The sequence below is a fragment of the Gorilla gorilla genome, chromosome 1 (genome assembly GCF_029281585.2).
Source record: "Gorilla gorilla gorilla isolate KB3781 chromosome 1, NHGRI_mGorGor1-v2.1_pri, whole genome shotgun sequence".
Taxonomy (NCBI): Eukaryota; Metazoa; Chordata; class Mammalia; order Primates; family Hominidae; genus Gorilla; species Gorilla gorilla.
Window position 1 is genome coordinate 194,375,199 of NC_073224.2, and position 286,054 is coordinate 194,661,252.

The 286,054-nt window shown below is 44.7% G+C and overlaps 8 protein-coding genes and 1 pseudogene across 47 annotated transcripts in view; 5 read left to right on the forward strand and 4 right to left on the reverse strand.

Moving 5' to 3' along the window:
- Positions 1-11,352, reverse strand: part of AKR1A1 (aldo-keto reductase family 1 member A1) — a 19,271-nt gene extending 7,919 nt beyond the window's left edge. Inside the window, exons 1-4 of one of the 4 annotated variants that reach the window (XM_019017606.4) lie at positions 11,252-11,346; positions 10,974-11,162; positions 9,584-9,711; positions 230-319 (exon numbers count right to left, since the gene is read on the reverse strand). In XM_019017606.4, the coding sequence (XP_018873151.2) occupies positions 230-313 (84 nt within the window). In that variant the 5' untranslated portion in view covers positions 314-319; positions 9,584-9,711; positions 10,974-11,162; positions 11,252-11,346. Of the gene's footprint in view, positions 1-229; positions 320-9,583; positions 9,712-10,973 lie in introns of all 4 variants that reach the window. The other 3 variants (XM_019017605.2, XM_063699236.1, XM_019017609.3) reach the window with 3 other exon arrangements.
- Positions 11,353-38,986: 27,634 nt separating this feature from the next.
- PRDX1 (peroxiredoxin 1) lies at positions 38,987-50,815 on the forward strand. Of its 3 annotated transcripts, none has more exons than XM_019017599.3 (6): positions 38,987-39,228; positions 42,929-43,045; positions 46,148-46,301; positions 46,952-47,074; positions 47,311-47,441; positions 50,451-50,815. In XM_019017599.3, exons 2-6 carry the CDS (start codon positions 42,940-42,942, stop codon positions 50,534-50,536), a joined length of 600 nt encoding a protein of 199 aa, XP_018873144.1. In that variant the 5' UTR covers positions 38,987-39,228; positions 42,929-42,939; the 3' UTR covers positions 50,537-50,815. The 3 variants fall into 3 exon arrangements, with proteins under 3 accessions (XP_018873144.1, XP_055203565.1, XP_018873139.1); XM_055347590.1 differs by lacking the exon at positions 38,987-39,228 and adding an exon at positions 39,755-40,139; XM_019017594.3 differs by lacking the exon at positions 38,987-39,228 and adding an exon at positions 39,914-40,177.
- Positions 50,816-51,716: 901 nt separating this feature from the next.
- Positions 51,717-61,741, reverse strand: MMACHC (metabolism of cobalamin associated C). The gene is made up of 4 exons (XM_004025697.5): positions 61,448-61,741; positions 54,313-54,507; positions 53,502-53,654; positions 51,717-53,068 (listed from the first exon to the last, which is right to left on the reverse strand). Exons 1-4 carry the CDS (start codon positions 61,526-61,528, stop codon positions 52,649-52,651), a joined length of 849 nt encoding a protein of 282 aa, XP_004025746.1. The 5' UTR covers positions 61,529-61,741; the 3' UTR covers positions 51,717-52,648.
- On the forward strand, positions 61,737-65,991 carry CCDC163 (CCDC163 homolog). Its single transcript, XM_031008068.3, is given in 6 exon segments — positions 61,737-62,329; positions 62,374-62,451; positions 63,504-63,588; positions 65,319-65,429; positions 65,432-65,445; positions 65,697-65,991. Coding segments are annotated over 6 exon segments (474 nt in total). The 5' UTR covers positions 61,737-62,251; the 3' UTR covers positions 65,805-65,991.
- Positions 65,992-69,883: 3,892 nt separating this feature from the next.
- TESK2 (testis associated actin remodelling kinase 2) lies at positions 69,884-220,204 on the forward strand. The gene is made up of 11 exons (XM_019017570.3): positions 69,884-70,241; positions 103,437-103,744; positions 141,512-141,633; positions 177,916-177,964; positions 208,675-208,821; positions 216,085-216,167; positions 216,390-216,474; positions 217,021-217,104; positions 217,304-217,390; positions 218,089-218,206; positions 218,526-220,204. The coding sequence occupies exons 2-11, from the start codon at positions 103,523-103,525 to the stop codon at positions 219,242-219,244; spliced, it is 1,716 nt and encodes a 571-aa protein (XP_018873115.1). The 5' UTR covers positions 69,884-70,241; positions 103,437-103,522; the 3' UTR covers positions 219,245-220,204.
- Positions 205,390-205,486, forward strand: LOC115932589 (uncharacterized; annotated as a pseudogene).
- Positions 220,111-224,055, reverse strand: TOE1 (target of EGR1, exonuclease). Of its 3 annotated transcripts, none has more exons than XM_004025692.5 (8): positions 223,792-224,055; positions 222,878-223,020; positions 222,750-222,790; positions 222,523-222,619; positions 221,980-222,138; positions 221,444-221,703; positions 221,085-221,244; positions 220,111-221,005 (listed from the first exon to the last, which is right to left on the reverse strand). In XM_004025692.5, exons 1-8 carry the CDS (start codon positions 223,841-223,843, stop codon positions 220,385-220,387), a joined length of 1,533 nt encoding a protein of 510 aa, XP_004025741.1. In that variant the 5' UTR covers positions 223,844-224,055; the 3' UTR covers positions 220,111-220,384. The 3 variants fall into 3 exon arrangements, with proteins under 3 accessions (XP_004025741.1, XP_055203529.1, XP_063555406.1); XM_055347554.2 differs by having other exon boundaries at positions 223,774-223,925; XM_063699336.1 differs by lacking the exon at positions 223,792-224,055 and adding an exon at positions 223,554-223,664.
- MUTYH (mutY DNA glycosylase) lies at positions 223,736-234,836 on the forward strand. 33 transcript variants are annotated; one of them, XM_063699283.1, is made up of 16 exons: positions 223,736-223,877; positions 229,575-229,695; positions 230,492-230,673; positions 230,762-230,989; positions 231,127-231,168; positions 231,252-231,323; positions 231,399-231,512; positions 231,598-231,695; positions 231,776-231,920; positions 232,000-232,063; positions 232,237-232,425; positions 232,530-232,666; positions 232,752-232,904; positions 233,530-233,571; positions 233,857-233,971; positions 234,641-234,836. In XM_063699283.1, the coding sequence occupies exons 1-15, from the start codon at positions 223,842-223,844 to the stop codon at positions 233,926-233,928; spliced, it is 1,695 nt and encodes a 564-aa protein (XP_063555353.1). In that variant the 5' UTR covers positions 223,736-223,841; the 3' UTR covers positions 233,929-233,971; positions 234,641-234,836. The 33 variants fall into 33 exon arrangements, with proteins under 33 accessions (XP_063555353.1, XP_018873059.1, XP_018873066.1 ...); XM_019017514.3 differs by lacking the exon at positions 233,857-233,971 and having other exon boundaries at positions 230,762-230,801; positions 230,916-230,989; XM_019017521.3 differs by lacking the exon at positions 233,857-233,971 and having other exon boundaries at positions 230,522-230,673; positions 230,762-230,801; positions 230,916-230,989.
- A 694-nt stretch (positions 234,837-235,530) lies between these two features.
- On the reverse strand, positions 235,531-237,266 carry HPDL (4-hydroxyphenylpyruvate dioxygenase like). Its single transcript, XM_004025685.4, has one exon. The coding sequence runs from the start codon at positions 236,923-236,925 to the stop codon at positions 235,810-235,812; it is 1,116 nt and encodes a 371-aa protein (XP_004025734.2). The 5' UTR covers positions 236,926-237,266; the 3' UTR covers positions 235,531-235,809.
- Between the last annotated feature and the right edge of the window lie 48,788 nt (positions 237,267-286,054).

Consider the following 286,054-nt stretch of genomic DNA (forward strand, 5'->3'; position numbering starts at 1 on the left):
TCAGTGCAGATCCAGTTAGAGAAAGATGTCCTTCCTATGCCCCCAGCCCTGCTGGGCCCCTCAGCCCACTCTCTGAGTCAGCTGGGGAAGCCCAGGATGTATAATTGGTGTCTTCTCTTATCTCTTCCCACTGGCTCATCCCCACTGGAAGGGGAGTATGGGGGTGGGGCTGCTAGGAAAATGCAGGCAGAGGCTCAACAAGTTTCTTTTTTCTTCCCCCATCCCTCACCTGACCAGGCTCACTCTTCCAGGTACCCAGACCAATCAGAGGCATCTTCTGCCCAGTGTGCAGGAGAACACAGGAAGCCGCCATTGCCCCCTGAAACACAGATGGGAAGAGAATGGTGTTGGGGTTAGTGCTGTTGTTCAGGTCTCAGATATCCACTGTCAAGAATACTGCAAAGCGCCAAGTGCAGTGGCTCACGCCTGTAATCCCAGCACTTTGGGAGGCTGAGGCGGGCAGATCACCTGAGGTCAAGAGTTCAAGACCAGCTGGGTCAACATGGTAAAACCCCATCTCTACTAAAAATACAAAAATTATCTAGGCATGGTGGCGCGCACCTGTAGTCCCAGCTGCTCGGGGGGCTGAGGCACAAGAATCACTTGAACCTGGGAGGTGGAGGTTGCAGTTAGCTGAGATTGCGCCACTGCACTCCAGCCTGGGTGACAGAGTAAGACTCCATCTCACTACTACAAAGCATGGGCCAGGAAGGGGTGGGGAAGAGGGGACAGATGTGGAGGACAAACACGTGGTTATATATGTGCCTGTGAGCAAAGGCAGCAGAGACAGAGTGCCCCAAACCAACCATGGCCAGTAGCTCCTGGACAAACACTAACCAGACCACCAGCCTGGCTGCCGTTCTCTGTGGCAGGCTAAAGATCTCTGTTAAAGAACTGCACTATCTAAAAACAAAAGCAGGGTGGCCACACAGAAGCACCCAGTCTTGACTAAATAAGGTCTCAAGCCAGTGTAAGGCAGGCAAAGGCCATTATGACAGAAAGAGAGACCAGGTAACTGAATAGGCCCAGGAAGGGGCCACTTCTCTGAGAATGAAATGAATGTTCCCAGGAGGTTGTCAGAACTACAGAGATTCTCGGCCAGGCACGGTGGCTCACGCCTGTAATCCCAGCACTTTGGGAGGCAGAGGCGGGTGGATCACGAGGTGAGGAGATCGAGACCATCCTGGCTAACTCAGTGAAAGCCCATCTCTACTAAAAATACAAAAAATTAGCCAGGCGTGGTGGCGGGTGCCTGTAGTCCCAGCTACCTGGGAGGCTGAGGCAGGAGAATCACTTGAACCCAGGAGGCGGAGGTTGCAGTGAGGTTAGATTGCACCACTGCACTCCAGCCTGGGCAACAGAGCGAGACTTTGTCTCAAAAAAAAAGAAATGCAGAGATTCTCCAAGTACCTTTCACAGAGGTCTGGTCAGCCATGCTGGTAGGCCCGAGTGGGCTCCTGCAAGGGAGGTAAAGGGAGTCCTAAAAAAGGAACTCTTTTTTAGACTCAGGGTCTGGTTCTGTCTCCTAGGTTGGAGAACAGTGGTGTGATCATGGCTCACTGCAGCCTTGAACTCCTAAGCTCAAGTGATATTCCTGCCTCAGCCTTCCAAGTAGCTGGGACTACAGGCCTGTGCCAGCACACCTGGATGTTTTTAAACTTTTTTAGAGATGGTTCTGGCTAGGTTGCCCAGGCTGGTCTTGAACTTCTGACCTCAAGCTATCCAGCTACTTCAGCACCCTGAGTTGCCAGGATTACAGGTATGAGCCACCATATCCAGATCTTTAATTTTTTAGTTGAGAAAATAGGCTCAAAGAAGTGAAGTTAGACCGGGCGCTGTGCCTCACACCTGTAATACAAGCACATGGGGAGGCCAAGGCAGGCAAATCACTTGAGGTCAAAAGTTAGAGACCAGCCTAACTGGTCTCTAACCAGTTTCACCAACATGGTGAAACCCCATTTCTACCAAAAAATACAAAAATTAGCTAGGTGTGGTGGCATGCACCTGTAGTCCCAGCTATGGAGGCTGAGGCGGGAGAATCGTTTGAACCCGGGAGGCAGAGGTTGCAGTGAGCCAAGATTGCGCCACTGCACTCCAGCCTGGGCGACACAGCCAGACTCCATCTCAAAAAAAAAAAAAAAAAAAGTGAAGTTATTTGCTCCAAATCAACAGCTAAGAAGTGGCAAAACTGGCTGGGCACAGTGGCTCACGCCTGTAATCCCAGCACTTTGGGAGGTTGAGGTGGGCGGATCACAAGGTCAAGAGATCGAGACCAGCCCTGGTCAACATAGTGAAACCCCGTCTCTACTAAAAATACAAAAATTAGCCGGGCATGGTGGCGGGTGCCTATAATCCCAGCTACTTACTTGGGAGGCTGAGGCAGGAGAATTGCTTGAACCCGGGAGGCGGAGGTTGCAGTGAGCTGAGATCATGCCACTGCACTCCAGCCTGGGTGACAGAAGGAGACTCCGTCTCAAAAAAAAAAAAAAAAAAAGAAAAGAAAAGAGAAAAGAAGTGGCAAAACCAAGGATCTAAGGAGGAGCTAATGGAAAAAAGGCAAATAAACACAGACCTATAAAAAGATACTCATGATAGACACAAGTATGATGTACTACAGAAAAGGGCAAGGACAAAGAAATATTGACACTGGTTTTTAAGAATTCCCAAGAGTTAAGGGGAAGAACTCTTTCCAGGAAGGGGAAACTATACACATGACTTCAGTGCAGCAGAAAAATAACTAATTACAGATACAAGTAAATTTCCAACCAAACAAAGCAGGTAACTGGAGCCTCCCCCTCTGGAAAGCTATGCAAATAAGAGGTCACCAAATGGCCCAAGAATACTCGTTTTGTCAGTAAATTGAATGTTCCAACTCTTGTGCTAAACCCAAGAGAAAAATATATTTAAATATTTAAACTGCCTTCCTTCAGTTTATGGTCTTGTAATGGGAACAGGTGATATCAGTACACTGTGATAAGAGCTTTGATCAAATTCTGCACAAGAGCTGCACAAGGGCGGCAAGAAAAGAGTAACCTTGCTAGAATGGCTTCTTGGAGGCATCTCTTCCTGAGTCAAGTCCTAAAGAATAACTGAACAGGAGTTATTCAAGTGAAAGAAAAGGAGAGAGAATGTTCACACCAAGAGCCAATGAGGTAGATACAACCTTTTCCCTTGATCTCATCAGTACCATGAATATCACTCTTGGGATTGATTTAATTGCCAACAATATCTTTATAAATATAATCCTAGTTTCCAGGTTCTAAAAGGATGTAGGATAGAGCAAGTAATAACACAAGTTGTGGCCAGGAGTGGTGGCTCACGCCTGTAATCCCAGCACTCTGGAAGGCCGATGCGACGGATCACCTGAGGTCAGGGTATTACCAGCCTGGCCAACATGGCGAAACCCCATCTCTACTGAAAATACAAAAATTAGGCCGGGTTTGGTGGCTTACACCTGTAATCCCAGCACTTTGGGAGGCCGAAGAGGGCAGATCACGAGGTCAGGAGTTCGAGACCAGCATGACCAACATGGTGAAACCCCGTCTCTCCTAAAAATACAAAAATTAGCCAGGCATGGTGGCACATGCCTGTAGTCCCAGCTACTCAGAAGGCTGAGACAGGAGGAATCACTTGAACTCGGGAGGTGGAGGTTGCAGTGAGCCGAGATTGAGCCACTGCACTCCAGCTTGGGTGACAGAGCAAGACTCCATCTCAAAAAAAAAAAAAAAAAAAAATTAGCTGGGTGTGGTGGCGCATGGGCGTGGTGGTGCATGCCTGTAATCTCAGCTACTTGGGAGGCCAAGACATGAGAATCACCTGAACCTGGGAGGCGGAGGTTGCAGTGAGCCGATATAGTGCCACTGCATTCCAGTCTGGGTAACAGAGCGAGACCCTGTCTCAAAAAATAATAATAATAATAAGTCAAGTTGAGGCTGGGTACAGTGGCTAACGTCTGTAATCCCAGCACTTTGGGAGGCCGAGGCAGGCAGATCACTTAAGACTTGAGGTCAGGAGTTCGAGACCAGCCTGGCCAACATGGCGAAACCCCCTCTCTACTAAAAATACAAAAATTAGCTGGACATGGTGGTGCACACCTTAATCCCAGCTACTCGGGTGGCTGAGGCAGGAGAATCGCTTGAACCCAGGAGGCAGAGGTTGCAGTGAGCTGAGATCATGCCACTGCACTCCAGCCTGGGATACAGAGTGAGGCTCCATCTCAAAAAAAAAAAAAAAGACAAGTTGTGAGTAAAGCCAGTACACCAACACTGTCTTTCCTAATACTTCTGACCCAGGAAGAATTTTATAGTCTAGTTTAAGTTGGTTTTGGAAACCACTCTTTTCTGCTAAAACAAAATCAAAACTTCAATCTGAGTGTCAAACCACAAGCTACCAGGGCAATGCTCTTTATAATCAAATTTCCAAGGGATCAAGCAAGCAAGTCTGGACTTGACAAGAGGAACCTGGTGGCCTGCTGCCACCAGGGTCTAAGGCAGGTTTCCTGGGCTTAATGCCCAATGACCTGTTGGCCTCTCGCAGATTACCCAGCACGCATGAGAAGGCTCTGAAATTACACCTGGGGTGAGAGCTTGAACAACACCCTGGCTTAAGGGGAAAAGGAAGAAGAAACCTGAATCTTGCTTCTCCCTTTCTTTTGCTGGTGAAACTGAACACCGAAAAGGCTGAGGCTTGGGGAACAGGGATGAAAGATGCAGGAGATCTGCAAAGAACAAGAGCTCCCTAGGGAAGAATGAAGGTGCCACATAGATGTTTTTCTCTAGGACAGAAAATCATCCTCGGCCAGCTCTTGACTTCCTCATCTTCTGCTTGATACAACTGCTTTCCAGCCTAGCCGTGCGTGAACAGATTCCAGACTCTGAGCTTGTCAGGAACTGCCTATCTGGACCTTTGGCAGCATTCAGAAACCCTCATGTTATCTTTTTTATTTTTTATTTTCTTTAGATAGAATTTCATTCTTGTCACCCAGGCTAGAGTGCAATGGCGCGATCTTGGCTCACTACAACCTCCGCCTCCTGGGTTCAAGCGATTCTCCTGCCTCAGCCTCCCCAGTAGCTAGGATTACAGGCATGTGCCACCACGCCCAGCTAATTTTTGTATTATTAGTAGAGACAGGGTTTCACCATGTTGGCCAGGCTGGTCTTGAACTCCTGACCTCAGGTGATCCACCAGCCTCAGCTTTTCAAAGTGCTGGGATTACAGGCATGAGTCACTGTGCCCAGCCTATCTTTTACTTTATTTATTTATTTTGTTTGAGATGGAGTTTCACTCTTCTTGCCCAGGCTGGAGGGCAATGATGCAATCTTGGCTCACCACAACCTCCACCTCCCAGGTTCAAGCGATTCTCCTGCCTCAGCCTCCCGAGTAGCTGGGACTACAGGCGCCCGCCACCACGCTCGGCTAATTTTTGTATTTTTAGTAGAGACGGGGTTTCACTGTATTGGCCAGGCTGGTCTCGAACTCCTGACCTTGTGATCCACCCGCCTCAGCCTCCCAAAGTGCTGGGATTACAGGCATGAGCCACTGTGCCCGGCTATCCTTTTTTTTTTTTTAAGATGGAGTCCTGCTCCGTCACCCAGGCTGGAGTACAGTGGCACGATCTTGGCTCACTGCAACCTCCACTTCCCAGGTTCAAGTGATTCTCTTGCCTCAGACTCCAGAGTAGCTGGGATTACAGGCGCCCACCACCACACCTGGCTAATTTTTTGTATTTTTAGTAGAGACGGGGTTTCACCATGTTGAGTAAGCTTGTCTCAAACTCCTGACCTCAAGCAATCCACCCACCTCGGCCCAATGTGCTGGGATTACAGGCGTGAGCCGCCGCGCCCGGCGGAAACCTTCATGTTATATTCAAGTGTAAAAGGGAGATGTGTGCGTTGAGTGGGGAGGAGGGTATTATCAGGAATCAGGTTTTATTATTTCCAATTCAGTGCCTAGGTTCCTTCCCTCTGTTGAATTCTTTCTTTCTCAAAGGGCTCTACAGTTGCTGCCTGGATGCAGGGAACTAGAAGACACAGGAAAAAAAAGGAAACAATATCTACATGACTGTTTCCTAGCTGCATGGGCCTCTCCTCTGGCTCCCACAAATGCTGGTGTGGGAGGCAGAGGAAAGGTCCCTTCAGGGTTTTCTCCTCAATCTTCTCATTCCCTAGTTGAGTTCATGCCTTCGGTTATCGCCTTAGGCCTTGATTCTTCTCACCCCACTTCTGTATATTCAACGCCCTCTGGACCTCTCCACTAGTATGTATAGGCATCTGAGATTCGCCATGTCCAAAACTGTACTCATCAAATCCAGCAGTAGAGTGCAGAGGAAACAGTTTAGGCTGTGGGGCTACGCAGACCTGGGTTTGAATCTCAGTTCTGATATTTTCAAGAGATACTATATCTAAAGCACCTTGCACAGGGCCTAACCCATGCTCTTCTTTCTGTATAGTCATCCCTTGGTATCCACAGGAGATTGGTTCCAGGACCCCTTCAGATACCAAAATCCTGGGATGCTCCAGTCCCTTATATAAAATGGCATAGTATTTGCATAAACCTAAGTACATCTTCCTGTATATTTTAATCAACTCTAAATACTTATAATTCCTAATACAATATAAATGCTAAATGCTAGGTAAATAGGTGTTATAATTTTTTTTTTTTTTAGATACAGTTTCACTCTTGTTGCCCAGGCTGGAATGCAATGGCGCAATGTCGGCTCACCGCAACCTCCGCCTCCTGGGTTCAAGTGATTCTCCTGCCTCAGACTCCCGAGTAGCTGGGATTATAGGCATGCGCCACCACGCCTGGCTAATTTTGTATTTTTAGTAGAGACAGGGTTTCTCCATGTTGGTTAGGCTGGTCTCGAACTCCTGACCTCAGGTGATCCACCCACCTCGGCCTCCCAAAATGCTGGGATTACAGGCGTGAGCTACCACGCCCGGCCTATACTGTATTTTTTTATTTGAATTTTTAAAATTGGTTTTTGTTCCCAAGTATTTTTGATTCTAGGTTGAATCCGCAGATGCGGAACTTGTGGATAGAGTGTTGACTTTGTACTCCATCTCACCAAAAGACCAAAGCCCTGGATAACAAGTGTTAAAGCAAACCAGACAACATGTTGATAGTATAATCCATTTGGGCCTTAAAAAAAACCATCTGGTTGGGTGTGGTGGCTCATGCCTGTTAATCCCAGCACTTTGGGAGGCTGAGGCAAGCAGATTGCTTGAGTCCAGGAGTTCGAGACCAGCCTGGGGAACATGGCAAAACTTAGTCTCTACAAAAAATATGAAAATTAGCCAGGCATAGTGATGTGTCTCTATGGTCCTAGCTACTCAGGGGGCTGAGGCAGGAGGATCCCTTGAGCCTGGGGGGCAGAGGTTGCAATGAGCTGAAATCACACCACTGCACTCCAGCCTGGGCCACAGACTGAAACCCTGTCTAAAAAATAAATAAATAAAAGCCATCTAAAGAAAGTATTTGCAGTTCCTTGCAGGCATTTATGAGTATTATCAGATTATGGTTTTGATAAGTAGTTGGTGAGGAGAGTATTTTCTCCTGTACTTTTCTTTTTGAGACAGGGTCTCACTCTGTTGCCCAGGCTGGAGTGCAGTGGCCCATCCATGGCTCATTGCAGCTTCGAACTCCCGCACTGGAGCAATCCCGAGTAGCTGGGACTACAGGCACATGTCACCACACCTAGCTTATTTATTTACTTATTTATTGAGACAGAGTCTCGCTCTAACGTCCAGGCTGAAGGGCAGTGGTGTGATCTCAGCTCACTGCAAACTCCATCTCCCAAGCTCAAGCTATCCTTTCCATTCAGCCTCCCAGGTAGCTGGGACTAGAAGCATGGGCCACCATGTCCAGCTCATTTTTTGTATTTTTCGTAGAGACAGGATTTCTCCTTGTTGCCCAGGCTGGTCTCAAACTCCTAGGCTCAAGTGGTCCTTCTGCCTCAGCCTCCCAAAGTGCTGGGATTATAAGTGTGAGCCACCATGCCTGGACTTATTTTTCTTTTGTAGAGATAGGGTCTCACTATGTTGCCCTCTCAAACTTCTAGCCTCAAGTGACCCTCCCACCTTGGCCTCCTAAAGTGCTGGGATTACAGGTGTGAGCCACCACACCTGGCTTTCTCCTATACTTTTTTTTTTTTGAGACGGAGTCTCGCTCTGTCACCCAGGCTGGAGGGCAGTGGCGTGATCTCGGCTCACTGCAAGCTCCACCTCCCGGGTTCATGCCATTCTCCTGCCTCAGCCTTCCGAGTAGCTGGGACTACAGGTGCCCGCTACCATGCCTGGCTAATTTTTTTGTATTTTTTAGTAGAGACAGGGTTTCACCATGTTAACCAGGATGGTCTCGATCTCCTGACCTCGTGATCCGCCCATCTCAGCCTCCCAAAGTGCTGGGATTACAGGCATGAGCCACCACACCCAGCCTCTCCTATACTTCTAAAAAAGCCAGCTTGGAAAATCACCTTACATATGTAATGTTGGCCAGATTTTGTCAGTTTAGCTGGGTTTTAAATCTTGTTAATACTTATAGCTACAGAAAAAGAGAATGCTCTAATATGTAACCTAAGACCTAAGATTGCAATAATGCTTCCTGTACTTCTTGATGTATGTGAAAAGAATTTTAAAATATATATTCCCAAATCTTTCTCTAGTCCATCCATATCTACCTCCACTGCCACTGCCCCATCTCTGACCACCACCACTCTTTTTTTTTGAGACAGAGTCTCGCTCTGTCGCCAGGCTGGAGTACAGTGGTGTGATCTCGGCTCACTACAACCTTCGCCTCCCAGGTTCAACTGATTCTCCTGCCTCAGCCTCCCCAGTAGTTGGGACTACAGGCGCATGTCACCACACCCAGCTAATTTTTGTATTTTTAGTACAGACGGGGTTTCACCATGTTGGCCAGGATGGTCTCCATCTCTTGACCTCGTGATCTGCCCGCCTCAGCCTCCTGAAGTGCTGGTATTATAGGCATGAGCCACTGTGCCCAGCCTTTTTAAATTTTTTTTTGAGACAGAGTCTCACTCTGTTGCCCAGGCTGGAATGCAGTGGCATGATCTCGGCTCACTGCAATCTCTGCCTCCCGGGTTCAAGTGATTCTCCTGCCTCAGCCTCCCCAGTAGCTGGGATTATAGGTGTGCGCCACCACACCCAGCTACTTTTTGTATTTTTAGTAGGGACAGGGTTTCACCATGTTGGCCAGGCTGGTCTCGAACTCCTGACCTCAGGTGATCCACCCACCTTGGCCTCCCAAAGTGCTGGGATTACAGGCATGAGCCACTGTGCCCAGCTGACCATCACTCTTTACTTAAACCACAGATCTTGGCTTCCAGAGTGGTCCCTCTTCCCGCAGTCCATCACCAGATCCAACCATGTGACTCCCAGTCTCAAACCCTTCCAGCAATTCTCCCCTATATTCAGGATAAAGTCCAGGCTTCTCAAAACCTGGCTTCTATCTTTCTCATTTCACCACCTCCTCATGTCAGACTGTATTCCAGACTTTGAACACTCAACAGGGTCACATCACTTACCTGACTCTAGGTGTGTGCACACTTTCCTTCCCCAAACCCTACCTTTGCCTGGCTAGCTGCTGCTCATCCTTCAGCTAGCACTTTACATTTCTGGCTCCTTTCCAGGTGCAGTGGCTCATACATGTAATCTCAGCACCTGGGCAGGCTGAGGCGGGAGGATCACTTGAAACCTGGGCAACAAAAGGAAACACTGTCTCTACAAAAATTTGTTTTTTTCTTTCTGAGTCTGCTTGCTAGGGAGAATTTTTTTTTTTTAATTTTAAAGATTAACTGGGCACAGTGGCATGTACTTTATAGTCCAAAGGCTGAGGTGGCAGGATTATTTGAGCCCAGAAGTTTGAGGCTGCACTGAGCAAGGATTCCACCACTACACTCCAGCATGGGCAAAAGAGCGAGAGACCCCCATCCATCTCTAAAAAGAAAATAAATAAATAAATAAATGGATGGCTACTTCCATGTACTGATAGCATGTGCACATCACTACATTTTTCTGTTTATATATAAATTTCCCCCACAAACCTGGCTACTCCTTGAGGTCTGAGCCTGTCATCTGCCTGAACCCCTCACTCCTAGAGTACCTGTCCCATACATACATACATACATACATACAATGTACACAACACACACACCACACACACACAGCTTATGGGGGAGAGATCTTGCCAGGTTGAGTTTGGCCAGCTGGAAGGACATTTGAGGAAGTCGCTGCCTCTGTCACCTTATTCCTTTACCTGTTGGAAAACCTGAAAAGAATCCTCTTGGAGAATATCAAAGTACTTTACTATACTCGGCAAAAAATCCCAGTGGACCAGATAGAATCATACTGAGATTGCTCCTGTATTAAAGATAAAGAAACAGATCTTGGAAAAGTAACAGGCCTGCAGCCCTGAGTATGAACGATCTGAAGGGGAAGAGTTAATTAACAGTAGCCTCATCCAGTGAAGGTTCAGATCTGTGTCTTACTTTAACAGAGTTCTGGGGCAACAGAATAACATGTCAGACTTTCTCAGACCCAAAGCAGGTGTCTAAGTAAGAGAATTATCCCCACTTCTCTCCACTTCTGAGAACTATCCCTGCACCTGCATAAGAAAGCCGGAGCAGCTGGAAAAAGCACATAGGTGAGCAAACAAAAAGATGGCAATTAAAACTTGCAGATCACCTAGTATGCGCTGTGCGCCTTCAAAGCTTTATCTCAATTCTTGCTACAGTTCTAATGTAGGACCTCATTTTACTGCTGAGGAAACAGGTTCAGAGAAACTGGGAAGTTAGCAAGATCATACAGAGAAAAAGAAGAGCTCAAATCCGAAACCAAGTCTCGTCCCCTCCAGTGCTCTGCGCTCTCCGCTCAACCCCGGGGGCTTACATTTCAGTAGTAAAGGATCGAGGCCATCTCCTCCGGGAGAAAGATAGGCCAGCAGCAAGAGAAACTCACCTTGGCACAAGCACAGAGCGTGAATAGGGTACTGTGGCCTGGGCTCAGTTCTGCACCCGCCAGAGATCCAACGGTCCTCAGCTTAAGTCTGGCGGTGAGGGTGAAGTTCCACCCGGAGGGAGGGGCAGGGGCCGGGCATAAAGGATCACGCGCAGGGTGGACCGCCTTCGCCGCCTCCCGAGGAAGGACCTGAAGGGGATGGAAACCAGAGCTGGGAGGTAGTACCGTCTCCACCTCTGGATCCTCGTGGTCGAAGTGGCCGAAACTTGGTCACTCACTCCGCAGCGCGGGTTTGGAGAACTCCTGGGCACAATGAGGCAGGTGGCGCTGGCCACGTGGGCGGTGCAAGGGGCGGGGCCAGCCTCGCCTTTTGCTGGCCCACATTGCACCGCGCGCCTAGGCGCCGCCGCTGGCGCTTTTCCGGGGGAAGTAAGGTAGCAGATGCCACGTTGCAGGTTCTTCTGGTGTCGGCCCTCCGGATTCACAATGCCATCCGTGACTCCATACTCTCCCTAAAGTCAGGTTGGCTGGATTCCCAAAGTTCACCTAAGTTGGCCCCGTTACATTTAGTTCAAGCAAACTGAGGCCCAGAGAGCAGCTGCAACGTCAAGATTGGCCAGAATACAGAAGATCTCGCGTCTGCAGATCCAGGCGCTGGAAAGTGCCTGGTCCCTCTGTCTGGACCATGGACCCCGCCCAGCACGTTATGTGCCAGGCACTGTGCTTAACACTTAATAAACATGGTTTTATTGAATCTTCATAATAATCCTGGAAAAGGAATATTCGTTTTTTTTTTTTTTTGAGACGGAGTCTCGCTCTCGCCCAGGCTGGAGTGCAGTGGCGCGATCTTGGCTCACTGCAACCTCCGCCTCCCTGGTTCAAGCAATTCTCTGCCTCAGCCTCCCGAGTAGCTGGGATTACAGGCGCCCGATACCACGCCTGGCTAATTTTTTTGTATTCTTTAGTAGAGACGGGGTTTCGCCATCTTGGCCAGGCTGGTCTTGAACTCCTGACCTCGTGATCCACCCGCCCTGGCCTCCCAAAGTGCTGGGATTACAGGAGTGAGCCACTGCGCCTGGCCGAAAAGGAATATTCTTTTATTTCGTGCAAGCCTTTTTAAAAATCGTAGCATAGCATATATACAGAAAATACACCAGTCTTTTTTTTTTTCTTTTTTTCCTATTCTACATCCAGGAAGAAAGAAAATGTATAAATCTTAAATGTATACAGTTCTTTTTTTTATTATTATTTTTTGCAATGTAACTGCCATCCAGAGGAAGATACAGATATTACCAGCACACCATAAGCCTGTGAGGAAAGTATTCGTAATCCATTTTACAGATTGGACAGACTCAGCAAGGTTAAGGCTATTTATAATTTTCCCAAAGTCACACAGGTATTAATTAAATGACACATCTGCGATTTGAAATAGTCTGTGCTGTTTAAGTGGAGAGGTGTCTTGCATGTATGTGTTTTCCTTGGCAGGGATGGGCAAGACACAGGGTTATCTCGGTTTGGCTCTGCTTTTCCCCACACCTTTACTCCCTGAGAGCCACTCTTCCCATTTCCCCACCCCCATTATCCCCCACTGTCTCCCCAACATAAGTGATGTCCTGGTGGACCAAATGTCTAATGTATCAGGCCATCCTCATAAAAACAATCAGACTCGGCCGGGTGCGGTGGCTCACGCCTGTAATTCCAGCACTTTGGGAGGCCGAGGCAGGCGGATCACCTAAGGTCAGGAGTTAGAGACCAGCCTGACCAACATGGAGAATCCCCGTCTCTATTAAAAATACAAAATTAGCCGGGCGTGATGGTGCATGCCTGTAATCCCAGCTACTCGGGAGGCTTAGGCAGGAGAATCGATTGAACCCGGGAGGCGGAGGTTGCAGTAAGCGAAGATTATGCCACTGCACTCCAGCCTGGGCGACAGAGCAAGACTCTGTCTCAAAAAAAAAAAAAAAAGAATATACTGCTTCCCTACCAATGAGAAAGAGAAGGAAAGAGCCAACAGATAGTTTGCCCTTGCTGCCCCTAAAGCATGATGATTCCTAGACACCATACATATAGTGGTCTCATATAGCCTCTCAGTCCTATGTAACTGAGTGCTTAGCTGTGTCTTCTTATGAAACTATAGCTAGGTCTGTGGCACACCACCTGTTATTTTCTTTCCCTTCTTCCCCGGCTAATTTCTGTTTTTCTCTCATTCTTGTTCTGAGATTATACCTCCTATTAAATCCTTAGCATGTAAGCTTTGCCTTGAGCTCTGTTTTTCTAATGTAGTTTTCTAGACTAAGATAAAACTATATTAATTTTATAAGGAGTGGAAAGAGAGAGAAAAACAGAATGATTTAAAAGAACCAGGTCAGGGCCAGGCACGGTGGCTCACACCTGTAATCCCAGCACTTTGGGAGGCTGAGGCAGGTCTCTACTAAAAACACGGAAATGGCCGGGCATGGTGGCTCATGCCTGTAATCCCAGCATTGTGGGAGGCAGAGGCGGGCGGATCACAAGGTCAAGAGATCGAGACCATCCTGGCCAACATGGTGAAACCCCGTCTCTATTAAAAATACAAAAATCGCGCTGGGCGCAGTGGCTCATGCCTGTAATCCCAGCACTTTGGGAGGCCGAGGCGGGCGGATCACCTGAGGTCGGGAGTTTGAGACCAGCCTGACCAACAAGGAGAATCCCTGTCTCTATTAAAAATACAAAATTAGCCGGGCGTGGTGGCACATGCCTGTAATCCCAGCTACTCGGGAGGCTGAGGCAGGAGAATTGCTTGAACCTGGGAGGCGGAGGTTGTGGTGAGCTGAGATTGCGCCATTGCGCTCCAGCCTGGGCAACAAGAGCGAAACTCCATCTCAAAAAAAAAAAAAATTCAGCTAGGCGTCGTGGCACGCACCTGTAATCCCAGATACTCAGGAGGCTGAGGCAGGAGAATCGCTTGAACCCGGGAGGCGGAGGTTTCAGTGGGCCGAGATTGAGCCACTGCACTCCAGCCTCTTGACAAAGCGAGACTGCCCCTCAAAAAAAAAAAAAAAAAAAAAATTAGCTGGATGTATTGATGCAAGCCTGTAATCCCAGCTACTTGGGAGCCTGAGGCAACAGAATCACTTGAACCAGGGAGGCGGAGGTTACAGTGAGCCGAGATCGCGCCACTGCACTCCAGCCTGTATTCAAAAAAAATAAAATAGGCCAGGCATGGTGGCTCATGCCTGTAATCCCAGCACTTTGGGAGGCCGAGGTAGGCAGATCACCTGAGGTGAGGAGTTCGAGACCAGCCTGACCAACATGGAGAAACCCCATCTCTACTAAAAATACAAAATTAGCCAGGTGAGGTGGCACATCCCTGTAATCCCAGCTACTCGGGAGGCTGAGGCAGAAGAATCACTTGAACCCAGGAGGCAGAGGTTGCATTCAGCAAGACTGTGCCATTGCACTCTAGCCTGGGCAGCAAGAGCAAAACTCTGTCTCAAAAAAAAAGGGGCCAGGCGCAGTAGCTCACGCCTGTAATCCCAGCACAAGGCGGGCAGATCACGAGGTCAAGAGTTCGAGACCAGCCTGGCCAATATGGTGAAACCCCGTCTTTACTAAAAATACAAAAATTAGCTGGGCATGGTGGCATGCGCCTGCAGTCCCAGCTACTCAGGAGGTTGAGGGAGGAGAATCGCTTGAACCCAGGAGGCAGAGGTTGCAGTGAGCCGCACCACTACACTCCAGCCTGGGTGACAGAGCAAGTCTCCGTCTCAAAAAAAAAAAAACAAAAAAAAAAAACGTAAAAGAAGAACCTACAGGCCGGGCACAGTAGCTCATGGCTGTAATCCCAGCACTGTGGAAGACTAAGAAGGGAGGATCACTTGAGCCTAGTAGTTCAAGACCAGCCTGGGCAATATAGTGAAACCTCATCTCTACAAAAAATACAAAAATTAGCTGGGTATGGTAGCACGAACCTGTGGTCTCAGCTACTTGGGAAGCTGAGGTGGGAGGATCACCTGACCCTGGGAGGCCAAGGCTGCAGTGAGCTGTGATCGCACCCACCACTACAAAGCCTAGGCAACTGAGTGAGACCCTGTCTCAAAAAAAAAAAAAAGATAACAGGAAGAAAAGTTATGGGTTAATAGTGACTTGATGCAGATGGAGGGAGAGTTTTTCACTATGTGGGAAATGCGAGCATGACCACGTGCTAAGCAGCAGGGAAGGGTCCAGTGGAAGAGACAGGAGATATGAAAGTGGAGAAAATGATGGAGGGAAGCTGGGCGCGGTGGCTCAAGCTTGTAATCCCAGCACTTTGGGAGGCCAAGGCGGGTGGATCACTTGAGATTAGGAGTTTAAGATCTGCCTGGCCAACATGGTGAAACCCCATCTCTAGTAAAAATGCAAAAAATTAACTGGGCATGGTGGTGCACGCCTGTAATCTCAGCTACTTTGGAGGCTGAGGCATGAGAATCCCTTGAACCTGGATGGTGAAGGTTGCAATGGGTCAAGATCATGCCACTGCACTCCAGCCTGGTTGACAGAGCGAGACTGTCTCAAAAAAAAAAAGAAAAAGAAAAAGAAAAAAAATAATGGGATAATTGGGGGGGGGATCATGGATCATGCATTTAGCTAACATTTACTTAGCATATACTATGCCCTAGTCCTTTCGCTGGGCACAAAAATGGACCAGCCTTGGCCGGGCACAGTGGCTCACACCTGCAATCCCAGCACTTTGGGAGCCAAGGTGGGAAGATCACTTGAGGTTAGGAGTTTGAGACGAGACTGGCCAACATGGTGGAACCCCATCTCTACTAAAAATAGAAAAATTAGGCACTCATTCTCTCTTCTGCCACCCTGTGAAGAGGTGCCTTCCACCTTGACTGTAAGTTTGCTGAGGCTTCCCCAGCCATGTGGAACTGAGTGACTCCGTCTGCAGCTTTTATTAGAAATCAAGGGAAGCCACCAGAAGACGGAGCACTGAATGAGCTCTGCGGAGCGGAATCATCTAACCTGACCTCCAATTTAGAAGAAAGCCCCTCTGTGCACACCTGCTAACCTGCCTGTCATCACCCTCACAGCTGTGCTGGGTCAGTGTCACAGACTCACCCATTCCAGAGTTACCATCTGATATGTGTAGGCTCATATGAAAAGTATGCTGTAATGTGAGGAAATAAATCCGATGGAAAAACAAAAATCAAAACAAACAAACAAAAAATACAAAAATTAGCCGGGTGTGATGGCAGGCACCTGTAATCCCAGCTGCTCAGGAGAAGTGCTTGAACCCAGGAGGTGCAGGTTGCAATGAGCCAAGATTGTTCACTGCACTCCAGTCTGAGTGACAGAGCAAGATTTCATCACAAAAATTAAAAAAAAAAAAAAAAAGGACCAGCCTTGTTCTCTGCCTTCAAGATTCACAGTCCAGAGGGGTTAATGTAGAACAGGCAGAATGCATACCTATGTGTGTGTGCAGGGTTGGCCTTGTGTGGTGACAGAGGAGGCTGAAACAGATGAAGAGCTAGCAGGTGAGAATGGCTGTCTAGGAAGGAGAAGGGAGCATCCCTTTCTGGACAACTAGGCGGGAGGGAGGGAAAGGTTAAGTTCTCAGCACCCCTCACTGAGTGTTTTAGCATTTGGCAGGGGTTTCTAGACCCTGAGAGGAATGTGGCCAGGTAGAAGAGATGAAGAAATAAATGCCTGCTGTCCAAGTCTCTGAGTTTGTCCCGGAGCTACCCCAGTGACTTATTTGCTGGCACTTCCTGCTTACTGTAGGCTAGGCTGTCTGAATGAGAATGAAGAACAGAGTTCAGGTTCCCAGAGGACCCATATACGAAGCAGGGCGATAAGGGGGCCTGAACAAGATCTTGACTTTATGCGCGGACCTTCTAGTGACATTGTAATGAGCGCACATTTAAGGAACACATTTAAGTTCCTTCTAATCCCCTATTAGGGCCGAATCATTCCTAAACTCTGGCCAGCTCTGAAACCAACTTGACAAGACCTGACTCATTTCCCCCAAGTAGTGAAAGTCCCTACACAGGTAGCTACTGGAAATGGCCCTGGGCCTGTGCACTGAGGCATTATTCTCCCTCTCAGGCCCCTCAAATCCTGTGGTCCCATTCAAGTGGCTGCTGAGAGCCAGCAAGGCTGGCACCAGGCCCTGGAGACTGCATTATTCAGTCAGCTACCTCATCCTTTGGGATCTGAGCTCCAATCCCCAATCCCACCAGAGTGACTTGGTCCTCAGAACCATTTATTGCTTTTTTCCTGATTATGCACCAAAGCAAAATTCTTAATTTCTTAAATATATGTTATTTATTTTTTGAGACAGAGTCTTACTCTATCATCTAGGCTAGAGTGCAGTGGCATGATCACGGCTCACTGCAGTGTTGACTTCCCAGGCTCAAGCAATCCTCCCACCTCAGCCTCCCAAGTAGCTGGGACTACAGGTGTCCACCACCATGCTCAGCTAATTTTGTTTATTTTTTGTAGAGATGAGGTCTTACTATATTTGCCCAGGTGATCTCAAACTCCTGGGCTCAAGCAATCCTCCCACCTTGGCCTCCCAAAAGTGCTGCGGTTATAGGCATGAGCCACCAAGCCGGCCATGCTTACTTTTTTGAGTTGTTTGGGGATTAAATGAAACAGTGGATGTAAAGTGCCTGGTGGTACATAGAGATTTAATGAGTGGTAATGATTATTATTTATATTCAAAATAGGCTGCTGCAAGCTAGGCTGAAATAGGAAAACTGTTCCCTCTTCTCCTACCCCTTCAAGTGAAACTACTACAAACTGCCACCCATCCCTGACAGAGACAGAACTCCAGAATAGAGGAGGAGGACTCTGCACAGGGTTGCAGTCTCTTTCTCTCTCACGCATGCGCACATATACACTCATGCACCCATGCAAGCACACTTACACATGTACATGCACACACATGATTATGTAGAGCTACAGCTGTTGGCATAGAAGCTATAGTTATATCAGGGTAGGAATCAGTTCTATTATGGCAGTTACAAAGATCAATGCTGCAGTGAAGTGGTGGAAAGGAGGCTGCAGCCAACTGAAACCAATGGACTGGGACTGGAAAGTCGGGGGTGGGGGGAAGAGGAGGAAGTGGTGTGGGCTAGGGCAGGCAGGCAAGGGAATAACCGCTGACGGAAGCAGACAGCCTGTCATATGGCGGTGCGGATTTCCCCTGTCAACTGCATTTCCTAATTTTATGGTCTTCTGTTGCACATGTCACCCACAGAGGCTGCTCTGTGCTAAAAGTGGGTAGAAGTGATTGATTTATTCATTCGACTGACCAACATTTAATGTTATCTACCATGTGCCAGGAGTTTTTTGGAAAAATAGACTGTTGTTGGGAAGGGAGTTAAAGGAAGCTGGAGAATGGTAGTCTGAGCAGAGGAATTGATATGTGCCAAGTTGTGGAGGAATGAAGCAGGATGTTACATTCCAGGAACTACATGTGGTTTGATAAGAAGGGAGCATAGGCTGGGTGGGAGGATCACATGAGGCCAGGGCAAAGTAGTGAGACCCTGTCTCTACACAAATAGAGGTGTTGTGCACCTGTAGTCCTAGCTACAATGGAGGCTGAGGTGGGAGGATCACTGAAGCCCAGGAGTATGAGGTTACAGTTAGCTATGATTGTGCCACTGCACTCCAGCCTGGGTGACAAAGCGAGACCCTGTCTCTAAAAAAAAAAAAAAAAAAAAAAAAAAGTATTAAAAATTTAAATATATATACTTCAAAATACAAGTAGGAGAAAGAAAAAGAAAACATATATATAAGGCAATTTGATAATATATATATGAAAATGTTAAATGTCCATCCCTTCTGATTCAGCAATTGTAAGGAACTTAGTTTTAGGAAATAATAGAAAAGTGACAAGGCTGTTTACTGTGTTGTTTAAATTACCCAAATCAGCCGAGCGTGGTGGCTCACGCCTGTAATCCCAGCACTTTGGGAGGCCAAGATTGGAGGATTGCTTGGGGCCAGGAGTTTGAGACCAGCCCGGGCAACATAGCGAGACCCTGTCTCTATTTTTTAAATATATTTTTAATATAAAAAAATTAAAACATATTACGTAAATATTTGTAGGAAGGGAATAGCCAAAATAAATTGTTGTGCATCCATGTGATAAATACAGACACAACAAGGATAAAGTAAATATGTAAGTATTGTTGTGGAAAAAATGTCTTTGATATGTTGTTAAGTGGGGGGAAAAAAAAACTATAGGGTTACTAAAAGTGGGTTTGGCACCAGCTCTGTTCAGCTCCTTCAGCTCCGAAGTTCAAAGTCCTATGGCTTCCAAAGGCCAGTGTATCAGTTCCTGCCCCTGGATCAAGGTTGTGCAAGATGAGGGAGGAGGCTGGTCACAAGTCTGACATGGGGGTAGAGATTTCTTATCCAGCCCTGCCTCAGCCTTGACAGAGTTCAGGAGCCAGATCCCTGCATTGCAGCCTGGCTTCCTTCTCCAGGCAGAACGTGAGTAAAGGTTAAACATTCCTGGGTGCTAGGTACATAGTGGTGCCCTTCCTACTTCATTAGGATAAAAAGGTAACTTGTCTGAGCTCTACTAGTGCTGGGCTTTAAGAACCTGATTTCCTTTCTTTTTTTCTTCTTCTTTTTTTAAATCAGTTGGTTTAATTCCAGGTGATACATAATTTAGAGTAGAACAAAGACCAAAGGGCCAACTCTGGTAGGATTCTGGGCTGGGAGATGATAAGCCACTGTATGATTTTTCTTTTTTTTCTATAAAGGTTTATTCTTTTTTTTTTTTTTTTTTTTTTAACATGGAGTCTTGCTCCGGAATCTTGCTCCAGAGACTCTCCTTTGCACACCCAGAGTGCAATGGCGCGATCTTGGCTCACTGCAAACTCTGCCTCCCGGGTTCAAGCAATTCTCCTACCTCAGCCTCCTGAGTAGCTGGGATTACAGGTGCCTGACACAAGGCTCAGCTAATTTTTTTTGTATTTTTAGTAGAGACGGGGTTTCACCATATTGATCAGGCTGGTCTTGAACTCCTGACCTCATTATCTACTCACCTCAGCCTCCCAAAGTGCTGGGATTACAGGCATGAGCTACAATGCCCAGCCAAAAGTTTATTCTTGCTCTATTGTGCAGGCTGGAGTGCAGTGGTATAATCATAGCTCAATGTAATCTCAAACTCCACGCCTCAAGGGATCCTCCTACCTCAGTCTTCTGAGTAACTAGGGCTATAGGCACGCACCACTATGCGTTGCTAATTTTTTCACTTTTTTGTAGAGACAGTGTCTCTCTATGTTGCCCAGGCTGGTCTTGAACTTCCCGCCTCAAGTGATCTTCCCACCTCAGCCAGGCCTGTCCCTGAGACCTCCGTTTTTTAGCTCTTGAGTTTCTTTTGCTTCCTTTTTTTTTTTTTTTTTCTTTTTGAGATGGAGTTTTGCTCTTGTTGCCCAGGCTGGAGTGCAATAGTGCGATCTTGGCTCACCACAACCTCTGCCCCTCGGGTTCAAGCGATTCTCCTGCCTCAGCCTCCAGAATAGCTAGGATTACAGGCATGCACCACCACGCCTGGCTAATTTTTGTATTTGTATATATATATATATATATTTTTTTTTAGTATAAACAGGGTTTCTCCATGTTGGTCTGGCTGGTCTCGAACTGCTGACCTCAGGTGATCTGCTTGCCTTGGCTTTCCAAAGTGCTGGGATTACAGATGTGAGCCACCATGCCTGGCCTTTTGCTTCGTTTTGTTTTGTTTTTATGTTATCTTTTGTTTTGTTTTCGTTTGTTTTTTTGCTTCCTTTTTTTTTTTTTTTTTTTTTTTTTTGAGACAGGATCTCACTCTGTCACCCAGGCTGGATCATTGATCTCACAATGGTGTGATCATGGTTCATTGCAGCCTTGATCTCCTGGGCTCAAGTGATACTCCCACCTCAGCCTCCTGACTATAGGTGTCCTGGGACTACAGGTGTACACCAGCACACTTGGCTAATTTTTAAAATTTTTGGTAGGGACAGGGTTTTGCCATTTTGGCCAGGCTAGTCTTGAACTCCTGGACTCAAGTGATCTTCTAGCCTCAGCCTCCCAAAGTGCTGGGACTACAACCATGAGCAACCATGCCTGGCCTGGCCTGCTTCTCTTTGTGTTTCTGCTTAAAAGCGTCATCTTCCTCGTTCATCTCCTTGGCCTGCTCCTTGTGCTGTTTCAGGGGCTTCTTGCTGTCTTTGTGGCCAGACATGGCGCCTGCTGTACTTTTACCTCATTTCTTTTTCTAGGGATTCTAGCAAGCAAGAAGCCTTTGATATAAGGCTGCCCTGTTAGTCATAGACCAATTATAGCCAAGCTACTTGGCTTGGCTGTGTTCTTGTCCAGTTGGAGACAAGATATTCGAGTCTATTTCGGAGAGGCAACAGGATTTCAGGGTCACCAGAAGCAAATGGCACTCAATGAACATTAATTAAGCTCCACATAAGCCTGGGACACTAGTAAGAAGCAAAATACCTTCTTCATTAGATAAAATCCTTCAGGATCTCTGAGCATTGGACAGACCGAGATATTATTATTTAAATGGCCAATTAGTAGTTAATTAGAACTCTGGAGTTCCCTGGCCAGACCCTGTCTGAAAACCCCCTTGAGATTGAAGCAGCAAATCCAGTTTATAGCACTGATCAAAAACATTCTCCAGTGAAAATCCCCACACTGGTTTGTCCCACCTAAGGCAGTAGGGGCCCAATTCTTACACACTTAAAAAATAGCTACTCTGGGCTGGGTGTGGTGGCTCACGCCTGTAATCCCAGCACTTGGGGAGGCCGAGACGGGTGGATCACGAGGTCAGGAGATCCAGACCATCCTGGCTTACACGGTAAAACCCCATCTCTACTTAAAAATACAAAAAATTAGCTGGCCGTGGTGGCACACACCTGTATTCCCAGCTACTTGAACCTGGGAGGTGGAGGTTGCAGTGAGCCAAGATCACACCACTGCACTCCAGCCTGGCAACAAAGCAAGACTCCATCTCAAAAAACAAACAAAAAAAATTACTACTCTGGGCTGGGCACAGTGGCTCACAACTGTAATCCCAGCACTTTGGAAGGCTGAGGCAGGTGGATCACCTGAGGTGGGGAGTTCAAGACCAGCCTGACCAACATGAAGAAACCCCATCTCTACTAAAAATACAAAATTAGCTGGGCATGGTGATGCATGCCTGTAATCCCAGCTACTCGGGAGCCTGAGGCAGGAGAATCGCTTGAACCCGGGAGGCAGAGGTTACGGTGAGCCGAGATCATGCCACCGCACTCCAGTCTGGGCAACAAGAGCAAAACTCCGTCTCAAAAAAAAAAAAAAAGCTACTCTGGGGCCAGATGTGGTGGCTCATGCCTGTAATCCCAGCACTTTGGAAGGCCGAGACAGGCGGATGATGAGGTCAGGAGTTCAAGACCATCCTGGCTAACACGGTGAAATACCATCTCTACTAAATATACAAAAAATTAGCCGGTCATAGTGGCGGGTACCTGGATTCCTAGCTACTTGGGAAGCTGAGGCAGGAGAATGGCATGAACCCAGGGGGCGGAGCTTGCAGTGAGCCGAGATCACGCCACTGCACTCCAGTCTGGGCGACAGAGCGAGACTCCGTCTCAAAAAAAAAAAAAAATTAGCTGGGTGTGGTGGCAGGTGCCTGTAATCCCAGCTACTCAGGAGGCTGAGGCAAGAGAATTGCTTGAAACCAGGAGGCGGAGGTTGCAGTGAGCCGAGATTGCACTACCACACTCCAGTCTGGGCGACAGAGCAAGATTCCATCTCAAAAGAAAAAGAAAAAGAAAAATGCCTGTATTTCCCCCCCTCCCCCTCCAGGAAGGAGAAGGATAGAAGTTACAGTGCAATTCTCAGGCTTAGATTAGTTCTCCATAAGTAAAGCTCACTCCTGTCAGCAGTTCCAGGCCACCATCCAAAGTGGCTGTGTTTGGCTCCGTTTTAGAGGAGGCTGACTTACCACACTCTCTGCTTCCAACAAACTCAGAAAATAGTAATAAGTATATTAATTTTATATTTAATCTTCTTGCTAACATATGGTAGAAGGAAGCAGGTACTAAGATCTTTGAAAATGGGGAAATTGAGACTGATTAATTCAGCAAATACCTGTTCAGCACTTTCTTTTCTTTTTCTTTTTTTTTTTTTTTGAGACGGAGTCTCGCTCTGTCGCCCAGGCTGTAGTGCAGTGGCGTGATCTGGGCTCACTGCAAGCTCCGCCTCCCAGGTTCACGCCATTCTCCTGCCTCAGCCTCCCGAGTAGCTGGGACTACAGGCGCCCGCCACGACGCCCGGCTAATTTTTTGTATTTTTTAGTAGAGACGGGGTTTCACCATGTTAGCAAGATGGTCTTGATTTCCTGACCTTGTGATCTGCCCGCCTTGGCCTCCCAAAGTGCTGGGATCATAGGCGTGAGCCACCGCGCCCGGCCCTGTTCAGCACTTTCTCTGCTGACATGAATATGGGACTTGCACACTTATGACAGATACCAATAAATTGGGTGAGGGCAGGATTCTATCAGTCTCCTGGCTCCAACATGTCCTCTTTGCATCGTCATGACACTCAAAAATAAGATCACCAAATATGGCCGGGCATGGTGGCTTATTCCTGTAATCCCAGCACTTTGGGAGGCTGAGGTGGGTGGGTCACTTGAGGTCAGGAGTTCGAGACCAGTCTGACCAACATGGCGAAACCCCGTTTCTACAGAAAATACAAAAACTAGCCGGGCTTGGTGGTGCACGCCCATAGTCCCAGCTACTCAGGGGGCTAAGGCAGGAGAGTTGCTTGAACCCAGGAGGTGGAGGTTGCAGTGAACTGAGATCACGCCACTGCACTCCAGCCTGGGCAGCAGGCTGAATGAAAAAGATTCAGACTGAAAAAAACAAAAAGGGCCAGGTGCGGTGGCTCACACCTGTAATCCCAGCACTTTGGGAGGCCAAGGCAGGTGGATCACCTGAGGTCAGGAGTTCGAGACCAGCCTGGTCAATATGGTAGAATGCTGTCTCTACTAAAAATACAAAAATTAGCTGGGTGTGGTGGTGGGTGTCTGTAGTCCCAGCTACTCAGGAGGCTGAGGCAGGAGAATGGCTTGAACCCAGGAGGCAGAGGTTGCAGTGAGCCAAAATCACACCATTGCACTCCAACCTGGGTGACAAGAGCAAGACTGTCTTTATAAAATAAAAAAGGCCGGGTGCAGTGGCTCATGCCTGTAATCCTAGCACTTTGGGAGGCCAAGGTGGGCGGATCACAAGGTCAGGAGATTGAGACCATCCTGGCCAACATGGTGAAACACTGTCTCTACTAAAAATACAATAATTAGCTGTGTGTGGTGGCGCACACCTGTAGTCCCAGCTACTCCGAGGCTGAGGCAGGAGAATAGCTTGAACCCGGCAGGCGGAGATTGCAGTGAGCCGAGATCACACCACTGCACTCCAGCCTGGCGGACAGAGCAAGACTCTGTCTCAAAAAACAAAAACAACAGCAACAAAAAACAAGCAAACCAACAAACAAAAAAAGATCACCAAATATGTAGCTAGCCACATGAGAGCAACCTTCTGCCTGAAGTGTTCATGTATTCATTCTTCATTCACTGAACACCAACTATTTACTGGTGATATGCTAGATGTTGGTATGCAGAGGTGAAGATATGGCCCTGCCCTCAAGGAATGCATAGTTCAATGCAATGGTTCTATCGGTTTCTATTCAATGCTCTGAGATACTTACAACCACCATAACCTTGACTCACAAAGATCATGGTCCAAAGGGGGAAAAGAAACATAAATTATAAACAATTATGGAACTATGTAAGCATATGATAGAAATATGCACAGGGTATGGTGGAAATACAGAGGAAGGGGCACTGAAAATCAGACTGGGAATAAGGAGGTTGTCAGGAAAGCTACCACTGAACTGGTAACACTTAAGCCCAATTTTTTCAAGCAGGATTTAGGCAAAGAGTAAGTGGAGAGAATTGGGGAGAGCACTGAGATCTGCAACATACACTCCTGGGATTGCAAATAGTGCTTTACGGCTAGAGGTATATACGGCAGGAGGTATATATGAGGGAGGAGTGACAAGGGGTCAGAGGGTAGAGAGCCTCGTGTGTCAAGCTAAGGAAGGAGGTTGAGCTTGATACTAAGCTAAATGCTATAGGAAGATATCAGCAGGGGTTTGGAAAGCAGGTCAGTTAAGGAGCAGCTGGGGAAATGGGGCTGTTTAAGTTAAAGAAGAAAAGAGGGGAGATAAATCTTCTGGTTTGAAACATATACTGAGTGAAATTCTGTTTTATTTTATAATTAGAAAGGGCCAAGCTTTCTCCTGGTTCAGCAAACCATCTCTGATGAGCAGGTTAGGGGCAGGTTACCAGACCACCCACTATTCCCTTTTGTCAGATGCTCAGACTGCTCAACCGTAAGGGTTGGTCCTGCCTCAGAACCCACTCTGGTCATAGAGATCTCAAACTAGGGTCCATCTGTCAGGCCTGACATTTCTCTAGGGGAAGGTGGAAGGAGAGAATTAGAGATGTCTCTAGTTGCAGAATTATGGCCTGCAGTGGGCCAAAGGAACATGACTAAGACCTCACAAAAAGACAAGATTCTATCTTGTGGTGAGGGGTGTGGTTGGGGGTAGGAATTAATCAGAGTGAAGCATTCTTGCCTAGAGGTAAAGCTCTCCTTTTTCATGTGTATGCTTTTTCAGAGCCTTTTGTCATTTGTCAACAGATAAATTTTGGGCAGAGTGGCACTCAAGAGCAATATGAAGACAGATTACAGTGGGTGTGAGTCTTTCTAGTCCCGACATCATCAGTCTCCTAATTGCAGTGCTTTTGGCAAGCAAGCTTCCTAATTTCTGGAAGCTTTGGCCAGGATGGATAGCTAGAAGTAACGCATGAATACATGAAAGAAATAAAAAATTTTTCCCCTGCCTCTAGGCAGAGCTGACCCTGCCGGCCAGGACAAACAGGACAAATAGGTCAGAAGGTTAGATAAACTAGGAGTCCTCTAGTCATTTTTTTGACCTTCTCTAACTCAGCGGTTCTCAACCTGGGGAGACAGTTGGCACCGTGTGTGGGGGGTGCTACTGGCATCTAGAGGGAAGAGGCCAGGATACTGCTAAACATCCTATTACACATAGGACGGTCCCTCCATAACAAAGAATTATCAAACCTAAAATGCCAATAGTGTTGAGATTAAGAAATAACCAAAAAGTGCTTCTACTTACAGAGACTTGGTTCTAAGAAAAAGAATCTGAGAATTAATTAGTTATTGAAGCATCAGGTAGCTAGAGGTGAAAACCAACTTTAGTATTCCAAGTTGGCTTCATGATTGATCCAATTTGGACATGTTCTCTTTACTGCTCTGGTCTGGACTATATCTCTACATTCATTCTTGATCCCCTAAAATTGGAGGGGAAAGAAGAGGGAAGAAAAGAAGAAAAATCAATATTTTATGTCTCTAGTTTCATCTTCTGGGAAAATGAAAACTTGAAGCTAAAATCCATAGTGTTCAATATCCTAAATGGGTGCCTTATTTAATAATGAAAAGCAGCATAGTATTAACCAGGACAGCAATAGAAGAACAATTATCAAATCATACTTGAATTTAAGGTTGATATCTGATAGAAAATATAAGAATTGAGGCTGGGCACTGTGGTTCACGCCTGTAATCCCAGCACTTTGGGAGACTGAGGTGGGCGGATCACGAAGTCAAGAGATCGAGACCATCCTGGCCGACATGGTGAAACCCCGTCTCCACTAAAAATACAAAAATTAGCTGGGCATGGTGACACATGCCTGTAGTCCCAGCTACTCAGGAGGCTGAGGCAGGAGAATCGCTTGAACCCCAGAGGCGGAGGTGGCAGTGAACCGAGATTGTGCCACTGCACTTCAGCCTGGCAACAGAGCAAAATTCTGTCTCAAAAAAAAAAAAAAAAAATTGAAATGTCAGATTTGTAAAAATAAAAAATAAAATAATGAGTGGAAGTCAATGTAAACCCAGAAACAAGTTCAAGCCTGGCATGGTGGCATACTCCTGTAATCTCAGCTATTCGGGAGGCTTAGGCGGGAGAATTCACTTGGGCTGGGGAGTTTAAGGCGGCAGTGACCCATCATCAGCCACTGGACTCCAGCCAGGATGACAGAGCAAGACCCCATCTCTCCTTTTTTTGGTTGTTTTTGGAGACAGGGTCTCACTCTGTTGCCCAGGCTGGACTGCAGTGGCATGATCACAGCTCACTAAAGCCTCACCCTCCAAGGCTCAAGCAATCCTCCCACCTCAGCCTCCCAAGTTCCTGGGACTACAGGTACCTACCACCACACATAGCTAATTTTTAATTTTTGTAGAGATGGGGTCTTACCATGTTGCCCAGGCTGGTCTTGAATTCCTAGGCTCAAGTGATTCTACTGCCTTAGCACCCCGAAAATGCTGCAACTATAGGCATGAGCCAGCACTCACAGCCCACTTCATCTCTCAAAAAAAAAAACAAAAAAAAGCCGGGTGCGGTGGCTTATAATCCCAGCACTTTGGGAGGTCGAGGCGGGTGAATCACCTGAGCTCAGGAGTTCGAGACCAGCCTGACCAGTATGGTGAAACCCCGTATCTACTAAAAATACATTAGCCAGGAGTGGCAGCAGGCACCTATCATCCCAGCTACTCAGGAGGCTGAGGTTGGAGAATTGCTTGAACCTGGGAGGCAGAGGTTACAGTGAACCAAGATTGAGCCACTGCACTCCAGCCTGGGCGACAGAGCAAGACTCCATCTCAAAAAAAAGGCCAGGCGTGGTGGCTCATGCATGTAATCCTAGCACTTTGGGAGGCCAAGAGGTCCCCACCTGAGGTCAGGAATTAGAGACCAGCCTGGCCAACATGGCGAAACCCTGTCTCAACTAAAAATACAAAAATTAGCCAGGCGTGGTGGTGCATGCCTGTGATCCCAGCTACTCGGGAGGCCAAGGCAGGAGAATTGCTTGAACCTGGCAGGCAGAAGTTGCAGTGAGCTGAGATTGCGCCACTGCACTCTGGCCTGGTCAACAGAGCAAGATGCCATCTCAAAAAGAAAAGAAAAGAAAAGTTCAAATAAAGATTAGGTAGGCTGGGTGTAGCAGTTCACACCTGTAATCCCAGCACTTTGGGAGGCCAAGGTGGGAGAATCTCTTGGGCCCAGGATTTCAACACCAGCCTGGGCAATATAGTGAGACCTCATCTCTTAAAAAAAAAAGACAGGTAAAGAGCAACTTAAATACATTTATTTTTTATTTTTTAAATGAATTTAAATTTTTTTTTTTTGAGACTGGGTCTTACTATGTTGTCCAGGCTGGAAGTAGAGCAGACATTTTGTGACTATAGGGTTATCATAAGAATAAAAGTAGGCCAGACTCACGGCTGTAATCCCAGAACTTTGGGAGGCCGAGGCGGGCAGATCATGAGGTCAGGAGATCGAGACCATCCTGACCAACATGGTGAAACCCCATCTATACTAAATATACAAAAATTAGCTGTGCATGGCAGTGCGTGCCTGTAGTCCCAGCTACTTGGGAGGCTGAGGCCGGAGAATCGCTTGAACCAGGGAGTTGGAGGTTGCGGTGAGCTGAGTTCCTGATACAGTGTGGAGTGATCATACCAGTTTTTAACTTGTATTTTTTTTTTTTTTCTAATCAAAAAACTATAGTCACAGCACTTTGGGAGGCCAAAGGAGGAGGACTGCTTGAGCCCAGGAATTGAAGACAAGTCTGGGCAACATAAAGAGTCTCTGTCTAAACAACAAAAAAAAAAATTTTTTTTTTTTTTTTTTTTTGAGACAGAGTCTCACTCTGTCACCCAGGCTGGAGTGCAGTGGCGCAATCTCAGCTCACTGCAAGATCCGCCTCCCGGGTTCACGCCATTCTCCTGCCTCAGCCTCCCGAGTAGCTGGGACTACAGGCGTCTGCCATCACGCCAAGCCAATTTTTTGTATTTTTAGTAGAGACGGGGTTTCACTGTGTTAGCCAGGATGGTCTCCATCTCCTGACCTCATGATCCACCCACCTCAGCCTCCCAAAGTGCTGGGATTACAGGTGTGAGCCACCGCTCCTGGCCAACAAAAAAAAATGTTTTAGGTCGGGCGTGGTGCCCAGCACTTTGGGAGACCAAGGCAGGCGGACCACCTGAGGTCAGGAGTTCGAGACCAGCCTGGCCAATATGGTGAAACCCCATCTCTACTAAAGATACAAAAAATTAGCCTGGTGCGGTGGCGAGCTCCTGTAATCTCAATTTCTCAGAAGGTTGAGACAGGAGAATTGCTTGAACTCTGGAGGCAGAGGTTGCAGTGAGCAGAGATCGTGACACTGGACTCCAGCCTGGGCAACAAGAGCAAAACTCCATCTCAAAAAAAAAATTTTTTTTTTCAAATTAGCCAGGCGTGGTGGCACCCATCTATAGTCCCAGCTACTCAGGAGCCTGAGGTAAGAGGATTGCTTGAGCCCAAGAATTCCAGGCTGCAGTGAGCTATGATGGTGCCACTGCACTCCAGCCTGGGCAACAGAGCAAGACTCCGTCTCTAGAAAAACTAAAAGATATTGTGTAAAGACACATTTAGTAGTGTGTTAACTATACAAAAAAGACACTGTATAGTTTAAAAACAAATCCTACACAGCCTTACATTTCAATTTTTTTCTTTTTCTTTTTTTTTTTTTTTTTTTGAGATGAAGTCTCGCTCTGTCGCCTAGGCTGGAGTGCAATGGCGCGATCTCAGCTCACTGCAATCTCTGCCTCCCGGATTTAAGCGATTCTCATGACTCAGCCTCCCGAGTAGCTGGGATTGCAGGCACACACCACCATGCCCAGCTAATTTTTGTATTTTTGTAGAGATGGGGTTTCGCCATGTTGGCCAGGCTGGTCTTGCACTCCTGACCTCAGGTGATCTGCCCACTTTGGCCTCCCAAAGCGTTGGGATTACAGGCATGAGCCACCGCGCCCGGCATCAACTTTTTCTTTAAAGGGAGTAATTTGTATACAGAAGGGTTAAATGCTTTTTAGACAGAAAAAAAAATGCGATAGAACCAACTTATTAATCATCTTCATCTTCCTCCTCCTCATCTTCCTCATCTTTCTCCCCTTCCTTCTTTCTCTTGCGTTTTTTCAGCCTTGACGACTCCCTTTTTTGCTATATCAGGCTTTCCTTTAGCTTGATATGCAACAATTTCCATTTCCTATTTTTCCTTTAGCTTCTCAGCCTTCTTTTCATAAGGCTACTTGCCATCTGCAGCAGTGTTTTTTTTTGTCATTGTTTTTTGAGACAGAGTCTCACTCTATTGCCCAGGCTGGAGTGCAATGGTGCGATCTCCGCTCACTGCAACCTCCGCCTCTCGGGTTCAAGCGATTCTCCTGCCTCAGCCTCCCAAGTTGTTGGGATTACAGGCGTGCACCACCACGCGTGGCCAATTTTTGTATTTTTAGTAGAGACAGGGTTTCACCATGTTGGCCAGGATGGTCTCGAACTCCTGACCTCGTGATCTGCCCACCTCGGCCTCCCAAAGTACTGGGATTACAGGTGTGAGCCACCATGCCCGACTGCGGCAGTGTTATTCCACATCTCTCCCAATTTCTTTGCAACATCACCAATGAATAGGCCTGGGTGTTCTCCTTTGATTTTTGGGCAATACTCAGAACAGAAAGACAAAAAGGCTACAGGAGGCCTTTTGGATGCACTGGGATCTTTGAACTTCTTTTTATCTCCCCTTTATGGGGGACATAGGTTTTCATTTCTTTTTTATAACGGGCCTTGTCCACCTTTGCCATGTCTTCAAATTTTCCTTTCTCTTTGGCAGATACAGTTTTCTACCTCTCTGAGCACTCTTAGAAAACGCTGGCTGGGCGTGGTGGCTCACACCTGTAATCCTAGCACTTTGGGAGACTGAGTCCGGTGGATCGCCTGAGGTCAGGAGTTCGAGACCAGCCTGGCCAACATGGCAAAAACCCTGTCTCTACTAAAAATACAAAAATTAGCCAGGCATGGTGGCGCACACCTGTAATCCCAGCTACTCAAGAGGCTGAGGCAGGAGAATCACTTGAACCCGGGAGGCAGAGGTTGCAGTGAGCCGAGATCGCGCCACTGCACTCCATCCTGCGCGATGGGAGCAAGACTCCATCTAAAAAAAAAAAAAAAAAACTCTGAGAAGCTGACTGAAGCCTCTGGGTGCTTATGTTCCTCCCGACAAGTTTTGCACGAAAAATGCATATGATGACATTTTGCCTCTAGGTTTCTGAGGATCTCCTTTGCTCATGTCTAGTTATTTTTCCTCAGTGAGGCACAGAGTCACCCTGTGCCTGTCAGGCTCTCACTTGCCCTGGTGCTGTCTCTATGGAGCTTAACATACTGCAACAGCTGTCTACTTGCTTCTTTTTTTTTTTTTTGAGACAGAGCCTTGCTCTGTAGCCCAGTCTGGAGTGCAGTGGCATGATCGCCTCCCGGGTTTAAGCGATTCTCCTGCCTCAGCCTCTAGAGTAGCTGGGATTACAGGTGTCCACCACCACGTCTGGCTATTTTTTTTGTATTTTTAGTAGAGACGAAGTTTCACCATGTTGGCCACGCTGGTTTTGAACTCCTGACCTCAAGTAATCTGCCTGCCTCGGCCTCCCAAAGTTCTAGGATTACAGGCGTGAGCCACTGTGCCCTGCCTTACTTGCTTTTTATCATTTTGTTTTGCTTTTTTTTTTTTGAGGCAGGGTCTTGCTCTGTCGCTCAGGCTGGAGTGCAGTGGTGCATTCATGGCTCACTGTGGCCTAAACCCCTTCGATTCAATCAATTCTCTCATCTCAGCCTCCTGGGTAGCTGGGACTACAGGCATGCGTCATCATGTTTGGCTATTTTTTGTTTGTTTGTTTAATTTTTTGTAGAGATGGGTACCCCTATGTCGCCCAGGCTGGTCTCCAACTCCTGAGCTCAAATTATCCTCTCATCTCGGCCTCCCAAAATGCTGGGATTACAATCATGAGCCACTCCACCTGGCCCTGTCTAGTTGTTTTTTTTTTTGTTTTTTTTTTTGTTTTGAGACGGAGCTCGTCTTGTTGCCCAGGCTGGAATGCAAATGGCGCGATCTTGGCTCACTGCAACCTCCACCTCCCAGGTTCAAGCCATTCTCCTGCCTCAGCCTCCTGAGTAGTTGAGATTACAGGCATGTGCCACCACGTCCGGCTAATTTTGTATTTTTCGTAGACACGGGGTTTCTCCATGTTGGTCAGGCTAGTCTTGAGCTCCCAACCTCAAGTGATCCACCCGCCTCGACTTCCCAAAGCGCTGGGATTACAGGCGTGAGCCACTGTGCCTGGCCCTGTCTCCTTGTTAAATGGGAAAAATTAATCCCCTATTTGATTAAGCTTGTTATTTGCAGTTAATCTGTTACTTTCAGTTGCATTCAATTTTAACAAATAGATATCCTTGATGACAGTGTTTCTGAAATTGGTATTTGTAGGCCTCTGTACATTCAAATATAATTTTAAAAATTGAATCCTTGTAAATTGAAGAATTCAACTGTTTTCTTTTAGTGATAATCTAAAAAAATTTAACATAAACATATTCTAAATCATCTATATGAAAAATAAGCCCGGTGGTGGTGACTCAGCCTGTAATCCCAGTACTTTGGGAGTCCGAGATGGGTGAATCCCTTGAGACCAGGAGTTCGAAACCAGACTGGACAACATGGCGTAACCCTGTCTCTATTAAAAATACAAAAATCAGTCAGGCATGGTGGCACATACCTGTAATTCCAGCTACTTGGGAGGCTGAGGCACAAGAATCACTTGAGCCCAGGAGGTGGAGGTTGCAGTGAGCCGAAACCATGCTGCTGCACTCCAGCCTGGGCAGCAGAGCAAGACTCTGTCTCAAAAAAAAAATAAATAAATAAAATAAAAATGAGTGCTGTCTTGTGATTTGGGTTCCCATTATTTTATTTTATTATTTTTTGAGACAGGGTCTCACTCTGCTCACTCTGTCACCCAGGCTGGAGTTCAGTGGCGCCATCTCGGCTCACTGCAGCCTCGAGCTCTGGGACTCAAGCAATCCTCCCACCTCAGCCTCTGGACTAGTTAGGACCACAGGCATACACCACCACAGTGGGCTATTTTTTTATTTTTTGTGGAGATGGTGAAGGGGTGAGTTGCCCCTCCACACCTGTGGGTGTTTCTTGTTAGGTGGAACGAGAGACTTGGAAAAGAAAAAGACACAGAGACAAAGTATAGAGAAAGAAATAAGGGGACCCAGGGGACCAGCGTTCAGCATATGGAGGATACCGCCAGCCTCTGAGTTCCCTTAGTATTTATTGATCATGTGTGGGTGTTTCTCTGAGAGGGGGATGTGTCAGGGTCACAAGACAATTGTGGGGAGAGGGTCAGCAGACAAACACGTGAACAAAGGTCTTTGCATCATAGACAAGGTAAAGCATCAAGTGCTGTGCTTTTAGATATGCATACACATAAACATCTCAATGCTTTACAAAGCAGTATTGCTGCCCGCATATCCCACCTCCAGTCTTAAGGCGGTTTTTCCCTATCTCAGTAGATGGAGCATACAATCGGGTTTTATACCGAAACATTCCATTGCCCAGGGACGGGCAGGAGACAGATGCCTTCCTCTTGTCTCAACTGCAAGAGGCATGCCTTCCTCTTACACTAATCCTCCTCAGCACAGACCCTTTACGGGTGTCGGGCTGGGGGACGGTCAGGTCTTTCCCTTCCCACGAGGCCATATTTCAGACTATCACATGGGGAGAAACCTTTGACAATACCTGGCTTTCCTAGGCAGAGGTCCCTGCGGCCTTCCGCAGTTTTTGTGTCCCTGGGTACTTGAGATTAGGGAGTGGTGATGACTCTTAAGGAGCATGCTGCCTTCAAGCATCTGTTTAACAAAGCACATCTTGCACGGCCCTTAATCCATTTAACCCTGAGTTTGACACAGCACATGTTCCAGAGAGCATGGGGTTGGGGGTAAGGTCATAGATTAACAGAATCTCAAGGCAGAAGAATTTTTCTTAGTACAGAACAAAATGGAGTCTCCTATGTCTACTTCTTTCTACACAGACACAGTAACAATATGATCTCTCTTGCTTTTCCCCCACAGATGGAGTTTCGCCATGTTGTCCTGGTTGATCTCAAATTCCTGGGCTCAAGTGATCTGCCCACCTCGGTCTCCCAAAGTGCTGGCTTTACAGGCATGCACCACCATGCCCGGCGTCCATTATTTTATTTTGCATTTGTTGTTACAATTATCTGAGAGCATTTAGTTTCATGGTTTATAGGTTTAATTTTAATGGTTTATAAGTTTATAGCAGGCTGCTATTAGGTTAGCAAGTCCTACTATTAAAATGATTGCTGTCCTGGGACATGGGCTTTATACTTACATTGAATTGCCTTACCTTTTACATTTAGTTGGCTGTGAAGAAGAGACAATGGCTGTTGATGAGTCAGGTAACTGTCTCCCACAGCAAATTAGTGCAGTGATGTAACTACTGCTTTTTTTTTTTTTTTTTTTGAGACGGAGTCTTGTTCTGTTGCCCAGGCTGGAGTGTAGTGGTGCGATCTTGGCTCAAAGCAACCTCCGCTCCTGGGTTCAAGCAATTCTTCTGCCTCAGCCTCCCAAGTAGCTGGGATTACAGGGGCACACTGCCACACCCGGTTAATTTTTTTTTTTTTTTTTTTTTGTATTTTAGCAGAGACGGGGTTTCACCGTGTTGCCCAGGCTGGTCTCGAACTCCTGAGCTCAGACAATCTACCTGCCTTGGCCTCCCAAAGTGCTGAGATTACAGGCATGAGCCACCACACCCGGCATTTTTTTTTTTTTTTTTTTTTTTTTGAGATGGAGTCTCGCTCTTGTCATCCAGGCTAGAGTGCAGTGGTGTGATCTTGGCTCACTGCAACCTCCGCCTCCCGGGTTCAATCACTTGTCCTGCCTCAGCCTCCCAAGTAGCTGGGACTACAGGTGCCTGCCACCATGCCCAGCTGATTTTTGTGTTTTTAGTGGAGACGGGGTTTCACCATGTTGGCCAGGCTGATATCGAACTCCTGACCTCAGATGATCCTCCTGCCTTGGCCTCCCGAAATGTTGGGATTACAGGCGTAAGCCACCGCTCCCGGCCCGTTTAACATTATTTTAAACCTCAAACCTGCTTTTCTTCCAGTGTTTCCTATGTCACAGGTTAATGACATCACTCATGTCACCAAGAAACTGGATTTAATTTACTCTTTCCTTTCATCCTAAATCCAATTAATCCTAAAGCCTGAAGAAATATACCTTGTATTTCCTTCTTTCTACCCTGCTGCTAATGTCATATTACAGTTCTGAGACTTCTCTTGTCTGGATCATTGCCGTGGCCTCCCAATTGCTCTCTTTGCCTAATCTCCTAGTCACTAAATTCATTCATCACACAGCTTCCAGAGTCAACTTCCTAAAACGTAGTTCAAATAATTTAATTCTACATCTCAAAAGTCTTCAATACATTGTAACATTTATTAAGTACTCCTATGCCAGTTACTGTGCTAGACTTGTTACTACAAATATAAATAAAACAAGGGGAATAATTCCCATGCTAATGGTGAGCAAATGAAGAGAGCACAATGGAATATATCTAAAAATAGAACTAGAGGTATACACCAGACCCTGCAAGAAAGCCTCCTCCCCATGGTTCTGAAATCTTTACTGTCCTTTGGAGAGACTCTACAAATCACTTAGACTTGTTCAACAGATTTCTTCTTTTTTCAGTACTCTGTCCAGTTATTTCACTTTTATGTTCTTAAGGGGATAGACTGTTAACATTTCTCTAGGCTAGGATAACTCTTTTTTTTTTCCTGTTTTTTTTTTCTTTGTTTGTTTAGAGACTGGTTCTTGCAGCACTGCCTAGGCTGGGCTCAAACTCCAGGGCTCAAGTGATCCTCTCACCTCAGCCTACCAAGTAGCTGGGACTATAGGCACATGCCAAATGTGCTCCACTCTCTTTTAGTTCTTTTTTCTTTTCTTTTTTTCTTTTTTCTTTTTTTTTTTTGAGACAGAGTCTTGCTCTGTCGCCCAGGTTGGAATGCAGTGGCAGGATCTCAGCTCACTAAAACCTCTGCCTCCCGGGTTCAAGTGATTCTCCTGCCACAGCCCCCTGAGTAGCTGGGATTGCAAGTGCCTGCCACCACGCCCAGCTAATTTTTGTATTTTTAGTAGAAACAGGTTTTCACCATGTTGGTCAGGCTGGTCTGGAACTACTGACCTCGTGATCTGCCCACCTTGGCCTCCCAAAGTGCTGGGATTACAGGCTTGAGCCACCACGCCCGGCTTTTGTTCTTTTTTTTTAGACGGAGTCTCACTCTGTCACTCAGGCTGGAGTGCAGTGGCGCGATCTCGGCTCACTGCAACCTCCGCCTCCTGGGTTCAAGAGATTCTCCTGCCTCAGCCTCCTGAGTAGCTGGGACTACAGGTGCACACCACCAAACCCAGCTAATTTTTGTATTTTTAGTAGAGATGGGATTTCTCCACGTTGGCCAGGCTGGTCTCAAACTCCTGACCTTGTGATCTGCCCGCCTTAGCCTCCCAAAGTGCTGGGATTACAGCCATGAGCCACCGTGCCTGGCCTTGTTCTTAAATTAGAAAAATAAACTCAAGTGCCCAACCCAATGCCTGGCATATGGTGAATACAATAGGTGGCAATTTTCTTTGGGCTGAAGTATGACTGTATGTACTGTGTATTGGTTTAGCCTGCCCATAGCCAATAACCATCCATTATTAAGCTCTGAACTTTCATGCTGCCCTTGCTCCTGCAAGAAAGAAAGGGGAGTCTCTCTGAGCCTACGCTGGCTCGGGTGGCTGCCTGATAAAAAAGAATAAAAGTTACATAAAAATTTAAAAAAAGGAATAATGCCAACTAACTATTCAGCCTCAGGCAAAGAAGGAAAAAGCAAATAAATCACGTCTATGCAAAGTAGTATGATAAATAACAAAAATTGAGATGCTCAATGAGCATGAGACAGCACTTCCTCATTCATTATCCCACTATAAGAGCCAAAGGAGTTAGTGAGGGAGCTGGGGACAGAGACAGAAACATGATACTATTGATTGAATGCTCACTGACTGAGCTCCTATTTTATATCAGATGCTTTGTTGTGACTTTGGGGACACAGAGACAGATGTCACCCACATCCTACTCTCCAGAAAGTCACTCTAGCAGGCAGAGGAAGAAATGTAAAACTAAAATTGCTTAAAAGATTTTTTTGGCTATACAAGCAATTGTTTGGACACAAAGGAGGGGAATTGTAAATCCTGAGAATGAGTAAAGGTAAGAAACAGCCGGAGAGAAAGTAATGCTGAAAGACATGTTTTCTCTAGGGAAAGAGTTTTCCAGGTTCGAACAAAAGTCTGAAGGCAGCCGGGCTCAGTGGCTCACTCCTGTAATCCCAGCACTTTGGGAGGCTGAGGCAGGTAGATCAACTGAGGTCAGGAGTTTGAGACCAGCCTGGCTGACATACTGAAACCCCGTCTCTACTAAAAATACAAAAAATTAGCCGGGCGTGGTGGTGGGCGCCTGTAATCCCAGCTACTTGGGAGGCTGAGGCAGGAGAATTGCTTGAGAGCTGGAGGTGGAGGTTGCAGTGAGCGGAAGTCGTGCCATTGCACTCCTGCCTGGGCAAGAAAAGCGAAATTCCATCTTAAAAAAAAAAGTCTGAAGGCTTGAAACAGCTACACTGTGTTCTGGGTGTTATAAGTGTGAAGGATGGAAGAGTTATACTAATAGCAGCTAACATTTCTAATTTATAATAAGAACTAAGTACTGTACTGAACTACATAGATAATCACAATAAAGTATTAACATTATTCCCATTTTACAGTTGATAAAAGTAAGGTTTAATGAGTTTAAGACTTGCCCAAGTTCACACCTAAAATTACAGCGAGGAGTTTTTGTGTTTGTGTGTGTGTGTTTTTTTTTGAGATGGAGTTTCGCTCTTGTTGCCCAGGCTGGAGTGCAATGGCGCTATCTCAGCTCACTGCAACCTCTGCCTCCCCGATTCAAGCGATTCACCTGCCTCAGCCTCCAGAGTAGCTGGGATTACAGACATGCGCCACCACACGTGGCTAATTTTGTATTTTTAGTGGAGATGGGTTTTCTCCACGTTAGGCTGGTCTCAAACTCCTGACCTCAGGTGATCTGCCCTCCTCAGCCTCCCAAAGTGCTGGGATTACAGACATGAACCACCGCTCCCGGCCCTGACAGTGAGGAGTTTTAACTCAGTAAATTGACTACAGAGCCTCAGCTTTTATTTTATTTTTTTATTTTTCTTTTCTTTTTAAATTTTACTTTATTTCTTTCTTTAGCCCCAGCTTTTAAACCACGAATAAGAGTGACATGATCAGACTTCAGAAAGATTTCCTTCAGCTGCAGTGGAAGGGATGGATAAGAGACAGTGTTAATTGAAATGAGTGACTAAACTGACTAAACCATGTCACAGACACTTTTGTGGCTGTTTCTTCCCAAGAGGTTCTCAGGAGGTTTTTAGTATTTATACATTTTCCTTGAAAAGTGGAGGTGGGAAAGATTGAGGCAAAGACTTTAGCTAATGCTCAGGAAATCTACGTTTTGTTTTTTGAGACGGAGTCTTGCTCTGTTGCCAGGCTGGAGTGCAGTGGTGCTCTCGGCTCACTGCAACCTCTGCCTCCGGGTTCAAGCGATTCCCCTGCCTCAGCCTCCCAAGTAGCTAGGACTACAGGCGCGCCACCACGCTCGGCTAAGTTTTTGTATTTTAGCAGAGACAGGGTTTCACCATGTTGGCCAGGATGGTCTCGATCTCCTGACCTTATGATCCGCCCTCCTAGGTGGCCTAAATCTACATTTTTACATAAGATAAGGTGAATGTTTGAAGAAAAAGGGAATGGAGGAAGAAAACAATTATGTGGTGGATTCAGGGTAATCTAGTAGTAAGGTACTACTAGAAAGGTAGAAAGTGGTCTAGTAGAAAGGTAATCTAGTAGTGAACATTTATGGAATTTGTGGAATAGAGGCCAGGTGCGGTGGCTCGCGCTTATATTCCTAGCACTTTGGGAGGCCAAGGCGGGCGGATCACCTGAGGTCAGGCGTTGGAGACCAGCCTAGCCAACATGATGAAACCTCGTCTCTACTAAAAATACAAAAACTTAGCTGGGCGTGGTGGAGCGTGCCTGTAGTCCCAGACACTCCGGAGGTGAGGCGGGAGAATCGCTTGAGCCCGGGAGGTGGAGGTTGCAGTAAGCTAACACCGTGCCACTGCACTACAGCCTGGGCGACAGGGTGAGTGAGACTCCGTCTCAAAAAAATGTGGAATAGAACAAACTTTAGTTTTAGGAACTAGACTTTATATTGTAGATCTAGTTGCAATTGACACGTCCTTGTTTTATGGGAGGCTACATACTTTAAAGGTTTCCAGGGGAGCAAATAATTAATTATGATTTTGTGTATGTGTGTTTGTGGGGGGTAGTCATCAGGAAATGTCTGAGGCCTTTTGCCTTACCGTGTGGGTCTGGCTAATGTGTAATGTTTTGACTCAATATTGTAAAGTCAAATTATTCATCCGGGGAGAGGATGGTCGTATAACTGAGTCAGCCTCCCAAGATGAACTTTCCCTTTGGCGTAAGTTTAGGAGTCCTGATATTTTATTTTCCTTTACAAAAGAAAGCAGCAACCCTGTAATTAAAGAGAACAATGAAGGAAGCTATCTAAGCCATGAGGGTTACTGAGGATCTGCGCTGGGGTTAAGGCTGCGAACTTAAGAAATATTTGGATAGACAGTTCTTATGGCTTGGTGTGGTTAGACGTGGTCCTCCGTAGGCAGCAGCTAAGACGCTTACTCCAGTTTGGGCATTGAGGGCACAGTGCGTAGTGGTCCTGGAAGTAAAGAGAATCCTGGTTTTCCGCAGAGATCTAGGATTAACCTAAGCGTTCGGGTTCGGGAGCGGCCACAAGGGCGCCTCACTCCAACCTCAGCCATCCGCAACAGGGTGGGGTATTAGTATTTTTCCGCGCCCGCCCCAACGAGGGAAAGCGCCGAGTCATTCCGGCGGGGCGCGCCGGGCGGGGCTCGGGCCACATCCCCCTCCTCTCTCTCCTCCTCCGGCACCCCCGTCCGTTCCGACTCTCGCGAGAGCCCTACTGGCTATAAAGGCCGCGCCCCGGGGAGCTCTTGCGCGTCTTGTTCTTGCCTGGTGAGGGTGGTTAGATTCTGCGACTTGTGTTGGGACTGGTGAGTGTGGGCAGTGCGGCCCCTGCGGAGTGAGGCGCGGCGCGCCCTTCTTGCCTGTTGCCTCTTCCTCCTCCTGTCCGGGGCCCGCCTGCGCTCGGGTGGGGGTGCTGTGATGCGTGAGGCAGCCGGGGGAGGCCCGGAGTCCGAGACTGCTTGAGCGCGGCGCACACCCCTCTCGTGGGCCCCCCACGTAGGTGCGGGAACCTGGTTGAACCCCAAGGCTAGCGTGGACTCGAGTCGAGTCTTCCCCCGGCAACTCGAGCACGTGGCGCGGCGTCTGGGCGGGCTGGTGGTGGGGGTCTCCGAGACTAGCCTCCTGCCGGACGGGGTGGGTTCGGGAAGCTTCTGGAATGGACCTGTATCCGGACTCGTGGCTGTAGAAGACAGCCTGTATGTATTTGGCTGTTCCGGGTCCTGAGCCTTGACTAGCTGCGGAGCTTCGGATACCCTTTCCCCGTCTTTATTTTCCTGTACGTGGAATGGAGTTAGCGATGAGCCCAAATGTCCCCGCTGAAGCACTCTCTCTGCTGGTGCTTTCTCCAGTGCTGGGAAGGTACAGGGGGTACCTGAAGTGGGGTTTAGGGATGTGGCCCTCTACGCTGGGCAGATCCCCTGAAGGGGCCCGGCGCCGGCCTGAATCCAGCAGCCTTTACCCCGAATTGGTTGGGTTTTGTACTGGGGGGCCACCTGGGAAAGAAGGATTGGACGAGAAGGCCATTTGGGGGCACCAAGTTGCAGCATGCCTTAGTTTTTGGTTCTTGTTTTTTGTCGTTAAAGGTGTTAAGGACTTTTTAAAAAACAGTTAAAAGTTTGCTAAGATCCATGCTTACAAAATTTCTTTTGCTTGTGGTATTGTGAACTAAGAACTTTGGGACTTGGAAAAGCTTTCAGACCGCGGCTTAGTGGGTTAAATCTCTGTTTTTTGAGCTAGAGTCACGCTCTGTCGGCCAGGCTGGAGTGCAGTGGCGCGGTCTCGGCTTACTGCAACCTCTGTCTCCCGAACTCAAGCAATTCTCCTGCCTCAGCCTTAGGAGTAGCTGGGATTACAGGCTTGTGCCACCAAGCCTCGGCTAATTTTTGAATTTTTTTTTTTTTTTCGAGACGGAGTCTCGCTCTGTCGCCCAGGCTGGAGTGCAGTGGCTCGATCTCGGCTCTCTGCAGCCTCCGCCTCCCGGGTTCACGCCATTCTCCTGCCTCAGCCTCCCGAGTAGCTGGGACTGCAGGCGCGTGCCACCACCCCTGGCTAATTTTTTTGTATTTTTGTTAGAGACGGGGTTTCACTATGATGGCCAGGCTGGTCTCGAACTTCTGACCTCAGGTGATCTGCCTGCCTCGGCCTCCCAAAGTGCTGGGATTACAGGCTTGAGCCACAGCGCTTGGCCAAGATCTCAGTACTAATCTTGGTGTTGATCTGGGTGAATCCAGCGCAACCTTCCTTTTCAGCAGTAAATTGATTCTTCTACTTGTTTTCGCCCTGGGATATTAGCCCCAAAGTCAGGAACCCATTTGTGAAGGGAATTCTAGGGCTTACACAATACCTAAGATTTGAAATTAAGCAGATGCCAATCAATATCTTGGTCTTGCCTCTTTTTTTTTTTTTTTTTTTTTTTTTGAGACAGAGTCTCACTCTGTTGCCCAGGCTGGAGTGCAGTGGCGCGATCTCAGCTTACTGCAACCTCTGCCTCCCGGGTTCAAGTGATTCTCCTGCTTCAGCCTCCTGAGTTGTTGTGCTTACAGGCATGCACCACCACGCCCGACTAATTTTTGTGTTTTTAGTAGAGACGGGGTTTCACCATGTTGGCCAGACTGGTCTCGAACTCCTGACTCGGTGATCCGCCAGCCTGAGCCTCTCAAAGTGCTGGGATTACAGGTGTGAGACACTGCGCCCAGTGGTCTTGCCTCTTAAAAGTTGGACTGACTGGAAGGGCGCGGTGGCTCACGCCTGTAATCCCAGCATTTTGGGAGACTGAGTTGGGCAATCATCTGAGGTGAGGAGTTTGAGACTAGCCTGACCAACATGGAGAAACCCCGTCTCTAATAGAAGTACAAAAAAATTAGCCGGGTGTGGTGGCCTGCGCCTGTAATCCCAGCTACTATGGAGGCTGAGGCAGAATCGCTTGAACCTGAGAGGTTGCAGTGAGCCGAGATAACGCCATTGCATTCCAGCCTGGTCCCCAAGAGCGAAACTCCGTCAAAAACAAAAACAAAAACAAATAAGACAAGTTGAATTAGTTATAGGTTGTGTGCTGTCTTGGACAAAGCTACCTGGAGAAAAGTCAAATATGCTTCTGATGTTATGAAGGCAGGTGGAGGCACAGTGATGGGAAAGGTCAACGTGGCTTTTGGGGAGCCAAACAAAAGTGTTTGTGGCATTGTGCATTTGGATTCTGGTTTGAGAGTCTTCATCTGCCTCTCTCTCTGCTTCTGTATAATGAATAAGATGCCACTGCACTAATTATGGTTCAGAAAGAATGAGAGGTTATCTCAGTGTATAAAGAAATTGCCTTGCTGTTTTTAAATGAAAACAAAGGCTGAGATTCAGAGACTTGTTTCATTCCAAAAGTTGGAAAGCTCGGACTGTGACCCTTGACTGCTGGCTGGAGCTTCTTACTAAAACAACATTTAATGTATTCAGGGACACTGGACAATGCCTTGATTGTTTACAGCTAAGTCTCTTTAAGTAGGTAGGTGAAGGCTGCTGGTTATGTAGAAAATTAAGGCTTGTTTCTAATTCATTTCTGTTATTTCTAGCTGATAGGAAGATGTCTTCAGGAAATGCTAAAATTGGGCACCCTGCCCCCAACTTCAAAGCCACAGCTGTTATGCCAGATGGTCAGTTTAAAGATATCAGCCTGTCTGACTACAAAGGTGAGAGAATTAACACTGGGCTCATTGAGATGGAGTTATTTTATATTCTAGGGATGGCTTGTTAGATTTGTGTCAATGTTGTTTGACTGTAAAATGTTTTGTCTCCTAGGAAGAAGTATTTAGGTTGTTACCTTCATGTTGAAGTGGTGATTATCAAGTGATTACAGGGTATATATCCTAGGACCAAACCACTTCTGGAGAAACCACATGCTTCATTATGTCTGGATGTACTAGCTCAATTATCTTTCCAGTATTCCTCGTCTGTTTTTTTTCTGTATTTTTATTTTTGAGACAGGGTCTCATTCTGTCACCCAGGCTGGAGTGCAGTGGCGCAGTCATGGCTCACTGCAGCCTCTACCTCTCTGGGCTCAGGTGGTCCTCCTACCTCAGCCTCCCAAGTAGCTGGGACTGTAGGGGCATGGTGCCATGCCTGGCTAATTTTTGTACTTTTTTTTTTTTTGAGATGGAGTTTTGCTCTTGTTGCCCAGGCTGGAGTGCAATGGCGCGATCTCAGCTCACCACAACCTCCACTGCCCAGGTTCAAGCAATTCTCCCGCCTCAGCCTCCCGAGTAGCTGGGATTACAGGCATGCGCCAACATGCCTGGCTAATTTTTTTTTGTATTTTTAGTAGAGACGGGGTTTCTCCATGGTGGTCAGGCTGGTCTCGAACTCCTGACCTCAGATGATCCTCCCACCTCGGCCTCCCAAAATGCTGGGATTACAGGCATGAGCCACCACGCCTGGCTTAATTTTTGTACTTTTTGTAGAGCTGGACGCCATGTTGCCCAGGCTGGTCTCCAACTCCTGGGCTCAAGCCCTCTGCCTGCCCTAGCCTTTCAAAGTGCTGGGATAACAGGTGTGAGCCACTGCATCTGGCCCTCCTCTATTTTATTATTGGAGAAATACTCATTATCTCTTGTTATAAGAGACATTCTACATTTAAAGTCTCAGAGCTCACTCAAATCTCTGGAGCTGTGACACTGCTTGTTCAGTTTGTTTGGGTCACATATATATCACAGCTGTTAATATTAGGCTGAGGGCTAGGCACTCTCCCTTGCCTGTTTTGACCCCGGAGGAGAGTTGATATTACAGATGGAACAACTCTCCTTTCTGTTGTCATAGTTTTTTTTTTTGAGACGGAGTCTCGCTTTGTCGCCCAGGCTAGAGTGCAGTGGTGTGATCTCAGCTCACTGCAAGCTCTGCCTTCTGGGTTCATGCCATTCTCAGGCCTCAGCCTCCTGAGTAGCTGGGACTATAGGCGCCCGCAACCATGCTTGGCTAATTTTTTTGTATTTTTAGTAGAGACGGGGTTTCACCATGTTTGCCAGGATGGTCTCGATCTCCTGACCTTGTGATCCGCCTGCCTTGGCCTCCCAAAGTTCTGGGATTACAGGCGTGAGCCACTGCGCCCGGCCTCTGTTGTCATAGTTTCATGCAGACACTTGGCAAGTTCTGTTGAGGCTCCTCCTTTCTTTACCTTGTAGTCCCAGAGCAGCTCGATCTCCTGGGACAGTTGAGGATATAGATTCCTTAGAATGCTAACCTGAAACTCAGGTGTCAAGTGTCCTTTTCTCAGTGGTGTAGCATTAGTTCCTGGAGTTAGTTTTTGGTAGAACATTTGACTAGGTTTCCTGACATAATCACACTTTGTTCTTGGGGCTTCTCCCAGCAAACAAGGTAAGTTGCACCATAGGGAGGTGACCTGGGCCCAGGGGTATAACCAGGAGGTCTAGGAGGAGCTGCTCTCTGCCCTCCAGAGCTTGACCTGCTGAGGCCCCAAAGTGCTTGTTAGGCAAAGTCCTGGAGGGGTTGTTTAGATGAGTTAGTTTCTAGTGATACTGCAAAGTGGTAAATGTCAAAAAGGGCTGCTTGTTTGGCTTTTTTTTTTTTTTTTTTTTGAGGTGGAATTTTGCTCTTGTCGCACAGGCTGTATAGTGCAGTGGCATGATCTCAGGTCACTGCGACCTCCATCTCCCCGGTTCAAGCGATTCTCCTGGCTCAGCCTCCCCAGTAGCTGAGATTTCAGGCCCCTGCTATCACACCCGGCTAATTTTTGTATTTTTAGTAGAGACACGTTTCACCATGTTGGTCAGCCTGGTCTTGAACTCCTGACCTCAGGTGATCCACCCGCCTCGGCTTCCCAAACTGCTGGGATTACAGACGTCAGCCACCATGCCACCACACCCAGCCTGTTTGACTTTTCAAACATTGCTGCTACCTGGAAATGAGTGAATATTTGGAATTGTTCTAGTATTTAAGCCTGGTGGGTGTGGCGAGAAGGCTGCCTGGCCAGTTTGAAGATCTGTTATTTCAGTGGCTAATCCCAGTGACTTCATTAAAATTGCAGCTAGAAGTTCTGTTACTCACTAGTACTTTTGTCTTTTCTGTCTCTCTCTGTCTCCCTCTTTCTCTCTCTCTCTGTGTATATGTATATATATATTTCTGTTGTTTTGAGACAGTCTTGCTGTGTTGCCCAGGCTGGCCTCAAACTCCTGGGGTCAAGGGATCCTCCCACCTCAGCCTCCCAAGTAGCTGGGACTACAGACACACACCACTGTGCCTGGCTTAAAATTTTTCCTGTCCTGTCAGGCATGTTAGGAACACATGTGATCACTTAAACCATGCTTGTTCCATTACTATGGTTCATCACGGGAGAAGTGCAAAGGCTCTGACTTCTTATTGGTGTCTTATCTCTACAGCAGAGGAGTACTGCAATTCAGCTTTCTCTGGGTATTGTTAAGCATTGGCATTAGGCCATGCTTATAAGTGCATCCTTGCTTTTGCTATCTTTGGAGAACTTGGTGTTTATGTTAATTTTAGCCACTCAGAAAAGATCAAAATTAGACTGAACAGTGTTTACTCTGTAGTTGGTAGCTATGACATGGAGGCTGGAGAATAAAGTATGGGATTGGAAGTTTTTTTCATTCAGGTATTCCTAATGCACCAGGTTCTAAAAGTAGCTTCTAGGAGACATCTATATTGAGCATCTTGGCAGTTAGTGGTTATTGTGTCAGCCATCAACTTGCTTCTTTTTGTATAGGAAAATACAAAGCAAGGAAGTCTGTGTTGAATGCTAACCATGACTCCGATTTTTCCCCCAGGAAAATATGTTGTGTTCTTCTTTTACCCTCTTGACTTCACCTTTGTGTGCCCCACGGAGATCATTGCTTTCAGTGATAGGGCAGAAGAATTTAAGAAACTCAACTGCCAAGTGATTGGTGCTTCTGTGGATTCTCACTTCTGTCATCTAGCATGGTAAATCTCTTGGTCTATTTGGCATGTGAACTTTTTTTTTTTTTTCTTGAGATGGAGTCTCGCTTTGTCGCCCAGGCTGGAGTGCAGTGGTGTGATCTCCGCTCACTTCAAGCTCTGCCTCCCAGGTTCACGCCATTCTCCTGCCTCAGCCTCCCGAGTACCTGGGACTACAGGCGCCTGCCACCATACCTGGCTAATTTTTTGTATTTTCAGTAGAGACTGTGTTTCACCGTGTTAGCCAGGATGGTCTTGATCTCCTGACCTCGTGATCTGCCCACCTCGGCCTCCCAAAATGCTGGGATTACAGGTGTGAGCCACTGCACCTGGCTGGCATGTGAACTTTTAAAACAGCAACTGGGAAGCTTTGGCAATAGACTTTCAAGTATTGGCTTCTCATTGAAGGGAGCAAAGTCTGACTTTCTCTTATTGCTCTCATGACCTGGCAGCAGAGAAGAAGCAGCTTCAGTTGCAGTTGAGTGTACCCTAGTGACCTACCTTAACTGTTCTCAGCATTCACTTTATTGCTGGAAAACGGGAAAAAAAACAGTCTTTTTGGAAAGTTAGATTAGGAATATGGGAAAGGGGAAAGAGGAATGGGTACAGTTAAGTCAAGAGTTTGAATGTAACTGTATGTTTGCCTTTTGCCATAGGATCAATACACCTAAGAAACAAGGAGGACTGGGACCCATGAACATTCCTTTGGTATCAGACCCGAAGCGCACCATTGCTCAGGATTATGGGGTATTAAAGACTGATGAAGGCATCTCGTTCAGGTATGTCATCAGGACAAGTATCCAGTTGGCTGAAAGCCTTTTATTTGGAGAGATCTAGAGCCCTGATCTGTAGAGACTCCTTCATCATTTCATTCCTTTATGCAGGGGCCTCCTCACTAAGGCCAGGCCAGTAGGAATGTGGAGACCAGTCCATTTCCTTCAGGCTTCAAGCCTCTGTATTCTGACAAAGCACATCTCTAAACCTGTATTGCTTTTCCTTTCATCTCTTTTCCCAGGGGCCTTTTTATCATTGATGATAAGGGTATTCTTCGGCAGATCACTGTAAATGACCTCCCTGTTGGCCGCTCTGTGGATGAGACTTTGAGACTAGTTCAGGCCTTCCAGTTCACTGACAAACATGGGGAAGGTAAGCCATCTGTCTGATAACAGGACAACAGAGTGGTGGTATGAAGGGTTGGGTTGCCCCTCCACACCTGTGGGTGTTTCTCGTTAGGTGGAACGAGAGACTTGGAAAAAGACACGGAGACAAAGTATAGAGAAAGAAATAAGGGGGCCCAGGGGACCAGTGTTCAGCATACAGAGGATCCCGCCGGCCTCCGAGTTGCCTTAGTATTTATTGATCATTCTTGGGTGTTTCTCGGAGAGGGGGATGTGGCAGGGTCATAGGATAATAGTGGAGAGAAGGTCAGCAGATAAACACGTGAACAAAGGTCTCTGCATCATGAACAAGGTAAAGAATTAAGTGCTGTGCTTTAGATATGCATACACATAAACATCTCAATGCCTTAAAGAGCAGTATTGCTGCCCGCAATACTGGCTGGAGACAGATGCCTTCCTCTTGTCTCAACTGCAAAGAGGCGTTCCTTCCTCTTTTACTAATCCTCCTTAGCACAGGGTGTCAGGCTGGGGAACCCCGGTCAGGTCTTTCCCTTCCCACGAGGCCATAGTTCAGACTATCACATGGGGAGAAACCTTGGACAATACCTGGGTTTCCTAGGCAGAGGTCCCTGTGGCCTTCCCCTTCCGCAGTGTTTGTGTCCCTGGGTACTTGAGATTAGGGAGTGGTGATGACTCTTAAAACGAGCATGCTGCCTTCAAGCATTTGTTTAACAAAGCACATCTTGCACAGCCCTTAATCCATTTAACCCTGAGTTGACACAGCACATGTTTCAGGGAGCACAGGGTTGGGGGTAAGGTTACAGATTAACAGCATCTCAGGCAGAAGAATTTTTCTTAGTACAGAACAAAATGGAGTCTCCTATGTCTACTTCTTTCTACACAGACACAGTAACAATCTGATCTCTCTTTTCCCCACAGTGGTAGAATGGGAAAGATAGTAGGAACAGAAGCTACCAAATAAGAAAATAGGCATTTCTCTTCATAAATTGAAGCCCCTGGATTACAGTGTGTTGTGAGGGTGAGGGTAATGGAAAAGCTTGGGAAGGAGAATATAAAGGCTTTTTATTCAAAGTATACATACTCCTCTCTTCTGTCCTGCTCATTTAGAATCAGTCACTCCCAAAGATCTAACTTACTGAATGTAGGATGATCTCACAGATGTATTAGGGCAAAACAAAATGGTTGGGAATCACGTCTAGAGATAAAGCATGCCATTTTTTAAATAACTTTATTGAGACAAGAGGTTAATCCATATAGTTCATATTTTTATTTATTTATTTATTTATTTTTTGCAAGATGGAGTCTTGCTCTGTTGCCCAGGCTGGAGTGCAGTGGCGCAGTCTTGGCTCACTGCAACCTCCGCCTCCCCTGAGCCATTGCACCCAGCCCAGACTAGCTTTCTAAGGCCTATTTCAGCTCTGATCTTGTGATTTAAAGGAAATGAAGTTATTAGAGTCTGGATTAGTGGTATATGTTTGGGAAGACCCAAAGGTGCTAGCTTGGCTAGCACCAAGTAATCTTTTTACAGGGATTAGAGTCTGATTATATAGGGATCAGTGAGCACTGATAACCAAGAGGTACCCTTTGCAGAAGGATGTGTGGGCAGTTAGCCTGCACAGATGACACATGGCTCAGCTGACACCTGCTGAGACTGCCCTCTTGTGGGAGATAAGGTTCAGCATTAAGAAGGAGGCGGCAGTGGCAAAGTAGGCCCTTTAACTGGACTTTCCTAGGAACCTACATATAGGTTAGTCTCCCAAACCCAGGCTTTCATAACTCAGAAGCTTGCGTCTTCAGACTCTGTTGGTCTCTGCTGCTTCCCATCCCACTGGAAGATGTACAGCCTCTTAAATAGGTACCATTTAAGAGCCAATGAATGCCAAACACTTTTTTTTTTTTTTTGAGACAGAGTCTTGTTTTGTCGCCCAGACTGGAGTGCAGTGGTGTGATCTCAGCTCACTGCAGCCTCCACCTCCTGGGTTCAAGTGATTCTCTTGCCTCAGCCTCCTGAGTAGCTAGGACTACAGGGGTCCACCACCACGCCCCACTACTTTTGTATAGTCCCAGCTACTCGGGAGGCTGAGGCAGGAGAATGGCATGAACCCGGGAGGCGGAGCTTGCAGTGAGCTGAGATTGTGCCACTGCACTCCAGCCTGGGCGACAATGTGAGACTGTCTCAAAAATTAGCCAGGTGTGGTGGTGGGCACCTGTAATCCTAGCTATTTGGGAGGCTGATGCAGGAGAATCGCTTGAACCTGGGAGACCGAGGTTGCAGTGAGACGGAGGTGGAGATTGCACCACCGTACTCCAGCCTGGGCAACAGAGGGAGACTCCATCTCAAAAAAAAAAAAAAAAGAAAAAAGAAAAATAAGAGATTAGTCCCCTTGCCTCATTTTCTTCAGGCTAGCCTGAGGCACATTCTTAGGCATTGTCAGGAAAAGGTTGAAGGCTGTGCTTTCTGTATAAATCTATGAAAAATTTCAAACTCTGCCTTTTGCTTACCAAGGGGTAGATGGCAGTTACTTAATGAAACAAGCGGGGGCTTCTGTTAAGTTCTTGATCCTTTATAAGGTTCAGGCTATCCAGTTTGGTAGAGTTAGAGGAATGCTGAGAAGGCAGACTGAGTTTGCTGTCTTCAGAGCTCTGAAGGGCTGTCAGAAAGTTTAGTGTTAAGGGTTTACATAGTCCTATGTGTGTCGTTTATTTAGCTTTTTTTTTCCCCTTAAGGATTAGAGAGTGTTGGCAAATCATTTAAACTTTGCCTTTTTTTGTGGAAAATTTAAATTTCAAGTGCTACATGAATAAATTAGGCATGATAGTATCTTAAGGCTGTGGTGATGATTATATGTTTGTAAAATGGTTAGCTTATACTAAAAGGGTGAATGATCTTAGACTGATTGCAGGGGTAGGTTTCCTGGTATCTGAGTGTTCAGGTGCAGAACTGGTTTTGTCCATAGGAGAATGGTGGGGCATACCATTGAGAAGGTTATTAATTAGTGGTGCCTTTCTCTTGCAGTGTGCCCAGCTGGCTGGAAACCTGGCAGTGATACCATCAAGCCTGATGTCCAAAAGAGCAAAGAATATTTCTCCAAGCAGAAGTGAGCGCTGGGCTGTTTTAGTGCCAGGCTGCGGTGGGCAGCCATGAGAACAAAACCTCTTCTGTATTTTTTTTTTTCCATTAGTAAAACACAAGACTTCAGATACAGCCGAATTGTGGTGTCTTACAAGGCAGGCCTTTCCTACAGGGGGTGGAGAGACCAGCCTTTCTTCCTTTGGTAGGAATGGCCTGAGTTGGCATTGTGGGCAGGCTACTGGTTTGTATGATGTATTAGTAGAGCAACCCATTAATCTTTTGTAGTTTGTATTAAACTTGAACTGAGACCTTGATGAGTCTTTATTTTAGGAAGCATATTATTAGCTTTTGATTTTAAGAGGAATTTACTCCTTGCTTTCCCTGTTTTGGGGAAAATGAGGAGAGCTGCCTCCAAATCAGGGAATTATATTGACACAGGTAGACATAGGGAATGGAACTGAATGAACCCAAGGTGTTACATTTTGTTTCACTACACGAGGGAGAAGAATAAGCCCTGCTATAGTGTTGGCCAGAGCACTGTGACTTACGCCACAGGCTGGGTTACCAGTTAAAAGTCTCAGTGTGACTACTTGGACACCTATTTTTGCTTAGACACACTATTCAAAGGGCTGCATGGGAACCAGAAGCTTGGCCTCTTCTGATAAATGCCTGGTACCTGCTATGTAAAAGAGCTGGAGGTTTCTGTTCCTTTTGAACTGACAGGAAAGAGGAAGACAAGGCTGGTGGCCTTGGGTAGGGCTTTCAGTAGTTGCACAGTACTGGGCAATTCTTAGCCTTCCCTTGGTTCTAGCCTTGATTAGAGATAGTCTTTTTTAGTCTCATTATGTTGCCCAGAGTGGTTCTGAATTGCTTGCCTCAGGCGGTCCTCCGCCTCAGCCTCCCAAAATGGTGGGATTACAGGTGAGCGCCACAGTGCCTGGCCAAAGCTCGTTTTGATCCTCATTCATATGTCATTGTCCTCAGAGAGGCTGTCAGCTGGGAAAAGTTATTCTCCTGGGCCCTTGAGGCCAAGGTAGATTCAGAACTGAGGATACTTCTGTGTATCATGTGATGCCATTCCAGCCACTTGTCTTCCTCAGCTACTCCCACCTGCCCACCCCTCTAGAACCCAGACTACACCCATGAGCAGCAGTACAGAATTCCCAGGGCCTTTGGTAACGGCCAACATACTGCTTACTATATGCCAGGTACTTTTCCAAAGTGCCTTACACGTGTTTATTCAGTCCCTACCTGAGGTAGGTACTTTTTTTTTTTTTTTTTGAGGCAAAGAGTCTCACACTGTCACCCAGGCCAGAGTGCAGCCACGCAGTCTCGGCTCACTGCAACCTCTGCCTCCCTGGTTCAAATGATTCTACTGCCTCAGCCTCCTGAGTAGCTGGGACTACAGGCCTGCGCTACCATGCCCGGCTAACTGCATTTTTAGTAGAGATGGGGTTTCACCGTATTGGCCAGGCTGGTCTCAAACTCGACCTCATGATCCACCTGCCTCGGCCTCCCAGAGTGCTGGGATTACAGGCGGGAGCCACCACACCCTGCTGGTAGGTACTCTTTAGAGGATATTTGCCCCTTAGGCCCTGTAACAACATCTTGGGGCACTGCTTAGAAATGGGAACAGATAGAGTCTTGGCTGGGTACGGTGGCTCATTCCTGTAATCCCAGGACTTTGGGAGGCCAAGATGGGTGGATCACGAGGTCAGGAGTTAAAGACCAGCCTGGCCAATATGATGAAACCCCATCTCTACTAAAAACACAAAAAATTAGCCAGGTGTGGTGGCAGGCACCTGTCATCCCAGCTACTCAGGAGGCTAAGGCAGATAATTGCTTGAACCCAGGAGGCAGAGGTTGCAGTGAGTAGAGACTGTGCCACTGCACTCCAGCCTAGGTGACAGAGTAAGACTCTTAAAAAAAAAAAAAAAAAAATTTGAAGGCAGATGGGAATTCTGGTTCCCTGGCCTTTATCTTGGCCAAACCTAACTTCCTTGAGACTTGTTATCTTCATGGAAGATCTCTACTATATTATCAAAAATAGTAATCTTGTACTCAAAACCTTTTGCTTTGCCAAAGCCAATTAAGTCCTAGCAAGTACCACCATAAATCAGGGTCTACATGGGAGAAAGGTATCAAGGGCCAGGGGATGCAGGTGGTGAGACCCTGGGGCTGAGCCAGCTCCGGGCTCTGCTGGGATTCCCAGGTTTCTTGGGGGCGGGTGTGGTAAAGGGAAGGTCCGGGGAGGGAGAACTAGGCTTCTCTGAGGGCTGAGCCAAGCCCAATAGGGCCAATCGTTGGGCAGGTGGAGTGGAGAAGTAGGCCTTCTGCTCTTCTGAGTAGCGCTCCTGGGGTGTCACAGCATCCCGGTAAGTCCAATCACGCCAGTGGAAATTGAAGCCTTCGAGTAGGGCGATACGGTCAGCTCTTGTAGGTACACAGTCATGAGGTTTTCTGGGTGGCAGATCTGGCACCTCTATCCCTGGCAGCAGCACTACCCCTCGGATGGCAAACCAGCCCCCAAATCGGGGGTGTATGCACACACCTGATATGCGCTGGGGAGAGGGTGAAGAAAAGCAAGGTCATGGAGGTCCCCTTGGCACCAAGTCAACTGCCATCATTGCAAGCTAGGCCTGTTCACTTCCCACTCAGTGTACACTGACTCTACATAAACCTCTGTCCTTTTCTTGGCAAACCCTTTCATAAACTATTCTGAGCACAAGGAAGGGCTGGGCTTCCTAGTCTCACCACTAGTCTTAACACTGCTGTGCCCCCTGTATCCTAAGACAGTTCTGCAGACTAAGTTTTCTGATCTCACGAGTACCCAGTTAGACAACCGCATGTGACAGGACTGCCCCCCATCCAGAACAAAGCTAATTTGTTCTGGGTTGTGTCACATCCATCCAGGGAAGGCTGAGGAATGTGGGACCTGGTAGGGAGAGGCCTTTACCAGTCTGTCTCAGCCTCTATTTACATTTTCCCTCTCACCTGGTTCCCCCATGGGTCAGCCTCCACATCTTGTCGTTGGTAGTAGTAAGCAGCCCCTGCCACATGGGCTGCTGTCTGGGCCAGGATCTTGGGGCGTCGGTTGGGGTGCACCTCGTAGTCAGCAATGATTTCTGTCTGCAGCTCTGGGAGGCTCTGGAACAGTGGACAAAATAGAGGGTACTGTCAGCATGAGGGGAGTTACGACCTTGTCCGAGGGAGCCCTAGTTTGTTTTGTGTGTGTGAACATGGTCCTGTCCTCGGGAAAACATGACCTTAACTTGGGAGGCTCCAGTGTGGACATAGTTATAGTTATTTCCAGAAGGGCACATGTTTGAAGGGAAATACATAACTCCTGGTGTGAAGGAAGGCGTGATCAGCTTTGGGGAGATCCAGTGGGTATGTACATAGTTATGTGTATATGTGAGTGTGTGTTGGGAGAATATTGTTCTGTCCTCAAAAGGACAGCATAAAGCTTGCAGGTCTAGGACAAAGCAATGCCTGGGGAATGTTGGACTCATTCCTATTCCACTTGGAGGCCAAGGAAAACCTGGTCTGAGGTTCATATAGTTGCCCATCAGTGTAGGGTGAGTGAGACTAATTTCACACTGGGGGACTGTTAGAGGAGGGTGGTGGAACCTGGGTGTGTGAGAAGGCAGAATGAGGAAAGATCACAGAATGTCAAGCCTGGCTTTAGGGTATCATTTCACCTTTGAAGTGGCTCCTAGCCCTAGGTCTAGATCCTGCATTGAGTGTGGAGGAACTGGAGGCAGCTGTAGGTTTGGGAGCTGGGGGAAAACTGAGCCTTCCTCACCTCTCTAACACGGCCCAGATGGTAGGCCACACACTGGTCCACTGGGTCAGTCAGCATTCGGAGGTGGCAGCTCTGCAAGAAGGGCTTGAGGGCCCGGTCAAACATGGCAGGCGTGCTGAGTACCAGGAAGGCCAGGGTAGGTCCTGGCAGCAGTAGGTGGAAGGCTGGAGGCAAGAGTTCATTGTACCATGCCACCTGAAACAGAAAGTTCAGGCCAGGCTGGAGAGGGCCAGTCTAGGCCTCAGCCTGGCCCACACCTTAACCTTCAGGCCTCACACTTTTGCCCCAGCCTCCATCTCACTCATTCAGTGAATTTTCACTGATGCTGTGTGATGCATTTTTATGAGCAACTCAACTGAATTTGACAGGGAATTCATTATTTTTTGAGACAGAGTCTTGCTCTGTCACCCAGGCTGGAGTGCAGTGGCATGATCTTGGCCCACTGCAACTTTGGCCTCCCAGATTCAAGTGATTCTCATGCCTCAGCCTCCCGAGCAGCTGGGATTACGATGTGCACTACCACGCCTGGCTAGTTTTTGTATTTTTAGTAGAGACAGGGTTTCGCCATGTTGGCCAGGCTGGTCTCCGAACTCCTGGCCTCAGCTAGGACCCACCTGCCTCGGCCTTCCAAAGTGCTGGGATTATATAGGCGTGAGCCACCGAGCCTGGCCCAGGGAATTCTTTTATTTATTGAAGGACTGACTGACAACAAATAATTTCAGGCCTCATCCAACTACAAATGAACCAATGAAAATGAAAAACCCCGCCAGGCGTGGTGACTCACAGCTATAATCCCAGCACTTTGGGAGGCTGAGGCAGGTGGATCACCTAAGGTCTGGAGTTTGAGACCAGCCTGGCCAACATGGTGAAACCCTGCCTGTACTAGAAATACAAAAATTAGACAAGCATGGTGGCACTCGCCTGTAATCGCAGCTACTCAGGAGGCTGAGGCAGGAGAATCGCTTGAACCTGGTAGGCAGAGGTTGCAGTGAGACAAGATCGTGCCACTGCACTCCAGCCTGGGCGACAGAGTGAGACCCCCGCCTCAAAAAATAATAATAATAAAAGAAAATGAAAAACCCAGGAATGAGGACCCACAGAGTAGGGTTCCTAAATCCACAACTGACTGAGGTGCATGAGGGCATAGGAACAGTCAAAAGTGGCTGTCAACGCACTTGCCCTCCAAGTCCAACACCTTGAAGGCATTCTAAGACAAAAACAAGATCGGAGATTTCTCAAAGCAGAATCAACATATGATGCCATGACAGTTGTTCAGAAAAATATTGTTAATCTGGAGAAGCATGTTGTTGCAGCCAAGCCTGAGAGGGAGAAAGCCACCTGAACCCTCAATGCCATTCATGCCACAGTCCAACTCATCCTCAAATGACACAAAACGATGTGGTTCCACCAGTCTCTTCCCAACCAGCACTTCTTTATCCTTTTGATATGTCGTCAGGGGAAACTATCAGTGGCAGCAAGCTATGTCTTCACTGAAGATCAAGGGGTTATAATAGATTAAAATTTTACTATATCCAGAGCATCTCCATACAGACAGATCAAAAGACGAGATCATAGTTCCAGGCTATATAACCCTAACTCTAGAGATGAATTTGGAGAGAACAGGCAGTATTTTTTTTTTTTTTTTTGAGACGGAGTCTCACTCTGTTGCCCAGGCTAGAGTGCAGTGGCGTGATCTAGGCTCACTGCAACCTCCGCCTCCCGGGTTCAAGTGATTCCCCTGCCTCAGCCTCCTGAGTAGCTGGGACTACAGGCATGTGCCACCATGCCCGGCTAATTTTTGTATTTTTAGTAGAGATGAGGTTTCACCATGTTGGCCAGGGTGGTCTCGATCTCCTGACCTCGTGATCCACCTAACTTGGCCTCCCAAAGTGCTGAGATTATAGGCGTGAACCACCGCACCCAGCCCAGGCAGTTTCTTAAAATACTGTTTTTAGGCTGGGTGCGGTGGCTCATGCCTGCAATCCCAGCACTTTGGGAGGCTGAGGTAGGAGGACTGCTTGGGGCCAAGAGTTTGAGACCAGCCTGGGTAACAGAGTGAGAACCTGTCTTTTTATTTTATTTTATTTTTTGAGACGGAGTCTCACTCTGTCGCCAAGCTGGAGTGCAATGGCGCAGCCTCGGCTTATTGCAATCTCCACCTCCCGGGTTCAAGTGATTTTCCTGTCTCAGCCTCCCGAGTTGCTGGGACTACAGGCGTGCATCACTACGCCCAGCTAATTTTTGTATTTTTTAGTAGAGACGGAGTTTCACCATGTTGGCCAGGATGGTCTCGATCTCTTGACCTCATGATCCACCTGCATCGGCCTCCCAAAGTGCTGGAATTACAGGCGTGAGTCACCGCGCCAGGCGAGAACCTGTCTTTAAAAACAAAATGGCCCCCTTTTTTTTTTTTTTTTTAAATGTATACAGTCTCACTGTCGCCCAGGGGCTAGGGTGCAGTGGCATGATCTTGGCTCACTGCAACCTCTGCCTCCTGGGTTCAAGTGATTTTTGTGCCTCAGCCTCCCGAGTAGCAGGGATTAACAGGCGTGTGCTACCAGGCCTAACTAATTTTTTGTATTTTTAGTAGAGATGGGGTTTTGCCATGTTGGCCAGGCTGGTCTCGAACTCCTGGCCTCAACTGATCTGCCCACCTTGGCCTCCCAAAGTGCTAGGATTACAGGCGTGAGCTTCCGTGCCAGGCCAAAAAAAACATTTTTATCAGTTAATGATGAACTGATGCTACCAAAGAGGCTAGAAACGTACTTAACCTCTGACTTGAGCCCATCAGGGGTTTTTCTGCTTTTTTTTTTTTGAGACAGTCTTGCTTTGTCACCTAGGCTAGAGTGCAGTGAGGTGATCACAGCTCACTGCAGCCTCAACCTCCCTCCCTCAAGCAATCATCCCTCCTCAGCTTCCCGAGTGGCTGGGACCACAGGTGTGAGCCACCACACCTGGCTGGCTAATTAAAACAAAAAAATAATTTGTTGTAGAGACAGGGTCTCCCTATGTTGCCCAGGATGGGATTTTCCTGCTTTTGACACACTTCCTTGTTACCACGGTCAACACCATATTAGTCTACAAAACCCCTAACAGGAATCTTGTGTTTGGTTTCTTTTTTTTGAGATGGAATTTTGCTCTTGTTCCCCAGGGTGGAGTTTGTGGCGCGATCTTGGCTCACTGCAACCTCTGCCTCCTGGGTTCAAGTGATTCTCCTGCTTCAGCCTGCCAAGGAGCTGGGATTACAGGTGCCTGCCAGCAAGCCTGGCTCATTTTCTGTATTTTTAGTTGAGATGGGGTTTCAACATGTTGGCGAGGCTGGTCTTGAACTCCTGACCTCAGATGATCCACCCGCCTCCGCCTCCCTAAAGTGCTGGGATTACAGGCGTGAGCCTTCGCGCCCGGCCAGCAAGCTTGTGTTTTTGAGGTTGACCAATCAGCAAAGCAAATATGTGATTAATGCAAACTTTATTTTCAGTTTTAGGACACACAATATTTGCTTTTGTCCACTTGGCCTGGACATCCAAGAAATTGGATTCACCTGTAACACTGTCTACACCAACATTCATGCACTGAACATGAAGAAGAGATGTCACAAGAAGCCCAAACCGAAGACCCATAACATAACCTGCAATGAACTTGCTAAATCACGTAGTTGTTGAGGTTTCTGCTGTTCACACAAAGTGCTATGTATATGCCGGCATCACTTACTGGGGATTTCTGACTCATAGTGCAGAACACTTGACACAAGTCTACACAGGCTACCTGGGGTTGTGCATTAATGGGACAGAGTGGGATGACCATTACTCGTTTGATTGTAGCTGGTTTTACTGCTGTAACAGATAAGTGAAGTCTGTGTCAGTGCTCAACTAATAATGTGACTGTTGTGGTTAGGTCTGTTCCCCCTCATGTCTATTATAGGTTCATGTATTATATGGCAGGGAACTTAGAATAGAGAGGCAGAAACCTCAGCTACTCAGGAGGCTGAGGTGGGAGAATCGCTTGAACCTGGGAGCCAGAGGTTGCAGTGAGCCAAGATGGTGCCATTGCACTCCAGCGGGGGCAACAGAGTGAGACTCCATCTCAAAAAAAAAAAAAAAAAAAAAGGCAGAGAGTTAGAGAGTTATTATTGTTATTATTTTTGAGATGGAGTTTCGCTCTTCTTCTTGCCCAGGCTAGAGTGCAATGGCGCGATCTCGACTCACCACAACCTCCACCTCCTGGGCTCAAGCGATTCTCCTGCTTCAGCCTCCCGAGTAGCTGGGATTACAGGTGCACACCACCACGCCCACCTAATTTTGTATTTTTAGTAGAGACGGGATTTCACCATGTTGGCCAGGCTGGTCTTGAACCCCTGACCTCCAGTAATTTACCCACCTTGGCCTCCCAACGTGCTGGGATTATAGGTGAGAACCACCACGCCCGGCTGCAGAAAGTTATAATAGGCAGAACCACTAAGAACAATAGAAATGACTGTACTATAGCTAGTGCAATGACAGGGTCAGATGAGGATCCTCTGAAATTAGAAAAGGCTTCCTTGTGGCTGGGCATGGTGCCTGTAATTACATGCCTGTAATTCCAGCACTTTGGGAGGCCAACGCAGGCAGATCACCTGAGGTCGGGAGTTCAAGACCAGCCTGACCAACATGGAGAAACTGTCTCTACTAAAAAAAATACAAAATTAGCCGGGTACGTTGGCACATGCCTGTAATCCTACCTACTCTGGAGGCTGAGGCAGGAGAATCACTTGAACCCGGGAGGCAGAGGTTGTGGTGAGCTGAGATCGCACCATTGCACTCCAGCCTGGGCAACAAGAGTGAAACTCCATCTCAAAAAAAAAAAAAAAAAAAAGAAAAGAAAAGGCTTTCTTGGATGCTAAGTCTTGAAGGCTAGAAAGTCAACTGGTCAACTGTCAGGTTGATGTAGGGAGGAGAATCTGGTGTGCATTTATTTATTATTTATATTTCACCAAAAAAGACATAAACTCACTGGTGTGTATTTTAAAAAGGTCACAAACCGAGTGCGGTGACTCATGCCTGTAATCCCAGTGCTTTGGGTGGCTGGCCGAAGCAGGAGGATCACTTGAGGCCAGGAGTTCAAGACCAGCCAGGGCAACAAAGTGAGACCCTGAGTGTTGGTGCATGCCTGGAGTCAGCTACTTGGGAGACTAAAGTGGGAGGATCACTTGAGCCCAGGAGTTTGAGGCTGCAGTGAGCTGTGATTGCACCACTGCACTCCGGCCGGGAGGACAGAGTGAGACTTTGTCTCTAAATAAATAAAGAATAAAATAAACAAGTCACAGCATAAGCAAACACACTGGCAGAAAATTCCTGGGTATATTTGAGAATTGTCTAGTTTGGTGGAAGTGAAGGGTCTGTAGAGGGAATCAGAGGGAGAGAAGGCTGGAGAGATCAATAGGAGTGAGATTTTGATTGGCTTTGAATACCAATTTAAGGAATATGGATTTAATTTGGTGACAGTGAAGAGCCACTGAAGATTTAAGGAGTAAACTAGCATGATCATTTTTAGATCAAACTGGCTGCAGTGTGGAGGATAGACTGGAGGTAAAATGACAGCAAGGAGGTTATTACAGTAATCCAAGTGAGAAATGGTGGCCTGGCCCACAGCATAGATGGGTGGAATACAAGGGAATGGATTTGGGAGATTCAGTAGACAGTCTTATAGGTCTTGGTGGCTGATTGGATATAGGGGTAGGGAGGTGAGAGGTAGGAGCCTAGGGTGACTGGCAGGGCTGCAGTTGGCTTTGTTCAGTACAAAAGCTCCTAATACCCAGGTCTACTCAACTTGCCAGATAGGCATTCTCACTCTCCCACACACCTGCCATCCACTGAAACGGTGTCTCAAAGAGTTAAAGGTCGATCTGCAACAAATAGCTTTTGTTTTCTCAAAAACCCAGTGTCATAATATTAGCTTCTAGCACATCAGGCATCAAGCCCTTTTACTTGGTAACACCACACCACTATCTCCACACCTTTACTCAAGCTTTTTCTGATATTTGGGATGTACATAACCCGCCTTCCTTCCAATCTATCTTTTCATATATAGCTCAATTCCATTTTTTCTGGCAAGACCAGTCTCAAGCTAGAGCCAACCTACTTCTCCCTCTATATCCTCTCCCAGGACTGCTGTGAGCCACTCAGCAGAAGGAATGGGAAGTTGGTAGTCTCTTAAGCATCAGGCAAAGGGCTCAAGCTGAGCTGATTTAGCTTTGTAACTTAACTGCTCAGTGCACAGGGCACTGATGTGGGGAAATGTAACTGTGTAAATGGGGGTTGGGGTGTGGTGCTGAGACTGCTGTGCCAGGCGAGTGTACAAAGTTTCATTACCCAGCCCAGCACTGATGACTGGAAATATCATGAATTATCCTTCTGTTGGTAGAGGGAACAAACCAGCCAATTGTTTGCCTGTTCATCACCAGGAATGCCCTTCCTTCCTCAGCTGACCTAAATGATAGCTATGCAAACCTTCTAGGCTTTGCCCTCTCCTAAATCCTTTAGGACGTTCCAAGGTGACTTTGCCTCACAGGTCCCTTTCTTCTTGTAAATTATATAGGTGACAATCTGAGCCACACACGTTACAGGGCATATGGTGTCTCCCGTTAACCAATCCGGCATTATATGGGGGTAAAAGGACAAACATGCGACAACTTTTTTTTTTTTTTTGACACGGAGTTTCGCTCTTTGTTGCTCAGGCTGGACTGCAATGGCGCAATCTCGGCTCACGGCAACCTCCGTCTCATGGGTTCAAGCAATTGTCCTGCCTCAGCCTCCCGAGTAGCTGGGATTACAGGCATGCACCACCAAGCCCGGCTAATTTTATATTTTTAGTAGAGATGGGGTTTCACCATGTCGGCCAGGCTGGTCTCGAACTCCTCACCTCAGGTGATCCGCCTGCCTCGGCCTCCCAAAGTGCTGGGATTACAGGCGTGAGCCACCATGCCCGGCCTCGACCACTACCTTTTTAACCCAAGCCCCCACTGAAACGCTGTCCCTGTTGTCACATGGACACTGGGCTGCAGGAACCCAGGAGGATCAGAGGCTCCCGAGGCCTCACGCCAGTTGCAACGAAGCCAATCATATATTTCGCCCTAGAACAGCAGGAGGGATAAACTAACCTGGAAGGGGTAAACCTCGAAGCCAAAAGGACATAGCGTGTCCTCGATCTTCTGCTTCAGCTCTGCGACTTTCGGCTCCATAGCGCACGTTACACGCTGAGCTTGCTGGGGAATGAAGTCTCAAGGACACTTGGGCCGTTACCTTTTGAGTCAGCTTCGACTCCATTTCCCAGGTAGGAAATGGGTCCAGTAGCGGGACCGTATTGCCTATGCGCGATGCATCTTGGGATGCGTAGTTCGTTTCCTCCTTGGAGACAGCCACACGGAATCAGGAAGACTCAGTTTCCCGGCAAGCTACACGGTGGGGGTGTGCATGTACGTGTCTCTTCTAGAGAAAGGTAGTTCCACCGCCTCCATCGCCGGTTGTGTTCGCAAGAGGCGAACTCAGTTTCCCAGGTGGCGCTGCGGCAGCCAATCCAAAGTCGGACTTTCAAAACCAACCCGAAGTTTTGAAGCCGGCGGCGGCAGTTGTCACTGGCACAGGTTTGGCGTGGTGGCGCCAGTGTACTACTTCTGGGGAGGTGTCGACCAGGTTCTGGCACCTTCAATCCCCACCTGATATCTGCGTATCATCACGGTATCCCGCTTTTCCCCCAGTTCCCCAAGAGCGTCCTTCCTTTCCCTAGTCACAGGATCGCAGTTTTGGTCTGATAGCGCATCCCCCTACCCCAGTGTTGCATCCCCACTCCCCTCTTTCCATCTAACGTGGTGGCCTTTCCTGGGGATACCTTGGGTATCCCCCGCTGGGAGAGCAAGCACAAGACACCAGGGAGCCAGACCCCTGCCGCTCCCCTGCCACAGGATATGAATACGGGCCTCAGCTGGTTTGAGCAGCTGGCTGTGCTTCTCAACGCTACTGATGGAAATGTGGTCCGGATTAAGGTGAGGGGTTGGTGGAGGTCCCCAGTTTGCGTGGGGAGGCTAAGGGACTCTCAGAGCTCATTGGCCTGTGCATCTGTTTCTTTTGTAGCAGTGGCTGTATCCTCTTGGGGTCTCCACCGCAGGTAAGTAATGTCTCTTTCTACTTCCAAGCCCTTTCTCTTTCTGTGCCTTCCTCCAGTGCCTGTATCATCCATTATTCCTTCCAAATTCCAACTCTGTCCTTTCCTGAACTCTGTTTCCCCACACAGACCCTGCACTTAACCCTTCCTTATTTCCTCAGCCGGGGACCTGGCTGGGACCTGGATTTCCTCTCATCACTTGCCTCTGCAGTCAGGAGTCGAAGCTCAACAGCCTTGGGCTGTAGAGACTCCCACAGTTCCACAAAGGCTGAGCTGCCCTGAGTCCTAGAGCCCAACCTCTCTCTGGGATGAGGTTGCTATTCTCTGATCCCAATTTCAATCTCAGGCTCAGGTGAGGCTTGGAATCCTTGGTGTGTATATGTGATGTTTGTGTGAGATGAGGAGACTAGGGGTTGGGAAAAGCTGTTATACAGTAGTTCATGTGCTTTTTTCTGCCTGGGGAGGTGATAGGCACTAAGGCAGGCAGTGCAGGGCCTGCTAGAAGAGCGAGAGCAGCAGAAGTACCAGATCAGTGTCCTGGAAGGTATCTGGCCAGTTATTTTCTTCATATACACAGCTTCATATGTATGCACACAGTTTTGCCACACACCTGTTGTGTGTGCACATGTGTCTTGTTTTGCAAGTAGAGTATCTAGGGTCTTGTGAAACTCTTAGAGAGGATGATCCCCAACTTGTCCCACTACAGCATCACTAAGGTTGCTGCAGGGGGCCCCAAAGGAGAGTGCTTTTCTCCTGGAGCAACGCCTGGAGATGCTGAGAAGGGAACTGCAGGGCCTTCAGAGCCAGGTGTGGGAGCAAGCCCAAGCCCAAGCCCAAGCCCAGATGCAAACAGGACCAGGAGAATGCAGTACTACCAATGGCCTTCCTCAGGAGCTGCAGACTGAGTAAGCGATAGGCAAGACCTTGCCTTCTTGAGGCCTTTGAACTCTTGGCATTTGTAGTGGGACAAGTTGGGGATCATCCTCTCTAAGAGTTTCACAAGACCCTAGATACTCTACTTGCCTTCTTACTCTGGATTTGTTGATTGACTTTAGAATAGCACTGCTGTCACTCCTACAGTGCTGTGGGAGGAGTCAGAGATTATGCAGAAGGAATTGAAGTTGCTGCAGTACCAGTTGAGTAAGTAAAAGGTGGTTGGGGGTGAATATGCGTTTCCTTGTCCCCTTTTCTGGAAAGTCATCTTCTTCTTTTTTTTATTTTTATTTTTTTTGAGATGGAGTCTCGCTCTGTTGCCCAGCCTCGCTCTGTTGCCTATTGCCAAGGCTGTGTTGCAATGGCGCAATCTTGGCTCACTGCAACCTCTGCCTCCCGAGTCCAAGCGATTCTCCTGCCTCAGCCTCCTGAGTAGCTGGGATTACAGGTGCCCGCCACCATGCCTGGCCACTTTTTTTCGTATTTTTAGTATTTTTAGTAGAAATGGGGTTTCACCGTGTTGGCCGGGCTGGTCTCGAACTCCTGACCTCAGATGATCCGCCTGCCTTGGCCTCCCAAAGTGCTGGGATTACAGGTGTGAGCCACCGCGCCTGGCCTGGAAAGTCTTCTTGCTCTTTCATTAAGGGCCATGGCTCCAACTGCCTGAGCTACTGAGAAGTGTGGCCAAGTATTTTGTTGCACTCTTTGTCTCTCATGGTGTGAGTTTAATCTCTTCAGTCAGCTTGGAAGCGTCCCAATGGCTGAGACAGAATGTTTCTGTCTCAGTTTTTGGCAACAGGCTGGTCACAGGCAGGGAGGGAGAAGGAAAGAAGTTGGGGAACAGCCCCCTTACATTCTCTCTCATCTGCAGGCCAGCACTAGGAGCTGCTGCTGAAACAGCTGGCTGAGGGACGACAGGCTTAGGTTGGCAGTTGGAAGGTAGGACTAGGTTCAGACTTGTCTCTGCATATTTCTCTATGGAGGACCTTTCCTCTCTCTGTCTATCCTGTTCTGCAGGGAGGCCAGGATACCCTCTCCTGCCCCTGTCTCCATTCCTCTCTTCCCTGTACTGACTGTCTCTCTCTCCAGAGCTCTTCTTCCTAACCCTTCTGCTCCCGGCCATGAGAAACTATCCTTGCCGACATGAGGGTTCCAAGTGTGCTGAAGAGGACAGTCATGGGGAGGGAGAGAGGGAGAGGTTTGGTTCCACCTGAGCCCATGATCTGGCAGATGTTACAGCAGTTGCAAAGTGGCCAGGAAGGCAAGGGTCATACCCTGGAGGCTACCAGGACAGAGGACCAAGATGCCTGGAGGGAGCACAACCTCCTCAGGTCAGGGGGTGTGGGTGCTGTGCCAGTGGAGGGAAATTGTCTCACAGGTCGGGCACTGGGGACCAAAGTTCAGCTATCCTAGATTTGACTTGGGCTTTTGGGGCAGTATTATCTGGGTTGTATCCCATAAGGGCATTCTTTACCTGATAGAGAGTCAGTGAGGTACCTTTATATGTTTGGATGTTACAGAGGGAGGTGAGATCAGCAGGGCGCGGTGGCTCATGCCTATAATCCCAGCACTTTGGGAGGCCGAGGTGGGCAGATCACCTGAGGTCAGGAGTTCAAGACCAGCCTGGCTAACATGGTGAAACCCCATTTCTACAAAAATTAGCCGGGCATGATGGCGGGTGCCTGTAATCCCAGCTACTCAGGAGGCTGAGGTGGGAGAATCGCTTGAACCCAGGAGGTGGAGGTTGCAGTAAACTGAGATCATGCCATTGCACTCCAGCTTGGGTGACAGAGTGAGACTCCATCTCAAAAAAAAAAAAAAAAAAAAAAAAGAGGGAGGAGACCAGAGTCCTAGCCTGAGGAAGAGAGTTCTGTGTTGGAAGGGCCCCCTTGATACATCATTATCTTCTCTGTTTCTGGTTCTGTTCCCCTTTCCAGGATCTCCATTCATGTTGTCCAATCTAAGCTGCCTCTGCCCACTACCTTCACCATGTCTGTTTCTTCATCCAGCTCTTAATTCAGTCTTCTGGACAGTAACAGTAGCTGGGAACTTTATGGAAGCCAGGTGAGGATAAGGACAAGGATTCCCGTTTTTGGGGAGGCTAAATCTGAATGGTGCCTGAATGCCAGCTGCCTAATTATTTAACACTAGGTAGAATGGAGTCTCTGCCTTTCTGTGAACTCACTGACCTCTGTTGCCGTTTATCCTGTCAGTCCTGTATGTCCCTCTCTATTAGAAAGGCCTAGGGCCTAGTTCTGTGCATATCGCAATGCTTGCTGATGACTTGTTTTCTCTTCCCTTTTCTTTCCTCTTAGATCCCCAGAGGAGCACCCTTTCTAACCTGGAGCCCAGCATCTTTCAGCTCCATGCCCAGAGTCTTAAGCAAGAGGACCTATTCCTTTGGGGCCCCAAAATGCTCCTGAATGACCTGTAAGGACTCGTTAAGAATAGTAGGATGAAGGCTTCTTTGCCCACCCTCCCCTCCAAGGCCCTGTTTCTGGGCTGCCCGCCCCTACCTTCTTGAAGTAGCTATTATCTGTCTTATCTACTGAGGCTTTTCACTGCCTGCCCATCCTTGCCCCCCAACTGCAATAAAATGGTTTAACCCTCCCTGATGTGTTTTCTGTGAGTCAGCACCCACATGGGATAGAATCAGCTGTACCTGTTCATCTTCCTGTTACTTGGAGTGCTTTCTGTGACGTCTACCCCTGAAATCCAAGTTCATAGACATTTATAGCTGTATCTTTTTTTTTTTTTTTTGAGATGGAGTCTTGTTCTGTCACCCAAGGTGGAGTGCAGTGGTGCCATCTCAGCTCACTGCAACCTCCGCCTCCCAGTTCAAGCGATTGTCCTGCCTCAGCCTCCCAAGTAGCTGGGATTACAGGTGTGCGCTAATTTTTGTATTTTTAGTAGAGATGGGGTTTCACCATGTTGGCCAGTCTGGTCTTGAACTTCTGACCTCAAGTGATCTGCCTGCCTCACCCTCCCAAAGTGCTGGGATTACAGTTGTGAGCCACCATGCCCAGCCTATAGCTGTACCTTCTGAGTGCAAGCTCAGTTGAACTTGGAAAGTAATGGGAGCTCCCATTCTGGTGAGTAGAATGAGGTAGGACACTGCTCTGGGGCAGTAGTGCTGGGGGATGCAAAGGAGGATGAGATATTCTGGTGGGACTTGGATCTGGACAGTAGGAGGCTACCTTTCCTCATCTCCAGCTTCTGCCTTTTTTTTTTTTTTTTTTTTCTGAGACAAGGTCTTACTCAGTTGCCCAGGCTGGAGTGCAGTGGCATGATCTTGGCTCACTGCAGCCTCCGCTTCCTGTACTAAAGCAATCCTCCCACCTTAGCCCCCAAGTAATAATATATGGGACTACAGGCACACGCTATCATGCCTGGCTAATTTTTAAATATTTTTTGTAGAGACAGGTTTTCACCATGTTGCCCAGGCTGGTCTTGAACTCCTGGGCTCAACTGATCCACCAACTTTGGCCTCCCAAAGTGTTCAGATTACAGGTGTGAGCTGCTACCATGCCTAGCCCCAGCTTCTGCTGCTTGAGGCTCTCTTTGGCATCTCCACACATCATCCTTAGCAGCCCAGACTGCATTTCTGTAGCAGCCTCTTCCCTGGTCTCTTCTTTCAGTCTTTCTGCCTCTAATCCAGTGGCTTTAAGAATTTTTTGGCTGTGACTTCCAGTAAGAAATACAATTTACATTGTGACCTAGTAAATATGTGTGTAGATTTATTAACTGAAATAAAAATGTTATGATTTAATTTTTATCCTTAGTGGGAGTGATACACTGATATTTTCTATTATATTTCATTAAAAAATGCCTTGTGACTAATGATCCTGATCCTTTTCACTACTTGGACAACACGGAACATGAACTGCATGGGTCCACTTTTTTTTTTTCTTTTTTTTGAGATGGAGTTTCACTCTGTAACCCAGGCCAGAGTGCAGTGGCAAGATCACAGCTCACTGCAGCCTCAACTTCCTGGGCTCAAGCGATCCTCCCACCTCAGTCTCCCATGTAGCTGGGACCACAGGCATGTGCCACCACACCCAGCTAATTTTTTGTACTTTTTGTAAAGACAGGGTTTCGCCATCTTGCCTAGGCTGGTCTCGAACTCCTGGGCTCAAGTGATCCTCCTGCCTCAGCTTCCCTAGTAGCTAGTACTACAGGCATGTGATGCCACACCCAGCTAATTATAAAAGGATTTTTGTTTGTAGAGACGCGTCTCACTATGTTGCCGAGGCTGGTCTCAAACCCTTGGGCTCAAGAGATCCTCCTACCTCAGTCTCCCAAAGCCCTTGGGATTACAGGTCTGAGCCCACACACCCAACCTCAACAGAAATATTAAATAGCAATGTGGAAAATTGTTATTTGAGCTGTCACCAGGTGGCAGCACATGATTTGTTGCCAGAAGAATGGTACCAAAAAGCCTTTGGTCAGGGGGACTGGGCTGGGGTGATCTCTCTTCTCCCTTCAGAGATTCTGTGAGCTACCAATTAATCTTCCTAAAACACTGCCCTGTTTAGTTTATGGTCCTGCTCAAGAATAGCTCTCACAGCATAAAAAACAAAAGACAAATTTGAATATTGGCATTTAAGCCCAACCCACATGCAGCCTCTTCTCTCTCCAATATCTCCTACCACACTTCTTTCTTTCTTTTTATATTTTTTTGGGACAGGGTCCTGCTCTGTTGTCCAGGCTGGAGTGCAGTGGCACGATCCACAGCTCACTGTAGCCTTGACCTCTGGGCTCAGGTGATCTTCTGGCCTTAGCCTCCCAAGTAGCTAGGACCACAGGTACATGCCACCATTTTGGGCTCATTTTTTTTTTTTTTTTTCTGTACAGACAGGGTCTCGCTATGTTGCCCAGGCTGGTCTCAAACTCCTGGCTTCAAGTGATCCACCCTGGCCTCCCAAAGTGCTGGGATTACAGAAGTGAATCACTGTGTCTGGCCATATTTCTTTCTTTCTTTTTTTTTTTTTTGAGACGGAGACTTGCTGTGTCGCCCAGGCTGGAGTGCAGTGGTGCGATCTTGGCTCACTGCAACTTCTGCTTCCCGGGCTCAAGCGATTCTCTTGCCTTAGCCTCCTGAGTAGCTGGGACTACAGGCAGGCGCCAATACACCCAGCTAATTTTTCTATTTTTAGTAGAGACGAGGTTTCACCATGTTTGCCAGGATGGTCTCGATCTTCTGACTTCGTGATCCCCCTGCCTCGACCTCCCAAAGTGGTGGGATTACAGGCGTGAGCCACTGCTCCCTGCCCTGGCCATATTTCTTAAACTTTATGGCCACCAGGAATGCATACCACTTATACTCTTCCAGGAGGATGAAAGTCTTAAGATGTCTGAAAAGGGGTCTCTAACCCCTGGGAGTGCTAATACAGTAAGGCCCATACTGCTTGCTCTTGCCCTCCTCCTGTTCTAGTCTCTTCAGTCATGACATTATGAGCTCCTGATGTCCAGGCACATGCAAAGAGTGAAGAAATATGTGCCTTGAACAGCTGGGCAGAATTCTTAGCTGGGAGCGGTGGCTCACGCCTGTAATCCCGGCACTTTGGTAGGCCGACGTGGGCCGATCACTTGAGTCCAGGAGTTACAGACCAGCCTGGGCAACATGGTAAACCCCGTCTCTACAAAATATACAAAAAATTAGTCAGGCATGCTGGCGTGTGCCTGTAAGTCCCAGCTATCCGGGGAGGCTGAGTTGGGAGGATGATCTTAATCCAGAAGTTTGAGGCTGCAAGTGAGCCATGATCGCGCCACTGCACTCCATCATCCTGGGCGACAGAGTGAGACCCTTCTAAAAAAAAACAACCAACAAAAACAACAAAAAATCCCAACTTATTCCCCACCAGCTTTCTTTCAAAATCTGTTTTCAAGCTAGCTGAAGTGTTACCTCCTCTAAGCTTTCACTTAACCGAATCTCATAGTCATGATTAATTGCTTCCCTAGCATTTTGTTTAGCTCTACTGATTGTTCTTACTATTTCAAGTCGGTATTATTGATATATTTTTTCCTCCTCACTATACTGAAATCCTGCAGGACGCAGCATTCTTACCGCTTTTCCTTACTCAGCTATACCTTGACCAACCCGAAAGCCGCGCCAGTCTAGTCCATTTTCAATTGGCTTTATCAATTACCAATCATTTCTGTGTTTAACATTTTTATTGGTCCATCTTGTGTTTACTGCCCCGCCCTCTAAGAGGCTCCTGGACTTGGGTTTCCCCCAGGTGTATTCCCTCCTCCTCGGTTCCGCCTTTCCCACACACTGCTTCTTCTGTTTTTACCTCGACTTCCTTCCTATTGGTTCCCTTCGTCCTCCGGAGTTGGCGCCTACGGCTGTTCATTGGCTTTTCTGGACGCCCATTGTGCCCACCCTCATACCACGTGGCATTCCTAGCGCTAATTGGGCAATTCCACTACCTCGTTTATCAGGAGTCGACGGTTGACTGGCTACTCTGAGGGAGGGCTTGAGGGAGGGGCGTGGCCAGTCGAGACCCCGCCCCAACCCCCCTGCTGGGCCGGGTAGGCGTTTCAGTCTCTCGCGGCCCGGGAGCTCAGCAGAGCTACCAGCTGCCCTGTTGGTTTCGCTGGTCGGATTGTCCTCCTGGCCCCGCCAAACAGGCGGGGGGAGCGGCCCCGACTGTGGGGCCATGGCAGTAGTCTCCTCGTTCTCCGCCGCCGCTAGCCTAGCTGAGTCGCCGGCTTCTGCGCTAGGGGCTCCCACCGCCTCCGCAGGCTAAGGAGCCGCTGCCACCAACGAGCTGTGAGGGTTACTATGCTCCCCCTTTGCCGCCGTCTCCTCCTCTTGCCCGCGCAGGCACCCCTCTGGCTGCTCAGTCCTGCCTCAGGTAACGTGAAAAGAGGACGGGGTCACAAACGCGGGCATCCTGCCTGGCCCGCGCGCGCTGCCGCTCCACCTCCTCTGCCCCGGAGCAGAGGCGCCTGCGTCCCTCCGCACCCGACGGGACCCCTCGGCTTCCCAGAGGTCCCCCTCTCAGCGGCGGCGGACGCTCCCTTCCTGGCCGCTTTCCCCTTTCCTTCTCACTTCCCTCAGGCTCCCCGCCACGTCTGCTCCCCCTTAGAACCTGGGAACCCATTAGAAGTTACCTCGCTCGCATTAGGGATCTTTCGTTTTCTCGGAAAACTCTTGTTTCAGAGACTTCCAGCTCCCCACTGAGCGCCTACCTGCTCGCATACCCGCTCCTGCCTCAGAGATCTGGGTTCCTTCACTTGACTTCCCTCCGATACACTCTTCCCTCGAAAACGTTCACCTCTACCCAGGAAAACAATTCCCTCCCCTCAGACCCTACTGCCTTCCCCCTCTTCTTTCCTCGCTTGTCATCATCTCCCTTCCTTTCCCCTCTCTGCTTTTTACTCTTCGCTGTGAAGAGTGGACTAAGCCAGTGTTCAGATTTCGCTACAAGCGAAATCCAGGTTTGTGTAATTTAAAAATCTTTAAATTGTATACCTCTGAGAAGAACTTGCTGAGGAATTTGGACTTTATGTTGCATGCATGGGGAGCCGTTGAAGGTTTTGTAAGCAGGAGCTTGGTATGATTGCATTATCTCTGGTGAAAATATAGAGGAAGGGTTGAAAGTGAAGACCGTGGAGGCGGAAAGGCCAGGTAGGCAGAAAACGAGTGTGCTCATCCAGGCGGGAGGGAATGGCCCGAAATTCCAAGAGGCTTCAAAATAAAGTTGAGAGGAATAGTAGAAAGTTTCTGACTTGGCTGATGGTGTGAATCGGTAGTGTTAATTGAAATAGGGAACATAGTCTCCGGTTATACCACCCTCAACGCTCCTGATCTCATCTGAAATAGGGAGCATAAAAAAGCAATTTTGAGAGAAGGTAATAAATTTGGTTTTGAACAAGTTAAGTTTCAGGGTTTGTTTGTTAGTTTTTGGTTTTTTTTGACGGAGTCTCATTCTGTCACCCAGGCTGGAGTGCAGTGGCGCGATCTCAGCTCACTGCCACCTCCTCCTCCCAGGTACAAGCGATTCTCCTGCCTCAGACTACCGAGTAGCTGGGATTACAGGCATGCGCCACCACACCCGGCTAATTTTTGTACTTTTAGTAGAGACGGGTTTCCCCACGTTGGCCGGGCTGGTTTCGAACGTCTGACCTCAGGCAATCCGCCCACCTCGGCCTCCCACAGTGCTGGGATTACAGGCGTGAGCCACTGCTCCCAGCCGAGTTTGAGGTGTTTTGAAATATCACTGTGGGTATCTGGAAATTTGGGTCTGAAAATTGGAAGAAAGCTTGGATACGTAAATTTGGAGGGTCAAGAGAATATATGGGTGATATTTGTATGCCTTAGTATGGAATGGTAATACTGAAAGATGAGAAGGGCTGTGGACCAGAAGGAGCATCATTGTTTGAAAGGTAATAGACACTGAAAAAGAGAGATTAAAGGAACGGGACAAGAACTAGAACATAACAGCATTATAATAGGAGCCAAAGAAAGGATTTCAAGAAGGGGGGGGGGCGGTGACTATCAATGTCACGTGCTCCCGAGGTCCAGCTGAATGAGAGTTAAGAAGCTTTTTTTTTTTTTTTCTTTGGTGTCAGGGTCTCACTCTGTCGCCCAGGCTGGAGTGCAGTGGTGCAGTCTCGGATCCTCCCACCTCAGCCTTCTGAGTAGCTGGGATCACAGGCAGGAGCCACCACACCCAGATAATTTTTTGTATTTTTTGTAGAGACGGGGTTTCTCTGTGTTGCCCAGGCTGGTCTTGAACTCCTGAGCTCAAAGCTATCTGCCTTCCCCGGCCTCCCAAAGAGCTGGGGTTACAGGGGTGAACCATCATGCCTGGCCTGCCCTATATTTAGCAATCAGGAGGTCACTTGTTTCCTCTGAAATGCAGTTTTGGTAGGGTGGGGATGGCAATGAAGGTAGTAGTGAGATCATGATGGATTGAGGAATAAATGAGAAGAAATGAGTAAAATTATTTTCCAGAGTTTGGTTGTGAAGGAGAGCTGGTTCTAGTGAAACTCATCTTTATTGAGAATATACTATATGCCAGGTACATAAAGATGCTTTATAGATCACAACAGCCTTGTGGTTAACATGTCAGTATCCCTCTTTTACAGTTGAGAGTACTGTGGACAAGGATTTGAGCAGGTATGTCTAGTTCTGAAACCTGTGTTCTTTCCATTATGGCACATGTGTGTTTTTCTTTTCAGTACAGGTGAAACAGTTCTGTAAGTGAGGGGAAAGTTCATCTAGGAAATATGTCAGTCAGGCATTTTGCCCTTTGACACCAAAAGGATAGTAGTGAAAATGGATAATGATGTGGTAGAAGGGAAGGAAAGTGAGGGAGTTTAACAGATGGCCTTATTGATGTGATTACTTATCTGTGGAGAAGTCAGTTTGGAGACTGAAGACACTATGGTGAGTTTCTGACTTCAGTATTATGGCCATGGGAATCTTAAATGGAAAATGAAAGAGAATAAAGATTTAACAAAAAAAATTGTTGGCCAGGTGTGGTGGCTCACTTTGGATTTTTTAATCCCAGCACTTTGGGAGGCTGAAGTGGGAGGATCGCTTGAGCCCTGGAGTTTGCGACCAGCATGGGCAACATCGTGAGACCTCGTCTGTACAGAAAATTAAAAAATTAGCTGGGTGTGGTGGTGCATGCCTGTTGTCCCAGCTACTGGAGAGGCTGAGGTGGGAGGATTGCTTGAACCGGGAGGCTGAGGTTGCAGGGAGTCAAGATTGTACCACTGCACTCCAGCCTGGGGGAAAGAAAAAAAAAAAAGCAAAAAAACCTCAGGAGCTAAAAGATTGTTGACCACATTGAGGGTCCTACTAGTTAGAAATAATATATTTGTAATGGGGCCCAGTAGCATGGATTTTACACTTTCTTCAACAGCCTAAGAATAGTAGGACAAAAAAGATGGTTGGATTGATTCAAAATGGAAACTTGCAGGACAGAAAGATAAAATGGGAAGCAACTTTACACTGCTATTGATAGTGTAGGAGATATGTTTCATTCCAAGGGACCAAGCTGGGAATTATAAGAAGCAAAATCTAGAGGGAGGCTGGTGTACTTAGAGAATAAAAAGACAATCAGAAATGTGGTTGAAGACCAGATTTTGTAAGAAATATATAATTGGACAGCCCAGAGTTCATTATTTCAAGGTAAAGACAAAAACTGGCTTAACTGTCTCAATGCTGTTGAAGGGGAATGGAGGTGTAGGTTATTGAAGTAGTGGGAGATTAGGGGGCTGTGTTGAATATGTCATCAATATGAATGTCACAGTTGTCCAGCATGATAGCAGGAGATTGAGCAGAGGAGATAGTAAGTCCTATAGGTGGGCCTGCTCACCAAGGAGGGACCCAGAGTTGGATTGGTGGTTCCTTGGCACTTGTTGAAAAGTAGTACCAAATGGTACAGATGTTTGTATATGAATTAATGGTGATATCCTCAGATACTTGATGCCCTGGATGTATGATGTGTTATTCTCTCTTACAGATATATGTTTGGGATAGACCCTCAAACACAAAAAATCCTTTGTAGGCTTGACATATGATGGGCTTTGATTCTGTTTAAAATATATGTGCTGGCTGGGTTGCGGTTGCTCACACCTGTAATCCCAGCACTTTGGGAGGCCAAGGCGGGTGGATCACTTGAGGTCAGGAGTTCGAGACCAGCCTGACCAACATGGAGAAACCCTGTCTCTACTGAAAAAAAAAAAATACAAAAATTAGCCGGGCGTGGTGGTGCATGCATGTAATCCCAGCTACTTGGGAGGCTGAGGCAGGAGAATCGCTTGAACCCGGGTGGTGGAGGTTGCAGTTAGCCGAGATCGGGCCACTGCACTCCAGCCTGGGCAACAAGAGCGAAAGTCCGTCTCAAAAAAAAAAAAATGTATATATATATATGTGTGTGTGTGTGTGTGTGTGTGTGTGTATGCTGGGAGGCTAGGGACTCTCCACCTCAGGATCCTCAGTAACATTTTTTTATGGTTTTAGTTAATTGTGTGTGTGTGCGTTTTTTTTTTTTTTAATTAATTTTTTTTTTATGGAGTCTTGCTCTGTCGCCCAGGCTGGAGTGCAGTGGCAAGATCTCGGCTCACTGCAAGCTCCGCTTCCCAGGTTCACACCATTCTCCTGCCCCTCAGCCTCCTGAGTAGCTGGGATTACAGGCGAGGGCCACCATGCAGGGCTAATTTTTGTATTTTTAGTAGAGATGGGGTTTCACCATGTTGGCCAGGCTGGTCTCAAAAGGTTTTAGTTAATTGTAAAAAGAAAATTACACATTTAAGTATGCTCATCCCGGACTTATTTTGAGGAGAAAACTGACTTGCTTTTATGCTTTCTTCTCTGTATGAAAGTATTTATACATATATTCTTAGTGTCATACATTTCATTTTGTTTTGCAAAAAGAATGTAGTGTTGGAATTTGAAACCTATGGTAAAGGCATTTATGGGAATTTCATCTCCTTCTGGTAGATGAAGCCCAATTATTACATTGTATTGTGTGGGTGATGGTGAATGTTTTGACCCAACAATGGCTATTATACTATTTACAAAGTCATCATATGGAGATGACTTCAGTGTAGTCTCACTAGTGTTATTTTCCCTGAACAATCACAGGCAGTGGCTGTTTCAGAGAAAAGCCTGGTTGTAATAAGTTTTATGTCTTCCATTCCTGAAAATTTCCAAAAGGCAGTGTGATAAAAGGAAAAGAACATTAGGAAAATCTTAGTCGTATTCAACTCTGTTGTTATTAACTATATGATGGTTAATACAAAGGCAAATTACTTATCTTTTGTGAGCTTTAGTTTTTTATTTTTAGAGACATTTAATCTTTGAATAGATAATACATTCAACTGGTTATTAAATGTAAACATTTTTTAATATATAAATTTAGGGCTGGGTGCGGTGGCTCATGCCTGTAATCCCAGCCTTTGGGAGGCTGAGGCGGGCAGATCACAAGGTCAGGAGATCGAGACCATCCTGGCTAACACAGTGAAACCCCGTCTCTACTAAAAATACAAAAAATTAGCCGGGCCTGGTGGCGGGCGCCTGTAGTCCCAGCTACTCGGGAGGCCGAGGCAGGAGAATGGCGTGAACCCGGGAGGCGGAGCTTGCAGTGAGCCGAGATCGCGCCACTGCACTCGGCAGGTGGATCACTTGAGGCAGGTGGATCACTTGAGGTCAGGAGTTCGAGACCAGCCTGGCCAAGATGGTGAAACCCCCTCTCTACTAAAAATATGAAACATTAGCTGGGTGAGGTGGCCTGCGCCTGCTATCTCAGCTACTTGGGAGGCTGAGGCAGGAGAATCGCTTCTACCCAGGAAGTGGAGGTTGCAGTGAGCCGAGATCATGCCACTGTACTTCAGTCTAGGCGACAGAGTGAGACTCCGTCTCAAAAAAAAATAATAAAAATAAAAAATAAATTTATATAACAGTGAAAAGTCGGCCAGGCGTAGTGGCTCATGCCTGTAATCCCAGCACTTTGGGAGGCCGAGGCGGGCGGATCACGAGGTCCGGAGATCTAGACCATCCTGACTAACATGGTGAAACCCCGTCTCTACTAAAAATACAAAAAATTAGCAGGGCGTGGTGGCACATGTATGTAGTCCCAGCTACTCAGGAGGCGGAGGCAGGAGAATGGCGTGAACCCGGGAGGTGGAGCTTGCAGTGAGCCGAGATCGCGCCACTGCACTCCAGCGTGGGTGACAGAGCGAGACTCCATCTCAAAAAAAAACAAAACAGTGAAAAATCTTACTCCCATCTCTGTTCTTTATTAACCTGGTTCCATGCCCTCTCCCAAACACTTTGAATAGTCTCTTTATATTCTTTTAGACTTTATTTTTTATTTTTTATTTAATTTAAATTAATTAATTAATTTATTTTGAGACAGAGTCTCGCTCTGTTGCCCAGGCTGGAGTGCAGTGGCGCGATCTCGGCTCACTGTAAGCTCCGCCTCCCGGGTTCAGGCCATTCTCCTGCCTCGGCCCCCCGAGTAGCTGGGACTACAGGCGCCCGCCACCAGGCCCGGCTAATTTTTTGTATTTTTAGTAGAGACGGGGTTTCACTGTGTTAGCCAGGATGGTCTCGATCTCCTGACCTTGTGATCTGCCCGCCTCGGCCTCCCAAAGTGCTGGGATTACAGACTTGGGCCACCGCGCCCGGCCCTTTTTTATTTTTGAGACAGAGTCTCACTCTGTCGCCTAGGCTGGTGTGCAGTGGCTCAGTCTCGGCTTTCTGCAACTTCCGCCTTCCGGGTTGAAGCGGTTCTCCAGCCTCAGCCTCCTGAGTAGCTGGGATTACAGATGTGCACCACCACGCCCGGCTAGTTTTTTAATTTTTAGTAGACACGTGGTTTCACCGTGTTGGCCAGGCTAGACTTGAACTCCTGACCTCAAGTGATCTGCCCGCCTCAGCCTCCCAAAGTGCTGGGATTACAGGCATGAGCCACAGTGTTCGGCCTCTTTTAGACTTTCTTTAGGCGAATGCTTACAAATAAGAATATATGGCTGGGCGTGGTGGCTCACGCCTGTAACTCCAGCACTTTGGGCGGCAGAGGCCGGTGGATCACCTGAGGTCAGGAGTTTGAGACCAGCCTGGCCAACATGGTGAAACCCCGTCTCTACTAAAAATACAAAAATTAGCCAGGCATGGTGGCAGGTGCCTGTAATCTCAGTTACTCGGGAGGCCGAGGTAGGAGAATCACTTGAACCTGGAAGGCGCAGGTTGCAGTGAGCCGAGATCGCGCCACTGTACTCCAGCTTAGGCGACAAGAGGGAGACTCCATCTCAAAAAAAAAAAAAAAAAAAAAGAAGAATTAAAAAAAAAAATGATACAGTTGGCCCTTGAACAAAACAGGGGTTGGGAAGCCAACCCCTGTGCGGTAGAAAATCCAAGTATAATTTTTTTTTTTTTTTTAAGACAGAATCTCTTGCTGTTGCGCAGGTTGGAGTGCAGTAGCAGGATCATGGCTCAATGCAGACTCAACTTTGTAGACTCAGGTGATGCTCCCCTTTTAGCCTCCTGAATGAGTAGCTGGGACCACAGGTGCATGCCACCATGCCTGGCTAATTTTTTTTTTTTTTTGTAGAGACAGGGCCTCCCTATGTTGCCTAGGCTGGTCTCAAACTCCTGGGCATCAACACTCCTCCCATTTCAGCCTCTGGAAGTGCTGGAATTACTGGCATGAGCCACTGTGCCTTGGCCCCAAATATAATTTTTGACCCCCCTCCGCCGCCCCCTCGCGGCAAAACTTAACTACTGCTGTTGGTGATGGTGTTGCATAGCCTGGCTTCATTAATTTCCTTTTTTTTTTTTTCTTTTTTCTGAGATGGAGTTTCGTTCTTGTTGCCCAGGCTGTAGTGCAATGGCACAGTCCCAGCTCACTGCAACCTCTGCCTACCGGGTTCAGGCAGTTCTCCCTCTTCAGCCTCCCGCGTAGCTGGGTTTACAGGTGTGCACCACCATGCCCAATTAATTTTTTTGTATTTTTAGTAGAGACAGGGTTTCACGATGTTGGCCAGGCTGGTCTTGAACTCTTGACCTCAGGCCATCCGCCTGCCTCGGCCTCCCAAAGTGCTGGGATTACAGGTGTGAGCCACCACGCCCGGCTCCTCTTTGTTGTTGTTGTTGTTGTTGTTTTTTGAGACGAAGTCTCTCTCTATTGTCCAGGCTGGAGTGCAGTGGCGTGATCTCAGCTCACTGCAAGCTCCACCTCCTGGGTTCACGCCATTCTCCTGCCTCAGCCTCCTGAGTAGCTGGGATTACAGGTACCTGCTACCATGCCCGGCTAATTTTTTTTGTATTTTTAGTAGAGATGGGGTTTCGCCGTGTTAGCCAGGATGGTCTTGATCTCCTGACCTTGTGATCTGCCCACCTCAGCCTCCCAAAGTGCTGGGATTACAGGCGTCAGCTACCGTGCCCGGACATTTTTTTTTTTTTTTTGAATTGGAGCTTTGTTCTTGTCGCCCAGACTGGAGTGCAATGGCGCCATCTCAGCTCACTGCAACCTCCACCTCCTGGGTTCAAGCAATTCTCCTGCCTCAGCCTCCCGAGTAGCTGGGATTACAGGGGCCTGCCACCACGCCCAGCTAATTTTTGTATATTTAGTAGAGACAGGGTTTCACCATGTTAGCCAGGCTGGTTTCAAATTCCTGACCTCAGGTGATCCACCCCCCTCGGCCTCCCAGAGTGCCTGGATTGCAGGTGTGAGCAACCACGCCTGGCCCCAGGTATAATTTTTGACTTCCCGCAAAACTTAACTGCTGTTGCTGTTGGCATTGCATAGCCTGGCTTCATGAATTTACTTTTTTTTTTTTTTAAATGGCTGACCACTACTGCTGCAGATCTCAATCTGTGGTGCATATCAAGCAATTCAAATTTTTATTTATTTATTTTTGTGAGACAGGGGCAGTTGCCCAGGCTGGAGTGCAGTGGTCTGATCATAGCTCACTATGGCCTCGATCTCCCAGGCTCAAGCCATCCTCCCATCTCAGTCTCCCGAGTAGCTGGGACTACAGGTGTGTGCCACCACTCCAGGATAAGTTTTTATTTTTTTGTAGAGGCATGGTCTCACTGTGTTACCATGGCTGGTGTCAAACTCCTGGGCTCAAGCAATCCTCCTGCCTCAGCCTCCCAAAGTCCTGAGATCACAAGTGTGAGCCACCATGCCTGGCCAACTTTTTCGTATAATGTCATGACCTTTCTGTTTCTTGAGAGCACTTCCAGCATTAGTGGCACTTGGTATGGATCTCATGGTGTTATTCAGGGTTTACAGTATTGCACTAAGCATGATGAAAAATATGCACGAACCTTGAGAGATCACTTTTTACTGTGACACTTTTTACTGGAGGAAGGAACTGCTCACGTGGAGACGATTAGCATCACACAGCATTTTAGGGGCTACTCACAACACTTGCTCACTGAAACAGCAACAGGAGGTGGCTCCAGAATTATTGCAGAAGTACAGTATGTACTACAGTCAATTTTATGCAGTTGTGATTTAATACTGCACCTTTCCATTTGTTTACTGTTGACTATGAATGGCACCATGTATGGTTTGTATTTGAGTGCATAAGTTTTTATACATTTTAACTTTTTATAATAAATTCGTATATATCTTATAGTAAATAATAAAATAGACTAGTATCTACATATATTTTCTGCATTCATGGCATACCTAACTTTTTCTTAATTTTTTTGATGTTTCTAGGCTAGGTGTTTTGTTTCTGAATTTTTTTCAAAATGTTACACATCTCCAAAAATTTAAAAAATATATTTGTTGAAAAAAATCTGTATGTAATACAGCTTTGCCTGTAGTTTCAGCTACTCCAGAGGCTGATGTGGGAGGATTACTCGAGGCCTGGAGTTTGAGGCCATAGTGTGCTATGATCACACTTGTGAATAACTACAGCACGAGTGGACCTGTACAGTTCAAACCCGTGTTGTTCAAGGGTCAATTGTATAGTCCTGTTTTTCCCACTTTTCATGTACAGTTGCCCATGGTTCCCCACTGTTCTGCACTTCCCACCCCCAATCTTGCTTATTTTTTTTTTGAGACGGAGTGTTGCTCTGTCGCCCAGGCTGGCGTGCAGTGGCGCAATCTCGGCTCACTGCAAACTCCGCCTCCCGGGTTCACGCCATTCTCCTGCCTCAGCCTCCCGAGTAGCTGGGACTACAGGCGCCTGCCACCACGCTTGGCTAATTTTTTGTATTTTTAGTGGAGACGGGGTTTCACCGTATTAGCCAGGATGGTCTCGATCTCCTGACCTCGTGATCCGCCCGCCTCGGCCTCCCAAAGTGCTGGGATTACAGGCGTGAGCCACCGGGCCCGGCCGCTTATTTACTTTATATATCTTAGAGACCTTTCCAGATCAGTACATAGAGAGCTTCCTCATTCTTTTTTTTTGGTTATATATATTATTATTTTTTTGAGACAGAATCTCACTTCATTACCCAGGCTGGAGTGCAGTGGTGTGATCTCAGCTCACTGCAACCTCTATCTCCCGGGTTCAAGTGATTCTCCTGCCTCAGCCTCCTGAGTAGCTGGGATTACAGGCGTGCACCACCACACCTGGCTAATTTTTGTATTTTTAGTAAAGACAGGGTTTAACCATGTTGGCCAGGCTAGTCTCGAGCTCCTGACCTCAGGTGATCCACCCACCTTGGCCTCCCAAAGTGCTGGGATTACAGGCGTGAGCCACTGTGGCCTATATATATATTATTTATTTATTCATTTATTATTATTATTATTATTCTCTTTTTAATCACCTGCATAGTATTCCATTGAATGGATGTATCATAATTTATTTAACTAATTCCTTATAATGGACATTTATGTTTCCAGTGTTTTGATATTATAAACAATGCTGTAAAAAGGGCCTTTGAACCTGTCATTTTATATGTGTGCAAGGATATTTGTGGGATAAATTCACAGAAGTGAGATTTCTTTTTTTTTTTTTTTTGGAGACTGAGTTTTGCTCTGTTGCCCACGCTGGAGTGCAGTGGCGCAATCTTGGCTCACTGCAACCTCCACCTCCTAGGTTCAAGCAATTCTTCTGCCTCAGCCTCCTGAGTAGCTGGGACTACAGGTGCGTGCCACCACGCCCAGCTAATTTTTATATTTTAATAGAGATGGGGTTTCACCCTATTGGCCAGGCTGATCTCGAACTCCTGACCTTGTGATCCGCCCACCTCGGCCTCCCAAAGTGCTGGGATTACAGGCATGAGCCACCATGCCCGGCCCTCAGTCTTTTCTTTTATAGCTTTTGGATATTGAGTAAGAAAGATAGAAGAGCCTGACCGGGTGTGATGGCTCACGCCTATAATCCCAGCACTTTGGGAGGCTGAGGCGGGTGGATCACCTGAGGTCAGGAGTTCGAGACCAGCTGACCAACATGGTGAAATCACGTCTCTACTAAAAATACAAAAATTAGCCGGGTGTGGTGGCATGCGCCTGTAGTTCCAGCTACTCTGGAGGCTGAGACAGGAGAATGGCTTGAACCAGGGAGACAGAGGTTGCAGTGAGCCGAGATCTATCTTGCCACTGCACTCTGGCCTGGGCAACAGAGTGAGACTCCATCTCAAAAAAAAAAAAGAAAAAAAAGAAGGGCCTTCTGCATTTCAGTCCTTTATTTTTTAATCTATCCAATGGGAACAAGAAAACAATTATTGTGAAGATCAAAATGCTCTGTGAACTGTAAACTGTAAATCATTATACAGATTAAATATGGTGTTATTTATTAATTTGTCTTTGGAACAAGCATGGAGGCTATTCTCTCTTCCTCTGAATTAAATAAAATAGAATAATATAATTTTTGGGGGCGGCTGGGCGTGGTGGCGCATGCCTGTAATCCCAGCTGCTTTGGAGGGTAAGGCAGGAGAATTGCTTGAACACAGGAGGCAGAGGTTGCAGTAAGTCGAGATTGAGCCATTGCACTCCAACCTGGGCAACAAGAGCAAAAACTCCGTCTCCAAAAAAAAAAAAAAAATTTTTTTTTTCTTTCTGCAGTATGGAAAACTAGGGTGGTATTGATCTTGTGGTCAGTGTTTTCCTTGGACAATTTCATGGAATCTTCTTCACAATGACTTCCACAATGATTTCACTATGGAAATCATAAAGTATTTTTTATACTTTAGTCCTATTATTCTTTGTATTAGGTGTAACTAGAATCTGACTAAAAGTTCTCAACATTTGTTTCACTTTCACATTGCATAGTATTTACTTTGGGTTTTGTATTGCTACTGTTTGTTAGGAATTTGTATTTTGGAAGGATGTTAAAATTTTTTTTGGTGATTATAAAAGTAATGCATATTCATTAAGGAAGAATTGGAAAATAGAGATTTTAAAGGAGAAGATACACATTATTCATAATTTGCCCATGATTCAAAAAGTTAAAAACAGGCTGGGTATGGTTGTTCACCCCTGTAATCCCAGCACTTTGGGAGGCTGAGACAGGCGGATTATGTGAGGTCAGGAGTTTGAGACCAGCCTGGCCAATATGGTGAAACCCCGTCTCTACTAAAAATACAAAAATTAGCTGGGCATGGTGGTGTGCACCTGTAATCCTAGCTACTCAGGAGGCTGAGGCAGGAGAATTGCTTGAACCCAGGAGGCAGAGGTTGCAGTGAGCTGAGATCGTGCCACTGCTCTCCAGCCTGAGCGGGCCACACAGTGAGACTCTGTCTCAAAAAAAAAAAAAAAAAAAAGTTAAAAACCATTGTTAAAATTTTGGACTGTATCCTCTCAGAATTATTTGTCTGTGTATGTCTATATTGTCATCACCATCTCTCCAGGATTTGGCATAGTGCCTGGCACGTAAGAGGTGCTAAATAAATATATGGTGGCTGAGTGAATGAAAGAAGGAGTATGTTTTTTACATTGAAAATGTGGAATCTCGTCCTATTTATTTTGCTTTTTCTCCACTGTACATTTTGACTCAATATTGTAGTATTATACTTTGTATTGCCATAGTTTGAAGGTAAGTTTGAGTCCAAGCCCTTAGCTTGGACTAAAAGAGCTCATAGTCTGGAAGCTCATAGTCCAGTGAAAGAGATGATAAGCAACAATTAAAATACTATATGATGACTATAATAACTAAGACTTGTGCAGGGTGATATCAAAGCACAGAAAATGAGATTGAGGGGTCAGAGAACACCTCCCACATGAGATGATTACTGAGAGAGTCATGTGGAAGAATCTGGGAAGAACACACTAGGGAGAAAGAATATTACATGCATAGATATTGAAGTGTGAGCAGGGCTCTACAAATATAGCAATTCTCTATGTTTGGAGTAGATTGTGACTGCGGATAGAGGAATGCACATAGATGAGGCTGGAGATGTGGGTAGGGGTCAAATGAGGCAGAACTTTTGTATGACACATGAATGATTCTCAGAAGTTTACTTAGCCTGGTGAAACAGATTGAAAAAGGTGTGAGAGTGGAGCTAGGAAGACCAAAAAGACATTAATTGAGTGCCAAGTAAGTAGTATAGTCAGATTACTACAAGAGCTAGAATGACATGAACATCATATAAGCTGAGGCAGAAAGTCAACACTACATCAGAAGGGTGCGTTAAGTGTAGGGAATAATGATTAGCCTAATTATAGTGGAGCAGAGTCTTCGAATGCCGGGCTAAAGAATTTTATAAGCAACAGATATCATTGAAGATTTTTAACTGTCACCTGTATTGTCTGAACAGTTACAGGTTGCAGTTTGCTTCCTTCTGGCTAGTCTGAAATTCGGTTAAAATCTTTCTTTTTTTTTTTTTTGAGATGGAGTCTCGTTCAGCTGCCCAGGCTGGAGTGCAGTGGTGTGATCTCAGCTCACTGCAACCACCGTCTCCCAGGTTCAAGTGATTCTCCCGTCTCAGCCTCCTGAGTAGCTGGAATTACAGGCACCCGCCATCATGCCTGGCTAATTTTTGTATTTTAGTAGAGACGGGGTTTAGCCATGTTGACCAGGCTGGTCTTGAATTCCTGACCTCAGGTGATCCACCTGCCTGAAATTTACTTTCCTGAACTTTTATCAGGAAAAAATATTAAAGGAAGCAAACCTCTATCAGAAAGTTAAAGAAATTCCATCTATTATATATCAGTTAGTATGAATTCAGTTTAATGACTATATCTTTTGTATTTTTTTTTTGATTTTTTTTTTCTTTTTTGAGACAGAGTCTCACTCTGTCACCCAGGCTGGAGTGCAGTGGTGCGATTTCAGCTCACCGCAACCTTTGCCTCCTGGGTTCAAGCAGTTCTCCTGCCTCACTTAGGCTCCTCAGTAGCTGGAATTACAGGCATGTGCCACCGCGCCTGGCTAATTTTTTTTTTTTTTTTTTTGTTTTTTTTTGGTAGAGACGTGGTTTCACCACGTTGGCCAGGAATTCAAGACCAATCTAGTCAACATAGTAAGAACCCACCTCTTCAAAAAATTAAAAAATCGGCCAGGTGCGGTGGCTCCTGTCTGTAATCCTGGGCTCAAGGGATCCTCCCCTTGGCCTCTCAAAGTGGTAGGATTATAGGCATGAGTGACTGTGCCTGGCTACCTCATTCTCTTTTTTTTGAGATGGAGTCTAGCTCTGTCTCCCAGGCTGGAGTGCAGTGGCGTGATCTCGGCTCACTGCAACCTCCACCTCCCATGTTCAAGCAATTCTCCTGCCTCGGCTTCCCAAGTAGCTGGGACTACAGGCGTGTGCCACCAGGCCTGGCTAATTTTTTGTGTTTTTAGTAGAGATGGGGTTTCACCGTGTTAGCCAGGATGGCCTTGATCTCCTGACCTTGTGATTCTCCCACCTTAGCCTCCCAAAGTCCTGGGATTACAAGTGTGAGCCACCGCGCCTGGCTAGCTACCTCATTCTTTTAATGACTACATAATATTAAGTTGTATGGATGCACATGGATTGATTGATTGGTCTTGCCCTAGTGCCAAGGCCGGAGTGCAGTGGTGTCATCTTGACTCATTGCAACCTCCGCTCCTGGGCTCAAGCGATTCTCCTGCCTCAGCCTCCCAAGTAGCTGGGACTACAGGCATGGGCCACCACGCTTAGCTAATTTTTGTATTTTTTGTGGAGACAAAGTCTCCTCATGTTGTTCAGGCTGGTCTCAAACTCCTAAGCTCAAATGATCCACCTGCCTCGGGCCTCCCAAAGTGCTGGGATTACAGGTGTGAGCCATTGTGCCTGGCCTGTACTGTAATTTATTTAATCTACCTCTATTTTTGGATATTTGGATTGTCTCCATTTTTCTCTGTTACTGTATTAGTCAGGGTTCTCTAGAGGGACAGAACTAATAGGATATACGTATATATGAAAGGGAGTTTATTAAGGAAGATTGGCTCACATGATCACAAGGTAAAGTCCCACGATAGGCTGTCTGCAAATTGAGGAGCAAGGAAGCCAGTGACAAATCAGTCCAAGTTCTAAAACCTCAAAAGTAGGGAAGCTGACAGTGCAGCCTTCAGTCTGTGGCCATAGGCCCGAGAGCCCCTGGCAAATCACTGGTGTAAGTCCAAGAGTCCAAAAGCTGAAGAAGTTGGAGTCTGACGTTCTTGGGCAGGAAGCATCCAGCATGGGAGAAAGATGAAGGCCGGAAGACTCAGCAAGTCTGCTTTTCCATCTTCTGCCTGCTTTATTCTAGCTACACTGGCAGCTGATTAGATGGTGCCCATCCAGATTGAGGGTGGGTCTTCCTCATCCACTCCACTGACTCAAATGTTAATCTCCCTTGGCCGCACCCTCACAGACACACTAGGAACAATACTTTGCATCCTTCAGTCCAATCAAGTTGACACTCAATATTAACCATCACAGTTACCAACAACTTATACTTTAATATTCTTGTACATATATCTTTGTGTACTGATAGCAACTGTCATTTTTCATGGCTATAAAAATATTCTCTTGGCCGGGTGTGGTGGGGGCTCACGCCTGTAATCCCAGCATTTCGGAGGCTGAGGCGGGTGGATCACCTGAGGTCAAGAGTTCGAGACCAGTCTGGCTAGCATGATGAAACCCCGTCTCCACTAAAAATACAAAAATTAGCCAGGCATGGTGGCACATGCCTGTAGTCCCAGCTACTTGGGAGGCTGAGGCAGGAGAATCGCTTGAACCCAGGAGGTGGAGGTTGCAGTGAACCAAGATCGCATCACTGCACTCCATCCTGGGCAACAGAACGAGACTCAAAAAAAAAAAAAAAAAAAAAATGGCCAGGCTAACACGAGGAACCTAACTTCCTCTTTCCTCTTGATTACTTTCTTTCCCACAGTCTCTGAAATAGCCCTCTAACATCAGAAGAAAAGGTGAGTTGCCTTTCTTTTCTTTTCTTTTCTTTTTTTTTTTTTTTTGAGATGGAGTCTTGCTCTGTTGCCATGCTGTGCACCCAGCCCATGAGTTGCCTTTCTGCCCCAAGTGGTCCTTTTCAGGCCTTCTCATATTTAACTAGGAAAATTGATCAAAGGAGATATTATCCTGGAAATTCATAAATTCACCTAGTGCTTTACCATCTCACATTATTTGCATCGGGTCCAATATTAGTTTTGTGTTATTTCATATTCCAGCATATAAAGTTATAGATACATTTAGTATACACAGAAGATCAGAAACTGCATGAAAAAAAAAAAGAGACGGAGGCCAGGTGTGGTGGCTCACACCTGTAATCCCAGCACTTTGGGAGGCCAAGGCAGGTGGATCAGAAGGTCAGGAGTTCGAGACCAGCCTGACCAACATGGTAAAACCCCATTTATACTAAAAATACAAAAATTAGCCAGGCGTCGTGGTACGCGCCTGTAATCCCAGCTACTCAGGAGGCTGAGGCAGGAGAATCACTCGAACCCAGGAGGTGGAGATTGCACTGAGCTGAGATCACACCACTGCACTTGAGCTTGCATGACAGAGAGACATTCCGTCTCAAAAAATAAATAAATACAATAAAAAAAAAAGAGATGGGGTCTTGCTATGTTGCCCAGGCTGGTCTCAAAGTCTTGGCCTCAAGCAGTCCTCCTGTCTTGGCCTCCCAAAGTGCTGGGATTACAGGAGTGAGCAACTGTGCATGGCCCAGAAAATTTTTTTTTGAGACCGAATCTCACTCCATCACCCAGGCTAGAGTGCAATCTTGGCTCACTGCAGGCTCCGCCTCCTGGGTTCAAGTGATTCTCATGCCTCAGCCTCCTGAGTAGCTGGGACTACAGGCATGCACCACCACACCTGGCTAATTTTTTGTGTATTTTTGGTAGAGATAGGGTTTCATAATGTTGGCCCGGCTGGTCTCGAACTCCTGAGGTCAGGTGATCTGCTTGCCTCAGCCTCCCAAAGTGTGAGCCACTGCGCTTGGCCAAAAAATGTCATATATGATCTTAATATCATTATTATACTTAACTAAATTAACAGTAATTTTCTACTATTATCTGGTAGTCATGCTTATTGAAACTTCCCCAATTGGCTGGGCATGATGGCTCATGCCTGTAATCCTAGCACTTTGGGAGGCTGGGGCGGGAGGATTGTTTGAGCCTAGGCGTTTGAGGCTGCAAATGAGCTATGGTTGAGCCACTGCACTACACACTGGGTGACAGAGCAAGACCTTATCTTAAAAAAAAAAAAAAAAAAATCCCTAATTGTCTTTTATAGCTGGTTTGTTCAAATCAGGATCTAGTCAAGTATCATCATTGCATTTGGTTATTTTAACTGTTAATTCTTCAGAGTCAGAATTTGATCACAGTAGTGTGTACTCCAACGCCTTTGCTTTTTGTTGTGTCATTGGAAAGAAGAAAAGCTTTTTAACAACCAGAACTTTGCAATAATAGAACAGACTACTGTAGTGAGCTCTTTGTTACTGGTGTTGTTTTAGTAGGCCAGGCTGACTCTGCCTTCTGTAGTGTCCAATCCAGTGGACAGTTTTCTTCATACCATATACTACTTTGTGGTATTTGATATGTGTTTTGTTTCCACTTTTGGTTTCTGTGACATATTAGTTGGTGCAAAAGTAATTGTGGTTTTTGTCATTACTATCAATGGCAATATACTTTCTTCTGGTTTTATTCTTGCTTTTTTCCTTTTTAGTCTCATTTGTATACTCTTCCTTTTTTTGTCCTGTATATATTGATGTTCCCTTGACCACTTACCTGCTTTCACCTAAGCACAAAAAGAAGGTGCCTGGGCTTTGGTGCATGGTAGGAACTCGGTATTACCTAGAGTCATATTCTGTACTTTGGGAAATGTTTTAGTAAGTGCTAGTGACTTTTTTTTTTTTTTTTTGAGACGGAGTCTTACTCTCTTGCCAGGGAGTGCAGTGGCACGATCTCGGCTCACTGCAAGCTCTGCCTCCCGGGTTCACGCCATTCTCCTGCCTCAGTCTCCCGAGTAGCTGGGACTACAGGCACTGCCACCACGCCTGGCTAATTTTTTTTTTTTTTTTTTTTTTTTTTTTTAGTAGAGACAGGGTTTCACCGTATTACCCAGGATGATCTTGATCTCCTGACCTTGTGATCCGCCCGCCTTGGCCTCCCAAAGTGCTGGGATTACAGGCGTAAGCCACCGCGCCCGGCATGCTAGTAACTTTTAAGTGTACATCTTCAGTCTAGTCCTCTCTCCTAAGCTCCAGTATGGTGTCTCCAACAGCCTCCTGGACATTGTTAACTGGTGTTCCTTCAGGCAACTTAAACTCAGTAAGATCTGAGAAGAATTTGCATCTCCTTACACATCATGTCCTTTAGGTGAATGGCTAGCCATTCTCCCAGTTACCCAAACCAGAAACATGGGAGGGATTCTAGTTAAACTTGGAGTCATCTGGGTACCTCTTGTACCTCATATGTCTACTTGATCACCTTTTTTTTTTTTTTGAGATGGAGTTTTGCTCTTGTCCCCCAGGCTGGAGTGCAATGGCGCAATCTTGGCTCACTGCAATTTCTGCCTCCTGGGTTCAAGCGATTCTCCTGCCTTAGCCTCCCAAGTAGCTGGGATCACAGGTGCCTGCCACCACGCCTGGCTAATTTTTGTATTTTTAGTAGAGGTGGGGTTTCACCATGTTGGCCAGGCTGGTCTCGAACTCTTGACCTCAGGTGATCTGCCCGCCTTGGCCTCCCAAAGTGCTGGGATTACAGGTGTGAGCCACGGCACCCGGACTTGAACACCTTTTTTTTTTTTTTTTTTTTTTTAGATGGAGTCTTGCTCTGTCACCCAGGCTGGAGTACAGTGGCACTATCTCGGCTTACTGCAAGCTCCGCCTCCCAGGTTCATGCCATTCTCCTGCCTCAGCCTCCCGAGTAGCTGGGACTACAGGTGCCCGCCACCATACCCGGCTAATTTTTTTGTATTTTTGGTAGAGACGGGGTTTCACCGTGTTAGCCAGGATGGTCTCGATCTCCTGACCTCATGATCCACCCGCTTCGGCCTCCCAAAGTGCTGGGATTACAGGCGTGAGCCACTGCGCCTGGCCAGAACACCTTTTTAAAAATGTCACTTATCTCTGCCCAGCATGGTAGTGCTGAGGTGGCTGAGGCAAAGGGGATCCCTTGAGCTTAGGAGTTCGAGGCTGTAGTGTGCAGTGATCATGCCTGTAAAGTCCAGCCTGGGCAACATAGTGAGACCCCCCCATCTCTAAAAAAATGGTCACTTATCTTCTCTCACTTCTTTTTCCTCACTGCCAGTACCTTAATTAAGCCTTCCCTCTTATCTGTCATTAACAGTTATCTTGTTTGGGTGCAGTGGCTCATGCCTGTAATCTCAGCACTTTGGGAGGATGAGTTGGGCAGATCACCAGGTCAAGAGATTGAGACCATCCTGGCCAACATAGTGAAACCCCATCTCCACTAAAAATACAAAAAAATTATCTGGGCATAGTGGTGCGTGTCTGTAGTCCCAGCCACTCGGGAGGTGGAGGCAGGAGAATCGCTTGAACCCGGGAGGCAGAGGTTGCAGTGAGCCGAGATCGTACCACTGTTCTCCAGCCTGGGCAACAGAGCAAGACTGTCTCAAAAAAAAAAAAAAATTATCTTATTGTACTCTATTATATTCATTGATTTACATGTATCTTTCGGGAGACTGAGTTCTTGGAAAGGTGGAGTCATGTTTTATTCCATTTTGTACATCCTCCTACCAGAGAGGCAATATTAACATAGCGATTAAGAGTACAGCCTCTGGGTTTGAATTCTGGCTCCTCCGCTTCTTTTTTTTGAGACGGAGTCTTGCTCTGTCGACCAGGCTGGAGTGCAGTGGTGTGATCATAGCTCACTGCAACCTCTGCCTCCTGGGTTCAAGTGATTCTTCTGCCTCAGCCTCCTGAGTAGCTGGGACTATAGGTGCACGTCACCATGCCTGACTAATTTTTGTATTTTTAGTAGAGACGGGATTTCACCATGTTGGCCAGGATGGTCTCGACCTCCTGACCTCGTGATCCACCCGCCTCGGCTTCCCAAAGTGCTAGGATTACAGGTGTGAGCCTCTGTGCTCAGCCTTCTACCACTTCTTGGTTGTGAGATTGGGCAAGTTAATTCCTTAATGCCTTCGTTTACACATTAGTAAATTGGGGGTAATAATGGCATCTATTTTATAGGACTGTTATGGATATTAAATGTAAAGCACTTGGAAAAGCATCTGGATTATAGTAAATGCTCAGTAAATACTATAGCACCTGTCCTAATGCCTTGCACCTAGTGGCTACCCAATTAACATTTGAGTCAGCTAATAGAGGGGATTCCTGAATTGGTCTAAAGATTAAACTAGTTCATCTCTAACTGCCTTTATAACTTTCACCCTAAGTTTCTGTTTTATGTCATGGCTTAGGGCCTGGTGGATTGAAGTTACACAGCAAATATGATGCTTATTTAGAAGAGCTAATATGCTTTTAAGAACTGGCTTTTGATCTGTCTGGTACTAATATATGCCATTGTGTATATTCGTGGTTAATTAGATAAGGGATGCCAGTTTTTATGCTAGATTGCCTTTGGTTTGAATGGAAACTGCAACTCATTATTTCACAGCAGGAAGGTAAACTCAGCAGTATTGCTTTTGTTTTTAATTAGACAGTCATCCTGAAACGTGTCTGTATTAGCTGTGTTGGTCCATAGAAAGGATAACAGCTGAGCAGACTTGTCATGTAGATTTGCCATGTGTTTGGTATTGATACCCAGCTAATGTACTTGTCAGTATTCCCATTCTAGAAAATAAGTGGCCAGTTTTCGGGGCTACATATTACTCATAATGAATCCTTAATTTATTTTGGATTAGGTGGGGACTTTTTATGATTATAGAAAAGAAAACAATGTGATGAGGATATTGGTATATTATGTTTGCAGTCTTTTTCTACTCTTTATATCTAGGGTGTAAAAGTCCACTGAATTCTCAGAAATCTTTTTTGATGACTTTGTGGGATAATATTACCAACTTTGTGCACATATGATTCCATATTTGGATGGACATTGACAATTTTTGATTGCTGGCTGACACTTTGCCAAATCCAGCTACCTGTTGGTAGATAGCTTTCTAGTGCATTGCAGGATTAAATTTGTGTCTGGACTATTGTGAAGTTGTATCTACTTTGTTTTGCTGAAATGAAGGGGTGAGAAACAGCAAATACTGTGCATTAGAATGGAAAATAGAGAATGATTGGGATTTGGCTTATTTTCCCTGTCAGCATGGCATCCATTCTTTAGAAAGGCTGTTTAAATCAATACTGATTTTTCTGTCTGTAGAATGTGATTGAATGACTGAAGGAAGGCTTTTGCCTCAGAGACTGGTAGAGCCATCATTTGTACATTTTTTACTCACCCTGTTGAGGAAAGTTGGGGAATAGTAGTAGCTTTCTACATAGCTAACCCACAAATCATTTTTCACAGAAATTTGATGTATTTCTGAAGGAGACATGTTATAATGGGAAGTGCTTAGGTTTGAAACTACTAGATTTGAATCCTGAGTCTCACTAGTTGTTTATATTTGGAGAAGTCATAATATCTCAGGATTTTGATTTCTTTTTCTTTAAATTAGAGATGATAATACATGCTTTGCAGAGTTGTCACAAAGATTAGAGATAACATACAAAACCCTTGGTAGAATGCGTGGTCTGTAGTAAATAGTGGCTGCAGTTATTATTTCCAGAAGCATATTTCAGACAGGAGTGTGGTCTGAGAGTCCTAAAAATTTCCTTGATATTTCTGAAAAATGATTTTTGGAATTCTTACTTTGGAAAGATTAAAAAATATAATATTGAAGATAGGCTATTTAGTTCACTAACTTTTTTTTAATTGGTAGCTTTTCAAATTACTTTCCCCAATCAAAGCTTTTAGTTGTATTTTCTTTGTGAAAAACAAATCAACTCCTATATAAATGAAATTAATATTTGAAAAAACAAACCTACCTATGTAGAAAAGAAAAAGTTTTGAACTTCCAAGTTTATAGTATTTAAGTTGAGAACATAGTTACTAAAAAATTACTTGTGTCCTTATAAGCCACATAATTTGGGCATTTTTGAAAGACTGCTAAATGCTATTTCCTAGTCTAAGAACAAAAATGATTAAGCCTTTCTAACACAGTGTTTCTCAACCAGGGCACTATTGGCATTTAGGGCAGGACAATTCTTTGTTTTGTGCATTGTAGGACATTTAGCTTCCCTAGCCCCTGCCCACTAAAATACCAGTAGTGCTCATCCCACACCCCCATCATTGTGACAATAACGCCTTATGTTTTTCTGGTAATGTGATGGTAACTGTAGTTATCTCTGTTCCAAAAAAAGTATATTAATACTTTGAGGGACACTATTAGTATCAATAGATAATACTCAATATATAAGACCAAGAGAGGTAATCCAGAGGCAGAAACCATCATAAAATGTCATATATTTGAAATAATGTATTTTCTTATTTTAAAAGTAATCATTCCCACATTTTATAAAATTGGGCTTGGTTTTAGGGTTTGTACATGTATATCTTTGCTGCCTTTTATTAGTTATTAAAATTTGTCAGAATAAATTGACAGCCATTTATAGCTTGGTTGATTTCATTTAAAATATAGTCATTTAGTTTGCTCGCCAAGGGAGCAGAAGGCATGGTTTGGAAGTTTTCTCTTGCTCAGCACTTCTCTAAAATGGATTAATACAGTTCTTACTCCCATGGAGAGGACTCTACTTCTTACCACTCATCTCAGCTATCTAATCATTAGTATTACTTTAGCATGTGATAGGGTCTCTACACCAAATATCAGTGTTTGTTATGAGCTCTCTAATTTTTTTTTTTTTTTGAGACAGACGTTTGCTCTGTTGCCCAGGCTGGAATGCAGTAGCCCAAACACGGCTCACTGCAGCTTTGACCTCCTGGGCTCCAGCAATCCTCCCACCTTGGCCTCCTGGGTAGCTAGGACTACAGGTGTGCACCACCATGCCGGGCTAATTTTTGTATTTTTTGTAGAGATGGGGATTTCACTATGTTGCCCAGGCTGATCTTGAACTCCTGGGCTCAAGCAGTCATCCTGCCTGAGCCTCTAAAAGTGCTGGGGGATTACAGACGTGAGCCAGTGATCCCACCCAATATTTTAAGTTTGTGGACTTAAATAAGTTAGGCCATCCAAAAATTCACCCATGATTTTGAAGTTTTAGCCTAAGATATATATATTCCTAGGACTAAAAACTACGGTGGAAATTTAGCAGAATAAAAGTTTGAGAGTCTAGCGGCTTGGCTTGCACACTGGCATGCTGTTTATTTGCCAAATTGTTCTCAATGTTTTGGCTTAAGCATGCTACATAGCTGTTGCATTAGCAATAGACTTAAAAAAAAAAACTGTGAAGGTCGAGCACAGTGGCTCATGCCTGTAATCTCAGAACTTTGGGAGGCCAAGGCGGGCGGATCACGAGGTCAGGAGTTTGAGACCAGCCTGACCAACATGGTGAAACCCCGTTTCTACTAAAAATACAAAAATTAGCCGGGTGTGGTGGCGCGTGCCTCTAGGGAGGCTGAGGCAGGGGAATCCCTTGAACCTGGGAGGCGGAGGTTGTGGTGAGCCATGATCGCACCACTGTACTCCAGTCTGGGTGACAGAGCGAGACTGCATCTTAAAAAAAAAAAAAAAAAAAAACCTGTTAAACTTTTTTGAAATTAAAAAAATTTAAATGCGGAAAAGAGTACAGTATAATAAATAACACCCAGAATTAACAAATATTAATTAATGAAAAATGATAAAATTAACAGATATATCATTTTGTGTTGTTTGCCATAGGTTTGTTTTTCAACAGAAGGAAACAAAAATATTATTGGCAGTCCATCACCTTAACCACTTGGCCACTTCATCACGTTAAGGAAACAAAATCTTATTAGTGTAGTGGATGTCTCTTTTGTTTCCCTTTCTTGTCATTTCACTTTCTTTCCCCTGAGGCAAATACTATTATGAATTTAGTGTCTTCATTTTTAGTTCATGCTTTTAGATGTTCACTATAAATATGTAATATCTTTAATAATTATAATAACAAGCAGGAGTTGAATGCTTATTGTTTATTAGGTACTATCCATTTAATCAATAACTTTGTGGTTATTGTAAGGATTAAATGAGTTAATAGATATAAAATATAATGTAGGCACTGTTTTTATTTTCATTTTTCAGGTAGGGAACTAGAGATGTAGAGAGGTTAAATAACATATCTAAGTTCATATAACTAGAAGTTACGGAGCAAGGATTTGAACCCAGATTGTTTGGCTGTAGATGTCATAGCATTAATGACTATGCTATTCTGCTTTTCTGTAATATGTAATATATAATATATAATATATATTATCATTATTATTATTTGAGATAGAGTCTTGCTCTGTTGCCCAGACTGGAGTGCACTGGTGTGGTCATGGCTCACTGCAGCCTTGACCTCCTGGGACCCAACTAATCCTTCTGCCTCAGCCTCCTGAGTAGCTGGGACTACAGGCACATGCCACCATGCCTGGGTAATTTTTGTTTTTGTTTTTGTTTTTTTTGAGACGGAGTCTTGCTCTGTTGCCCAGGCTGGAGTGCAGTGGCATGATCTCAGCTCACTCAACCTCTGCCTCCTGGGTTCAAGCGATTCTCCTGCCTCAGCCTCCTGAGTAGCTGGGACTACAGGTGCACACCACCACGCCCAGCTATTTTTTGCATTTTTAGTAGATACAGGGTTTCACCATGTTGGCCGGGATGGTCTCGATCTCTTGACCTTGTGATCTGCCTGCCTCGGCCTCCCAAAGTGCTGGGATTACAGGTGTGAGCCACCGCGCCTGGTCAATTTTTGTATTTTTTGTAGAGATTAGGTTTAACCATGTTGCTCAGACTGGTCTCGAACTCCTGGGCTCAAGCTATCCACCGCCTCGGCCTCTCAAAATGTTGGGATTATAGACGTAAGGCACCATGCCCGATTAGTATATATTATTTTGTGTATTTTTTAAACACATTTTTATAAAAATGGTATACTATGGGGTGGTTGTGCAATTTTTTTTCAGTAACTTCTTTGAAAACCTTTTCTTGAATTAAATTTTAATAATATCGCTAACTACGACTTGCTTTTTCCCCCAACTCTACATTACTTTTTAAATACATTCACATTGCTACTTATAATTTGTTCATCTAAGTGCTGTATGTTTTATTGAGTAATATGCCACAGTTTATTATCTATTACTCCTACAGATGAACTTTAGGTTGTTTCCTTTCTTTCCGCTGATTACACACACTGGTAAAATGAAATGAATATCTTTATTCAGGCCTCTTGTGTTTATGTGCAAGAGTATCTCTAAGCATATAACATTTAAGAAATACATTTACCCCTCTTGAAAAGTGATGTGAACCAAGATACAAATACCAAAATTTAGTCTATTGTGCTATTGTAAAACTTCTAACAAGACTCCTACCAAAGCACCTCAGTTGCAATTAGCTTTCTTTCTTTCTTTCTTTCTTTCTTTCTTTCTTTCTTTCTTTCTTTCTTTCTTTCTTTCTTTCTTTCTTTTTCTCTCTTTCTTTCTTTCTTTGTCTCTCTTTCTTTCTTCTTCCTTTCCTTTTTTCCTTCCTTCCTTCCTTCCTTCCATCTCTTTTCTCTTTCTCTCTCTCTCTCTCTCTCTTTCTTTTTTGGAGTCTCACTCTGTCACCCAGGCTGGAGTGCAGTGGTGACATCTCAGCTCACTTCAACCTCTGCCTCATGGGTTCAAGTGATTCTCTTGCCTTAGCCTCCTGAGTAGGTGGGACTACAGGTGCACACCACCATGCCTGGTTAATTTTCTTTTCTTTTTCTTTTTTTTTTTGAGATGGAGTCTTGCTCTATCTCCCAGGCTGGAGTGCAGTGGCGTGATCTTGGCTCACCTTCGCCTCCTGGGTTCAAGCGATTCTCATGCCTCAGCCTCCTGAGTGGCTGGGATTACAGATGTGCGCCACCATGCTGGCTAAGTTTTGTATTTTTAGTAGAGATGGTATTTCACCATGTTGGCCAGGCTGGTCTCGAACTCCCGACCTCAGGTGATCTACCTGCCTTGGCCTCCCAAAGTGCTGGGATTACAGATGTGAGCCACCGTGTCTGGCCTAATTTTTGTATTTTCAGTAGAGACAAGGTTTTGCCATGTTGACCAGACCAGTCTGGAACTCCTGACCTCAAGTGATCCACCTGCCTTGGCCTCCCAAAGTGCTAGGATTACAGGAGTTAGCCACTGTGCCCTGCCACAATTAGCAGTTTCTTACCTCTTCCTAGCTAGCTGAGAATGTAAAACCAGACCCATTGAGCTGCAATGAGCAATTCTGTCTTCTGTGCTGTAATATGGAAAACTAGGATTTGCCACTCTCAGGGAACCCTGAGGGCACTGAGGAGGTTAGTAAGGTATTTTGTTACGAATGAAACATATCTTGATAACAATTCAGTAAAGTTGTAGGATACAAAAATCAGTAGCATTTCTGTGTGCCAACAGCAAACAATCTGAAAAAGAAATCAGGAAGGTAATCCCATTTACAACAGCTTCAAATAGGATAAAATACCTAGGAACAATCTTAACCAAATAAGTGAAAGATCTTTACAATGAAAACTATAAGACTTTTTTTTTTTTTTATCCAGTGTCTTGCTCTGTCACCAAGGCTGGAGTGTAGTGATGTGATCTTGGCTCACTGCAACCTCTGCCTCCCGGCTTCAAGCAATTTTTGTGCCTCAGCCTCCTGAGTAGCTGGGACTACAGGTGTGCCACCATGCCTGGCTAATTTTTGTATTTTTAGTAGAGACGGGGTTTTACCACGTTGGCCAGGCTATAAACTATAAAATATTGATGAAAGAAATTGAAGAGGACACCAAAAAATGGAAAGATATTTAATGTTCATGAATTGAAAGAATCGATATTGTTAAAATGTCCATACTACCTAAAATGATCTACAGATTCAGTGCAGTCTGCATCAAAATACCAGTGACACTCTTCACAGAAATAGAAAAAAAAATCCTCAAATTTTAGAACCACAAAAGACCTAGAACAGCCAAAAGCCTCCTGAGCAAAAAGAGCAAAACTGGAGGAATCACATTACTTGACTTCAAATTATACCACAGAGCTATTGTAACCAAAACAACACGAGAATACTGGCATAAAAACCGACACATAGGCTGGGCATGGTGGCTCATGCCTATAATCCCAGCACTTTAGGAGGCTGAGGAGGGTGGATCGGTTGAGCCTAGGAGTTTGAGATGAGCCTGGGCAACTTGGCAAAACCTTGTCTCTACAAAAAAAAAGTACAAAAATTAGCTGGGTGTGGTTGTATGCACCTGTAGTCCCAGCTACTTGGGAGGCTAAGTTGGGAGGATCACCTGAGCCCTAGGAGATTGAGGCTGCAGTGAGCTGTGATCACGCCACTCCATTTCAGCCTGGGCAACAGAGTGAGACCCTGTCTCAAAACAAAACAAAAACAAAAAACCAGACACACAGACTGATGGAACAGAATAGAGAACCCAGAAGTAAATCCATATACCTACAGTGAACTCATTTTCAACAAAGGTGCCAAGATCATACACTGGGGAAAGGACAATCTCTTCAATGAATGGTGCTGGGAAAACAGGATATCCATATGCAGAAGAAAAATCTAATCAAAAATCTGATCAAAATGGATTAAAGACTTAAATCTAAGACCTCAAACTATGAAAGTACTACAAGGAAACATTGGGAAAACTTTCCAGGACATTGGTTTGGGCAAAGATTTCTTGAGTAATATCCCCAAAGTACAGGTAACCAAAGCAAAAATGGACACATGTGATTACATGAAGTTAAAAAGCTTCTGCACAGAAAATGAAGCAGTCAACAAAGTGAAGAGACAACTCACAGAATGGGAGAAAATATTTCAAACTACCCATCTGACAAAGAATTAATAACCAGAAAATATAAGGAGTTCAGACAACTCTATAGGAAAAAATCTAACAATCTGATTAAAAAATGGGCAAAAGATCTGAACAGACATTTCTCAAAAGGAGGCATACAAATGGCAAACAGATCTATGTAAAGTTCCTCAACATATTGATCATCAGAGAAATGCACATCAAAACTACGAGTTATCATCTCACCCTTAAAATGGCTTTTATTCAAAAGATGGGCAAATAATGCTAACCAAGATGTGGAGAAGAGGGAACCCTCGTTCACTATTGATAGAAATGTAAATTAGTACAGCCACTATGGAGAACACTATGGAGGTCCCTCAAAATAGTAAAAGTGGAGCTACAATGTGATATAGCAATCCCACTGCTGAATATATACCCAAAAGAAAGGATATCAGTATAGCGAAGAGACGTTTGCACTCCCATGTTTATTACAGCACTATTTACAATAGCCAAGATTTGGAAGCCACCTAAATGTTCAACAAATGAATGGATAAAGAAAATGTGGCACCTATACAAATGGATTATTCAGCCATAAAAAAATGAGATCCTCTGCCGGGCGCGGTGGCTCACGCCTGTAATCCCAGCACTTTGGGAGGCTGAGGTGGGTGGATCACAAGGTCAGGAGATCGAGACCATCCTGGCTAACACGGTGAAACCTCGTCTCTACTAAAAATACAAAAAATTAGCCGGGTGTGGTGTCAGGCGCCTGTAGTCCCAGCTACTCGGGAGGCTGAGGCAGGAGAATGGCATGAACCTGGGAGGTGGAGCTTGCTGTGAGCGGAGATCAAGCCACTGCACTCCATCCTGGGCGACAGAGCGAGACTCCATCTCAAAAAAAAAAAAAAAAGAGAGATCCCTTTTTTTGCAACAGCATGGATGGAACTTGAGGACATCATGTTAAGTGAAATAAGTCAGGCACAGAAGGACAAACTTTGCATGTTCTTACTCATTGCTAAAGCTAAATATTAAGACAATTGAACTCATGGAGATAGAGAATAGAATGATGGTTACCAGAGGGTGGGAAGGGTAGTGTGTTGGGGGTGTTGAGTGGGAAATGGGATGGTTAATAGGTACAATAATATAGTTAGATAGAATGAATAAGATTTAGTATTTGATAGCACAACAGAATGACTACGGTCGGCAATAATTCATTGTATATTTTAGAATAACTGGGAGAGTACAATTGGAATGTTTGTAACACAAAGAAATGATGAATGCTTGAGGTGATGGATACCTCATTTACCCTGATGTGATTATTACACATTGTATGCCTGTATCAAAATATCTCATGTACCCTGTAAATATGTATACCTACTATGTACACATAAAAATTAAAAAGTTTATATCTCAAAAATGAAAAAGTCAGTTGATGGCAAACATCGAATTGTTCAGTTTAGCAGACAACTATGTTTTATATAGTCAACGATGTTTTATGTACTTTACATATGTTTTGTATATTACTTCAATATCTTTTATTTTTCTAAAGTTTCTTTTTTCTTTTCTGTCTCTGTTCAAATTATAATCAGCCTAGCCTTCCTCTGCACTTAAGTCTCTGTTCTTTCTACAGCTCTCATAGTGGAAAAATACTGAGCTAAGTAATAATGAAATGGAAGAAGTTTGAGCTTTGGTGCTGGATAGAACTTGGTTCCAGTTCTGGTTCTACTAGCTCTGTATCCTTAGGCAAGTTACTTCATCTTCTGAGCCTATATTTCTTTTTCTGTAAAATGGAGATCAGACCCACCTTGCTGTTTTTTTTTTTTTTTTTTTTTTTTTGAGACGGAGTCTTGCTCTGTCACCCAGGTTGGAGTGGTGTAGTGGTGTGATCTGAGCTCACTGCAATCTCTGCCTCTCGGGTTCAAGGGATTCTCAAAGTGCTGGGATTACAGGTGTGAGCCATCGTGCCTGGCCACGTTTTGAGATTAAATGAGGAAATGCTTTTAAAATTCCTGATGTTTAAAAAAAAAAAAAACAGTGGCCAGGTGCAGTTCACACCTGTAATCTTAGCACTTTGTGAGGCTAAGGTGGGAGGATCACTTGAGGCCAGGAGTTCAAGACCAGCCTGGGCAATACAGTGAAATCTTGTGTTTCAAAAAAAAAAAGCTATTATGATCCATGACTCTGGGTTTTAAACAAGCTCCTCAGGTAGTTTGAAGCACATTATCAACAGACATACTTTGAGAAATACACTACCCTTGGCTTCTTGGTTTCAAGTCTAGCTTTGCTAGTAAATAGGTTATAGCATTAACTTTTAGCATTTGCACTTTCTGGGCCTTATGTTTCTTCAAATATAAAATGAATGACTGAAGTTGATGTTTTCTACTGGCTCTAAAATTAAGAAAATTTGGTTTTTAAAATTATTATTTTTTTTAGTGATGGGGGGTCTTGCTGTGTTGCCCAGTCTGGTCTTGAACTGGCAGGCATGATGGCACATGCTTGTAGTCCCAGCTACACAGGTGGCTGAGGCAGGAAGATTGCCTGAACCCAGGAGTTTGAGGCTGCAGTGAGCTGTGATAGCACCATTGCACTTCAGCCTGGGCTTGGATTACAGGAATGAGCCCCTGCACCCGACCCTATTTTATTTTATTTTTATTATTTAATTTATTTACTTTGAGACAGAATTTCACTCTTGTTGCCCAGGCTGGAGTACAATGGCATGATCTCGGCTCACTGCAACCTCTGCCTCCCAGGTTCAAGCTATTCTCCTGCCTCAGCTTCCCGAGTAGCTGGGATTACAGGTGACTGCCACCACGCCCAGCTAATTTTTTTGTATTTTTCGTAGAGAGAGGGTTTTGCCATGTTGGCCAAGCTGGTCTCAAACTCATGACCTCAGGTGATCTGCCTGCCTTGGCCTCCCAAAGTGCTGGGATTTTACAGGCGTGAGTCACCATGCCTAGCCTCTATTTTATTTTTAAAATTCCATTTATATTTTAGATTCAGGAGGTATGTGTGCAGGTTTGTTACAAGGGTGTATTGTGTGGTGCTGAGGTTTGGGCTTCTGTTGATCCCACCACCGAGATAGTGAACACAGTACCCAATAGGAAGTTTTTCAGCCCCTGCCTGTCTCCCTCATTTGGGGGCCTCCAGTGTCTGTTGTTCCCATCTTTATGTTCATGTGAACTCAAGATTTAGCTCCTAGTTATAAGTGAGAACATGCGATATTTGGTTTTCTGTTTCTGCGTTAGTTCACTTAGAATAATGGCTTCCAGCTGCATCCATGTTGCTGCAAAGGACATGATTTCATTCTTTTTTGTGGCTGCAAATTTTTTGTCTTATAACCCTAAATTTTTTTGAGACAAGGTCTTGCCCTGTTGCCCAGGCTGGAGTGCAGTGGTGCTATCACAGCTCACTGCAGCCTCAAACTCCTGGGCTCAGGCAATCCTCCTGCCTCAGCCACCTGTGTAGCTGGGACTACAGGCATGTACCATCATGCCTGGCTAGTTTTTACATTTTTTTCATACAGACAAGGTCTCACTATGTTGCCCTGACTGGTTTCAAACTCCTGAGCTCAAGTGATCCTCTTGCCTTGGCCTCCCAAAGTGTTAGGATTATAGGTATGAGCTACTGTGGCCAGCTAACCCTAAATTTTTGTTCTTGTGAATGTAAGTATTTGGTCTGGTGGTGCTGATGCCACTTTTTGGCATAGGTTCAACAGAGGTACTTAAATGTTTTGTTATTTGGGAACTCAGAGTATTCTTCCTTCTTTGAAGACTGTGGTAGAACTAGATTAACTAGATTCAGGGAGATCTCATGGAACCTCAGGATGCAGTTAGGCCTTAAGAATTGGGGATTAGAGCAGAATAGGGAATTCAAAAAGTTCCCTTCCTTTTTTTTTCTTTGAAAATTGGCCTCAATCTCTTGACTTCTTCTGCCTTCCAGGCAGTATTATAGAAAATGCCCCTGGCCAGCAGCTCCTGAGTTTACATGGCTTCTATTTTAGAAAGCTGCCATATTGAGACTGGACTATCTTAATTCCAATTGCACATTGCCAGGAAAGAAACTGTGGTTGTACACACTGGGTACAGTGCTGACTTCTGGCAATGGGTAAGGAGGCAGACTCATGTTACTAAGATGGCCCTGGGATTCCTGCCACTTTTCTTTGAGTTGCAGAGCTGGTTAGAAGTGGTAGTGGTAAACTGAGTAGGTATCCACCTCCTTTATGAAAGCATTTCACTAATTGAGGAGTCACAATGTTGTATTTTGCATAGAACCCTTACAATTGAGTCTCATGGAAAAAAGTAGAAAGAGGGAGAGACAGACTAAAAGAAAAAGTAGGCTTGTGCTTTTATTCTTAGTTATGTACCAGATGGGATGGAGCCTTCTATAGTTACTTCTACTGGACTGTGCTTTTTCATCAACAGTGAATTTTTAGATTGCTTTTGGATATAGTTTTCTTTTTTAAAAATTATATAATAATATATAATTTTGAAGTCTCCTTGTAATGTTTGTTTTATATATTTGGAATTAATTTTTGAAATAAAGAAAATATTATATGAGGCTATAAAGGGTATTGATTGGTAGAAAGAAGCACAGGCTTTTGAATCAGACAGGCTTTGCACTTCAATTTTTTTTTTTTTTTTGAGACAGTGTCTCACTCTGTTGCCCAGGCTGGAGTGCAGTGGCACGATCTCGGCTCACTGCAACCCCTGCCTCCTGGGTTCAAGTGATTCTCCTACTTCAGCCTCCTGAGTAGCTGAGATTACAGGTGCTTGCCACCACGCCTGGCTAATTTTTGTATTTTTAGTAGAGATGGGGTTTCACCATGTTGGCCAGGCTGGTCTCAAACTCCTGACCTCAAGTGATCCGCCTGCCTTGGCCTCCCAAAGTGCTGGGATTACAGGCGTGAGCCACTGCACCCAGCTTCCATTTTATCTCTGCCTTCTAGTGACTGATTTCTTGATCTCTCTGTGAAATGAACATAATAATCCTTATATCATGGATTATCTGAGAATCAAACAAGATGACGTATGTCAAGCTCTTATACTATGTTTCCTAGAAAGTAGGTGCTCAATGAATGATAGATATTATCATTGTTATTTTGTTACTTAGAATGTAACTGGTGATCTTACTCATGGTAAAGACTGACTATATCTTGGGCTTTAAATATATCAGTGTTATTTGAGGGTAAAGACATAAAGCATTTTTTAGATCTGAAAACCAGGAACTAGAATGTGAAAGGAAATCTTTTTGCATTGAGCATTTATTGCTTTGCATGTATTTATTCATTAAAGATTTCAGTGGAAATTTTTTTTATCTCTTTAGTGTCAAACCAGAAGAGAAGTAAAATTCAACAAAAATTTATGTGTGGAGTTCCTTCTTAAAAGAAGAAAAAAGTGATTATTTAGACTATGGATCGGAGCAAACGGAATTCAATTGCAGGATTTCCTCCACGTGTGGAGCGTCTTGAAGAGTTTGAAGGAGGTGGTGGAGGAGAAGGAAATGTGAGCCAGGTGGGAAGAGTTTGGCCATCTTCGTATCGAGCTCTTATAAGTGCCTTTTCCAGACTGACGCGTTTGGATGATTTCACCTGTGAAAAAATAGGGTCTGGCTTCTTTTCTGAAGTGTTCAAGGTGAGTGAGTCTTCAGCTTTTCTCATATTGTCTTGCTGTGGTCACATTTACTGCAGGTTGATAGTTGTGTTTAATTAGGATGTAGGATTTGCCTAATAAAGGTGCTGTGGATCTTGAACACTGTTCTAAATTCTCCTTTCAAGCTATTTATTAACTTATATTAAGATATTTTGTTTGAATCCCAAAAATAATGTGCTGGTTAAAAATTCAAATAACATAGGAGTCTCTTCCACCTCACCTCTACCCCCAGCCACACGTGTGTGTATGTATCCACACATACATTCTCCAGTAATAACCACTATTAACAATTCGGTATATATACTTCTGGACTCTTTCTGTGCATATACATATATTATGCACACACCTTATATACATATATTAAAATTATATATACACACACCCTCATATATAGTTTTTGTTTGCTTATCTTCAGTAAAATTGATAGCTGGGTACAATGGCATGCACCTGTAGCCCGAGCTACTCAGGAGGCTCGCTTGAGGCTGTGAGTTTGACAGCAGCCTGGGCAACACAGCAAGGCCCTGTCTCAAAAAATATGAGCCCATAATGCTCCTAAGCAATCATATTTCCCTGTTTCGCTCACTCCCTCAAGAGAGTATTTTGTACCTTTTCTTCTCTCATCAAATCCCAGTATTTCGTCTCTAGTCCTCATTGTCAGTAATTAATGAATTGCTTCCCAATTCACTGAGAAAATTGAAGCAAGCAGAAGAGAACTTCTGCAGACTCTCATTACTACAAATAGCTATCAACACACATCTTTACCCAGTTACTTGGCCTTTATACCTTGTACTATGGATCAACTACCCATGCTCCTAAGTCCATTATTTCTGTTTATATTGTACATTCCATTTCCACTTGCCTACTAATAGGCATTGCCTAAGAAATTCTCCCCTCTCTTTCCTACATTGTATTTTCACTACTAAGTATTACCATTAACATGTTAAAAAAATTCTTTTAAGGAAAAAAAAAAACCCAAACATTTTGGCTCTGTTATTTCCCCTTTATTTTATTTTATTTTTATTTTTTTTGAGATGGAGTCTCACTCTGTTGCCCAGGCTGGGGTGCAGTGGCATAATCTTGGCTCACTGCAACCTCTGCTTCCCGGGTTCAAGCAATTCTCCTGCCTCAGCCTCCCTAGTAGCTGGGATTACAGGTGCCCGCCACCACACCTGGCTAATTTTTATATTTTTAGTAGAGACAGAGTTTCACCATTTTGGCCAGGCTGGTCTTGAACTCCTGACCTCAAGTGATCCGCCTACCTCAGCCTCCCAAAGTGCTGGGATTGTAGGCATGAGCCACCGCGCCCAACCTATTTTATTCTATTATTTTATTTTTTGAGACAGGGTTTCGCTCTGTCACCCAGGCTAGAGTGTAGTGTGGTGTGATCATGGCTTACTGCAGTCTTGACCTCCCTGGACTCAGATGATCCCCCCACCTCAGCCTCCAGAGTAACTGGGACTACAGGTGCATGACACCATGCCCAGCTAATTTTTGTATTTTTTGGAGAGTTGGGGTTTCACCTTGTTGCCCAGGCTGTTCTTGAACTCCTGGGCTCAAGTGATCAGCCTGCCTCGGCCTCCCAAAGTGTTGGGATTACAGGTAAGAGCCACCACACCCAGCCCCTATTGTTTCTTTTATTAATAGGTATACTTTCCCATGTCTTGTTTTTTTTTTGGACCAAAACAACTCCATAGAGTTGTCTCTATGTACCATTTCCAGCTTCTTTCTTTCTGGTGTGTCTTTCTCTAAAATACTTTTTATTGCAGTAAAATATATATAACATAAATTTACCATCTTAGCCATTTTTGAAGTGTACAGTTCAGTGTCATTAATTACATTTACAGTGTTGTACAACCATCTCCATTATCCTTTTCCAGAACTTTCTCATCATCCTAAACAGAATCTCTGTACCCATGAAACGTTAACTCACTAATTCTCCCTTCTGTAACTGTAAATGGGTTCATTGCCCAATGTACACAGCAAGTCAATAAGCTGAGACACCAGGTTGCAGCAGAGAAAGGTCTAATCATAGGGCCGCCGAATGAGGAGATGGAGGAAAACCTCAAATTCATCTCCCCTAGGAGATGGGGGCTAAGGTTTTTTAAGGGTTTTGAAGTGGGCCGAAGTGTGGCAATTGTTTATTTGTTAAAGAGTACAGGATGAAGTCACGGGACAGGGAGATGAAGAAGCTGTATTCTCTTGCAGATCCCGTTCCTCTGTGGGGGACTTCAAACTGGTTGCTGGAATTCAGGGGTCTGAAAAACATATTAAGCAATCCTTAAACAAAAGCCTTATGATTATAATGTCAGAGATCCTGTTATAGGAAAGATGGGGATGGAAATAAAATCTTAAAGTTTTATGACCCTAATGTCAGAAATCCTATTCTGTAGGAACAATAGGGATGTAAATAGTCAGTATCTAGTGCTATATGACTTTTAGCAACCAGGAAGTGGGCCAAAGTGCGGCCTGATTAATGCTTAATTATAACTATATTTCTGTCCAGAACCTGGCATGCACTTCTTGTGAACCCTGTGGGGGCAGTTTCACTCCCACCCACTAATATCTTCTACTTGCTGTTTTTATGAATTTGCTTATTCTAGGTACCTTATATAAGTGGGTTAATATAATATTTATCCATTTGTGTTAGAGTTAATTCACTTAGCATAGTGTTTTCAGGGTTATTCATGTTGTAGCATATATTAGAATTTCATTCCTTTTTATGGCTAATATTGCATTGTGTATATATGTCATATTTTATCTGTCGATGGTGGGGCTGTTTCCACCTTTTGGCTATTGTGACTAATGCTGCTATGAATATTGATATACAGGTATCTATTTGGTTCTTTGCTTGCAATTCTTTTGTGTATTTAGCTGTAAATAGAATTGCTGAGTCATATGAGTAATTCTATGTTTAAGAAAAGATTATGGTAAAATACATACAAAATTTACCATTTTGGCTGGGCATTGTGGTTGACGCCTCTAATCCCAGCACTTTGAGAGGCCAAGACGGGAGAATTGCCTGAGCCCAGGAGTTTGAGACCAGCCTGGGCAACATGACAAAACTCTGTCTCTGGGGGAAAAATAAAATAAAATAAAATAATAAAAAAAAATAAATCTTTTTCTTACTATCTTAACAGTATTTAATTATGTTAAGTACATACTTAACACAACTGTTAAGTATGTACACATGGTTGTGCCTCCAAACTCCAGAACTTTTTCATTTTGCAAAACTGAAACTCTGTACCCATTAAACAACTTCTCATTTCTCCATTCCCCCCAACCCCTGGCAACCACTATCCTACTTTATTTCTAAGAGTTTGACTACCCTAGATATCTTATGTAAGTGAAAACATACAGTATTTGTCTTTTTTTGACTGCCTTATTTCACTTAGTCAATCTATGTTTAACTTTTTGAGGACCCACCAGACTGTTTTCCGTAGTGGTTGTGCCATTTTACAGTTCTATCACCAATACGTAAGGGTTCCAGTTTCTCCATGTGCTCACTGACACTTATTTTTCTTTTTCATGGTAATCATCCTATTTGGTGTGAGAAGTGGTATCTCATCGTGGTTTTGATTTGCATTTTTCTAAACAACTAGTGATATTGAGCATCTTTTCATGTGCTTATTGACCTTTTTTGTATATCTTCTTGGAGAAATGTGTATTTGAATCCTTTGCTCATTTTTGAATTGCATTGTATTTATATATTTTATATATAGGGAATATTTGTCCCTTACCAGATATATGATTTGCAAATATTTTCTCACAATTTGTAGTTTGTCTTTTCACTCCCATGATGGTGTCCTTTTTTGCACAGAAATTTTAAATTCTGATTAAATCAAATTAATTTTTTCTTATGTTACCTTTTGCTTTTTGTGTCAATCCAAGGAATCATCACCAAATCCAATATCATGAAGATTTTCCACAATGTTTTCTTCTAAGAGTTTTATAGTTTTAGCTCTTACATTTAGGTTATTGATCATTTTAAGTTATTTTTTCAATATCGTATAAAGTAAGGGCCCAATTTCATTCTTTTGCTTGAGGATACCAAGTTTTACAAGCACCATTTGTTGAAAAGACTGTCCTTTCCCCATTGAATGGTTTTGGCACCCTTCATGTCACAGTCAATTAACCATGTTAGAGAGGGTTGATCTCTCTCTCTCTTTTTTTTTTTTTTTTTTTTTGAGACAGGGTCTCATTCTGTTACCTAGGCTGGAGTACAGTGGTGCTTTCTCACTGCAGCCTTGACCTCCCAGACTCAAGTGATCCTCCCACTTCAGCCTCTCGAGTAGCTGGGACTACAGACACACAACATCATACCTGGCTAATTTTTGTATTTTTTTTTTTTGTAGAGTTGTGGTTTCACCATGTTAAGGCTGGTCTTGAACTCCTGGGCTCAGGTGATCAGCCTGCCTCTGCCTCCCAAAGTGCTGGGATTACAGGTGTGCACCACCATGTCCAGCCTCTTTTTTTTCTTTTCTTAGAGACAGGGTCTCACTTTGTCATCCAGGCTGCAGTGCAGTGGCGTGATCATAGCTGACTGCATCCTCCCGGACTCAAGTGACTCTCCCATCCCAGCCTCCCAAGTAGCTGGGATTACAGGCATGTTACTGTCACGTCAGCTAATTTTAAAGTGTTTTGTACAGACGGAGTCTTGCTCTGTTGCCCAGGCTGCTCTTGAATTTCTGGACTCAAATGATCCTCCTGCTTCAGTCTCCCAAAGTGCTGGCATTATAGGCATGAGCCACTGCACTGAGCTTTTTTTTTTCTTCTTTTTTTGAGACAGGGTCTCGCTATGTTGCCCAGGCTTGTCTTGAACTCCTGGGCCTGGTCAGTCCTCCTGCACCTGCCTCCCAAAGTCCAAAATGCTGGGTTATAGGCATTAGCCACCGTGCCCAGGCTTTTTCTTAAGATGGGGTCCCTCTCTGTGTTGCCTAGGCTGGTCAAACTCCTGGCCTCAAGCAATCTTCCTGCTTCAACTTCCTGAGTTGTTAATTCATTTTAATTTTTGTACTCTGATTGTTAGTGAAGTCCTTTGTTTATTGGTCATTTATAAAACTTGTTCACTTATGTTCTTACCTGCATTCTTCTGTTGTGTTGATTTTTTTTGTAGTTCTTTACATATCCTGATAGTAATTCTTTTTTGAAGTCATTATTATGTTAATTTGGCTTCTAGATACTTTCTTATTCAAGCCACCATTGCATTTCACAGTGAAAAACGCAAAGCCTGTCCAATGTATTTGCATACATTTAATGCAGAATTTGATCCCAACACTGTAATCAATAAACATCTAGGAAAATGTGGTGAATATTACTGATAAAGTAATGGGAAGTAACTGAAGAATTTTGTGCAGCCTGAGTTTTAACTAAGACTTAATTTTTAATTAAAAGCAAAACTTACATTTTCAAAAGAGTTTGCCCCTCCAAAAAAACCCAGATTAGATAGCTTCTAAACTATATTAAATTATACCAAATAATTTTTTTTTTTTTTTTTTTTGAGACGGAGTCTTGTTCTGTCTCCCAGGCTGGAATGCGGTGGTGTGATCTTGGCTCACTACAACCTCTGCCTCCCGGATTCAAGTGATTCTCCTGCTTCAGCCTTCTGAGTAGCTGGGATTACAGGCACCCGCCATCATGCCTGGCTAATTTTTATATTTTTGTAGAGACAGGGTTTCACCATGCTGGCCAGGCTGGTCTTGAACTCCTGACCTCAGGTGATCTGCCCGCCTCGGCCTCCCAAAGTGTTGAGATTACAGGTGTGAGCCACCACTCCCAGCCACCAAATAAAGATTTTAATTATTATAAAACAAAGATTCGTGCTTCAAAGAAACACCACCTCCACAAATGTCGAGCTGGTTTAGGTGCTGCCAATAGAATCCTAAAGAGTGATACCTCTGGTTCATGTGAACAATTTCCACAGTCCATGCGCTTCGAGGACAATTCAGGTCCTAAGGCAGACCATGCTCTGCAGAGCTGCCCCTTCACCACCCCAGGTACCACCCTACCTTGTGTTGGGCAGTCAGCATGTGGTTAGGAATGCTGCCTCCCTCAGGCTTCCCAAATCAAATCAAGGGCACATATGGCTCAGCCACACTTTTGCACTCATATTTACTACATACTTCTGCTTAACTTTATCCCTGAAAAATGTTAGATGGTTTGCTGTCACACATCTGCTGCCCCAGATGAGTTACATGGATGTAGCAATGGACACATCCTCAAACACAGCATGAAAAGGGCACAGGAAGACTCTGGTCCAGCCCACTCCCACTTCAAAATAATTTGGCCTTGGGTTCTTCCTCTAAAAACACAAGTAGATATAAACTGCAACTATAAAATCATGAATCTATGGAACTTTAGAATAATTAACAGCTCCCAACACCAAAGTCCAGCTGTAAGGCAGTGTTTGTCCATGCTGATGAGGCACCATCAGCACCAAATCCCAGACTCCAGTGTGCTGGGGACATCTGACCCCTGCTTGATAGTAATTCTTTATTACATATGTTACAAGTATTTTCTCCCTGCCCATCTTTTATCATTTTAGTTTTTATGTAGTTAAACCTTGGTTTGGCAGTGGTGGCTTACACCTGTAACCCCAGCACTTTGGGAAGCTAAGACAGGAGGATTGCTTGAGTCCAAGAGTTCAAGACCAGCCCAGTCAACAGCACACCAACATGGCACATGTATACATATGTAATGAACCTGCACGTTGTGCACATGTACCCTAAAACTTAAAGTATAATAATAATAAAATTTAAAAAAAAGAAAAATAAATAAATAAATAAATACAAAATAAACATATCAGTCTTTTCATTTACAACTTGTGGATTTTGCATATAGCCTAAGAGGTTTTGAAAATACTGTTTTCCTCATGCTTTTATGACAGATTTCGTTGAATATAAGATGCCATTGATTATAAGATGTACTTCTTGCCAATTAAACTATGACAATTCCCATTACTTAGAAGTTTAATTTTTTATTTAAGAGGCCTTTATGGACTTGATGCAGCATAGTTGTGGGTTTTGTGAGTCTCGTTTTGTTGCCCAGGGTAGAGTGCAGTGGCGCGATCTCGGCTCACTGCAGCCTCAACCTCCCGGGTTTAAGCAATTCTCCTGCCTCAGCCTCCCAAGTAGCTGGGATTTCAGGCTCATGCCACCACGCCCAGGTAATTTTTGTACTTTTAGTAGAGACAGGATTTCACCATATTGGACAGTCTGGTCTCGAACTCCTGACCTCAGGTGATCCACCTGCCTTGGCCTCCCAAAGTGCTGGGATTACAGGCGTGAGCCACTGTGCCCAGCCTATTAATTTTAAAAAATTAATTCTTCCATATTCTGCTATAGAACTTTTATAATTTTAATATTTAAATTTTTGATCCATTCGGAATTTATCCTAGTATAAGGTATAAAACATTGATCCAATTCTATTTGCTTTTCAGATGACTACCTAGTTATGTTAACATCTTTTGACTAGTTCATCTTTTCCTTACTAGTTTAAGAAAATATCTCTATCATACACTAAATTAGCATATATATTTCAGCCTACTTCTGGATTTTCTGTTTTATTCCATTGTTCTGTCTATTCAAATGTCAATCACACCAGAATTCAAGGATAAAAATGAAATTTCAACCCACTGGGGGGAGAGTAGACTAATTAAAAAATTGTATTTAGACAATTAACTATCTGAAAAAAGATAAAATTAAATGTTTATACCTAATTTCAAACACTGAAATAAACTTGAGATGAGTTAAGCATAAAAAACTGTCTACTACATTTCATCATTTCTAACACTTTCACTATTTTGAAATTGAGATGTCTTAAAATTACTTCCAGGCACTTGTACATGTGCATCAAAACTTGTAAAATGGGTGTCAGTGGTTAAAGAAACACCTGGATATAATAATGTAGCAATCTCAAGAAATTATGCATCACCACACTCTTGATAGCATGAAATTAATTAATTAATCTATCCTCCATGCTTTTTCATAGCTTAATAGCTCATTCCTGTTTAGCACTGAATAATATCCCATTGTCTCAATCTACCACAGCTTATCAGCTCACCTACTGAAGGACATCTTGGTTGCTTCAATATGTTGACAATTATGAATAAAGCTGCTGTCAACACGCATGTGTGGGGTTTTTTTGTGGACATAAGTTTTCAGTTCATTTGGATAAATATCACAGAGTGCAATTGGTGGACTGTATGGTAAAAATATGTTTAGTTTTATAAAAAACTGCCAAACTCTTCCAAAGTGGCAGTGCCATTTTGCATTCCTTTTTTTTTGAGACAGAGTCTCGCTCTGTCACCCAGGCTCGGGTGCAGTGGTGTGATCTTGGCTCACTGCAACCTCTGCCTTCCGGGTTCAAGCAATTCCCTCCCTCAGCTTCCCGAGTAGCTGGGATTACAGATGTCCACTCCCACGCCCAGCTAATTTTTGTGTTTTTAGTAGAGGTGGGGTTTCACCATCTTGGCCAGGCTGGTCTTGAACTCCTGACCTTGTGATCCACCTGCCTCAGCCTTCCACCGTGCTAGGATTGCAGGCATGAGCCACTGCACCCTGCCCCAATTTGCATTTCAACCAGGAATGAATAAAGAGTTCCTGTTGGTCCATATCCTTGTCAGTATTTGATGTCAGTGTTTTGGATTTTGGCCATTCTAAGTGGTATATAGTAGTATCTCATTGTTATTTTAATTTTCAAATATCTAATGGCATAAGATATAGATTGGATGTTTGTTCCCTCCAAATCTCATGTTGAAATGTGATTCCCAATGTTGAAGGTGGGGCCTAGTGGGAAGTGATTGGATCATGGTAGTAGATCCCTCATGAATGGTTTAGTACCATCTCGTTGGTGATAAGTGAGTTCTTGCTCAGTTTGTTCATGTGACATCTGGCTGTTTAAAAGAATCTGGGACCTCCCCCTCCTCTCTGTCTCTTGATCTCACTCTCCCCACGTGACATGCTGCCCCCACCCCATCACCTTCCTCCATGGTCATAAGCTTCCAGAGGCCCTCACCAGAAGTAGATGCTGGCACTGTGTTTCATATACAGCTTCCAGAACTGTGAGCCAATTAAACCTCTTTTCTTTATAAATTACTTGATCTCAGGTATTTCTTTATAGCAGTGCAAGAATGGCCTAACACAACGTATGATGTTGAATATTTTTCAAATACTTACTTGCCATCTGTATATCTTATTTGGTGAGGTATCTGTTCAATTTTTTAATCAGGTTGTTTTCTTTTTCTCTTTCTTTTTTTTTTTTTTTTTGAGACAGGGTCTCCCAGGCTGGAGTGCAGTGGTGTGGTCATGGCTCACAGAAGCCTTGAATTACCAAGCTCAAGTGATCCTCCCACCTCAGCCTCCTGAGTAGCTGAGAGTACAAGTGTGCATTAGCATGCTTGGCTAATTTTTGTATTTTTTTGTAGACACAAGGTCTCTACCAAAAAAAAAAAAAAAAACAAACCACACACACACACACACACATTGAGTCTTCCTATCTGTGAATGTGAAATATCTCTCCATTTTATTTAGTTCTTCTTTGATGTCTTTCATCAGAGTTTTGTGGTTTTTCTCATATCCTGTATATACAGTCATAATGACATTTCAGACAATGATGGACTGCATATAAAATGGTGGTCCTATAAGGTTATAATAGAGATGGAAAATTCCTGTGGCCTAGTGACATTGTGTACCTGTTGTAACATCATAGTGCAATGTATTACCCATGACGGTGGTATTGCAGGTGCTAATAATCCTACCACAGTGCCAGTTGTATAAAGTATAGCACATATAATTATGTACAGAATGTAATACTTGATAAAGATAATAATTGACTATGTTAATGGTTTATATATATACTACATTATACTTTTAATTGTTATTTTAGAGTGTACTCCTATTTATTAAAAAAAGAAAAGTTAACTGCAAAACCATCTCAGGCAGGCCCTTTAGGAGATATTCCAGAATAAGGCATTGTTATCATAGGATATGATAGCTCCATGTGTGTTATTGTCCCTGAAGACCTTCTGGTGAGACAAGATGTGGAGATGGGTGACAGTGATATTATGATCCTGACCTCTGTAGGCCTAGGCTAATGTGTGTGTTTGTGTCTTAGTTTTTAACATAAATGTTTAAAGAGTAAAAAAAAAAATTAATAGAAAAAACTTATAAAGAAAGAAAATATTTTTGTACAGCTTGGTACAATGTGTTTGTGTTTTAAGCTAAGTGTTACTGTGAAAGAAGCAATTATATTTTTAAATTTCATTTTGTGTTGTTTTTGAGATAGATCTCACTCAGTCACCTAGTCTGGAGTGCAGTGGCACTATCTTGGCTCACTGCAGCCTTGAACTCCTGGGCTCAGGAGATCTTCCTGCTTCAGCCTCCTGAGTATCTGGGACTACTGGCATACTACCGTGCCTGGCTAATTTTTAAAATTATTTGTAGGGTTGAGGTCTCACTGTGTTGCCCAAGCTGGTCTCTAACTCCTGGGCTTACATGATCCCCCTACCTTGGCTTCCCAAAGTACTGGGATTATAGGTGTGAACAACTGTACCTGGCTGAGGCCCCATTTTAAAAAATCACACTTAACACAAATTTATGTTTTCTTTCAAAGGATACCCCTTCTTTCTTTTTTAAACTAGCTGTTGTTTACTGATAAATGGAAAGCTTAAAAAGTGGATTATGGAGGCAGGGGTATTTGGTTTTGCCCTGTACTTGCCTTAGGGAAGTTTGACTTTGTATATTTGCCAGACCTGCTGATAGCTTTACCCTGGGCAGAACCTGACAGTCAAATAATCACTCTTTGATTGTACTGATTATCTACTGTTTGTGTGCATTTTATAGTTCATTGTTTTCTAATTCTATCTTCGGTTACTTTCTTTTGCCTACTTTCTTGGTCCTATTTTTTTGTTCTTTCTCTAGGATCTGGAATGTTATTCTTATCTCAGTTTTTCCTAATATTTCATATTTTCTAATATATGCATTTAAGCTTTAATGTTTCCTCTTTTTTATTTTTATTTAAAATTTTTTTAGAGACAACAGGGTCTCTTTTTGTTGCCCAGGCTGGAGTGCAGTAGTACGATCATAGCTCCCTGGTGCTTCCAGCTCCTTGGCTCAAGGGATCCTCCTGCCTCAGCCTCCTGAGTAGCTAGGCCTACAGATGCGCAACAATTTACCCAGCTAATTTTTTTGACTTTTTTGTAGAGATGGAGTCTCACTATGTTGCCCATGCTGGTTCAAACTCCTGGCCTCAAGTGATCCGCCTACCTTGGATATCTTGAGCTATCCTGGGCAGAATAGTGAGAGACCCTGTCTAAAAAAAAAAAAGGAAGTTTTTTTTTTCTTCTATGCTTTGAAACAGCTTAAGTGATATTAAAATGATTTATTTCTTAAATATTTGGTAGAATTCCACTGTGAAATTCTGTGCCAAGTACTGGAAAACTTTTCCTATTCTTCTAGGATAATTGGTCTACATAAGTTTTTGTTTCTCCTGAGGCCAATTTTTGTAAATTATATTTTACTAGAAAATTATAATTTCTTATAACTTTTCTAATATGCTTGCAAAGAGCTGAGTAAAATTTGACCTTTAAAATTTTTTTGTTATATCCTTTTCAGATTAGTTGCAACTCTTAGAGTGTAGATCATAAGTCCTGCTATTAATTGTGTTTACTGGTACTTCTTCATGGTTTATTTATTTCTTGGAGACAGGGTCTTGCTCTGTCACCTAGTTTGCAGTGTGGTGATGTGATCATGGCTCAGTGTGGCCTTGACCTCCTGGGCTCAGGTGACCTTCCTGCCTCAGCCTCCCAAGTATCTGGGATCACAGGTATATGCTGCCATGCCCACTGATTTTTTTTTTTTTTTTTTTTGGTAGAGACAGGGTCTCATTATGTTGCCCAGGCTGGTCTTGAATTCCTGGCCTAAAGTGATCCTCCCACCTCAGCCTCCCAAAGTGTTGGGATTACAAGTGTGAGCCACTGCACCTGGTCTTGGCTTTTTGTTTCTACTTTGAGTTTTAATTTTTTATTGAAAGCCCATCTTCAAGGGTAGATGTTTTTGTAATTGTCCAACTGGTTCTTCTTACCCATTTCCCAGAAAAGCCAATAAATTGAGAACAGCAGGAGTTGCAGCAGAGAAATATTTAATAATCACAGAGCAAGCCAAGCAATGAGAATGAGATATATTTCTCAAGTCTATCTCCCCAAGAATTTAGAGGCTAGGGTTTTTCGAGGATAGTTTGGCAGGCAGGGGGCTAGGGATTGGGGAGTGCTGATTGGTTGGGTCAAGGATGAGATCATAGGGGGTTGAAACTGCCTTCTTGCACTGAGTTAGTTACTAGGTGGTGGTGGTTGGGGGTGTCACAAGACCAGTCAAGCTGGTTTCTTGTTATAGGTTGCCAATCCAGGTGGTGCCATCTGATGCATCAGAATGCAAGGTCTGAAAAATACTCAAACACCAGTCTTAGGTTTTGCAATAGTGATGTTATCTGTAGGAGCAACTGGGGAAGTTACAAATCTTGTGACCTCTGGCAGCATGACCCCTGAACCATAATTCTAACTGTGTGGCCAGTCTGTTAGTTTTATAAAGGCAGTTTCATCCCCAAGCAAGCAGGGGATTAGTTTCCTGAAGGGACTGTTATCATCTTTGTTTTAAAGTTAAACCATGAGCTAAATTCCTCCCATAGTTAGCTTGGCTTATGCCTGGATATGGACAGGGACAGTTTAGCTTATGTGGTTAGAAGCAAGATGGAGTCAGCGATGTTAGATTTCTCTTACTGTTACAATTTTGCAAAGGCGGTTTCATTTTCCCTGGGAGTTATTTTATTCTAGGTTGTGGATATGTTCCAATATGGTGAACTCACTTTTGCCTCTGCTGGGGTCAAATAGATTCTGGATGTGAACCTAAATGCTTTATTTTTATTTATTGGCTCAGTCTTTCTGTACAGTGTGTATGGTTCAAATCTGAATCCTAAACCTGAATCTCATAGTTGGCTGTTATTCCTCATTTGAGGCAATAGGGATAGCATTATCCCACTATGAATGCCTATTACAAAATAGAAGAAAGCTAGTTAAATGTATTTTGTGGTGTTTTAGAAAGTAATTGTTTAATTTTATGGTGAAAACATTATCAATGGGAAAGGGGGGAATAGGTCTGTTTATTTTTGGTTGCATATAATATAGTCTGATACAGTATTTGGTAAACTACAGCCCTTGGACCAATGTTTTAGAAATAAAGTTTTATTGGAACACATCTGCACTCATCGAGTACTTTGTAACAGAGACCATATGGCCCTCAAAGCCTTTTTTTTTTTTTTTAATAGAGTCTCATTTTGTCACACAGGCTGGAGTGCAGTAGCATGATAACTCACTGTAACTTTGAACTCCTGAGCTCAAGGGATCCTCCCATCTTAGCTTCACAAGTAGATAGGACTGCAGGCATGTGCCACCACACCCAGCTAATTTTTAAATTTTTTTGTAGAGATAGTGTATCGCTGTGTTGCCTAGGCTGGTGTCAAACTCCTGCCTCAAGCAGTCCTCCCACCTTGGCCTCTCAAAGCATTGAGATTACGGGCATGAGCCGCTGTACGTGGCCTTCAAAGCCTAAGATATTTACTGTTTTACCTTTTACAGAAAAAGTTGCCGACCCCTGATCTAATAGCTGTAGTGCACCGGTAGGTGATGTTTAGTTTTATCTTTGATTACAAAGTACAGATGATTATCGAGCTTTAAAGGTCAGGTTAAATAAGAAGTATATCAGTGGTGATAAAAGGAAATATTTGACTTCTGGTGCAGGTAACTTAAGGACTTTTAGTTGTCCTAGATAGCAAAATAAAGATTGGTTGATGGATTACTTTACAATTAGAGTGTGGATTTATGTAGTTTATTTGTATGCCTTTTTTTTTTTTTTTTTTGCGATGGATCTCGCTCTGCCACCCAGGCTAGAGTACAGTGATCTTAACTCACTGCAAACTCCACCTTCCGGGTTCAAGCGATTATCCTGCCTCAGCCTCTCAAGTAGCTGGGACCACAGGCACGCACCACCATGTTCGGCTAATTTTTTTTTGTATTTTTTAGTAGAGATGGGGTTTTGCCATGTTGGCCAGGCTGGTCTCAAACTCTTGACCTCAAGCGATCCTCCTGCCTTGGCCTCCCAAAGTGTTGGGATTACAGGCATGAACCACCATGCCCGGCCAGTTTATTTGTCTTCCTTTAAAATAATTTAGTTTTGGAATTTAGGATCATCTGGTCATCCTTAAAAATAGACCTTAGTTGGCCGGGCACAGTGGCTTACGCCAGGTCTCAAGTGATCCCCCCACCTTGGCCACACAAAGTGCTGGGATTACAGAAAATCTCCTCTTTTAAGTGTGTGTAGCTTCTTAGAAATAATGAAAGTAGGCCGGATGTGTTGGCTTACTCCTGTAATCCCAGAACTTTGCCAAGAAAGGCAGATCACCTGCGCTCAGGAGTTCAAGACCAGTCTGGCCAACATACTGAAACCCCGTCATTACGAAAAATACTAAAATTAGCCAGGTGCGATGGCACATGCCTGTAGTCCCAGCTACTTGGGAGGCTGAGGCAGGAGAATTGCTTGAACCCAGGAGGTGGAGGTTGCAGTAAGCCGAGATCACACCACTGCACTCCAGCCTGGGTGATAGAGAGAGACTGTCTCAAAAAGAAAAAAGAAAATTGGAACGATTTGGATGTTAGTGAAATTTATTTAGGGAAGAGCTGAAGTATGTGGAAGTGGAAGTGGCACATGTGTGTGCAGTTGTGAAAATAAAAGCAAATGGAATAATTGTGCCAGCTTCTACCCTCTAGTAAGTGGAAAAGCTTTTCAGCTGCAGCGTAGCAGTGGCCGACAACCTGTTTAATGTTTCAAATTAAGAGTGCTTCTGTTGAGGATGTCAAAAAGAAAAAAGAGTGGTTCTGTTGGGATACAGTAAAAGGCTCTTGCTTTCTTTTTATAATAGTCCTAGTTTTGTTTGGGAGTATAATTGGAAACTTCCTAGAAAGTCTCCTTCCTTGAAATCTTGTAAGAAAATGATTGTTCTAGTCTCATGAGATAATTCAAGTACACGTCATTACCCATGATGTAAGTCTGTTGGTATGTATTGTGAAAACTATAAAACCTGGAATCCCATCCCACAGCAAAGTATCAATGTAAATTAAAAAAAAAAAAGCTTTAGTGAGAAATAATTCACATACCATAAAAGTCTCTCTTTAAAAATGAACAATTTTGGCCAGGCGAGGTGGCTCACGCCTATAATCCTAGCACTTTGGGAGGCTGAGGTGGGCGGATCACCTGAGGTTGGGAGTTTGAGACCAGCCTGACCAACATGGAGAAACCTCATCTCTACTAAAAATACAAAATTAGCCAGGCATGGTGGCGCATGCCTGTAATCCCAGCTACTCGGGAGGGTGGGGCAGGAGAATCATTTGAACCTGGGAGGTGGAGGTTGCGGTGAGCCGAGATAGCACCATTGCAATCCAGCTTGGGCAACAAGAGCAGAACCTTGTCTCAAAAACAAAACAAAACAAAACAAAAACAATTCTGCTGGGCACAGTGGCTTATGCCTGTAATCCCAGCACAGCACTTTGGGAGGCCAGTGCAGGTGGATCACTTGAGGTCACGAGTTCGAGAGCAGTGTGGCCAACATGGTGAAACCCCGTCTCTACTAAAAATACAAAAATTAGCTGGGCGTGGTGGCACGTACCTGTAATCCCACTACTCGGAGGCTGAGGCAGGAGAATCACTTGAACCTGAGAGGCGGAGGCTGCAATGAGCTGAGATTGCACCACTGTACTCCAGCCTGGGCAACAGAGTGAGACTCTGTCTCAAAAAAAAAAAAAAAAAAAAAAGAACAATTTTGGCTGGGTGCAGTGGTTCATGCTTGTAATCTCAGCACTTTGGGAGGCTGAGGCAGAAGGATTGCTTGAGGCCAGGAGTTCAAGACCAGCCTAGGCAACATAGCAAGAGTCTGTCTCTATTAAAAAACAACAGGCTGGGTGCAGTGGCTCACGCCTGTAATCTCAGCACACTGGGAGGTCGAGGCAGGCGGATCACCTGAGGTCAGGAGTTCGAGACCAGTCTGACCAACATGGCGAATGGCAAAACCCCATCTCTATTAAAAATACAAAATTAGGTGGGCGTGATGGTAGGCACCTGTAATCCCAGCTACTCAGGATGCTGAGGCAAGAGAATTGCTTGAACCCGGGAGGCAGAGGTTGCAGCGAGCCAAGATCATGCCATTGCACTCCAGCCTGGGCGATATAGCGAGACTCTGTCTCAAAAAACAAACAAAATTACAACAACAAAGCAATATTACCACAAATGTAGTGATTTAAAAGAGCATATATTTATTATATCTTTTTCTGTAGTTTAAGAGTCCAAGTCTGACTCAACTGGACTACTGGATTGCCTTCTTCAAGGTCTCTCAAAGCTATAGTGAAGGTGTCAGCCAGAGCTGCTCTCTTACTTGAAGTTCAGCTGGGGAAGGATCTGCTACTAACTTTATGTGGTTGTTGGAAGCATTCAGTTCCTTGCAGGTCACTGAACTGAGGGCCTCAAGTTCTTGCTGAAGGCTGCCTTCAGTTCCTTGCCATTATGGCCTTTTCTCTATGACAGTACACAATGTGGTTGCCTGATTCATTAAAGTCAGCAAACGAGAGTGTCAGGATCTCACTCTGTCACCTGCGGTGGTACAATCTCGGCTAACTGCAGCCTCGACCGCCTGGGCTCAAGTGATCCTCCCACCTCAGCCTCCCGAGTAGCTGGGACCACAGGCACACACCACTACACCCAGCTAATTTTTGTATTTTTTGTAGGGATAGGGTTTCACCATGTTGCCCAGGTTGGTCTCAAACTCCTGAACTCAAGCAATCTGCATGCCTCAGCCTCCCAAAGTGCTGGGATTACAGGCATGAGCCACTGCACCTGACCCTACAGTTAATTTTTAAATAAATGTTTTTTGATTTAGGTTAAAGTCACCTTTGACATTTTTCTTTTTCTTTTTTTCTTTTTTTTTTTTGGGACAGGATCTTGCTCTGTTACCCAGGCTGGAGTGCAGTGGTGTGATCACAACTCACTGTGGACTCAACCTCTGGGGCTCAAGCTATCCTTCCACCTCAGCCGGTAGCTGGGTAGCTGGGTAGCTGGGACTACAGGCACATGCCATCACACTTGGCTAATTAAAAAAAAAAATTTGGTAGGGACAGGGTCTCGCTATGTTGCCTAGGCTACCATATTGTGTTGGTTAGAAAGAAGTCACAGATTCTGCTTATTCTCAAGGGGAGGGGGGCTACACAGCAGCATGAACACCAGGAAATGGGATCATGAGAGCAACCTAGAGTCTGTCACCACACACACGTTACAGTGGGAGTACAAAAAGGACATAATCTAATTTGAGGAGGGAGATGATCTTCCTGAGAAAGTAAAGTTTAAATCGAGACCTGAAGAGTACTTAGGAATTAGCTAGGTGACATCTCATTACAAAAGGAGTAGGTTGGAGATAAGCATTCTAGGCAGAAGGAACAGTATTCATAGGCTTAGATGAGTGAAGTCTGAGGTACAACTGAGGATCTCTGAAAAAAGTCCAGAATGGCCAGAGCAGACGGTCAAGGAGAGATTGGTGATTGATGAAATGATGTTGTAGAGGTAAGCAGAGGTTTATTGTTGAGGATCTCATCATTTATAGAGGTCCTTGGGGATAAAGATTTTGGAATTTTATCCTACAGGACTTGCTTTTAAGCAGGGCATAATGTGTTCTGATATGCTTTCTGAAAAGATTGGTCTGACTGCAAGACATCAAATGAATTGGAGAGGGTAAGAATAGATTCAGTTTGGCAGCGTTCCAGTTGAAAGATGTGATGTGATTTGTATATCACAGGTGGAGTGGGGGGCTTGGCAGTGAGGACAGAAAAGAGTGAAATGATTTGAAATATTAAACATGTTTTATAATATATCATTTTTTTTTTGAGATGGAGTCTCGCTCTGTCACCCACGCTGGAGTGCAGTGGTATGATCTCAGCTCACTGCATTCTCTGCCTCCTGGATTCAAGCAATTCTCCTGCCTCAGCCTCCCGAGTAGCTGGGATTACAGGTACATGTCATCACATCTGGCTAATTTTTGTATTTTTAGTAGAGACAGGGTTTCACCATGTTGGCCAGGCTGGTCTTGAACTCCTGACCTCAGGTGATCTACCCACCTCGGCCTCTCAAAGTGCTGGGATTACAGGCATAAGCCACCACGCCCAGCAAAGCACACTTGTAGTGTTACAGAGATCAAATGAATATATAGAGCACTTTGTACAATACCTAGTACATCAAGGAAATAGCAACTTCTATATATATGTGTATATATACATATACACATATATATGTGTTATATCTGTTTATTTATGTTTATATATATATATGTTATATATATATATGCGTTATTATATCTGTTTCTGTAGTTTAAGAGTCCAAGTCTGACTCAACTGGATTACTGGATTGCCTTCTTCAAGGTCTCTCAAAGCTATAGTGAAGGTGTCAGTCAGAGCTGCTCTCTTATGTGAAGTTCAGCTGGGGAAGGATCTGCTACTAACTTTATGTGGTTGTTGGAAGCATTCAGTTCCTTGCAGGTCACTGAACTGAGGGCCTCAAGTTCTTGCTGAAGGCTGCCTTCAGTTCCTTGCCATTGTGGCCTTTTCTCTATGACAGCACACATTGTGGCTGCCTGATTCATTAAAGTCAGCAAACGAGAGTGTCAGGATCTCACTCTGTCACCTGCAGTGGTGCAAATATATATATATATATTTTGTTTGTTTGTTTGTTTGTTTTTGTTTTTTTTTTTTTGAGACCAAATCTTGCTCTGTCACCCAGGCTGGAGTACAGTAGTGCGATCTTGGCTCACTGCAGCCTCTGCCTCCTCGGTTTAAGTGATTCTTCTGCCTCAGCCTCCTGGGTAGCTGGGAATACAAGCATGCACCACCATGCCCAGCTAATTTTTTAATATTTTTAGTAGAGGTGGGGTTTTGCCATGTTGGCCAGGCTGGTCTTGAACTCCTGGCCTCAAGTGATCCACCTGCCTTGACCTCCCAAAGTGCTGGGATTACAGGCATGAGCCACAGTGCCCAGCCCCTGGCCCCACTATTTTTTAGGTGTGATTTTATTTTTGATGATTATATGAAATGAGATGCCTTGTTTTCTTACCATTATCATAGTTTTCATAGCATGATTGATCATTCCCTCCTTTGTCCCTTCTGTATGTTTTATACAGGCTTTTATTGGAGCAATGATACCTTTTTTGGGGGGGGCCTTGGCAAAGTGTGGTGGCTCACACCTTAATCCCAGCACTTTGGGAGGCAGAGGCGGGCAGATCACATGAGGCCAAGAGTCTGAGATCAGCCTGGTCAACGTGGTGAATCCCCGTCTCTACAAAAAGTACAAAAGTTAGCCAGGTGTACTGGTGCATGTCTGTAATTCCAGCTACTCCGGAGGCTGAGGAATGGGAATCGCTTGAGGCAGAGATTGCAGTGAGCCAAGATCATGCCACTGCACTCCAGCCCAGGTGACCTAGCGATACTCTGTCTCAAAAAAAAAAAAAAAAAAAAAAAAAAAAAGTAGCAGTAGGGGGGCGCTTGCTTTGTTGCCCAGGCTGGAGTGCAGTGGCACAACTTTAGCTCACTGTAACCTGGAACTCCTGGGCTCAAGTGATCCTCCTGCCTCAGCCTCTTGAATGGCTAGGACTACAGGCACGTACCATCAGCATGCCTGGCTAATTTTTAAATTTTTTTGAGAGATGGGGTCTTGCTATATTGCCCAGCCTTGTCTTGAACTCCTGGGCTCAAGCAATTCTCCTGTCTCAGCTTCCTGAGTAGCTGGGACTACAGGTGTTTGCTACCATGCCTAGCTGGGTTTGAGTCTTGGCTGTACCACTTACAAACTTTCTGACCTTGACTTCTGTGCCTCCGTTTCCTCATCTGCAAAATGAGGATTGTAATAATATCTACCTTTAGAGTTGTTGAGAAAATATAATGAACTATTATGCATAAAGCATTAGAATAATGTTATAAATAATTCACCCTATTTAAGGGCTAGTTATTATTTCTGTTATATAGGTAGCTAATATCTATGGAGCTATTTCTTTGAGCTAGGTATTGTATTAAGAACATGTATACGTTTTATTGCATAGTATCTATAACAATCTTGTAAGTAGTTACACTTTCATTTCATAAATGAGAAAACTGAGCTTCAAAGATGTAGAAACTAAAAGAGCTAGTATCTGCCATCTGCTTGATACTGAAAAATTGATTCATTCTCATTCATGGTTATACATTTATTATTTAGTGCATATGCAGTTTGTCATGCAAACTGTAAATTTCTTGCAGTGTTATAACAGTTGTGGTTTAAGGAAAGTAAGAGGAACATTTTAGCAAGTGAATGTTATGTTATTTTGGGATATTTTATTTTTGTGCTTGAATAGGTAAAGGTTTTTATATTTTCTGTTTGGGAGCTTTGTCTGAAAACTTAGATACTGGATCTCAAAATGCTGGTTCTTCTACGGTGGCCTCAGTGTCACAACTGTACTAAAAACTGACTAATTTTTTAACTTTCCAAACAGTAACTTATGAAATTGTCTAGAGAGTGAATCTTTTCTCTTTTAAATGTTGATTATTGTTGTTGTCTGAATCTGAAATACTTAAGGTTTTTCCTCAGATTATCACTGTCTTGTTTCATGGTTGTGTTTATTTCTCTGTATGTCTTTCTGAGATCTCACTGTAAAAGTTTTCATCAAACCAAATACTGCATATTCTCACTTATAAGTGGGGGCTAAATGGTGAGAACACATGGACACATAGAGGGGAAGAACACACAATGGGGCCTATCATAGAGTGGAGGGAGAGGATCAGGGAAAATAACTAATGGGTACTAGGCTTAATACCTAGGTGATGAAATAATCTGAACAACAAACCCTCATGATACAAGTTTACCTATGTAACAAATCTGCATGTGTACCCCTGAACTTAAAACTTTTATTAAAAGTTAAAAACTTGAAAGTTAAAAAAGTGTCTTCATCAGTGGTATGATATTATTTTAACAAGATGCAGTGCTTGTATTTTTTTTTTTTTTTGAGGCAGAGTCTTACTCTGTCGCTGAGGCTGGAGTACAGTGGCACCGTGTCAGCTCACTGCAACCTCCATCTCCTGGGTTCAAGCAATTCTGCTGTCTCAGCCTCCCAAGTAGCTGAGATTACAAGTGCCTACCACCATGCCTGGCTAGTTTTTATATTTTTAGTAGAGATGAGGTTTCACCATGTTGGCCAGGTTGGTCTCGAACTCCTGACCTCAGGTGATCCACCTGCCTCAGCCTCCCAAAGTGCTGGGATTACAGGCGTGAGCCACCGTGCCCAGCCAGTGCTTCTATGTTTTAATAACTACTCTATCAGAAAAGAGTTTAGCTCTATAGTCATGGAATTATATGAAGTAACTTTTGTTAAGATGGCTAAGAACTGGGCAGTAAGGATGATGTGAGACAGTAGATGTTCTACTTAAAGGTAAAAGTTAGGAGAAAGCCTATTAGGTATTTCTGACATACCAGTTTTCAGAGTCACTGGGTGACTGAGATGTCAGTATATACCAAGACTGTTTGGGGAACAAAAATTAAATGCTCCCAAAAAGACTACTTGGAAGTATTCAGAACCATCCCCAAACCCCAACATCTGTGAGCAACACTTGTGTGTGTCTGTAACCAAGAAGGTTTGCTTGTCTGTCTCATATCAAACCAGCCATTTCAGAATTTAACTGTTCCAGGTAGTCAGAGTTAAGGTAACCTTAAAAATCTAGAAAAAGTATTTTATAAAATTCAACATCCCTTTATGATAAAAACTCTCAACAAACTAGTCATAGACGGAACATACCTCAACATAATAAAGGCCATATATGACACACCCACACCTAATAGCATACTGATAGGGAAAAGCTGTGAAAGCCTTTTCTCTGAAAACTGGAACAAGGATGCTCACTTTCACCACTCCTATTCAGCATAGTACTGGAAGTCCTAGCTGCAACAGTGAGGAAAGAGAAAGAAAGAAAAGGCATCCAAATTGGAAAAGAGGAAGTCAAATTGTTCCTCTTTGCGGATAAAATGATCTTATATCTAGAAAAACCTAAAGATTCCACCAAAATCTTTTAGATCTGATAAATTCAGTAAAGTTACAGGATTCAAAAATCAATGTGCAAAAATCAGCATTTCTATACACCACTAATTAGCTGAAAAAGAAATCTAGAAGGCAATCCCAATTACAATACAGCTACAAAAATTATAATAAAATACCTAGGAATAAATGTAACCAAGAAGGTGAAAGACCCTACAAGAAGAACTGCAAAACACTAATGAAAGAAATTGAAGAGGACACAAAAAAATAGAAAGATATCTTATCCTCATGGATTGGAAGAATTAATATTGTTAAAATGACCATGCTACCCAAAAACAATCTACAGATTCAATGAAATCCCTATCAAGATACCAATGCTGGGTCAGGCGCAGTGGCTCACTCCTGTAATCCCAGCACTTTGGGAGGCCAAGGTGGGTGGATTGAGGCCAGGAGTTGAAGACCAGCCTTGCCAACATGGTGAAACCCTATCTCTACTAAAAATACAAATATTAGCCAGGCATGATGGCACATGCCTGTAGTTCCAACTACTTGGGAAGCTGAGGCGGGAGGATCGCTTGAGCCTGGGAGGCAGAGGTTGCAGTGAGCCGAGATTGTGCCACTGCACTCCAGCCTGGGTGACAGAGTGAGACTCTGTCTAAAAAAAAAAAAAAAAAGATACTAATGTTGGCTGGGCACAGTGGCTCATGCCTGTAATCCCAGCACTTTGGGAGGCCAAGGCGGGAGGATCACCTGAGGTCAGGAGTTCGAGACCAGCCTGCCCAACATGGAGAAAACCTGTCTCTACTAAAAATACAAAATTAGCTGTATGTGGTGGCACATGCCTGTAATCCCAGCTACTCGGGAGGGGAGGTGGGAGAATCGCTTGAACCCGGAAGGTGGAGGTTGCGGTGAGCCAAGATCGGGCCATTGCACTCCAGCCTGGGCAACAAGAGTGAAACTCCGTCTCAAAAAAAAAAAAAAAAAAAAAAAAAAAAAAAGGCCAGGCACGGTGGCTCACGCCTATAATTCCAGCACTTTGGGAGGCCGAAGTAGGCGGATCTTCTGAGGTCAGGAGTTTGCGACCAGCCTGGCCAACATGGTGAAACCCCATCTGTACTAAAAATACAAAAATTATCCAGGTGTGGTGGTGTGCGCCTGTAATCCCAGCTACTCAGGAGGCTGAGGCAGGAGAATCGCTTGAGCCTGGGAGGTGGAGGTTGCAGTGAACCGAGATCACGCCACTGCGCTCCAGCCTGGGCGACAGAGTGAGTCTCCATCTCAAAAAAAAAAAAAAAAAAAAAGAAGATACCAATGTCATTTTTCACAGAAATAGAAAAAGCAGTCCTAAAATTTTGTATGGAACCAAAAAAGAGACCAAATAGCCAAAGCAGTCCTGAGCAAAAAGAACAAAGCTGGAGGCATCATACTACCTGACTTCAATATATATTACAAGGCTATACTGAGCACAACAGCATGATATTGGTATAAATCAGACACATAGACTAATGGAACAGAATAAATCCACGTGTTTACAGCCAACTGATTTTCAACAAAGGTACCAAGAACGTACACTGGGGACAAGACACTTTCTTGAATAAATGGTGCTGAGAACATGGTATATTATATACGCAGAAGAATGAAACTGGATCTCCATCTCTTACTATATACAAAAGTCAAATCCAGTCACACCAGTACACTCCAGCCTGGGCAAAAGAGTGAGACTCTGTCTCAAATAATAAAATAAAATAAAATAAAGATAATTTAAAGACTAAAATGTAAAACCCCAAACTACAAAACTACTAGAAGAAAACATAGGGGTTTCAGCATGTTATTCTGGGTCTTTAAAAAAAAAAAAAAAGAATACTGAGCAACATAGTGAGACCTTGTCGCAAAAAAAAAAAAAAAAAAAAAAAATTAGACCACAGTGGCTTACGCCTGTAATCCCAGTACTTTGGGAGGCTAAGGCAGGAGGATCATGTGAGCCCAGGAGTTCGAGATGAGTCTGGGTAATATAGTGAGACCCTGTCTTTAGAAAAAAAAAAAAAAATTGGCTGGGTGCAGTAGCCCGTGCCTGTAATCCCAGCACTTTGGGAGGCCAAGCCAGGCAGATTGCCTGAGCTCAGGAGTTTGAAACTAGCCTGGCCAACGTGGTGAAACCCTGTCTCTGCAAACAATACAAAAAAATTAGCTGGGTGTGGTGGTGTGCACCTGTAGTCCCAACTACCTGGGAGACTGAGGTGAGAGGATTGGTTGAGCCTAGGAGGTTGAGGCTGCAGTGAGCTGTGATCACACCACTGCACTCCAGCCTGGGTAACAGAGTGATACCCTGACTCAAAAAAATAAAAAATTAGCCAGCCATGGTGGTGCACACCTGTAGTCCCACCTACTTGGGAGGCTGAAGTGGGAGGATTTCTTGAGCCTAGGAGTTCAAGATTGCAGTGAATTATGATCAAGCCACTGCACTCCAGCCTTGGTAAGAGAGAGAGACCTTGTCTCAAAAAAAGAAAAAAAAAATAAAGAAAGAAAAGAAAACAGAGGAAACACTTCAAGACATTGGTCTAGGCAAAGATTTTATGGCAAAGACCTCAAAAGCATAGGCAGCAAAACCAAAAATCGACAAATGGGACTATATTAGACTAAAAATCTTCTGCACAGCAAAGGAAACAATAGAGTGAAGAGACAACCTTTTGAATGGGAGGAAATACTTGTAAACTATTTATCCAAAAAGGGGCTAATATTTGGAATATACAAGGAACTCAAACAACTCAACAGTAAAAAATAAAAAACCATCTCTCCCTACCCCGATAATCCCATTTAAAAATGGGCAAAGGACATGAACAGAAATTTCTTGAAAGAAAACATAGGAATGGTCAACAGGTATATGAAAAATGCTCAACATCATAAAAAATTTGCTAATCAGGGAAATGCAAATCAATACAATGAGGTATTATCTTATCTCATTTAGAATGGCTACCATCAAAAAGACAAAAAGACCCCATCTCTACAAAAAAAAAAAAAAAATAGCTGGATGTGGTGGTGCACACCTGTAGTTTAAGCTACTCGAGAGGCTTAGGTGGGAGGATCGCTTGAGCCCAGATTGACACTACAGTGAGCTGTGATCATGCCACTGCACCCCAGCCTGGCAATAGAGCAAGACCCTGTCTTAGACAAACAAACAAAAACAGGCCAGGCACGGTGGCCAGTGCCTGTGATCTCAACACTTTGGAAGATGGAGGCAGGTGCGATTGCTTGAGCTCAGGAGTTCGAGACCAGCCTGGGCAGCATGGTGAAACCTCGTCCCTACCAAAAATACAAAAATTAACTGGGTGTGCTGGCACATGCCTGTAGTCCCAGCTACTCAGGAGGCTGAGGCAGGAGGATCCCTAGAGCCAGGAGGTTGAGGCTGCAGTAAGCTATGATCATGCCACTGCACTCCAGCCTGGGAGACAGAGTGAGATCCCATCTCAAAAACAACAACGTCAATAACAACAACAAACCTCAAAACCCCAAAAATGAACAAACAAAAAACAAACCAGATCTGATGAAGATACGGCGTAAAGGGAACTCTTATATTCTTGGGGGGAATGTAAATTAGTATGGTCACTATGGAAAACAGTATGGAGAGTTCTCAAAAAAGTAAAAAATAGAACTACCATATGATCCAGCAATCTCATTAGTGGGTATTTATCCAAAGGAAGGGAAATCAATATACCAAAGGGATACTTGCATCTCCATGTTTATTGCAGCACTATTCACAGTAGCAAATATATGGAATCAACCTAAGCATTCATTGATGGATGAGTGGAAAAAGAAAATGTGGTATATATAAAAAATGGATCACTATTTGGACATAAAAATGTATGAAATCCTGTCATTTTCAGCAATGCAGATGGAACTGGAAGTCATTATGTTAAGTGAAATAAGCCAAGCACAGAGAGACTAATATTGCAAGTTCTCACTTACATGTGAGAACTAAAATAGTTGATCTCATAGAGGTAAAGAGTAAAATGATAGTTACCAGAGGCTGGGAAGGGTGCGTGGGATAGAGAAAGTTGGTTAATAGGTACAAACATATAGTTGGATAGAAAGTGTAAGTTATAGGCTGGGCATAGTGTCTCATGCCTGTAATCTCAGCACTTTGGGAGGCCAAGGAGGGCGGATCACTTGAGGCCAGGAGTTCGAGACCAGCCTGGCCAACATGGCAAAACCCTGTCTCTACTGAAATTACAAAAAAAATTAGCTGGGCATGGTGGGTACGTGCCTGTAGTCCCAGCTACTTGGGAGGCTGAGGTACAAGAATCGCTTGAACCCAGGAGGTGGAGGTTGCAGTGAGCCGAGATTGCACCACTGCAACCAGCCTGGGTGACAGAGTGAGACTCGGTCTCAAAAAAAAAAAAAAAAAAAAAGCGGCTGGGCGTGGTGGCTCATGCTTGTAATCCTAGCACTTTGGGAGGCCAAGGTGGGCAGATTGCCCAAGCTCAGGAGTTTGAGACCAGCCTGGGCAACACGGTGAAACTCCATCTCTACTAAAATACAAAAAATTAGCTGGGTGTGGCAGCATGTGCCTGTTGTCCCAGCTACTCAGGATGCTGAGGCAGAAGAATTGCTTGAACCCGGGAGGCGGAGATTGCAGTGAGGCGAGATCATGCCACTGCACTCCAGCCTGGGTGACAGAGCGAAACTCCATCTCCAAAAAAAAAAAAGTTATAATATTCAATAGGAGAGTATGGTGACTATCATTAATAATGTATTGTATATACTTTTTTTTTTTTTGAGACGGAGTCTGGCTCTTTTGCCCAGGCTGGAGTGCAGTGGCTTGATCTCGGCTCATTGCAAGCTCTGCCTCCCCAGTTCACGCCATTCTCCTGCCTCAGCCTCCCGAGTAGCTGGGACTACAGGCGCCCGCCACCACGCCTGGCTAATTTTTTGTATTTTTAGTAGAGACGGGGTTTCACTGTGTTAGCCAGGATGGTCTTGATCTCCTGACCTCGTGATCCGCCTGCCTCGGCCTCCCAAAGTGCTGGGATTACAGGCGTGAGCCACCGTGCCTGGACAATGTATTGTATATTTCTAAGTAGGTAGAAGAGCGGACTTGAAATGTTCCCAATACATATAAATAATAAATACTCGGCCTAGTGTAGTGGCTCACACCTGTAATCCTAGCATTTTGGAAGGCTGAGGCAGGAGGATCACTTAATGCCAGGTGTTCAAGACCTACTTCCTAAGTAGCTGGGACCACTATGCCTGACTATTTTTATTTCTGTAGAGACAGGATATTGCTTTGTTGCCCAGGTTCAAGTGATCCTCCCATCTCAGCTTCCCAAGTATCTGGGACCACAGGCATGCACCACCATGCCTAGGTAATGTTTTTTGTATTTTTTGTAGAGATGGGGTTTCACCATGTTTTCCAGGCTGGCCTTGAACTCTTGGGTTTAAGTGATCCTCCTGCCTCAGCCTCCCAGAGTGCTGGGATTACAGGCATGAGCTACTGTGCCTTGCCCTAAAAATTTTTTATTTTCTGGTTCTTGCTTTCCATGCTAGGCTCATCACAAGCTTGCAATTCCTTAACATGTACCCACCAGGCCTTGAGCCAAACCCAGTTTCTCACCATTCCTTAGAATATCCCATGCTCTTATTCCTCTGAGACTCTGCACATGCTTTTACACCTGCTCAGTATGCCCTTTCCTTGCTTGTTCTATTTGACAAGCTCTTTCTTATCCTTGAAGAAAACTGAAGGATGACTTCCTCTGGGAATCCTTCTCTGACCCCTTCAAGCAAGGTTTTTACTGGTGGCCAGTAAAAGGTTGAGTATCCCTTATCCACAAGCTGGGAACCAGAGGTGTTTTGGATTTTGGTAAATTTTTTTGAATGTTTGCATTATACTTACTGGTTGAGCATCCCTAATAACTACTCTTTATGTGCACATCATGTCTTTGTTCCAGGCTATACTAAGGGGGAAGTAAAAAGTACAATTTCATCAAGAAAGCAATAGCATCCCCAGAAATTCCATGCAGCAATTTCCACTTGCATCTTTTTTTTTTTTTTTTTTAGATAGGGTCTCGCTCTATTGCCCAGGCTGGAGTGCAGTGGCACAATCTCGGCTCACTGCAACCTCCGTCTCCCGGATTCAAGTGATTCTTCTGCCTCAGCCTCCTGAGTAGCTGGGACTACAGGCACGTGCCAACATGCCCGGCCAATTTTTTGTATTTTTAGTAGAGACAGAGTTTCACCATATTAGCCAGGATGGTCTCGATCTCCTAACCTCGTGATCCGCCGACCTCGGCCTCCCAAAGTGCTGGGATTGCAGGCGTGAGCCACTGTGCCTGGCCTCTTGCATCTTCTTACTAGCACTATGTAACATAGACTCTCCTAGTTGCAAGGAAGATTGCCAGGTGGGGTTTCTTTCAGTCACAAAAAAGAAGAAAATTGGTGTTGAGTAAATAATTCGTATTGTTTAATCTGCTTACTTTTCAGTAGATGGGTTCTAGGCCATAAGCTCAATTTTTGTCCAGGAAGTGTAAGTCACTGGAGGATTATCTCCAGAATTTTTTGGGTGATTCTGCCTTATAAAACTGTAGCTCTTTACACTAACTACAAATATAACGCAACCTATATTTCTGTCCGTCCATATATTAGTAGCAAGTGAGGTGTAACCCACATTTCTGTCCAGCCATATTCTTGGGGGCTTGGCTCAAGCCTTTTATAGAACCACACATGAAATGTCGCCAAAGAGGAAGCAAAAAGATGCAACCCTTGCCAGTGACTTGTCAGCCACCACAAACCCAAAAGTCGTGTGCCGTGCTACAGTACAAACTAACCCTAGCTGTCTCATCATCAAGTTCTCTCTCACAACACCAACTAACCCTTGGTACCCCAAAAGGCAAAGAGATCAGAGAGATCAAAGGCAAAAGAGCAGAGCTCAGACCTGAGAGAGATTTACTCACGACTTTATTTTTTCTGTTTGTTTGTTTGTTTTAGATAGGGTCTCACTGTGTTGCCCAGGCTGGAGTGCAGTGTCTTGATCATGGCTCACTGTAGCCTTGATCTCCTGGGCTCAAGCGATCCTCCCACCTCAGCCTCCTGAGTAGCTGGGACCACAGGTGCACACCACCACAACCAGCTAATTTTTGTATTTTTTTTTGTAGAGAGATGTTTTACCATGTTGCCCAGGCTATCTCGAACTCCTGGGCTCAAGCAGTCTACCTGCCTCAGCCTCCCGAAGTGTTGGGATTACAGCTGTGAGCCACCATACCCATCTTCACAACTCTTTAGGCTCCATGAGAAGACAGATTCTCTTCCAAAAAGGGGTTAGCAGAGCTTAGGGTCTCAGGGTCTTCAGCAGTCTCCTTCAGGTCCCTTTGTGGTAGCATCTATTAAAGGACAAAATTAGAATAAATACAGTTTAAAGACTTCAATAGTCTTTACTGCTATTCTAGAGTCCAGCAACTCTTCATTTCCTAAAATAGAATAAGTGTACCAATGAGCTTAGTGGAAGAATTTGGCTTTATAGTCAGAGAAGGGCTTAAAAAAGCAGAAGCAAAGACCTGAGAGTGTATTATTAGCCCTTTCAGAGTTCTTATAATGCAAAGGCAGGGATATCAAACAACAGAAAAGTAACTGATTTGTTAGCATCAACTAACTTCAGGCTACTTCTTTTGTGTAAGAGTTAAAGCGGAGGGACTTTAGTTATGCCAATTGAAGATTGAAGCTGGCCAGTTTGGGTGGTTGGCTGTTGTCTCTCTTTCCTGATTTCTTGGAAAGTCAGATAACAACTTAGTGGAACAACTTAGTAGAACTTTAGCACGGGTAACTCCGTTTTCATTTTTAGTCTCGTCTGTTAAAGCCTAGTGCAGGAACTCAATCCAAAACTGTTATGCCCTCCTCTAATTTTTGTTTAGTAGCATTTTGATAAATTTTGTCATATATACTTTAAAAAAAATGCCTGTCTTTGAGGAAGGATTAGATCAAAGATGCCACTTTTGTTATCGAAATGTTCCATATCCTTACTAATTTCTTGTCTTCTTGAGCTTTCAGGTTTAAAAAAAAAAATTTTTTTTTTAATCTGTTTTTTAGATGGAGTCGCGCTCTGTCGCCCAGGCTGGAGTGCAATGGCACAATCTCGGCTCACTGCAACCTCTGCCTCTCGGGTTCAAGCGATTCTTCTGCCTCAGCCTCCCAGGTAGCTGGGACTACAGGCACGCACCATCACGCCTGGCTAATTTTGTATTTTTAAGAGACGGGTTTTCACCATATTGGCCAGGCTGGTCTTGAATTCCTGATCTCTACCGCACCTGGTGAGCTTTCAGTTTTTGAGAGATGTGTTAAAATGTCTCATAATATTTAGGGGCCGGGTGCGGTGGCTCACGCCTGTAATCCCAGCACTTTGGGAGGCCAAGGCAGGCGGATCACAAGGTCAGGAGATCGATACCATCCTGGCTAACATGGTGAAACCCCGTCTCTACTAAAAATACAAAAAATTAGTCGGGCATGGTGGCACGTGCCTGTAGTCCCAGATACTCGGGAGGCTGAGGCAAGAGAATGGCGTGAACCCGGGAGGCGGAGCTTGCAGCGAGCCAAGATCACGCCACTGCACTCCAGCCTGGGTGACAGAGCGAGACTCCGTATCAAAAAAAAAAAATCAGGAATTTAGAGCTGGGCGCAGTGGCTCATGTCTGTAATCCCAGCACTTTGGGAGGCCGAGGCAGGCAGACTGCTTGAGCCCAGGAGTTTGAGACCAGCCTGGACAACATGGCGAAACCCTGTCTCTAAAAAAATATATAAAAATTAGCTGGGCATGGTGGTGCGCAGCTGTGGTCCCAGCTTCTCAAGTGGCTGAGGTGGGAGGATTGCTTGATCTCAGGAGGGGGAGGCTGCGGTGAGCTGAGGTCATGCCACTGCACTCAAACATGGGTGACAGAGCGAGACCCTGTTTAAAAAAAAATAAAAATAAAGATCATAGATTTGTCACATTTGCCTTACATTGTCAGTTTTTGTTTTCTATATTACAAGACCACGTTGTGAGATACATACAAGATCATGATTATTATCCCTTGGTAGAATATTTATGCAGTGTTCACACAGTGCTTTTTTTCTTGAATCAGTTGGTCTGACTGTATCAGGCTCAATATTCTTTGCATAGTTTGTATTCAAATTGTGTCTCTGCCATTTAATAGATGTATGATCTTGAGAAAGATTTAATTTCTCTGTGCCTCAGTTTCCATGGCTGTAAAATGAGGTTATTAGTGATACTTGTCTCATAGGATTATCTTCAAGATTAAATAAGTTAATATGTATAAAGCAGTTATACAGCAGTACCTAGTATGTAGCAAATGCTGTAAATGTTAGCTATGTTATTGCTGTTTTATAACTGTGTGTGATGGTCGGGGCATCTTTTTAAAACTTTTATTTTTATGGGTACATAATAGATAATATTTATGGGGTACATGAGATATTTTGATACAGCCATACAATGTGTAATAATCACATTGGGGTAAATGGGATATCCATCACCTCAAGCATTTATCATTTCTTTGTGTTGCAAACGTTCCAATTATACTCTGTTATTTTAAAATATACAATTAAATTATTGTTGAGTGTAATCACCCTGTTGTACTAAATCTGCTTCATTCTATCAAGCTATATTTTTGTACCCATTAACTGCCCCCACTCTCCCACACCCCACACTACCCTTCCCAGCCTCTGTTAACCATCATCATTCTACTCTGTCTCTATGAGTTCAATTGTTTTATTTGAGCTCCCACAAATAAATGAGAGCATGTGAAGTTTGTCTTTCTATGTCTGGCTTATTTAACTGAACATAATGTCCTCAAGTTCCACCCATGTTGTTGCAAATGACAGGTTCTAATCCTTTCTTATGGCTGAATAGTACTCCATTGTGTGTATGTACCACATTTTCTTTATCCATTTGTTTGTTGATGGACACTTAGGTTGCATCCAAATCTTGGCTATTGTGAATAGTGCTACAATAAACATGGAAGTGCAGATATGTATTTGACATACTGATTTCCCTTCTTTTGGTATATACCCAGCAGTGGGATTGCTGGATCATATGGTAGCTCTATTCTTAGTTTTTTGAGGAACCTCCAAACTGTTCTCCATAGTGGCTATACCAATTTACATTCCTACCAACAGTGCACGAGGCTTACCCCTTTCTCCACATCTTTGCAAGAATTCTTTTTTTTTTTTGAGACAGAGTCTTGCTCTGTTGCTGAGGCTGAAGTGCAGTGGCGTGATCTTGGCTCACTGCAACCTCTGCCTCCCAGGTTCAAGTGATTCTCATGCCTCAGCCTCCCAAGTAGCTGGAATGACAGACGTGCACTACCATGCCGGCTAATTTTTGTATTTTTAGTGGAGACGGGGTTTTACCATGTTGGCCAGGCTGGTCTCCAACTCCCAACCTCAGGTAATCCTCCACCTCGGCCTCTCAAAAGTGCTAGGATTACAGGCGTGAGCCACCGTGCCCAGCCTGCAAGAATTCTTTATTGCCCTTCTTTTGGATAAAAACTGTTTTAACTAGGGTGAGATGATATCTCATTGTAGTTTGGATTTGCATTTCTGTGATGATCAGTGATGTTGAATACCTTTACATATACCTGTTTGCTGTTCGTATGTCTTCTTTTGAGAAATGTCTGTTCAGATCTTTTGCCCATTTAAAAAATCTGATTGTTAGATTTTTTTTTCCTATAGAGTTGTTTGAACTTCTTATATATTCTGGTTATTAATCCTTTGTCAGATGGATATTTTGCAAATATTTTCTCCCATTCCATGGATTGACTCTTCACTTTGTTTCATTTGCTGTGCAGAAGCTTTTTAACCGGATGTGATCCCATTTGTCCATTTTTGCTTTAGTTGCCTGTGCTTTTGGAGTATTACTCGAGCAATCTTTGCAGACCAATGGGAGAGTTTCCCCCGATGTTTTCTTGTAGTAGTTTCATAGTTTGAGGTCCTAGATTGAAATCTTTAATCCATTTTGATTAGATTTTTGCATATGGCTAGAGATGGGAGTCTAGTTTCATTCTTCTGCATTTAACTATACAGTTTTCCCAGCACTATTTATTGAAGAGACTGTCCTTTCCCCAATGTATGTTCTTGGCACTTTTGTTGAAAATGAGTTTATTTTAGATTTATGGATTTGTTATTGGATTCTCTATTCTGTTCCATTGGTCTATGTTTCTGTTTTTATGCCAATACCATGTTATTTTGGTTACAATAGCTCTGTGGTATAATTTGAATCAGGTAATGTGATTCCTCCAGTTTCTTTCTTTTTTTCTTTTGAGACAAAGTCTCAGCTCTGTCACCTAGGCTGGAGTGCAGTGGTGCAATCTTGGCTCACTGCAACCTCTGCCTACCGGGTTCAAGCCATTCTCCTGCTTCAGCCTCCCGAGTAGCTGGGATTACAGGGGCATGCCATCACGCTCAGCTAGTTTTTGTATTTTTTTTTTTAGTAGGGACAGGGTTTCACCATGTTGGCCAGGCTGATCTCAAACTCCTGACTTCAGGTGATCCACCCACCTTGGCCTCCCAAAGTGCTGGGATTACAGGCATAAGCTACTGCACCCAGCCCAGCTTTTTTTCTTTTCCTCAGGATGGCTTTGGCGATTCTGGGTCATTGTGATTCCATAGAAAGTTTAGTATTTGAGTAGTATGGGAATTTTAAAAATACCGATTCTTCCAATTCATGAACATGGAATATCTTTCCATTTTTTTGTATCTTTAGTTTCTTACATCAATGTTTTATAACTTTCATTGTAGAGAACTTTTTTGTTTGTTTTTGAGACAGTCTTGCTCTGTCACCCAGGCTGGAGTATAGTGGCACGATCACAGCTCACTGCAGCCTTGACTTCCTGGGCTCAAGCAATCCTCCCACCTCAGCTTCCCGACTAGCTGGGACCACAGGCTTGAACCACCAAGCCCAGTTAATTTTTTTGTATTTTTTGTAGAGATAGTGTTTCACTATGTTGCCCAGGCTGGTCTCGAACTCCTGGACTCAAGCAATCCTCCTGTCTTGGCCTCCCAAAGTATTGGGATTACAGGTGTGAACCACTGTGCCTGGCCTTTTAGAGCTCTTTTAATTCATTGGCTAACTTAATTTCTAGGTATTTAATTTTATTTGGAGCTACTATAAATTGGATTACTTTTTGGTTTCTTTTTCAGATTGTTCACTGTTGGCATATAGAAATGCTACTGATTTTTGTATGTTGATTTTGTATGCTGTAACTTTTCTGAATTTATCGGTTCTAATAGTTTTTTTAGTGTAGTCTTTAGGTTTTTCCAAATACAAGATCATAATCATCTGCAGACAAGAATAATTTGGCTTCTTCCTTTCCAATTTGGATGCCCTTTATTTCTTTCTCTTGTCTGATTGCTCTAGCTAGGGTGTCCAGTACTATGTTAAATAACAGTGGTAAAAGTGGGGATCCTTTTTGTGTTCCATATCCCAGAGGAAAGGCTTTCAGTTTTTCTTCATTAAGTATGATACTAGCTTTGGGTCTGTCATATATGGCTTTTTGAGCTATGTTCCTTCTATACCTAGTTTTTTGAGGGTTTTTATTATGAAGAGATGTTGAATTTTATCAAATGCTTTTTCAGCATCAATTGAAATGATCATATGGTTTTTGTCCCTCATTCTGTTGATATAATGTATCACATTGATTGATTTACGTATGTTGAACTATCCTTACATCCCAGGGATAAATCCCGGTTGGTCAGGATGAATGATCTTTTCATGGGTTTTGCCATTTTGTTAAAATCTTAGTGTGACAGTTTTCAGATGATGGAAAAATAAGAAGAGTGACTTTCAGCTGGAGAGTCCTTATTAAAACACAGATGTCTTCTGTAAATAGAGTTGGAAAAATACTACCAGTGAGCTCTTTGTTTATAAATGTTTCTTTTAACTTATCCATGCAGGATCTGAAATGGAAAGCTACTTCTCTTTCATCAGTCAAGAGGTACATTACAACAGAATCATTGATGCACTGAGAAGAGAGCTGGGTTCCAAATCTCACTCAGTGATCTAGGAGAGGAGAGGCAGCCAGTGTTCTGCCTGCCTTAGTTTTTCCGATCAGGGTTCCTGTGGCTCTTTGTGTTTTGGCCTGGCCTCCCCCTCAACAGCCTTCCCTCTTCTGCCTGGCCTCTCTGAAACACTGTTTGAATTCTAAGATAAGCTGTGATGTCTGACCTGTATTAATAGCTATGATAAACTTGTGGAGCTATTGTCATTTCAAGGAGTTTTCGGATATTGAAGAGTTTAAGTAAGTTGTCATGTTTTCTTTTGGAATTCCCATTTGGTCGAGTATAGCATACTGAAATGATACTCCTGAAGTCCGTAGGATGATGACATTTTTGCATAGTAAAGTCCCTGTTGTGCAAGATATGAAATGAATTTTTTTTAACGAGAAAGATCTTTGTGACTTCATGATTTTTCTACTGCCTCATTCATAATTCCTAAGCAGGAAACACACATATCTCAGTTTAGCTTCTTTGAATCACACAAAATGTTTTGTCTGGTGGTCTTATTTTGCTACCAATGAGACCACATTTACAGGGTGAAAACAATCTTTTCTCAAGTAAAGTGTTATGGTTTATGAAACCTGTGGAGTGTGCATTGAAATGATAAATAATATTTACACATGCACAATAGATTGAGTTCTATAGAGGGCGAATGCTTTTAGAAGTAGACTTTCCTCTGTGCATATGGGTAATAGTGTGAGTGGTGTGGCCCATGTTTGTTGTATTTAACTTGAGTGTGTTTAAATGATTATAAGGTGCTTTGGGTAGAGTTACTACAATATTAGCTCTAAAAGATTCACGGACTTCTTTCTATATTTAGCATGAAATTTTTTTTTTATAGATTTTTTTTTTTTCGTGAGACGCAGTCTCGCTCTGTCGCCCAGGCTGGAGTGCAGTGGCACAATCTCCACTCACTGCAGGCTCCACCTCCCGGGCTCACGCCATTCTCCTGGCTCAGCCTCCTGAGTAGCTGGGACTACAGGTGCCCGCCACCACGCCCGGCTAATTTTTTGTGTTTTTAGTAGAGACGGGATTTCACCATGTTAGCCAGGCTGGTCTCGATTTCGTGACCTCGTGATCTGTCCACCTTGGCCTCCCAAAGTCCTGGGATTACAGGCGTGAGCCACTGTGCCCGGCCTATGGATTTTTATGGTACTTGGGGGAGACTTTGAGTATGTGGGTTTAGCATCTTATAAAGACAGTTTCATTAAGTGTTACATAAGGCTCATGCATATATCTTCGTTTTGCACACTTAGAATGCCACAGAAGGGACTCTTTTCTGTTGGTGTCTTAAGACTCACCAAGGTCAGCCATGAGGAATCAGCTTAAAAATTTTCCCTCATTTTTTTTTTCTAAGGTATTAAAAACAGGCCAGGCACGGTGGCTGGGAGGCCAAGGCTGGTGGATCACAAGGTCAGGAGTTCGAGACCAGCCTGGCCAACATGGTGAAACCCCGTCTCTACTAAAAATACAAAAATTAGCTGGGCGTGGTGGCAGGCGCTTGTAATCCCAGCTACTTGGGAGGCTTAGGCAGGAGAATTGCTTGAACCCGGGAGGTGGAGGTTGCAGTGAGCCGAGATCACGCCACTGCACTCTAGCCTGGGTGACAGAGCAAGACTGTCTCAAAGCAAAAACAACAACAACAACAACAACAAAAAAAAAACAGACATGATTGGCTGGGCATGGTGGCTCACACCTGTAATCCCAGCATTTTGGGAGGCCGAGGCAGGCAGATCACCTGAGGTCAAGAGTTTGAGACCAGCCTGGCCAACATGGTGAAACCCTGTCTCTACTAAAAATACAAAAATTAGCCGGGTGTGTTGGCACATGCCTATAATCCCAGCTACTCAGGAGGCTGAGGCAGGAGAATCACTTGAACCTGGGAGGTGGAGGTTGCAGTGAGCCGAGATTGTGCCACTACACTCCAGTCTGGGTGACATAGTGAGACCCTGTCTCAAACAAAAACAACAACAGCAACAAACCAGACATGATTTCTTTTATTTATTTCTTCATTTTTTTCTTTATTTCTTCTAAAAAAAAGAAAAAATGGGATACATGTGCAGAACATGCAGGTTTGTGCCATGGTGGTTTGCTGCACCTGTTGACTAAGTTCTAAGTTCCCTTCCTTCACCCCCCACCCGCTAACAGGCCCTGGTGCATGTTGTTTCCCTCTCTGTGTCCATGTGTTCTCAATGTTCAACTCCAGCTTATGAGTGAAAACATGCAGTGTTGGTTTTCTGTTCCTGTGTTAATTTGCTGAGGATGATGGCTTCCAGCTTCATTTATGTCCCTGCAAAGGACATGACCTCATTCCTTTTTATGACTGCATAGTATTCCATGGTGTATATCAGACATGTTTTCTTGAGATGTTAGTAACAGTGTTTTTCTGGCCAACTCAATGTGAAATAATACTGTTCTTGGGTAGAATAATTCATCTTCATTCATGGAAGTGATACTTTAATGTAATTAGATGTATATTTTATCTAAAGTGGCACAAAAATATCTTGGCATATTGTACATTTGGAGATGTTGACCTCACATATAACTATTGCCCTTGACCCTCTTTTCTTGTTCTATTTAATATTCTAGGTACAACACCGAGCTTCTGGTCAGGTGATGGCTCTTAAGATGAACACGTTGAGCAGTAACCGGGCAAACATGCTGAAAGAAGTACAGCTCATGAATAGACTCTCCCATCCCAACATCCTTAGGTAGTGGCTTTTCCTTCCTTCTGATCAATGAGAAAACGGAAACATTGGAGGCTTGCTAGAATAGCACTAATAGGAAAAAAAGGAGGGATTCAGGATTTATCATGCTGAATCTATCTTGCTGGGGTTTAGTGGTACTCTAGGTCGTTTTCTACCCATTGAGACTTAATTTATTGGTAATTAACTGCATTTAATAAAGCAACTTCCTTTATCTCTTAAGTTGCTTTACTCTCATTAGAACATTAGTAGCAGCTCATTAGAACAATTGTTTTCTATTGCTGACTGGTAATTTATCAAAGAGGAGAGATTGGTCTTTATGTGGTTATTTAATTTTCCTGATTACTTTTTGGGAAATTGTAATTAAATCAATGAGTGGCAATAAATGTAAAATTACACCCTCAAGTTATCTATCCTTAACTTTTACCACTCACTTGAGGAGATACATTTTGCCTTTGAGAATTGTTATTTTTTTGAGATAGGGTCTCACTCTGTCACCCAGGCTGGAGTATAGTGGCATGATCATGGTTCACTGCAGCCTTGACCTCCAGGGCCCAGTTGAGCTTCCCCACCTCAGACTCCTGAGCAGCTGGAACTACAGGCGCACCACCACATCCAGCTAATTTTCACATTTTTTGTAAAGTCAGAGTTCCACCATTTGCCCAGGCTGGTCTCAAGTTCCTGGGCTCAAGCAATTCACCCTCCTTGGCCTCCCAAAGTGGAGAATTATTTTTATAAGTTTATGTAATTGTCACTTTTTAATAATCCGTATCTGAATCTTTCTTGCTTTAATTATTTTGATATTTTAGTCAGGCAAGTATATTTTCTTTTTAAAAAAAATTTTGGCTGGGCGCGATGGCTCACGCCTGTAATCCCAGCACTTTGGGAGGCCGAGGCGGGTGGATCATGAGGTCAGGAGATTGAGACCATCCTGGCTAACATGGTGAAACCCCATCTCTACTAAAAATACAAAAAAACAGTTAGCCGGGCGTGGTGGCACGTGCCTGTAGTCCCAGCTACTTGGGAGGCTGAGGCAGGAGAATTGCTTGAACCCGGGAAGCGGAGGTTCCCTCTGGGAACCTAGTGCAGTGAGCCGAGATTGCGCTACTGCACTCCAGCCAGGGTGACAGAGCAAGACTCCGTCTCAAAAAAAAAAAAAAAAAAAAAAAAATTTATTTGGCCAGGCATGATGGCTCATGCCTGTAATCTAAGTACTTTGGGAGGCCAAGGTGGGTGGATCTCTTGAGCCTAGGAGTTTAAGACCAGCCTGGGCAACATGGTGAAACCCCATCTCTACAAACAACAACAACAACAAACAACAAAAAAAATTAGCCAGGTATAATGGCATGTGCCTGTAGTTTCAGCTACTCGGGAGGCTGAGGTGGGAGGATCTCTTGAGCCAATAGTTCACAGCTACAGTGAGCCATGATCGCAGCACTGCACTCCAGCCTGAGTGACAGAGTGAGACCCTATCTTAAAAACAAAAATGATTTTATTAAAAAAAATTTTTTTTAAATGAGATAAGGTCTCACTGTGTTGTTCAGGCTGGGATTACAGGTGTGATCCACCACACCTGGCCAGTATATTTTTAAATGAGACCAAATAAGACAATTTAATTCAATGTATATTTAGTTAGGGTTTATGTGCAGGATGCTTTGTAAAGTTTAAAGTACTATTTACTTAGGGTCATTTATTGCTATTTTTTGTATGTTTATATTAGGCTAAAGAGAACTCATATGGCTTAAGTATGACTTACATGTTTGGTCAATGGTATTAAATTATGGAATTAAATTATACTGCTTACTTGAAACGTTTTATCCTTATATAGAATTATTGGCTTCCTAGTCTATTACAAAAATATTCAGCCAGTATTTTTATTGTGGTGACTTTCTTTCAAATTTATAAGTCAAATTAACACTTTTTTTTTTGAGACGGAGTTTCACTCTTGTCGCCCAGGCTGGAGTGCAATGGCTCGATCTCAGCTCTCTGCAACCTCCACCTCATGGGTTCAAGTGATTCTCCTGCCTCAGCCTCCCAAGTAGCTGGGATTACAGACACTCGCCATCACACCCGGCTAATTTTTGTATTTTTAGTAGAGACGGGGTTTTACCACGTTGGCCAGGCTTGTCTTGAACTCCTGACCTCAGGTAATCCACCTGCTTCGGCCTCCCAAAGTGCTGGGATTACAGGTGTGAGCCACTGCACCTGGCCAGATTAACACATTTTTTGAGCATCTACTATATGCCTGGTGATATATTCAGATATCAGAAAGATATCAAGATATATATAAAATAGAGTGTCTGCTAGCAAGGAATTTATACTTTACTTGCTCTACTTACATTGATGGAAAGAGAACTAATAAATTAACTAAGACACCACCATTTGAGTAGAATAAACTCTTAAGTGCCTTAGGAGTTCAAATAAGTGAGGGGTCATATTAACTTTGAAGAGTCAGGGAAGTCTGGGCGTGATGGCTCCCGCCTGTAATCCCAGCACTTTGGGAGGCTGAGGCAGGCAGATCACAAGGTCAAGAGTTCGAGACCATCCTGGCCAACATGGTGAAACCCCCATCTCTACTAAAAATACAAAAATTAGCTGGGTGTGGTGGCATGCACCTGTAGTCCCAGCTACTCGGGAGGCTGAGGCAAGAGAAGCTCTTGAACCTGGGAGGCAGAGGTTTCAGTGAGCTGAGATTGCGCCACTGTATTCCAGCCTGGCAACAGAGCAAGACTCTGTCTCAAAAAAAAAAAAAAAAAGGGTCAGGGAAGCCTTCTAGGAGGGGACTTGAACCGGACTTTGAATTTTTTTTTTAATTACTTTTAATTTTTGTGATTACATAGTAAGTATATCTGCTTATGGGTTACATAAAATATTTTGATGCAGGCATGTCGTGCATAATAATGAACCTTGATTTTTGAAAGGATTTTAGAAGATAGGGGAGGAACTCAGAGCAAATAGTGATATAGAAAGCACAGATATAAAAATGCAAAGCTTTTTGAGGAGTCAGTGAATAAAATCCTATTTGGCTAATAATGACAATAATAATAATGACCATTTATTGAAGGCATGTTGTATACTGGGTGTGTTACTTATTTAAAGATTTCATCTTCACACTCACTCTCCATTGAGGCCAAGAGATTATGTATGGGCCAAAGTCTCCTCTAAGGCCTATGTTCTTTCTACCAGGCTTCTCTTAGAAGAACTGAGGATTTGATAGGATAGTATTGGTAGATAAAGGTGGAAAAGTAGAATTGGGTCAAATTATCCAGAAATGCTTTGCATAAATCCAAAGGATTGTAGTTTATGATCTGTGATTGGATTCTGAGCAGAAACTAGAATGATAAGGTAATTGATGACAAGATGCAGAATGGTTTAGTGTTAGAGAGACTGGTAGCAAAGAGATTAGTTAGGGGGCTTCCACCATGTTTGAGAGTGAGGTAGATGAGGCTTTGATATTCTGCTTAGGAATTTTTAAGATGATCATATTTTAAGTAATATCTAGCTTAAGAAGTAATATTTTAATTTTTTTATTATTACAGAAGTGATACATAATTGCAATGCAAACATTTAGAAAATAGAATTAGTAAGAAAAAGAAAATAAAACTTGCCCTTAATCTCAGCATGTAGGGCTAAAACTAGTATTAGCATTTTGGCATCTTTCCTGCTAATCTTTTTATTTTATCATTCCTTTTCTTACTCTCTTCACTGTGAACTGAACTAGCAAATGCATGGAAAGTTGACTTTAAATAAATTTTATTCCATTACAGCAAAATCTTTAGATATACTTGTTATATAATAAAATGGTATAGTATAACCTGAAACTGTAAAACTACTAAAAGAAAACGTATGCTGGGTACGGTGGCTCACGCCTGTAATCCCAGCACTTTGGGAGGCCGAGGTGGGCGGATCACGAGGTCAGGAGATCGAGACCATCCTGGCTAATACGGTGAAACCCCGTCTCTACTAAAAATATAAAAAATTAGCCGGGTGTGGTGGCGGGTGCCTGTAGTCCCAGCCACTCGGGAGGCTGAGACAGGAGAATGGCGTGAACCCTGGAGGCAGAGCTTGCAGTGAGCCGAGATCGCGCCACCGCACTCCAGCCCAGGCGACAGAGCGAGACTCTGTCTCAAAAAAAAAAAAGAAAACATAATAGAAAAATCTCCATGAGATTGGGTAGACAATTTTTTGGATGTGCATAAGCAACAAAAGCAAAAATAGACAAATGAGATTGCATCAAACTAAAAGCTTGGAAGGCCGAGGCAGGTGGATCACCTGAGTCAGGAGTTCGAGACCAGCCTGACTAACATGGAGAAACCCTGTCTCTACTAAAAAATATAAAATTAGCCGGGTGTGGTGGTGCATGCCTGTAACCCCAGCTACTCAGGAGGCTGAGGCAGGAGAATCGCTTGAACCTGGGAGGCAGAGGTTGCAGTGAGCTGAGATTGCGCCATTGCGTTCCAGCCTGGGCAACAAGAGCGAAACTGTCTCAAAAAACAACAACAAAAAAGAAGGAAATACTGTCATTTGGGACAACTTGGATGAACCTGGAGGATGTTACACTAAATGAAATAAGCCAGACACAGAAAGACAAATAACTCATGATCTCATTTATGTATGAACTCTAAAAAAGTCCATGTCATAGAAGTAGAGAGAAGAGGCTGGGTGCAGTGGCTCATGCCTGTAATCCCAGCACTTTGGGAGGCTGAGGTGGGTGGATCACGAGGTCAAGAGATCGAGACCATCCTGGCTAACACGGTGAAACCCCATCTCTACTAAAAATACAAAAAATCAGCCGGGTGTGGTGGCACACACCTGTAGTCCCAGTTACTCAGGAGGCTGAGGCAGGAGAATCACTTGAACCCGAGAGGTGGAGGTTGCAGTGAGCCGAGATTGCACCACTGCACTCCAGCCTGGGTGACAGAGCAAGACTCTGTTTCAAAAAAAAAAAAAAAAATGTGGAGAGAAGAATGGTGGTTACCAGAGGATGGGGTGAGTGGATGGGATGGGGGAGGAAATAGGGGGAAGTTGGTCAGAGACACAAAGTTTCAGTTACATAGGAGGAATACATTTCTGAAATCTGTTGTGCAGTATGGTGACTATAGTTAATAATAATGTATATTTCCAAAAACAGAAAATAGAACTGCTATATGATCCAGGAATAGGAGTAAATTTCAAATATGTCACCACAAAACATGATGTGAGGTAATAGATATGTTAATTAGCTTGATTTAATCATTCTACACTGTATACATTTATGTTTGATCTATTTTAAAAAGTAGTACTATAGTATGATTAAAAATGAAGGCTTTAGGTTGGGTGTGCCCACACCTGTAATCCCAGCACTTTGGGAAGCCGAGGCAGACAGATCCCTTGAGCTCACAAGTTCAAGACCAGCCTGGGCAATATGGTGAAACCATGTTTTCTTTTGTATTTTTTGTAGAGAAAACACGGTTTTTGTAGAGAAAACATGGTTTTTGTAGAGAAAACTATGTTTTCTCTACAAAAAATACAAAAATTAGCTGGGCATGGTGGTGTGCGCCTGTAGCCCTAGCGACTTTAGAGGCTGAGGTGGGAGGATGGCTTGAGCCTAGGAGGCAGAACTTGTAGTGAGCTGAGATCACACCACTTCACTCCAGCCTGGGTGATACAGCCAGAGCTTGTCTCAAAAAAAAAAAAAAAAAAAAAGGCTCTAGATTAGAAGTGTCCAATCTTTTGGCTTCCCTGGGCCATATTGGAAGAAGAATTATCTGGGGTGACATATAAAATACACTAACACTAACAGTAGCTGATGAGCTAAAACAAACAATTGCAAAAAAAAAATCTCATAGTGTTTTAAGAAAGTTTATGAATTTGTGTTGTGCCACATTGAAAGCCATTCTGGGCTACATGTGGCCCATGGGCTGTGGGTTGGACAAGCTTGCTCTAGATTCTAGATCAAACTGCCTGGATTCAAATCCTGGATCTTAGGAAAGTTTAGTTAACCTCTCTAAGCCTTAGTTTTCCCATCTATAAAATGAGGGTAATGACAGTAAATATTTTACGGAGTTGTTATTGAAGATTAATTAAATTAGTACACGTAAATCACTTAGAATAGTACCTGGTATGTGGTAAGTGCTCAGTAAATGTTAACTATTATTATTAGTTTCTTTTCCTCTGGCTGCTTCTTTCAGTGGCCTATTATAGCCTTTGTTGTTGTTGTTGTTGTTATTTAGTTTTTATTTCATAATCATAAACTTAACTCTGCAATCCAGCTATGCATGGAAGGGAACAAGGAAAACATGGAACCCAAAGGGAACTGCAGCGAAAGCACAAAGATTATGGGATATTGCGAGCAAATGGGGTGGAGGAGTGCTCTCCTGAGCTACAGAAGGAATGGTCTGGTGGTTAAAATAAAACACAAGTCAAATTTATTAGAGTTGTCCACAGTCAGCAATGGTGATCTTCTTGCTGGTCTTGCCATTCCCAGACCCAAAGTGCCCCATGGCCTCCACAATATTCATGCCTTCTTTCACCTTGCCAAAGACCACATGCTTGCCATCCAACCGGACACATAAATCCTGGAATAATTCTGTGAAAGCAGGAACCCTTATAACCAAATCCTTTCTCTCCAGTGGTCAGAGCACAAAAGTTTTCTGTTGTCTTTGGAACCGTTGTCTGCAAACAGCTCGAAGGAGACGTGGCCCAAGGGCTCGCTGTTTGACTGTGATGTTGAAGAACGTGGTGGGGTTGACCATGGCTGATAGTACGGGGCTCCCGGCGGTGGCAGCAGTGTCCACAAAGCACCTATCTTTTTTTTATTCATTTACTCACCAAACACTTGTTGAGTGCCTACTGCTGCTTTTAATAGATTCAACGGTTTTCTACTAAAGCATTGCTGTCCAATAGAACCTTCTGCAATGATGGAAATGTTCTATATTTCTGCTGTCCAATAGCCACATGTGGCTAATAAGCACAGAAATATTGCTAATGCAAACAAGAAATTAAAATTTTATTTGGATTGGTTTAAATTTAAATTGCCACATGAAGCTAGTGCCTACTGTATTTGATAATGCTGGGCTACCTACATCTTTGCCTTTGCTTTGCTACGGGTATATGTATTCCAGCCTAGAAACATGTAGGGTTGTGATGAGACCAACATTACCATTCCTAGTCCATGTCTCCTTGATGTACTTTCTTAGCTTATCTCCTTTTGATCCTATTGCTTAGGAATGATCCCCACCTCCACCCTCATCCCCCTTAACTTAAAAAAGTAATGTTCTTTGCTCTCAGCCAAGTTTTCTAATGTATGAAAGGTAGCATTCAGTCTATCTAAATCTTCCCAATAAGCCCACAAATGAGATGATATATATAAAGCCTCTGGCACAGGAACTGTCACACTGCAAGTATAATACATGAGAATGTAATTATTGTTAACCATGTGGGTTTGCCCTCTGATGGTGACCATTTTTGTTCTGCATAAGCCATCTGTCTCAAAGATACTGTGGTTTAAAAGCCTGAAATGGATTACTTTTTAAAAGAAGCTTCTAATTATTTATATCATTTATGTTTTTATGTCTTCACTTTCACTATATATTTTGAAGACAACAAAAGGAAATTATTCTAACCAGTGGCCTAGAGCAAACAAAGTCCTTTTGGCTTTTGTTACCCAGACGAGTATTAATGTAATGGAAACATTTATTATACTTCCCTGTGGCTCCTTAAATGCCAAACTAAGCATGACTATATTTTATTCTCAAGGTTCTTAGAATTTGTATTTTCTAAATGCTTTCTTGTTGTCTTAGCAATTTGCTGTTAATACTTAGGATTTAAATTTTTTGGTTACTATTTGTTAGTATGGCTCTTAGTCTATTTTCAAGCTGTAAACATTATAAGCTTTCTTTTATAGGTGCAGAAGTATGAACCAGAATTTTTCCCCAAATTGAGATTAGGTCTACATTGGGAAGAATCCATCTTTTGGAACCCTAGGATTACACAGATGTGCCTTCTCAGGTGCTGGCCCCAGGTATGGGAGGTTGCTGAGTAGATGAGACTTCTGTTCTCTTGGCTTCATCTAGTCAGAACAGTTCCACTTTTTATCTTTTTTATATTGAACTTCTGTATAAGAGTTTTGAAGAAAAGGTCTCTTGCTTAAAAGAAAGAGAGAGAGAGAGAAATGAAGGAAAGAAAGGAAAGAAAGAAAGAAAGAAAGAAAAAGAATGAGTTGAAAATTCTTCTGTTAGTGCTTTGGAAAGGCTACTTGGGAAAGAAGCCTATCTGCATGATCTGCCAGGTGGTAGGCATTTAATCCTCTGGGCATACCTTGGTTCTCTTCTGCCAGAGCTATTGTGTGCCCAGCAGGAGTGAGTGAGCCGAACCTTTGTAGTTCTCTTTTTCTTGACCCCAACCTCCTAGTTTCCCTTTTTCCCTTTATCTCCCTTCCTCCTAAGATTTCTATTTGGGAGGAAAAGTGTGGGCCTGGTAAGTCATAGAGGTAGTACTTGTGTAAATTTTGTTCATGTGTGTGTATTCTGTTTATACATGGGCCCAGTGAAGATTGGTTATTTTATCATCAGTTGCTCAAAGTTATCAGTTAAAAAAAGGAACAATAAAGTACTTTGTTGAGTGCAGGGACTGATTGTTTAGGTCTCTTGTGAATAAGGTTGTTTACGCCAGGAAGTCTTATGCTCAAGATCTGTAACCCAGTTCTATGCCCCACTCACTTCCATTCCCCAGTGGCCTTTTTGAGGAACTATACACTCAGATTTGTTCTCATACCTCCCCACGACCCCGAGACAGGGCCTCACTCTGTTGCCCAGGCTCACTGCAATCTCTGCCTTCTGGGCTCAAGCAGTCCTCCCACCTCAGCCTCCTGAGTAGCTGGGACTGCAGGCGTATGCCGCCACACTTGGCTAACTTTGAAAATTTTTTTGTAGAGAAAGTTCTCACTATATTGCCCAGGCTGGTCTCGAACTCCTGAGCTCAAGCAATCCTCCCACCTCGGCCTCCCAAAATGCTGGGATTATAGGCTTGAGCCACTGCACTGGGTCCCTCTTTTTTGTTATTTATGCCATGAGAAATTTAATATTTCTTTTAGACTCCTTCAATTCACCAAATATGCCTTCAATTCACCAAATATGAAATTGAAGACTATGCCTTCAATTCACAAATATTTGCTTGGAACTACTCAGTCCCTCCCTGTGCTAGGTAATATCATGATTAATGCAAGAGAAATAGAGGCTTCTTGTCTCCCAGAGAGTCTCCTTAAGAAGTAAACTATACTATGTAGAAAATAGACTAGCATTAGCTAATGCTGTGAGAATATGGCAGGATATTTTCCCAGTCTCAGTTATTAAGACAGCCATCTTTCCAGTTATCCATCCTGAAAAATTCCAGCCATTTTTGGTTATCATGTATTCCTTGCTTCTAATGAGAAGCTAAGCTGTGATTCTAAATATTCAAAGGCTTTTGCATCTATTCCTTCCCGTATATGTGGGCTGTAATTCAGCCTTCTTTACTTTCACCTGGAGTGAATTATTTTCCCTGTCTCTTTGCCCTCTTTTTCACTCTTCCTGATACTCAGCTCTGGTTGTATAGTTTATTTCTTAAAACTTTTTGTGGCTCACATTGGTTTCAAAATCAAGTCAAAAATTATTTAGACTGACAGTTAAGGTTCAGTCTGTTTTTCCAGCCTTTTCTTCCACTCTTTCTCTTGTACAATTCACACAGCTCCACAATTTCCTAATTATATTCTCTAGGACAAGTTATTTAACCTCTGTGCTTTGATTTCTTCTGTTTAATGAGAATGGACCAGATCAGTTGTTAGAAATCACATTGAGGCAGGGCATGGTGGCTTACACCTATAATCCGAGCACTTGGGAGACTGAGGTGGGAGGATCCATTTGAGCCTAGGAGTAGTGAGCTATGATGGCTTCTTCCTGCCAGCTGCACAGACAAAATCAATCCCTGAGATCGTGGCATTGCAGTAAGAAAGAGTTTAATTGACTCAAGGCCAGCCATGCCAAAGAGGCAGTTATCACTTAAATCAGTCTTCCTGAAGCCCTCTAGAGGTTAGAGTTTTTATGGACAATTTGGTGGGCAGGGCTGAGGGAATGGGTGCTGCTGATTAATTGGGGGTGTGGAAAAGTCCTTGTGCGCTGAGTGTGCCTCTGTGTAGGGCTACAGCAGGAGTCCTCAACCCCCAGGTTATGGACCGGTATCAGTCTGTGGCCTGTTAGGAACTGGGCCACACAGCAGGAGGTGAACAGGTGAGCAAGCATTGCTGCCTGAGCTCTGCTTCCTGTCAGATCAGCGGTGGCATTATATTTTCATAGAAGCGTGAACCCTGTTGTGAACTGTGCATGCGAGGGATCTTGGTTGCACGTCCGTGATGAGAATCAAATGCCTGATGATCTCAGGTGGAACAGTTTCATCCCAAAACCATCCCTCCACCTGACCCTCACCCGTGTCTGTGGAAAAATTGTCTTCCACAAAACCAGTCCCTGGTGCCAAAAAGGTTGGGGAAGGCTGGGCTACAGGACCAGTTGAGTCATGAGTCATGAGTCTGGGTGGGGTCGGTCTGAAAAAATCTCTCAGAAAACCAGTCTTAGGTTCTATAATAGTGATGTTATCTATAGGAGCAGTTGGAGAAGTCACAAATCTTGTGATCTCTAGCCACATGACTCCCAAGCAGTAAGAAATTGTAGAGCTATACCTACATTTTAGCAGAATTCTCTCCCCTCCCATAATCCTAACCTTGTGGCCTTTCCTTAGTTTTACAAAGGTAGTTTAGTTTTGGGAAGGGCTATTATCATCCTTGCTTTAAGGTTAAACTGTAAACTAAATTCCTCCCAAAGTTAGCTTGGCCTATGCCCAGGAATGACCAAAGACAAACAGCTTGAGGTTGGAGGCAAGATAGAGTTAACGATGTCAGATTTCTCTTTTGCAAAGGTGGTTTCAGTTGTGCCACTGAAACACAGACTGGGTGATATAGTGAGACCCTGTATGTTAAAAAAAATAAATAAATAAAATAAATAAACATATAAATAAGAAATCACATTGAATTAAATGTTGAATAATTTTTAAATAATCAGGTTTTTAAAATATCTTAAGGGTGAGTGAATGTGGATGTGGAGTGTGTTCCAGAATAAATGGGCAGTGTTTTAAAAAAAAATTTTTTTTTTTTGAGATGGAGTTTCGCTCTTGTTGCCCAAGCTGGGGTGCAATGGTGCAATCTCAGCTCACTACAACCTCTGCCTCTCAGGTTCAAGTGATTCTCCTGCCTCAGCCTCCCGAGTAGCTGGGATTACAGGCACGTGCCACCATGCCCAGCTAATTTTTTGTATTTTTAGGAGAAACAGGGTTTCACCATGTTAGCCAGGCTGGCCTCGAACTCCTAACCTCAGGTGATCTGTTTGCCTCGGCCTCCCAAAGTACTGGGATTACAGGCGTGAGCCACTGCTCCCAGCCTAAAATGTTTTTTTGCATCTGTTGAAGGTTGAAAAAAATAATAATAAAGTGGATCTCTCTGATTTTATCATTGTAATCCTGGTGGGTAACTAGGTGAAAGACTCTCAAGAGAGTTCACAAAGCATCTTTTTTAACACTAGCCTGTAAGGTGATCTTAATTTTTTTTTGAGACAGAGTCTCACTCTGTCACCCAGGCTGGAGTACAGTGGCATGATCTCTGCTCACTGCAACCTCCGCCTCCCAGGTTCTCGTGCTTCAGCCTCCCGAGTAGCTGGGATTCCAGGCATGTGCCACCACACCCAGCTAATTTTTGTATTTTTAGTAGAGATAGGATTTCACCATGTTGGCCAGGCTGGTCTCAAACTCCTGGCCTCAAGTGATCTGCCCCCATTGGCCTCCCAAAGTGCTGGTATTACAGGTGTGAGCCACTGTGTCTTGGCTGAAGATTTTTAATATAAACAATGATTACTAATTGTTGAGTACCCATTATGGACCACTATTAATTTCCTGCCGCACTCCCTTTCTTCTTTCCAGACCTCTCCCACCATTCATCTATCACTTGAGCCAAAAACTTACCATTCTTATTATCTTTCTCTTACACCCTATTTCAAACCATCAAGTAGTTCAGCATTATCTTCAAAATATGTCCTGAGTCTATTTACCTCTACACTTACTACTCTAGCCCAACCATCCTAATTGATCTCTTGTCTTCCCCTTTTACCCCACAATAGCCAGATTGAATTTTAAGAAGGTAAATCAGATTATGTCATTTCCCTGCTGAATTTCCTAATACAGCTTTTTGTCATTCTTCAAAGTTCATACTCTGGGCTTTAACCTATCAGGCCCTAAATGATTTGGCCTACGTGGCTCTGACCATATTTCCAATCATTCTTCCTTTTTCTTACATCATTCTAACCACACTCACTAACCTTCTTGTTTCTCAGACACATTAAGCTTTTTCCCCTGCTTCAGGGCCTTTGTACTTAACTTTATTCCAGAATCATATGATATACTTCTGCTGAGATAGCCCCTCCTCAAAGAAATCTTTTTGACTAGTCTAAAATAGACATCGATATTACTATATATATATGTATATATATATCCTCTTATCGTGCTTTGTTACAAGTTCTCATTACTTCTGAAAATAACCTTATTCATTTGTTTACCTATTGCTTAAAGCCTCCAGTATTGAATGAGCTCTCTGAGGGTAGAAGTTTGTCTTTTTCACCACTGTATTTGTAGTGCCTATAGTATAGTATCTCTAGAAGCTGATGCCAATTAGAACCAAGCCAGTTTGCATCACAGAAACTTATAAAAGCTCAGGAACTGAAGGTGGGTGTCAGGCTTGGGCTAAAAATAAGAGGGCCATTCAAAGTCTTTTAAGGGGTAACTGGGCCTGAAAGTCAACATCCCCATTTCTTGTAACTAATCAGTTAAATATCACCCACCCCAAGAAGACATGGTTTATTTTTGGAGAAAAATTGAACCAGAAATACTTCATACTAGTGAACATCTGATAGAATATGGGGAAGAATGCAATACGTAAAAGAGGAGATGGGGGGATAGTCTGCATACTGGAATGGTGAGGCTCGTAAGACTTCTAGTCACCTTCCATCACCTGGCTCTCAGGCAGGCAAGAATCATTCCTATCCTACCCTCAACCCTGCCACTTGCCAGGAAATTGATGGATTTTTTCCTGGAGAAAATGAATAGACCCAAATAAAGGAAGACAGTTTTTTTAAAATGACAACCTTTCTCAGAAGTATTTGGCTTTGGCAATATAATAAAAATAAAACATTTAAAAAAATTTAAAAAGTAACAACCAAAAAATCTTACAATTACCATCCTTTTAGGAGGTTAGAGAAGATACTGCATCCATGAAACAAGAATAGAATACTATAAAATGTGAATAGAAAACCACACAGATTGTTGTTTTTAGAAATTTAAAAATATAATTAAAAAAATCAATAGATGGTTAAGAAGATGAAGTTGAGGAAATCCTCCATTAGTAGGAAAAGATAAAAGAAAATAAGAAAGATATGAAAATTAAAAGGTTAACCCAGGAAGTTTAATTTTGATTGATAAGAAAACATCTTCTAGAACCCAGAGAGCATGAGTCTATGGCCATACCACCTAAGATTTTAGCTAAGATCAAACGGGATGAGGCACATTCAGGGTGGACTTTAGATCAAATGAGATGAGGCACATTGGAGTGGTATGGCCATAGGCTCATGCTCTTTGAGTTCTCACCATTCAGTATGCAGACTAACCCATTGTGCTAGGCCTGGCTAATACCTGGAGGGGAGAACCAAAGGACATGCACTTCCAGATTGAAAGGGCCCAGCACAATGAATGAAAAAACAGCCACCCAGAGCATATCATTATGAAATTTTAGAATATGGGTAATAAAAATATTCTAAACATTTCCACAGAGGAAAAAATTAAAAAAAAATCCCATACAAAAAAGCTAGAGCAATGGAAGATGCTTTCTGAGAGAAAATGATTTCCTACTTAGAATCCTATGTCCAGCTGAACTACCAATCAAGCATGAGAGTAGAGTGAAGATATTTTTAGACAGGCAAATTGTCAAAAAATTTGCCTCTCATGAGCCCCTTCTCATGATGCTATTGGAGGATGTGTCCCTTCAAAACAGGGAAGTAAACAAAACACCCTAATAAAAATAAAAAGGAAGCCTTGAGACCTAAAAAGAAGGGGGAATAAAGGTAATGGGAAGTCCCAGGATGACTGTTGTGCAACAGTCTAGAAAATAAGCAGTTCAGGTTGGATTCGAAGGATTACAAGATTCAGGAGAGATGTTGGGAAGTGGGGGTGTGAGGAAAGAATTTATATATTTCCTGATATGTTTGGCAGGGTGGAAATCCATATTCAGAAGAATTTTACAATTTTGTTGGAGGCTTTGGAAAGATGTAGCAGTAGGCATGCATATTAGTCCTTTCTCATGCTGCTAATAAAGACACACCCAAGACTGGGTAATTTATAAAGGAAAGAGGTTTAATGGACTCGTAGTTCCACGTGGCTGGGGAGGCCTCACAATCATGGCAAAAGATGAAGGAAAAGCACAGGGACGTCTTACATGGCTGCAGGCAAGAGAACATGTGCAGGGGAACTCCCCTTTATAAAACTATCAGATATCGTGAGACTTACTCACTATCACGAAAACAGCACGGGAGAGACCTGTCCCCATGATTCAATTACCTCCCACCAGGTCCCTCCAAAATGGGAATTATGGGAGCTACAATTCAAGATGAGATTTGGGTGGGACACAACCAAACCATGATAGCATGTAATAACTAAGCAAATGAAAAAAGGGGTAAAATACAAACAATTATAGAAGAAATAAAGTGAAATCATAATATCGTACTTGGCCTCATAGTGATTATAATCAGTCATAATAATGTAAATGCTGGCCAGGCACGGTGGCTCACACCTATAATCCTAGCACTTTGGGAGGCTGAGACCAGCCTGGGCAACATAGTGGGACCCTGTCTCAGCAAAAGATTAAAAAAACAAACAAAAAAAACCATTATGGGGCTACCACCTGTGGTCCTACCTACCCAGGAGGCTGAGGTGGAAGGATCTCTTGAGCCCAAGAGTTCAAGGTTTCAGTGAGCTGTAATCACACCGCTGCACTCTAGCCTGGGTGACAGAGCAAGACCCTGTCTCTAAAAAATAATAATAATTTTAACGATGTAATCCTGAGTCTTGATTTTTTTTCCCCTGAATGTCAATTTTACCCCAAATTGTCTTATAACAATATTGGAAGGGAAATATTTAAGAATGCTACATCCTCAGCTGCTACACTGTAAAATCAGTAGATAAGGGCAGAAATGGCAGTGTATGTTAGCTAGATGTATGAAGGTAAATAGAATAAATAGCTAAAAAGAGTTGAAAGTGGTTCCCTCTGAGGAGGTGATTTAATGTGGTATGGGCAGGGTAGGGGACTGTTATTTTTTATTATATGCCTATTTGAAGCTATGTAAGTGTGTAACTTAAGTTACTTAAGGAGGCTATTGCAATCATCTAGATAGAGCTCATGATGACTGGGACCACATGGTGGTAGTAGAGGTGAAGAGGAGTTGGGTTTTGAATTTTTTTATTTTTATTTTTAGACAGAGCCTTGCTCTGTCACCCAGGCTGGAGTGCAGTGGTGTGATCATGGGTCACTGCAGCCTCGACCTCCTGGGCTCAAGCGATCCTCCTGCCTCAGCCTTCACAACAGCTGGTACTACAGGTGTGTACCACCTAAATGTGTCACACCCAGCTAATTGTCTTATTTTTGTAGAGACAAGGTCTCTCTATGTTGCCCAAACTGGTCTCTAACTCCTGGCCTCAAGTGATCATCCCACTTCAGCCTCCCAAAGTGCTGGGATTACAGGCATGAGCCACCACACCCTGGAGACTTTGAGTTCTTACTCATTTGGTAAAGTCTTTATTTTGCCCTAACATTTAGTTGGCAGGCCAACCACATAATTTTAGGTTCAAAATATTTTATTGAGAAATTTTAAAATACTGTTCATAATTATTTATTTTGAGATAAGATCTTGCTGTGTTGTCCATGTTGGAGTGCAGTGGCATGATCACAGCTCATCGCAGCCTCCAACCCCTGGCTCAAGCAATTCTTCTGCCTCAGCCTGCCAAGTAGCTGAGACTACAGGTGAGCACCACCACACTGGGGTAATTTTTTTTTTTTAATTTTTTTATAGAGACAGACTGACCCACTATGTTGGCCAGGCTGGTCTTGGACTTCTGGGCTCAAGCAGTCCTCCCACCCTGGCCTCCCAAAATACTGGGATTGCAGGTGTGAGCCACTGCAACCAGCTGGGTTCTGAATATCTTCTTTCTTTTAATTTTCTTATTTCTCCAAGAAAAAATAGAGATTTTTTTTTTGAGACAGGGTCTTGCTCTGTTGCCCAGGCTGGAGTGCAGTGACACCATCATGGCTCACTGCAGCCTTGGCCTCCTGCTGGGCTAAAATCATCCTCCCACCTCAGCCTCCCGAGTAGCAGGGACTACACGTATACACCACCACACCTGGCTAATTTGTGTGTGTGTGTGTATATATATGTAGATATATACACACACTAAGATTTTATATATATATATATATATATATATATATATTTTTTTTTTTTTTTTTTTTTAGAGATGGGGTTTCACCACGTTGTGCAGACTGGTTTTGAACTCCTGAGCTCAAGCGATCTGCCCGCCTCAGCCTCCCAAAGTGCTGGGATTACAGGTGTAAGCCATTGCACCTGGCCCTGAATATTTTTTAAAGAGGAAATCGGATCGGTGAGGGATATTAGCACAAGGGAAGGAGGCATAAAGGATGCCTCTTAATTAGGTTTTTTGTTTGTCAATTTTTAAACTTTAAATTTATTCATTTTTTATTTCAAACCACCATACACATGTGCAGATTACTTAGGTTTTGACTTGAACAACTGGAAGAATTGAATTGCCAGTAACTGTACTGGGGAGACATTGTGGGGAACAGTTTTGGAAATGGGAGATCAGGAGATATCAACTTGGCAGTTGGATAAACAAGTTTGGAATTCAAAGGAGAGATTCAGGATGGTTGTGCCTCGTAGTAATTTAGGGGATCTTGAGCAAATTGTGAAATATCTATAACCTCAGTTTTCTTACCTGTGAAGTAGGAAATAATAATAGTACTGCTGTATCAGCTTGATGGGAAGATTAAATTAGATAATATACATAAAGAATTGATCACAGTACAAAGGCACTAAATCTTACCTGTCATTATTTTTTATTATTGTTATTACTACTGTCACAATAATCTGAAGTATCATATATTGAGGCTGTATAGCTTAAAGTTTAAGAGGTAAAAATCCACTCCCTGACTCTGCCATTTGCTCATTGTGTGCCCTTAGGTGAGCCACTTAATCTTTATTTTTCTTATCTCTAAAATAGAAATAGGCCTGGTGTGGTGGCTCAGGCCTGTAATCCTAGTACTTTGGGAGGCCAAGGTGGGCAGATCACCTAAGTTCAGGTATTCAAGACTAACCTGGCCAACATAGTGAAACCCGTCTCTAATAAAAATACAAAAATAGCCCGGCGTGGTGGCACATGCCTGTAATCCCAGCTACTCGGGAGGCTGAGGCAGGAGAATTGCTTGAACCCAGGAGGTGGAGGTTGCAGTGAGCCAAGATTGCGCCACTGCAATCCAGCCTGGGTGACCAAGTGAGACTACATCTCAAAAAAAAAATAATAATTAAATAAAATAGAAATATACTTATCACATATTTTTACAAGGATTAAATGAGATAAGCTCTGTAAAAGTATTTAGAACAGTGTCTGACAAGTCCTTAGGTGCTCAGTAAATGTTATACATCACCATCGTTTGTTCCCTTGAAGAAGGCAACATCACATTTATTTCTGTAGCCCCCACTTAATCCCCTTTGCATGGCACTGTACTTAATATATATGTGACAGGCATTACAAAAATTTCAAGTACTCTAATATTTATCTGTGGAGAGCACAAACCTTGCAAATATTAATTGCTTGATACATACTTAGTAGATTGACGTTTTCTTTCCTCCATACATTTCATTCACTTTGGGAGAGGGAGAAGAAATAAATCATTGTGAGAGTATTGTTTCAGAAATGTGCTCACATAGATTGAAGTCTATATTTCTATCTTGTTACTTTGGTGTAAATTTATAAGTAATTTTAGAATAAAGGAGAAATTTGGAAAGGAAGAAGAAACTTTTTCAGGGCTTGGGAAGACAACTTAAATACTTGAGTTTGTGGATATTAGTTCTCTTTTGAACTTCCTGGATTAAGAAAAAGCTTTTTGGCCATATTTAAAGTCACTGTATATATATGTATTAATAGTTCTGCCTTTGTCAGGAGACTTGTTTTTTTTTTTTTTTTTTTTTTTGCTTGCATGGCAGTTTTGAGCAATGTGATTTAAAATTTTTGTTAAACTACTTATAAATTCATTCTTTGTTTAATTTCAGTTTGTTATTCAAGATAGAGGGCATATATTTTCCTCCCAGAAATCTTGGGTGTTTTTTATTTATTAAACTGTTTTAATATTTGTAAGCAAGCAGATCTGACTTTAACTTTTTAGATCTTTGTATTGCTTTACCCCAAAAAAGTAAAATTGGACCATGAACTTGATTGGGCCTCTTGTTATTATGTGTAGTGCTATTGACATGATCTGATTGCTAAGCAATGTTTTTTCTGCCTTTGGCTGTCTTAAAATTGGACTGTTAAAAACCAAAGACAAAAAGGAGAAAGCGAGACTGAACCAGCTCTGCTTAGTGTCACCTGATGTGAGACTCTGGTGGTTAATGTCTGTTCAGCTGAGTTTTCCTTATGAGTTCTCCTATCTAAGACCTAGCACAACCAGTTTTCCATGATGTAATACCTCTAAAACATGTTTGAACTGCACTTACCAGAGGATATTACTGCCTTTTTATGGGTTTAGATTCATAGTTCTTCTGGGACTTGAGATCTCAGCCATTGCCTTCTCTTCTTCTTTCTTCTTCTTCATCTTTTTCTTTCTTTCTTTCTTTCTTTTTTTCCAGCACGGCTCGCTGTAGTCTCAACCTCTCAGGCTCAAGCCTTCCACTTCAGCCTCCTGAGTAGCTAGGACCACAGGCTTGCCCCACACCCAGCTAATTTTTTGATATTTAGTAGAGATGAGGTCTCCCTATGTTGCCCAGGCTGATCTTGAACTCCTGGGCTCAAGCAATCTTCCCACCTCAGCCTCCCAAAGTACTGGGATTACAGGTGTGAGCTGCTGTACCTGGCCTTTTTGTTGTTGTTATTGGTGATTTTTTTTTTCTAGCCCAAGTCCAAGAAATGATGGTATCTTTGTATTATTTGGGAGTAAAATGCAAAGCAATTTATTTTGTGCTACGTGTTAAAGGTTAGTGGAGTCTGGTAGAGTATGTTACAGGTCCCTTTCTTCCAAAATTATGAGAGGAAATTAGATAAAAATTCTGGAAAAACATACTTTTTAAAAAGAATAGGCCGGATCCATTGGCTCACGCCTGTAATCCCAGCACTTTGGGAGGCCGAGGTGGGCGGATCACCTGAAGTCGGGAGTTTGAGACTAGCCTGACCAACATGGAGAAACCCCATCTCTACTAAAAATACAAAATTAGCTTGGTGTGGTGCTGCATGCCTGTAATCCCAGCTACTCGGGAGGCTGAGGCAGGAGAATCGCTTGAACCCAGGAAGCAGAGGTTGTGGTCAGCCAAGATCGCACCATTGCACTCCAGCCTGGGCAACAAGAGCGAAACTCAGTCTCAAAAAAAAAAAAAGAAAAAATAGTAAACCAGTTTATTTAGGTTTCATCAATCTTTGTATGCATCTGTTTCTTTTTCTTTTTTCTTTTTCTTTTTTTTTTTTTTTAAAGACAAGATCTTGCTGTTTTGCCCAGGCAGAGAAGTACAGTGGTATGGTCATAGCTCACTATAGCCTTGACCTTCTGACCTCAAGTGATCCTCCTGGCTGTCTTCTGAGTAGCTGGGATTACAAGCACACACCACCATGCCTGGCTAATTTAATTTTTTAATTTTTTTAGAGACAGGGTCTCACTATGTTGCCCAGACTGGTCCTGAACTCCTGGCCTCAAGTGGTCCTCCCACCTTGATCTCCCAAAGTGCTGGGATTACAGGTGTGAGTCACTGTGCCTGGCCTCTTTTCTTTTCTTTTTTTTTTTTTAATGGTTATTAGCAGGGTTTCAGTGTTTTAGATGTAGGCCTTTTAGAAAACATAAGTATCAAAATTATGTCCACGTTTTAACATTGTATTATAGGTTTATTTAGGCCTCTTAATTGTTGTTACCATAACCTTTAGAATCAGACATTTTTCTGGAAAGACCAGTATGGGTCAGAAGAACCCCTATGATATGTATGCTGCTTACTGCTCAACGTTGGCAGCAGAAAAGCTCATAAAGCAAACCAGGTAGATTTTCACTGGTTCATAGATAGGCAGTTCTTTTTCATGAATCAAAAACCAAAAGTGGTTTTATTGAACCACTGGCCTTTTTTTCTTTCTTACTCATTATCACAGGGCAAAACACAGACTTTGGAGCCAAACATCCAGATTCCAGTACCCTCTTTAACCTTTGTCAAGTCATTTAAATACTCCAAACCTCATTTTCCTAGACGATAAAGTGGGGGTAATTTCATCTCAGATAATATATTTATAAAGCAATTAGCACAGTTTCCAGGTATATTGTAGGTAAGCAGTAAGTAATTTTCTTGACAGCTTTGATACAGTGGCCCCAGAACTCTTCCTACCAGGTGCTGTTATTCAGCCTTCAGGAGGTCCATGAACAGTAGTAATAGTAGTGTCAGTGTTTTTTTAATTTTTATTATTTATTTATTTATTCTTATTATTTCTTCAAGATGGAGTTTTGCTCTTATTGCCCAGGCTGGAGTGCAATGGTGAGATCTCGGCTCACTGCAATCTCCGCCTCCCAAGTTCAAGCAATTCTCCTGCCTCAGCCTACTGAGTAGCTGGGATTACAGGCAGCTGCAACCACGCCCAGCTAATTTTTATATTTTTAGTAGAGACAGGGTTTCACCACGTTGGTCAGGCTGGTCTCAAACTTCTGACCTCAGGTGATCCACCTGCCTTGGCCTCCCAAAGTGCTGGGATTACAGATGTGAGCCACCACACTTGGCCAGTAATGTCAGTGTTTTTTAAATCAGAGTAAGAACAGCTAGATATGTTTTAGACTATGTCACACCTCTTTCTTCACTTCTTTTTTTTTTTTTTTTTTTTTTAAGACAGAGTCTCACTCTGTTGTCCAGGCTGGATGGAGTACAGTGGCATGATACCGGCTCACTGCAACCTCCGCCTCCTGGTTTCAAGCAATTCTTGTGCCTCAGCCTCCTGAGTAGCTGGGATTACAGGTGTGTGCCACCACATCCGGTTAATTTTTATATTTTTAGTAGAGATGGAGTTTCATCATGTTGGCCAGGCTGGTCTTGAACTCCTGGCCTCAGGTGATTCACCTGCCTTGGCCTCCCAAAGTGCTGGGATTATAGGTGTGAGCCACCATGCCTGGCTCTTCGTTCACTTCTTTGTTTAGGTAATAAAGTTTGAGGGAGGACATTTATGTTTTAATGTTTAACTCTGAGCTTTATACAGAACCGTGAATTTATGATAAATATTTGACTGACTGAATGCAAATGCCACCAAGGAACATGTTAATGTTATTTTCCTTATGCTAGTTTACAAAGAGTTAAAGTCTAAAATTTGTTTTAGATCTGTTAATGTTATATCACAGGGGAGTGACCCTACAATTTTTTGTATTATGTACCTATTATTAGTTTTCTGTGGCTATCATAACGAATTACCACAAACTTAGTAGCTTAAAACAGCACACGTTTATTTTATCTTACTGTTCTATAAGTCAGAGGTCTGACAAGAGTCTCACTGGGCTAAAATCAAGGTATCAGCAGGGCTGCATTCCTCTCTGGAGGCTCTAGAGGAGAATCCATTTCCTTACTTTTTTCAGCTGCCAGTGGCTGTTTGCATTCCTCGGCTCATAGACCCCTTCCATCTTCAAACCCAGCAATGAGTCTTTCTCACATTGCATCACTCTGATATTGACTCTTCTGCCTCCCTCTTCCACCTATGAGGACCTTGTGATTACTTTGGACCCACAGTGATAATCCAGGATAATCTCTCTTTTAAAGTCTTCTGACCAGCAACTTTAGTTGCATCTACAATTTTGATTTATTTCCCTTGCCATATAATGCGACACAGTCACAGGTTCTGGGGATTAGGACATAGACATCTCTGGGGGGCCATTAGTCTGCCTACCTCAGTATCCCATTAGGAAAGCATTTTTGAGCACATCCCCATGTGCTACTATTAACCCATAATTAAATATTAGTAAAATGAAATTTCTCTTTTTATCAAAAATAAGTAAAAGTTTTCATTTTCTTCCCATACTCCAACGGATAACGCAGCTCATTACCCATTTTGGAGACTGCTGGCTAATAGTAGGTCCTAGGAAAAGACCTGCCTTGGAATAAGAATTTCAACTTTTGGCAGGGTGCAGTGTCTTCGTGCCTGTGAAATCCCAGCAATTTGGGAGGCCGAGGCAGGCAGATTGCTTGAGCACAGGAGTTCAAGACCAGCCTGGGTAACATGACAAAACCCCATCTCTACAAAAATACAAAAATTAGGCCTGGTGCAGTGGCTCACGCCTGTAATTCCAGCACTTTGGGAGGCCAAGGCGGGCGGATTACCTGAGGTTGGGAGTTTGAGACCACCCTGACCAACATGGAGAAACCCCATCTCTACTAAAAATACAAAAATTAGCTGGGTGTGGTGGCGCGTGCCTATAATCCCAGCTACTCAGGATGCTGAGGCAGGAGAATTGCTTGAACCTGGGAGGTGGAGGTTGCAGTGAGCCGAGATCATGCCACTGCACTCTAGCCTGGGTAACAAGAGCAAAACTCCATCTCAAAAAAAATACAAAAATTAGCTGGGTGTGGTGGTGTGTACCTGTAGTCCCAGCTACTTGGGAGGCTGAGGTGGGAGGATCGCTTGAGCCCAGGAGGTGGAGGCTGCAGTGAGCCAAGATCGTGCCACTGCACTCCAGCCTGGGCAAAAGATGGAGACCTTGTCTCAAAAAAAAAAAAAAATTTGTACTTTTATTTAAGTTCAATGAATACTGAGAACTAACTGTGAACAAGGCAATGTTTTAAGTATATGGAGAGGCACAAAACTACATGGTATATGTTGTCCAGGTGGACTAACTATTGGCTTAAAGGCTTGTTTTTGTTTTTTTTTTTCAGGTCCTAGTCCAATGAAGGTTGGGTAGAGGTGGAAGGGGAGCTCATTTTCACCTAGAAGAGGGCCTCAGGTTCCTCCACTGGATCTTCTGCATCTGCTGGCAGATGAAGGAAGAAGCTGTGGAAAATAGTGTTGAGGTTTTATGGAACAGGCCTAGAAATGACATAATCACTTCTGCCCACATACCACTGGCCAGAACTTAGTGTTACAATCTTAACCAACTATAATGAACACTAGAAAATGTAATCTACTTCAGGAGGAAAGGGGAAGCAATTTGTTGAACAAGTAGCTATTCTCTTCCACACACAGGATCCCTGCCCTCAAAAACCTTTTAATATCATGGAAGAGGTAGACATTAGATAAAACTTGATGTAGAAGGCAGGGCCTAATAAATGCTCCAGTAGAGGTTTATTTTTATTTTTATTATTAGTTTTTTGAAACGGAGGCTTGCTCTGTCACCCAGGCTGGAGTGCAGTGGCACAATCTCGGCTCACTGCAGCCTCTGCCTTCTGGGTTCAAGCAATTTTCTTCTGCCTCAGCCTCCTGAGTAACTGGGACTACAGGTGCACGCCACCACACCCAGCTAATTTTTTTTGTATTTTTGGTAGAGATTGGGTTTCTCCATGTTGGCCAGGCTGGTCTTGAACCCTTGACCTCAAGTGATTCTCCTGCCTCGAGAAAGATTAATTATGATTGGAAATATTTGAAATTACATCTCTGAGCTAGAGATTCTTATAACCAACTTCAAAGAGCTATTTTAAGAATTCAGTGACAGGCCAGGCACAGTGGCTCCCACCTGTAATCCCAGCCCTTTGGGAGGCTGAAACAGAAGAATTGCTTGAGGCCAGGAGTTCAAGAGTAGCCTGGACAACATAAGGAAACCCCATCTCTACAAAAAATTAAAAAATTAGCCAGGTGAGATGGTGCATGCTTGTAGTCTCAGCTATTTTGGAGGCCGAGGTGGGAGGATCGTGTGAGCCCATGAGTTCAAGGCTGCAGTTAGCTATGATCACGCCACTGCACTCCAGCCTGAGTGACAGAGTGAGACCCTGTCTCTAAAAAACACAAAAAGAGTTAGGTGATTTAATATGTGGACATGTCTGGCACACTAAATGCTATATAAATGTTTGGTGCTATTATTGTTGTTGTTATTTGGAGGTGTTCTTGAGCCAAGTTTTTAAGGATTCATAGAGCTTTGAAAAATGGATTCCAGACAGAGAGACTCATTCTCACAACAGTGTGGAAGTAGGAGGATTCAGGACATATTTAGAAGTGGCAGGTTGTATAACTGCAACATAGAGAATGCAGGTGGTGCCTGTGGCCTCAGAGCCTGCGGCCTCAGAGCCTGCAGGCGGTGCTGGCTCTGGGTCCAGGTTGGAAAAATAAGAATTTTATATAATGCAAAATAAAAAGAAAAGAGAGAGAGAATGCAGGTGGATGTAATAGGAGATAAAGCAAGAGAGGTTTGGATCAGATCATTCAGACCTTTGAATAACATGGTAAGGAATTTGGACTTTAATCGGGATCTGTAAGCTGCCACAAAAGCTTTTTGAGTAGCAGTTTCTCAAGGGAAGTGATTGTGTCTTGCTCATCTTTATATGCTTTGTATAACTATACGGAGAGGTAATATAGCATTGTGATTAAGAACACAGACTCTATAATCAACTGTTTAGGTTTGACTCCCGGCTCTGCCTTTTATTAGCTGTATGATTTGGGGCAAGTTACTTAATCTCTGTGCCTCAGTTTCTTTATTGGTATAATTGGGATAATAAAAGTACTACTTCATTGGGTTATTATGAGGATTAAATGATTTCATATAAGGTAAAGTGCTTAGAACAATGCCTGCATAGTAAGTGCTCATTAAGAGTTAGCTGATACCAGGCTGGGTGTGGTGGCTCACACCTGTAATCCCAGCACTTCAGGAGGCCGAGGATGGTGGATCACTTGAGGTCAGGAGTTTGAGACCCGCCTGGCCAACATGGTGAAACGCTGTCTCTAATAAAAATACCAAAATTAGTCAGGCATGGTGGTGCACGCTTGTAATCCCAGCTGCTTGGGAGGCTGAGGCAGGAGAATCCCCTGAACCTGGGAGGTGGAGGTTGCAGTGAGCCAAGATCGTGCCACTGCACTCCAGCCTGGGCAACAGAGCAACAAAGTGAGACTCCATCTCAAAAAAAAAAAAAAAAAAAAAAAAGCTTAGCTGATACCAGGCCGGGCGCGGTGGCTCATGCCTGTAATCCCAGCACTTTGGGAGGCCGAGGCAGGTGGATCACCTGAGGTCAGGAGTTCGAGACCAGCCTGGCCAACATGGCGAAACCCTGTCTCTACTAAAAATATAAAAATTAGCCAGGCATGGTGGCAGGCGCCTGTAATCCCAGCTACTCGGGAGGCTGAGGCAGGAGAATTGCTTGAACCTGGGAGGCAGAGGTTGCAGTAAGCTGAGATTACACTACTGCACTCCAGCCTGGGCAACAGAGTGAGACTCTGTTTCAAAAAAAAAAAAAAAGAGTTATCTCATACCATCATCATTATCATCGTTGCCAGTGCCTGGCACATAATAGGTACTCAAAAAATTTTGAGTTGTGTTTTAAATTTACCCAGTGAAGGCTGGGCGCAGTAGCTCACACCTGTAATCCCAGTACTTTGGGAGGCCGAGGCGGGTGGATCACTTGACGTCAGGAGTTCAAGACCAGCCTGGCCAACATGGTGAAACCCTGTCTCTACTAAAAATACAAAAAAATTAGCCAGGTATGGGGGCACATGCCTGTAATCCTAGCTACTTGGGAGGCTGAGGTGGGAGAATCACTTGAACATGGAGGCCAGATAGGGCTGCTGCACTCTAGCCTGGGTGACAGAGCAAGACCCAGTCTCAAAATAAAAATAAATTTAAAAAAATAAAAATAAATTTACCCGGTGAAGAATCACTTGAGCCCAGGAGTTTGAGGCTGCAGTGAGCTATGATGGTGCCACTGCTCTCCAGCGTAGTTGACAGAGCTAGATCTTGCCTCAAAAACAAAACAAAACAAAACAAACCATAATTTACCCAGCAAGTGTTTTTTATTTTTAACCTCCTTCAGAGAAAGACTAACAAGTGTTTATATATTGTCATATGCCAGGCAAGAGAATGGTATCTTGCTGTTAAGAAGCTTGTGGTCTAGTAAAAAAGTTATAAGGCATGTGATAAAACATAGTTAAAGCTTGGAAATGATGCTGTAGGAAGGTGATATAGGCTGGGCATGGTGGCTCACACCTGTAATCCTAGCATGTTTGGGAGGGTGAGGCAGAAAGATTGTTTGAGCCCAGGAGTTCAAGGTTGCAGTGAGCTGTAATTGCAACACTGCACTCCAGCCTGGGTGACAGAGTGAGACCTTGTCTCAAAAAAAAAAAAAAAAGAAAAAAAAAAAAGGAGTGTAAATGGCTGCCTTGATAGTTGAAGAACATGAGAAGGAAGTATTTGAACTGGTATTTGAGGATGAGTAGAATCTAACTACAGTAATGCAGTGCATAAGATGTTTTGGTCAACAACAGACCGCATACATGATGGTGGTTCCATGAGATTATAATACCATATTTTTACTGTACCTTTTCTATGTTTAGATATGTTAAGATACACAAAATTTACCATTTTGTTGCAGTTGTCTACAGTATTCAGTACAGTAATATGCTGTACAGGCTTGTAGCCTAGGATCAATAGACTCTACTGTATAGCCTGAGGGTATTGTAGGCTATACCATCCAGGTTTATGTAAGTACACTCTATGATTATGCAACCACAAAATCACCTAAGAATGCATTTCTCAGAATGTATCCCCATCGTTAAGTAAGGTATGTGGAAATGAAGAGAGGGGCATTTTAGGTAGTGGGAACAGTCTGAGAAAAGGCAAAGATGTGGAAAAGCTTAATAATGACACTTTATGGGGAATGGCAAATCATGCTATAGAAAAGACTCTAGTCTCTAGACAAAGTCTAATTTACCAGTAGTATCAGAGTTAAGAGTTTCCTGTTGGGGCCGGGTGCAGTGGCTAATGCCTGTAATCCCAGCCTTTTGGGAGGCTGAGACGGGCGGATCACTTGAGGTCAGGAGTTCGAGACCAGCCTGGCCAACATGGTGAAACACCCCGTCTCTACTAAAAATACAAAAATTAGCCAGGTGTGGTGGCCGCCTCTAATCCCAGCTACTCGGGAGGCTGAGGCAGGAGAATCGCTTGAACTCAGGAGGCAGAGGTGCAGTGAACCAAGACTGAGCCATTGTACTGCAGCCTGGGCAACAGAGTGAGGCTCTGTCTTTGAAAAAAAAAAGAGTTTCCTGTTGGTCTTACTATCTTTAAAGCAGTGATAAACAGTCATTTGTTTAAAGGCTTTGCTACTCACTGCATGTAGTCTGTAGACCAAGCAACATCAGCATCACCTGGGAGTTTAGAAATTCAGATTCTTAGGCCCCATCCCTGACCTACAGAGTGCGAGTCTGCATTTTGACAAGATCCTTCATGGGTTTGTTTCCACAGTGGTCTAAAGTACAAAAGCAATCCTTGGCCTAGTGTGGTGGCTTACTTTGGGAAGCCAAGGCAGGAAGATCACTTGAGGCCAGGAACTTGAGACCAGCCTAGGCAACATAGTGAGACCCTGTCTCTACCAAAAAAAAAAAAAAGCCAGCTATGGTGTGTGCCTGTAGTCCCAGCTGCTCAGGAGGCTGAGACAGTGAGAGACAGGAGAGTCACTTGAGACTGGGAGGTTGAGGCTGCAGTGAGCTTATGATCACACTATTGCACTGTGCCACTGCACTCCAGACTGGGCGACAGAGCAAGACCTTGTCTCAAAAAAAAAAGCAACCCTCCTTCTCAACATGAATCTGTATGTCATATGAAACTAAAAATAACAAAGTTGAGTAATCACTTACTCTCAAAGCACATGCATTAAGAAAGCACCCCCTTCCTGAGTTAAGTAATTCTAGCTGGTATGATTTGGGGTGGGGTATGGGGATAGGGGAATAAAAATCATTCAGAATATAAATTTTTAAGGTCTTGTGACGTGACAATGATTTGAGGCTTCATTTCGATTTTTGATACAGTTAGCAATAAAAACTTTAGTGAAAACTTATTGTTGATGTTACGTGCTTTTCTAGGCACATGTCACTTCCCTGTCAAGGATGAGTAATATTTCCTCTTTATAGTATATTGTTTTTTTACAACATTTAGAGTGATTAACTCTGTTCAAGCTCTTTTTTTTTTTTTTTTTTTTTTTTGAGACGGAGTCTCACTGTCACCCAGGCTGAAGTGCAGTGGCACAATCTTAGCTCACTGCAACCTCCACCTGCCAGGTTCAAGCTGTTCTCCTGCCTCAGCCTCCCGAGTAGCTGGGACTACAGATGCCCACCACCACGCCTGGCTAATTTTTGTATTTTTAGTAGAGATGGTGTTTCACCATGTTGGCCAGGATGGTCTTGATCTCTTGACCTCGTGATCCTCCCACCTTGGCCTCCCAAAGTGCTGGGATTACAGACATGAGCCACCATGCCCGGCCGCTCTTTTTCCAATATAAAGCTAACGCATGTCTCAGCTTGCCAGCTCCGTGACACCATTTTGGATGTGGTGGTGGTTTTCCATTAGGAATGAATTGGGAGAGGTTAGGCAGTAAATTTGCATGTAGAAGTAGAGTTGTGTGACACAATTGTGATATGGTTATTTGAGTAGAGGGTGGGAAGAAAGCAGACAGAAAACTGTCCTATGAAGCCAGTGCCTGCCTGGATGTGCTATGACATCTCTGTAGATGGTGTGGTCAAAATAATAGTGGGCCTGGGAGGAAGAAAAGCAAGGGTGTGTCACATCCAAACCAGGTCTTTTCAGCTTCTAGAAAAACCCATGATTTTAAAATGTAGCCATTGTTTTTCTAGTAGAATCCTATTGCTTGGCTTCTTTATAAATATTTGATTAAAGAAAATCAAATACCTCTTGGCTTTACTGCCTTGTACTTGCCTCTAATGTTCTTTAATGTAACACGAGTTTACATTGTGAAGTTAATTTGGTAATTATTGCTTCTTCATTCAATAAATGTGTGTTTAGCAACTTGTGTACGAAACATTTTGTGTGAGACATTGTATATAGAAACAAATGAGACAAGATCTGTACTCTTAAAAGCCTTGGCCCGGCATAGTGGCTCATGCCTGTAATCCTAGCACTTTGGGAGGCTGAGGTGGGAGGATCACTTGAGCCCAGGAATTTGAGACCAGCCTGGGCAATAAAGCAATACTATCTCTAAAAAATAATTTTTTTTTTTTGAGACAGAGTTTCACTCTTGTTGCCCAGGCCGGAGTGCAATGGTGCGCTCTCGGCTCACCACAACCTCCACCTCCTGGGTTCAAGCAATTCTCCTGCCTCAGCCTCCCGAGTATCTGGGATTACAGGCATGTGCCACCACACCTGGCTAATTTTGTATTTTTAGTAGAGACGGGGTTTTCCATGTTGGTCAGGCTGGTCTCAAACTCCCAACCTGAGGTGATCCTCCCGCTTCTGCCTCCCAAAGTGCTGGGATTACAGGCGTGAGCCACCGTGCCGGGCTAAAAAATATTCAAATAGGCCAAGCACGGTGGCTTATGCCTGTAATCCCAGCACTTTGGGAGGCTAAGGCAGGCAGATCACCTGAGGTGGGTGGATCACCTAAGGTGAGGAAGTTTAAGACCAGCCTGGCCAACATGGTGAAGCCCTGTCTGTACTAAAAATACAAAAATTAGCTGGGCATGGTGGCAGGTGCCTGTAATCTCAGCTACTCAGGAGGCTGAGGCAGGAGAATTGCTTGAACCCGGGAGGTGGAGGTTGCAGTGAGGCAAGATTGCACCACTGCACTTCAGCCTGGGTGACAGAGCGAGACAGTCTTAATCAGTCAATCAATCAATCAATCAATAAATACCTTATATTCCAGTCTGGGGAAGGAGTCAGAAATGTTAGATTAGCAAGAATAGCTAACATTTTCTAGTGTTTATTATGTTCCAGGAGCCCAAGTTATCTTATTTCATCTTCACAATAACCATATGGGTTAGGTAATATTAATATTTACATTTTGCATGTGAAGAAACTGAATTGCAGAGAGGTCATCAGTAAATGGTAGAGCCAGGATTCAAATCAAAGCAGTCTAACTCTAGATCCAGACCACTTAACTTAATACTAATTAGCAGTCATTCAAAGTAGGGTGGAAAGTGCTAGTTATACTGTGGGAGGTAGGGAGAGACAAAAGAGAGAGAGAAGAGATTAATGCTAAGGGCGTCCAGGAGATCCTTTGTATAGAAGATGAAATTTTAGCTGATCTTGGATGATTTTCAGTAAGTATAGTATTCCAATTCAAGGAAGGAACTTCAACCAAGTTTCCAAGTCATAAAAATCATTCATGCCATTTAATAAATCTTTACCGATAACTAGCTTACTGTGTTCCAGACACTACACTAGGTAGTAGAAATGCAGAGATAAATGAAGCTCTGAATCTTCCATAGTGAGAAAAGTTTCAAGAGTGATATGGGGCCAATGCAGGAGGATTGCTTGACGCAAACAGTTCAGGACCAACCTGGACAACAGCAAGACCCCAGCTCTATTTAAAAAATTAAAAAATTTGCTCGCTGTGGTGATGTGTGCCTGTAGTCCCAGCTACTCAGGAGGCTGAGGTGGGAGGATCACGTGAGCCAATGAGGTTGAGGTTGCAGTGAGCTATAATCACACTGTTGTACTCCAGCCTGGACAACAAAGCAAGACCCTGTCTCAAAAAAAAAAAAAAAAAAGGGCTGGGCGCAGTGGCTCACACCTGTAATCCCAGCACTTTGGGAGGCTGAGGGGGGCGGATCACGAGGTCAGGAGATCAAGACCATCCTGGCTAACACAGTGAAACCCCATCTCTACTAAAAATACAAAAATTAGCTGGGTGTGGTGGCACGCGCCTATAGTTCCAGCTACTCAGGAGGCTGGGGCAGGAGAATGGCGTGAACCCGGGAGGCAGAGCTTACAGTGAGCCGAGATTGCGCCACTGCACTCCAGCCTGGGCGCAGAGTGAGACTCCATCTCAAAAAAAAAAAAAAAAGAAATGTAGCTAGAGGCTGGGTGCAATGGCTCACGCCTGTAAGCTCAGCACTTTAGGAAGCTGAGGTGGGAGGATTTCTTGAGGCCAGGAGTTCCAGACCAGCCTAGGCAACATAATGAGACCCTATCGCTATGATAATAATAATAATAACAATAACAATAATAATAATAATACCAAAATTAGCCAGGCGTGGTGGTGCACACCTGTAGTCCTAGCTGCTCATGAGGCTGAGGTGGGAGGATTGCTTGAGCCCAGAAGTTCAAGGTTGCAATAAGCAGTGATCACACCACTGCACTCCAGCCTGGGCAACAAAGTAAGACTCTTTTTAAAGAAAAAAAAAAAAATTAGAAACATAGATAGAGAATGTAAACTATTCTTAAAGTTTGGTAACAAATAAAAAGAGTGAATTAGTTTCATATTTTAGCGAGGGGTCAAGGGAAGATTTCTATTTTTATTTTTTAGACAGAGTCTCGCTCTGTTGCCCAGGCTGGAGTGCAGTGGCATGATCTTGGCTCACTGCAACTTCTGCCTCCCTGGCTAAAGTGATCCTCCTGCCTCAGCCTACTGAGTAGCTGGGACCACAGGCATGCCACCATGCCTGGCTAATTTTTGTATTTTTTTGTATAAAAAATACAATTATTATTTTGTATTTTTTGTAAAGATCATATTTCACCATATTCCCCAGGCTGGTCTTGATCTCCTGGGCTCAAGAGATCTGCCCGCCTTGGCCTCCCCAAGTGCCAGGATTCCAGGTGTGAGCCACTGTGCCTGGCGGAAGAATTTTTTAAGATGAGGGAAATTTAACTATATATTTGTAGGCTAGGGTCATAGAGCCCAGAGGAAAAGGACAGGTGGGTGAAGGATAAGGCTCATGGGAAAATGTGAAGTTTCAAAGTAAGTTGGAGTGGATCATGGGAAGTTTTAATGTTATTCTGTAGGCAGAAGGGAACCATTGAAGGGTTATGAAAAAGAGAATGACATATTTTGTGTGTTGAAAAGGTAACTCTCATAGCCATGTAAAGGATAATGTAATTTAGGATTGTTAATAATGATAAAATAAAAACTACTGACCTTTATTTGAGCATACACTAGGCATTGCTACACAGTATACTTGAAAATATCCCATTTAATTCTCATAACAACCTTTTAAGGTGGTGTTATTTTTCTGTCCATTTTTATAGATGAGGAAATTGCGATTTATAAAGATTAGGTAACTTTCTTAATGTCTCCCAGGCGGAAATGGAGAGATATCCCTGTGCTCTAGAGGAAGGGTCAATGCCTTAGTGTTTTCTATTGCTTAGAATACCAGAAACTGGGCAATTTATAAAGAAAAGGAAACTATTTCTTACAGTTATGGAGGCTGAGAAGTCCAGGGTTGAGAGGCCACATCTAGTGAGAATCTTCTTGCTGGTGGGGACTCTCTGCAGAGTCCCGAAGTGGCTCAGGGCATCACATGGCAAAGGGGCTGAGTATGCCAGATCAGGTCTCTCTTCCTGTTTTTTTTTTTGTTGGAGACAGGGTCTCACACTGTCACCCAGGCTTGAGTACAGTGGCATGATCTCAGCTCACTGCAGCCTCAACTTCCTGGGCTCAAGTGGTCCTCCCACCTCAGCCTCCTGAGTAACTGAGACCACAAAAGTGTGCGACCACACCCAGCTAACATATGTATATGACGAGGTCTCAGGTCTCCCTATATTGCCCAGGCTAGTCTTGAACTCCTGGATTCAAGCGATCCTTCTGCCTTGACCACTCAAACTGTTGGGATTATATGCATGAACCACTGTGCCCAGTCTCTTCCTCCTCTTAGAAAGCTACCAGACTCATTCCTGCAATAATCCATTAATCCATGAATGGATTAGGCAGAGCCCTCATGACCCAATCACCTCTTAAAAGCCGTACCTCTCGGCCGGGCGCGGTGGCTCACGCCTGTAATCCCAGCACTTTGGGAGGCCAAGACGGGCAGATCACAGGGTCAGGAGATCGAGACCATCTCAGCTAACACAGTGAAACCCCGTCCCTACTAAACATACAAAAAATTAGCTAGGCGTGGTGGCGGGCGCCTGTAGTCCCAGCTACTTGGGAGGCTGAGGTAGGAGAATGGCGTGAACCAGGGAGGCGGAGCTTGCAGTGAGCCGAGATTGCGCCACTGCACTCCAGCCTGGGCGACAGAATGAGACTCCGTCTCAAAAAAAAAAAAAAAAAAAAAAAAAGTCGTACCTCTCAATACTGCCACATTGGGAATTAAGTTTCACTATGAGTTTTGGAGGGAGCAAACATTCAAACCATTGTAGTCAGCAGGCTTTTTCTATAAAGGGCTAGATAGTAAATATTTTAGTCTTTACAAGTCACACAGTCTCTGTCACAACTATTCAACTCTGCCATTGTAACATCAAAGAAGCCATAGATAATACCATATCTATGTTCTAGTAAAACTTAATTTATAAAAACAGGTAGTTGGCCATAGTTAGCCAACTCCTGCTAGTACCCATCATAGTTTGGAAAGCCTTAATCAAGCAGGAAATGTAGCTTATCATATTTTACTTTAACTGTTTTTGTTATAGTGGGATAATGGGAATAGAATTATTCCTAGGCAGGGATATAATTTAATCTCAGAGAAGCAGTCTTTCTAAAAGAGGGTGACTAGAAACAGCAGTTCATGTATACAATTTAACCACATTCTGCATAATTTATCTTTTTATTATAATTGCCCTCCAACAGAATGACCCTAGAATGAAAGTTTTTATTTACTCTCTGTCCTTAATACTTTCAACATAGCAGCCATTCAATAAATAATTGTTTAATAAATTAATGGCATACCCTCAAAATTCTAGTGATTGGGGAGTTGTATGAACATTTAGAGAAAAATGACCCATCTTATTTTATTTTTATTATTAATTAATTTATTTATTTATTTATTTTTGAGGCAGAGTTTTGCTCTTGTTGCCCAGGCTGGAGTGCAATGGCACGATCTCGGCTCACTGCAGCCTCCGCCTCCTGGGTTCAAGTGATTTTCCTGCCTCAGCCTTCCGAGTAGCTGGGACTACAGGCGCCTGCTACCATGCCCAGCTAACTTTTGTATTTTTAGTAGAGACAGGGTTTCACCATGTTGGCCAGGGTGGTCTTGAACTCCTGACCTCAGGTGATCCACCCGCCTCGGCCTCCCAAAATGCTGGGATATTTCCACATTAGTTGAAATGTGGAAGCAGCATGTTTTAAAAACTCTGCTGTGATATTATAGCCAACCAGGCATTCTCCTTTGTTTCTTCTCACTCAGCAATCATTTACTGAATTTGCTTACTCTTTGTTTACTAGGTAGTGTTAGGTTCTGTGAACACAGGGAAGAATATGACATGGACCCTGTCTTCCTGGAAATTTTATGATCCTTTCTAACACAGTCACTGCTGTGCCTTACACTCTGCTTGTAGTCAGTCTCTTCCCATTCCTTTGCTCTTCTAAACTAGAACTTACTTGGGACTTGGGTATTGTTAATGGCTTTAAGACATTTATCTTCTCCTACTTTATGATCATCATCAGTCATACTCATTGATTTATGGTTTTTATTTAAAAATCATTCATATATATAAATATAACCTGTTGGTTGAGAAAAACTTCAAATATCACTTAAATGTGTAAACTAAAAAGAAATAGTGACTTTGTGTCTGTGTGTAAGCATTTAGTTAGGTAATGGCAGAGCTGAAACCAGCATCAAGTTTACTTACTTCCAGTTGGGGCTTTTTCCATTATACCATGCTGTTTTCAAGACTACTCTCCTTCTTCCACCATTGCTTTTTACCACCAGGTCTTGCTACAACCAGATACTTCATGGTAAATTTAGAAATTTATCAGCCTGGCATCTTAATCAAGATTAAGAGTCTTATGCCAAATCTTATGCAAAGGCGTAAGAATGATATAATGAACCCTGAGGACCTGGGGGGAAAGGTTGGGAGGGGGATGAAGGATAAAAAACTACATATGGGGCTGGGTGTGGTGGCTCACGCCTGTAATCCCATCACTTTGGGAGGCTGAGGCAGGTGGATCACAAGGTCAAGAGATTGAGACCATCCTGGCCAACATGATGAAACCCCGTCTCTACTAAAAATACAAAAATTAGCTGGGCGTGGTGGGGCATGCCTGTAGTCCCAGTTACTCTGGAGGCTGAGGCAGGAGAATTGCTTGAACCTGGGAGGCGGAGGTTGCAGTGAGCCAAGATCATGCCACTGTACTCCAGCTTGGCAACAGGGCGAGACTCTGTCTCAAAAAAAAGCAGCAAAACCACATATGGGGTACAGTGTACAATGCTCAGGTGACAGGTGTTCCAAAATCCCAGAAATCACCAGTAAAAAAACTTATCCATATAACCAAAAACCACCTATACCCCTAAAACTCTTGAAATAATTAAAAACAACAAAAAGATTAAGAGTCTACAGGGCTGTACAAGATAGCAGGGGGCTTCACAGGTTCTTTCTTCCTTTCCTCTCACTTTCCCTTTCTCTTTCCCTTTCCCTTTCCCTTCCCTTCCTTTCTTTTCTATCTATCTTTCCTTTTTTTTTTTTAGATGCAGTCTCTTTTTTTTTTTTTTTTTTTTTTTTTTTTGAGTCGAAGTCTCGCTCTTGTCCCCTAGGCTGGAGTGCAATGGTGCGATCTCAGCTCACTGCAACCTCTGCCTTCCAGGTTCAAGGGATTCTCCTGCCTCAGTCTCCTGAGCAGCTCGGACTACAGGCGCATGCCACCACACCTGCCTAATTTTTGTATTTTTCATAGAGATGTGGTTTCACCATGTTGGCCAGGATGGTCTTGAACTCCTGACCTCAGGTGATCTGCACACCTCTGCCTCCTAAAGTGCTGGGATTACAGATGTAAGCCATCATGCCGCACCCCACAGGTTGTTTCTAATGCATGGATAACTAACCTGATTTCTCTATATGAATTTATATTTGTGTCCTTTTCACTTGTTAAATAATTCTGTTTTGTTCTTTAGGTTCATGGGTGTATGTGTTCATCAAGGACAATTGCATGCACTTACAGAGGTAAGACATCAGTAAGTGTTGAAGTAACGTATTTGCCTTAGTTTCAGCATTTATAGTTCCATAGTAAGTGTTGCTTGCATATGTAAACAAAATGTATGTGCATTTATGTTTATGCAAAAATGGCAGTGTTAATAATGTTTTATTCTGTTGCCTGGGAACAATGGCAGTATTTCTTTATATATATACACACACACACACACACACACACACACACACACACACACTTTAAGTTCTGGGGTACATGTGCAGAATGGGCAGTATTTCTTAATGTCCTTGTATTCCCTCATAATACTTGGTGAATACTCTGACAATATGAGTGCTCAAGTATTAAAGTATTAAGTTAGCTCTTGCTGCCTAGATATGACTCCATCCTAAGCCAAGGGATGACAGCACTTGACTGCAAACTCTCTATGGCAACAAATTACCAGACCACCTGGTAATGTTTGCTGTCCTGATCTAGAATTCCACAGTCCCTGATGTGGTTTCCTGATTGGTCTTATTACTTGTTGGAATCAGTTTACATCTTCATTCTCGTTTCATTTCCAGCCTCTGCTAGGCGGAATATGTGATAGTCATTATTCATCCTCCGAGGATCAGAGAACTCTCTTTAGAGCCAATTCAGGTACCAAGTTATCAACTTCAGACCTTGCTTGGGTGCTCCTTGGAAACACAGATTCCTGGAATCTTCTAGGTTTAATAGGTTTGTATAGGGCCTATTACATCTATATTTTTAAAAGCTCCTCAGATTATTTCATGAGCATCTAGATTTGAGAATCTATGTTCTAGATTCTTTTCACATTCCTCCTTGAGAAGCAATTACCAAAGTACAAAGTGAAGAAACTTAGGAAGGAAAGTTGTTTAACAGAATTTGCAAGAGTGTTGGTTTTTTACTGGCTTGGTAACTGGTATTAGTCCTTAATAGCTTATGAAAGAGGGTCCCATGTGCCTCAGTCTCTCTCTTTTCTCAGTTACTGAAGGCACTAGAATGTGGAATGTGCGCAGCTATGCTGGCTTGGTAACTGGTATTAGTCCTTAATAGCTTATGAAAGAGGGTCCCATGTGCCTCAGTCTCTCTCTTTTCTCAGTTACTGAAGGCACTAGAATGTGGAATGTGCACAGCTATGCCCTGCCTCTTAAATGGAAAGCCAAAGAAGACAGAATGGTGAAGAGGTTAAGAGCATGGCCTCTGAAGTCTTGATTACATAGGTTTGAATCTGTCTGTATCTCAAAGTTTCCATCTGTATAATGGGGATAATAATAATTAATAATACCTGCCCCAGGGAGTTTAGATAGAGAAGATGACCAAGAGCTGAGCCCTAGAATATTTAAATTTTAAATGTCTAGAGAAGGCCAGGTGCTATAGCTCACACCTGTAATTCCATTGTTTTGGGAGTCTGAGGTGAGAGGATTACCTAAGACCAGGATTTCGAGACCAGCCTGGGCAACATAGCAAGGCTCTGTCTCTACAAAAAAAAAAAAAAAAAAAAAAAAAAAAATTAATAATTGGCTGGATGTGATGGGATGTACCTGTAGTCCTAGTTACTCAGGAGCCTGGGGCAGCAAGATTGCTTGAGCCCAGGAGTTTGAGGCTATAGTGAGCCATGATTGTGCCACTGCACTCCAGCCTGGGCAACAGAGTGAGACCCTGTCTCTAGATAGATAGATAGATAGATAGATAGATAGATAGATTAGATAGATAGATAGATAGATACGTATGTACGTACGTACGTACGTACATACATACATACATACATACATACATACATACATACATAGAGTGAGACCCTGTCGATAGATAGATAGATGAATGAATGAATGAAAGTCTGGGGAGAAGGACAGACTGAGAAGGAGCAGTTAGTGAGGTAGGTAGAAAACCAGAAGAACATGCTGGCCTGGAATGAAAAGGAAAGAGTTTCAAGGAAGGAGTATTAATTGTGGCAAATGCTGTTGATATAATGTTGACCTCACAAGGATGTTGTGAGGATGAAATATAAAATACTTATTTAGTACAGTGCCTGGCATGTATAAATTATTTAATACATGTTAACTCTTTGAACAAAATAACAGTGACTAGTCCCTCTTCTGAACTCTGAATTGTTAATATTTTTCATTTTGTACTTAGTCCTATACCACTGTTAGTGTCATTAAATTAGACTTTTTACTGAAGTATAACATATCAGAAAAAGTATACATATGAAAAGTACCACTCACAAAATTTTTACAAATGAACACACCCATAACCAGCACCCCAGATCAAGAAACATTTGCCACGTATTTCTTTTCTTGGAAGTGAGTCTATAAATTCTTCAGAGATAAAATTCTCCCCTTCCTTCTGTCTACCAGAGTTCTGACGCTAATAAGCATAAAAGTATTTGATGCATTCCCTGCATGTGTGATTGTTCTCTGAAATGTGAATTCATTGGAAGGGCTGGTGTGTTAGTTTTGCTGACAGAGAAGAACATCCTTTAAAATCTGTGTTAAGTTGCATATTTTAAAGCAGGTTGTGGTGGAAATGACAGTAATGAGTGATCATAATGCAATATTCTCTTGGCCATGTTGTACTTAATCTGCTGCTTGTTAGCTTCTTTATAGCCATATAAAACATACAATGTGTACTTTATGGAAGAGTATTTATTGCCAGTCTTTCCAGCAGCATTAATGAGATTTTGACATAGCTTATGATATTAGTAATTTTTAATATGATGTTAATAGACTGGTAATGATGAAGCCCAAATAGCCAAATGCTCTTGGTTATTTTTAGAAGGGATCAGCAAAGACCTTGATGGCATAGGTCTTTGGAGACTTCTAGGTTTAATTGCCTTATAATTTGACTTGGCAGCACAACTATATGGTAACGATAATAAAAAATAAATTATTAAAAATATCTAGCACAGTCCTTGAAACTTAGATGACATTCACCAAATACTTTTCAGTTGGTGGAATGCTTGTCCTCCAAAGTAATGTGAGTACCATTCTTCATTTCTCTTCACATTTATTTGTCAATAATTACAGTAGACAAGCATGGCACTCATTAATACCTATAAAACATTGACATTATTAGGAAGAATATTTCTCATATACATTAGTGATCTGGACTTTCCTGGGCTTGAACCATTTCCATGAGTCTTCTTTGTAATTGTAGACATTAATTGAACTTGGAACAGTCAGACACTTACTTTTTATTTTGTTTTTGTTTTTAAACTACCTGTAGTAATGATAGACTAAAGATTTTTTTTTTTTTTTGGGACGGAGTTTCACTCTTGTTGCCCAGGCTGGAGTGCAATGGCCCGATCTCAGCTCACTGCAATCCACCTCCCGGGTTCAAGCAATTCTCCTGCCTCAGCCTCCTGAGTAGCTGGGATTACAGGCATGCGCCACCATGACCGGCTAATTTTGTATTTTTAGTAGAGACGGGGTTTCTCCATGTTGGTCAGGCTGGTCTTGAACTCCTGACCTCAGGTGATCCGCCTGCCTTGGCCTCCCAAAGTCCTGGGATTACAGGTGTTAGCCACCGCGCCCGGCCAGCCGACTCAAGTTTTTAAGCAAACTAGTATTTGTTAAAGTGAAAGCATAGTCTGGGCATGGTAGTTATGCCTGTAATCCCAACACTTCCAGAGGCCAAGGTGGGCAGATTGCTTGAGCTCAGAAATTTGAGACCAGCCTGGGCAACATGGCAAAAGCCTGTCTCTACAAAAAATACAAAAATTAGTCAGGTGTGGTAGCGTGCACCTGTAGTCCCAGCTATTGGAGAGGCTGAGGTAGGAGGATCACCTGAGCCCAGGAGGTTGAGGCTGCAGTGAGCCATACTTGCACTACTGTATTCCAGCCTTGGTGACAGAGCAAGACCCTGTTTCAAAAAATATATAGTGAAAACGGTTTGGTGAAAAGTCACATGAAACCTTTTAAATTTAATGAGTTGAAATAAGAATCTGTATTGAGGCTGGGTGCAGTGGTTCATGCCTATAATCCCAACACTTAGGAGGTAGAGGCAGAAGGATTGCCTGAGGCCATGATTTTGAAACCAGCCTTGGCAACATAGTGAGACCCAGACTCTACAAAAAATTAAAAAAATCAGCCAGATGTGGTGATACACACCTACAGTCTCAGCTACTTGGGAGGCTGAGACAGGATGATTGCTTGAGCCCAGGAGGTTGAAGGTTGAGAATGCAATGAGTCATGATTGTACCACTGCACTTCAGCCTGAGCAACAGAGAGAGACCTCTTAAAAAAAAAAAAAAAAAAAAAAGAATAGGAATGTACCATAAGTATGTCTTTCATTCACAAGACCTAACCTTGTCTTTCACTTAGTCACAAGTATCAGGGAAGTGTAAATCTTTGTTTTTTTTTTAACAGAAAATATAATTCTGTGTATTGGTTAGCTGTTGCCCTCCAGCCACAAAACCTCAAAAGCATACAATGAACGTTTATTTCTCATACATTTCCAGGGTTAGCTGAACTGAGTGGGGCTAGATTTGGCAGTTGTGCTGATCTCAGGCTCACTCATGCATCTGCAGGTCAGCTGGTGGTCTGCTCTAGGCTGAGATTTGCTGGGAGAACTTTGCTCTGGCTCATCCTCCTTCTGGGGCCAGTGGGCTAGACTGGACTTGTCCTTTTTAAGATGATACCAGAATAGCAAGAATATGACAGTCCATTTGCACAACTGATTTTCATGACTCTCCTTATGTTCAGATTTGCTTGGCCAACATCCCATTGGACAAAGCAAGTCACATGCTTGAGTCCAGGGGTAGGAAATATGCTCTGCCCTTATCAGGAATATGCCGCAAAGTTATGTGTCAAAAGGCACAGATTCAGTAGAAGGCGAAGAATTGGAACCCTTGACAATCAACCATGCCCTGTAAATATCCCAGTCAGCAGATCATAAGTATTTGTGTTTTCTGCCCCATTGGAGAGTAAAGAATTTCTCCCATTTCTTAAACCATAACAACTATTAGTTTTTTAAACTCCCACTATGGGCAGAATGCTATGGTTGATACTTTATGTTAACTATAATTCTCACAATGCTATAATCTTATTTCTTCCATTTTGTAGATGAGAAAACTAAAGCTTAGAGAAATTAAGTTACTTCCCCAAAGTAGGATTGCATCCAGGTTCATCTGACTTCAAAGTCTATTTCTATTACGACATGCTGTGCTTAATTAATTTTTATATTCCCCACAGTGCTAAGCACAAGATCTTATGTGTGTAGCATGCATAGTATTTGTAGAATTCAATTCTGACTCACTTTTTATGTATTCTGGGTTATTTGGAAAAGATACTTTCTTCCTGGTCATTGGGTGTATTAGAATGTGTTTCGGAGCAAATAACAGAAAATAGTTAAATGGGCTTTAAACAACAAAATGACTCATATAACTGGAATTTTAGCAGTTTATTAGATTAAGTATTGATATAATTCAATGGTTAAATTGACGCTGTCCAGAGACCTTATTCTTTCTCTTTGCTCTGTCTTTATGTTGTCAGTTTCATCCTAGAATAAAGATGTCTATCACTCATAATCGAAAAGTAGCTGCCAAAAACTTACATGGTATATGTTTTCTCTTCTATAGCCAAGATGAGTGGGAGGTTGGGATGGAGAGGAGAGGAAGAAAGAGAGAAGAGAAAGAGATGCCTCTGGATAGATTGTATGTCATCTCAAAGCGCTTTTTCCTTTTAATATTGTTAAGAAAGGCACAGAGAAGGAAATACCGTCAAAATCAAGCAGTTTGGGAACCTGTTAGTGCAGAACCTCTCAGTGGCTAGAAGACTGGGGAACTGGGTAAGGTATATGGTTGTGGAGAGGGATCACAAATGGCAGTACTCTCTGATCAGGGGAGTCAGCAATTGAATTGCTTGGTGAGCAGGATGTTTTGGGGGTCTCTCTTGCCTTTTCTGCCATGAAGAAAACTATCCAGCCAGGTGCAGTGGCTCATGCCTGTAATCCCAGCACTTTGGGTGGCCGAGGCGGGTGGATCACCTGAGGCCAGGAGTTTGAGACCAGCCTGGCCAACATGGTGAAACTCCGTCTCTATAAAAAATACAAAAATTAGCCAGGCATGGGTGGCACAAGCCCATGGTCCCAGTTACTCCGGAGGCTGAGGCAGGAGAATCACTTGAACCTGGGAGGTGGAGGTTGCAGTGAGCCGAGATCATGCCACTACACTCTAGCCAACAGAGCTCTAGGCAACAGAGCGAGACTCTGTCTAAAAAAAAAATTTTTTTTTAAATAAACTATTCTTATTTTCTTCTGTGGCGATGAGAACCACTCAGCCAATTCTGCAGTTGCAGAATATTCCTTGGCCTAGTCGAGGTGATTCGGTCTTTTTACAACAGAGCCATCTCAGTCGAGCAGATGTTTGGTACTGAAAGAAATGCTTTTAGCTAAAGGCTATTGCAGAGAGTTTGTTATTCACATAGCTCTGATCCTCCTGTCACTCCCTATTCCCACCCAACCATACATCTTCTTTCTTTATTAAAGAGTATTAGTGACTTTGGAAATTTCTTGTTTATGTGGGTTGATATGTATTGCTTCTGAGTTGGTTTTGTCAGACTTATAAGAAGCCTTATATAATCAGACAGCTTACAATGAAACTCCATGGGTTCAGTGACCAAACTCATGCGTTATTTATAAAAATGAGCAAGCCAAGGCCATGTCCAGTGGCTCACACCTGTGACCCCAGCACTTTGGGAGGTTGAGGCAGGAGGATTATATGAGGCCAGGAGTTCAAGACCAGCCTAGGCAGCATAGTGAGACCTTATCTCTACAAAAAAATTTTAAAATTAGCCAGGCATGATAGTTTGTGCCTGTGGTCCCAGCTACTCCTGCTGAGGCAGAAGGATTACTTGAGCCCAGGAGGGCAAGGCTTCAATGAGCTAGGATTCTGCCACTGGACCCCATCCTGCACAACAAAGTGAGACCCCATCTCAAAGAAAGGAAAAATGAGCAAGGCAGACCCTGATTCCAGTTTTTTTGGTGTGCTGTGATATGTGATATTGTTATTAGTTGTGCCTGCTTCTTATTTTTTTGTGTGTTTCAGTACAGAATATTTTCCTATCCTTATTTACCATGATAAAGATGTGAAGTTGCTTGGTGCCCTGCTTTGGGTTAACTTTGGCAGCAAAGGCATACCTATCTTTCAAGTTTGGGACTGGCAGCTGTTAACCACCACATGGTAGTTTAGAGACACACCAGAGGTACTAACAGTGATTGCATCTGTGATTCAGGTTTTCCTAAAAGGACAAGTGAGGGGGAAATGACAAAGATGTAAATTAGAAAATACACGGGAAGGTAGAGATTCACTTGATACACACCATTTTGAGTGAATCTACTATGGGCTAGGTACTTTGCTAGGCTCTAGGTTTAGGATAAAAAGACATCTGCTCCCATGATCTATTGTTACATAACAAACTACCCTAAAACTTAGTGGCTTTCTAATTTTAGTTTGCTTGTGATTTTGTAGGTCAGGTATGCAGAAGGGCTTTCCTGGATCTTTGATCCATATGTGTCAGCTGGAGTGACTGAGCTGGCAAATCCATTTCCAAGATGGCTTCTTCATTTGCATATCTGGTGCCATGGTACTCCTTGGTTCTTCTCTTTTTCCACATGGTGTCTCATTCTTTAGATCATCTCCATATGGCTTAGGCTTCCCACAGCATGGTGATCTCAGGATAGTTAGACTGGTACAAACCACTCAAGTGGAAGCTGCAAGCCTTTTATGACCTAGCCTTGCAAGTTCCAGAATGTCCCTTAAGCTGCATTTTATTGGTCAAGCAAATCACTAAGGCCATTTGTCAATGACCATCTTTAGTTCACTGGAGTGTCTTTCATGAACTCAATGGTTAATGGCTGGGATAGTGAGAAAATTCTTACTGTGCCCTTCCTTAGAAACTGTTTTTTAAAAATCTGTTATCCCATGCTGTTAACTCTCAGATCTCTCTGTATATTAATAGTTGTTACTCATTATAGTTCATATTCTTTTTTTCCACTCAGTTATTTTGCTAGTGTTTGCAGTACAGCTTAGCTTGGTTACCTTCCCCAAACTGGCCATCCATTCCAACCTTATCATTTCATTTCTTTATTTTTTGAGACGGAGTCTTGCTCTGTCACCCAGGCTGGAGTGCAGTGGCACCATCTCAGCTCACTGCAACCTCCACCTCCCAGGTTCAAGCGATTCTCCTGCTTTAGCCTCCCAAGTGGCTGGGACTACAGGCGCACACCACCACACCCAGCTAATTTTTGTATTTTTAATAGAGACATGTTTTCACCATGTTGGCCATGCTGGTCTCAAACTCCTGACCTCGTGATCCGCCCACCTCGGCCTCCCAAAGTGTTGGAATTACAGGTGTGAGCCACTGTGCCTGGCCCTTATCATTATTAGAATCCTTGTTCTTGGCCAGGCACAGTGGCTCACACCTGTAATCCCAGCACTTTGGGAGGCCAAGGTGGGCGGATTACCTGAGGTCAGGAGTTCGAGACCAGCCTGGCCAACATGGTGAAACCCCATCTCTACTAAAAATACAAAAATTAGCTGGGCATGGTGGCACATGCTTGTAATCCCAGCTACTCGGGAGGCTAAGGCAGGAGAATCACTTGAGCCTGGGAGGCAGAGGTGGCAGTGAGCCGAGATCGCGCCGCTGCACTCCAGCCTGGCGAACAGAGCGAGACTGTCTCAAAAAAAAAAAAAAAAATCCTTTTTCTCTTATTAGAATCCTTTGTTCTTTGGGGTTAGTTTTGATTTTTTCTCATCACTTGAATTTAATCGGTCCGCAGTCTTTTCCTATTTTCTTCTTTGTGATATCTTTCTGATTATTTTTCTTTCTCTTCATTCCAAAGCCATAATATTATTTCATGCCTCAATTCCTACAAATACTTTTTTTTTTTCTTAAGAGACAAGGTCTTGCTGCTCTGTCACCTAAGATGGAATACAGTGGCACCATTGTAGCTCACTGCAGCCTCAAACCCTTGGGCTCAAATGATCCTCCTGTCTCAGCCTCCCCATTAGCTGGAACTACAGGTGCATGCCACCACACCCAGCTAATTTTTACATTTTTTGTAGAGATGGAGTCTCACTATATCACCCAGGCTGGTCTCGAACTCCTGACCTTAAGGGATCCTCCCACCTGGGCCTCCCAGAGTGCTGGGATTACAGGTGTGAGCTATCACACCTGACCTGTTTTCTTCATTTTGACATACTACTATCTGAATAATCATCATCAAGCACACCTGATAATATGATGCTTCTGTCTAAAAAATTATGTTTCCTATTCTAAATTCTCTCTAATCTCGTTTGATAATACGAATCCCTCCTTTAGTTACATGGGTCTTTTTGCTCTCTTCTATACATTCTTGCTTTAGGTGTCCCTTCCAGTACTAGGAATGTCCTTATCTCTCTTCTCTCCAAGCTGTGTCAAATCCCAGGTTCTCTAATGGAACTAAGTCTCCTAGATAGAGCTTATAATAATACTCTGTGTGGCTGGGCCCATAGTATATGCTTAGTGTGTGTTTGTAGTTGATGGTCTAGTGTAGACCCAACTCTAAGAAAGCTGAATTAGCCCTAGTGGAAAGAGCCAGAAATCAAAAATAGTGTGAAGGCCAGGCACAGTGGCTCACGCCTGTAATCCTAGCACTTTGGGAGGCCAAGGCAGATGGATAACTTGAGGTCAGGAGTACAAGACCAGCCTGGCCAACATGGTGAAACCCTGTCTCTACTAAAAAAAAAAAAAAAAATTAGCCAGACGTGGTGGCGGGGGCCTGTAATCCCAGCTACTTGAGAGGCTGAGGCAGGAGAATTGCTTCATCCCTGGAGGCAGAGGCTACAAAGCCGAAATCACACCGCTATGCTCTATCCTGGGTGACAGAGTGAGACTCTGTCTCAAAAAAAAAAAAAAAGAGAGAGAGAAAGAAATGTCACATCTCAAATCCTTTCATAATTAGAAGTTTATTTCACTTAAACTTCTATGTGCAAAAAATATTTCTACAAATACAGTTTGACATGTACTTTGCTTTTGGAAAAAGTCATTTTTATTTAATTTTTTTGCTTTGCTCATTTAGTAATAAAAAACTCTCAAACTGTGGTACATTTCTGTTCTTATTTTTAGTAACTCCCTGTGACATTTGAGAAACAAGAATTTGAGGTTGGCAAGCTAGCCCACAAATAATAGAAGAGTTTATTTAGTTTACTTTATCCTTAAAACAGTTTTTCTCTGACTTGCTTGCTTGCTTTTGGCTCATTTATTCATCCAAAAGATATTTATTTGGCTCCTACCATGTCTGGCACTATTCCAGGTACTGGGAATACAATAATGAACAAATAAAAATCCCTGTCCCACGTTTTAATTTTTTTTAAGTTTAACTTTATTTTATATTTTTTATTTTTGGTAGTGACATGGGTCTTGCTGTGTTGCCCAGGCTGGTCCTGGGCTCAAGTGATCCTCCCACCTTGGCCTCTCAAAGCACTGGGACTACAGGCATGACCACTGTACCCAGCTGGAATTTATATTTTAATCAGCAGGAGGCGGGCAGAGGAGTTAAACTAAACAAGGGAACAGATTGTAATATATGTGATGTTAAGTGCTAGGTGGTTTACAATTTTCAACATGTAGACAGGGAAGGCCTCATAAAAGAGGCTAAAATTTAAGAAGGTGGGCTGGGTGTAGTGGCTCACAAAAAAAAAAAAAAAAAAAAAGGTGAAGGAACTAGCTGTGTGGATATCAAAGTGTTCTAGGTAGTTGGAATAGTATGTGCAAAGGCGTGGAGGCAGAAGTGTGCCTGGTCTGGTTGAATAACTCCAAGGTGGGTGATGTGACTGCAGTGGAGAGCATGAAGAGAACAGTAGTAGATGGGGTCAGAGAGGAAACACTGGCTAGATCAGAGTCTCATATATACTGCTGTAAGAACTTTAGATTTTACTCAGGATAAATTGTGAAGTCTTTGGAGGTTTTTGTGACTTATTCTTTAATGGGATCATCCTGGCTTCTGTTTGGTGAATGACTGAAAAAAGAGAAAGGGTGAAAGCAGGAAAACCAGTTAAGAGACTGTTACAATAAAGTCTGTGCAATACATAAAGACTGCAAAAAAGGTGAGAGTTAATGGTAATGGACCAGAATGATAGCAGTGGAGCTGGGAATTCTGGATCCATTTTGAAAGCAGAAGAAAAACAAACAAATAGGCTTTCCTGATGCATTGGCTGTGGGATATGAGAGGATGAGAGAAGTCAAGGATAACTCTGAGGTTTTTGGCCTGAACACCTAAAAAATAGAGTTGCCATTAATGGAGATGGGGAAGACTATAGGAGGTACACAATGGGAGATGATCAAGAGGTCATTTTTGAATAGGTTCAGTTTGAGATATTTATTGGACATTCGAGTTGAGATATGTTCATAGAGTACTGGTGTCTGAAGGAGTACTCTGAGTGATACCTTCCTTGTTCATATCCTGTTTATCAACATTTTCATTAGAGAGTGTTTCATTGATTTGGAAGGAGGCATTTTTCAACTGCTGTATTATCTCCTGAGTAACAAAAATAAAAAAATCATTCAGTGATTTTTCATACTAAATGTTTTCTATGTGCCAGGGTCTGCTAAGCTTTTTTTTTTTCTCCCTCTCAATATATTATTTAATTAGCATGCAATCCTATGAAATAGGTAATATTTTTCCCATTTTACAGATGACAAATCTGAGGCTCAGAAAGAGATTAAGTTAGCTAAGGTCTTGTAGCTGAGCTAGGATTTAAATCAAGTTTTGGCTGACTATAATCCTGTACTTACTAGACTTTGAGCTCCTTGGGCTTGGCTATTGTTCACTGCTGAATTGTCAGTAACTGGAGCATAAAGGCATGCAATAAATATTTGTTGGGTAAATGGAAAATGGATAAATGAGTACTGCTCCCAACACTTGAGCTTTTAACAGTTAAACTGTTAGCTGCAAAGATATCTGCCTCTTTCAAGGTCATTTCAGCCATCCATTTGATGAATCTTTTTACAGCATTGGTAGTATGAGGACAGCAGAAGGATTTAGAAAGTTCTTCAGAGGATTTCTAGCTAATCTTTCTCCTAATCCCCTCATGATTGTTAAACTAGTGTGACACTTGAATTCACAGAGTTCTTTTTGAGTTTAGGCTAGATATGTTTCTAATAGATTTGCCAAGTGTAATTTTCCTAACTTGATAAGTGGTATCATTCCCAGGAGTTGGTTCTATGTTGGCTCCTGGGAGCTGTTCCAACTTTGGAATCTGTAGCAAGTAGGACCATGGAAGGAGGGTCTCCCAATATACCTCTCACACATTGCTACTACTCAGGGGCATTTCTGCATCCCTGTGCCTGATACATAATCACTGTCTGCACTTTCTGTATTTACTTTCTCTTTCTCTTTACGTGGTCTTTTCTTGTTATCCTGGTCACCATTATTTGCTTAGATAATAAATTCTTAGATCAGTGTTTTCCAGAGTCAGTCATAGGCATTTATTTCCTTACTTGCTCATTTTAGCTCATTTCAATGCAATTGCTTGTGTCTGTTTCCTATTTAACAAATAATTATTAAGCAGGTACTGTGTCAAGGGCTAGTTTAGTGAACTTCAAAAAATGAGAAGCTGTTCTATGATAGTGGCAGAATGATTGTCTAAAATCTTCTGTAATACTAGGCACAAGTAGCTGCTCAATGAATGTTTGTTAAATGAATTAATAACTTGCAAAAGTATTAATATAGTGAATGGCTCTTCTACAAATGATAGTTTCCTTTTCCTTTATCCCTAATCTATCCCTTTTCCAAATCTTACCAATCACCATGTCCTGTTCATCTTACCTCTTTACTATTCTTGAATCATTTATCTTACATCATTCCTTCTGCCATCATTATGTCTTGCCATAACCTTTTAACTAGTCTCTTTGTCAGTCTTGTTCCACACTTTAAATCTATAGTCTATATTGCCAGCTGGAGTGGTCCTGAAATACAAATCTTTTTTGTTGTTTTGAATCATCTTAGCCATATTTAAGTATATAGTTCAGTAGTTAGTATTAAGTATTATCACGTTGTTTTGTGCAACAGATCTCCAGACCTTTTTCTTTTCTTTCTTTTTTTTTTTTTTTTTGAGACGGAGATTCGCTCTTGTTGCCCAGGCTGGAGTGCAATGGCGCGATCTCGGCTCACCGCAACCTCCGCCTCCCAGGTTCGAGCAATTCTCCTGCCTCAGCCTCCCAAGTAGCTGGGATTACAGGCATGCACCACGATGCCCAGCTAATTTTGTATTTTTTGTAGAGGTGGGGTTTCTCCATGTTGAGGCTGGTCTCGAACTCCAGATGATCCACCCATCTCAGCCTCCCAAAGTGCTGGGATTACAGGCATGAACCACCGTGCCTGGCCTTCTTTTCTTTTTTTTTTTTAAGAAAGAAGCAGAGTCTTGCTCTGTTGCCCAGACTAGAGTTCATAGTGTATTACAGCTGCAAATTCTTGGGCTCAAGCAGTCCTCCTGCCTTAGCCTCCCACGTAATAGGGACAGTAGCTACTGTACCAGGCCAGATCTTGTTTTGTTGTTGTTGTTGTTGTTGTTGTTGTTGAGACAGTCTCGCTCTGTCACCCAGGCTGGAGTGCAGTGGCATGATCTTGGCTCACTGCAACCTCTGCCTCCTGGGTTCAAGCGATTCTCCTGCCTCAGCCTCTTGAGTAGCTGGGATTACAGGCATGCACCACCACACCCGGCTAATTTTTTGTATTTTTAGTGGAAACAGAGTTTCACCATGTTGCGCAGGCTGGTCTTGAACTCCTGAGCTCAGGTGATCTGCCTGCCTCGGCCTCCCAAAGTGCTGGGATTACAGGCTTGAGCCACTGTGCCTGGCTGCCAGATCTTTTTCATCTTTTTTTTTTTAATTGTTATTTTTTCAAAAATAAGATGGGTCTCACTCCATCACCCAGGCTGGAATGCAGTGGGATGATCATGGCTTACTGCAGCCTTGATCTCCCAAGCTCAAGTGATTCTCCTGTCTCAGCCTTTCGAGTAGCTGATACTACAGGCATGTGCCACCACATCTGGCTAATTTTTTATTTTTTGTAGATATGAGGTCTCACTATGTTGCCCAGGCTGGTCTCAAACTCCTGGGCTCAAGCAATCCTCTCACCTTGTTCTAAAGTGCTGGGAGTATAGAAGTGAGCCACTATGGCTGGCCTTTTTCATCTTGTGAAACAAACTCTATACCCATTAAACAACAACTCCTCATTTCTCCCTCTTCCCAGCTCCTGGTAACAACCATTCTATTTTCTTTTTACTTTTGAGACAGGATCTCGCTGTCACCCAGGCTGGAGTGCAATGGTGTAATCTCGGCTGCCTGCAACCTCCACCTCCCAGGCTCAAGGGATTCTCCCACCTCAGCCTCCCAAGTAGCTGGGACTACAGGTGTGCATCACCATGCCCAGCTAATTTTTTTTTTTTTGGTATTTTTTGTAGAGATGGGGTTTCACCATGTTGCCCAGGCTGGTCTCGAACTCCTGAGCTCAGGCAATTCGCCCACCTCGCCTCCTAAAGTGCTGGGATTACAGGCGTGAGCCACCACACCCAGCCTGTACTTTCAGTTTCTATGAATTTGACTACTTTTGATACCTCATATAAGTGGAATCATATGGTATTTGTCTTTTGGGGATCACATTATTTCACTTAGCATAATATCCACAAGGTTCATCCATGTTGTTGCATGTGATAGTATTTTCTTCCTTTTTATGGCTGCATAAATATTTTATTGTATGTATATACCATACTTTGTTGATCCATTCATGGGTTGATGAACATTTGGGTTGCTTTCACCTCTTGGCTAGTGTAAATTATGCTGCTATGAACATGGGTATGCAAATATCTCTTTGAAACCTTACTTTCCAGACTTTTGGGTACATACCCAGAAGTAGGATTGCTGGACCATATAGTAGTTCTATTTTTAACTTTTTGAGGAACTGCCATATTTTTTTTCTGTAGCAGTTGCACCATTTTACAATCCACTGATGGTGCATAAGGGTTCCAGTTTCTCCACATCCTCACCAATACTTGTTATTTTCTGTGGTTTTTTTTTTTTTGATAGTAGCTATCTTAATGGATGTGAGGTGATATCTCATTGTGGTTTGATTTGCATTTCTCATTTGTTGCAAAGACTGTCCTTTCCCAATTGATAGGTGTTTATTTCTGGGCTCTCTATTCCATTACATTGGTCTATATGTCTGTTTTTATGCCAGTACCACTTTTGAATACACATCTAATTTTGTTTCTCCCTGAAAAAAACCCTTCTGTGGCTCCTCATTGTCCTCAGGGTAAAGTCAAAACTGATCTTGCTACTGCTTATCTCTATGGCCTCACTCCTCACTTCTCTTGCCTCTCTATTCCTGTCTCAACTGTGTGCTACAGCTGTACTGAACCTCTTTCAGTTCCACAAATGGAACATGACCCTTTCCACCTTTAGAGCTCTGCACCAGACTTTTTCTTTGCCCAGAACACACCTCTTCATCCCCCCTGGCCCAACCAATTCCTCAGGCCCCAGCTTAGAATTCATTTTCTCTGGGAAGCCTTTTCTGATCTTCCAAGAGTAGTTTGGTACCCCTCCTATGTGCTCTCATAATACAATATAATTTATCATTGATTTCAACTGACTGTTCGTATGTGTAGATTATAAATTCCTTGAGGGCAAGGATTGTTTTATTTACATTGACATCCACTGGTTCCTAGCACAGTGCCTGATAAATGGTAGCTGCTTATCATATTTGTTGATTGAATAAATAAATTAACAATCAATGGCATTTCCTGGCTCAGAAACCTTCAGCGATTTCCTCATTGATTAAAGTCTTAGGTGAGATGCAGATATCTGTATTTAAAAATAAATAAATAAAGTTCTACAAATTATTTTGATTCACAGCTAGAGTTTAAAAATGGAATTCAGGATAAACTCAGCCTGATATCCTAGTCCTTTATGCCCTACTATAATACTACTTTTCTCCTAGTTCTCCTCTTCTTTAACAAGTACTCTATAATTCAGGCAAACTGGATTTCTTATTGTTTACTGAACATGGTCTGTGTTTTCCTGCCTCTTTATCCATATTGTTTCTTCAACCTACAATATGCTCTTTCCCTCTGTCCTATAGAAATCATCTTCCCTGGCTGGACGCGGTGGCTGACGCCTGTAATCCCAGCACTTTGGGAGGTCAAGGTGGGTGGATCATGAGGTCAGGAGTTCGAGACCAGCCTGGCCGACATGGTGAAACCCCATCTCTACTAAAAATACAAAAATTAGCTGGGTGTGATGGTGCGCACCTTTAATCCCAGCTACCGGGGAGGTTGAGGCAGGAGAATTGCTTGAACCCAGGAGGTGGAGGTTGCAGTGAGCTGAGATTGTACCGCTGCACTCCAGCCTGGGTGACAGAGCAAGACTCCATCTCAAAAAAAAAAAAAATGAAAAATTATCTTACCTTCAAGACCTGGCCTCAGAGTCCACTTATTTCCCCATAAAACCTTTCCTGATTCTTTTTCTCGGCTGCATCCTCTCTACCCGCCTCCACTGCCACCACTCATTTGGTCATAATGTTTCCTTCCATTCATCTTCTCCTATATAGAATTTTTGTACCTTTGTTATTACACATTCTTTCTTTTCTTTCCTTTTATTTATTTATTTATTTAGAGATGGAGTTTCACTTTTGTTGCCCAGGCTGGAGTGCAGTGGTGCAATCTCAGCTAACTGCAACCTCCACCTTCTGGTTTCAAGTGATTCTCCTGCCTCAGCCTCCTGGGATTACAGGTGCCCGCCACCATGCCCAGCTAATTTTGTTGTATTTTTAGTAGAGACGGGGTTTCACAATGTTGGCCAGGCTGGTCTCGAACTCTTGACCTCGTGATCCACCTGCCTTGGCCTCCCAAAGTGCTGAGATTACAGGCGTGAGCCACTGCACTCAGCCCCATTCTTTCATTTATTAAAGCTTTTTTTGCTTTAGCTTCCCTACATAAATGTACACTCCTAGGATAGAAGAAACCCAGGCTTTTAGGTCACAAGGCTTGGATACAAATCCAAGCTGTACTATTTACTAGTTGAATAATCATAGGCAAGTTATTTAAGTTCTCTGGGCCAGCCTGGTGGCTCATACCCGTAATCCCAGCACTTTGGGAGGCTGAGGCAGGTGGATCACTTAAGGTCAGGAGTTCAAGACCAGCCTGACCAACATGGTGAAACCCCATCTCCACTAAAAACACACACACAAAAATTAGCCAGGCATGGTGGCGCACACCTGTAATTCCAGCTTCTTGGGAGGCTGAGGCAGGAGAATTGCTTGAACCCAGGAGGTGGAGGTTGCAGTGAGCCAAGATGGCGCCATTGCACTCCAGCCTGGGCAACAAGAACAAAACTCTGTCTCAAAAAACAAACAAAGAAAAACCAGCCAGGTGCAGTGGCTCACACCTGGGCAACAAGAGCAAAACGCCATCTCAAAAAACAAACAAACAACCAGCCGGGTGCGGTGGCTCATGCCTGTAATCGCAGCACTTTGGGAGGCCGAGGCAGGTGGATCACCTGAGGTCAGGAGTTCGAGACCAGCCTGACCAATAAGGTGAAACCTCGTCTCTACTAAAAAATACAAAAATTAGCCAGGCATGGTGGCAGGCGCCTGTAGTCCCAGGTACTCAGGAGGCTGAGACAGGAGAATTGCTTGAACCCAGAGGCGGAGGTTGCAGTGAGCTGAGATTGTGCCACTGCAGCCCAGCCTGGGCAATGGAGCGGGACTCCATCTCAAAAACAAAACAAAAGAAAACCAAAAAAACCAAAAAACACACACAAAAAAACAAAAACGAAAAGATGACAAGAATGTTTCAAGATATTACAATGGTCAGGCCGGGTGTGGTGGCTCACACCTGTAATCCCAGCACTTTGGGAGGCCAAGGTGGGTGGATCACCTGAAGTCAGGAGTTCAAGACCAGCCTGGCCAACATAGTGAAACCCATCTCTATTAAATATACAAAAAATTAGCCGGGCGTGGTGGCAGGCGCCTGTAATCCCAGCTACTCGGGAGGCTGAGGCAGGAGAATCATTTGAACCCAGGAGGCGGAGGTTGCAGTGAGCCAAGATCGCGCCATTGCACTCCAGCCTGGGCAACAAGAGTGAAACTCCATCTCAAAAAAAAAAAAAAAAATTTCAATGGTCAAATGAGGTAACTACGAAAGTGCTTTGCCAGGCGTGGTGGTTTACGCCTGTAATCCCAGCACTTTGAGAGGCTGAGGTGGGTAGATCACCTGAGGTCAGGAGTTCGAGACCAGCCTGGCCAACACGGTGAAACCCTGTCTCTACTAAAAATACAAAAAATTAGCTGGGCGTGGTGGGAGGCACCTGTAATCCCAGCTACTCAGGAGACTGAGGCAGGAGAATTGCTCGAACCTGGGAGGCAGAGGTTGTAGTGAGCCAAGATCACTCCATTGCACTGCAGCCTGGGCAACAAGAGAGAAACTCCATCTCAAAAAAAAAAAAAAAAAATGCTTTGTGGCCAGATGCAGTGGCTCACGCCTGTAATCCCTACACTTTGGGAGGCCGAGGCAGGTGGATCACCTGAGGTCAGGATTTGGATAGCAACCTGACAAACATGGTGAAACCCTATCTCTACTAAAAATACAACAATTAGCCAGGCATGGTGGCACATGCCTGTAATCCCAGCTACTTGGGAGACTGAGGCAAGAGAATTGCTTGAACCCGGAGTCAACAGAGACTCCATCTCAAAAAAAAAAAAAAAGAAGGAGAATGAGGAACCAAATGATGCCCAGTTTCTAGGTGGGTGGCGATGCCGTTTACTGAGATGTAGAAAACTTGGAGGGTGCAGCTGGAATACTTCCTTCTTTCAGCTGTGTATGCATTACTTGGGAATTGGTTTTTTTGAACATAACACTAATCAACATAGTCTCCTCAATGTAGAAGATCAGACTCAGTCTTTTGCCTGAGCCTTTCTTTGTCTGAGTAGGCATTATTAAACATTTTATTTTATTTTATTTTATTTATTTTTTGAGACTAGGTCTGGCTCTAATGCCCAGGCTGGGGTGCAGTGTTGCAATGTTGGCTCACTGCAGCCTCTGCCTCCTCAGCTCAAGCCATCCTCCCACCTCAGCCTCCTGAGTAGCGGAGACTACAGGCGTGCACCACTATGCCCAGCTAATTTTTGTATTTTTTGCAGAGACAAGGTTTTGCCATGTTACCCAGGCTGGTCTCGAACTCGTGAGCTCAAGCAATCTGCCCACCTTGGCCTCCAAAAGTGCTGGGATTACAGGCATGAGCCTCTGCGCCCAGCCAGCATTATTAAATATTTGTTTTTGCATGATATTTATTGGAAAGTTCCTCTAAAAGCACATTTCTCTTTTATATCTTAAATTACATTTTAATGATTAAATTGGGGGGTGGGGCTTCCAATAAAAGAGGGAACTTAAAACCCACCTCCATTTATTTAAATGCACTTAATTATGTATTTGTTTGTTCAACAATTTCACTGAGTTTTACAAAGGGGCTTACAAAATTGAGCAGGACCTAGTTCCTGCCATAAATGTTATAGTACAGTGTGATGAACAATAGTAGAAACATGTGCAGGATGCTAAAGTGGCACCAAGAATGGGCTCGAACTCCTGGGCTCAAGCAATACTCCTGCCTTAGCCTCCCAAAGTACTGGGATTACAGGTGTGAGCTACTGTGCCCAGCCTAGCACTAAGAATGGGATGGAGTATCAAGGAATGCTTTCCATGAGTTCAGAAGGATGAATAAGTTGCTGGCCGTGGTGGCTCACACCTGTAATCCCAACACTTTGGGAGGCTTAAGCAGGCAGATCACTTGAGGTCAGGAGTTTGAGACCAGCTGGCCAACATGTTGAAACTCCGTCTCTGCTAAAAATACCAAAAATTAGCCAGGTGTGGTGGTCCATGCCTGTAATCCCAGTTACTCAGGAGGCTGATGCAGGAGAATTGCTTAAACCCTGGAGGTGGAGGTTGCAGTGAGCCAGGATCACGCCACTGCACTCCAGCCTGGGTGACAGAGCGATACTCAGTCTCAAAAAATAATAAATAATAAATAAATAAATAAATAAATAAATAAGGCCCAGTGTGGTGGTTCATGCTTGTAATCCCAGCACTTTGGGAGGTCGAGGCAGGCGGATCACCTGAGGTCAGGAGTTTGAGACCAGCCTGGCCAACATGGTGAAACCCCGTCTCTACTAAAAATACAAAATTAGGCTGGGTGCAGTGGCTCATGCCTGTAATCCCAGCACTTTGGGAGGCCAAGGTAGGCGGATCACAAGGTCAGGAGTTCAAGACCAGCCTGACCAACATGGTGAAACCCCATCTCTACTAAAAATACAAAAATTAGCCAGGTGTGGTGGCACACTCCTGTAATCCCAGCTACTCAGGAGGCTGAGGCAGGAGAATTGCTTGAACCCGGGAGGCAGAGGTTGCAGTGAGCTGAGATTACGCCACTACACTGCAGCCTGGGCGACAGAGTGAGACTCTGTCTCAAAAAAAAAAAAAAAAAAGCCGGGCATGGTGGTGCACGCCTGTAATCCCAGCTACTCAGGAGGCAGAGGCAGGAGAATCACTTGAACGCAAGAGGAGGAGGTTGCAACGAGCTGAGATCATGCCATTGTGCTCCAGCCTGGGCAACAAGAGGGAAACTTTATCTCAAAATACTAATAATAATAAAAATGAAAATAAATAAACAAGGAGGATGAATAAGAATTAGCAAAGCTATGAAGAAGGGTATTCAGCAAGCATATATGAAGGCCAAGAGTTAAACACTTAAATATTCTGAAATATATTTTGGGTTATTAACAACGTTTTACTCTGTGGCTAGAACTAGTGTTCCCTTTTTCTTTTTGAGTCAGCTCATTACTACTGACTGTTTCAATCAGGCAGGCCCTGGTGAACCTCCTGGAGCGGTAGGCAAATTCAGTCCTTGGCAGATATACGGATGTACGCTTGTAGTGGCTGTGGATCCTCGAGCTGAGAACAGGAGGCTTCTTTGGAGCACAAGCCTCCCACAGGGCACTCTTGGGATGTCTGTCCTGGAATTACCCAGAGCAGTAACAAAGCTTTCTTTTCTTCCTTAACCCCAGCCAGCAGGATGGGATGTCAGCTAGCCTTTGTGTTTGGAGCCTACCAACAAACATACGGTGGCCAGCACAAAAGTATTGTTGGGCTACAGTGAAAACTAGGTCAGGGCCCAAACCCTTTTCTGCAAAGAGCCCCTCCAAAGAGTAGAGTGCCAACAAGCCACTAATTTGGCTGTTTGACATTGATACTGGTTTCTGACAGGTTTCTGACTTACTGATGGCACATTGAGTCATTTAAGATTCTGAAATCTTTTTCCATTGCTGTCTGAACCTTTCAATTTGGAGTCTCTGAGATGTCTTTGACTCTTTTTCCTTATTTCTCATATCTATCACTCAGTTGCTAAAAAGCTTTATATTCTGACTATAGCCAACTTTTTCTTGCCCATAAATAGCACTGTTAGTTAGATGTTTGGTCACCTCTCATCTGGCTGTTGCAGTACCCTCCAAAACTGCCTCTAATTCCTTCTCTATCCTGCTACCAGAATGATCTTTCTAAAATGCAGTTTGGGCCATGTATTAGTTTCTTAGAGCTGCCATAGCAAAGCACTACAATGTGGGTGACATAGCAGAAACTTATTATCTCAGAGTTCTGAAGGCTGGAAGTCCAAAATCAAAGTGTTGGTAGGGCCTTGTTCTCTCTGAAGGCTCTATGGGAAGATCCTTCTTGCCTTTTCCTAGCTTCTGGTAGGTTTTTGGTGTTCTTTGGCTTGTAGATGTCTCAGTCCAATTTCTGCCTCTATCTTAACATGACATTTTCCCTGTGTGCCTATATCTCTTGCCACTCTTTTTATAAGAATTCCAGTCATATTGGATTAAGGGCCTGCCCTACTCCAATATGACCTCATCTTAACTTGATTACATTGGCAAAGACCCTATTTCCAAATAAGGTCACATTTATAGTTACCTTACCAGGGTTTAGGACGTGCATGCATCTTTTGGGGAGATGTAATTCAACCCCCATTAGATCATATTATACCTTTACCTATAAACCTTCAGTGGCCCCTGTGGTCTGCTGAATTAACTGTAGATGCTTCATCTTGGTATTCCAGAACTTCTACACTAATAACAAATATAATAATAATAATAGAAATAGTCATAACTGACATATTGAGCACTTTCCTTGACATTATTCTTAGCATTTTACATGTATCAACTTACTGAATCTTCACAACAACTCTGTGGGTTAGGCACTATTATTCCATTTTATAGATGTGTATTAAACAAACTGAGTAACCAACTCAGGGCTCTACAACTATTATAGTCTGAGATGAGATTCAATCCTAGCCAGCCTAACTGCAGTCACCACTATATTATACTGCCCATCTTAACTTTTTAGCTTCATCCTTTCTCCCCTACTTATACAGAAAAAAAAAAAAGAATAATTACTAATCTCTGTGCTTTGTTATCTTTGTGTTCCTTTTGCATAGACTGTCTTTCTTATCCCCAACCCTGCCTATGGGTTACCATGAAATGGAATTAAATCCTCAACAATGAGTGAATATTAGCCAGGCCTAGGTGGGGAAAGGGGAAGGATATTAGAGGTAAAGGGACCAGCAATGTGTACAAATATGCAGGTGAGCAGGAGTCAGACTTTTATAAGCAGAAGTGAAAGGCTTTGTGTGCCTTTCTAAGGATTGTGGGTTTTATCCTACAAGTAATAGCACATCACTGAATAATTTTAACAGGAGAGTGGCTTCAGGTTGGCATTTCAGAAAGATTGTCTTGGCTATATTGTGGAAAATGGATTGGAATGAGGGCTAAATCTTTTCAAGATGCAAAAGGGGGCAAGAAAACAGGTTAGAAAGCTAATGGAATAACCTAAGGGAGGCGTGAGAATGATAAGTTATTGATAGTGGGTTCTACCTGTTGTAAAAAATGAAAATAAATTTTAAAAAGATACTGTTAATTGGGAGAATGAGTTGTGTACTATGAGCTAAACACCAAACTGGACTGACTTTGTATTTAGACCTTATCTCTTTAATTACTCCTTGCCTTTGAACAAACACCAAATCTTGCTGATTCTACCTCTAATGTCTCTGAGATATTAACCTCCTTTCCATTCTTGCTGCCATTGTCTTATTCAGGCCTTGGTTATCCTAACTCTTCTCCCAGCCTCAGTTCCTGACCTTTTCATACAATTTTTATACTACTGTTAGAATATTTCTATGTAGCATATCTGATTATGTTATTCTCCTGTGTGAAAAAAAAAAAGTGTTAGTTGATTGTATGGCATCCCTACTAGACCATCTAGGCTAGACTAGTCTCTGTGGGCAGAGACTGGCCCCATTTATCTTTGTGTTTCACATTGTAGGTTTTCAGTGTTTGGATAGGTGAACAGAAGGATGGATGAATATTTCTCAGTACCATGTTGCTAATTAGATGGTAGCAAATTATCTCTGCTAGTTAGATGGCAGCACAGTTATCTTCTTTGGGTAAATGCCCTAACTCCTGGCCAGTTGGGTAGATTTTTCAAAAAGGAATAATAATTCTTACAGTTGATATTTTCTCCAGACCTTCTCTGAATGCCTTTGAGCCACTGTTCAGAGATAAGCTTATTTGGTTGCAGGTATCAGTACACTGGTAATTCAAATTTTTTTAAAACTACCATTTTGTCTTATTGTTCTGAATAGTTATAATTGGTTGAAATTACTGTAGCTGACTAGAATCAGCAAGAATTGGGAACTGGAGTCCTGGGTGCATTTACCTCGGAGAGAGGTACATATTCCCTAGAGCCAGTCCAGAATGTTCTCTGTATGGATATGTTTATGTGCTTGTCTGTGCCTGAATTGGTACCTACCAGACCCTATAGGGATATGTGGGAAGAACCTATACTCTTTAGCGTAGGCAATTGTCTTAGTCCATTTGTGCTGCTATAAGAATATATCATAGACTGGGTAGCTTATAAACAACCAAAATTTATTTCTCACACTTCTGGAGGCTGGGCAATCTAAGATCTAGGCACAGGCAGATTCAGTGTTTGGTAAGGGCCTACTTCATGGTTCATAAATGCCTGTCTTTTTGTTGTGTCCTTACATAGTGGAAGGGACTAAAGAACTATGGGGACACTTGTACACACACTCTCTATCGTGGTAAAATACATATAACATATAATTTACCATCTTTTTTTTGAGTGGGGGTCTTGCTATGTTGCCCAGGCTGGTCTTGAGCTCCTGGCCTCAAGTGATCCTCCCACATCAGCTTCTCGAAGTGCTGGGATTACAGGCGAGAGCCACTGTGCCTGGCCAAGAGACAAGTTCTTACTCTCATATGGAAGTGGCAGTAGGGGGAGGAGTGCTCAATAAATGTTTGTAGAAATAACCTGAATTGATATTCCTGAGTGGAGAACTGAGTGTCCACTTCTCTGTGCCTTTGGTGATTTTAAAAAAGATGTTGGCATATGATTTCTTGCATTTTAGTAATAAAGGTTTATTTACATAATATAGTTGAATTACCAATACACTTTAAAAAATTATTGAGTGCCTTCTAGGAAAAGGCTGTATATATATAATGAAACCAAGTGTCAAACACAAATGAAATGGAAGAAACTCTGTTATTTGATTAGACGGTGAGGAAGTGAGGCAAGTTTTGGTATAGGTAAAGTTGGTATAGAAAAAGGTAACAGCCACTGAGAGGTATTGAAGTATCTATAACACATTTTATTGACTGTATTATAGTTTTCTAACTTGAAAGGTTAAAATAACAACAATGAAAAATATTAAAACTTCTGTATTAATTAAATGTATTACCAATGCCTTGGGTCGTTTTATAGGGCTGACCGAGGGAGTAGTCTAGCTGAAAATGAAAGCAAAGCAGCTGTTATCCCCATCCGGGAAAGCTGAACATGCTAATGCAGTTGCTCTTGTCTCTGCTTCCTGCAGAGGGATTTGTTTAGAGGCCACACCAGCTGAGTCTGCACTGGGAGTTGCTTATGGAGAAGTGAACATTCCAGCTAATGGGCACAGAGACTGTGTAGCAATCTTCCGGCTGGGTGCGGTAGCTCACGCCTGTAATCCTAGCACTTTGGGAGGCTGAGGCGGGTGGATCACCTGAGGTCAGGAGTTTGAGACAAGCCTGGCCAACATGGGAAAACCCTGTCTCTACTAAAAAATACAAAAATTAGCTGGGTGTGGTGACACCAGCCTGTAATCCCAGCTACACGGGAAGCTGAGGCTAGAGAATCACTTGAACCTGGGAGGTGGAGGTTGCAGTGAGCCGAGATGGCGCCACTGCACTCCAGCCTGAGGGACAGAGTGAGACTCCGTCTCAAAAAAAAGAAAGAAATCTTCCTTGTTGACAAATCTCAAATTTCCTTTTCTTATGCATGCATAGGTCTTGAAACATTGAGAAGCGGTTTCTGAGGGCCTACAGGCTGATCAGCCCAACTAATGTATTCACCAAAGGCAGGCAAGAGAAATGGGTTGTAAAAGCAAATTCCATTTGTTTTCCCTCTCTGGTCCTTGGTTTGCGCTTTTTCCAGTTTGCCTGGAGAAGCCAGAATCTATTAGCCAAGTGTGATTCCTCATCTTTTGTCACCTTTTCCTGTGCTCTCCACCCTCTGGCTTTGCATATGGATTTCCAGGGCCTTCAGATACACTGCTGAACAGAGTAAACAAGTGTTTCCCAGAACCAAGAGTCCTGGTCTCACCTGGCCTATAGAGAGTGCACATACAGTCTTTTCATTATAGTGTCTTCTGCCTGGCACTCAGTTGGGAAACCTGAGTGGCTCCTGAAGACAGGCCCGACATATCACACTGTCATCATGCTAAAGTGAACCACTGCCTACCTTTTGACTTTCAGAGCTAAAGAAATCTGCCTGCATGATTAGATGTCGGCTTCACTGCCCACTTATAACCCTGAAGTTCACAAGCTCAGTTTCTTTTCAGCAAATGGGCACCTCAAATGTGAACCTTGGACAGATTCAACTAGAATGAAGAGAGCAAGGCGCTGTGCTTATGCCGTCATTATGCCTTATTTTAAGATTTTCAAAGATGGATTACGAAGCAGGATGAAGCAGATCAACAAGTTTCCCTTTTGAGAAGCTGGAAGATTTATTTTTAGTCATTCTTTCTGCCTTGCCAAAACTGGTCCGACGCTTCCAAGGATCTGAAGTGCTGCATGGTGCTGCCCCCAACTGGTTCTTTTTGGTGCTTATATTATTACCACATCAGAAAATACATGACATTTACATTTTTTTCGAAGCGCTTTCACATATTTTATTTTATTATTATTTTTTTGAGACAGAGTCTCACCCCGTTGCCCAGGCTGGAGTGCAGTGATATGATCTCTGCCCACCGCAACCTCTGCCTCCAAGGTTCAAGTGATTCTCGTGCCTCAGCCTCCCAAGTAGCTGGGATCACAGTCAGTCTGCCACCATGCCCTGCTTATTTTTGTATCTTTAGTAGAGATGGGGTTTCACCATGTTGGCCAGGCTGGTCTCGAACTCCTAGCCTCAGGGGATCCACCTGCCTTGGCCTCCCAAAGTGCTAGGAATACAGGTGTGAGCCATCTCGCCTGGCCAACTTTTACATATTTTTTTTTCAAGACAGGGTCTCACTCTGTTGCCTAGGCTGGAGTGCAGTGGCTCAATCTCACTTCACTGCAGCCTCCGCCTCCCGGGTTCAAGTGATTCTCCTGCCTCAGCCTCCCGAGTAGCTGGGATTACAGGCACCCACCACCATGCCCGGCTAATTTTTGTATTTTTAGTAGAGATGGGGTTTCACTATGTTGGCCAGGCTAGTCTTGAACTCCTGACCTTAGGTGATCTGCTCGCCTTGGCCTCCCAAAGTGCTGGGATTACAGGTGTGAGCCACGGCACCTGGCCAACTTTCACATATTTTATTAGATTCTCATAACAACACTGCAAATTAGGTGAATCAGGGATTATCATACCTACTTATAGTTGAGAAAAGTGAAAGATGGATAGCCTTATTAGTTGATTTGTCCAAGTTAGATGGCTATTAGGAGGCTGAATTGGGCTAGAATTCAGATATTTCTCCTCTTATCCCATTAAGTTCCCTAGTCCTTTGTAAATTCAATGGTACCCAAAAATATGTATTAAGATATAAATTTTAGGCTTAGAGGAATTTCCCTCTTTTTCTCCCTTGGGAGGAGGAGGGAGATAATACATCACATAAGGTTTGAGTAAATTCATTTTTGAGCTCCTGTGCTGCATGAGGCTCTCTGACTCAGATGCTGTGGTCTCTAAGTCTCCAGTGCAACGTAGTGGTAAAGAGTATGGACTCTGGAGCCAGACTGCAGAGTCTGCCAGTCTCTGCCACTTAATAACTGGATAACTTTAAGCAAGTTGCTTAATTTCTAAATGCCTTCTCTAAAATAAGAGTAATAGTATGTAGTCATTTTGTAGTCCATAGCACGATGATTGGATTTTCATGTGCATGTGTGAGGTGTACTACCCTCAAACCTTATTAATGTCTGCACGTTGTCTGACATGAAAAAAAAAAGGAAAAAAAGTACCAGTGTACCTACCTTATAGGATTATTGTGCAGATTAAATGAGATAATATATGCAAAACTCTCAGAATAGTGCCTGAAACAATTTAGATACTATATAAATAACAGCTGCTATTATTATTTATAAATACATATACTTACTCACTTTTTTTTTGAGACTGGGTCTCTCTCTGTTGCCCAGGCTGGAATCTAGTGGCACAATCATGGCTCACTACAGCCTTGACCTCCTGAGGTTCAAGTGATCATCCCAACCTCAACCTTGTGAGTAGCTGTGACTATAGGCACACACCACCACACCCAGCTAATTTTTTTTTTTTTTTTTGAGATGGAGTCTCGCTCTGTTGCCCAGGCTGGAGTGCAGTGGTACAATCTCGGCTCACTGCAAGCTCCGCCTCCTGGGTTCATGCCATTCTCCTGCCTCAGCCTCCCGAGTAGCTGGGACTACAGGTGCCTGCAACCACGCCCGGCTAATTTTTTGTATTTTTAGTAGAGACGGGGATTCAGCATGTTAGCTAGGACGGTCTCGATCTCCTGACCTCGTGATCTGCCCACCTTGGCCTCCCACAGTGCTGGGATTACAGGTGTGAGCCATTGTGCCCAGGCTTTTTTTTTTTTTTTTTTTTTTTTTAGACGGAGTGTCACTCCATCACTTGCCCAGGCTGGAGTACAATGGTGCAATCTCGGCTTACTGCAACCTCCGTCTCCCGTGTTCAAGCGATTCTCCTGCCTCATCCTCTCGAGTACTGGGATTACATGCATGCGCCACCATGCCTGGCTAATTTTGTATTTTTAGTAGAGACAGGGTTTCTCCATGTTGGTCAGGCTGGTCTCGAACTCCCGACCTCAGGTAATCCACCTGCCTTGGCCTCCCAAAGTGCTGGGATTACAGGTGTTAGCTACCATGATCCCACCCCTGGGAGCTACCGTGCCTGGCCAATTTTTGTATTTTTTGTAGGGACAGGATTTTGCCACTTTCCCCAGGCTGGTCTCAAACTCCTGACCTCAAGCGATCCTCCCACCTTGGCCTCCTACCGTGCCCAGCCTTATTCACTTTTTTTTTCTTTTTTTTTTTTTTAAATAAAAAAGCAAAGCTGCCCTTCATGGGTATTTAGGAATGATGAACAGCCAGACTATCTTCAAATAGTTTCTCCATAACCTTATCTGCTACTCTTTCCTCTGTTCACTTCAGTCTTACTCGTCTTAACCACTTTAGTGAAACTGCTCTGTCCAAGGTTGCCAATGATTTCCTGGTTGCAAATTCAGTGGATACCTTTCAAGCTCGTCTTCCTCATTCATGGCTTTTGATACTGTCAGTCATTTCCTTTGTAGAATGCTTTCCTTCTGACATGTAGAATGTCATTGTCCTTCTGAACATACATACATACATACATTTATTTATTTATTTATTTATTTATGAGATGGAGTTTAGCTCTTGTTGCCCAGGCTGGAGTGCAATGGCACGATCTCAGCTCCCTACTACCTCTGCCTCCTGGGTTCAAGTGATTCTCCTGCCTTAGCCTCTTGAGTAGCTGGGATTACAGACGCCTGCTACCATGCTCAGCTAATTTTTTTGTATTTTTAATAGAGACAGAGTTTCACCACGTTGGCCAGGCTGGTCTTGAACTCCTGATGTCAGGTGATCCACCCGCCTCGGCCTCCCAAAGTGCTAGGATTACAGGCATGAGCCATTGAGCCCGGCCGTCCTTCTGAACATTTAGAATGTTCTCCTATTGACATTCTTGCCTGTTCCTTGGGATTCTGTTGATTTCCCATCTTACATGTTAAACCCTGGGCATGCATGACCTTGGAATGCATGACTGCTTCAGCTCAATGTTTTTGCCTCCTAAATATTGTCTTTCACTTAGACTTTGTTCTTAAGCTTCAAACTGACTCTATTTAGATCATTTCCACCTTGGTTGTCCAATAAGCACCTGTACCTTTAATAATTTAACTTCTCCCAGCTGAACTCACTATCTTTTTTTTTTTTTTTTTTTTTAAAGACAGGGTCTCACTCTGTCTATCACCCAGGCTGGAGTGCATTGGCATGATCTTAGCTCACTGCAGCCTCAACCTCCCAGGCTCAGGCGATCTTCCCATGTAGATAGGACTACATGTGTACACCATCACGTCCAGCTAATTCTGTTTATTTTTGTAGAGACTACGTCTCTCACTATGCTGTTCAGGCTGGTCTGAACTCCTGAGCTCAAGCGATCCTCTACCTCTCAAAGTTCTAGGATTACAGGCATGAGTCACCACACCTGGCCTGAACTCACTCTCTTTTAACATTGCCTCTTCTTCTAAAAACCTACTCCTCTCCTTGCTTTCTGGGTATTTAAAAATGACATCCAGGGACCAATAGCCTATTGCTCTCATTCTCTAATCCAGGCAATTATCAAGTTTTTTTTTTTTTAACTCTGCCATCTAAATACATTTTGAATCTTGCCTTGTTCCAATGCCTCCACTATTGCCATGATTCAGATGCCCTGCTCTCACCAGGATTATTGCAGTAATCTCCTATTTCCCTTTCTCTGTATTTTTCACTCTAATCCATCTATCATACCATTGCTAAAATAATATTTTCTTTAAAAAGCAAATATAACCATGTGGCTCTCCTGCTTAAAATGCTTCTTTTGTTTCCTATAGACAGGATAATGTTCACATATCTTAGCAAAACATGTCAGCCTCACTTCCTGACTCATCTATAAATGCACTCTGGCCATATCGAAGTAAATTAAGTTCCTGAATGCATCATGCACTTAACCTGTAACTTTGCATATGCTGCTCCCTCTGTGTCTTTCCTGCTACTTTCCTGCTACTCCAGGTCATCCTTTCTGACTCCTTATTTCCTCTCTGCATTTCCTCTGACACGCCTCCATAGTTTAGCTTTATCCTTGTCGCTGCATGGTGTTGTCCTACCTGCACATAACTATATTTTAATATTTATTATATGATATTGTTTGACTATGTCCCTTAATAGATTGTGATCTCCTTAAAGGAAAGTATCATTGTGTGCAGCACCTACCATAGTGCTTGGAGGCAGAATAAGCTCTCAGTAACTTAAAAAAAAAATACAGTCTCTCTCTTCCAGGTGTTTACTCTCTAATGGTTTCACCACTAGCCTAAATATTTCTGATAAATGGTAGCTGGGTTTTCCTTCTGTTTTGCAGTATATCAACTCCGGGAACCTGGAACAGTTGCTAGACAGTAACCTGCATTTGCCTTGGACTGTGAGGGTAAAACTGGCCTATGACATAGCAGTGGGCCTCAGCTACCTTCACTTCAAAGGCGTTTTTCATCGGGACCTCACATCTAAGGTATGAAGGCTTTACTCTCACAACTCATTGAGAGATACCACCCTTCTCTTTTGCCAAGAAAGCTGTGTTAGATTTAACATTTAATCACAGAGGACATAATTCATTATATTTTATAGTTAGCCCTTAGAAAGCCTACATCTTTTCCTTCTTTTTTTGAGGCAGTGTCTCACTCTGTTGCCCAGGCTGGAGTGCTTCTGCCTCCTGGGTTCAACGATTCTCGTGCCTCAGTCTCCTGAGTAGCTGGGACTAGAAGTGTGTATTACCACACTCAGCTAATTTTTAGTAGAGGCAGAATTTTGCCATATTGGCCAGGCTGGTCTTGAACTCCTGGCTGCAAACAATCCACCCGCCTTGGCCTCCCAAAGTGCTGGGATTACAGGCGTGAGTCACTGTGCCCCACCATAAGCCTATATTTTGTTATAGCAGGTTCCTTTCAGTGCTGAGTGAGCCAACATATATATATATATATTTTTTTTTTTGAGTCAGGGTCTCGCCTTGTCACTCAGGCTGGAGTACAGTGGCATGGTCTCGGCTCACTGCAGCCTCCACTCCATCGGCTCAAGCAATCCTCCTACCTCAGCCTCCTGAATAGCTGGGACCACAGGCGTACACCACCATGCCTGGCTGTATTTTGGTCTTGTTTTGTTTTTTTCCACTCTTATTGCCCAGGCTGGAGTGCAATGGAGTGATCTTGGCTCACTGCAACCTCCACCTCCCGGGTTCAAGCAATTATCCTGCCTCAGCCTCCTGAGTAGCTGGGATTACAGACGCCTGCCATCACCCCTCGCTAATTTTTTGTATTTTTAGTAGAGATGGGGTTTCACCATGTTGGCAGGCTGGTCTCAAACTCCTGACCTCAGGCGATCCACGTGCCTTGGCCTCCCAAAGTGTTGGGATTACAGGCATGAGCCACCATACCCAGCCTTTTTTTGTATTTTTAATAGAGATGGGGTCTTGCCATGTTACCCAGACTGGTCTCAAACTTGTGAGCTCAAGCAGTCACCCACCTCAGCCTCCTAAGGTGCTGGGATTACAGGCATGCACTGTGCCCAGCCAACTCATACATCTTGAGAGCCTTCATGTTTAACTTCAATCTCCTGAATATGTGTTACAGGAGCAAATGACATGAGAAGGGTTAAGAAATTCTTGCCTTATAGGAATGACACCAGTCAAGGCAGTATAGGGGCCTATCAGTTTTCTTTCCTGTGGCACCAGGATGTAGTTCTTAGCTAAGAGCAGGAGTTCAGTGATTTTTAGTCACTTGAATGCAGGTTTTTAGGGCCATATGTACTGACCCATTTTCTGCCTGTGTGATTGAGTTTCTGCTGCCCTGCCAGTTCCTCTTTGGCATCAGCTGATCTCTGTAGCACTCTCTTGCTGTCCAAATTGCTGTGTGACCAGGTTAGAAAAGAGTCGCTTTCAGAGGAAGTTGGCCATGCCACAAAACAGGCACCTCATAGCCAAATGGCCTAAGATACCATCATGACAAGGCTTATATAAATAGTACTGTTTGATTATTAATGGGGGAACTATAAGGCAATCTAACATATCTAATATGACTGCTGCCCAATAACTGAATTAAAGTCTGCTAGGGAGGTGTATAAGAGTTTTGTACCTGCCTAAGAATAGCTGTCACTTCATTCCCCACCCTCAATACCTACATGTACACATATTCACATATGCATACACATACTCCTACTCCTTCTGCCCCAGATGAAGGGGAGGGGAAGGGAGCCCGTCTTAAGAAAAAGCTTGAAAGGGAACAAAAGTAGCAGTACTGAGTCAATAAAGCCTAAAGCAGTAAGTACCTGGATGCCTCACATAGAATGGTTTTGGTGTGTGGCAGAGTCATTTGTAGTCAGCTGCACTGTTCCTGAAGGAGCACAAGACTGGCAAGTAGAAACTGGGAACCAGCAGAGGCCTAGTTATAAGCAGCCCTTTATCTACATTACTGTCTGTAAGAACTGGACAGTTAGGCAGTTGGGACCTGGAAGGTGATATCTTATCTCTTTATTAGCCATTTCTTCTCCCCCAGAATGTTTTGGAAAACCAAGACTAAGAAAAGTGCAGGCCGGGCGTGGTGGCTCACACCTGTAATCCCAGCACTTTGGGAGGCCGAGGCGGGCAGATCACCTGAGGTCAGGAGTTCAAGACCAGCCTGACCAACATGGTGAAACCCTGCCTCTACTAAAATACAAAAATTAGCCGGGCACGATGGCAGGTGCCTGTAATCCCAGCTACTCGGGAGGCTGAGATGGCAGAATCGCTTGAACCCAGGAGATGGTGGTTGTGGTGAGCCGAGATCGTGCCACTGCACTCTAGCCTGGCGACTGAGCGAGACTCCGTCTTGGAAAAAAAAAAAAAAAAGAAAATTGCATTTGTTCCAGGCAAATGGATGGGACTGAATCAACTTAGATATCAAATCTTTGCTTCCTACTCAGAAAGCACCATTTTTTCTAAGATAGAAGGAGTCTGTGACAAAATATGTATCAGTTACACAGATACTCCCCCCCCCCCACACACACACACACAAGTGTCTCCTATACCTGGCTCCAAGGATGAAGGAATATTAGAAAAGAGGAACTTCTGACCTAGAGGTATGTACAGTTTTGTTGGCAAATAACTAAAAAGTAGTGCACAGCATTTTATAATTGTTTAGCTACATAGATGACAAGTTTTCTGAGCAGGAAAGATCACTCTAGGCCAGGGTAGCTAGGCTTCCTCGAGGAAAGCCCCCACTCCCTAAGAGTTCATCATATTCTCTTCTGTGCCCCAAAAGCACTTTGTCCCATTGTGCTAGTGTCCAAGTGTGGTTCTGTCTGGGCTTGTTGTGCTGTATTATAAAAATAACCTTTTTGGACTATAGGATAAGACCACTACCCTTTGCTTTTCCTTATGGGGAATGGGTATTCCCAGTGTCAATTGGCTTGAGACAAGAAACCTAGGAACATAGGAGAAATAACTCCCTATATTTCTGGTCTGTACTTTCTTGGGTCCGGACTTTAAGGAGGTTTTGAGGATAATTCCAGGTGGTGAGAACAAAGGACGTTTGCAAACTCTAGAGGAAGGCTGGGAAGTACACTATAGGGGATCTCAAGTTGAAGACAAACAAGTGAGTCTTATGAACCAGACTGTCCAATTTGAGATACCGTCTGTGTTCATTGCCCTTTTATCATCTCTGAGAAATAAAGCTAAAGGGACAGTAGAGGGCTCAGAGGTTTCCAAATTATCTCTTCATAGTCCATCTTGGGTTTGTGTCTTATTTCTTTAAGGACAGTACCAGGTTTTCTTATATTTTAATATTATACACTCCATATCACTTGATTGTTCTGTTGTGTCTGTATCTCCCACCAGCATGAGTTTCTGAAGTGCTTCTCTTATTTACTTTTGTTTTCTTACCACCTAGCACAGAGCCTATGAGAGTAAAGTCTTCCTGGGCCTATTTCAGGGAACGGCGAAGGGCTTGATAGCAAAGAGGCCAAAACGCCTGCTCCAGAGCTGAGATTCTGGGTTCCAGGCCCAGTTTTGTCCCCATCTCTGAACAACTTCAGTGACCTTGGAACCTCCGTGCTCCCAGTCTGTAAAACAGATGCTGTCCTTGACTTTGCAGGAGCGATCAGTCCACATTGCTCAGACCAGAGCTGACAAGAGGGATTTAAAGTAGAGGTAACATGTTCCAAGTGGGTAAACCAGGACAGAGAGAAGAAGATGCCTTTTTCCAAATGATCCTGAGCCTGTGGTTAGAAGCAAAAAGATCCCTAGTTTCCTATCAACGTGCCTCCTGAAAGTAGTATTGCCTTTATAGGACTCATGTCCGCAGCTACTGCAATAATGCTCTAAGAGTAAAATGTCTGTCAGATATAGCCATTCAGTCTAATTTTGTAATTACTTCTAAGAAATAGCCTGAAACAGACTTTTGCAGTGGCAAGGCCAAGAACTTACTTGGAAGGAAGTGGGAGGCAGTGTGGCTTTAAAAATATTCAGTTTGTGAGCACTATGAAGAAGTGCCAATAGCCACACACAGGCTTTTATCAGTAGCTCTAGAAGTAACCAGTACACACATACCCGAGCCTTGGCTCTCGGGGGCAGCTGAGAAAGTAGTTTGCTTCTGCTTAATACCATTACTGCCCAACTGATCTTCTGTGATTACTGTTGGGAATGAGTATGAATTATGAATTGCACCTTTAGTTCTTAGTTCTTTTCTGTTGTTATTGTTGACTGCATAGAAGCCACTTAGGTGATTTCACTGGAATGAAAAGCCTATTCAGTTATGGTCTTAGGCTATGCCACACAATGAGGAATAGAAAATGCTAATTTTCAGAGTGAAGAGAACATGAATTAGGAACAACGTTGAATGCTGGAGGGATGTAGAGAATGACTGTTAGTGTACCCTGAAGTTAATTTTTATAATTAAAACCATCAGCAGCTTCTGGGAACTATTTATGCTGTGCTATTAGAGGGCACAATATTGGGGAATCCAATCTCTACCTTCCATGGGCTCTACTCTAGTTGTGGAGATATTTAAGTCAGCAGGCCATTACACAAGAGCTATAGTAAAGGTATGAGATCACATGGTGGGATTGAGGGCAAGGGATGGGACACATCACACCAAAACAGATAATCCTCTAAGAGACATGAAATATAACAGTCCCTGAGGCATTTAGGAGTCCGGCAGTTCGGTCACTGATCTCCCTGTGCTATGAAAAGAACCTCTTAACTGTTCAGTCTTTCAGTAGAATCAGTCTTTTCCTGCCTGATCCTAACTGGGTTTAGGGAGTCAGTTTGTTGCGGGTGAGGGGAAAGAGGTGAAGCCACATAGAAAGTGTTTTTTTTGTTTTTGTTGCAGAAACAGCTTTAGAGTGAACATGAATTAATAGACTTGGCATTTCTTCACTCAGGTGGCTTTATTCAGTGTTAATACTGACTGTGCAGCTGTTCCAGGACACCTCAGGCACTTTCAGGTGTCTAATCTGGCCCAGTTCTGAAGAATTTGTATAGGTTTCCAGGAAATGCATCCATGGCCACCCTTTTGAGTCTCTTGTCAGCTCAGTCCTCACTATGGAGAGTGGAATGTATGATTATTGTATACGTTTGACACACGCTTTTTTTAATTTTAATTTTTGAGACAGAGTCTCACTGTCACCCAGGCTGGAGTGCAGTGGTGTGATCTTGGCTCACTGCAACCTCTGCCGCCCGGATTCAAGTGATTCTCCTGCCTCAGCCTCCCGAGTAGCTGGGATTACAGGTGCCTGCCACTGCACCTGGCTAATTTTTGTATTTTTAGTAGAGACAGGGTTTCACCATGTTGGCCAAGCTGGTCTCGAACTCCTGACCTCAGGTGATCCGCGTGCCTCAGCCTTCCAAAGTGCTGGAATTACAGGCATGAGCCACCACACCCAGCTTGACACATGCTTTTAAAAGAAGCCCAGTTGCTTCAGTCATCAGACTAAACTTTCATTTAACACACTTTTGCCAAGCTCCTTCTGGGTACCTGTGCTAGGTTACAGATACAGAGGCAAATGAAATCATTCCTTGCCAGTGAAGAGGCAAACATGTAAGTCACTGTTGCAGTGTGATATAATAGGTGTGAGGAAATGAAGAATGGGAACCAGGCAGCAACAGTGCCTGGGCTGTTTTCTGAAACTGAAAAGGTCACCTCTTGCCTCAGGGAAATCTGACTGGTCCTCTCTTACTGCTTAGTGTAGGCAGGGCTACCTCACTCAAAAGTCTTCTAGGAGGGAAGAGACATAGGTGACATATCTGAGCTGCCACTGCCTCACAGGCTGGTGCCCTATAGCTGGGGCTTTGGCTAATAGGCAGGCTGGCCTAGGGCCCATCTTCTCACAGACAGTCAAAGTCAGGGAGCTGGGAGTGCTGAGCCAGCAGGACTGATTAGAGAGCCAAAGCCAGGACAAGCACGAGAACTGTCCTTCCTGGAAGCCAGAGATGAGGCATGTCTACCTGTGATCCAGGGTAGAAGTGATGAAATCACAGCTCCTTCCAGCTTGGGGAAGGGAAATAGTGTAATCATGTCAAGGCCAGAGTAAGGGATTGATTTGTACCTGACAGGAGTAAGCAGGAGGTGACTTCGCCATGTCTTAGCAACTAGATACCAAGGCTGGCAAGGAAGAGGGAGGGCTGGTTTGGGTCAGATGGGGCCTTGCTGGCTCCAGAAGTGTTTCTGTGAGCCAAGGATCCCTGCTCTCTGCTATTCTGAAGGAAGGGGGTGGGGTGAGGTGCCTCCTGAGCCACAGCAGTGTAGGGCTATTTTGAAAGCAGCTATCTGGGGAGAGCTGGTTGCCGCTTTTTGTTTATTTACAGGTCACCTGGGTTGACCTGAAGACAGCATTTGTTCAGTGAGCATGTTCTCAGCCTGTCTCATGAATTGAAAGCTGTGAGGAAGGAAGGCAAACCAGAACTTGCTCCTGAGGGGTTCATAGCTTTTCTGCTAGACTGTAAGAGGAGTGGCATAGAGGAGGAGCTAAAGGAGTTGAGAGGGAGAAAGATGAGGTCATGGCTAAAAAGGTAGCTTGCCTTAAAATACAAAATTTTCTTAGGTGAAAAGGATAATTGGGAGAATATTTCAAATGAAAGGGAACAGTGTAAGCAAAGGCAAATGCTTGAAGGACCTGTTCAGGTTTGGTAAGTCAAGCTTGTCTGTGACAAGTTTGGATGAGGATATGTGCATAGGGGCACCAGGAACAGGGGAACAGCGGCTAGGCCAGTTGGATAAAGCCAGATCATAGACTTTTAATGCCAGAGAAGAGGTTGGTTGTGATCTTGTGGACAGTAAAGGTTAGTGAAGGCTTAGACACTTGTCTTGTGCTTATATCAAGTTGGCAAGGTCAGGCCTGGGCTTTGGGTCTGTGTTTCTGAGGAAGCAGGAAGGGAGGCCAGGGGCCTGATAGTCTGTTGTTCTCCCCTGTATTGCAAGCTCCAAGAGGACAAGGGTTTTGGTTGTTTTCATCTAGCTATTTCTAGCACTTAAAACTATGCCTAGCACTTAGAAAGCAAAGATGAGTAATTGTGTTTGGAATGTGAAGTGTATCCTAGGACAGCCACCCAAGACCCAGGACTAACTCATCTCACCTGGGTGTCTTAGAGCCCCTGATCTGACCAGTGGGGTCAGCTTGAGTGCAGTTCACCAAGGAGCAGAGGACAAGGTGCCCTGTGGTAGGAAGGGGGGAATGGGTGGTAACTCTATGGCTGGCTGATCCCCGCTTCTGAGCTACATTATTTTCTCTTCCTTCCTGGGAACCCTAGAACTGCCTGATAAAGAGGGATGAGAATGGTTACTCTGCAGTGGTAGCTGACTTTGGCCTGGCTGAGAAGATCCCCGATGTCAGGTGTGTAGCCCTACTGGATGCTGGGGTCCAAGGGACAGGGGGCTGAAGCTAAGGGAATTCTAGCCTCCTCCCCAGAGGCCAGGACTTGGTCACAGCTCAACCTCAGCTCCCTAAATTTGTTTAGTGCTCGTCTGTACCCATCCTTGGGGTGGAGGATTGGTCAAAAGATTCCATTGCACCAGCCATTGGCAAGCTCATTTTCTGTATAATCTCACCCCACAGCATGGGGAGTGAGAAGCTGGCCGTGGTGGGTTCCCCATTCTGGATGGCACCTGAGGTTCTCCGAGATGAGCCTTATAATGAAAAGGTAAGTTTGGAGGATCTCAAGGCCTGATTCTCCTTTTTTCTTTTTCTTTTTTTTGAGATGGTCTCACTATGTTGCTCAGGCTGGAATGCAGTGGCACGATCTCGGCTTACTGCCTTCCGAGTTCAAGCTATTCTCCTGCCTCAGCTTCCCAAGTAGCTGGAATTACAGGCATGCACCACCACGCCCAGCTAATTTTTTTATTTTTAGTAGAGACAGGGTTTCACCATATTGGCCAGGCTGGTCTCAAACTCCTGACCTCAAGTGATCTGCCCACCTCGGCCTCTCGAAGTGCTGGGATTACAGGCATGAGCCATCGCGCTCGGCCTATTCTCCTTAGAATCCACTCTTAGCAGAGTATCCAAGATGTTCCTACCAAGAGCAGTGGTGGTACCTGGCAGCTGCCCAGTGACTGACTGGGATGAAGTATGGGCAATATGGCCCAGGCCTGGGCTGTTAGATGGTGGGGTGCAGGGGAGGCAGGGGCAGGGGCAGATACCCTACCCCTCAACCCATTAAGAGGGAAACCAAAGTCCGACTACCCACCAGGCAGATGTGTTCTCTTATGGTATCATCCTCTGCGAGATCATCGCCCGCATCCAGGCCGATCCGGACTATCTTCCCCGCACAGAGGTAAGCTGCAAGCATGGGGATCATTGCCACTGATGGGGCTAGTTTGAAGCAATGGAACTGTTCTGTCCCTGGGATGGACTTGCTGGAACTCTCTGTTGCTGGTTGTCAGGGGCAGCTCCCAACCACTTCTACTGAGCAGGCTAGGATGGGTGGGGGGATTAATGAACTGTCTACCTATGCTTTCCATACCCATCCACAGAATTTCGGGCTGGACTATGATGCTTTCCAGCACATGGTGGGAGACTGTCCCCCAGATTTTCTGCAACTTACCTTCAACTGCTGTAACGTGAGTGTCTTTCTCCCTCTGCCTTTCATCAGGGGCTGGCTGAACCCTTTTCACCTGGTTAGGACTGTACAGAGAGGCTGCTAATTAGCTTCATGAGGGACCTCATTTTCACTGTAGTGACAGCAACCACACCTCCTCCTCCTCCCTCTGGCAGCTAACCTATTCAGAGCTCTGGACCAAGGAAAGAAAGAAGTTGTTTTGTATTATCTGGTCCTCAGCCTGTAGGGTAGACCCATCACTCCTTGCCTTAGGTGTTGATGGAACTCTGGTCCGGTTTTATTGTTGGACTGTGGATCCAGCTGGTCCTGAGGCATACGAGAAAGGCTCTTCTTGGCCTTCATGTATATAGCTCTGGGGCTGGACCTTACCTGTTAGGATCAAGGGGTAGGTGGGCTTTGTTCAGATACCTCCCAGAAACACATTAGGAGCAGAACTCAAGAACAGAATAAACTAATATGAGCATACTTTTGGAAGGTTCTGTGACAAGGTGATAAGACAAACACTAAGACAGGGAGGGTAGTAGACAGTAGTGTTTTCCCTGACCTGAACTGTAGGGATCACCTTCATTGTCTGGGGCCTTTAGATAAGATCTCTCAGCTGCACATCTGAATCTTCAAAGATGCCAGAAATAGACTCAAATGCCATCTTTGGGGTGGGAGATGGAGGGCAGAGCTCATGGCTGTTGTGGATACCTACAGATGGACCCCAAACTGCGCCCATCTTTTGTGGAGATTGGGAAGACCCTGGAGGAAATTCTGAGCCGCCTACAGGAAGAAGAGCAGGAGAGGGATAGGAAGCTGCAGCCCACAGCCAGGGGTAAGAGATTAGACCAGGGAGCCCAACCTAACCCTAAGGGAGGAAATTCGGATGTGGGGCCTTCTCCTCTTAGGGTTGTGATTGCCAGGATCCCAGGTCCAGAAACAAACGGGAGGGGAAGGAGATGATGCAGAAAGTACTGGCCTTTTTAAGAGCTGTGGCTTGGCATACTGCTTCCCCTCTCTTGAGTCTGTTTCTTCATTGGTAAAACAGGGCCATGGTATCAGCTTTGCTTTCATGAGTGAAAACATTCTGTGGTAAAATGCTGCTTGTATTTGTTATGACTAGTGAGAGTAACCCAGACTTGATTATTCTTCAGGACTCTTGGAGAAAGCACCTGGGGTGAAGCGACTAAGCTCACTGGATGACAAGATCCCCCACAAGTCACCATGCCCAAGACGTACCATCTGGCTGTCTCGAAGCCAGTCAGATATCTTTTCCCGTAAGCCCCCACGTACAGTGAGTGTCTTGGACCCATACTACCGGCCACGAGATGGTGCTGCCCGCACCCCCAAAGTCAACCCTTTTAGTGCTCGCCAGGACCTCATGGGGGGCAAGATCAAGTTTTTTGACCTGCCCAGCAAGTCTGTCATCTCTCTGGTATTTGACCTGGATGCACCAGGGCCCGGAACTATGCCCCTGGCTGACTGGCAGGAGCCCCTGGCCCCACCTATTCGCCGGTGGCGTTCCTTGCCTGGTTCGCCTGAGTTCTTGCATCAAGAGGCTTGTCCATTTGTGGGCCGGGAAGAATCGCTATCTGATGGGCCCCCACCACGCCTAAGTAGTCTCAAGTACAGAGTTAAAGAGATCCCACCATTCCGGGCATCTGCCCTACCAGCTGCTCAAGCCCATGAGGCTATGGACTACTCCATTCTCCAGGAAGAAAATGGTTTTGGGTCCAGGCCCCAGGGGACCAGTCCATGCCCTGCGGGTGCTTCTGAGGAGATGGAGGTAGAAGAAAGGCCAGCAGGCTCAACTCCAGCCACCTTCTCCACCTCAGGCATAGGCCTGCAAACCCAGGGAAAGCAGGATGGGTGAGGGGATTTAGTCCCTGCCTCACCTTGGGGATGGACCTTCAGCTGAAACCATATGGCCCCCTAGGTGCACAGCCTTGATTCTTCCCTGGAGCCTACAGAGCAGGCAGGCTAGGCCAAGCTAGGCTCAACTTCTGGGCTCCCAGTGTCCATTGGCTGTGTATGACGGGAGGCAGCAGTGAGAGGCCTTCCTAGTTAGGGCCAACAGCTGATACCAAGCCTCTGAAATCCGGCAAGGAGGTCTGCCTCCCACCAGACCCTCTCCAGTGTACTTCCCCAGATAGGACCAGAGGATGTCTAGTTCTAGGCTGAGCTGGCAGGCAGCTATTACCCCGGTTCTTTCCCCACCCCAGGTCTGTCTCTTGCCTTTTCTTGGGGCATATAAGCTACTGAGTGGAACATGGAGCTGACCAAGAGGCCGTAACGGTCATGGCTGTTTCCCAGACCTAAATATTGGGGTGCTTCTTGCCAGTATTCTAAGACATTTGAGTAATTGCTGTTTGCACTTACTGCATGGTCAGACCATGTCACTACATTTCTATGCAAGGGGACAGCAAGGCAGCGTGGTGGTCATGGCTCTTAGCTAACCTATTCAAAGACTTTTTCCTGTTGATTAATCTATTTTCATATTTATAAAGGAGTCTTAATGTTCTGCCCCATAGGACTTTCAACCTTGTGGTTGGAAGTGGGGCTGGTTTTGTAGGCCCTAGGGCCTGCTTCTATGTATTTGTCAACATGTGATACATTCAATTGGTTAAATGGTTTATACAGGGACTGATTTGCTTCCCTTCCTGCCATGGCTGGAGCTTTGGGAACAGTCTGTCCTTACAGAGCTGCAATAAGAAATAACCAAAGATGAAGCTGGTCAAATATTTTCATAACTTGCTTCTGTTGATTTTTTTTTTTGTAAAACAACTTTCCCAAGACATTTTCAGACTTAAAAATAAAGTCAGTGTTACAGGTGCTGGTCAGCCTTCTTACTTGTACCTCAGACACTGGGATAAAGGAGGCGGTCCAGGGCAATGCAGTGATGTCTGTCAGGACACTCCCCCTCCCCTAAACTCAGTAGCAGTTGAGGATGACATTTCAGGCTAGAGAGACCCAAAATACCTCTGTTCCACCTGAGAGCAAGGTGGAAGTTGCATCAGCTACTGCCCCAAGCGAGCTTCATCTTCTGATTGTGGGCTTTGGAGGAACGAGAGAACTGGCTCTTGGCCACAGTGAGGGGTACAGCTTTGCCACTCAAATATACCTTATTGTGGCATTCAGGGAGCCAGGGTCCAGAGCTGCAGGGCTGCGGTCCCTGGCTCACTTCCACATAGGCCATCACATAACCTGTCATAAAGGCATCAAAACCAGCCCGGTGCAATCCATCCCCAGGCACTGGGTTAGGACTGGCTTGGCTCCCTGGCACTTCTGAGGTAGCTCTATCAGCTATTTCAGGCCTTGCTGCCTTAATCCCCATCTCTAAGTCATTTTTGTTGCCTTGCTTGGAGTGAGGCAGGTTCCTAGTTTCATCGGCAGCCACCTCCTGCTCGGTTTCTTCAGCCTTGAGGCTATCCCCACAGACCTGCTTCTTGGGAGGACCATCCTTAGCTTCCCCAGAGGTCTGTGTCCCTGGTAGGTTCAATAAAGCCCTCTTCCGTTTTTCCCTACGTCGTCGCCGTCGCCGCTTGTCCTCTGCCGCAGCCTCATCAGTGTCAATGATAAGGTCAATATCGTGAGACTGAGGACACTGTGGTCCCAGGGGGCACCAGCCATAAGCCTAGGGGTGGGAAAGAGGCTTAGAAAGAGGCTCCAGGCATCAGAACCTTCCCTCCCAAGAAACAGGTGGGTGCTCTCACCGAGAAGTTGTCACAGATACTGGTGGGATGAGGACGGTGGGTTGCTGGGGGCAGGCAGCAGCGGTAATCAATATGGTCCCTCATGCTGGAAGGATAGCTGCAGAACTCCAGGGTAAGGTGTGGGCTGCCAGCTGCCCGCTGCTTCCCATTTTCCCGTTCACTGCAACAGCGCAAGAGGGTAATGGTCCACTAGCATATAAGCTCCATAAGAGCAGGGTTTTGTGGTCTGTTTTGTTCACTGCTGAATCCTCAGCACCTAAAACACTGCCTGGGCACATGGTAGGAGCTCAATAAATATCTTAAGTGAATGAAATAAACTCGTATCAGGCCCCACCCCTTTCCCTCAACCATTTCCTCACCATTTCCGGAAGGCATATTCTAAGTAGGAGGCCACGAAACGGGCATGAAACTCAGCAGCATATTTGGTGTCATAAATTCCTGCTGGGAACATCTCACACAGGTCAGCGGTGAAGGTTCCCAGACTCTCAGGGAGGTGTGCATAGAAGTTCTGGTACAGGAACACCAAGTCTATAAGGCCATTGTGTAGCACCAGGGGCCGGCGGGCTCGGATTAGCTCCAGGAATAGGGTCCGTACTGACTGGCTCTGGCTCTCATCACCCTAGATGAAAGTAAAGGGGTCAATGAGGAGGACAGAGTCCCCCAGGGAGCCTCTTCTGCTGGGCACTTATCCCAGACCTCCCCACTTGGAACGCTCTCTCTCTACCTTACCCAATGCTGCCCACCATCCTCATACCAGTCTTGTTTCCCAAGCCCTGTCACTAGTGATTCCCCATACTCCCTAAGAAGCAGATTCTCCCCAGACATCCAGCCTAGGGTAGGAAGAAATAAAGTCACAGAAGGGGCAGACTCAAGGCTAGGGAGGCTAGAGGCCTACCTTGTCATTGCCCTTATGGTAGGGGATGCCTTGGGCATACTGCTGGTTGAAGTTGAAGCCATGCTGTATCAGGAACTGCACAGACTTTGGTTCTATGACATACTCCTCCATGCACAGCAGAGTGAGATTGAACACTTGAGCCAGATAGGAATGTTCACCCTGGGAGAAAGAGAAGTCTGCTATATCAAGATTTCAGAGAGCCAAGCTAGGAGGATGCAAAAGCTTAAGAATGATACAATGGACTCTCGGGACTCAGGGGGGAAAGGATGGAGGCAGGTGAGGGATAAAAGACTACGCATTGGGCACAGTGTACACTGGGTGATAGGTGCACCAAAATCTCAGAAATCGCCACTGAAGAACTTACTCATTTAACCAAACACCACCTGTTCCCCATAAACCTATTCAAATTTAAAAAAAAAAACAAACTATCAAGTCAAAAAAAAAAGATTTGGGAGAGAAACGCTTCCTATCTGATGTTCCCCAGAATCTCTCTACCCTCCTCCCCACAGCCACACCTAGGATTGGGGTGAGATCAGCTCATACCTTGTCTGGCTGCCGCTTGAAGCAGGCGAGGCCCAGGGAAAGGATAGAACGGGTCCTGGCAGCATGACACACGGCCTTGTAACGTTCCTCGATGCACCTTGGGGTTGGGTATGGGGGTTGCTGTGGCTAGGAGTTAGCCTTATGAAGGACCCAAACCACCCAGGTCTGTGACCCCCCCTACTCCACAGTTGAGGGCTGGCACTAAAGAGAAAAGGGCTTATACTTACTGGTTCAGCAAACTCTTCCTGTCCCCAAGCCCACTCAGCTCCTGTGGGTAGGTAAAGGGAGAGTTGTGACAAGCCTCTAGCACCAGCCCCTTCACAACCACCTGCCCTCCTTGTTTCCCAACTCTCACCGTGTCCACAGCCACGAAATTAGCTGTCTTTATGGCTAGCAGGAGGGATGGCCACATCTCCTTGAAGTTGTTGCTTTGCACATCCACTACGGGAACCTGGACTACTAGCTCCTCCCCAGATGTTGTGCTTTTGCTGACACCACCTGGGGGTTAGGAGGGTGATGGATGTTCATGCTTAAGGAAAGAGCCCAGGGGAACAGACACCAAGCTAGGCCACGGTGATGGTGGTAAGGGGGGTAGTAGTTTCCATTGGTAGCTTTTCCCACAAGCCTTTGTAACCCACGTGTTCTACACACAGGCCTTGGAGTGGAGAATGCCCTGAATTTGGGGAGAGGAAGCCTGAGTCTTCTACTGGCTTGTATGAGCCTGGGTAAATTACTTCCCACCTCGCTGTCACAATCTGTAGAGGAGAAAGTTGGACTAGACGACCTTTGATTCTTTTTTCCCATGTCCTGCAGGAAACATTTTGCAGGGCTTGAGGATCTCAGCTCCCTTAATATCCCACAGGGATCCATACTACTGTTCTCATGGTGCCCCAGCGCCACAAGCAACAGCTCCCAGTAAGCCCCAGAGGCTGGCAGTGCCCCACACCAGAGCTCCCAATACGTCCTACCTTCCTTTGGATCACAACGCTCAACCCACTCCACTGAACTGAATCACAACTATTATTACTAACCGTTATGAGATCCAGACTACATCTCCCGCCATGCCTCCATCAGCCCCATGCTCCCAACGCTCCAGGCTTTTGCAGCCGGAGCCGCGGTGTACAACGGGACTTGTAGTCTCCTCGTGGCTAGTTCAGGCGGAAGGAGCAGTCCTCTGAAGCTTGAGGAGCCTCTAGAACTATGAGCCCGAGGCCTTCCCCTCTCCCAGAGCGCAGAGGCTTTGAAGGCTACCTCTGGGAAGCCGCTCACCGTCGGAAGCTGCGGGAGCTGAAACTGCGCCATCGTCACTGTCGGCGGCCATGACACCGCTCGTCTCCCGCCTGAGTCGTCTGTGGGTACGCTGGACTTGCGCTCCGTCTCCTGGCGCGGTTCAGGCAGTCGGGAATGGGGCGGGGTCTCGCCGTCGGGTCGCCGAGGGGTCGAACTTCCGTTCAGACGTCCCGGGTCCGGCGCGGGGAAGGCAGCCTGGCGCGCGCTAATTGCCTATTGGCCTGTGCTGCCGGCTCACCGCCCGGGTGGACCCGAGCCACGCCCCCTGGAGTGCGCCGGAAAGCCGGGCGCGCTAGAGCTCGCGGGAGGTAATCTTTCTCTCCTGCACTCGCGGCGGGAACGCGGGGCCTCCGTGTTCTGCTGTCTTCATCAGCGTGGGCCGCGGGTAGGGGGTAGTGGGGTGGCTGGGTTTGGGCTTTCCAGAGAAGGTGACGCTGCCTGAGCTGAGCTTAAAGCACGCCCAGGAGTTAGACTAGGAGAGGGTCGTGTGGGGGAAAGAAGGGCGTTCTGGGCATCGGTAAATTCCCAGAGAGGATGGAGAGCTCAGTGATCTCCAGAAAGTGAAAGAGGCGGGGAGTAGGCCATCGGAGGAGGCTGCCGAGGGTGTAAGAGCGACCGATTGGTAGGGAAGCTTTTGTAATAATCCAATCAAGTGATAATGTGAACTTGAATTAAGGCTGGCAGTATGGATGGCGAGGAAGGGACAAATTGTGAAGTAGCTAGGCGGTATAGTCGACCTAGAGGGTGATTGAACTTGAAAGAGGTTCCTAGGCCGGGCGCGGTGGCTCACGCCTGTAATCCCAGCACTTTGGGAGGCCGAGGCGGGCGGATTACCTGAGGTCCGGAGTTCAAAACCAGCCTGGCCAACATGGTGAAACCCCGTCTCTACTAAAAGTACAAAAAAAATTAGCTGGGTATGGTGCGGGCGCCTGTAATCCCACTACTTGGGAGGCTGAGGCAGGAGAATCGCTTGAACCTGGGAGGCAGAGGTTGCGGTGAGCCGAGATCACGCCATTTTGCACTTCAGCCTGGGCAACAAGAGCGAAACTCCGTCTCAAAAAAAAAAAAGGGATTCCTATTGGAGACTAGTCCCTCCGTAAACACTACGATTCCCATCCACCTCTGCCTTCCAGTGCTCCTTTGTTACTCATTGTTTATAGTTAATCTTCAGCTTCTCTCAACTGAGCCCATTTCATCATTATTCAGAACTGCTTGGGCCGGGCGCAGTGGCTTATGGCCTGTAATCATCTTAGGAGGCCAAGGTGGGAGGATCGCTTGACCCTAGGAGTTCAAGACTAGCCTGGGCAACATAGTGAAACCTTGTCTCTACAAAAAGAAAATTAAAAATTAGTTGGGCATGGTGGTGCGCACCTGTAGTCCCAGCTACAGGAGGCTGAGGTGAGAGGATGGCTTGAGCCCAGGAGGTCGAGGCTGCAGTGAGCCATGATCTCATTGCACTCCAGCCTGAGTGGCAGAGCAGCAAAGTGAGGGACACACTGTCTCTAAAAACAAAACAAAACAAAACAAAAAAACAAAAATAAAAAAACTCTTTAGATTTCTCCTATCCTAAAAAAGGGAAACTCTTTTGACTATCCCCCATCCCATTAATTCATTTAACAGGTATCTATTGTGTACAGTTTACCTAGCACTGACTTTGGACACACACCAATCAACAAGAGAATCAGTCCTTGCACTCAAGTTGTTTTTTACAGTCAAATTCAGGAAGTACACACTGATGGAAAGAATCAAAGTAATGTGAAATTACATTAGGTAAGAGCTACAAGGCAGAAATATGTGATAGGATAAGATGAGGGGACCTGATTTGGACATTTCAGTCAAGACTTGAAAAATGATTAGATGTTAGATAAAAGCATAAAAGAGTCCAAACAGAGGAAATGGATTGTGTGAGGCCCCAAGGTGGGCAGACACACTTGAGGTGTTTAAGCAACTAAATTCAGTCAACCTTGGCTAGAGCATAGTGAGGGGATGAGGCGGTTGGTGCCCGGATCACTGGACCTGCAAGGCTGTAGTAAGAGGACTGCCTTCTAAGAGCAAGGGTGTGGCAGCCAAATCCCTCCAATGGCCTATAAGGTACTTTGTGACCCTCCTCTCCCCACCTCATCTGGTTTACTTCTCTGACCTCTTCTACCACTCAGTCCCATCTCATTCCATTCTAACCACATTGACCTACTTACTGTACCACAGACATACCAGGCACCCTCCTTGGGGCCTTTGCACTCACTTAGAATGCTTTGGGTCTACCTTGACCACAGTCTTTAAAATTGCAACATTAAACCCCACCTTGGCACTCTTTTTTTTCCCCTCTTGGTCTAATTTTTGCTTTTTATGCTAATATTTATCACCTAACATCTTATGGAATTTACTTATGTTCATTATTCCTTTTCTGTCCCCATTAGAATATAAGCTCCCTGAGGGCAGGAACTTTTGATGTTTTATTTACTGAAGTATGCCAAGTGCCTAAAACTGCTTGGCACATATTAGGGGGCTCTATAAATATTTGCTCAATCTTTTTTTTCTTTAAGAGTCAAGGTCTTGCTGAGTCCAGGGTGGAATGCAGTGGCACAATCATAGCTCACTGCAGCCTCGACCTTCTGGGCTCAAGCTGTTCTTCACTTCAGCCTCCAGAGTAGCAGGATTACAGTGTTGAGCCACCACAACCAGCTTGCTCAAGAATTTAATGACCCATAGTAAAGGCCTACAGTATTTAAAAAAGAAAGAAAAAGGAAAAAAGGAAGGAAGGAAAGAGGGAGGGAGAAAAAAAGAGAAAAGAAAGAAAATAAAAGAATATAATGGGGTGTCACCAGGCGCCGTGGCTCATGCCTGTATCCCAGCACTTTGGGAGGCCGAGGCGGGTTGATTGCTTGAGCTCTGGAGGTGGAGACTAGCCTGGGCAACATGGTGAAACCCTGTCTCTAACAAAAATACAAAAATTAGCTGGATGTGGTGGTGGTGTGCGCCTGTGGTCCCAGCTGCTTGGAGTTGGGGTGGGGTATTGGGGTGGGAGGATTGCTTGAGCCGAGGAAGCAGAGGTTGCAGTGAGCCAAGATCGCACCACTGCACTCCAGCCTGGGTGACAGAGTGAGACCCCATCCCCCCCCAAAAAAAAGAATGGGAAACCATTGAAGATTATAAGGAAGGAAGTGACGTGATCTGGAAAAGATTCCTTTGCTCTTTGGAGAATGGATTGTAGAATGAATGTGGAAGTAAGCAGGTTTGGTGAAGGAAGTTTGGCTATGAAGGGAAGGAGGGTGGGATTTGACTGTGTTACGAGCCAAGGGGAAAATCTTTCCCTTTGCCCTCTGAAGATCTGCTGAAAAATCAGCTCACAAAAGGCAGGTTAACTGGAGAAAAGGCATACAAATTTATTAACATGCACATTGGGAGAACCACAAAGTGATTACCCATCTCCCTACAGAGTTCATGAGTTTATATACCATCTGGCAAAAAAGATTATGGGAGGGGTGTCTCACGTGTGTCCATGTGAAGAGACCACCAAACAGGCTTTGTGTGAGCAACAAGGCTGTTTATTTCACCTGGGTGCAGGCAGGCTGAGTCTGAAAAAAAGGAGTCAGCAAAGGGTGGTGGAATTATCATTAGTTCTTACAGGTTTTGGGATAGGCAGTGGAGTTAAGAGCAATGTTTTGGGGGCAGGGGGTGGATCTCACAAAGTACATTCTCAAAGGTGGGGAGATTATAAAGAATCTTCTAAGGGTAGGGGGAGATTACAAAGTACATTGATCAGTTAGGGTGGGGCAGAAACAAATCACAATGGTGGAATGTCATCAGTTAAGGCTATTTTCACTTCTTTTGTGGATCTTCAGTTGCTTCAGGCCATCTGGATGTATAAGTGCAGGTCACTGGGGATATGATGGCTTAGCTTGGGCTCAGAGGCCTGACAAGGGGTAGAAGAGAAATTCTGTTTTTCTGTTTTTGTAGAGACGGGGTCTTGCTATGTTGCAAGCCTAATCTCGAACTCCTGGGCTCAAGTAATCCTCCTGCCTTGGCCTCGCAAAGTGCTGGGATTACAGGCCTGAGCCAGCATGTCCAGCTCTATTTGTTTTTAAATAAACCAAACTTTGGCCAGAAGGAGATTCTGTTGAAGGGCAATAAAGGATTACTAGAGAGAATGGAATGGGGACAGAGGTTAACTTGTTAATAGTTCTCTTTGGAATTTGGGTGATCCTGAGGTACACAATACCTGTGAAAGGGTTTGTTCAGGTGTGGTTACATGTTAGTCTTAGTGGGAGGGGAAGAAAAAACAAGTATTCTTTTTAGTGAGTTTGGACTTTAGGCAGATAAAGAGTTCCAGAGAACAACTTCATCCTGGCTTTGGGAGAGTCTGGGGTGGAAGGATCAGAGAGACCTTGCGGCTTCTTGAGTTCAGCATGTCAGAGGGCCATATTTTGGGGTATTGGTTTCTTTTCTTTTCTTTTCTTTTTTGAGACAGAGTCTTGCTCTGTCTTTGTTGCCCAGGCTGTGCAGTGGCATGATCTCAGCTCACTGCAAGCTCTGCCTCCTGGGTTCAAGTGAGCATGTCTGGCTAATTTTTTTGGATTTTTAGTAGAGATGGGGTTTCACCATGTTGGCCAGGCTGGTCTTGAACTCCTGGCCTTAAGTGATCTGCCTGCCTTAGCCTCCCGCAGTGTTGGGATTATAGGCATGAGCCACCGTGCCTGGCCTGGGGTATTAGTTTCTGAGTTCCAGCAGTTAGACGGGATTGGAGGAGCAGGACCCTGAAGAGGAGGAGGGTAGGACAGTGCAAATGGAGGTAGATTTGAAGTTGGTTTTTTTTTTCTGAAGGAGGAGGCAAGCTCTTTTGATGAAAATGAGGTGGTAAAGTCAAAGGTTTGGGGGGAGAGTTTGATACAGAGGCTTAGCAGGGACTGCATTTTATCACAGTATAAGAATGCTGGTTGTGGATTTGAAAGAACAAGTCGCTTAATCTCCATAAACCTCAATTTCCTTATAACTAAGGTGGAGGTGATACTAGTACATACCTCATAGAGTCACCAGGAGATTGAGAGATCCGGTAAAGCTCCTCATGGGGTCTGACATAGAGTAGGCACTCACAAAATATCAACTAATTTTAGCTGTTAGAGAAAAGGCAGCCATTATAACAGTTAGGGAGCAGTGAAAATCAACCAGGCACATTTTCTCATTGTTGATGGTCAGCCACCTATGGTTTACTAGATTAGGAATAAAAATAGCTAATCTCTGTTCTCCCACTGATTTGCCATCTGTTCTCAGACAGATCTTTTGTCCCTCTGATCCTTGGTTTCTTCTAGGATAAAATGAAGGTTTTGGACTTAATGACTACTAAAGGCTGTTTCAGTGTAACCATGCTACATCTCTAAGAGGCAGAGAAACCGCCTACCCCCATTCTCCCAGACACACCTAAACAACCCCTATCCACACACACAGTCACAGTAAGCATCAGAGATACACAAATGCTCCCAAACAGGAGGCTTTCATCCTTGACCCATCCCAGCCCTGGCCTCTCAGTCTTTGCATGTCTCCAGGGCTGTAACACTGGCCCCCTTGAGGCCACTTGCTCAGCTATACTAGTTGTATCTCAGTGCTGCAGCCAGCCAAGAGTAAACCTGTGAGCATCTTGAGAGTGCTTGAGAGAAGCTGGACCCTATGTGAATGGTGGATGAGAGGGAGATAGCTATCACCCTTGGAAGGCCTCAAGATTTGGTCTCATTGTGACTGACTGCTTTGGCTGGGTCTTTTTGTTTCAGGCCATCATGAGGAAGCCACAAGCAGCCGTGGGAAGTGGTCACAGGAAGCAGGCAGCCAGCCAGGAAGGGAGGCAGAAGCATGCTAAGAACAACAGTCAGGCCAAGCCTTCTGCCTGTGATGGTAAGGAACTAGGTTGTGGCCCAAGGCTCACTGGCCATGAAAGGCAGATTCAGGCTGGGAAGGGATTGTGATACGTATCAAGACATTAAGAGACTTACTAAGGGCCAGGTGTGGTGGCTCACACCTGTAATCCCAGCACTTTGGGAGGCCGAGGCAGGTGGATCCCTTGAGCCCAGGAGTTTGAGACCAGCTTGGGTAACATGGCGAAATCCCCTCTCTATGCTCGCGTGGTGGTGAGCGTCTGCAGTCCCAGCTACTCGGGAAGCTGAGGTGACAGGATCACTTGAGCCTGGAAGGCAGAAGTTGCACTGAGTCAAGATAGTGCCACTGCATTTCAGTCTGGGCAACAGAGCCAGACTCTTGTCTCAAAAAAAAAGAGACTCACTGACGGTGTAATTCTGACTATATTGCTGTGTGACATTGGGATAATTGCTCTGACTGGCTGCTTTCTTACCAGTAAAATGGAGCAGTAGTTCAGCATTTCCTCCCTCATGTGGCTTTCATGGGACCAAATGAGTTTATGAGCCTGAAAGTGTTTTGTGAATAGGAAGGTCCTGCACCAGTATACATTCTAGCTGGCTAAAAGTATTAGGTTTTCATTATGGCTCAGAGACAAGCCAGTAGTACCACCCTGAGAAAATTAAGGCCAGAAACTTAGCCACAGCTACACACAATTACATAACTCTGGTCTGACTCCAGCTCCAAAGCTTAAGGGGGTTGGTTGGGGGAAGCCCTAAGTGGGAGCATACTGCCACAGGCTGCTGTGTCCCAAGTCCCTGATGCACAGCCTGTGCAGGGATGATTCCTGAGTGTCCTGGGGCCCCAGCAGGCCTGGCCAGGCAGCCGGAAGAGGTGGTATTGCAGGCCTCTGTCTCCTCATACCATCTATTCAGAGACGTAGCTGAAGTCACAGCCTTCCGAGGGAGCCTGCTAAGCTGGTACGACCAAGAGAAACGGGACCTACCATGGAGAAGACGGGTAGGCAGGCGAGGAGCAGGGACAGTGGGTGAGAGGCAGGCACCCAGCCCCCTCCACCCTAACTCCTCATCTGGGGTTGCATTGACAGGCAGAAGATGAGATGGACCTGGACAGGCGGGCATATGCTGGTCAGTACATCTCCCGAGAGCAGGGCCACTTTGCCTCGAGGCCCTTGGGTCTGGGGGCTGTGGGCCAGGTAGGGGCAGGTCAGCAGTGTCCTCATGCCAACCCCTTTCCCCCAGTGTGGGTCTCAGAGGTCATGCTGCAGCAGACCCAGGTTGCCACTGTGATCAACTACTATACCAGATGGATGCAGGTGACTCCAGGGGAGGAAGGGAAGGGTCATGGGTCAGACCCCAGATGAGAGCCTCTACTTTGGGGTGGGTGTAGAGAAGGCTTCCTCTACCACCTTCACCCTTGACCTTGTCTCTTTCTGCCTGCCTGTGGCTATAGAAGTGGCCTACACTGCAGGACCTGGCCAGTGCTTCCCTGGAGGTGAGAGCCACCCTAGGGTAGGGGAAATAGGAACGATAGAGGGACTGACGGGTGATCTCTTTGACCTCTGATCCTACCCACAGGAGGTGAATCAACTCTGGGCTGGCCTGGGCTACTATTGTCGTGGCCGGCGGCTGCAGGAGGGAGCTCGGAAGGTAAGGGGATGGCAGGAGGGTAGGAACCCAGGAGTCTTGGGTGTCTCATAATCTTGAGTCTTGCACTCCAATCAGGTGGTAGAGGAGCTAGGGGGCCACATGCCACGTACAGCAGAGACCCTGCAGCAGCTCCTGCCTGGCGTGGGGCGCTACACAGCTGGGGCCATTGCCTCTATCGCCTTTGGCCAGGTGAACTCACAGCCCACCCCCACTTTGTGCGTGCCCAGCCTCCTTCCTCCCAGCCCAGGCTAACTCTTTGGCCCCTCTGTGCCAGGCAACCGGTGTGGTGGATGGCAACGTAGCACGGGTGCTGTGCCGTGTCCGAGCCATTGGTGCTGATCCCAGCAGCACCGTTGTTTCCCAGCAGCTCTGGTAGGATGTTGGGGTAACAAGGGTGCTTCAGGGGTGTCTCCGAAGGAGCTCTGCCTCACAGCAGTGTTCCCTTCTTTTAGGGGTCTAGCCCAGCAGCTGGTGGACCCAGCCCGGCCAGGAGATTTCAACCAAGCAGCCATGGAGCTAGGGGCCACAGTGTGTACCCCACAGCGCCCACTGTGCAGCCAGTGCCCTGTGGAGAGCCTGTGCCGGGCACGCCAGAGAGTAAGCCTACTGGGGAAGGGGCAGTGAGAAGTCCTAAGGAGTGACTTTGCCCTATGACACTCAACCCTGTGCCTCTCAGGTGGAGCGGGAACAGCTCTTAGCCTCACGGAGCCTGTCGGGCAGTCCTGACGTGGAGGAGTGTGGTGAGCACCAAACCTAGCCCCCATCCCAACCCTTCCTGGCCCAGTCAGAAGCCCCATTCCAGTTCTTCCTCTAACCTGAGTAAGATTCTGCAGAACCCGGCCAAAGCCTGCTCTCTAGGTTGGCCCCTAAAGCCCTCTTGGCTTGAGTAGGGTTCGGGGATCTCTGTTCCCAGCTCCCAACACTGGACAGTGCCACCTGTGCCTGCCTTCCTCGGAGCCCTGGGATCAGACCCTGGGAGTGGTCAACTTCCCCAGAAAGGCCAGCCGCAAGCCCCCCAGGGAGGAGAGCTCTGCCACCTGTGTTCTGGAACAGCCTGGGGCCCTTGGGGCCCAAATTCTGCTGGTGCAGAGGCCCAACTCAGGTACCTGGATACTGGGCGTGGAGGGCAGTGGCATGAGTAACAAGAGAGAATGGAGGGAATCGGCAGCTGAGGCCTGACCCCTGCCTGGCTGCCCTCCCTCTCAGGTCTGCTGGCAGGACTGTGGGAGTTCCCGTCCGTGACCTGGGAGCCCTCAGAGCAGCTTCAGCGCAAGGCCCTACTACAGGAACTACAGCGTTGGGCTGGGCCCCTCCCAGCCACGCACCTCCGGCACCTTGGGGAGGTAAGTGAGCAGCGGAACAGCCAAGGATGTTGGCTTTTGAGGCTATATCCACAGGCCTATTTGAACCCCTTGACCCTTCCTCCAGGTTGTCCACACCTTCTCTCACATCAAGCTGACATATCAAGTATATGGGCTGGCCTTGGAAGGGCAGACCCCAGTGACCACCGTACCACCAGGTGCTCGCTGGCTGACCCAGGAGGAATTTCACACCGCAGCTGTTTCCACCGCCATGAAAAAGGCACTACCTTTGTTGTCTTTGTTGTACTTCCTTGTGTTTCCTACATGTTCTACATGAATATATTACTGTGTAAACAGGAAAAAAAGCATTTTTTTTTTGAGACGGAGAATCGCTCTGTTGCCCAGGCTGGAGTGCAATGGCGCTATCTCGGTTGACTGCAACCTCCATCTCCCGGGTTCAAGTGATTCTCCTGCCTCAGCTTCCTGAGTAGCTCGGATTACAGGCGCCCGCCACCATGCCTGGCTAATTTTTGTATTTTTAGTAGAGATGAGGTTTCACCATGCTGGCCAGGCTGGTCTCCAACTCTTGACCTCAAGTGATCCGCCCGCCTCAGCCTCCCAGAATGCTGGGATTACAGGTGTGAGCTACCACACCCAGCCATGATTTTTTGTATTTTTAGAGATGGGGTTTCACCATGTTGGCCAGGCTGGTCTCAAACGCCTGGCCTCAAGTGATCCACCCGCCTTGGCCTCCCAAAATGCTGGGATTACAGGCGTGAGCCACCATGCCTGGCCAAAAAAGCATATTTTAAACAAAAGTACTGGGACATGAAGTTAAGGGCAGAACACCAGTTTATCTCTTTTGGAAAAAGTGCCAGCCCTCACCTCCCTGTCTTCTTGTCTAGGTTTTCCGTGTGTATCAGGGCCAACAGCCAGGGACCTGTATGGTAAGTCTCCTAGGCCTCTCCCAACCGTGTCTCCCCAGGCCTGAGTCCGTAGGTTTTTAGTCAGTTAACTAACGAATGTCTGGGTGAACATTCTCCACTCCAGGCTTCACTGGAGAGAGGAATAGTTCTTGACCTGGAGACCTCCCATTGTGGGGTGCAGGGTAGAGGGAAAGGAAAAAAATGATGAGGACTCTCCAGTGACACAGGTGTGTGAAATGCCTGTACTGAGTTTTGTGGGATATGAATTGTGGAGCCATCAGTTCTTTTTTTTTTTTTTTGAGACAGAGTCTCACTGTTATCCAAGCTAGAGTGCAGTGGCCCGATCTCGGCTCACTGCAATCTCCCACAACGGATTAAAGCGATTCTCCTGCCTCAGTCTCCCAAGTAGCTGGGATTACAGGTGCCTGCTACCACACCCAACTAATTTTTGTATTTTTAGTAGAGACAGGGTTTCACCATGTTGACTAGGCTGGTCTCGAACTCCTGACCTCAAGTTATCTGCCCACCTTGGCCTCCCAAAGTGCTGGGATTACAGGCATGAGCCACCACACCCATCCATGGGAGCTATCAGTTCTAATTGGGAGATGGATCAGGAAAGGCTGTTTGGAGGAAGCAGCTGGTAATCTGGGTCCTAGAAATGAATCCTTTTCTTCAGGTTTGGGAGGGGAATCAACCGTAGCGATGTTCTTTCCAGTCCCAAGAGTAGTGTGAGCAAAGGTGGGGCCCAGTGCAGGCTGCAGTGCTCAAGGAGCTGTGAGCAGTTGGTTTAGCTGGAAAGGTCAGCAGGGCCTGCTGGGTCAGTCAGGGTGTGAGCCCTAGGCTGCTGACTCATTTTAGGTGGAGGAGAGGAGTCAGATTTGCATTTTTAGGACAATTCGATTCCCTCAGGCAGCCTTTTGGAGGGTTGATTGATGGGGCAGATACTTGAGGCAGGATGAAAGCTCTACAGCATTCCAGGCTAAGCCTGAGCTAGATCAGTAGAGTCGGGGAAAGGGAGAGAGGACAAGGAGAGGATTCTCTGCTCCCCCACCTCCAACTACAAGGCCTCCCTCCTTCCATTTTTTCACAGGGTTCCAAAAGGTCCCAGGTGTCCTCTCCGTGCAGTCGGAAAAAGCCCCGCATGGGCCAGCAAGTCCTGGATAATTTCTTTCGGTCTCACATCTCCACTGATGCACACAGCCTCAACAGTGCAGCCCAGTGACACTTCTGAAAGCCCCCATTCCCTGAGAATCCTGTTGTTAGTAAAGTGCTTATTTTTGTAGTTATTTTATGTTGTATTTTTTTGAGATGGGGGTCTCGCTATGTTGCTCAGACTGGTTTCGAACTCAGGTGATTCTGGCCTCAAGTGATTCTCCCACTTCAGCCTCCTAAAGTGCTTGGATTACAGGCATGAGCCACCACGCCCGCCCTTTTGTAGCTATTTTGGACAGCCTTCCACCCTCTCCCTAGCCCCCTCACCCCTTACATCTGAGGGAGGGACCCAGAAAAGTGGTGACGTTCTGCTTGGTTCTGACTTTCTCTGGCTGAACTCCCAGCCAGCCCCGGGCAGATGGGGTTGGAGGGGGGGTGTTCTGTCCAGACTGATCTGTCCTCCAACCCCCAGGAGAAAGGCAAGGCAGCTACAGGGAGAACCTGCCAGTGGCTGACACACAACACCCTCTACGTCTCAGGTCAGCTCTAATTGGAGTGGTGGCATCATCTGGAGCAGGTAGTTGGGCTCAACTCTCACCCAGCCCCTCCCCACCTGCAGTGGTTGCTCCCTAGGGGGAGAGAAAGCACAGGAGAAGATTTGTTCTGTTTTAAATTCCTACCTCAAATACGAAATAATTTACTTAGGGTTATGTTACATACGGAGTGAAACAATACAGAAAAGCAAAGGGCTAATAATGACAGGATTTGAGAAGTGGGTGGGAGGAAATAGAATCACAGCGGGACACAGGGAGGACTCGAAAGTATTGGTTATGTTCTATTTCCTAGTGTGTAATTCTTTTATTGTTCTTTGTATCTTACATATTTATTATAGACTGTATATAAGAAATATTTTAGTTTTAAAAAATCCCACCACTTTGGAGCCCAATGAGAGACACGGCTTCTGGCAGGCACTGATGAAATGGAAGTCACACCTGCCCCCCGGAGGCAAAGCCTTTCACTAGTTGGGCCTCCTGCAGATGTTCCTCAGTTCTGTGCTGGTCTCCCCAGAGCTGCAGGACAGCTGGCTGCACCCACCCCTGGGCATCCTTAGGCTTCCTGGCTCCTGGCAGATTGCTCCTGTACGGACTGCCACAGAGCTCTGATGTTGCCCTGACCAAAGCCAGTGGCCCCCTGCCTCTGAATCAGCTCCAGGAAGAAAGTGTCCTCAGTAAAAAGGGACTTGGTGAAGACCTGAAGCAGAAACTTGCCTTTATCACCATCTAGCAGGATCCCCTGTCGAGCAAGCAGATGAGGCTCGTGCCCTGCAGCTCGGATCTGCCTCTCCTTTCCTGGCTGCTGGTAGTATGCCCCAGGGGGAGCCAGGAACTGGCCTCCAGCAGTTGCCACCCCCTCAGTGGCCTCCACAATGTTAGGCGTATACAGCCCCACGTGCTGCAGGCCTGGCCCCTTGTGCCGGGCCAGGAACTGCTCCACCTGGTCCTGTCGTGTCGTCGCCCCCGGAAGGGACTCAGCCAGAACGAGAGTGGGGACAATGCTGCCCGGCTGGGCCTGCAGGGCTGTAAGCCTCAGTCCCCCAAGCCCAAACCCTGCTGTCATTTCGAGGCCCAGCTCCGGATCCTCACCTGGGCTCAGCGGCAAGTGGCAAAAGCCCAGGCAGTCGTGGAACCAGCGCAAAAGTGTGGGGGAGCTGCCGGGGGTGCAGGCCAAGGTCAGGTGGTCCACGCGGCTGACCCACCCGGGGCCAGGCGCAGAGGACACGGGCCTGAAGCCGGGTAGGAAGGGTCCGCGGTAGCCGGCGCGCTCCAGCAAGGTCAGGCTGAGGATGCCGGCAGGCGAGCTGACCACGGCGTAAGTGGCGGCACCCTGCGCGTCCCGCACACGAACGGGAGGGACAGGCACGCTGCAGCCCAGCGCTGCCAGCTCCCGGGTTGCAGCGCCGGCGTCCGCCACGTCGAAGCACAGGTTTGTGGCGCTGGGCACGGCGTGACGCGGATCCAGGCCGTACAGCGGCTCTCCAGACCCTGCGCCCTCGTTCACCAAAAAGACCGCGTCGCCGCTGCGTAGGGCTAGCTGCCGCCAGCCGTCCACCTCCCGCGAAGCCAGGGGCTGGAAGCCGAAGAGGCGCTGCAGGTCCCGAGCTAGGGGCTGCCCGGCGGGCACGTGGAAGGCGATGTGGCACAAACGAAGGGCGGGCGCGGCCATGGCGCTCTGGACGGCGACCTAGACTTGTCCTTCTGGGGCCGCTTACTTGTGGTTGGGGACTTCGGGGCTCTCAGTCCTGGGCTGATCGTCCGGAGTTGGGGAGTCCGGCTCACCCCGCAGAGTGCGTTCCTCGCTTTCTTCCGGAAAGAAGTCACCCGCCGACCCCTGAGAGCTCGCGGTTCTCCCTGCAGCGCCACCCTAGCCAGGAGCAGCGTCTGGACCACCGGGTCTCAGTGAGCCGAGCTGCTGGTTGTGAGAACCACGCGGTGCCTGTGCTCGCGCCAAGCAGGAGAAAGAGGGCGGAGCCCGTGACTCCGCCTTTGACTCCCCACCCCCTCGCCCACACCCTGTCGCCTAGGATACTGCGGGGTCGCCGCGCTGCTCTTTCCCCGGGCCTCAGGCCCGGTCACATCCTTGGGCACTGAGCCTCCCTTCCCCAGCCCAGGAACTCACAATGGCTGCCTTCACTCGGCGCCAGGCACTGGGCTCCCACTCATCCCCCCAACCTCACAGCGAAGGGACTCAGCCCGGGTTCAGGGAAACAGTTGGAATTCTCTCTCCACAAGCACGGAATTTTTTAGCACTTTCATGTTTTTTCTTTAAGTTCTAGAGTTTGCCTCTAAGTCTTAATGTTCCCTGGAATACACACACACACACACACACACACACACACACACACACACACACACACACACGTTTATATGTTTTGAGACAGGGTCTCACTCTGTCACCCAGGCTGGAGTGGCACAATCACAGCTCACTGCAGCCTCCACCTCCTGGATTCAGGCGATTTTCCTTGCCTCAGCGCACAAATAGCTAGGACCACAGGCGGACGCCACCACACCCAGCTAATTAAAAATAATTTTTTTTTTTTTTAGAAATGGGGTCTTGCTATATTGCCCAAGCTGGTTTTAAACCCCTGGGCTCAAGCCATCTTTCCACCTCAGCCTCCCAAAGTGTTGGGCAATCTCTCAACCAGTCCTGTCTCTTTCTTCAATCACCCTTCTGTCAACATCATTTAACCCCTTGTCCCAAGCAAGATTTGGAGGAAAAATCTGACGGTTCGGGATCTGAAAGGAACAGCTGCCTGGCTGTCCTTCCCCTTCCCCATCCTTTGAGGACTGGAACACAGGCCCTCCTTGCTCTTTGCAACTTCCTGACTTGGCATTGAGCCAGAGATTTCTGTGGTGGGGGCACTTCTGGCTCTGAAACCCAGAATTGTGTGAGATGACTGGATTGAGGAATTTGTAGTCTTCTGGAACTTCAACTGAGTGGCCCTTGAAGGGTTAGGGAAGGGCATCCAAGAAGGGCAAAGGGCATAAGCAAAAACTCAGTAAGAATGTGACCCAGACTCTTAGAGGAGCAATGGGCCATGCTGTTAGGGAGGCATTTAGGATGAATGCCACAGTCCAAGGCATCACAAGAAATTTTTTTTGTCAGGCAGCCTGATCTACTGGGTTTCATTGGCAAGAGGGAGAAGGATGTCATAGGGGACAGGGGCTAGCTGGATGTCATGGTGTTCAGGCCTGCAGGCAGGAGGGCAGTACCCAGGAGCTGGTCAGGGTGGTAAAAGGTACTTGGTGCTACTCTGCAGACCAGTGAATGTGAGGACATGAGTTCCAAAAGCCAGACGGACCTGGGTTTGAATCACCAGCAACACTTACTGTCTGTATGGGCAAGTTGCTTAACGCCTGTGAGCCTTAATTTGCCCATCTGTAAAAATGGAAATAATAGTACCTACCTCAAAGAGTTGTGATTAAGTGAGGTGGAGTAAGTGTTCAGTAAATAGTAGTTGTTGCTATTGTAGTTACTGGTTTTTTTTAATTAATTTTATTTTCCCACATATTCTAATATTTATTTATTTTAAAAAGTTTTTCAGTGCTGGGCACAGTGGCTCACACCTGTAATCTCAGCACTTTGGGAGGCTGAGGCAGGTGGATCACCTGAGGTCAGGAGTTCAAGACCAGCCTGTCCAACATGGTGAAACCCCATCTCTACTAAAAATACAAAAAATTAGCTGTAATCCCAGCTACTCGGGAGGCTGAGGCAGGAGAATCACTTGAACCCAGGAGGCGGAGGTTGCAGTGAGCCAAGATCATGCCATTGCACTGTAGCCTGGGCAACAAGAGAGAAACTGTCTCAAAAAAAAAGAAAGAAAGAAAAGAAAAAAGTTTTTTTAGAGATGAGGTCTCACTCTGTCACCTAGGCTGGAGTGTAGCGGCAAGATCACAGCTCACTGCAGGATCCAACTCCTGGGCTTAAGCAATCCTTCCACCTCAGTCTCCCAAGTAGCTTGGGACTACAGGTGCACACCACCATGCCTGGCTATTTAGTTATTGTTTTATCTCATGATACAATGCCAGTGGTACCTCCCAGAAGGTGTTGTGTGGCCTGCTAGAGAGATGGGGACAGGGGCTTCACTGGCATGGGCCAAAGGCTAGGCAGCCTACTCAATGAGCAGCTCATCCCAAGGAATCCTGGGTAGTAAGAAAGGAAAGTAAATCTTGGGGGCCCCAAATCACTAAGCTAAAAGGAAAAGTCAAGCTGGGAACTGCTTAGGGCCAATCTGCCTCCCATTCCATTCAAAGTCACAGTAAGAGTTAAAGAAAGAGGAAAGAAACACAAAAAGCAGCTCAATAATCAAACCTGAGAGGGGCTTCTGGCTGATTTCAGTCAGGAGTGCTCTCTCTTACAGACTATTTATTTATTTATTTATTTATTTAGAGATGGATTCTCACTCTGTCACCAAGCTGGAGTGCAGTGGCGAGATCTCAGCTCACTGCAACCTCCACCTCCCGGGTTCAAGCGATTCTCCTGCTAGCCTCCCAAGTAGCTGGGACTTACAGGCACGCACCACCATACCCAGCTAATTTTTGTATTTTTTTAGTAGAGACGGGTTTCACCATATTGGCCAGGATGGTCTCGATCTTTTGACCTCATGATCCGCCTGCCTCCACCTCCCAAAGTGCTGGGATTACAGGCGTGAGCCACCGCGTCTGGCCCAGACTAACAGTATTTATTGGAGAGAGCTTGGAATGTTTCTGTGTCGGGGAGAAGTTTATGGTGGAGTTGGAATGTCTCTGGTTGGAGGGGAGGTTATCTTGAGGCTGACACCTCTCCAGCCAAAGGGGAGGTTATCTTGGGGCTGGCATGTCTCTGGCTGGGGAAGGGCTTGGAACGTTTCTGGTCGGAGATGTCATTTGTGGTTTATGGTCATGCTGACCTTAGCCATTAGGCTGATGCCCTTTGGATTTAGGCAGTTTTTGATCAAGGCAAAACTTAAAATGGCAGTGCTTGTCCAAGATGGCAGTGCTCCTGCTCCGTCAATCCAGACCCTATAGTGATAAAAAGGACGGGGGCAGCCAGGTGCAGTGGCTCACACCTGTAATCCCAGCACTTTGGGAGGCCAAGGCGGGTGGATAGCTTGAGGTCAAGTATTCAAGACCAGCCTGACCAACACGGTGAAACCCCATCTCTGCTAAAAAAATACAAAATTAGGCCAGGAATAGTGTCTCACGCCTGTAATCCCAGCACTTTGGGAGGCCGAGGTGGGTGGATCACGAGGTCAGGAGATCGAGACCATCCTGGCTAACACGGTGAAACCCCGTCTCTACTAAAAATACAAAAAATTAGCTGGGCGTGGTGGCGGGCACCTGTAGTCCCAGCTACTCGGGAGGCTGAGGCAGGAGAATGGCGTGAACCCAGGAGGCAGAGCTTGCAGTGAACCGAGACTGAGCCACTGCACACCAGCCTGGGCGACAGAGCGAGACTCCGTCTCAGAAAAAGAAAAATTAGCCAGGCATGGTGGTGCACGCCTGCAATGCCAGCAAGCTGAGAGGCTGAGGCAGGAGAATTGCTTGAACCCAGGAGGCGGAGGTTGCAGTGAGCCGAGATCGCACCGTTGCATTCTAGCCTGGGCAACAAGAGCGAAGCTCCATCTCAAAAAAAGAAAGAAAAAAAAGGGCCGGGTACGGTGGTTCATGCCTGTAATCCCAGCACTTTGGGAGGTTGAGGTGGGTGGATCATCTGAGGTCAGGAGTTCGAGACCAGCCTGGCCAGCACAGTGGAAACCCCATCTCTACTAAAATACAGAAATTAGCCAGGTGTGGTGGGCGCATGCCTGTAATCCCAGCTACTTGGAAGGCTGAGACATGAGAATCACTTGAACCCAGTAGGCGCAGGTTGTAGTGAGCAGAGATCATGCTACTGCACTCTAGCCTGGGTGACAGAGTTAGACTCTGTCTCAAAAAAAAAAAAAAAAAGAGGGGCGGCATGTTCTTTCTGGCTACTTCCTTTTGACGGGGATGGGGAGTTTTCTGGTTTCGGATTGACTGTAGGAGTAACGCCATCTGTAGATGTTTTGGGGTAGTTGTCTGTGAAATGGCCATGATCCTGTCAGTTAAAAATCCTTGAAAAAAGTTAATTAGGCAGGGTAAGAACATTAGTCCTGGGCATATTATTAGGAGATGGCCCAGGAATGGGGATGACTCATGCTACGATTTTGTTCCCAAACCAAGAATCCATTTGGTTGTTTTGGTATTCCCTTAGCTTTTTAGTTCTTTCTTGCCGAGACCAGCTCGGTCGGGGAGACCCTAACCCAGCGGTGCTAGAGGAATTAAAGACACACACACAGAAATATAGAGGTGTGAAGTGGGAAATCAGGGGTCTCACAGTCTTCAGAGCTGAGAGCCCCGAACAGAGATTTACCCACATATGTATTAAAAGCAAACCAGTCATTAGCATTGTTTCTATAGATACTAAATTAACTAAAAGTATCCCTTATGGGAAATGAAGGGATGGGCCGAATTAAAGGAATAGGTTGGGCTGGTTAACTGTAGTAGTTAACTGTAGCAGGATCTTCTGCTTAGTTTCTCAATTCATCCAAACCGTATCCAGGCCATCACCAATCATTCTATACGACAAATGCTCCTCCTAACAACTCCACAATATCACCCCTTACCACAAAATCTTCCTTCAGCTTAATCTCTCCGACTCTAGGTTCCCATGCCACCCCAATCCCGCTCGAAACAGCCCTGAAAAACATCGCCCATTATCTCTCCATACCACCCCCCCAAAATTTTCACCACCCCAACACTTCAACACTATTTTGTTTTATTTTTCTTATTACTATAAGAAGACAGGAATGTCAGGCCTCTGAGCCCAAGCCTGCACGTATTCATCCAGATGGCCTGAAGTAACTGAAGAATCACAAAATAAGTGAAAATGGCTGGTTCCTGCCTTAACTGATGATATTACCTTGTGAAATTCCTTCTCCTGGCTCATCCCGGCTCAAAAGCTCCCCCACTGAGCACCTTGTGACCCCCACCCCTGCCAGCCAGAGAACAACCCCCTTTGACTGTAATTTTCCACTACCTACCCAAATCCTTTAAAATGGCCCCACCCCTATCTCTCTTCGCTGACTCTCTTTTCAGGCTCAGCCCACCTGCACCCAGGTGATTAAAAAGCTTTATTGCTTATACAAAGCCTGTTTGGTGATGTCTTCACACATACGCGCGTGAAAGATCTGACTTGATCAAATCCAAAGGAAAGTTCCAAATTATGTGGAACAAAGCCTCTCAAATAGTTGAATTAAAAAAAGAAAAGAAAGGCGGTGTGGTGAGGGAGAAAAACAGCCAGCAAAAGGGAGAAAAGAGGACAGATTTTGGATTTTGACTACTTTAGCCCCTTTAGGGGCTTTATTTACATAACAAGGCCACCTTTTTGCTAGTCAGGCGAAACTGAAAGAGCAATGGCTGTGCTTCTGAAACAGCGGCAATTTGTCCCAGCTGAAATATGGTAATGAAATTTAAAAACATTTTTTTAAAGGAGCTCAATGGTTAAAGTCAGCTTAATTAAAAGCTAACATCCAAGTTGTGTGTGTGTACGTGTGCATATGTGTGTTTGTATTCAAAGGCCGTCATTTATTTTTTCTGTCCTAGGACCTTGTCTTTTATGTTTGAGGAAAAGTTTTTTCTTTCTTAGTTGACTGAATTCTGTTTTCTTCATTCACTTCTCCTGTCTCTCCTTTCTCTTGTACCCTCTGCTGCATGAGGGACCTAAAATAGTTTATAATCACCTGGGGTTCCTTTAAGAAAACGGAGAAGTTGCCAGACTCCCTTTTGGGGAGAAACTTGTTATTCCTTATAGAACCCCAAAAGTGTAAACAGACAAGTTCATCTCAGCCTTTAAGCTGCTTGCTTTTGTATTGTGTTACCGGATATATTGACTATAATAATTATTGCAACACAGGGTACTCTGGGTTTTTAAAGAAGGGTGTAGTTTAGACACTTAGAAATATCTTTGTTTTAAAAAAAATTTTTTTAAGTGCACTGTAAAAACATCAGATAGTCTAGCCTCAGAATAATTCTCCCGGTTTGGAAACCCAGGATTCAGTGTGGGCCCTGCCCAGAGCTCAGAGAGCCAGTTAAAAGACAGGTAGTCTGGCCAGGTGTGGTGGCTCACACCTGTAATCCCAGTACTTTGGGAGGCCGAGGCGGGTGGATCACCTGAGGTCAGGAACTCGTGACCAGCCTGACTAACATGGTGTAAACCCCATCTCTACTTAATACAAAAAAATCAGCCAGGCATGGTGGTGCATGCCTGTAATCTGAGCTACTTGGACTGAGACAAGAGAATCACTTGTACCTGGGAAGTAGAGGTTGCAATGGGGATTGATGATGCAACTGGGTAGAGGGGGAGGTTCGATTTTTATGGTGTATGAGAAAGCGCATAGTGTCTATGAGTAACCTTTCACTGCTATTCATGGGGCCAGGTATAAGCAAGCAAGAGGAGGGCTAGGAGGAGAGTCCGAAGAACAAGGGGAAAGTAGCCAAGGATGGAGTGAAATGCAGGGCAAATGTCTTAAAGGAAATGAGAGGTTCTAAGAGGCGGGCTCGTGGCTTGTAACCCACATGGAAGAGGTTAAAAAGGACGATAGAATGGAATGAGCCTGTGAGGCTGGAAGGAGGTATTTTCCTTGGTCTAAGAACCATTTGCCTTGAGTAGGGAGGGATTGATATGTGGAAACTTCAGTGGGAGAGTAAGTAGGAGTGACTGATGAAAGGAGAAAAACTGGCCATGAGGGACAGAAGTAGGAATACAGGCTGCTTCTTTAGCTGTCTTATCAGCATAATTGTTGCCTTGAGCAATGGGGTCTGAGGCCCTTTGATGGCCTTTTCAGTGAATGACTCCAGCTTCCTTTGGAAATAAAGCGGCCTTGAGAAGAGGAAATCTCTTTCAGCCCATATAACAGCATGGTGGTGCAGTATGGAAGGCATATTTAAAGTCAGTATAAATATTAGCATGCAGTCCTTTTGCAAGAATGAGGGCTCGAGTTAAGGAAATGAGTTCAGCTTGTTGAGAGGTAGTGGAGTGGGGCAGAGCGGTAGCCTCAATGATAGACGTGGAAGATACATACTATAGCATAGCCTGCCTTTCCTGGTGAGTGGCAATTAGGCCTGGTGGAACTGCCATCAATAAACCAAGTGTGATCAGGGTGAGGAACAGGAAAGAAGGAAATATGGGGAAATGGAGTGAATGCTAAGTGGATTAGACAGACACAGTCACGGGGGTCAGGTGTGGTATCAGAAATAATGTGGGGGCCAGCCTAAAACAGTAAGGTCAAGTTGTTTGAACAGAAAGGCTACAGGGTGGGGTCCTGGCCCTTGTGTAAGAATTCTGACCGCACAGCCCTGCACTTCGGCTACGTGTAATGAAAAAGGGTTGGGATGAGTTAGGGAAAGCTAGTGTGGGAGCAGCTTCTAGGGCTGTTTTTAAGGAATGGAAAGAGGAGTGGGGGAAAGGATTTAGGATGGGGTCAGCTAGGTTTGCTTTTGTGAGTTTATATAATGGTTTAGTCAGGATAGCAAAACCAGGTATCCAAAGGTGAAAGTACGTAACCATGCCTAGGAAGGAGAGGAGTTTTTGCTTTGTAGAAGGGGTTGGGGTTTGGAAGATTAGCTGGACACGATCAGCAGGGAGAGCACATGTGTTTTTATGAGAATTATGCTGAGATAGGCAATGGATGAGGAAGAAATTTGGGCTTTAGAGGAGATACGTGATATCCTTTTGAGAATAGATGTTGGAGGAGCAGGAGGGTGTCCTGTTGGGAAGATTTGTAGGGGGAGCTATAAAGTAGAAGGTCATCAAAGTATTGAATAAGGTGAGAACCAGATGGATGGAAAGAAGGTAAATCATGAGAAAGGGCTTGACTGAAGTAATGGGGGCTGTCCCTGAAGCCTTGTGGCAGTACAGCCCAGGTAAGTTGCTGAGGCTGATGGGTGTCAGGGTCAGTCCAAGTGAAAGCAAAGAGAGGCTGGGATGAAGGGTGCAAAGGAATAGTAAAGAAAGCATCTTGGAGATCCAGAACAGAATAATGGGTTGTGGAGGGAGGTATTGAGGATAGGAGAGTATATGAGTTTGGCACTATAGGATGGATGGGAAGGACGATTTGATTAATAAGGTGAAGATCCTGAACCAACCTGTAAGACTTGTCCGGTTTTTGTACAGGTAGGATAGGAGAGTTGTAAGGAGAGTTTGTAGGCTTTAAAAAGCCATGCTATAACAGGTGAGTGATAGTGATAACAGGCTTTAGTCACCTCAAATCCTGTTGTGGGATGGGATACTGGCATTGAGTGGGGTAAGGGTGATTAGGTTTTAATGGGATAGTAAGGGGTGAGGCTTTGAACTGGGGAAAAGAGAGGCAATGAGATGTGGCTGTAGCCCAGGAATAGTCAGGGAAGCAGCTAATTTAGTTAAAATGTCTCGACCTAATAAGGGAGTCGGGCAGGTGGGATAACTAAAAAGAAGTGCATAAAAGAATGTTGTCCAAGTTAGCACCAGAGTTGGGGAGTTTTAAGAGTTTTAGAAGCCTGGCCATCGATACCCACAACAGTTATGGAGGCAAGGGAAACAGGCCCTTGAAAAGAAGGTAATGTGGAATGGGTAGCCTCTGTATTGATTAAGAAGGGGACGGACTTACCCTCCACTGTAAGAGTTACCCAAAGGGTCTGTGATGGTCCTGGAGGTTTCTGAGGTGCTCGGGCAGTGTCAATCTTCAGCCACTAAGCCGAGGAGATCTGGGAAGGAGTCGGCCAAGGAATGTTGGGTTTGATCTCCAGGAGCTTTAGGAGTGGCAGCGATGTGAGCTGGACAGTCTGACTTCCAGTGGGGGCTCACACAGACAGGGCACGGCTTAGGAGGAATCCCAGGTTGTGGGCATTCCAAGGCTCAGTGGCCAGATTTCCAGCACTTGAAGCAAGATCCTGGGGAAGAAAGTCCTGGAGGAACATCTGGCTGCTGTGGTTTATGCGTTTTGAAGTTCTTGTGTGCTGGAGATGTGGCTGGGGTTTCTCTCACAGCAGAGGCAAGTAATTGCAACTCAGAAATACGTTGCCTCTTGGCTGTGTCTTCTCTATTATTGTACACCTTGAAGGCAAGGTTAATTAAGTCCTGTTGTGGGTTTTGAGGGCTGGAATCTAATTTTTGGAGCTTTTTTTAAATGTTGGGAGTGGATTGGGTAATAAAATGCATATTGAGAATAAGACAGCCTTCTGGCCCCTTGGGGTCTAGCGCAGTAGAGCGTCTAAGGGTTGTTGCCAAATGGGCCATGAACTGGGCTGGGTTTTTATATTTGATGAAAAAAAGCCTAAATGCTAACTGATTTGGGAGAGGTTGGCTAAAGAAAAAGGAGCATTAACCTTGACTATACCTACTGCTCCAGCCACCTCTCTAAGAGGAAATTGTTGGGCAGGTGGGGGAGGGTTAGTCACGGATAAGCAGACTGGATGTGAGGATGGGAGGTGCTAGAAGGATTATAGAGTGGGGAAGTGGAGGCTGGGAAGAATTGGGACCTGGCTCGGCCTGGCAAAGAGCAGCCTGGGGAGGAAGGGAGAGGTCAGATGAGTTCGTAGAAAAGGAGGATTCAAAGGACTCAGAGCTTGGGGTGGAGACTGAAGGAAAAGACAGGAGAGAAAGAAGAAAGATTTGGGGCAAGTCACATTAGGAGCAGAGACTAGGGTGGGACCAATATGTAGAAGAATGTCTGGACGTCAGGCACCTCAGACCATTTGCCCATTTTTTGACAAAAATCATCCAAGTCTTGCAAGATGGAGCAATCAAAAGTGCCATTTTCTGGCCATTTGGAACCATTGTTGAGTTTGTATTGGGGTCAAGCAGTATTGCAGAAGAAAATAAGACGTTTAGGTTTTAAGTCAGGTGTTAGTCGAAGGGGTTTTAGGTTTTTAAGAACACAGGCTAAGGGAGATGAAGGGGGAAAGGAGGGTAGAAGATTGCCCATAGTGAAGGAGGCAAGCCCGAGAAAAGAGAGGGTAGAGACATGGCAGTGAGGTGGTCCTTGCCACCCAGGTGAGGTGGTACTTGCCACTCAGGGGAGGTGGTACTTGCCACCAAGGTGAAGGATCAAGGCAGGTGTCCCCATGGTGATCAGACACCTCTGAAATGTGGGTGAATAATCAGGCAGGCGTCTCTGCAGTGATTAAACACCAAGGGAAGACTGTCTTCCTGAATCCGTGACCGGCGCCGGAGTTTTGGGTCCATGGATAAAATGTGTCTCCTTTGTCTCTACTGGAGAGGAAAAAGAACTGGAATTGGAAGGACAGGGAGATCGGAGGGTAATGAGAGAGGCTGGAGAAGAGAGTGAAAAGACTGCTTACCTGATTTGAAATTGGTGAGATGTTCCTTGGGCTGGTTGGTCTGAGGACCTGAGGTCATAGGGGGATTTCCTCATGGAGTGAGGGCGAGGACAGGGGACTGGTCTCCCAAAGGATTCCTCCTGTCCCAGGTCTTCGGCACCAAATGTCACACACGTTTGTGTGAAGAGATCACTGAACAGGCTTTGTATGAGCAATAAAGCTTCTTAATCACCTGGGTGCAGGAGGACTGAGTCTGAAAAAGAAGTCAGCAAAGAGAGTTAGGGGTGGGGCAGTTTTATAGGATTTGAGTAGGTAGTGGAAAATTACAGCCAAAGGGGGTTGTTCTCTGGTGGGCAGGGGCGGGGGTCACAAGGTGCTTGGTGGGGGAGCTTCTGAGATTCACTGTCCAGGAGAAGGAATTTCACAAGGTAATGTCATCAGTTAAGGCAGGAACCGACATTTTCACTTCTTTTGTGGTTCTTCGGTTGCCTCAGGCCATCTGGATGTATACGCGCAGGCTTGGGCTCAGAGACCTGACACCGATTAGCTAGGATTACAGGTGTGCACCACCATGCCTAGCTAATTTTTGTATTTTTAGTAGAGATGGGGTTTCACTATGTTGGCCAGGCTGGTCTCAAACTCCTGACCTCAAGTGATCTGCCCGCCTTAGCCTCTCAAAGTGCTGGGACTACAGGTGTGAACCACTGCGCCTGGTGATTTTTGTAATTTTATGTTTGATTTGGCATCCATCTTTTATTTATGTATTTATTTTTTTGAGATGGAGTTTTGCTCCTGTTGCCCAGGCTGGAGTGCCATGGCACGATCTCAGCTCACCACAACCTTTGCATGCCAGGTTCAAGTGATTCTCCTGCCTCAGCCTCCTGAGTAGCTGGGATTATAGGTATGCGACACCACGCCCGACTAATTTTGTATTTTTAGTAGAGACAGGGTTTCTCCATGTTGGTCAGGCTGGTCTCAAACTCCCAACCTCAGGTGAGTCGGCCTCCCAAAGTGCTGGGATTAAAGGCATGAGCCACCTCACCTGGCCAGCATCCATCTTTAATTTCCCCTAGCAAACTAGACTTTTTATCTCTGTAACTTATGATATAAATTTTGTTATTTGATTTTCACTCGACTTGTTTCCTTTAATCTGCAAATTTGAGGCTATTTAGCTGACAATTGCCTAGGGTTATGAAACAACTTATCAAGAATCTGAAAGTCTAAGAATCTATAAGATGTACATCTATCGGGATGCGTAATATGTGTATGTATTTATGTGTTGTGTATACAATGGTTCACTACTAAAAATACATAAAAGAGCTCTAATTAATTGGCTAAAAAGAAAGCACTTAAATCAGATACCAAAGAAAAACGAGTAGACAAAAGCTTTTCCAAGTTCACGTGACTTAAGTAAAATAATAAATAAACTGGGGTGGGTGCCCCTGTAATCCCAGTACTTCGGGAGGCCAAGGCAGGAGAATCGTTTGAACCCGGAAGGCAGAGATTGCAGTGACCTGAGATCACACCACTCTACTCCAGCCTGGGTGACAGAGCAAGACTCCATCTCAAAAATAAAATAAAATAAAATAAATAAGCTGGAGTTAAGAGTTGCAGGTAGTGGTAGTGATGGATGCTCTGGATTGAGTTGTAAATCCCAAAACGAAAAGAGCCAAGAGATTCCTTGAGGAGAGAGAACCAAAACTCAAAGAAAACATTTAAAACTAATTCATACTTGTCCCTGCCAAATACTATACGGCATCAATATTTGGCATAAGGGTTACAAAACTATGAACCCAGCCCAAGACAGAATGGTCTTTGCTTGTATAATCTTTAGTAAATAAACCACTGATATTTGTTTAATGAAAACAACTAAATCTTGAATTTAGTAAGGAAGTTTGCTTTGGGAAAGGACTTTCACCATTTTTGTTTCAAAGCTAACCTATAAACTACGTTCCTCCCAAAGTTAGCTCAGCCTACGCCCAGGAATGAACAAAGATAGCTTGAAGGTGAGAAGCAAGATGGACTCAGGGCAGATCTTTTTCACTGTCTCAGCTGTAATTTTGGAATGGCAGTTTCATGACTTTAAATGATGACTATCACAATTTTCATAAATAGTCTAGGTAAACAGTTAAAATAAAATAGGTAAATGAAATGTGATAGATACTTGCAGACAAACTTGTCATAATTTAGAATCCAAAGTTATATTAAATAATAGATATTTCATTATTTGGGTATTTTCAAATAAAATATATATTGTAGGAAAACATTCTTGCTAAAAAAAAGTGAATTCACCTTTAAAAAAGGTGAACATTTTTGTCTGTTTCAAAGATTATTTATGTATGAAACAAGATAGGAAGTTATAAAAACAAAGAGGTTTGGCCAGGCACAGTGGCTCACATCTGTAATCCCAGCACTTTGGGAGGCCGAGGCGGGTGGATCACCTGAGGTCAGGAGTTCAAGACCAGCCTGGCCAACATGGTGAAACCCTGTCTCTACTAAAATACAAAAATTAGCTGGGCATGATGGTGGGTGCCTGTAATCACAGCCACTCGGGAGGCTGAGATGGGAGAATCGCTTGAATCCAGGAGATGGTGGTTGCAGTGAGCCAAGATCATGCCACTGCACTCCAGCCTGGGTGGCTGAGTGAGACATTGTCTCAAAATAAATCAATAAATAAATAGGCTGGGCCTGGTGGCTCACACCTGTAATCCCAAAACTTTGGGAGGCCAAGGCGGGCAGATCACGAGGTCAGGAGATCAAGACCATCCTGGCGAACACGGTGAAACCCCATCTCTACTAAAAATACAAAAAATTAGCGGGGCGTGGTGGTGGGCGCCTGTAGTCCCAGCTACTTGGGAGGCTGAGGCAGGAGAATGACGTGAACCTGGGAGGCGGAGCTTGCAGTGAGCTGAGATAGCGCCACTGCACTGGGGCCTGGGCGAAAGAGCGAGACTGCGTCTCAAAAAAACAATAAGACCAGGTGGCCAGGTGCAGTGGCTCATGCCTGTAATCCTAGCACTTAGGGAGGCTGAGGTGGGTGGATTACCTGAAGTCAGGAGTTCAAGACCAGCCTGACCAACAAGGTGAAACCCCATCTCTACTGAAAATACAAAAATTAGCCAGGCATGGTGGTGCGCACCTGTAATCCCAGCTACTTCGGAGGCTGAGGCAGGAGAATCACTTGAACCCAGGAGGAGGAGGCTGCAGTGAACCAAGATGGCACCATTGCACTCCAGCCTGGGCAACAGAGTGGGACTCCATCTCAAAAATAAATAAATAAATAAATTAATTAAAATAAAAACCCTAAATAAATAGGGTTTTTTTTTTGCCAGGCAGCTTAGGGAGAAGTAATTTCATATGAGAAAGAGAAATTTCATATGAGAAAATGACTAGTTGTTTAAGAAGGAGGGATGTTCAGGACAAACCAGAAACTCCAAGCATGTCATGAACAGTCTGAAATTTAAGTTGTCTGGCTTCAGTTCATAGGGCTCTAAGAAAGCACAGCTTAGTTTTCAGTGACTCCAAATTAGGAAAAATGGGGGAAAAAAAGAAGGAGAAAAAAATAAAAACATCATTTTGAAGACTTGTAGCCAAGAAAATATTAGAATTCGGTCCAGACTGTAGAAAATAATGAAAATTGGGCTGGGCACACTGGCTCACACCTGTAATCCCAGCACTTTGGGAGGCTAAGGCAGGCGGATCACCTGAGGTCAGGAGTTGGAGACCAGCCTGACCAACACGGAGAAACCCCATCTCTACTAAAAATACAAGATTAGCTGGGTGTGGTGGCACATACCTATAATCCCAGCTACTCAGGAGGCTGAGGCAGGAGAATCACTTGAACCCAGGAGGCAGAGGTTGCAGTGAACTGAGATAACACCATTATACCCCATCATGGGCAACAAGAGCAAAACTCCATCTCAAAAAAAAGCAAAAAGAAAATAAAAATTGAAAAAACATTAGGCAAGACTAGAATCTAACAACAGGTGTACTGTAGCTCCGAAACATAATTTTTCTCTCTCCAGGTTCCCATTTTTACTAAAGACAAATCATCGTAGGACTGGTTTGCTTTATTATACTTGTCATAATCATTTGTATAAAGTGCAGCAAGAATAATTTTTTTTACATAAACTTTTATTTATTTATTTAATTTTATTTTTTGAGATGGAGTTTTGCTCCTGTTGCCAAGGCTGGAGTATAATGGCATTATCTCGGCTCACTGCAACTTCAGCCTCCCAGGTTCAAGCAATTATCCTCCCTCAGCCTCCTGAGTAGCTGGGATTGCAGGTGGCCACCACCACGCCCAGCTAATTTTTTGTATTTTTAGTAGAGATGGGGTTTTACCATGTTGGCCAGGCTGGTCTTGAACTCCTGACCTCAGGTGATCCACCCACCTCAGCCTCCCAAAGTGCTGGGATTACAGGTGTGACCCACCATGTCCACCATACATAGGCTTTTAAATTGGCTTTGATGGAACTTCATTACATAAGAGGAATCTCAGAAAAGACTTTTTAAAAGTCGAGCCCAGCCATGGATTTGTGCCATGAAATATCTGTGAGGTGGGTGAATTTCCTCTCCTCTTGAGGTTCCAAGATAAACCTGGGGCTTCTGGGCCTATCAGAATGTGACGTTATTTACTTACCACACATCAGAAACCCTGTATAGGGACTGTATACACAAAATATGATGCCAGTTTTCCCAAGGGCTTTATTGGCTCCGTAAGTCAGGTTTGATTTCTCAAAGGAAAGCACACTATTCCAGTCAAAGCCTTGGTTAAATAACCAGTTTCTCCAGTTGTGTCCTGTTACAAATGAAAACAGATTCTTTTTTTGTTTTTTTAGATGGAGTCTCACTCTATCTCCCAGGGTGGAGTGCAATGGCATGATCTCATTTGATTTCAACCTCTGCCTCCTGGGTTCAAGGGATTCTCCTGCCTCAGCCTCCCAAGTAGCCGGGATTACAGGTGCACGCCACCATGCCCAGCTAATTTTTGTATTTTTAGTTGAGGTGGGGTTTCTCCATGTTGGTCAGGCAGGTCTTGAGCTCCTGACCTCAGGTGATTCGCCCGCCTTGGCCTCCCAAAGTGCTGGGATTACAGGCGTGAGCCTCTGCACCCGGCCAAAAACAGATTCTTATTGCACTTATGCAAATAACTGTCTTGCCATAAGTTAAGAATATTCACAAATAGCTTCTAATTTCTGAAGAAATCAGGTAGAGAGAAACAAATATACTCCAAATTTTTTCATAGGAGTATATTAAATTGTTAAAAGCTGTCAGTAGCTCAAAAGAAAAGTTTTAAGACTCTCAAACACAAAACAAATGTTCAGCAAACATTTTAAGCAAAAAGTTATAAAGATTGGTTCAGTCCATGCAGTTAATTTCTGTTCTGCCTGATACTCATGAACGTTTTAGCTCTCCATGAGTCCTGAAAGTTTTTCTTCTATTCTGATATCACACTCTCCAAAGTTATCAGAAACCTGCATTCAAGAACAACTGTTAGAGTTCCATAGCTGACTATAGAACCATCTTCCAAAGAGGACCAAAACAAGACAACAATTGTTCGTAGATGACAAAAGGTTTTAGGGTAGCCATAGTCAAAGACAAAATTGACAAGGAAATTTACCTCTGTGGCATACAATAATTTAACATAACAATTATAATTATTACTGATAAGGTACACTAAGTTATATCAGAATTATAGGAGTTTCCCATAATTTTGGAACACATATGAATAACATAATTACAGAAATACAGCCTAAAGAAAATGAGACACCATTTCATATTTGACAATGCTACCTGTATCATTTTTATACCACATAAACCAAATTATGTCATTTTTGGACTTTAGGGAAACTAATCTCTCAAAGGATTAATTACATCAGAAAAAGACCTAATTTACAATTTGATTTTAGAAAGCTTGTCGAATATCAAAGGTTTAAAACACTTGATATCACAAAATAGGATCACAGGTCATTGTCAAATAAGTCATTCATTTAACCAAAGTGATAACTCAATGATTTTTTTAAAAAAAACCTTCATTCTTTGAGAAAGGCAACTTAATTTTCCAAGCAAGAAGACTTAAGAAAAACAGCAATAAGCTAATTAAATTTGTTTTTCAAAATTTTAGAAGTGATCTAGAAAATCTTAATGTTGACCATAAGATAGAGCTTCCATAAGCCTTTTATAACCTTTATAGGCTTTCTTTTTTTTTTTTTTTGAGACGGAGTCTGGCTCTGTCTCCCAGGCTGGAGTGCAGCGGTGCGATCTCGGCTCACTGCAAGCTCCACCTCCTGGGTTCATGCCATTCTTCTGCCTCAGCCTCCCGAGTGGCGGGGACTGCAGGCACCCGCCACTACGCCTGGCTAATTTTTTGTATTTTTAATAGAGACGGGCTTTCACCATGTTAGCCAGGATGGTCTTGATCTCCTGATCTCATGATCCGCCTGCCTCAGCCTCCCAAAGTGCTGGGATTACAGGCGTGAGCCACCGCGCCCAGCCTATAGCCTTTCTTAAGGAGTCAGTTAATGCTTCAAGAGGCAGGAGAATCTCTTTTAATCTGACACAGGGGCCCATATGCTGGTCTTTCATCAGCACATTCAAGTGCCTTTGACATTAGTGATTAATATATAGAGAAATTGAACTTTATCTTTCAAAATCAGCCCTTAGAATCTCACGTGCCCACCTCTTCCATGATAGTCCCTGGGCCTTAAGGAGTTGAACGACTTTAATTTTTGGCCCTGTGTCTCAGAAATGCAGTTTATTTTGACTGGCATCTTCTACGGAGCCTGATGAGGCTTTAATTGCTGTCAGTGTTTAAGATTTAGCAGGACTTGGTGTCCTTTTTGACCCAGGAGTCAAAGCCCTGTGACTCAAGGTCACAAGGACTTTAAAGGTACACACAAGAAGACATATGGATATAGTAACCTCAATTAAAAAAATTTTTGGGCTGGTCGTGGTGGCTCATGCCTATAATCCCAGCACTTTGGGAGCCCAAGGCAGGTGGATCACTTGAGGTCAGGAGTTCGAGACCAGCCTAACCAACATCATGAAATCCCGTCTCTACTAAAAATACAAAGATTAGCTGGGTATGGTGGCGTGCGCCTGTAATCCCAGCTACTCAGGAGGCTGAGGCAGGAGAATCGCTTGAACCCGGGAGGCAGAGGTTTCCTTGAGCTGAACATCCCTCCTTCTTAAACAACTAGTCATTTTATTTTAGGACTAAATTCACCATTCAATATATATTTTTTTAATACGTGCTTTTTTTTTTTTTTTTTTTTTTTTTTTTTTTTGAGATGGAGCCTTGCTCTGTTGCCCAGGCTGGAGTACAGTGGTGAAATCTCGGCTCACTGCAATCTCCACCTCATGGATTCAAGCAATTATCCTGTCTCAGCCTCCTGAGTAGCTGGGACTACAAGCACATGCTGCCATGCCTGGCTAATTTTTGTATTTTTAGTAGAGATGGGGTTTCACCATGTTGGTCAGGCTGGTCCAGAACTCTTTACTTCAGGTGATCCACCCACCTTGGCCACCCAAAGTGCTGGGATTACAGGCATAAGCCACTGCTCGCAGCCACCATACAAGATTCTTTCTCGTATAACATTATTTCTCTTTAAGCTTTCTTACCACAAAAAACCTTTTTTTTTTTTCTGTCTTTACATCTCTTTTTATTTCCTGGTTTCTTTTACCTTGTTTTATTCACAACCTTAAAATAATCTTTGAATTAGACAAAACTTGTTCACCTTTTTTAAGAAAGTTCACACTTTTTAAAATCAAGAATTTTTCTATATTATATATTTTATTGGAAAATACCCAAATAATGAAATATCTATTAATTTAACTTTATATTATAAATTAAGACAAGTTTGTCTGCCAGTATTTATCCCATTACATTTACCTAATTTTTTTATTTTAATGGTTTACCTAGATTATGAAAACCACAGGTCATGATTTTTTTTTTTTTTTTTTTTTGAGATGTAATTTCGCTCTTGTTGCCCAGGCACCTGTAATCTACTGTAATCCCCAGTAGCTGGGATTACAGGCACATGCCACCACAGCTGGCTAATTTTGTATTTTTGGTAGAGACGGGGTTTCTCTATGGTGGTCAGGCTGGTCTTGAACTCTTGACCTCAGGTGATTTGCCTGCCTCAGTCTCCCAAAGTGCTGGGATTATAGGCGTGAGCTACTGCACCCAGGCCCAAAAGTCATGATTTAAAGTTATGAAACCGCTGGGCGTGGTGGCTCATGCCTGTAATCCAGCACTTTGGGAGGCTGAAGTGGGCAGATCACCGGAGGTAAGGAGTTCAAGACCAGCCCGGCCAACATGGTGAAACCCCATATCTCCTAAAATTACAAAAATTAGCTGGGTGTGGTGGTGGATGCCTGTAATGCCAGCTACTAGGGAGGCTGAGGCAAGAGAATCCCTTGAACCAGGGAGGCGGAGGTTGCAGTGAGCCGAGATTGTGCCACTGCACTCCAGCCTGGGTGACAGAGTGAGACGCCATCTCCAAAAATAAAATTAAAAAATAAATAAAGTTATGAAACTGCCATTGCAAAATTATAACTGAGACAGTGAGGAAGATATGACCTAACTGACTCCATCTTGCTTCTAAACTCCAAGCTGTCGTTGTTCATTCCTGGACTTTGGGAGAAATTTAGTTTATAGTTTAGCTTTGAAACAAACATGGTAACAGTCCTTTCCCAAAACAAACCTACCTACCGTCTGTGGATTAGACTGCCTAAAGTCACAAAATTAGAGGTTATGGTAATTTTACTAAATAATTCAAGATATAACTACATTCATTAAACCACTATCAACATCTTATTTGTTAAAGGTTACACAAGCAAGATCATTCTGTCTTGGGCTGCGTTTATAGTTTTGTTACCCCTATGCCAAATTTTGACACCTTATAATATTTGGCAGGGATGAGTATGAAATTGCTTCATTAATACATGCAAAGAAAAATGTAGGCGGGCAATTCTTAAGATGTTTCTAATATTACCTTACCATTAATTTTAAAACAAGCTTATTTATTAAAGATTTTACTTAAGTTACATAAACTTGAAAGAGCATTTCACTAGTCTTTTGTAGTATATGATTTAAGCGCTTTTCATTGTTTTAAGCCAATTAATTAGCACTCTTTTATATATTTTTAGTAGTGAAACACTGTGTACACAACACATAAATACACAGACATATTAGGCATGCTTTAGAACTACATTTTACAGATTTATGAAAACCTTTTTTTCCCCTATATTAGACTTTCAGATTCTTGATGACCTATTTCATAACCCTGGGCAGTTTTCAGCTAAATAGCCTTAAATTTGCATATTAAAAGAAATAACTTAGGTGAAAGTCAAATAGCAAAATTTACATTATAAGGTCGGAGAGAAAACGTTTGGTGTGCTAGAGGGAAATTAAAACAGATTTAATTGCCAATTAAGCATAAAATCGTAGAAATTATAAAGGCCTTTTAAATACATATACACACACACATAGACACACACATAAACAAATATCCTATAGCTTTTACTTCAGAACTTTTAGCCATGAGATAAACACAAATTCACCAGCCTGCAAAAAGAACTTGTTGGATGCAGTGGTTTTTATCTTAATAGAAAAATAACAGCAGATTTAGAGCAGGCAGAAAAGAAAAAAATTGAGAAAAAGAGCACTTAGGAACTCTATAATTTGCAGGTCGATCTTAGGGCTCTTTTTCCTTAATGTAAATGTGCACAAAGACCATATTATTTCCATTTTACATAAACTTTGGCAAGTAGATGTGCCATACAACCTATGGAGTGCTGGAAAGGGGGTCATTCTCTTTGTTTCCTCCTCATTCTTATATTGTTTCCCAATTTTTTTCTCTCTCTTAATAGGAGGAACTGAGCTGTGGCCCAGGTTTTTTTATTGCTATGTGCTGCTTGTGGGCAGGATGCTACAGTGTGTCATCGCTGAGTCGTTTCCACCCTCTTACATGTCTCAGTTTCTCTCTCCAGAGGTTTATGACCCCAGAAAAGGCTCAAAAGGCTGGGCGATCAGCCCTTATATGCGTTTCCTGGATGAGCCATTTTTAAAATTAATTTTTGTTGGGGATTTCCCTCCAGGGCCGCTGCACGTCGCAAGGGGTTAACCCCCCAGAGACTCCCATGAGGCCCCCAGTCACCCAGGGGAGCTTTCAGCTGGGAGGAGTAAATGCCTTTTCTCTTCGGAGCTGAGAAAACTGTCATTAACGTATGAAAACAACAGTTCACTTCTTCACGCAAATGCACACAGACCAACCGAATTAAGTTTAAATTTGAGAGAAAAAGCAATAGAGAAGACCCTTTAGAATGCATCTCTGAACAAGAATTAGGATCCTTAAACAACAGCTTCAGACTGGAACAAACAACAACAACAAAAAAACCAACAATATGATCACTGAGCGCTCTAATGGTAAGGAGAAATTAAGACCAGCTGGTTGTTAATCTTAACTTTATCCAAGACAAACCCCAATTCAGTTACCTATCTAGGGATGGGTCTCAGGCTGAAGGCTGCTTTCTACCATCCTAGAAGCAGGAAAAAAAACAAAAAACAAACTCATCTTCCCTGTTAGAAGTGAGCTCAGACTCCATAGGAGTTACCTGCATTCCATTGTCATGGAAGCAGGAGAAAAGTTGCCTTCCTTGTGTTGGAAGCAAGTAAAACTCTAGAAAAAGAGGAGTTGTACAGCAAAATAAACTTTAGATCTTGACTAAATTTTGGGAGATCAGGGATTCTCTGGACGGGGTACTCTCAGACCTCAGCAAATTGTCCTATTGGTTTGAGCCATAAAGTTAGCTCATGCTGGTACCATGCACCAATGGGAGATTTGTCAAAAGTCAGGGGCATCTCCACTCAGAATCCCTCAATGATTACCAAAATGTGAACCCTGAAAATTTGAGACAGGTCTCAGTTAATTCAGAAACTTTATTTTGCCAAAGTTGAAGATGTGTGCCCGTGACACAGCCTCAGGGAGTCCTGGCGACATGTGCCCAAGGTGGTCGGGGCACAGTTTGTTTTCATACATTTTAGGGAGACATGAGACATCAATCGATATATGTAAGAAGTACGTTGATTCTGTCCAGAAAGGTGGGGACAACTCGAAGTGGGGAGGGGGCTTCCAGGTCGCAAGTAGGTGAGAGACAAATGGTTGCATTATTTTGTTTCTGATAAGCCTCTCCAAAGGAGGCAATGAGGTATGTGTCTATCTCAGCGAGCAGAGGAGTGACTGAATAAAATGGGAGGCAGGTTTGCCCTGAGTAGTTCCCAGCTTGACTTTTCCCTTCAGCTTAGTGATTTGTGGGGCCCCAAGATTTCCCACAAGTGAAAGGAAAATATCTCAATCCCCCGCCCCAAATCACCAAGCTCAAAGGAAAATTCAGGTTGGGAACTGCTCAGGCCACACCTGCCTCCCATTCTATTCAGTCACCCCTCTGCTCATGATGAACAGGCTGCTGCTGAACCCTGGGGTCGCTGGGGCCTTAAATGACTTTGATGATTAGATACTGGGCATGGAGAGCTAGAGGCCCTCATCTCCCTTCCCCAGCGAGTCGGAAGCGTCCCCGTTACTAGTTCCTAGAATGTGCTGAGATGTCTCAGGTTGCGGTGTGCAGCTGGGAGTTGCAGCCTGGCAGGAGGCCCAGATTTTAGCCTGTGAACCGGGGCCCTGCTATGTAGGCCAGGGTGGCTCTGACCTGGCACTCTGTGGGGCCAGGGCAGACATAGCAGCAAAGGCCATGGGGTCACAAAGAGAGAGAGACTGCAGAAGGATCAGGAGTAACAGGCATAATGGGGCTACTCTTCCCTAGGCCTGAACACTGGGAAGGCACTGGCAGGTCCCCGGTTTTGATGGTGGATTCTTGGAGTAGGGGCCTTGGTAATAGGGCTCTGTGAGTGCTGGGGCAGAATGGGCTATCTTGACCCTTCATAGTCAGGGTCCCAAGTAGGCAATCCTGGAGCCTCCAGGTCTTTGGTCCAGCGGCGGGGTTTTCCACTCAAGGGCCACAGGTACAGACAGGCGGAGCAGAAACAGCCCCCCCGGCCTTTCACTTCCCACCTGCTCCCGAGGGAGAGAGTAAGGTTTCTGGGGGTAAGTGGGGGCTATCTGAAAGAAAAGGGTGATTTTGGCTGGGGCTCGGTGCCCTACAAGAGCCCTTGCTTGACTTTGACGCAAGGCACAGACTGGGCTCTGAAGGGGCAGGTTGGGGGGTAGACGTCGTCATGGATGTTGGGTCTCCCTTAAGGCCATGGCCCAAGTACGACCCCTGTTCCCTTAAAGTCAGGACCTCACAGAACTTTCGCAAGATGGGTCCTCGGAGTCTGGCCGCGATTGCGCTCCCAAGGGGTGCCGCTGCCGAGGGTAGGCGCGCCAGTCGAGATCAAAGCGGATGGGATGACGCCACAGGAGGGCGCGCGGGGCCGCGGGGCAGGGTGGTGCTCCTGCTGCAGGTTTCAGGCCTCTTCTGCCTTCTACAGCCGCCAGGTCAGCAGAGGCGGAGGCCCGGGCTGTGGATGGCCGAGGAGCCGAACTCGTGAAGCCACGTTCCTCCTGCTGCTCTTAACCCAGGCGCGGCGGCTCGCCGAGCCGCTCCCCTTACTCCGAAACCGTGAGCCTCAGCCCTTCCCTGTCTCCGCAATCCCAGGGGGCGCCGGCGGACACCCCAGAAACCCAAGCGCTCTCGTTCCTGGTCCCGCCCCCTCTACGTTCCCTCCCCTTTTCCTTCCAGAGGCGGCGGCCCCGGAAGCTCCCGCCATTCTGGACCCGCCCCCTCCAAGCTCCCGCCCCTTTCCCTTCCTGTGAAGGCGGCCTCGGAAGCTCCCGTCTTTCTGGGCCCGCCCCTTCCCCACCCTGCTCCGCCCTCGGCCCCGGCCCCCGCTCCGAGCTCCCTTAGCTCTAAGCGGTTCCGGAAGCTCCCGCCTTTCTGGACACGCCCCTGCCTCCCCCACAGGATTCCGACTCTCTCCTGGCTCGTCGAGGGCTTGACATTTTACCGGGGGGGTGGCCCAGAAAAACCTCGTAGAGATGGTGACTTTAAAAAATTCTTTTTCGGCTAGGTGCGGTGACTCACGCCTGTAATCCCAGCGCTTTGGGAGGCTGAGGCGGGCGGATCACTTGATATCACGAGTTCGAGATCCGCCTGGCCAACATGGTGAAACCCCGTCTCTACAAAAATACAAAAATTAGCCGGGCGTAGTGGCGCAGGCCTGTGGTCCCAGCTACTCGGGAGGCTGAGGTGGGAGGATCGCCCGAGCTGGGGGAGGTTAAGGCTGCAGTGAGCTGTGATCGCGCCACTGCACTCCAGCCTGGACGACAGGGCAAGACTGTGCCTTAAAAATAAAAACTTGTTTTGGTAAAATACACATAATATTTACCATATGTACTTTTTTTTTTTTTTAATGGAGTCTTGTTCTGTTGCCCAGACTGGAGTGCAGTGGCACACCACTGGGTTCAAGCGATTCTTGTGTCTCAGCCACCCATGTAGCTGGGATTACAGGCATGCGCCACCACGCTGGGCTAATTTTTGTCTTTTTAGTAGAGATGGGGGTTTCTGCCATGTTGGCCAGGCTGGTCTGGAACTCGTGGCCTCAGGTGATCTGCCTGCCTTGGCCTCCCAAAGTGCTGGGATTACAGGCTGAGCCACCGTGCCCGGCCCTACCATGATTTTTTTTTTTTAAACAGAAGTCTTGCTTTGTCGCCCAGGCAATGGCACGATCTCGGCTCATTGCAACCTCCGCCTCCGGAGTTCAAGTGATTCTCCTGCCTCAGCTTCCAGAATAGCTGTGATTACAGGCACCTGCACCATGCCCAGTTAATTTTTGTATTTTTGGTAGAGAGGGAGTTTCGCCATGTTGGCCAGGCTGGTCTCGAACACTTGACCTCAGGTGATCACCTGCCTCGGCCTCCCAGAGTGCTGGGATTACAGGTGTCAGCCACTGCGCCCAGCCTACCGTAGTATTTTTAATGGCCACGTAATACCCTGTGTGTGTTATATTGTGTGGATGTGTTATATTAATTTAACCAGCCCCCTATTGATTAACATTGTAGCTGTTTATAAAATGGTGTAGTAAACATCCTTTCTGTAGGTCTTTGTGCACATATGGAGTATATTTGTAGGCTGATTTCTTGGAAGTAGAGTTGTTGGGGTAAAAGCTATGTGTGTGTTTAATTTATGATTTTACCTATTTACCCTCCCACTAGTGACTTGTTCAGCTACATTTATTCAAATTGTCTGCACTCGCTTTCTCCACAACCTTACCTCGTACTCACTCCACAACTCATTCTAATTTGGCTTCTCTCTATCACTGCACCTTCAAAGGCTCTAAGGTCACCAATGATCTTCATGTTGTCCTATGGACAATCTTCAGATCTCATTTCACTGCTTCTCTAAAAGACTTCATACAGTTGACCATTCTCTCCTTTGTGAAACATTCTTGTCCCAGCTTTTATAGTGCCACATTCGCCTGGTTTTGCTCTAGCCATGTTGTCTTTCCTCTGCCCACTCTGAAATGTTGGTGCTGCTCAGAGCTTTGGTTACCATCTACATGCAGTTGATCCACACAGTGAAGTCTCCCTTCCTAACATTTATTCAACTGCTTATTTGTCATCTTGAGTTGAATGTCCCACAGGGACCTCAAATCAATCATACCCAACATTATCCTCCCCCTTCTTATGCTCCCATCTCAGTAGCTGTTCCACTGCTCTCCTAGCCAGAAACCTACAGATCTGGTTACTTGAATGTCCCTATTCCTCAATCCGCACCTCTAGTCAATCACCATGGCCCTGCCCATTCTATTTCCATAATCTTTTTCCCTTTTTTTTTTTCTTTTGAGACAGGTTCTCGCTCTGTTGCCCAGGCTGGAGTGTAGTGGTGCAATCATGCCTCACTGTAACCTCAACCTCTCCAGCTCCTCCTGCCTTAGCCTCCCGAGAAGCTGGGAAGCTGGGACCACAGACACACCACCATGCCTGGCTAATTTTCCTTTTTTTTTTTTTTTTTTTTGAGACGGAATCTCGCTCTGTCACCCAGGCTGGAGTGCAGTGGCGCGGTCTCGGTTCACTGCAAGCTCCGCCTCCTGGGTTCATGCCATTCTCCTGCCTCAGCCTCCTGAGTAGCTGGGACTACGGGCGCCTGCCACCACGCCTGGCTAATTTTTTGTATTTTTAGTAGAGACGGGGTTTCACTGTGTTAGCTAGGATGGTCTCAATCTCCTGACCTTGTGATCTGCCCACCTCGGCCTCCCAAAGTGCTGGGATTAGAGGCATGAGCCGCTGCACCGGGCCAATTTTCCATTATTTCTTACCAACGGTCACCTTTCTTTTCCTCCCTTTGTCCCCACCACCTTCTGTACCACCTGGACACTGCAATGATATTCTAGTTCTAATTGCCTCCCTGGCTTTAGGCTTGCTACTCTTTTTTTTTTTTTTTTTTTTTTTGAGGCAGGGTCTCACTTTGTACCCCAGGCTGGAGTGCCCTGGCGTGATCTCATTTTGTTGTGGCCTTGACCCCCTGGGTTGAAGTGGTAGGCTTGCTACTCTTTAAACCAGCCTCCACCCTGTAGCCAGAGTTAACTTTGAGAAATGCAGATCTAATTATGTTACTATCCTGCTTTTTAAAACCTTTCAATAAGTTCTGATTGCTCCTAGGCTAAAGACAGAAACTTTTTCCATGGTTGATTAGGCTCAGACAAACTCTCCAGCTTTTTTTGGTTACCGCTGTCCCCTTCTCCATGCCATAATTTGTTTCTTGAAGGTTTTCTGTTCCTTCACACTCAGGGCTTTTTTCTTTGCTGTTTTCTCCATCCTGGAATGCTCTTTCTTTCCCTCCCACCTTAACCTGGCTAACACTTTTTCAATCACCAAGCTTCAGCATAAATTTCACTTGCCTGCGGATGCCTTCCAAGACCCCTGAGACTTATGCCCAGTGTTGAGAGCACAATAAATATATGAATATGTTTATTCACATTACATATATGAATATATGAACCACAATAAATATGTGAACGAACCACTTACGGGCCAAGTGGGTGATTCTTAGGCTGCAGTTTTTTCATATGACCTGTAGATGTCATCATTGGCCTCAGCTTAACTCAGTCTAGGCTGAGTGGTCCCCAGCCTGGTGTGTTCATCCAGCAAGTTGGGAAGGTTGTCGAAAAGCCCAGCTTCTTCCCACAGGTCTGATACCTTTCCATCTGCCCTGGCCAGCTGCCTTGATAGGGTGACCAGCCATCCCAGTTTTCCCAGGACTGAACTTTCAGTGTTCCAAGGACAAGGAATTTTCAGTGCTGAAGCTGGGATAATCCCAGGCAGGTGGGAGAGTTGGTCACCCAACCACAGTCAGAAGAGCCAAAACTCCCATATCTGACCTGGAGCAAGGTCTATGCCCAGCAAGAGGGCTTAGCTTCAACCCAGCCAAGCCCCTCACAGCAACATCTGTGGTGGGCAGACCCTGCATGCAGCCTGGTGATTGTAAGAATTAAGAGAGAAACAGTATTTACACTGTAAATAAATATAAAGAGACTCACCTTTGTCAGGCAATCGCTACCATTTAGTGAGTGCCACTGGGTATTAACACACTTACACATATTGTTTCTAATCCTTATAGAAATCCTAAGAGTACAGTTTACTCCCCTTTTGGAAATGAAAAAACTGAGACTCAGAGATTAAGTAACCAGCCCAAGTCACACAGGTGTTAAGTGGTGAAATTCAAACCCATGTCTGTTCAACCACAGAGTTCCTGCGATTTTCCCTGAACCTGCAGCCTGGCCATTTTTCTGCTGCTCTAATCTTCATTTGGGAACCCAGGGATATGAATGGGAAGCAAGAGGCAAGTGTGGGTGGAAGGGGTTGAGGAAGGGGGCCTGTGATCAGGACTTGGGGAAGGGGATGGGCACATGGCATTGACAGTTTGCTTGTCCTTTCATGAGTGGGCTCTGCCACCTTGAGCTAAATGTGGACATAGCCTGGGGACATCCAGGGAGGCTCCTTCATGGGCCCTTATTCTGACACCAAGTTGGGTCCTAATTGAGGAGCCAGGGCTATGTTTCCCAGAGTCCAGGATGGACCTAGCCCACTCTCGTATGATTGCAAAGGGACATCTGGACATGGGACAGCATGGGAGTTAGCCATAAACTGGAGGGACAAGTGCTGGGTGGGGGCTGTGACCAGGGTCATGCTCAGTGAATGACTGCAGTTAGTTGTATAGCCAGGCTTCTCTCCTTCCCAGGGACATTGTAAGGCTGAGTTTTATTTTGCCCAGGCAGTCACTAAGGAATTGAGCTGCTTTTGAATAGTGAACAAAAGTTGCTTTTGTACAGGTATGGACCAAGGCCTGACTGTGATGGGCAGTGGCCTGGCAGCCAGATGTCCCCTCCACAGGTGTAATAAGCCAGACTCTGGGATTCCTTCATATTAAAAAACAAAATACAAACATCCTTCAGGAATCTTAAGTTCCCTAGCAGGGAGCTGCTATTGAAATGCAGTGGGCTTTAGGCTGTGCAGGTTCACTGCATTTCCTTGACTCTGTCCAAGAGTCTTAGGGTGCAAAAATCTGCCAAGGCCACCTTGGCCCCAGACCTACCCAGCCCCTGTGTCTGGTGTGACCCGTTGCCCTGTGGTGTGGCCAGTTTCTGCCCTGTGGCTCCACTCAGCTAGCCACATCATCGGACAGGTGGAGCTTGAGCAAGTCCTCATCAGAGCTGGGTCATGTCTCTGTCCTTCCACAGCTGGCCTTCCATCTTCTATCAGAGAACTGGGCCTTGCACATTCTAGGGCAGGCTGAGCATAATGCAGGGCTGGAGTGGACAGACATGACTGATGAAGCTGCCTTGTACTCGGGACTCCTGGGTTCTTCATTCTGAAAACACCTAGTGTGTTCCAACTGTGACTAAAGGGAAGAGGGAACTGTGAGACAGTCATCAACAGTGTACCCTTACACTGACATGGGGCTTCTTGCCAGAAGCTCATGGAAGACAGTCACCTGGTGCGGTGGAAAGCACAGGACTTTATAGTCAGACAGAACTGAGTTCTGCTATTTTCTTGGTGGGTGACCTTGGGCAAGTTACTCAACCTCTCTGAGTCTTGAGTTCCTCAACTGGTAAATAGGAATAATAATATCTATGTCACAAGTTTGTTTTGAGGTCTAAATTTGCTGATCAATGTCTATAAAAATGTATATAAAAATAAAATATTCATTGAGTGCTTATTATGTGGCAGGCCATGTTGAAGTGCTTTCTAAGCATGGTGTGAACTCATATACCCTATGAGCTGTGTACTTTCATTATCTGTGCTTTACAGATGCAAAGATTGAGAGAGGAGAGCTTGAGTAACTTGCCCGAGGTCACAGAGTTAGCAAAGAGCAGAGCCAGGATTTGGACCCACGCACTTAGGCTCTAGCTCACACATACTAAGCTACCAAGCCATGGTGCCATATGGAATAGGGCTGAATAAAGACTAGCTATTATGATTATTGTAATTTAGCATTAAGTGCTTTTTATATCCATGGTGCTAAGTGTTAATTATTAGCATATTTGGATGCAACATTTATCCTTTTTGTTCCTATTTTTCCACAGCCATGGCAACAAAGGGCCTTGTGCTCACTCTAGCAGAGCGTCCTGCCTTTGTCTCTGATCCAGCCTGGTGCGTCAGTCTTTGCAAACAAAAGATGTGACCACCCGGCCGCCTATCCCTGCCCCCACCAAAGCAGTAATGGAGGCTGAGGCCTCCCTAGTTGAGCCGAGCCGAGCCAGGAGAGCAGCAGACAGGTACAGATCAGCAGGCCAGGAACAGGGCTCACAAAAGAGAGGTCGTGCTTAATAAACCTGACTAATTTCTTGGAGCGGCAACAATGCCAAGTGGACAGAGGTGAAATGAGGGACAGTAACTCATCCTGATTCCAAGGCACAGAAGCACAGCTAAAATCAACAGAGAGATTTTGTGGAGATGCTGCTGGGGCCTGAAAGGGTCTGGTGGGGCTCAGTTCTGGGGGAAGATGGATGGAAACTCAGTGAGGGTAAGAGGTACCTCTCAGCAGGGACAGAACACAGGCTGCCCAAGCTACCTGATTGAAATGTAAAGCTGACTAGGACGCTTTCCTGCTTAGATCCCATCCATTGGCCTCCCACCACCTAAATATGATAATCCTGTGGACAATAATAACTGTAGTTATTTGATATTTACTATGTATAGGGTGCTTTACAGAGGAAGAAACTGAGCCATAGAGCTTAAGTAACCTGCCCAAAGTCACACAGTTATTAATACACAACTGGGACTTCAATCCAGTTTACTGCCACAGGCTGACCCAACTACACTTCGGGTCCATCTGTAACTGTATTTGATGGTGGTCTCTTCCATCAGACAGGAAGCCCTTCTGCAGCAGGGGCCGTAACTGATTCAGTGTCTGCCTCTGTAGCCTTCCAGTTGAGCTGGATTTCCAGCTCAACTGAAGCGCCTAGGTCCTCTGTGCTTTTCCCTCTGAACACTCTCTGGGTGAGCTCATCCATGCTTTCAGCTTCAATTCCTACCTCCCGGAGGAAGACTTCTAGAGAAGGCATAGGGTTGACTCCCTAAGCACTCTTCCACCCCACATGACTGATCTTAGCCCATCACATTCATTCCATCCTTCTTGCCAGTAGTTGGTTTAGGAATGAAGATATGCTCCAGCCCTGCTCAGTGAGATGAAAGGGACCGTCTTAGTCAGTTCAGGCTGCTATAACAGAATACCATAGACTGGATGGTTTAAACAATACACATGTATTTCTTACAGTTCTGGAGGCTGGGAACCAAGATCAAAGGATGGGAAGATTTGGTGTCTGGTGAGGGCCTGCTTCCTGGTTCATTGACTGTCTTCTTGCTGTGACCTCACTTGGCAGAAAGAGGGCTAGAGAATTCTCTGGGGGCCGGGCACTGTGGCTCACACCTGTAATACCAACATTTTGGGAGACCAATGCAGGAGGATTGCTTGAGGCCAGGAATTCAAGACCAACCTGGGCAACATAGTGAGAACCTGTAGTTCCAGCTACTTGGGGGCTGAGGCAAGACCATCACTTGAGGCCAGGATTTCAAGGCTGCAGTGAGCTATGATAGTGCCACTGCACTGCAGCCTGGGTGACAGAGCAAGACCCTGTCTCTAAAAAAATAAAAACAAAATAAGAAGAGAGTTCTTTGGGCGTGTCTTTTGTAAGGGCACCAAACACCTAATCACCTGACCTAATCGCCTCCCAAAGGCCCCATCTCCTAATACATACCTTGGGGGTTAGGATTTCAACATAAGAATGTTGGAGGACACAAACATTTATTCCATAATAAGGACGTTTGCTGAAGGCCTTCTGGGAAAGGTTTCCTCAACCCTAGGTGAGAGTGATGTAAACAGAAGTATCTCTTTTTCCCGGGAATGTTGTTAAGTCTGAAGGTGTACTGGAACTGCTGCGGCTGTTTTGCTAACACCTGAGGATGGAGCCAACAGTAAAGGTGGCAGAGCAGAGAGATGGAAGGAGTCTTTGCCTTTAAGGGCACTCGATTTGCCAACCCTGGAGGCCACACTAACGCTGAATTTCCTCACACAAGGGAAATTAAACATTGTCACTGTTGGAGCCATTGCCAGTGGGTTTCTGTTATAGCAGAAAGCATGTTTATTGTTACAAACAGAGCAGCATTAAGACTTTTATGGGCCCCTTCCTATGTAAACTTTTTATTTATTTATTTTTTTGAGACAGAGTCTCGCCCTGTCATACAGGCTGGAGTGCAGTGGCGCGATATCAGCTTACCACAACCTCTGCCTCCCGTGTTCAAGCGATTCTCCTGCCTCAGCCTCCTGAGCAGCTGGGACTATAGGCACACGTTACCATGCCTGGCTAATTTTTGTATTTTTAGTAGAGATGGGGTTTCACTGTGTTGGCCAGGTTGGTCTCGAACTCCTGACCTCGTGATCCACCCGCCTTGGCCTCTCAAAGTGCTGGGATTACAGGCCTGAGCCACTGTGCCCAGCCTGTAAACATTTTTTTAACAGTATATTTTATGACTGCATTAGCACAAAGATAAATTATATTAATATTATTTATTAAAACATCTTCTTTGCCAGGCGCAGTCAAGCCTGTGGTCCCAGCTACTTGGGAGGCTGAGGCAGGAGGGTCACTCAAGCCCAGGAGTTTGAGGCTGCAGTGAGCTATCATCAAGCCACTGCACCCCAGCCTGGACGACAGAGCAACTCTGTTTCTTAAACAGGCTGGGTGCAGTGGCTCACGCCTGTAATCCCAGCACTTTGGGAGGCCAAGGCAGCCAGATCACTTGAGGTCAGGAGTTCGAGACCAGTCTGGCGAACATGGTAAAACCCCGTCTCTACTAAAAATACAAAAATTAGCTGGGTGTGGTGGTGTGCACCTATAATTCCAGCTACTTGGGAGGCTCAGGCAGGAGAATCGCTTGAATCCAGGAGGTGGAGGTTGCGGTGAGCCACGATCACGCCATTGCACTCCAGCCTGGGTGACAGAGCGAGACTCTATCTCAAAAACAAACAAACCAAAAAACTTTTGACTTAAAAGTTTGTTTTTTCTTCTGATTTAAAGGGAATTGTATTAGGGTGTTCTTGCACTGCTAGAAATTCCTCCAGCCTGGGCAACATGGAGAAACCTCATCTCTACCAAAAATTACAGAAAAATAAAAAATTAGCCAGTTGTGGTGGTGTGTGCCTGCAGTCTCAGCTGCTGGGGAGGCTGAGATAGGAAGATTTCTTGAACCCAGGAGGCGGAGGTTGCAGTGAGCTGAGATTATTCCACTGCACTCCAGCCTGAGTGACAGAGCAAAATCCTGTCTCAAAAAAAAAAAAAAAAAAAGAAAGAAAAAGAAATACCTGAGACTGGGTAATTTGTAAGAAAGGAGTTTTGGCTGGGCATGGTGGCTCATGCCTGTAATCCTAGTACTTTGGGAGGCTGAGGCAAGAGGATCACTTGAGCCCAGGAGTTTGAGACCAGCCTGGGCAACATGGCAAGATCCCATCTCAATTATTTTAAAAAATAGAAAAACAAAGAAAAGAGGTTGAATAGGCTCATGGTTCTGCAGGCTGTACAGGAAGCATAGTGGTATCTACTTCTGGGGAGGCCTCGGGAAGCTTCCAATCATGGTGGAAGGTGAAGGGAGAGCAGGCCCATCACATGGTGAAAGCAGGAGCAAGAGGGCAGGGTGGGGCGGGGGAGGTGCCACACACTTTTAAATGACCAGATCTTGCAAGAACTCGCTCACTATTGTGAAGACAGCACCAAGAGGATGGTGCCAAACCATTCATGAGAAGTTCACCCCCATGATCCAATCACCGGCCACCAGGTCCCACCTCTAACACTGGGGATTACAATTTGACATGAGATTTGGGTGGGGACAAACATCCAAACCATATCAGGAATTAAAGCATTTTTGTCAGCCCTAAAAGTCCTGGGGCACTCATGTCTCTACTGTGCTTAGCGGATGGGCTGGTCCTGGTTACAGCTCCCAAATATGTACTCAGGCCCACACCTCTGTTTTGACCTTCGAGCTCCCATGTCCAGCTGTCTTTTGGATAGTTCCCCTTTGGTGTCTTACTCAAATCCAACATGTCTCAAGCTGAACACAGTTTCCCCCAAATCTTTTCTTTGCCCAGCATCCCCTATCTGAGTGAAACATGTACCACCCAGCTAGTTGCACCAGCCAGAAACCTGGACCTCAACCTCTCCCTCACCCTGTAGCCGTGTCCAATCACCAAATGCTGCCAATTTTCTCTCTTACATGGCTCTTGAAAGCATCCACTTCTTTCCATTTTCACTTCTGTCTCTACTGCTGTTGTCCTAATCCACGTTACCAGCGTCTCTTGCTTGGATTACCACCATGGACACTAATGGTCTCCCTGCATTTCACTTGCCCTACAATCATTTATCTACACTGTCCCAGAAGAATCTTTTCCAACTGCTTAAAACCCACTGATGACTTTACTTCATTATTTCTCTGTTTAAATCCAGCTGATGGCTTCCTGTTGCTCTTATAACAGAGATCCAAAACTTCAAGGAGGTCTCCAAGGCCTTGTCTAGCCTGGCCTCTGCCCCTCTTGCTCTGCTCTCTTACCCTGCTTCAGCTACATGATCTTCTCTCAAACACACAGGCTCCCTCCTGGCGCAGGACCTTTGCACATGATACTCATTTTAGTCCGTTTGAGCTGCTATAACAAAATACCATAGACTGGGTAGCTTATAGAACAAAAGAGCTTTATTTCTTACAGTTCTAGAGGCTGGGAACTCCAATATCAGGGTGCTGGCAAATTTGGTGTCTGGTGAGGGCCCTCTTCCTGTTCACAGATGGCACCTTCTTGCTGTGTCCTCACATGCTGGGAGGGCAAACAAGCTCCCTGGAGCTTCTTTAATATGAGCACTAATCCCATTCATGAGGAACCCTCATGATCTAATCTCTCCCAAAGCCCCCAGCCCCCATTACCTTTCACCTTGGCAGTTAAAATTTTAACATATGAAACTTAAGGGACACAAACATTCAGACCATAGCAATATTCTTCTATTTTCTACTCATTCAGCTCAAAGCTTCTCAAGGAAGCTTTCTCTAGTCTAGATCAAGTATCACTAACTATGTGGCATTAGGCAAGTTTCTTTTATTTATTTATGTATTTAACGAGACAGGGGCCTTCCTCTGTTGCTTAGGCTGGAGCGCAATGATGCGATTGTGACTCACTTCAGCCTTGAACTCCTGGGCTCAAGTGATGCTCCTGCCTTGGCCTCCCAAGGTATTGGGAATACAGGTGTGAGCCGCTGTGCCTGGCATAGGCAAGTTTCTTTACTGTGTGGTGCCTTCGTTTTCTCATCTGTAAAATGAAGATATAATAATGCCTAACTCACAGGTTTGTTGTGAGGATTAAATAGAATGTCACATGGGAACTGCTGTGAGGGTAGCTGGTGCAGTGCCTGCTTGCCTAGTTGTCCTGGCCCCTGGCTAGCTCTCTAGAGGGGGAAAGTGGTGGAGAGATCCCTCCCAATTAACACTAGCTGGAGATGCTGGGCTGATACAGGTTCTAAAATGTGAGGATTTCAGGGAAGAGCATCTCTACAAGGGCACAGAAGATTTCTGAGTTACCTGAGTGAAAGCAAAGAGCTAATTGTGCCAGAGAGTCATTGACAATGCCTGGGGTTGGGCTGGGGTACTCGGAGAAAGAGGTCGAGAGAACTCACAAAGGTCAGGGAGAGAGGGGAGGTGAGTGGGAGTAAACCACATTTCTGTCAAATCTCTGAGTAGCCCAGAGCCCTGGAAGGAAGGGCCCTGGTTGCCACAGGGTCTCTATGTCAAGAAAACCTGGGCTGTCATCCCTAGCCTGTCATTTATGAGCTGGACGAGGGGGAAAGTCATGTCACTTCTCTGTGTTTCAGTTTTCTTACCTATAAAATTGAGCTAATGATTGACTTTGCAGGGTCGGTGGGAGGATTAAATGGGGCTATAATAGTTTGCTGGGGCTGCCTAATGGCTTGAGCTGAGACGTTGGTCTTCTCTGGCCCTTAGACTGGGACTTACACCATCAGTGCTTCTGGTTCTCAGGCCTTTGGACTAAAGCTGAAATCTATATCACTGGCTTTCCTGGGTCTCCAGCCTGCAGATAACAGATCATGGGACTTCGCAGCCTCCATAACTGTATGAGCCATTTCCTTATAATAAATCTCATTGTACTCTCTCTCTCTCTCTCTCTCTGTATATATCTGTATACACACACACACACACACACACACACACACACACACACACACACACTATGCCACGCCATGTTTTGTTTCTTCTGGTCTACAGACGATTAATTGCCTATCTAATATTGATTTTTTCTCTTCTTAGTTAGGGAAAATTTACTGGCCACATGTCTAGAGGAAAAATTTTACATTCTAACCTGTCTTTTAGATAGGGTGGCCAATGAGCTATGAGCAGTAAGGCTTCCAGAAAAGCCCTTTAACTTTAATTCTCTTACTTTCATCTTCCTGCCCAGAACTATGATATGATGGCTGGAGTGCCAGTAGCCACATTTTAACCTTGAAGATAGAAGCTGCTTAAAGAATGGTGAAGCACAAAAATAGAATCCTAGGTGACTTTCTAGAGCATACCAGTCTTAGACTGCCTGCCTCTGGAATTCTCTTATGTGCGAGAATAAATTTGTACAAGCCATCATAGTTAGATCTCTGTTACTACTCACCAATTACAATCCCTAATAAATAAACATGTCCTCACCTTTCTGCCGACTCAGCCTAGAGTTCCAGGAACTTTTTTTTTTTTTTTTTTTTTTGAGACAGAGTCTTGCTCTGTCATCCAGGCTGGAGTGGAGTTTGCAATCTTGGCTCACTGCAACTTCTGCCTCCTGGGTTCAAGCAATTCTCGTGCCTCAGCCTCCTGAGTAGCTGGAATTACAGGCGTGCACCACCACGCCCGGCTAATTTTTGTGTTTTTAGTAGAGACGGGTTTCACTATGTTGGCCAGGCTGGTCTCAGACTCCTGACCTCAGGTAATCTGCAGGCCTTGGCCTCCCTCCCAAAGTGCTGGGATTATAGGTGTGAGCCACCATGCCCGGCCTCTAGGAATTTAAGTGGGCATTTCTATGAACATCCAATCATTCCTGAAGAAAAAAGGTGCTTATTATACCATATGGTGTAAGAACAAAGATCACTTACTTTTTTTTTTTAATGGAGTCATATATATATATATATATATATGTCTATGTCTATACACACATATTTTTTGTCTGATTTCTTTTTTTATTATTATTATACTTTAAGTTTTAGGGTACATGTGCACAACGTGCAGGTTTGTTACATATGTATACATATGCCATGTTGGTGTGCTGCACCCATTAACTCATCATTTAGCATTAGCTTTAGCTCCTAATGCTATCCCTCCCCCCTCCCCCCATCCCACAACAGTCCCCGGTGTGTGATGTTCCCCTTCCTGTGTCCATGTGTTCTCATTGTTCAATTCCCACCTATGAGTGACAACATGCAGTTTTGGTTTTTTGTCCTTGCGATAGTTTGCTGAGAATGATGGTTTCCAGCTTCATCCATGTCCCTACAAAGGACATGAACTCATCATTTTTTATGGCTGCATAGTATTCCATGGTGTATATGTGCCACATTTTCTTAATCCAGTCTATCATTGTTGGACATTTGGGTTGGTTCCAAGTCTTTGCTATTGTGAATAGTGCCACAACAAACATACGTGTGTATGTGTCTTTATAGCAGCATGATTTATAATCCTTTGGGTATATACCCAGTAATGGGATGGCTGGGTCAAATGGTATTTCTAGTTCTAGATCCCTGAGGAATTGCCACACCGACTTCCATAATGGTTGAACTAGTTTACAGTCCCACCAACAGTGTAAAAGTGTTCCTATTTCTCCACATCCTCTCCAGCACCTGTTGTTTCCTGACTTTTTAATGATCTCCATTCTAACTGGTGTGAGATGGTATCTCATTGTGGTTTTGATTTGCATTTCTCTGATGGCCAGTGATGATGAGCATTTTTTCATGTGTTTTTTGGCTGCATAAATGTCTTCTTTTGAGAAGTGTCTTTTCATATCCTTTGCCCACTTTTTGATGGGGTTGTTTGTTTTTTTCTTGTAAATTTGTTTGAGTTCATTGTAGATTCTGGATATTAGCCCTTTGTCAGATGAGTAGGTTGCAAAAATTTTCTCCCGTTCTGTAGGTTGCCTGTTCACTCTGATGGTAGTTTCTTTTGCTGTGCAGAACCTCTTTAGTTTAATTAGATCCCATTTGTCAATTTTGGCTTTTGTTGCCATTGCTTTTGGTGTTTTAGACATGAAGTCCTTGCCCATGCCTATGTCCTGAATGGTATTGCCTAGGTTTTCTTCTAGGGTTTTTATGGTTTTAGGTCTAATGTTTAAGTCTTTAATCCATCTTGAATTAATTTTTGTATAAGGTGTAAGGAAGGGATCCAGTTTCAGCTTTCTACATATGGCTAGCCAGTTTTCCCAGCACCATTTATTAAATAGGGAATCCTTTCCCCATTTCTTGTTTTTGTCAGGTTTGTCAAAGATCATATAGTTGTAGATATGCGGCATTATTTCTGAGGCCTCTGTTCTGTTCCATTGGTCTATATCTCTGTTTTGGTACCAGTACCACGCTGTTTTGGTTACTGTAGCCTTGTAGTATAGTTTGAAGTCAGGTAGCATGATGCCTCCAGCTTTGTTCTTTTGGCTTACGATTGACTTGGCAATGCGGGCTGTTTTTGGTTCCATATGAACTTTAAAGTAGTTTTTTCCAATTCTGTGAAGAAAGTCATTGGTAGCTTGATGGGGATGGCATTGAATCTATAAATTACCTTGGGCAGTATGGCTATTTTCACGATATTGATTCTTCCTACCCATGAGCATGGAATGTTCTTCCATTTGTTTGTATCCTCTTTTATTTCATTGAGCAGTGGTTGGTAGTTCTCCTTGAAGAGGTCCTTCATATCCCTTGTAAGTTGGATTCCTAGGTATTTTATTCTCTTTGAAGCAATTGTGAATGTGAGTTCACTCATGATTTGGCTCTCTGTTTGTCTGTTATTGGTGTATAAGAATGCTTGTGATTTTTGCACATTGATTTTGTATCCTGAGACTTTGCTGAAGTTGCCTATCAGCTTAAGGAGATTTTGGGCTGAGACAATGGGGTTTTCTAGATATACAATTATGTCATCTGCAAACAGGGAAAATTTGACTTCCTCTTTTCCTAATTGAATGCCCTTTATTTCCTTCTCCTGCCTAATTGCCCTGGCCAGAACTTCCAACACTATGTTGAATAGGAGTGGTGAGAGAGGGCATCCCTGTCTTGTGCCAGTTTTCAAAGGGAATGCTTCCAGTTTTTGTCCATTCAGTATGATATTGGCTGTGGGTTTGTCATAGATAGCTCTTATTATTTTGAGATATGTCCCATCAATACCTAATTTATTGAGAGTTTTTAGCATGAAGAGTTGTTGAATTTTGTCAAAGGCCTTTTCTGCATCTATTGAGATAATCATGTGGTTTTTGTCGTTGGTTCTGTTTATATGCTGGATTACATTTATTGATTTGTGTATGGTGAACCAGCCTTGCATCCCAGGGATGAAGCCCACTTGATCATGGTGGATAAGCTTTTTGATGTGCTGCTGTATTCGGTTTGCCAGTATTTTATTGAGAATTTTTGCATGAATGTTCACCAGGGATATTGGTCTAAAATTCTCTTTTTTTGTTGTGTCTGTGCCAGGCTTTGGTATCAGGATGATGTTGGTCTCATAAAATGAGTTAGGGAGGATTCCCTCTTCTTCTATTGATTGGAATAGTTTCAGAAGGAATGATACCAGCTCCTCCTTGTACCTCTGGTAGAATTCGGCTGTGAATCCATCTGGTCCTGGAGTTTTTTTGGTTGGTAAGCTATTAATTATTGCCTCAATTTCAGAGCCTATTATTGGTCTATTCAGAGATTCAATTTCTTCCTGGTTTAGTCTTGGGAGGGTGTATGTGTCGAGGAATTTATCCATTTCTTCTAGATTTTCTAGTTTATTTGCGCAGAGGTGTTTATAGTATTCTCTGATGGTAGTTTGTATTTCTGTGGGATTGGTGGTGGTATCCCCTTTGTCATTTTTTATTGAGTCTATTTGATTCTTCTCTCTTTTCTTCTTTATTAGTCTTGCTAGCAGTCTATCAATTTTGTTGATCTTTTCAAAAAACCAGCTCCTGGATTCATTGATTTTTTGAAGGGTTTTTTGTGTCTCTATTTCCTTCAGTTCTGCTCTGATCTTAGTTATTTCTTGCCTTCTGCTAGCTTTTGAATGTGTTTACTCTTGCTTCTCTGGTTCTTTTAATTGTGATATTAGGGTGTCTATTTTAGACTTTTCCTGCTTTCTCTTGTGGGCATTTAGTGCTATAAATTTCCCTCTACACACTGCTTTGAATGTGTCCCAGAGATTCTGGTATGTTGTGTCTTTGTTCTCGTTGGTTTCAAAGAACATCTTTATTTCTGCCTTCATTTCATTATGTACCCAGTAGTCATTCAGGAGCAGGTTGTTCAGTTTCCATGTAGTTGAGCGGATTTGAGTGAGTTTCTTAATGCTGAGTTCTAGTTTGATTGCACTGTGGTCTGAGAGACAGTTTGTTATAATTTCTGTTCTTTTACATTTGCTGAGGAGTGCTTTACTTCCAACTATGTGGTCAATTTTGGAATAGGTGTGGTGTGGTGCTGAGAAGAATGTATATTCTGTTGATTTGGGGTGGAGAGTTCTGTAGATGTCTATTAGGTCTGCGTGGTACAGAGCTGAGTTCAATTCCTGGATATCCTTGTTAACTTTCTGTTTCGTTGATCTGTCTAATGTTGACAGTGGGGTGTTAAAGTCTCCCATTATTATTGTGTGGGAGTCTAAGTCTCTTTGTAGGTCACTAAGGACTTGCTTTATGAATCTGGGTGCTCCTGTATTGGATACATATATATTTAGGATAGTTAGCTCTTCTTGTTGAATTGATCCCTTTACCATTATGTAATGGCTTTCTTTGTCTCTTTTGATCTTTGTTGGTTTAAAGTCTGTTTTATCCGAGACTAGGATTGCAACCCCTGCCTTTTTTTGTTTTCCATTTGCTTGGTAGATCTTCCTCCATCCCTTTATTTTGAGCCTATGTGTGTCTCTGCACGTGAGATGGGTTTCCTGAATACAGCACACTGATGGGTCTTGACTCTTTATCCAATTTACCAGTCTGTGTCTTTTAATTGGAGCATTTAGCCCATGTACATTTAATGTTAATATTGTTATGTGTGAATTTGATCCTGTCATTATGATGTTAGCTGGTTATTTTGCTCGTTAGTTGATGCAGTTTCTTCCTAGCCTCGATGGTCTTCACAATTTGGCATGTTTTTGCAGTGGCTGGAAGTGGTTGTTCCTTTCCATGTTTAGTGCTTCCTTCAGGAGCTCTTTTAGGGCAGTCCTGGTAGTGACAAAATCTCTCAGCATTTGCTTGTCTGTAAAGTATTTTATTTCTCCTTCACTTATGAAGCTTAGTTTGGCTGGATATGAAATTCTGGGTTGAAAATTCTTTTCTTTAAGAATGCTGAATATTGGCCCCCACTCTCTTCTGGCTTGTAGAGTTTCTGCCGAGAAATCAGCTGTTAGTCTGATGGGCTTCCCTTTGTGGGTAACCCGACCTTTCTCTCTGGCTGCCCTTAACATTTTTTCCTTCATTTCAACTTTGGTGAATCTGATAATTATGTGTCTTGGAGTTGCTCTTCTCGAGGAATATCTTTGTGGCATTCTCTGTATTTCCTGAATTTGAATGTTGGCCTGCCTTGCTAGATTGGGGAAGTTCTCCTGGATAATATCCTGCAGAGTGTTTTCCAACTTGGTTCCATTCTCCCTATCACTTTCAGGTACACCAATCAGACATAGATTTGGTCTTTTCACATAGTCCCATATTTCTTGGAGGCTTTGTTCGTTTCTTTTTATTCTTTTTTCTCTAAACTTCTCTTCTCACTTCATTTCATTCATTTGATCTTCCATCACTGATACCCTTTCTTCCTCAGTATCCGAATCGGATACTGAGGCTTGTGCATTGATCACGTAGTTCTCATGCCATGGTTTTCAGCTCCATCAGGTCCTTTAAGGACTTCTCTGCATTGGTTATTCTAGTTAGCTATTTGTCTAATTTTTTTAAAAGGTTTTTAACTTCTTTGCCTTGGGTTTGAACTTCCTCCTTTAGCTCGGAGTAGTTTGATCGTCTGAAGCCTTCTTCTCTCAACTCGTCAAAGTCATTCTCCATCCAGCTTTGTTCCTTTGCTGGTGAGGAGCTGCATTCCTTTGGAGGAGAAGAGGCACTCTGATTTTTAGAGTTTCCAGTTTTTCTGCTCTGTTTTTTCCCCATCTTTGTGGTTTTATCTACCTTTGGTGTTTGATGATGGTGACGTACAGATGGGGTTTTGTTGTGGATGTCCTTTCTGTTTGTTAGTTTTCCTTCTAACAGTCAGGACCCTCAGGTGCAGGTCTGTTGGAGTTTGCTGGAGGTCCACTCCAGACCCTGTTTGCCTGGGTATCAGCAGCGGAGTCTGCAGAACAGCAGATATTGGTGAACAGCAAATGTTGCTGCCTGATCATTCCCCTGGAAGTTTTGTCTCAGAGGAGTACCCAGCCGTGTGAGGTGTCAGTCTGCCCCTACTGGGGGGTGCCGCCCAGTTAGGCTACTTGGGGGTCAGGGAACCACTTGAGGAGGCAGTCTGTCTGTTCTCAGATCTCAAACTCCGTGCTGAGAGAACCACTACTCTCCTCAAAGCTTTCAGACAGGGACATTTAAGTCTGCAGAGGTTTCTGCTACCTTTTGTTTGGCTATGCCCTGCCCCCAGAGGTGGAGTCTACAAAGGAAGGCAGGCAGGCCTCCTTGAGCTACAGTGGGCTCCACCCAGTTCTAGCTTCCTGGCCGCTTTATCTACTCAAGCCTCGGCAATGGCAGGTGCCCCTCCCCCAGCCTCACTGCTGTCTTGCAGTTTGATCTCAGGCTGCTGTGCTAGCAATGAGGGAGGCTCCGTGGGTGTAGGACCCTCCCAGCCAGGCGCAGGATATATTCTCCTGGTGTGCTGTTTGCTAAGACCATTGGAAAAGCACAGTATTAGGGAGGGAATGATCCGATTTTCCAGGTGCCGTCTGTCACCCCTTTCTTTGACTAGGAAAGGGAATTCCTTGACCCCTTGCACTTCTCGGGTGAGGCGATGCCTCGCCCTGCTTCAGCTCATGCTCAGTGCACTGCACCCACTCTCCTGCACCCACTGTCCAACACTCCCCAGAGAGATGTACCCGGTACCTCAGTTGGAAATGCAGAAATCATCCGTCTTCTGTGTCGCCCATGCTGGGAGCTGTAGACTGGAGCTGTTCCTATTCGGCCATCTTGGCTCCACCAACCAGTGTCATTAACTTTAAAAAAGATGGTCAGAAGAGAAGTAGGGGTAGTTCTTGACTTAATTACAACCTGTAATTTTGTACATTACACTTTGATATCTCTAAATAAAGCATTTTTTTTTTTGGGATGGAGTCTGGCTCTGTCGCCCAGGCTGGAGCGCAGTGGCATGATCTCTGCTCACTGCAAGCTCCGCCTCCTGGGTTCACGCCATTCTCCTACCTCAGCCTCCCAAGTAGCTGGGACTAGAGGCATCTGCCAACACGGCAGGCTAATTTTTTTGTATTTTTTTTTTTTAGTAGAGACGGGGTTTCACTGTGTTAGCCAGGATGGTCTTGATCTCCTGACCTTGTGATCCACCTGCCTCAGCCTCCCAAAGTGCTGGGATTACAGGCATGAGCCACTGCACCCGGCCTAAATAAAGCATGTTGAATGTTTGCCCATCTGCTGATAAGTGAACATTTTTATCTCATACTGTGCTAAGCAATTCTGGTTTTGCCAACTTTGTCTGTACAAGATGATTTGTACAGCTATTTGAATTTTTTGTACATTTTACTGGTATTTTATATAAATAAGTGGGAAATGGAAAAATGAAGTTGCTGATAGTGGTGACAAAATGCATGTTTTATAAATTTATTACAATTGAGATCCAATAGCCACCATTAAGTTATGCTGAAAATGCTGACTCTTCATGCTAATTTGGATGCCCATTGATGTTTATTCAGTTCATTCTGTGTTGATTTGCAAGGGAAAAAAATTAAAGAACATGTACTCATACAACCTAATAGTGAGAAAACAAATAACTAAATTTAAAAATGGGCAAAGGAGTCTGGGCACAGTGGCTGTTGCCTGTAATCCCAGAACTTTGGGAGACTGAGGTGGGAAGATCGCTTGAAGCCAGGAGTTTGAGACCAGCTTGGGCAACATAGTGAGACCCTGTCTCTATAAACCACCCCCCCCTTTTTTTTTTTTTTAGATGCAGTCTCGCTCTGTTGCCCAGGCTGGAGTGCAGTGGCGCCATCTCAGCTCACTGCAAACTCCACCTCCCAGATTCAAGCGATTCTCCTGCCTCAGCCTCCCAAATAGCTGGGATTACAGGCACACACTACCACGCCCAGCTAATTTTTGTATTTTTAGTAGAGACACGGTTTTACCATGTTGGCCAAGCTGGTCTCAAACTCCTGACCTCAAGTGATCTGCCTGCATAGACCTCCCAAAGTGCTGTGATTACAGGCATGAGCCACAGTGCCTGGCCTCTACAAAAAAAATTTTTAAAAATTTGTCAGACATGGTGGCATGTGTCTGTAGTCCTAGCTACTCAGGAGGCTGAGGCAGGAGCATCACTAGAGCCCAGGAGTTCAAGGTTGCAGTGAGCTATGATCACAGCACTCTAGCTTGGGTAACAGAGGGAAACCCTATCTCAAAATCAAAAAAAGAAAGAAAGAAGAAAGAAAGAAAGAGAGAGAGGAAGGAAGGAAGGAGAAAAAAAGAAAGAAAGAAAGAAAAGAAAAGAAAAGAAAAAGGAAATTGTAAACTTTGTGAAAACACTTCAAAATGTTTTTTATAAAGTACTGAAAAGGGAAACAACAAAAATGACCAATATGTTAGGGGTTAAACATATGACATTTTCTGGAAGATTGGGTCTGATGAAATATTTGCTTTGCTAATCTGCAATGTATATGGGATGCTATGGGAAAATAGCATTAGAATCAACAACACAAATAATTATTAAAGTATTAGTGCCATAGTGTATAGTTACCTGTTTTTACCTTAAGACCACATCTTGATAAATGTGAGCATTCCTTTCTCTAAATTTGCTACTTACGATGTGAAAGCAGCTCTTTTCCAAATGATCTAGAGGATAATTTTTAAGAAATCAGAAGAATTGTGTTGTTAGCTATTAGCTACTATTGAAGCTATTTCACTTGCAAAGGAAGGAAAGCAAACCCACAAATGTTGAGCAAATGCCAAAATGCCAAAAAGGTCTTACAAAATGGTACAGAGACCACATGGAAACAGCTGTGTTTCTGACAAGCAGCGTGCTCCATCCTGGAAATACAGGAATTAAAGGAGTTAATGAACATGAGGAAGGAAAGGGAAGTATGATCCAGTCTTGGCTAACTTTCACCTTGGAGGAGCTAATAACAATTCTAGAAATAAAGCAGCAGGAGGAGAAACTACTGGTAATGGTAGCTCAAAATTTGAGGCCCGTGAGATTAAATCTGAGCCAATTTTGCTTTATTTTTGCTGAAGATTTTTTGCAGAGATGAATGCTGTTTGTATTTGAGAGTTGAGAAGACATAATTTACTTATTTATTCAGTCAGCAAATGTAAGAGGTGCTGGGGATCGTAATGTTTGAGGGAGACTTGAAGTTTCGTATGATGGATGGGCCAAGTGACGGTGCTGGGGAGTGTATGGGGTGTTCCAGGCAGAGGGAACAGTATATGGAGAGGCACAGAGGATGGGCAGATGGTGATGGTAAAGGAATGATTTTCTCTGTGTAATAGTGGGAAGGAAAAGTGTTGCTCTTCAGAAAGATAATTCCTGGCTTATTATCACTTCCAGGGAAGGGACAACATTCGTGGCACAGATAGGTGGTTCTTTTTTGTTTGTTTTTTCACTCTTGTTGCCCAGGCTGGAGTGCAATGGCATGATCTCAGCTCACTGCAACCTCCACCTCCAGGGTTCAAGCTATTCTCGTGCCTCCGCCTCCCAAGTAGCTGGGATTACAGGCATGCGCCACCACACCCAGATAATTTTGTATTTTTAGTAGAGATGGAGTTTCACCATGTTGGTCAGGCTGGTCTTGAACTCCTGACCTCAAGTGATCCACCCACCTCAGCCTCCCAAAGTGCTGGGATTACAGGCATGAGCCACCATGCCTGGCCTGGACTAATTGTTTTTTAATGTATTAGTTTCTTAAATTGTGTAGGAAACAAAAAGTTTTGGCCAGGTGCAGTCACTTACACCAGTAATCCCAGTACTTTGGGAGGCCAAGGTGGGAGAATTGCTTGAGTCCAGGAGTTTGAGACCAGCCTGGGCAACATAGTGATACCTTATCTCTACTAAAAAATAAAAAATAAAAATTAGGTGGGTATGATGGCACATACCTGTAGTCTCAGCTACTTGAAAGGCTGAGATAGGAGATTGACTTGAACCTAGGAGGTCAAGACTGCAGTGAGCTGTGATCACACTACTGCACTCCAGCCTGGACAACAGAGAGAAACCTCATCTTTAATTTAAAAAATAAAGAAAACAAAAAGTGGAGTTATGAACTATTGTTACAATAATACTAGCTTGTTATAAATTGCCTACATATTTACTTTTAATGAGGTATTTATTTCTTCATATACCTTCAAGTTATTGTCTAGTGTTTCTTCATTTCACCTTGCAGGACTCCCTTAAGCATTTCTGGCAAGGCTGGTCTAGTGGTAATTAACTCCCTCAGCTTTTGTTCATCTAGGAATATCTTAACTTCTCCCTCACTTTTGAAGGACAGTTTGTTTGTTTGTTTGTTTTGAGACATAGTTTTGCTCTTTTGCCCAGGCTGGAGTGAAGGGGCATGATCTCAGCTTGCTGTAACCTCTGTCCCCCAGGTTCAAGCGATTCTCCTGTCTCAGCCTCCCAAGTAGCTGGGATTATAGGCACCTGCTATTACAGCCAGCTAATTTTTGTATTTTTAGTAGAGATGGGGTTTCACCGTATTGGCTAGGCTGGTCTTGAACTCCTGACCTCAGGTGATCTGCCCACCTCAGCCTCCCAAAGTGTTAAGACTACAGGCATGAGCCACCATGCTTGGCTGAAGGACAGTTTTGACAGATATAGAATTATTGGTGTACAGTTCTTTTCTTTTAGCACTTTGAATATATCAGTCCACTGCCTTCTGGCCTCCGAAGTTTCTAATGAAATATGTGCTGATAACCTTATTGAGGATCCCCTGTATGTGATGAGCTGTTTCTTGCTGTTTCAGGATTCTCATTTTGTATTTGGCTGTTGAAATTTTGATTATAATGTCTCAGTGTGGGTCTCCTTGAATGCATCTTACTAGGATATCTTTGAGCTTCTTGGATGTTTACATTCATGTCTTTAATCAAATTTGGGATGTTTTTTGTCATTGTTTATTCAAATATTCTCTCCTTCTCCCTTTCTCTCTCTTCTTCTTCTGAGAATCCCACAATATGTATGCTGGTCAGCTTCTTGGTGTCCCAGAGGTCCCTTAGGCTTTGTTCACTTTCCTTCAACTTTTCTTTTTTTTTTCTGTTTTCCAGACTCACTAATTTTCATTGTCCCATCTTCAGTTCACTGACTCTTCCGCCTGCTTAAATCTGCCTTTGAATCCCTCTAATGAATTTTTCATTTCAGTTATTGCACTTTAAACTTCATAATTTACTTTTTGTAGATTAAAAAAATCTCTTTATTTATATTACTATTTTGTTCATACATTGTTTTATTGGCTTTCTCCACATCTTCCTTTAGTTCTTTGAACATATTTAAAACTGTTGTTTTAAAGTCTTTCTTGCCAGCACAGTGGCTCATACTTGTTTTTTTTTTTTCTGTTCCAAATTTTTATTTTTCATTTATTTATTCAATTATTTTATTCATTCAGCAAACGTTTATTGAGTAACAAATGTAGCAAATAGGCGTCTCAATCCGCAAACTCGGGTGTGTAAGAAATGTAGCCTTCTTTACTGTTCTTTTTTTTTTTTATTTTATTTATTTTTTTTTATTGATCATTCTTGGGTGTTTCTCGCAGAGGGGGATTTGGCAGGGTCATAGGACAATAGTGGAGGGAAGGTCAGCAGATAAACAAGTGAACAAGGGTCTCTGGTTTTCCTAGGCAGAGGACCCTGCGGCCTTCCGCAGTGTTTGTGTCCCTGGGTACTTGAGATTAGGGAGTGGTGATGACTCTTAACGAGCATGCTGCCTTCAAGCATCTGTTTAACAAAGCACATCTTGCACCGCCCTTAATCCATTTAACCCTTAGTGGACACAGCACATGTTTCAGAGAGCACAGGGTTGGGGGTAAGGTCACAGATCAACAGGATCCCAAGGCAGAAGAATTTTTCTTAGTACAGAACAAAATGAAAAGTCTCCCATGTCTACTTCTTTCTACACAGACACGGCAACCATCCGATTTCTCATTCTTTTCCCCACCCTTCCCCCCTCTCCACTCCACAAAACCGCCACTGTCATCATGGCCGGCTCTCAATGAGCTGTTGGGCACACCTCCCAGACGGGGTGGTGGCCGGGCAGAGGGGCTCCTCACTTCCCAGTAGGGGCAGCCGGGCAGAGATGCCCCTCACCTCCCGGACGGGGCGGCTGGCCGGGCGGGGGGCTGACCCCCCACCTCCCTCCCAGACGGGGCAGCTGGCCGGGCGGGGGGTTGACCCCCCCACCTCCCTCCCCGACGGGGCGGCTGGCCAGGCGGGGGGCTGACCCCCCCACCTCCCTCCCGGATGGGGCGGCTGGCCGGGCGGGGGGCTGACCCCCCCCCACCTCCCTCCCGGATGGGGCGGCTGGCCGGGCAGAGGGGCTCCTCACTTCCCAGTAGGGGTGGCTGGGCAGAGGCGCCCCTCACCTCCCGGACGGTGTGGCTGGCCAGGCGGGGGGCTGACCCCCCCACCTCCCTCCCAGACGGGGCGGCTGGCCGGGCGGGGGGCTGACCACCCCTCCTCCCTCCCGGATGGGGTGGCTGGCCTGGCGGGGGCTGACCCCCACCTCCCTCCTGGACAGGGTGGCTGCTGGGTGGAGATGCTCCTCACTTCCCAGACGGGGTGGCTGCCTGGCGGAGGGGCTCCTCACTTCTCAGACGGGGCGGCTGCCGGGCAGAGGGGCTCCTCACTTCTCAGATGGGGCAGTTGCCAGGCAGAGGTCTCCTCACTTCTCAGACGGGGCGGCCTGGCAGAGACGCTCCTCACCTCCCAGACGGGGTCGCGGCCGGGCACAGGCGCTCCTCACATCCCAGACGGGGCAGCAGGGCAGAGGTGCTCCCCACATCTCAGATGATGAGCGGCCGGGCAGAGATGCTCCTCACTTCCTAGATGGGATGGCGGCTGGGAAGAGGCGCTCCTCACTTCCTAGATGGGATGGCGGCCGGGCAGAGACGCTCCTCACTTTCCAGACTGGGCAGCCAGGCAGAGGGGCTCCTCACATCCCAGACGATGGGTGGCCAGGCAGAGACGCTCCTCACTTCCCAGAGGGGGTGGCGGCTGGGCAGAGGCTGCAATCTCGGCACTTTGGGAGGCCAAGGCAGGCGACTGGGAGGTGGAGGTTGTAGCGAGCCGAGATCACGCCACTGCACTCCAGCCTGGGCGCCATTGAGCACTGAGTGAACGAGACTCCGTCTGCAATCCCGGCACCTCGGGAGGCCGAGGCTGGCGGATCACTCGTGGTTAGGAGCTGGAGACCGGCCTGGCCAACACAGCGAAACCCCATCTCCACCAAAAAAATACAAAAACCAGTCAGGCGTGGCAGCGTGCGCCTGCAATCGCAGACACTCCGCAGGCTGAGGCAGGAGAATCAGGCAGGGAGGTTGCAGTGAGCCGAGATGGCAGCAGTACAGTCCAGC

Bases quoted from the DNA above. Each gene is read 5' to 3' on its own strand.
- PRDX1 (XM_019017599.3), top strand. From the start codon at position 42,940: ATGTCTTCAGGAAATGCTAAAATTGGGCACCCTGCCCCCAACTTCAAA. The intron at 46,302-46,951 runs GTAAATCTCTTG...CTTTTGCCATAG, and splicing joins CACTTCTGTCATCTAGCATG to GATCAATACACCTAAGAAAC. The intron at 47,075-47,310 runs GTATGTCATCAG...CTCTTTTCCCAG, and splicing joins GATGAAGGCATCTCGTTCAG to GGGCCTTTTTATCATTGATG.
- HPDL (XM_004025685.4), bottom strand. From the start codon at position 236,925: ATGGCCGCGCCCGCCCTTCGTTTGTGCCACATCGCCTTCCACGTGCCC.
- MMACHC (XM_004025697.5), bottom strand. From the start codon at position 61,528: ATGGAGCCGAAAGTCGCAGAGCTGAAGCAGAAGATCGAGGACACGCTA. The intron at 54,508-61,447 runs GTTAGTTTATCC...TTTCTGTTTCAG, and splicing joins TCGAGGTTTACCCCTTCCAG to GTGGCATGGTACAATGAACT. The intron at 53,069-53,501 runs GTGAGAGGGAAA...CCCTCTCCCCAG, and splicing joins CTGACCCATGGGGGAACCAG to CGCATATCAGGTGTGTGCAT.
- TESK2 (XM_019017570.3), top strand. From the start codon at position 103,523: ATGGATCGGAGCAAACGGAATTCAATTGCAGGATTTCCTCCACGTGTG. The intron at 216,475-217,020 runs GTAAGTTTGGAG...ACTACCCACCAG, and splicing joins ATGAGCCTTATAATGAAAAG to GCAGATGTGTTCTCTTATGG. The intron at 217,105-217,303 runs GTAAGCTGCAAG...ACCCATCCACAG, and splicing joins ACTATCTTCCCCGCACAGAG to AATTTCGGGCTGGACTATGA.
- MUTYH (XM_019017463.3), top strand. From the start codon at position 223,842: ATGACACCGCTCGTCTCCCGCCTGAGTCGTCTGTGG. The intron at 231,169-231,251 runs GTGAGAGCCACC...TCCTACCCACAG, and splicing joins TGGCCAGTGCTTCCCTGGAG to GAGGTGAATCAACTCTGGGC. The intron at 232,426-232,529 runs GTACCTGGATAC...CCTCCCTCTCAG, and splicing joins GGTGCAGAGGCCCAACTCAG to GTCTGCTGGCAGGACTGTGG.
- TOE1 (XM_055347554.2), bottom strand. From the start codon at position 223,843: ATGGCCGCCGACAGTGACGATGGCGCAGTTTCAGCTCCCGCAGCTTCC. The intron at 223,021-223,773 runs GTAGCCTTCAAA...CCTAACCCCCAG, and splicing joins CGGTGAGCGGCTTCCCAGAG to GTGGTGTCAGCAAAAGCACA. The intron at 221,704-221,979 runs GTAGGCCTCTAG...ACTTTCATCTAG, and splicing joins ACCATAAGGGCAATGACAAG to GGTGATGAGAGCCAGAGCCA.